General features: G+C 47.8%; 2 protein-coding genes and 2 long non-coding RNA genes across 6 annotated transcripts; 2 read left to right on the top strand and 2 right to left on the bottom strand.

Moving 5' to 3' along the window:
• The first annotated feature begins 71,956 nt into the window (after positions 1-71,956).
• LOC140420852 (uncharacterized) lies at positions 71,957-91,091 on the top strand. The gene is made up of 4 exons (XR_011946616.1): positions 71,957-72,302; positions 79,169-79,265; positions 87,571-87,675; positions 90,159-91,091. It is a non-coding gene; the product is annotated as an uncharacterized lncRNA (long non-coding RNA).
• Positions 91,092-112,174: 21,083 nt separating this feature from the next.
• Positions 112,175-117,274, bottom strand: LOC140420850 (uncharacterized). 3 transcript variants are annotated; one of them, XM_072504938.1, is made up of 3 exons: positions 117,178-117,250; positions 115,290-115,386; positions 112,175-114,377 (listed from the first exon to the last, which is right to left on the bottom strand). In XM_072504938.1, exon 3 carries the CDS (start codon positions 114,282-114,284, stop codon positions 113,163-113,165), a length of 1,122 nt encoding a protein of 373 aa, XP_072361039.1. In that variant the 5' UTR covers positions 114,285-114,377; positions 115,290-115,386; positions 117,178-117,250; the 3' UTR covers positions 112,175-113,162. The 3 variants fall into 3 exon arrangements, with proteins under 3 accessions (XP_072361039.1, XP_072361040.1, XP_072361037.1); XM_072504939.1 differs by lacking the exon at positions 115,290-115,386 and having other exon boundaries at positions 117,220-117,274; XM_072504936.1 differs by lacking the exon at positions 115,290-115,386 and having other exon boundaries at positions 117,178-117,272.
• Positions 117,275-140,718: 23,444 nt separating this feature from the next.
• LOC140420854 (uncharacterized) lies at positions 140,719-192,605 on the bottom strand. Its single transcript, XR_011946619.1, has 3 exons — positions 192,562-192,605; positions 172,797-173,161; positions 140,719-142,487 (listed from the first exon to the last, which is right to left on the bottom strand). It is a non-coding gene; the product is annotated as an uncharacterized lncRNA (long non-coding RNA).
• A 233-nt stretch (positions 192,606-192,838) lies between these two features.
• LOC140420851 (uncharacterized) lies at positions 192,839-284,831 on the top strand. Its single transcript, XM_072504940.1, has 3 exons — positions 192,839-193,003; positions 199,599-200,557; positions 283,461-284,831. Exons 2-3 carry the CDS (start codon positions 199,674-199,676, stop codon positions 284,713-284,715), a joined length of 2,139 nt encoding a protein of 712 aa, XP_072361041.1. The 5' UTR covers positions 192,839-193,003; positions 199,599-199,673; the 3' UTR covers positions 284,716-284,831.
• The last annotated feature ends 3,527 nt before the right edge of the window (positions 284,832-288,358 follow it).

Below are 288,358 nucleotides of genomic sequence, written 5' to 3'. Positions count from 1 at the left end.
AAATACTAATCAAGGAGGGGAGGTGGAGGAGATGGGGCGTTGGCCATTGGGGGCGGGGCCAAGGGAGAAGTGCGGGCTTGGTTCCCGCGCTATGATAATCATGGCGGGAATAGAGAAGCAGGAAGGAGGGGGCGTCGCACGGTGCAAGCCGAGGTCACGGGGGGAAGCCGAGGTCGGCCAGAGTTTGCTGACTTCTGGGAGCAACATGGGGGGAGTAAGTACGCTAGCGGGGGATCTAGCGGGGGGGGGGGGGGGGGGTGGGGGGGGGGGGGAATTACTGGGTTGCTGCTGCTGGGGAGAGGGGGGAGCTGGTATGGGAGGGGATGGGCGGGGGGGCACCGCCTGGGGGAGATACAGCTGCGTGGGAACCGGGTGAGGAGCTGGAAAAAGGGGATGGCTAATCGACAAGGGGGGGGGGGGTAGGAAGCCCCCCAACCCGGCTGATCACGTGGAACGTGAGAGGGCTGAACGGGCCGATAAAGAGGGCACGGGTACTCGCACACCTTAAGAAACTTAAGGCAGATGTGGTTATGTTACAGGAAACGCACCTGAAACTGATAGACCAGGTTAGGCTACGCAAAGGATGGGTGGGGCAGGTGTTCCATTCGGGGCTAGATGCGAAAAACAGGGGGGTGGCTATATTAGTGGGGAAGCGGGTAATGTTCGAGGCAAAGACTATAGTGGCGGATAACGGGGGCAGATACGTGATGGTGAGTGGCAAACTACAGGGGGAGACGGTGGTTTTGGTAAACGTATATGCCCCGAACTGGGATGATGCCAATTTTATGAGGCGGATGCGAGGACGCATTCCGGACCTAGAGATGGGAAAGCTGATAATGGGGGGAGATTTTAATACGGTGTTGGAACCAGGGCCGCATAGGTCGAAGTCCAGGACTGGAAGGAGGCCGGCAGCAGCCAAGGTACTTAAAGATTTTATGGAGCAGATGGGAGGTGTAGACCCATGGAGATTTAGCAGACCTAGGAGTAAGGAGTTCTCGTTTTTCTCCTATGTCCATAAAGTCTACTCGCAAATAGACTTTTTTGAGCTGGGAAGGGCGTTGATCCCGAAGGTGAGGGGAACGGAGTATACGGCTATAGCCATTTCGGATCACGCTCCACACTGGGTAGACTTGGAGATAGGGGAGGAAACAGGAGGGCGCCCACCCTGGAGAATGGACATGGGACTAATGGCAGATGAGGGTGTGTGTCTAAGGGTGAGGGGGTGCATTGAAAAGTACTTGGAACTCAATGATAATGGGGAGGTCCAGGTGGGAGTGGACTGGGAGGCGCTGAAGGCGGTGGTTAGAGGGGAGCTGATATCAATAAAGGCACATAAAGGGAAGCAGGAGAGTAAGGAACGGGAGCGGTTGCTGCAAGAACTTTTGAGGGTGGACAGACAATATGCGGAAGCACCGGAGGAGGGACTGTACAGGGAAAGGCAAAGGCTACATGTAGAATTTGACTTGCTGACTACGGGCACTGCAGAGGCACAATGGAGGAAGGCACAGGGTGTACAGTACGAATATGGGGAGAAGGCGAGCAGGTTGCTGGCACACCAACTGAGGAAAAGGGGAGCAGCGAGGGAAATAGGGGGAGTGAGGGATGAGGAAGGAGAGATGGAGCGGGGAGCGGAGAGAGTGAATGGAGTGTTCAAGACATTTTATAAAAAATTATATGAAGCTCAACCCCCGGATGGGAGGGAGAGAATGATGGGCTTCTTGGATCGGCTGGAATTTCCCAAGGTGGAAGAGCAGGAAAGGGTGGGACTGGGAGCACAGATCGAGGTAGAAGAAGTGGTGAAAGGAATTAGGAGCATGCAGGCGGGAAAGGCCCCGGGACCGGATGGATTCCCAGTCGAATTCTATAGAAAATGTGTGGACTTGCTCGCCCCGGTATTGACGAGGACCTTTAATGAGGCAAAGGAAAGGGGACAACTGCCCCCGACTATGTCTGAAGCAACGATATCGCTTCTCTTAAAGAAGGAAAAGGACCCGCTACAATGCAGGTCCTATAGACCTATTTCCCTCCTAAATGTAAATGCCAAGATCCTGGCCAAGGTAATGGCAATGAGAATAGAGGAATGTGTCCCGGGGGTGGTCCACGAGGACCAAACTGGGTTTGTGAAGGGGAGACAGTTGAACACGAATATACGGAGGCTGTTCGGGGTAATGATGATGGCCCCACCAGAGGGGGAAACGGAGATAGTAGCGGCGATGGATGCCGAGAAAGCATTTGATAGAGTGGAGTGGGATTATTTGTGGGAGGTGTTGAGGAGATTTGGTTTTGGAGAGGGGTATGTTAGATGGGTGCAGCTGTTGTATAGGGCCCCGATGGCGAGCGTGGTCACGAATGGACGGGGATCTGCATATTTTCGGCTCCATAGAGAGACAAGGCAGGGATGCCCTCTGTCCCCATTATTGTTTGCACTGGCGACTGAGCCCCTGGCGATAGCGTTGAGGGGTTCCAAGAAGTGGAGGGGAGTACTTAGAGGAGGAGAACACCGGGTATCTTTGTATGCGGACGATTTGCTACTATACGTGACAGACCCGGCGGAGGGGATGCCAGAAATAATGCGGATACTTGGGGAGTTTGGGGATTTTTCAGGGTATAAATTGAACATGGGGAAAAGTGAGTTGTTTGTGGTGCATCCAGGGGAGCAGAGTAGAGAAATAGAGGACCTACCGTTGAGGAAGGTAACAAGGGACTTTCGTTACCTGGGGATCCAGATAGCCAAGAATTGGGGCACATTGCATAGATTAAATTTAACGCGGTTGGTGGAACAAATGGAGGAGGATTTCAAGAGATGGGATATGGTATCCCTGTCACTGGCAGGGAGGGTACAGGCGGTTAAGATGGTGGTCCTCCCGAGATTCCTCTTTGTGTTTCAGTGCCTCCCGGTGGTGATCACGAAGGCTTTTTTTAAAAGGATTGAAAAGAGCATCATGGGTTTTGTGTGGGCCGGGAAGACCCCGAGAGTGAGGAAAGGATTCTTACAGCGTAGCAGGGATAGGGGGGGCTGGCATTACCGAGCCTAAGTGAGTATTATTGGGCCGCTAATATTTCAATGGTGAGTAAGTGGATGGGAGAGGAGGAGGGAGCGGCGTGGAAGAGATTAGAGAGGGCGTCCTGTAGGGGGACTAGCCTACAGGCTATGGTGACAGCCCCATTGCCGTTCTCACCGAGGAACTACACCACAAGCCCGGTGGTGGTGGCTACACTGAAGATTTGGGGACAGTGGAGACGGCATAGGGGAAAGACTGGAGCCTTGGGGGGGTCCCCGATAAGAAACAACCATAGGTTTGCCCCGGGGGGAATGGATGGGGGATATGGAATGTGGCAAAGAGCAGGAATAACGCAACTGAAAGATCTGTTTGTGGATGGGAAGTTCGCGGGTCTGGGAGCGCTGACCGAGAAATATGGGTTGCCCCAAGGGAATGCATTCAGGTATATGCAACTGAGGGCTTTTGCGAGGCAACAGGTGAGGGAATTCCCGCAGCTCCCGACACAAGAGGTGCAGGACAGAGTGATCTCAAAGACATGGGTGGGGGATGGTAAGGTGTCAGATATATATAGGGAAATGAGGGACGAAGGGGGGACTATGGTAGATGAACTAAAAGGGAAATGGGAAGAAGAGCTGGGGGAGGAGATCGAGGAGGGGCTGTGGGCAGATGCCCTAAGCAGGGTTAACTCGTCGTCCTCGTGTGCCAGGCTAAGCCTGATTCAGTTTAAGGTATTACACAGGGCGCATATGACTGGAGCACGGCTCAGTAAATTTTTGGGGGTGGAGGATAGGTGAGGGAGGTGCTCGAGAAGCCCAGCGAATCATACCCATATGTTTTGGTCATGCCCGGCACTACAGGGGTTTTGGATGGAGGTGACAAAGGTGCTTTCAAAAGTAGTGGGGGTCTGGGTCGAACCAAGCTGGGGGTTGGCTATATTTGGGGTTGCACAAGAGCCGGGAATGCAGGAGGCGAGAGAGGCCGATGTTTTGGCCTTTGCGTCCCTCGTAGCCTGGCGCAGGATATTGTTAATGTGGAAAGAAGCCAAGCCCCCGGGGGTGGAGACCTGGATAAATGACATGGCAGGGTTTATAAAGCTAGAGCGGATTAAGTTCGTTCTAAGGGGGTCGGCTCAAGGGTTCACCAGGCGGTGGCAACCGTTCGTCGAATACCTCGCAGAAAGATAGATGGAATGGAAAAAAGAAGGCAGCAGCAGCAGCCCAGGATCGGGGGGGGGGGGGGGGGGGGGAGGAGGAGGAGGAACCAGAAGGACTCTCAGGGTTGTAAATATATACTGTATAATATGTATAGGTCGTTGCGACAGATAATTATATATTGGACTGTTAAATTATATTTTTGGAGAGTGTTACTTGTGATAAGGCAGTTGCCATTTAGGGTTAGTTTTCATTTTTGTTATTTATTATTTATTCATTTTTTGTTTATAAAATAGGTCATTGTTATTTGTGTTGTTATAATATTGTGTAAAGGATGCACAATGTACTGTGTTGGTTGACCAAAAATGTTCAATAAAATATTTATTAAAAAAAAAGAAAAATACTAATCAGGAGATATCTCATTCAAACTGAATAAAAGCAATTTACTCCATACACGAAGCTCTGTTTCATAATCTGACGAGTGGTGTATATCATGCCGCGACATGAAAGACACACTAACCAAAGCTCAGATCTAACAAACAGGCCATTTTTCCGAAAGGATAACTGCCAAAAGTTTGTACAAAAGTAACATACTTGCCTGAAGGGACTAGTCAATGGAAGGATGCAACTGTTATTAGTAGAGCAGGGAAGGCCACTGGAAAGTATAAACATTGGTTGAATGTACAGCATTCAGGGGAGGGTGTCAACACAGTGGATTGGGAAGGACCTGCATTGCGCAGGTCAAAGAGACAGCCTGAGTGAGTGAGACACAGGCAGAGTGAGAATTTGAAACTTGGTAATTTGGTGCAGTGAGGTAATTCGGTGCAGAGTGGGAAAAGGTGCTTTTCCCCTACTGTTTTGTTCTCTCTCTTTCGTCTGGCCTGTAATTTTTAATCAGCAGGGGGGGGGAGAACCTGAGAACATCTGAGACCCTCAGAAGGTAAGTAAGTGATTTTTACTCATTTTTACTTTTATTACCTCTTCAAATTGTGTGTGTGTGTGTGTGTGTGTGTGAGGGGGGGGGGGGGGGGGGAGAAACTGAAGTGACATCACAGAAAAGCTGTGACCTGAGTGGCTGGTTGGGAATCTACACTAAATTAAAAAAATTAAGCATTGATAACTAATTAAACAGAATTACTGAATTATAATTTAGAGGGGTATCTAAGCCAGAGATCGGAGAGTACTATATTTAGCTTTCAAATTTATAGTAGAAATCTAGTGCTAGGAAACAGATAGTTAACAGTAACTTTTTATCAAAAATTTTAACTTTTAACTTTAATTTACTAATTAATTGACGCAATATCAGTTAGAGGGGTGCAGTGCTCAGACTGTGAGATGTGGCAGGTCCGGGAGGCCTCCAACGTCCCGGATGGCTTCATCTGCAGAAAGTGCACCCAACTGGAGCTCCTCACAGACCGCATGGTTCGGTTGGAGCAGCAATTGGATGCACTTAGGAGCATGCAGGTGGCGGAAAGCGTCATAGATCGCAGTTATATAAATGTGGTCACACCCAAGGTGCAGGCAGAGAAATGGGTGACCATCAGAAAGGGCAGGCAATCAGTGCAGGAATCCCCTGTGGTTGTCCTCCTCTCGAACAGGTATACCCCTTTGGATACTGTCGGGGGGAATAGCCTATCAGGGGAAAACTGCAGCAGCCAGAGCAGTGGCACCACGGCTGGCTCTGATGTTCAGAAGGGAGGGTCAAAGCGCAGAAGAGCAATAGTAATAGGGGACTCTATAGTCAGGGGCACAGATAGGCGCTTCTGTGGACGTGAAAGAGACTCCAGGATGGTATGTTGCCTCCCTGCTGCCAGGGTCCAGGATGTCTCCGAACGGGTAGAGGGCATCCTGAAGGGGGAGAGCAAACAGGCAGAGGTCATTGTACATGTTGGTACAAACGACATAGGCAGGAAGGGGCATGAGGTCCTGCAGCAGGAGTTCAAGGAGCTAGGCAGAAAGTTAAAAGACAGGACCTCTAGGGTTGTAATCTCGGGATGACTCCCTGTGCCACGTGCCACTGAGGCTAGAAATAGGAAGATAGAGCAGCTAAACACGTGGCTAAACAGCTAGTGTCGGAGGGAGGGTTTCCATTATCTGGACCACTGTGAGCTCTTCCGGGGCAGGTGTGACCTAAATAAGAAGGACGGGTTGCATCTAAACTGGAGAGGCATAAATATCCTGGCTGCGAGGTTTGCTAGTGTCACACGGGAGGGTTTAAACTAGTATGGGAGGGGGGTGGGCATGGGAGCAATAGGTCAGAAGGTGAGAGCATTGAGGGAGAACTAGGGAATAGGGACAGTGTGGCTCTGAGGCAGAGCAGACAGGGAGAAGTTGCTGAACACAGCGGGTCTGGTGGCCTGAAGTGCATATGTTTTAATGCAAGAAGTATTACGGGTAAGGCAGATGAACTTAGAGCTTGGATTAGTACTTGGAACTATGATGTTGTTGCCATTACAGAGACCTGGTTGAGGGAAGGGCAGGATTGGCAGCTAAACGTTCCAGGATTTAGATGTTTCAGGCGGGATAGAGCGGGTTGTAAAAGGGGAGTTGCGCTACTGGTTAGGGAGTACAGCTGTACTATGGGAGGACACCTCAGAGGGCAGTGAGACTATATGGGTAGAGATCAGTAATAAGAAGGGTGCAGTCACAATGTTGGGGGTCTACTACAGGCCTCCCAACAGCCAGCGGGAGATGGAGGAGCAGATACGTAGACAGATTTTGGAAAAGAGTAAAAACAACAGGGTTGTGGTGATGGGAGACTTCAACTTCCCCAATATTGACTGGGACTCACTTAGTGCCAGGGGCTTAGACGGGGCAGAGTTTGTAAGGAGCATCCAGGATGGCTTCTTAAAACAGTATGTAGACAGTCTAACGAGGGAAGCGGTGGTACTGGACCTGGTATTGGGGAATGAGCCCGGCCAGGTGGTAGAAGTTTCAGTAGGGGAGCATTTTGGGAACAGTGACCACAATTCAGTAAGTTTTAAAGTGCTGGTGGAGAAGGATAAGAGTGGTCCTAGGGTGAATGTGCTAAATTGGGGGAAGGCTAATTACAACAATATTAGGCGGGAACTGAAGAACCTAGATTGGGGGAGGATGTTTGAGGGCAAATCAACATCTGACATGTGGGAGGCTTTCATGTGTCAGTTGAAAGGAATTCAGGACCGGCATGTTCCTGTGAGGAAGAAGGATAAATACGCCAATTTTCAGGAACCTTGGATAACGATATTGTAGGCCTCGTCAAAAAGAAAAATGAGGCATTTGTCAGGGCTAAAAGGCTGGGAACAGACGAAGCCTGTGTGGAATATAAGGAAAGTAGGAAGGAACTTAAGTAAGGAGTCAGGAGGGCTAAAAGGGGTCACGAAAAGTCATTGGCAAATGGGGTTAAGGAAAATCCCAAGGCTTTTTACACGTACATAAAAAGCAAGAGGGTAGCCAGGGAAAGGGTTGGCCCACTGAACGATAGGCAAGGGAATCTATGTGTGGAGCCAGAGGAAATGGGCGAGGTACTAAATGAATACTTTGCATCAGTATTCACTAAAGAGAAGGAATTGGTAGATGTTGAGTCTGGAGAAGGGTGTGTAGATAGCCTGGGTCACATTGAGATCCAAAAAGACGAGGTGTTGGGCGTCTTAAAAAATATTAAGGTAGATAAATCCCCAGGGCCTGATGGGATCTACCCCAGAATACTGAAAGAGGCTGGAGAGGAAATTGCTGAGGCCTTGACAGAAATCTTTGGATCCTCACTGTCTTCAGGTGATGTCCCGGAGGACTGGAGAATAGCCAATGTTGTTTCTCTGTTTAAGAAGGGTAGCAAGGATAATCTAGGGAACTACATGCCGGTGAGCCTTACTTCAGTGGTAGGGAAATTACTGGAGAGAATTCTTCGAGACAGGATCTACTCCCATTTGGAAGCAAATGGACGTATTAGTGAGAGGCAGCATGGTTTTGTGAAGGGGAGGTTGTGTCTCACTAACTTGATAAGAGTTTTTCGAGGAGGTCACAAAGATGATTGATGCAGGTAGGGCAGTGGATGTTGTCAATATGGACTTCAGTAAGGCCTTTGACAAGGTCCTTCATGGTAGACTAGTACAAAAGGTGAAGTCACATGGGATCAGGGGTGGGCTGGCAAGGTGGATACAGAACTGGCTAGGTCATAGAAGGAAGAGAGTAGCAATGGAAGGATGCTTTTCTAATTGGAGGGCTGTGACCAGTGGTGTTCCGCAGGGATCAGTGCTGGGACCTTTGCTGTTTGTAGTATATATAAATGATTTGGGGGAAAACGTAACTGGTCTCATAGTAAGTTTGCAGACGACACAAAGGTTAGTGGAATTACGGATAGCGATGAGGACTGTCAGACGATACAGCAGGATTTAGATTGTTTGGAGACTTGGGCGGAGAGATGGCAGATGGAGTTTAATCCGGACAAATGTGAGGTAATGCATTTTGGAAGGTCAAAAGCAGGTAGGGAATATACAGTGAATGGTAGACCCCTCAAGAGTATTGAAAGTCAGAGAGATCTAGGTGTACAGGTCCACAGGTCACTGAAAGGGGCAACACAGGTGGAGAAGGTAGTCAAGAAGGCATATGGCATGCTTGCCTTCATTGGCCGGGGCACTGAGTATAAGAATTGGCAAGTCATGTTGCAGCTGTATAGAACCTTAGTTAGCCACACTTGGATTATAGTATTCAATTCTGGTCGCCACACTACCAGAAGGATGTGGAGGCTTTAGAGAGGGTGCAGAAGAGATTTACCAGAATGTTGCCTGGTCTGGAGGGCATTAGCTATGAGGAGCGGTTGAATAAACTCGGATTGTTCTCACTGGAACGACGGAGGTTGAGGGGCGACCTGATAGAGGTCTACAAAATTATGAGGGGCATAGACAGAGTGGATAATAGAGGCTTTTCCCCAGGGTAGAGGGGTTAATTACTAGGGGGCATAGGTTTAAGGTGAGAGGGACAAGGTTTAGAGTAGATGTACGAGGGAAGTCTTTTTACACAGAGGGTAGTGGGTGCCTGGAACTCGCTACCGGAGTAGGTGGTGGAAGCAGGGACGATAGTGACATTTAAGGGGCATCTTGACAAATACATGAATAGGATGGGAATAGAGGGATACAGACCCAGGAAGTGTAGAAGATTGTAGTTTAGTCGGGCAGCATGGTCGGCACGGGCTTGGAGAGCCTGTTGAAGGGCCTGTTCCTGTGCTGTACATTTCTTTGTTCTTTGTTTGTATGACGTTCAAAAATGGAGGGCACAGAAACACAGTGCCAGTTCAGATAGGACATCGGATAGTGAACAGGTTCGCAGGAGAAGGTCGAGAACTATTGAAAGGACACCCCACAGCAGAAGGGAAAGATCTAGCAGTACAGAATGAGATACCAGGCGGGATAGGGGACGTAGTTTATCAAGGTCTCGGAATACGGGGAAGACTATAAATACTACTAGGAGTAGAAGCCCACATGCACGTGAGATTTTGGCTTCCAATAAATTAGATGAAAAAGTTAGAAAAGATGCCAAACAGCAAGAACTGCATAGTTGGAGTGAATTTGGGGTATACACAGAAGTACCGGATAGGGGACAAAGAGCTCTATCCCACAGATGGATTTGCACGGAAAAGGTTCTTCTGGATGGAACTTATCAGGCAAAGGCCAGGCTTGTGGCAAGGGGATTTGAAGAAAACTTAGAAGATCAGGATTTAAGGGTAGATTCACCTATGGCAGGAAAGGTTATGTTAAAGATCTTCTTGGCTCTATTAGCCACAAAGGCATGGGAATGCAAATCTAAAGATATAAAAGCTGCCTTTTTGCAGGGGCATCAACTCGAGAGAGACATTTTTCACCGTCCTCCTAAAGAAGCAGCTAACACAGAAGGGGTACTCTGGAAGTTGAACAAATGTGTATATCGATTAAATGATGCGTCTAGAGTCTGGTATTTTTCGGTGAGGTCAGTTTTGTTAAAGTTAGGCTGTTGCCAGTTGAAAGCAGATCCGGCAATGTTTTACTGGCACTATAAAGGAAATCTTCCTGGCATCTTTATGATGCATGTCGGTGATTTTTTGTGGGGTGGGACTTGTGATTTTGAAGCTATTGAAATCTCTGGTTTGAGGAAAAAATTCAGGGTTGGAAGTCAGGCATCCGGTGCATTTAAATATATTGGACTGGAAATCAGACAGACTAAGTTAGGGGCAACATTACATCAGCAATCTTATTTGGAGAGCATCAGCCCTATAGCAATTAGTCGTGGTCGGGTTTCACAAAGAGACGCAGTGGTTTCAAGGATGGGAAAAGAGCAACTGCGAAGTTTAATTGGGCAAATGAATTGGTTAGGTCGATAGACTAGACCGGATGTTAGTTTTGATGTTTTAGAGTTGAGTACAAAAATGAATGATCCCAAAGTGGAAGTCATAATAAGAACAAATAAAACATTGGTCAAACTAAAATGCAGGAGTGTGTTTTGACGTTCCTGGTTCTAGGTGACCTTAGGCAAATGAAACTCATAGTTTATAGTGATGTGTCCTACGCAAATTTATGTGATGGGGTTTCAAGCGCAGGAGGTTTTATAATTTTCCTTTTGGGGAACAATGGTAAATGTTGCCCTCTTGTGTGGGAAACAAAGAAAATAAGGAGAGTGGTCAAAAGCACTTTGGCTGCTGAGACGTTAAGCCTTGTAGAGGCGGTGGATATGACCTTTTATATATCTCAATTATTGACAGAAATTTTGGGATTAGGGGATTTGGGTAACATACCCATTGAGTGCCAATAAGTCTCTGTGGGAAAATGTGCACTCTACAAAAAGTGTCAATGAGAAAAGCGTAAGGATAGACATCGCATCTTTGAAGCAGATGTTGGACAGAGGGGAGATAGCAAAAATTAAATGGGTCGACAGTAGTTATCAATTGTCCGACTGTTTTACGAAAAGAGGGGCTAGTTCACAGAAACTTTTGGACATTGTTAATGAAGGGCGCCTGTTTCTGTGACTTTGTTTTTTTTCCTTCCAAAACTAAAAAAAAAATAGAAGAAGGGAAATTGCGTGTTTTTCAGTTTCTTGTAATTTTATTTTCACCAAATTATTTTTTTTTCTCCAAGGAAGGGGAGACTGTTAAGGAAAGGGTTAATAGACATTCCAATTAAATGTCTCAATTATGTTAAGTATCCAATAATTGACACTGATATGTAAAGAAGGTTCAGGAGGCCTTTAGGCATGTGATGCGATGATAGAATTTTTATACAGAGTTGTGTTAAAGGAAAATAAAGGTGTTTGTGAGGAGTAGAACTTCTGACTCTTTATACAACAGCAGCTAAACGGTTAACAAACAGCACCTTCCTAATCCTAGCCACCACACCCCCCCCCCCCCCCCCCCCACATAAATGAGGTAATCATCTTTTCAACCTCCTTGAAAAATCCCTTTGGCAGAAAGATCGCAGCACTGAAAAATAAACGAAAATCGCGGCAACACGTTCATTTTATTTGCCTCTACCCGACCTGCCAGCGACAGAGGGAGACCATCCCACCTTGCCAGATCTGCTTTCACCCTCCCCACCAAACTAGTAATGTTGTACCAAGTGTCTTGATCTCTTGGTTCGTCAGGTTACTCAATGTCGGGAGATATTTGTCGGATAAAGACATTATCATAGAATCCCTGCAGCACAAAAGGAGGCCATTCGGCCATCGAGTCTGCACCCCCCTTCGAAAGAACACACAACCTAGGCCCAATCCCCAAACCTATTTTAGGACCCAACCCCAAGCGGCAATTTAGCTTGGCCAATCCACCCAAACTGCACATTTCTGGACTGTGGGAGGAAACCAGAGTGCCCGGAGGAAACCCAGTCAGACATGGGGAGAATGTGCAAACTCCACAGTCACCCGTGGTCGGAATCAAACACAGGCCCCTGGCACTGTGGGCAGCAGTTCTAACCATTGTGATGAATGAATAAATATAGCAGCCCTTTCCATGCCTGTGAACCTGTTGGAGGGTCGCTGTCATCACCCTCTGATTATCACGGCCGCACCCTAGCACCTGCAACAGCTCGGGGTAAACCTGGTCCAGAGGCTCAACATCTGACTGGACCTGGCTAGGTCCTGGGATCTAGCAGTCCACCGACTGCTGTCTTGCCTGGGCATTCCTGCCACCACCTGATCAGCCACTGTGTAGTGCTCACCAGAATATACTCCAGAAGCCTGTCCATTACCTTTGCCCACAGAGGTGTGCGTCTCAGCGCTGGTGGAGGGTGGGGATGATAGGTGTGACGTATCGATGGTGGCATTCTTGGAGATCTCCTCTGAAGTGTTCTCATGGGAGGTAGCAGGGGAGGGGGGCACCCAGAATACGCCGGCACCGTCGGCTGAGGATCCTGCGGGAGAAAGGACATGTGGTCATAGATTATCGTAGAATTTACATAGCAGGAGGCCATTCAGCCCATCGAGTCTGCACCGGCTCTTGGAAAGAGCACCCTACCCAAGGTCAACACCGCCACCCTATCCCCATAACCCAGTAACCCCACCCAACACTAAGGGCAATTTTGGACACTAAGGACAATTTATCATGGCCAATCCACCTAACCCGCACAACTTTGGACTGTGGGAGGAAACCGGAGCACCCGGAGGAAACCCACGCACACACGGGGAGGATGTGCAGACTCCGCACAGACAGTGACCCAAGCCAGAATCGAACCTGGGACCCTGGAGCTGTGAAGCAATTGTGCTATCCACAAGGCTACCATGCTGCCCTCAATGGGAGGGATGGGTCAGTCTGTGATACATTAACAACTCCAGTGTGACAGTTCATCTGGGTAGGGGCCGGTGGACCCTCATTGGTGACAAATTTGTCCTCGGCCACCCCACGACCTCCAAGTACAAAGAACAAAGAAATGTACAGCACAGGAACAGGCCCTTCGGCACTCCAAGCACGTGCCGACCATGCTGCCCGACTAAACTACAATCTTCTACACTTCCTGGGTCCGTATCCCTCTATTCCCATCCTATTCATGTATTTGTCAAGATGCCCCCTAAATGTCACTATTGTCCCTGCTTCCACCACATATAAGGCAGCTTTTATATCTTTAGATTTGCATTCCCATGCCTTTGTGGCTAATAGAGCCAAGAAGATCTTTAACATAACCTTTCCTGCCATAGGTGAATCTACCCTTAAATCCTGATCTTCTAAGTTTTCTTCAAATCCCCTTGCCACAAGCCTGGCCTTTGCCTGATAAGTTCCATCCAGAAGAACCTTTTCCGTGCAAATCCATCTGTGGGATAGAGCTCTTTGTCCCCTATCCGGTACTTCTGTGTATACCCCAAATTCACTCCAACTATGCAGTTCTTGCTGTTTGGCATCTTTTCTAACTTTTTCATCTAATTTATTGGAAGCCAAAATCTCACGTGCATGTGGGCTTCTACTCCTAGTAGTATTTATAGTCTTCCCCGTGTTCCGAGACCTTGATAAACTACGTCCCCTATCCCGCCTGGTATCTCATTCTGTACTGCTAGATCTTTCCCTTCTGCTGTGGGGTGTCCTTTCAATAGTTCTCGACCTTCTCCTGCGAACCTGTTCACTATCCGATGTCCTATCTGAACTGGCACTGTGTTTCTGTGCCCTCCATTTTTGAACGTCATACAAACAAAGAACAAAGAAATGTACAGCACAGGAACAGGCCCTTCAACAGGCTCTCCAAGCCCGTGCCGACCATGCTGCCCGACTAAACTACAATCTTCTACACTTCCTGGGTCTGTATCCCTCTATTCCCATCCTATTCATGTATTTGTCAAGATGCCCCTTAAATGTCACTATCGTCCCTGCTTCCACCACCTACTCCGGTAGCGAGTTCCAGGCACCCACTACCCTCTGTGTAAAAAGACTTCCCTCGTACATCTACTCTAAACCTTGTCCCTCTCACCTTACACCTATGCCCCCTAGTAATTGACCCCTCTACCCTGGGGAAAAGCCTCTGACTATCCACTCTGTCTATGCCCCTCATAATTTTGTAGACCTCTATCAGGTCGCCCCTCAACCTCCTTCGTTCCAGTGAGAACAAACCGAGTTTATTCAACCGCTCCTCATAGCTAATGCCCTCCAGACCAGGCAACATTCTGGTAAATCTCTTCTGCACCCTCTCTAAAGCCTCCACATCCTTCTGGCAGTGTGGCGACCAGAATTGAACACTATACTCCAAGTGTGGCCTAACTAAGATTCTATACAGCTGCAACATGACTTGCCAATTCTTATACTCAAAGCCCCGGCCAATGAAGGCAAGCATGCCGTATGCCTTCTTGACTACCTTCTCCACCTGTGTTGCCCCTTTCAATGACCTGTGGACCTGTACTCCTAGATCTCTTTGACTTTCAATACTCTTGAGGGTTCTACCATTCACTGTATATTCCCTACCTGCATTAGACCTTCCAAAATGCATTACCTCACATTTGTCCGGATTAAACTCGATCTGCCATCTCTCCGCCCAAGTCTCCAAACAATCTAAATCCTGCTGTAGGGGGTGAGGACTCTGATATCCGGCACCACGCCGCCCGTCTAGGCCCTCTCCCGTCTGTTGTGGGCCAACATCCTCTGTGGGGACAGAGAGGGGGCAGCGTTAGCTGCACACGTTGTTCATCGTGGGTGGGAGGGGGTTGCAATCCAGGGTGGGTGGCAAGGATTGGGCTGGCCATATGGAGGGGGTTTATGGACAAAGGTTGTATGGAGGGGAAATGGGGAGCATGGAGTGAATGGAGGTATGGGGGTGTAGGGGGCAGGCGGCGTAGGTGGCACTGCTGGTCATGGGTGGGCTGGGCGAAGGCGGTGCCAGGCGCATCCTCATGGGGAAGTGACTTGCAAAAGAAGGAAATGTGAAAAAACTTTTTCACACAAGAGAACATAGAACGATACAGCGCAGTACAGGCCCTTCGGCCCACGATGTTGCACCAAAACAAAAGCCATCTAACCTACACTATGCCATTATCATCCATATGCTTATTCAATAAACTTTTAAATGCCCTCAATGTTGGCGAGTTCACTACTGTTGAAGGTAGGGCATTCCACGGCCTCACCACTCTTTGCGTAAAGAACCTACCTCTGACCTCTGTCCTATATCTATTACCCCTCAGTTTAAAGCTATGTCCCCTCGTGCTAGCCATTTCCATCCGCGGGAGAAGGCTCTCACTGTCCACCCTATCTAACCCCCTGATCATTTTGTATGCCTCTATGAAGTCTCCTCTTAACCTTCTTCTCTCTAACGAAAACAACCTCAAGTCCATCAGCCTTTCCTCATAAGATTTTCCCTCCTTACCCGGCAACATCCTGGTAAATCTCCTCTGCACCCGCTCCAAAGCTTCCACGTCCTTCCTATAATGCGGTGACCAGAACTGTACGCAATACTCCAAATGCGGCCGTACCAGAGTTTTGTACAGCTGCAACATGACCTCATGACTCCGGAACTCAATCCCTCTACCAATAAAGGCCAACACTCCATAGGCCTTCTTCACAACCCTATCAACCTGGGTGGCAACTTTCAGGGATCTATGTACATGGACACCTAGATCCCTCTGCTCATCCACACTTCCAAGAACTTTACCATGAGCCAAATATTCCGCATTCCTGTTATTCCTTCCAAAGTGAATCACCTCACACTTCTCTACATTAAACTCCATTTGCCACCTCTCAGCCCAGCTCTGCAGCTTATCTATGTCCCTCTGTAACTTGCTACATCCTTCCGCACTGTCGACAACACCACCGACTTTAGTGTCGTCTGCAAATTTACTCACCCACCCTTCTGCGCCCTCCTCTAGGTCATTGATAAAAATGACAAACAGCAATAGCCCCAGAACAGATCCTTGTGGTACGCCACTTGTAACTGAACTCCATTCTGAACATTTCCCATCAACCACCACCCTCTGTCTTCTTTCAGCTAGCCAATTTCTGATCCATATCTCTAAATCACCCTCAATCCCCAGCCTCCGTATTTTCTGCAATAGCCTACCGTGGGGAACCTTATCAAACGCTTTACTGAAATCCATATACACCACATCAACTGCTCTACCCTCGTCTACCTGTTCAGTCACCTTCTCAAAGAACTCGATAAGGTTTGTGAGGCATGACCTACCCTTCACAAAGCCATGCTCACTATCCCTGATCATATTATTCCTATCTAGATGATTATAAATCTTGTCTCTTATAATCCCCTCCAAGACTTCACCCACAACAGACGTGAGGCTCACCGGTCTATAGTTGCCGGGGTTGTCTCTACTCCCCTTCTTGAACAAAGGGACCTCATTTGCTATCCTCCAGTCCTCTGGCACTATTCCTGTAGCCAATGATGACATAAAAATCAAAGCCAAAGGCCCAGCAATCTCTTCCCTGGCTTCCCAGAGAATCCTAGGATAAATCCCATCAGGCCCCAGGGGCTTATCTATTTTCAGCTTGTCCAGAATTGCCAACACCTCTTCCCTACGTGCCTCAATGCCATCTATTCTAATCGCCTGGGTCTCACCATTCTCCTCCACAATATTATCTTTTTCCTGAGTGAATACTGACGAAAAATATTCATTTAGCATCTCGCCTCTCTCTTCAGACTCCACACACAACTTCCCATCCCTGTCCTTGACTGGCCCTACTCTTACCCTAGTCATTCTTTTATTCCTGACATACCTATAGAAAGCTTTTGGGTTTTCCTTGATCCCACCTGCCAAATACTTCTCATGTCCCCTCCTTGCTTGTCTTAGCTCTCTCTTTAGATCCTACCTCGCTACCTTGTAACTATCAATCGCCCCAACTGAGACTTCACACCTCATCTTCACATAGGCCTCCTTCTTCCTCTTAACAAGAGATTCCACTTATTTGGTAAACCACGGTTCCCTCGCTCGACGCCTTCCACCCTGCCTGACCGGTACGTACTTATCAAGAGCACGCAGTAGCTGTTCCTTGAACAAGCTCCACTTATCCAGTGTGCCCAACACTTGCAGCCTACTTCTCCAACCTATCCCCCCCCCCCCCAAGTCATGTCTAATGGCATCATAATTGCCCTTCCCCCAGCTATAACTCTTGCCCTGCGGTGTATACTTATCCCTTTCCATCACTAACGTAAACATCACCAAATTGTGATCACTGTCCCCAAAGTGCTCTCCTACCTCCAAATCTAACACCTGGCCTGGTTCATTACCCAAAACCAAATCCAAAGTGGCCTCGCCTCTTGTTGGCCTGTCAACATATTGTGTCAGGAAGCCCTCCTGCACACATTGTACAAAAAACGACCCATCTAATGTACTCGAACTATATCTTTTCCAGTCAATATTTGGAAAGTTAAAGTCTCCCATAATAACTACCCTGTTACTTTCGCTCTTATCCAGAATCATCTTCGCCATCCTTTCCTCTACATCCCTAGAACTATTTGGAGGCCTATAGAAAACTCCCAACAGGGTGACCTCTCCTTTCCTGTTTCTAACCTCAGCCCATACCACCTCGGAAGAAGAGTCCCCATCTAGCATCCTCTCCGCCACCGTAATACTGTTCTTGACTAGCAGCGCCACACCTCCCCCTCTTTTGCCTCCTTCTCTGAGCTTACTAAAACACCTAAACCCTGGAACCTGCAACATCCATTCCTGTCCCTGCTCTATCCATGTCTCCGAAATGGCCACAACATCGAAGTCCCAGGTACCAACCCATGCTGCCAGTTCCCCTACCTTATTTCGTATACTCCTGGCATTGAAGTAGACACACTTCAAACCACCTACCTGAACACTGGCCCCCTCCTGCGACGTCAAATCTGTGCTCCTGACCTCTATACGCTCAATCTCTCGTACCCTAAAACTACAATCCAGGTTCCCATGCCCCTGCTGCATTAGTTTAAACCCCCCCAAAGAGCACTAACAAATCTCCGCCCCAGGATATTTGTGCCCCTCAGGTTCAGATGTAGACCATCCTGTCTGTAGAGGTCCCACCTTCCCCAGAAAGAGCCCCAATTATCCAGAAATCTGAATCCCTCCCGCCTGCACCATCCCTGTAGCCACGTGTTTAATTGCTCTCTCTCCCTATTCCTCATCTCATTATCACGTGGCACAGGCAACAACGCAGAGATAACAACTCTGTTTGTTCTCGTTCTGAGCTTCCATCCTAGCTCCCTGAAAGCCTGCCTGACATCCTTGTCCCCTTTCCTACCTATGTCGTTAGTGCCAATGTGGACCACGACTTGGGGCTGCTCCCCCTCCCCCTTAAAGACCCGGAAAACACGATCCGAGACATCACATACCCTTGCACCTGGGAGGCAACATACCAAACGTGAGTCTCTCACGCTCCCACAAAATCTCCTATCTGTGCCCCTGACTATCGAGTCCCCAATTACTAATGCTCTGCTGCTCTCCCCCCTTCCCTTCTGAGCAACAGGGACAGAGTCCGTGCCAGAGGCCCGTACCCCATGGCTTACCCCTGGTAAGTCCCCCCCCCCCACAAGTATCCAAAGCGGTATACTTGTTACTCAGGGGAACGACCGCAGGGGATCCCTGCACTGACTGCTTCTTACCAGTCCCTCTTATAGTTACCCATCTATCTAGAATCTTTGGTGTAACTAATTCCCTGAAGCTGCTATCTATGACCCCCTCTGCCTCCCGAATGATCCGAAGTTCATCCAACTCCAGCTCTAGTTCCCTAACTCGGTCTTGGAGGAGCTGGAGATGGCTGCACTTCCTGCAGGTAAAATCAGCAGGCACACTAACGGCATCCCTCACCTCAAACATCCTGCAGGAGGAACATTGCACTCCCTTCCCTGCCATCCCTCTAACTTCCAACCAAGATCTGGTTAATAAATAAATTTTAAAAAAAAGAAATATACACATATAATATGGCACTTACCTCACACCAATGGGTTTTATTATTAGGTTAGAGGAGGAGGGCGGGTGGGAGACACTACACGTGTAGTGTCTCGGGTTTCCTCTCCACCAGAATTTATTGGTGGGGGGGGCCTTCCCAGAAGTCTGCGGGTCGAACTTCCGGTTCCCGCCTTAAAACATAAAACCGAAAAGAACAGAAATGGGACCAGGTAAGTGTTTTAAACTCAAATACTCACCTCCCAGAAGGCCCCTGCACGCCGCTCCCGCCAAAATTCTAAGTGCTGCTCCTGCAAGGTAAGTGATTTTAAACTCAAATACTCACCACAATGAGTGGTTCGGGTCTGGAATTCACGGCCTGGAAGTGTGCTGGAGGCAGCTTAGAATCATAGAATCTCCACAGTGCAGAAGGAGGCCATTCAGCACATTGGGTCTGCAACAGCCCTTGCTCCAATAGAGCATTCCTACCTATGCCCAATCCGCCACTCCTGACCCCATAACCCCACCTAAACTTTTTGGGGCAATTTAGCATGACCAATTCACCTAACCTGCACATCTTTGGACTGTGGGTGGCAACTGGAGCAGCTGCAGGAAACTCACGCAGTCACGAGGAGGAAGTGCAAACTCCACACAGCCAGGCACCCGAGGCCGGAATTGAACCTGGGCCCCTAGCGCTGTGAGGCAGCAGTGCTAACCACTGTGCCACCGTTAAAGCCACGCAAGACATATTGGGCCAAATGATCTCCTGCGCTTTAACAATTCTGTGATTCACATAAACAGCCGAGAGATGCTGGTCAGATAATCTGTAAGGTTGGTGTTGGTTTAAAGATAAATATTGGCCAAAACACCAAATAGTTTTGTGGGAACTCTTCCATCCACCTGTGATGATAGATAGTGTCTTGGTTTGACATCTTTGGCAAGATTCTCCCGACCACCAGCCACATTTCTCTGAGGCGCGCCGTTCGCCGGCGGCGGGATTCTATCCTCCCAGTGCTTATCAATGGGATTTCCCATTGAAACCACCCCATGCCGCCAGCAAACCTGTTGGCAAGGGTGCACCGCCAGCGGGAAAAGTGGGTCCCGACGACCGGAGAAATCCGGCCCTTATCGGACCCGTTGGTCGAAAGGGTTCACCTCCTTCACGCGAACTCGCAGTACGCTTACGTGGAGTACCCCGACGGCCGACAGGACACGGTCTCTCTGCGAGATCTGGCGCCCGCCGGCAACACACACACACCCCCGACACCAATCACCCCTTTCTGCCACCGCCGCACCCCGCGACCGCCCCCTTCCCAGGAGGATCAGTCCTCCTCCCAGGCCCGACCAGGAATGAAGCCCAAGCTGAAACCGTAAGGCTCCCGGAGAAGACAACACCGGAACAAGCACCACCGCCACCACCGGGGCCGAGGCGATCGACACGGACGACCAGACCGCCCGACCGACTCGTGGCGTCGATCTAACAGTACAATGTGGACTTTTAACGAGAACATTTTGTCTTTTCCTGACGATTACTGTAAATAATTTGAAACAAAAAAAAAAACCTTGTACATACTGTTATAACATGTGAAAGTTTTTCCTCCCAGGACCAGCCTTGTAAACCCTTACCACCATGCGAAGCATCACCCCGCCGGGTTCATTTTTAACAAGGGGTGAATGTGGTAGTATGCATTAGGGGTCATGTGGGACTGTGAAGCCATGATGTCATTGGCTGACAGATCCCGGGTCCTGGTTGGACGTTGACCTCTAGCTCCGCCCTGAAGGCGGAGTATAAGTACCGGAGTCCACCCCCGCAGGCAGTCTACTACTGAACTGCGGGGGAAACAGTCACGCTTAATAAAGCCTCAACGACTTCATTCTATTCGTCTCACCGAGTCTTTGTGCGCTACAAGCAGTAAGAAGTCTTACAACACCAGGTTCAAGTCCAACAGGTTTGCTCCTTCCTCAGGTGAATGAAGAGGTGGGTTCCAGAAACATATATATAGGCAAAGTCAAAGATGCAATACGATACTTTGAATGTGAGTCTTTGCAGGTAATTAAGTCTTTATAAGTCCAGACGGAGCAACTGGAGAGAGGGATAATCAAAGGTTAAAGAGGTGTGAATTGTCTCAAGCCAGGACAGTTGGTAGGATTTTGCAAGCCCAGGCCAGATGGTGGGAGGTGAATGTAACGGGACATGAATCCAAGGTCCCGGTTGAGGCTGTACTCATGTGTGCGGAACTTGGCTATCAGTTGCTGGAGCTAAAATTTAAAAAAATCTAGTAAACAAATCTTTAAAGTCAGACTGTTGCTGTTCCTCTGCTCAACTTCTATCTCAAACACAGTGGAGACTGGGAAAGATACATAAACTTTTAAGATTTTTAATACAAGGGAGGGCTATGTGCAAGCTAAGTAAAACACCCTTTTTGGATGTTTCCAGTTCTGAGGCATGGTCAATGATAACATAAAGGCATGGAAGGAACAATTTTGTCAGGTTTTTCTATTGGGTGGCAATTATTCTCTGTGGGATACATTGAAGATACCATTATAGTATTCAAATGACAAGTGCAACCCACTTGTATAGTTTCTCCTTGAACATCTTCTTTTACTTTCCTTGTATTCAGATTTGGGACTCAATTTAATATAAATTATGAAATCCAGTTTGTACATATACATTAAAAAAATCATGAGTACATAATCACAAGATAGGAATCTCATTAAGTGGCTCCAGTGATATTGTAAACTGCAAGAATTAAACCAAGTTTTTTAACTGAACCCGGAGATGTAGTTTCTGTTTAGAAATAACTTGTATGGAAATGTTTTGTTTTACATATGTATACTCAAGAGTTTACGGGTAGCCCGTTATTCTGATAGTCACAACCATTCATGCATAATTATTCCACAGTGAACATTAACATTTATGACATAACTTGGAAGTTTGCCCTATGATAATAAACATTTTACCAGAAATGTCAGTATCTGCGTGTTAAAGACAATTCACCAGGATAAATATAAATCACCTGACATATTAATTACTCATGTGTCACAGAACAGTTTATTTGGTCAACTAGGTTAATCGTCCCGCGTGGCCACTTGAGAAGATTGTTTTTGTTTATTGATAGACCTTGCTGTCTCCATACACCAACCTTCACATTTTGCAACCACGCCAATATTCATGGCTTGGGCATCTTGAATCAATATTGATTCAGTATGAAACCAATTTTGCAGAATTATTCACATCTCCAAATAGACAGCACAGATGCATGAAGAAAAGACAGGGTAAGTAAAAGATATTCATTTTTTTAAAGAAACAAATTGCGGCAAACTAATGCAGAACAGATGAGAGAAATGAATGGAACATAATAACATCAGAATTAGGAGAAGGAGTAAGCCTCTTGAGCTGCTTCACCATTCAATGAGATCTCAGTTACGTCTTCCCTACACTATCGCCATATCCCTTGGTTTCTTCGTATCCAAATTACTATCAACCTCTGTCCTGAATATGTTCAAGGACTAAGCATGTAGAGCTCTCTGGGGGAGCAAACTTCAAAGGTCACAACTCACAATTGAAGAAATTTCTCATCTCATCCTCCATGACAAATTCCTTACTCTGAAATTATGATCCCAAATTCTAGCTTCCCCAGCCAGAGAAACAGCCTCTCAGCATTTAAAAAAAATTCATTTATGGGATGGGGTGTCACTGGTTCAGCCAGCAAAATTGCCCATAACTAGTTACCCTTCAGAAGGTGGTGGTGAGCTACCTTCTTGAACTGCGGCAGTCCCTGAGGCATTGGTACACCCATAGTGCAGTTAAGGAGGGAGTTCCAGTGTTTTTACCCAGCGACAGTGAAGGAACAGCGATATATTTCCAAGTCGGGTGGTGAGTGACTTGGAGGTGAACCTCCAGGTGGTGGGTTCCCTGGTATCTGCTGCTTTTGTCCTTCTAGATGGTAGTGGTCATGGGTTTGAAAGGTGCTGCCGAAGAAACCTTGGCGAGTTCCTGCAGTGTATCTTGTAGATGATACACACTGCTGCCACTGTTCATCGGTGGTGGAGGGATTGCACGTTTGTGGAAGGGGGAGCATTCAAGCCGGCTGCATTGTCCTAGATGGTGTTGAGCTTCTTGAGTGTTGTTGGAGCTACACTCATCCAGGCAAGTGGAGAATATTCTATTACACTCCTGACTTGCATCTTGTAGATGGTGGACAGTCTTTGGGAGGTCAGGAGGTGAGTTAGTCGTTGTAAGATTCCTAACCTTTGATCAGCTCTGGTAGCCACAGTGTTAATATGGCTAGTCATGTTCAGTTTTGGATCAGTGGTAACCCCCAGGATCTTGATGTGGGGGATCCAGCGATGGTAATGCCATTGAACATCAAGGGGCGATGGTTAGATCCTCTCTTGGCGGAGATGGTCATTGCCTGGTACTTGTGAGGCGCAAATGTAATTTGCCATTTGGCAACCCAAGCCTGGATGTTGTCCAGGACTTGCTGCATTTGGACATGGACTGCTTCATTATCTGAGGAGTCATGAATGGAGCAGAACATTATGCAGTCATCTGTGCAGTCATCTGTGAACATCCTCACTTGGATTGGATTGGATTTGTTTATTGCCTCATGTACCGAGGTACAGTGAAAAGTATTTTTCTGCGAGCAGCTCAACAGATCATTAAGTACATGAAAAGAAAAGAAAATACATGATAGGGCAACACAAGGTACACAATGTAACTACATATCTACTGGTTGAAGCTTACAGGGTTGTAGTGTCAATCAGGCAGTCCACAAGAGGGTCAAAGAACAAAGAAACACCACAGGAACAGGTCTTTCAGCTCTCCAAGCCTACGCCGACCATGCTGCCCGTCTAAACTAAAATCTTCTGCACTTCCAGGGTCTGTATCCCTCTATTCCCATCCTTTTCATGTTTTTGTCAAGATGCCCCTTAAACGTCACTATCGTCCCTGCTTCCACCACCTCCTCCGGAAGCTAGTTCTGGCACTCACTACCCTCTGTGTAAAAAACCTGCCTCGTACATCTCTTCTATACCTTGCCCCTCGCACCTTAAACCTATGCCCCCTAGTAATTGACCCCTCTACCCTGGGAAAAAGCCTCTGACTATCCACTCTGTCTATGCCGCTCACAATTTTGTAGACCTCTATCAGGTCACCCATCAACCTCCGTCGTTCCAGTGAGAACAAATCGAGTTTATTTAACCTCTCCTCATAGCAAATGCCCTCCATACCAGGCAACATCCTGGTAAATCTCTTCTGCACCCTCTCTAAAGCCTCCACATCCTTCTGATAGTGTGGCGACCAGAATTGAACACTATACTCCACGTGTGGCCTAACCAAGGTTCTATACAGCTGCAACATGACTTGCCAATTCTTATACTCAATGCCCCGGCCAATGAAGGCAAGCATGCCATATGCCTTCTTGACTACCTTATCCACCTGTATTGTCACTTTCAGGTCATTTAGGAGTCTGATAACAGTGGGGAAGAAGCTGTTTTTGAGTTTGTTCGTGCGTGTTCTCAAACTTTTGTATCTCCTGCCCGATGGAAGAAGTTGGAAGAGTGAGTAAGCTGGGTGGGAAGGGTCTTTGATTATGCAGCCCGCTTTCCCCAGGCAGCAGGTGTAGATGGAGTCGATGGATGGGAGGCACGTTCGTGTGATTGACTGACCCTCTGAAGTTGCTTGCGGTCTTGGGCCGAGCAGTTGCCGTACCAGGCTGTGATGCAGCCAGATAGGATGCTTTCTATGGTGCATCTGTAAAAGTTGGTAAGAGTTAATGTGGACATGCCAAATTTCCTTAGTTTCCTGAGGAAGTATAGGCGCTGTTGTGCATTCTTGGTGGTAGCGTCGACGTGGGTAGACCAGTACATATTTTTAGTGGTGTGTAGCCCCAGGCATTTGAAGCTGCTAACCATCTCCACCTTGGCCCCGTTGATACTGACAGGGGTGTGTCCAGTACTTTGCTTCTTGAAGTCAATGACCAGCTCTTTAGTTTTGCTGGCATTTAGGATAGATTGTTGTCGCTGCACCACTCCACTAGGTTCTCAATCTCCCTCCTGTATTCTGACTTGTCGTTATTCGAGGTCCGGCCCACTATGGTCGTTACGTCAGCAAACCTGTAGATGGAGTTGGAGCCAAATTTTGCCATGCAGTCGTGTGTGTACAGGGAATATAGTAGAGGGCTAAGTATGCAGCCTTGCAGGGCCCCAGTATTGAGGATTATTGTGGAGGAGGTGTTGTTTATTCTTACTGATTGTAGTCTGTGGGTCAGAAAGTCTTGGATCCAGTTCCAGAGTGAGGAGCCAAGTCCTAGGTTTTGGAGCTTTGATATGAGCTTGGCTGGGATTATTGTGTTAAAGGTGGAGCTGTAGTCAATAAATAGGAGTCTGATGTAGGAGTCCTTGTTGTCGAGATGTTCTAGGGATGAGTGTAAGGGCAGGTCTGCTGTGAACCGGTTGCGGCGGTATGCGAATTGCAGTGGATCAAGGCGTTCTGGGAGTATGGAGTTGATGCGCTTCATGATCAACCTCTCGAAGCATTTCATTACGACTGAAATCAGGGCCACCGGACGGTAGTCATTGAGGCACGTTGTCTGGTTCTTCTTTGGCACCGGTATGATGGTGGTCTTCTTGTAGCAGGCGGGGACCTCGGAGCGGAGTAGGGACAGGTTAAAGATGTCCGTAAACACATCTGTCAGCTGGTCCATGCAGGCTCTGATCCATGGATCCCATCCGGACCCGTCGCCTTCCGAGAGTTCACTTTCTGGAAGGCCGATCTGACTTCGGAAGCTGTGATGGTGGGTATGGGTGTGTTGTGGGCTGCTGGGGCACTCGACAATGGATTGATGATTTCCTGCTCGAGCCGAGCATAGAATGCATTGAGTTTGTCGGGGAGGGGTCCATCACAATTCACAACTCTTTAACCTGGGGTTACCCCATCTCTGGATCTGTAAAGATTTAATCACCTGCTAATGCTCGTATTCCAAGCATTGTCTGGCATCTGAACCTCGTGGTGGTATCATAAAGATACCTGGCGACTCGAGAGCAAAGGTAATAAAACAGAGCAATTAAACCAAGGAGAAAGTTAGCAACACTAGCCCCTCTTTTCGTAAAACAGTCGGACAATTGATAGCTACTGTCGACCCATTTAATTTTTGATATCTCCCCTCTGTCCAACATCTAGAACATAGAACATAGAACAATACAGCGCAGTACAGGCCCTTCGGCCCACGATGTTGCACCGAAACAAAAGCCATCTAACCTACACTATGCCATTATCATCCATATGTTTATCCAATAAACTTTTAAATGCCCTCAATGTTGGCGAGTTCACTACTGTAGCAGGTAGGGCATTCCACGGCCTCATTACTCTTTGCGTAAAGAACCTACCTCTGACCTCTGTCCTATATCTATTACCCCTCAGTTTAAAGTTATGTCCCCTCGTGCCAGCCATATCCATCCGCGGGAGAAGGCTCTCACTGTCCACCCTATCCAACCCCCTGATCATTTTGTATGCCTCTATTAAGTCTCCTCTTAACCTTCTTCTCTCCAACGAAAACAACCTCAAGTCCATCAGTCTTTCCTCATAAGATTTTCCCTCCATACCAGGCAACATCCTGGTAAATCTCCTCTGCACCCGCTCCAAAGCCTCCACGTCCTTCCGAAAATGCGGTGACCAGAACTGTACGCAATACTCCAAATGCGGCCGTACCAGAGTTCTGTACAGCTGCAACATGACCTCCCGACTCCGGAACTCAATCCCTCTACCAATAAAGGCCAACACTCCATAGGCCTTCTTCACAACCCTATCAACCTGGGTGGCAACTTTCAGGGATCTATGTACATGGACACCTAGATCCCTCTGCTCATCCACACTTTCAAGAACTTTACCATTAGCCAAATATTCCGCATTCCTGTTATTCCTTCCAAAGTGAATCACCTCATACTTCTCTACATTAAACTCCATTTGCCACCTCTCAGCCCAGCTCTGCAGCTTATCTATATCCCTCTGTAACCTGCTACATCCTTCCACACTATCGACAACACCACCGACTTTAGTATCGTCTGCAAATTTACTCACCCACCCTTCTGCGCCTTCCTCTAGGTCATTGATAAAAATCACAAACAGCAACGGCCCCAGAACAGATCCTTGTGGTACTCCACTTGTGACTGTACTCCATTCTGAACATATCCCATCAACCACCACCCTCTGTCTTCTTTCAGCTAGCCAATTTCTGATCCACATCTCTAAATCACCCTCAATCCCCAGCCTCCGTATTTTTTGCAATAGCCTACCGTGGGGAACCTTATCAAATGCTTTGCTGAAATCCATATACACCACATCAACTGCTCTACCCTCGTCTACCTGTTCAGTCACCTTCTCAAAGAACTCAATAAGGTTTGTGAGGCATGACCTACCCTTCACAAAGCCATGCTGACTATCCCTGATCATATTATTCCTATCTAGATGATTATAAATCTTGTCTCTTATAATCCCCTCCAAGACTTTACCCACTACAGACGTGAGGCTCACCGGTCTATATTTGCCGGGGTTGTCTCTGCTCCCCTTTTTGAACAAAGGGACCACATTTGCTGTCCTCCAGTCCTCTGGCACTATTCCTGTAGCCAATGATGACATAAAAATCAAAGCCAAAGGTCCAGCAATCTCTTCCCTGGCCTCCCAGAGAATCCTAGGATAAATCCCATCAGGTCCCGGGGACTTATCTATTTTCAGCCTGTCCAGAATTGCCAACACCTCTTCCCTGCGTACCTCAATGCCATCTATTCTATTAGCCTTGGGCTCAGCATTCTCCTCCACAACATTATCTTTTTCCTGAGTGAATACTGACAAAAAATATTCATTTAGTATCTCGCCTATCTCTTCAGACTCCACACACAATTTCCCATCCCTGTCCTTGACTGGTCCTACTCTTTCCCTAGTCATTCGCTTATTCCTGACATACCTATAGAAAGCTTTTGGGTTTACCTTGATCCTTCCTGCCAAATACTTCTCATGCCCCCTCCTTGCTCGTCTTAGCTCTCTCTTTAGATCCTTCCTCGCTACCTTGTAACTATCCATCGCCCCAACCGAAACTTCACACTTCATCTTCACATAGGCCTCCTTCTTCCTCTTAACAAGAGATTCCACTTCCTTGGTAAACCACGGTTCCCTCGCTCGACGCCTTCCTCCCTGTCTGACCGGTACATACTTATCAAGAACACGCAGTAGCTGATCCTTGAACAAGCCCCACTTATCCAGTGTGCCCAACACTTGCAGCCTACTTCTCCACCTTATCCCCCCCAAGTCACGTCTAATGGCATCATAATTGCCCTTCCCCCAGCTATAACTCTTGCCCTGCGGTGTATACTTATCCCTTTCCATCATTAACGTAAACGTCACCGAATTGTGGTCACTGTCCCCAAAGTGCTCTCCTACCTCCAAATCCAACACCTGGCCTGGTTCATTACCCAAAACCAAATCCAACGTGGCCTCGCCTCTTGTTGGCCTGTCAACATATTGTTTCAGGAAACCCTCCTGCACACACTGTACAAAAAACGACTCATCTATTGTACTCGAACTATATCTTTTCCAGTCAATATTTGGAAAGTTAAAGTCTCCCATAATAACTACCCTGTTACTTTCACTCATATCCAGAATCATCTTCGCCATCCTTTCCTCTACATCCCTAGAACTATTAGGAGGCCTATAAAAAACTCCCAACAGGGTGACCTCTCCTTTCCTGTTTCTAACTTCAGCCCATACTACCTCGGAAGAAGAGTCCCCATCTAGCATCCTCTCCGCCACCATAATACTGCTCTTGACTAGCAGCGCCACACCTCCCCCTCTTTTGCCTCCTTCTCTGAGCTTACTAAAACACCTAAACCCCGGAACCTGCAACATCCATTCCTGTCCCTGCTCTATCCATGTCTCCGAAATGGCCACAACATCGAAGTCCCAGGTACCAACCCATGCTGCCAGTTCCCCTACCTTGTTTCGTATACTCCTGGCATTGAAGTAGACACACTTCAAACCACCTACCTGAACACTGGCCCCCTCCTGCGACGTCAAATCTGTGCTCCTGACCTCTATACTCTCATTCTCCCTTACCCTAAAACTACAATCCAGGTTCCCATGCCCCTGCTGCATTAGTTTAAACCCCCCCAAAGAGCACTAACAAATCTCCCCCCCAGGATATTTGTGCCCCTCAGGTTCAGATGTAGACCATCCTGTCTGTAGAGGTCCCACCTTCCCCAGAAAGAGCCCCAGTTATCCAAAAATCTGAATCCCTCCCGCCTGCACCATCCCTGTAGCCACGTGTTTAAATGCTCTCTCTCCCTATTCCTCATCTCACTATCACGTGGCACGGGCAACAACCCAGAGATAACAACTCTGTTTGTTCTAGTTCTGAGCTTCCATCCTAGCTCCCTGAAAGCCTGCCTGACATCCTTGTCCCCTTTCCTACCTATGTTGTTAGTGCCAATGTGGACCACGACTTGGGGCTGCTCCCCCTCCCCCCTAAGGACCCGGAAAACACGATCTGAGACATCACGTACCCTTGCACCTGGGAGGCAACATACCAAACGTGAGTCTCTCACGCTCCCACAAAATCTCCTATCTGTGCCCCTGACTATAGAGTCCCCAATTACTAATGCTCTGCTCCTCTCCCCCCTTCCCTTCTGAGCAACAGGGACAGACTCCGTGCCAGAGGCCCGTACCCCATGGCTTCCCCTGGTAAGTCCCCCCCCCCCCCACAAGTATCCAAAGCGGTATACTTGTTTCTCAGGGGAACGACCGCAGGGGATCCCTGCACTGACTGCTTTTTCCCAGTCCCTCTTACAGTTACCCACCTATCTCCAATCTTTGGTGTAACTAATTCCCTGAAGCTGCTATCTATGACCCCTTCTGCCTCCCGAATGATCCGAAGTTCTTCCAACTCCAGCTCCAGTTCCCTAACTCGGTCTTGGAGGAGCTGGAGATGGCAGCACTTCCTGCAGGTAAAATCAGCAGGGACACTAACTGCATCCCTCACCTCAAACATCTGCTTCAAATCTGCGATGTTTATCCATGACCTTTTCTCATTGATACTTTTTGTAGAGTGCACATTTTCCCACAGGGATTTATTGTCAATGTGACACTCAATGGGTATGTTACCAAAATCCCCAAATCCCAAAATTTCTGTCAATATCTGAGATATATAAAATGCCATATCTACTGCCTTGACAAGGCTTAATGTCTCAACAGCCAAAGTGCTTTTGCCACTCCCCTTATTTTCTTTGTTTCCCACACATGAGGGCAACATTTACCATTGTTCCCCAGAAGGAAAATTATAAAACCTCCTGCGCTTGAAACCCCATCACATAAATTTGCATAGGACGCATCACTATAAACGATGAGTTTCATTTGCCTAAGGTCACCTAAAACCTGGAACCTCAAAACACACTCCTGCATTTTTAGTTTGACCAACGTTTTATTTGCTCTTATTATGTCTTCCACTTTGGGATCATTCATTTTTGTACTCAACTCTAAGACATCAAAACTGACAACCGGTCTAGTCTGTTTCCCTACCCAATTCAGTTGCCGAATTAAACTTCACAGTTGCTCTTTTCCATCTTTGAAATCACTGCGCCTCTTTGTGAAACCCAACTATGACTCATGGCTATTGGGCTGATAAATAAGATTGCTGACGTAAAGTTGCCCCTAACTTAGTCTGTCCGATTTCCAGTCCAATATATTTAAATGCATCGGAAGACTGACTTCCAACCCTGAATTCTTTACTCAAATCAGAGATTACAATAGCTTCAAAATCACTAGTCCCACCTGTAGAAGCCAGGTATTTCGAATACAACTAGTATAGGTAAAAGATAGCTGTTTAAGCATAAATATTGAGCCCCAGTTTTAAATACCCATTTATACAGCATAATTCACTTTTACTGAGGTCCGTTGTTCTGGCAAATGCATATTTTCAGAGTCAGTGTGACATTAAAACAGAACAGTTGCAAGATAATTTGACACTGCTTGTGCTAATTGTCAAGAACAGGGACTGAATACCATAGCAACATGAAGTCACCATTGTTCAGAATGCAGATAACAGCTAGGTCAGAAAAGCTAATGTTGCACATTGAAGATGGACGGCTTGCCATCAAATCAAATGTGTTTGAGTCTAACCCAAACCAATTAGGATTATATTGGGGTGTGATTAGATGACTTAAGACAGATATGAAAGTGTATAACTGAAAAGATTCCGCCCGCCATTTTAGGGTGTTGTCTTTGGTGTGTTGTCTTTTGTGTTGTCTGTCCTTAATTTCTGTCTTTGATTCTAGTCTCCATTTTAGAGATGTCTTTTGGGGGTTCTGTCAGTCTGTGTCAGTGATGTAATGCACTTTTGACTTTGAGTTTGAATTTAGCTGAAGATTAGCTCTCTCTCTTCATGTTTCATTGCCAGACTTTGACCTTTTAAAAGTTACTTTCGAGCTGTCTGCCTAAGCAAAGAAAGATAATGCCTGTAATTCTCTGAAAGCTTCGAATTGTCTACGAATTGCCTTTTAAATGACTTCCAAATTGTAATCAAGCGACTACAAATAAAACAATTATTTTTGGCACCTGAGAAGTTTTAACTGAAATTTCTGCTGAGTTCCAGTATTCGCATAGTGCTACTGATAACCGAATAGCAGAAATTATATAAATTCCTTCAACTTTACGCAATCGAATAATACAAGGAATCGAACAACTTGGCATAGTCCAGAAATATTACAAATCTTACAACTTGTCGTATTGCGCCAGGACTTTGATTCATCAACTAAGCTTCCCCCAAACTTGGCATAGTTCGGCAAGTTAAGATCCCATCAATTAAAGATTCTTACACCACCCCACAAAAAATCATCGACATGCATCATAAAGATGCCAGAAAGATTTCCTTTATAGTGCCAGTAAAACATTGCCGGATCTGCTTTCAACTGGCAACAGCCTAACTTTAACAAAACTGACCTTACCGAAAAATACCAGACTCTAGACGCATCATTTAATCCATATACACATTTGTTCAACTTCCAGAGTACCCCTTCTGTGTTAGCTGCCTCTTTAGGAGGACGGAGAAAAATGTCTCTCTGAAGCTGATGCCCCTGCAAAAAGGCAGCTTTTATATCTATAGATTTGCATTCCCATGCCTTTGTGGCTAATAGAGCCAAGAAGATCTTTAAAATAACCTTTCCTGCCGTTGGTGAATCTACCCTTAAATCCTGATCTTCTAAATTTTCTTCAAATCCCCTTGCCACAAGCCTGGCCTTTGCCTGATATGTTCCATCCGGAAGAACCTTTTCTGTGTAAATCCATCTGTGGGAGAGAGCTCTTTGTCCCCAATCCGGTACTTCCGTGTATACCCCAAATTCATTCCAACTATGCAGTTCTTGCTGTTCGGCATCTTTTCTAACTTTTTCATCTAATTTATTGGAAGCCACCAAAATCTCACGTTCATGTGGGCTTCTACTCCTAGTAGCATTTATAGTCTTACCCATGTTCCGAGACCTTGATAAACTACATCCCCTATCCCGCCTGCTATCTCGTTCTGTACTGCTAGATCTTTCCCTTCTGCTGTGGGATGTCCTTTCAATAGTTCTCGATCTTTTCCTGCGAACCTGTTCACTATCTGATGTACTATCTGAACTGGCACTGCGTTTCTGTGCCCTCCATTTTTGAACGTCATGTTCCCAATCCATTGTCTTGACTCCCTCCCCTGAATGCTGCACATTCAACCAATGTTTATACTTTCCAGTGGCCTTCCCTGCTCTACTAATAACAGTTGCATCCTTCCATTGACTAGACCCTTCAGGCAAGTATGTTACCTTTGTACCAACTTTTGGCAGTTGTCCTTTCGGAAAAATGGCCTGTTCTAATTAATCAGAAGATTGTGTTCCTCTACAGAAACGCTGTCTATATCAGTTAACTGGTCCTCATAGTTCTGTAACATGTGCGTACCAGATGACCCTGGTTCCTCGTCATGTCTGTCTGCTCTGTCTAAATTTGAAATTAGTAATCTGTACCCATTATCCTTGATGAATGTACCCTATGTGGAAGCATTGGAAAGGGTGCAGAGGAGATTTACCAGAATGTTGCCTGGTATGGAGGGAAGATCTTATGAGGAAAGGCTGCGGGACTTGAGGCTGTTTTCGTTAGAGAGGTTAAGAGGTGACTTAATTGAGGCATACCAGATGATCAGAGGATTGGATAGGGTGGACAGTGAGAGCCTTTTTCCTTGGATGGTGATGTCTAGCACGAGGGGACATAGCTTTAAATTGAGGGGAGATAGATATCAGACGTCAGAGGTAGGTTCTTTACTCAGAGAGTAGTAAGGGTGTGGAATGCCCTGCCTGCAACAGTAGTGGACTCGCCAACACTAAGGGTGTTCAAATGGTCATTGGATAAACATATGGACGATAAGGGAATAGTGTAAATGGGCTTTAGAGTGGTTTCACAGGTCGGCGCAACATCGAGGGCTGAAGGGCCTGTACTGCACTGTAATGTTCTATGTTCTAACAGTTTGATTGCCATGTTGAGTACAAAACAACATTTCCAAATAATTGTTTTGCTATCTATGCCTATGATCTTCCCTGGGCCTTTCCATTCATTAAAATTGTCTTTCTTATAATATACTATGTCTCCTTGCTGAAAAACGGTATTTGATGGCCGTACATTATGCCTTAAAGATCTGCGAATTCTTTCAGAGACTTCTGCTTCCAAAAAAGCTTTTATACTGCTATGCAATGCATTTAAATGCTCAGCAAAGGCAGAGCTAATTGTAGTCCCTTCCCAAGCTGGAGGCTGGTCATCCAAAATGGACGGAATTTTAGGATTTCTACCAAACGCTAATTGATTGGGACTACAGCCCCCAACCAGCTGCAGTGAATTCTTTGCATGTACCGCCCATGCTAAAGCTGAATTTAAGTTGCAGTTTGGTCTATCTGCCAAAATTTCCCGAAGGATGTCATCTATTACAGCATGGTTTCTTTCACACACACCATTACTAAATGGGCTTTCCGCAGCCAAATTCATAACTGGGATATTTACATTTTCACACATATCCCTAACCTCATCGTGAACAAATTCTCCACCATTGTCCGTAAGGAATTTTGGCGGTGGGCCCATTCCTGGCCCTATCCATTTTTCCATGATTTGATCCAGAATTACTCTCTTTTCTTTACTTCATGCAATAATTGAGTGACTAAATCTGGTTGCTAAATCTACAAAATGCAAAATAAATATATTGTTAGTTTTATCCCAGATCTTAAGGTCTATGGCCACAATGTCGTTAAAATGCCTGGCCAAAGGTATGGTTACTATCGGGCTTGATGGTATCCTTCTGTACTTCCACGCGATCACTAACCTGTTCTATCAGCTTAGTATCATCTTCATCCCATAACCCAGCTTCCTTTAATAATTTTTTCAGCCTCCGAGGAGACTGATGCGCAAATTGCCGATGCAGTTTTAACACAAGCTTTTTATCAGCTAAAAACTCATTTCCAACTGCCATTAACACATCCTTAACAACTGAACCTGAAATATTATTTGTCAGGAATGGAATACACAGTGTCCCGACTGTGTAAATTGTAAGTCCACCGTCTTTCCAAAAATTGTTGCTTTATCCTGTTCCATATCCAGTTTCATGTGTGCTTTCTTCATCGACGGTCTGCTCAGAAGCAAAGGTATCTCACTTGTTTCTTTGTTCTTTGATACAGCATCCGTGCTAATGAAATGATTCACTCTGGCAATATTGCAAGGGATCACCACTCTTTTCAGTGACTTCAGAGTATTATCGTCCCCAAACCTGAATCTTGAGGAACTTTCAAATTCCTTAACCTTGTTACGATTTTCAGAATTCAAAGAGTCCAGAAAATATATATATATTTTTTAAAAATATTTTTATTAGGGTATTTGCAATTTTTATAATAATAACAATAACAGCGACATAAAGAACAAACAACAAAGAAACGTACAGCACAGGAACAGGCCCCTCAGCCCTCCAAGCCTGTGTCGACTATGCTGCCTGTCTAAACTAAAATCTTCTACACTTCCGGGGTCCGTATCCCTCTATTCCCATCCTATTCATCTATTTGTCAAGATGCCCCTTAAACGTCACTATCGTCCCTGCTTCCACCACCTCCTCCACCACTATCGTCCCTGCTTCCACCACCATAAACATGGTACAATAAACATTTCCACCCCATCACAATCTTCCAACACCCCAGCCATAGAATAACAGTCTGCCTCCCCCTTTGCCATTCTGTTTCTGCTGACATTTTAATTTTTCCCGAGAAAGTCGACAAACGGCTGCCATCTCCGGGTGAACCCTAACATTGACCCTCTGAAGGCAAACTTTATTTTCTCGAGACTGAGAAACCCAGGTCTCTGCACTCGGGGGCTTTGACACATTAATAAAATCCGTCTCCGGGCTACCAGGGAGGCAACGGCCTAAACGTCGGCATCTTTCGGCCCCCTGGAGTCCCGGCTCTTCCGACACTCCAAAGATTGCCACCTCTGGACTTGGCACCACCCGTGTTTTGAGTACCGTGGACATCACCCTAGCGAAACCCTGCCAAAACCCTCTAAGCTTCAGGCATGCCCAAAACATGTGGACATGATCTGCTGGGCTTCCTGTGCACCTAGCTCACCTGTCCTCTACCCCAAAAAACTTGCTCATCCGGGCCACCGTCATGTGTGCCCAGTGGACTACCTTGAACTGTATCAGGCTAAACCTGGCGCATGATGAGGATGTATTAACCCTGCTTAGGGCATCCACCCACAGATCCGTCTCTATCTCTCCCCCTAGCTCATCTTCCCACTTGCCATTGAGCTCCACCAGCCGGCGAGAACAGGAGAGGTGCCGTTCTCAGTGCTCCCAAACTTGTGTCTTTACATGAAGCCGCCTCCATTCGCTCCCACACCGACTCCCACCCCCCCCCCATCCCCCCACTTCCTAATCATGGCTATATTAGCCACCCAGTAGTAATTACAAAAGTTCGGCAGCGCCAACCCACCCTCCCCCCGACTGCGCTCCAGCAACACTTTCTTCACTCGCCGGGTTTTACCCACCCATACAAAGCCCAAAATAACCTTATTTAGCCGTTTCAAAAAGGCCCTCGGGATGAAGATGGGGAGGCACTGAAAGACAAACAGAAATCTGGGGAGAACCGTCATTTTCACGGTCTTTACCCTCCCCGTCAGTGATAGCGGGAGCATGTCCCATCTTGTAAATCCTCTTTCATTTGTTTTACGAGCCGGGATAGGTTTAACTTGTGCAGTGCCTCCCGTTCCCGAGCCACCTGATTTCCCAGATAGCGAAACTCCTTCCTACCATTCTAAACGGCAGCTCTCACAGTCTCTTCTCCTGCCCTCTCATCTGGATCACGAGCATCTCGCTTTTCCCCATGTTCAATTTATACCCCGGAAAATTACCAAATTCCCCAATGATCCGCATAACTTCCCCCATCCCCTCCGACGGGTTTGAAGTATACATGAGCAGGCCACCTGAGTAAAGCGAGACATGGTGCTCCAACTACCCCCCCCCTCTCCCCCCCCCTGCCCGAACCAGCCCTTTCCAGTTCCGAGAGGCTCTTACGCCATGGCCAGTGGCTATATGGCCAGAGCAAACAGTAGTGGGGAGAGGGGACACTCTTGTCTCATCCTTCGGTGTAGTTTAAAATACCTCAACCTCAACCGGTTCGTATGCACACTAGCTACTGGTGCCTGATAGAGCAACCGCACCCAGTCAATGAAGTCCTCAGCAAACCCAAACCTTTCCAGCACCTCCCACGGGTAATCCCACTCCACCCGATCAAAAGCCTTCTCCGCATCCATCGCAACCACCACTTCCATCTCCTCTCCTTCTGAGGGCATCACAATAATATTTAAAAGCCTTTGAACATTGGCCGTGAGTTGCCTGCCTTTTACAAATCCCATCTGGGACACAATCTTCTATCCTCGTGGCCAGTATCTTAGCCAGTGGTTTGGTGTCCACATTCAGTCGAGAAATTGGCCTGTATGACCCGCATTGCTCCGGATCCTTCTCCTGTTTCAGGATCAATGAAATCGAGGCCTGCGACATTGTTGGGGGAGGACACCCTTCTCTCTTGCTTCATTAAATGTCATCACCACAGTGGGCTCAATATCTCCGAAAATTTCTTATAGAATTCCAGCGGGTAGCCGTCCGGCCCCGGGGGTGCATGCCCTCCAGCCTCTCCATTATTTCCTCAATTTCAATTGGGGCTCCCAGCCCTCCCACCAGATCCTCTTCCACCCTCGGGAACCTCAACTGACCCAAAAACTGCCTCATCCCCTCCACCCCAGCCGGGCATTCCGACTCATATAATTTGCTGTAAAAGACCTTAAACACCTCATTCACCCCCACTGGGTCCAGCACCATGATCCCACCTCTACTCTTTGCTCTCCCTATCTCCCTGGTCGCTTCCCTTTTTTTGAGCTGGTGCGCTAACATCCTGCTTGCCTTTTCCCCATACTCATAGATCGCCCATGTTGCCTTCCTCAGCAATTCCACCGCCTTCCCTGTAGTCAACAACCCAAGCTCCACCTGCAACCTCCACCGCTCAAAGAACAAAGAACAAAGAAATGTACAGCACAGGAACAGGCCCTTCGGCCCTCCAAGCCCGTGCCGACCATACTGCCCGACTAAACTACAATCTTCTACACTTCCTGGGTCCGTATCCCTCTATTCCCATCCTATTCATATATTTGTCAAGATGCCCCTTAAATGTCCCTATCGTCCCTGCTTCCACTACCTCCTCCGGTAGCGAGTTCCAGGCACCCACTACCCTCTGCGTAAAAAACTTGCCTCGTACATCTACTCTAAACCTTGCCCCTCTCACCTTAAACCTATGCCCCCTAGTAATTGACCCCTCTACCCTGGGGAAAAGCCTCTGACTATCCACTCTGTCTATGCCCCTCATAATTTTGTATACCTCTATCAGGTCGCCCCTCAACCTCCTTCGTTCCAGTGAGAACAAACCGAGTTTATTCAATCGCTCCTCATAGCTTATGCCCTCCATACCAGGCAACATTCTGGTAAATCTCTTCTGCACCCTCTCTAAAGCCTCCACATCCTTCTGGTAGTGTGGCGACCAGAATTGAACACTATACTCCAAGTGTGGCCTAACTAAGGTTCTATACAGCTGCAACATGACTTGCCAATTCTTATACTCAATGCCCCGGCCAATGAAGGCAAGCATGCCGTATGCCTTCTTGACTACCTTCTCCACCTGTGTTGCCCCTTTCAATGACCTGTGGACCTGTACTCCTAGATCTCTTTGACTTTCAATACTCTTGAGGGTTCTACCATTCACTGTATATTCCCTACCTGCATTAGCCCTTCCAAAATGCATTACCTCACATTTGTCCGGATTAAACTCCATCTGCCATCTCTCCGCCCAAGTCTCCAGACAATCTAAATCCTGCTGTATCCTCAGACAGTCCTCATCGCTATCCGCAATTCCACCAACCTTTGTGTCGTCTGCAAACTTACTAATCAGACCAGTTACATTTTCCTCCAAATCATTTATATATACTACAAACAGCAAAGGTCCCAACACTGATCCCTGTGGAACACCACTGGTCACAGCCCTCCAATTAGAAAAGCATCCCTCCATTGCTACCCTCTGCCTTCTATGGCCTAGCCAGTTCTGTATCCACCTTGCCAGTTCACCCCTGATCCCGTGTGACTTCACCTTTTGTACTAGTCTACCATGAGGGACCTTGTCAAAGGCCTTACTGAAATCCATATAGACAACATCTACTGCCCTACCTGCATCAATCATCTTAGTGACCTCCTCGAAAAACTCTATCAAGTTAGTGAGACACGACCTCCCCTTCACAAAACCGTGCTGCCTCTCACTAATACGTCCATTTGCTTCCAAATGGGAGTAGATCCTGTCTCGAAGAATTCTCTCCAGTAATTTCCCGACCACTGAAGTAAGGCTCACCGGCCTGTAGTTCCCGGGATTATCCTTGCTACCCTTCTTAAACAGAGGAACAACATTGCCATTGCCGGGACATCCCCTGAAGACAGCGAGGATCCAAAGATTTCTGTCAAGGCCTCAGCAATTTCCTCTCCAGCCTCCTTCAGTATTCTGGGGTAGATCCCATCAGGCCCTGGGGACTTATCTACCTTAATATTTTTTAAGACACCCAACACCTCGTCTTTTTGGATCACAATGTGACCCAGGCTATCTACCCTCTGCCTTCTCCAGACTCAACATCTACCAATTCCTTCTCTTTGGTGAATACTGATGCAAAGTATTCATTTAGTACCTCGCCCATTTCCTCTGGCTCCGCACATAGATTCCCTTGCCTATCCTTCAGTGGGCCAACCCTTTCCCTGGCTACCCTCTTGCTTTTTATGTACGTGTAAAAAGCCTTGGGATTTTCCTTAACCCTATTTGCCAATGACTTTTCGTGACCCCTTCTAGCCCTCCTGACTCCTTGCTTAAGTTCCTTCCTACTTTCCTTATATGCCACACAGGCTTCGTCTGTTCCCAGCCTTTTAACCCTGACAAATGCCTCCTTTTTCTTTTTGACGAGGCCTACAATATCACTCGTCATCCAAGGTTCCCGAAAATTGCCGTATTTATCTTTCTTCCTCACAGGAACATGCCTGTCCTGTATTCCTTTCAACTGACACTTGAAAGCCTCCCACATGTCAGATGTTGATTTGCCCTCAAACATCCGCCCCCAATCTATGTTCTTCAGTTCCCGCCTAATATTGTTATAATTAGCCTTCCCCCAATTTAGCACATTCATCCTCGGACCACTCTTATCCTTGTCCACCAGTACTTTAAAACTTACTGAATTGTGGTCACTGTTACCGAAATGCTCCCCTACTGAAACATCTACCACCTGGCCGGGCTCATTCCCCAATACCAGGTCCAGTACCGCCCCTTCCCTAGTTGGACTGTTTACATATTGTTTTAAGAAGCCCTCCTGGATGCTCCTTACAAACTCCGCCCCGTCTAAGCCCCTGGCACTAAGTGAGTCCCAGTCAATATTGGGGAAGTTGAAGTCTCCCATCACCACAACCCTGTTGTTTTTACTCTTTTCCAAAATCTGTCTACCTATCTGCTCCTCTATCTCCCGCTGGCTGTTGGGAGGCCTGTAGTATACCCCCAACATTGTGACTGCACCCTTCTTATTCCTGATCTCTACCCATATAGCCTCACTGCCCTCTGAGGTGTCCTCTCGCAGTATAGCTGTGATATTCTCCCGAACAAGTAGCGCAACTCCGCCTCCCCTTTTACATCCCCCTCTATCCCGCCTGAAACATCTAAATCCTGGAACGTTTAGCTGCCAATCCTGCCCTTCCCTCAACCAGGTCTCTGTAATGGCAACAACATCATAGTTCCAAGTAGTAATCCAAGCTCTAAGTTCATCTGCCTTACCCGTAATGCTCCTTGCATTAAAACATATGCACTTCAGGCCACCAGACCCGCTGTGTTCAGCAACTTCTCCCAGTCTGCTCTGCCTCAGAGCCACACTGTCCCTATTCCCTAGTTCTCCCTCAATGCTCTCACCTTCTGACCTATTGCTCCCGTGCCCACCCCCCTGCCATACTAGTTTAAACCCTCCAGTGTGACACTAGCAAACCTCGCGGCCAGGATATTTATGCCTCTCCGGTTTAGATGCAACCCGTCCATCTTATACAGGTCACACCTGCCCCGGAAGAGCTCCCAGTGGTCCAGATAACGGAAACCCTCCCTCCTACACCAGCTGTTTAGCCACGTGTTCGTCTGCTCTATCTTCCTATTTCTAGCCTCACTGGCACGTGGCACAGGGAGTAATCCCGAGATTACAACCCTCGAGGTCCTGTCTTTTAACTTTCTGCCTAGCTCCCTGAACTCCTGCTGCAGGACCTCATGCCCCTTCCTGCCTATGTCGTTAGTACCAATATGTACAACGACCTCTGCCTGTTTGCCCTCGCCCTTCAGGATTCCCTCTACCCGTTCAGAGACATCCTGGACCCTGGCACCAGGGAGGCAACATACCATCCTGGAGTCTCTTTCACGTCCACAGAAGCGCCTATCTGTGCCCCTGACTATAGAGTCCCCTATTACTATTACTCTTCTGCGCTTTGACCCTCCCTTCTGAACATCAGAGCCAGTCGTGGTGCCACTGCTCTGGCTGCTGCTGTTTTCCCCTGATAGGCTATCCCCCCCGACAGTATCCAAAGGGGTATATCTGTTCGAGAGGGGGACAACCACAGGGGATTCCTGCGCTGACTGCCTGCCCTTTCTGGTGGTCACCCATTTCTCTGCCTGCACCTTGGGTGTGACCACATTTATATAACTGCGATCTATGACGCTTTCCGCCACCTGCATGCTCCTAAGTGCATCCAATTGCTGCTCCAACCGAACCATGCGGTCTGTGAGGAGCTGCAGTTGGGTGCACTTTCTGCAGATGAAGCCATCCGGGACGCTGGAAGCCTCCCGGACCTGCCACATCTCACAGTCAGAGCACAGCACCCCTCTAACTGACATTGCGTCAATTAATTAAAATTAAAATTTGTCTCTTTTTTTAAAAAAATACTTTTTTTTAAATTGCAAAGTTACTGTCAACTATCTGTTTCCTAGCACTAGATTTCTAATAGAAATGCGATAGCTAACTATAATACTCTCCGATCTCTGGCTTAGATATCCTCTAAATTATAATTAAGTTATTCTGTTTAATTAGTTCCCAAATACTCAATTTTTTTTTTTTAATTTAGGTTAGAATCCCAACCAGCCACTCAGGTCACAGCTTTTCTGTGATGTCACTTCAGTTTCCCCCCGACACTTGAAGTGATGTCACTTCAGTAACCCCGCGTCCGGGGCTTCCGAGTATCTCCTGTCCACCTGGACTATCTCCTCAACTAACCTATCCCTCTCAGCCGGTTCCGCCTTTTCTCAGTGGGCCCGTATCAAGATTAATTCCTCTCTGACCACTGGCTTCAAAGCTTCCCAGACCGTTTGCTGCAGAGACCTCCCCCGTATCATTTGTTTCCGGGTAGTTCTGGATGGACTTCTTAACCCGCCCACAGATCGCTTCGTCTGCTAGCAACCCCACATCCAAGCTCCACAGCGGGCGTTGTCCTGTCTCCAAGCTAACCCGGTAGATCCACCCAATATGGGGCATGGTCTGACACTGCGATTGCAGAGTACTCCATATCCACCATCCCCGGTATTAGAGCCCTGCCCAGAACAAAAAAGTCGCTCTGAGAGTCGACCTTGTGGACATGTGAGAAAAAAAAAACTCCTTCGCTCTTGGCCGTGCCAACCTTCATGGGTCTACTCCCCCCCCCCCCATCCGTTCCATAAACCCCTTCAATTCCTTTGCCACACCCTCCCTGTCCTGGATTTTGACCGGTCCAATTCCAGATCAATGACTGTGTTAAAATCTCCCCCATGATCAAGTTATGTGACTCTAAGTCTGGGATCTTACCGAACACCCGTCTCATAAATTCCACATCATCCCAATTCGGAGCATATACATTCACAAGCACCACCTGCACCCCCTCCAGCTTCCCACTCACCATCATGTACATGTCCGCTCGTGTCTGACACGATTCTCCCTGCCTCGAATGCCACCCATTTATTAATCAAAATTGCTACCCCCTGGTCTTTGAGTCCAGCCCTGAGTGGAATACTTGGCCAACCCACCCCTTTCTCAATCTAGTCTGGTCTGTAACCTTTAGTTGTGTCTCTTGTAACATTGCCACGTCCCCTTCAGCCCCCTCAAATGCACGAACACGTGACCCTTCTTGAGCGGCCCGTTTAGCCCTCTAACGTTCCATGTAATCAGACTGGGTGGGGGACTCTCACCCCCCCCCCACCCCCCCCGGCCGACTAGACATTACCCTCTTTAGGCCAGCCTCCAGCCCGCGTCCCCGGCTTCCTCGAGCACCCCCCCCCGGGCATCCTTCGTCCCCATTTGCCCCCAAGTAACAGTTCCTCCCCCTCCCTCCCCCCCCGGTAACAGCATCAGAAACCCAACCTCTCATATCAAGCTCAAGCTTATCACCTGCTCGCCCCCCACTGTGCTTTCATGAGTCAGCTGACCTAGCTAACTTGATAGCTCCCACCCATTGCACCAAATAGACTGTCTCCCCATTGTTCTCACACCTCTCCATCCACCTTGAACATACATATTCAAAGCATCACATTCCCCACTAAACAAACAGCAGGAAAAACAGTGGAAAAACCACGGGAAAAACAGCCACAGAACCCACCCCCCTCCCCTCCACCCAGCTCCCAGTAAGACAAAGTTAACTTAAGTCATCGAAACAGCCCCATATTGCACATAACACTACTTATTCAAACCAGCACAAACGTGATTGTCAACAAATCGCCATTGCAGTACTCTCCCCAAGGACTCAGTGTCTTTAGTTCACATCTAGTCTTTAGTCGTTTTTCCCTGATGAAAGTCAATGCATCGTCCAGTGTTTCAAAATAAAATTCCCGGTCCTCATATGTGACCCACAGACACGCTGGGTACAACATCCCGAACTTCACCCCCTTCTGAAAGAGGGCCGATGTTGCCCAATTAAACCCGGTTCGCCTCTTGGCCAAATCCGCGCCCAGATCTTGATAAATGCGCAGCTCACAATTCTCCCACCTGCTGCTCCGTTCTTTCTTGGTCCACCACAGAACGGTTTCTGTGTCCAGGAACCGATGCATACATACCACCATCGCCCTCGGCGGCTCGGTCGCTCGGGGCTTCTTCGCAAGGGCTCCATGCGCTCTATCCACTTCCAGGGGCCGAGGGAATGCCTCAGCCCCCATCAACGTTTCCAGCATGTTTGTCAAATAGGCCCTCGCATCCGATCCCTCACTGCCCTCAGGGAGGCCGCGATTTTCAGGTTCTGCCACCTGGATCTGTTCTCCATGTCCTCCAGCTTCTCCTGCATTCTTTTCTGGCGGTCATTCATCATCTCCACCTTGGTCTCCAGCACGGTTAGGTATTCCTCATGCTCGGACACCTTTTTCTCCACCTCCTGGATCGCACGTCCGTGGATTTCTTGATTCTGTACAACCTGATCAATCGAAGCCTTGATCAGGTCCACCATATCCATCTTAAGCTTGGCGTAGCAATCTTCGAAAAACTTCACCAGCTGCTCCGTCGACCACTGTGCAGTCTCCCCGCGGCCCTGCTTCTCCGCCATGCTTTCCTGCGTTGCCATCTCTGATCTTTCTTGTTGAACTTTGTCTTCTTGCACGGCCACTTCTGGTCCAATTCTCCATACACTGGAGGAGGGTTTCTCCTCACCGTCTCACTCTCCACTGATTCATCCAATAAAATCCAGACAAAAATGGGAGAAATAAGGTCCAAAAGTCCTTCACAGGCAGGAGCTATCAAATGTGCGACCGACTCCTCAATGGCCGCCACCGGAAGTCCCAGATTAAATTTATAATTGAAAAAAAAATGTTGAGTACCCAATTCATTTTTTTCCAATTAAGGGGCAATTTAGCGTGGCCAATCCACCTAGCCTGCCCATTTTTGGGTTGTGGGGCGAAATCCACGCAAACACGGGGAGAATGTGCAAAGTCCACACAGACAGTGACCCAGAGCCGGGATCGAACCTGGGACCTCGGCGCTGTGAGGCTGCAGGGCTAACCCACTGCGCCGCCATGCTGCCCCCAGACTACATCTTAACCAGTCAATTCCACACACAGTAGATGTGCAGCCACTGTCCAATACAGCACAATTGAAGGATTCTGCAACCAACACCCTCATTACCGGAGTAAAACTGCTTGTTAATCGGACAACGTCTTCTTTCTGGTCACTATCTTTTTCCTCTTCTGATTCTTCCGTGTCATATGGTGCTTCAAACACTCTATTATAAAGTGTTGGACAGTTAAAAGCATAATGCTATTGAGAGTCATACCGAAAACATCGATTTATCATACCCTGGGCATTTCTGGGGTTCATCTTCCTATTTCCATTCTCCATGTCCCTCCTCCTATTATAGGTTCTAAATGGGTTTCTGTCCTCATAATGTCCAGGTCCCAATCTCCTTCCATACTACTCCAACCTGTTCGTAGCCGTACGATTTCGCCATCCTGCCAGTGGTGTATCTTCCATAGTCTGTTTTATTGCTGACTATTTGGGTCATCAGAATCAAATGTTTCCCCAGGAACTTTTTTAAGGCCTCTGTTATCTGATCGAATAAGGTATTCTTATCCGCAAACTTAACTCCTGTCAAAACCAGGAGCCTATCTATGTTGCTTATTCTAGCACAGTCCAGTAATTTAAATGCCAACACAGATTGTGGAAATTCCAGGCTGTGTTTCTGCAGCCTTTTATATAGTCTGCTAAATTCCATTATATAGTCCTCAATGGAGACATCCTCTGTTTTCCGGAATCTCTCAAAATTTGACCAGGCTTCATACGCACTTAACAAGTCAGCACGGTAGCACGGTGGTTAGCACAATTGCTTCACAGCTCCAGGGTCCCAGGTTCGATTCCGGCTTGGGCCACTGTCTGTGCGGAGTCTGTACGTTCTCCCAGTGTGTGCGTGGGTTTCCTCCAGGTGCTCCGGTTTCCTCCCACAGTCCAAAGATGTGCAGGTTAGGTGGATTGGCCAAGCTAAATTGCCCTTAGTGTCCAAAATTGCCCTTAGTGTTGGGTGGGGTTACTGGGTTATGGGGATAGGGTGGAGGTGTGGGCTTGATGGGTGCTCTTTCAAAGAGCCGGTGCAGCCTCGATGGGCCGAATGGCCTCCTTCTGCACTGTAAATTCTATGAAATTCTATTAGTCATCCTTCTGCTAAATCTTATCCAAATAACTTAATAGAGTCTCCAGACCTTCTTCTGAGTCTAACTCTTCCAATTCCAGCTAGGAAAACACTTTGCTTTGGATTTTACTCTCATAAGGTAGAGAAAGAGCCAATGTCATACCTTATTTCCTCTTTTGCCTTAGTCCACATAACAACCACACCTCCATTGGTTGTACGATCCCCTTTCAGAAAATAAGGGGGGGTAGTCATATCCGGCCAGCTTTATCCTAGGTTCAGCCATTAGATATACTTTTTTTTCCTCACTCACTCCTTGGTTGGGTCTGGAAAAGTTGTATCTATCAACCCTTCACATCTGCACAGCAACCGTCCTCTGCTACTGTTAGCCGTTTAGCTGCTGTTGTATAAAGAATCAAAAGTACTGCTCCTTCTCAGAAACACCTTTATTTTCCTCCAACACAACTCTGTACAAAAATTCTATCATCACATCACATGCCCCAAAGGCCACCTGAAGCTTCTTTGCATATCAGTGTCAATAACTGGATACTTAACCTAAATGAGACATTTAATTGGAACAACAAGGACTCCCAAGTCCCTTTGTGCTTCTGATTGCTGAAGCATTTCTCCATTTAGAAAATAGTCTGCCTAAATTCCTCCTTCCAAATTAATTAACCTCACACTTTTCCACATTGTATTCCACCTGCCACTTCTTTGCCCACTCTCCTAGCCTGTCCATGTCCTTCTGGAATCCCCTTCCTTCCTCAATACTACCTGTCCCTCTCCAGATCTTTGTATCATCTGCAAACTTAGCAGCAGTGCCTACAGAACCTTCTTCCAAATCATTAATATATATTGTGAAAAGTTGTGGCCCCAGCACAGACCCCTGAAGCACTAGTCACCGGCTGCCATCCTGAAAAAGACCCCTTTTTCCCCACTGTCTGCCTTCTGCCAGCCAGCCAATCCTCTATCCATGCCAGGATCTTACCCTTAACACCATGGGCTTTTAACTTATTTAACAGTCTCCTATGCGGCACCTTGTTAAAGGTTTTCTGGAAAGCTAAATAAATCACATCCACTGGTTTTCCTTTGTCTAACTTCTTTGTTCCCTCCTCAAAGAACTCTAACAGATTTGTCAGACACATCTTCCCTTTGACCAACCGTGCTGACTCCTATTTTACCATGCACTTCCAAGTACTTTGCGATCTCATCTTTAATAACAGACTCTAAAATCTTACCAATGACGGAAGTCAGGCTAACCGGCCTATAATTTCCTGTCTTCTGCCTCCCTCCCTTCTTAAACAGGAGTGTTACAATTGCCATCTTCTAGTCCTCTGGGACCTTTCCTGCCTCCGGTGGTTCCTGAAAGATCATCACTAATGCCTCCACAATTTCCTCAGCTATCTCTTTTAGGACCCTGAGGTGTAGTCCATCCGGTCCAGGTGACTTATCCACCTTCAGACCTTTCAGTTTCCCCAGAACCTTCTCCTTAGTAATGGTCACTGCACTCACCTCTGCCTCCTATTTCTCCTGGAGCTCTGGCATCCCACTGGTGTCTTCCACCGTGAAGACTGATGCAAAGTAACTATTCAGTTCCTCTGCCATTTCTTTGTTTCCTATTACTTCTCCAGCCACATTTTCCAGTGGTCCAATGTCTATTTTTGTCTCTCTCTTACCTTTTATATATTGAAAAAATCTCTTCCTATCTTCCTTTATATTACTAGCTAGCTTGCACTCATACTTCACCTTCTCCCCCCTTATTGCTTCTTTAGTTGTCCTCTGCTCGATTTTAAAGGCTTCCCAATCCTCTGGTTTCCCACTAACGCTCGCCACTTTGTATGCTTTTTCTTTAGCCTTTGTGCTGTCCTTGACATCCCTCGTCAGCCACGGTTGCCTTGTCCTCCCCTTAGCATATTTCCTCTTCCTTGGGATGAATTTCTGTTGTGCCTCCCTAATAACCCCCAAAAACTCCTGCCATTGCTGTTCCACTGTCTTCCTTGCGAGGCTCCCCTTCCAACCAACTCTGGCCAGCTCCACTCTCATGTCTTTGTAGTTACCCTTTGCAATGACTTAGGACAGGCCTTTGAGATTGGCCAATATGAATTCCCTGATTAGTGGCCCAATCAGGGAACCCCTTTCTCTGTACATAACAGGGAGTGTCAGATCCTCTGCACTCCCGGTGTAGACAGCAGACTGAATGGTCATGGTTGTTCAGCTGTTGGGTTTGTAAATAAAAGGAATTCTGGTGACGGGACTTCTGCCTCCGTGGACTTATTACAGTGGCGACGAGGAAAACGGAAAGACCCGAAGAAACCTGCTCATCAACAGCTGCTGCATATTGAGGGTAAGCCACTGACAGGCAAAATGCGTTTATTGGAAAGTTGGACTTTTTTGACGCTGCAGTGGAAGACTGGGCCCAATATGTAGAGCGGATGAAGTACTTCTTTCGAGCAAACGATATAATTCCGGATGAAAGGGCAGCACGGGTGGCGGTGGGTTAGCCCTGTTGCTTCACGGCGCAGAGGTCCCAGGTTCGATCCCGGCTCTCGGTCACTGTCCGTGTGGAGTTTGCACATTCCCCCCGTGCTATAGTATAGGTTAGATGGCTTTTGTTTCGGTGCCACATCGTGGGCCGAAGGGCCTGTACTACGCTGTATCGTTCTATGTTCTATGTTTCCATGGGTTTCACCCCCACAACCCAGAAAGAAGTGTAGATAGGTGGATTGGCCATGCTAAATTGCCCCTTAATTGGAAAAAAATGAATTGGGTACTCTAAATTTAAAAAAAATAATAATTCCGTATGAAAAGCAACGGGTCATTCTGCTGACTGCGTGTGGGCCAGCAGCCTTTGCCATTATGCTCAGTCTCACTTTTCCAGACGCACCGGCCACGAAAACTTTCCAGGAATTGGCGGACTTAGTAAAAGAGTACTATGACCCTCAGCCACCTCTGATCTTGCAAAGGTACCGGTTTTACTCAGCATTCCAAGATACTGGGGAGTCAGTTACAAACTTTTTAACAAGATTAAGGCGATCAACAGAGGCTTGCGAATTTGGCCTGATGCTAAATGAGATGTTCCGAGACTGTTTGGTATGTGGAATAAATAATTTAGCAATCCAGAAACGTCTGTTAGCAGAGGCCAAGCTGGATTGCAAACAAGCATTGCTTTGTCCTTAGAAAAAGCGGCAAGCAGAGCGCATGAGTTACAGTGTACTCTGATGGAGGTAGACGCCCATACCAGTGAAACCGAGTTAAGGGACTACCGTTGTGGGATAGGCAACTGCTTAGCCACCCTCAGGAACAACTCGAATACTAAGTTAACCTGGCCCACTCGCAGAAGCCCTCCCAAGCGAGGGAAATTGGGTCAAGACAGACAGCAGACTCTGCAGCCTTTCGCCCGGCAAAATATTGTAGTTGTTGCCAGAGATCGGAGCCAGAAAGGAGAAATAATAGCCCAAAACCAGCATGTTGGAGAAGGTCATGTAGGCCGGGGTACAGGAGAATGCATACCTAAGAAGCCCCACCTAACTCCGATGAGCAACATCTAAATTGTGTAATGATGGTGAAATCAAAACCCATTAAATTATCCATAAGGTTGAATGGACGTCCCACACTGATGGAAGTCGACACTGGAGCAGCCGTATCAGTGATAGGGGAAACAGTATTCAATAAAATTCAAACTGGACTCCAACCCTTATCCCTACCAGGACCTCAGCAAAACTGAGGACATACACAGGAAAACCACAACGCATGTAACTGTGGCTTATGGAGACCAACTGGTTAAGCTGCCTTTAATGGTAGTGAAAGGTGTGAGTCCAAGCTTATTGGGACGAAACTAGCTAAACGAGATCCAGCTGGATTGGGTAAATATTTTCCAGCTGGAAAATGGTCGCCTGAGCGAACTCCTGTGCAAATACCCAGATGTTTTCCGAGAAGGGCTCGGAACAATAAAGGGAGCAAAGGCGACATTACATGTAGATCCAGAGGAAGTCCCAAAATTCTGTAAGGCCCAACCACTACCCTTTGCATTAAGGCACAAATAAAACCATTAGAGCATGAGGAAATAGTAAAACCGGTCCAGTTTGCCGAATGGGCAGCACCCGTGGTGCCTATCCTTCCAAGCCGGACGGCTTGGTCTGCCTTTGTGGAGATTTCAAACAAACGATTAATCGCTACTCACAGCTGGACAAATACCCAATTCCCCAGATAAAGGATTTGTATGCAAAGCTGGCTGGAGGACTCCTATTCTCAAAGCTGGATATAAGCCACGCGTATCTACAGCTGAAGCTGGATGAAGAGTCCCAAAAATTCTCAACGATAAACACCCTGAAGGGCCTTTTTCAGTGTACAAGATTACCCTTCGGGGTATCGTCAGCTTGTGCGATATTTCAGAGGACAATGGAGAATATATTGCAAGGGCTACCACAAGTCACCATTTACCTGGACGACGTCCTTATTACAGGAAATACAAAGGCAGAACACCTGCAAAACCTGGAGGAAATCCTTAGGAGGTTTTCAGCAGCAGGCGGGCGCCTAACGAGGGAGAAATGTGTTTTCCTAGCACCTCAAGTAACTTATCTGGGACACAAGGTTCATAAATCAGGGCTACACTCGTTGGAGGATCGGGTGAGGGCGATTGAAGATGCCCAAGCCCCCACCACAATCCAGGCGTTAAGGTTTTTTTTAAGGACTGGTGACATATTATGGAAAGTTCATACAGAACCGAGCTTCCATCTTGGATCCCCTACACCAATTACTAAAAGAGGGACAAGCCTGGGAGTGGTCCGCCCAAAAAGACCTTGGTCCGCCCTCAAGAAGATAAAAGAAAAGTTTCCCTCAGAGAACGTCTTGGCACACTACAACCCCAGGAAAGAGTTAGTGCTCACTTGCGACATGTCTCCATATGGCGTTGGTGCAGTTTTGGCACATAGAGGGCAAAACGTACAGCGTTTATATATAGCATTTGCTTCCAGGACACTGGCAGCAGCAGAACGAAAGTACGCCCAAATTGAAAAGGAAGGACTGGCTGTGATCTTCGGGGTGAAGAAATGTCACCAGTACGGAAATTCACTATAATTACAGACCACAAGCCATTGCTGGGTTTGTTGAAAGAAGACAAAGGAATACCACCAATAGCTTCGGCCCGGTTCCAACGCTGGGCCCTACTACTGGAGGCGTACCAGTATCAACTGGAGCATTGGCCAGGAACCCGGATGGCAAACGTGACAAATATAAATTTCTTTACCCGTCAGTCCGGCCTCAATAAAAGTTGAGATGGATTTGCAGGTATAGCATTAGTTATTTTATTTTTACTTGCAAGTCTGATTCGTTTCTCACAGACACAGGACACAGAACCAGTCTCCTATACCCCTGGAAAATGAATGAAGAAGGAGACAAAGGGATTTCTGCAAATACATTCAAATGGCATCAAGTTTCACATACACGTTTCCCATAGGTCATCCTATACCCCTCCTGACCTGGCCATACATCCTGATTGGCTCACTTCTCATCCCTTCCTCTGGCCTCCTATTACCCAGCATCCTTTTCTCCTCCTTAGCTGGACACCCCTCCCCCTTGCTTTGCCATGCGTTCTGAAATCCTTTGTCTGTGAACTAACAGAATCAGACCGGCCTATATTTACATTACAATAACTAATATCTCTAAAGTAACTATTTTATATCACATTCGTCATTCCCTCCTTTTATCATTTCATGATAACAAAACTATTCAATCCATAGCTACGGTCCCTCATCTAAAAAGATTTGCCGCTGCATTTCCAATTCCTGTAGTAGCCCCCTTCATCCGCTGCACTCTCGTGGATCCTAACAGCCAAGATTCTTGGGGCATCTATCTGTTCCAGTGCACCCCGCATTCTACCCATCACGCATTTAAGGATGGCTGGGCCCACAAAGATGCAGCCAATAGCCACTGCTAAATACATGGCCATATTTATCAACCAGTCCTTCCAACCTCCAAATCCCCAGTTACCCCAAGAGCCAGGATCCTGCATTCCATCCAGGTGATCCCGTATGCGATCCATAAATTTAGTGATGTTAGCAGTTAAGTCTTGAACTCCCATGATACACTTGCCCTGTACTATGGCGCATACCCCACCCTCACGGACCAGAAGATAGTCAAGAGCATACCGGTTCTGCATTGCAAACAACCGCAGCTACAAGACGCTCAGAATTCCCCACCCGGCTGAGTGGCCCCGGTTGGGTGCGAGAACCTGGGGTTGTTTCCAGTTCTCGCAGAATTCAGCTGAGACTGCCCGGCGTGCTGATTATGCAGGGCAGGGGACTGTGGTAGGGACTAGAGTCCCAATAGCAATTTGGCGGGGAAATGGGGGTGACAAAACATTGGTCGCTGTGCCATTAAATAAAAAGTAGTATCCTTGCTCCGTGTACAGGCTAGCATCACAATCAGTATATCGGTTGCGTAGGGATCCCCCAGTAGCCCAGTTTACCCATTCGGGCCGCCTAGCAATGCGGAAAGTCCTAGTCCCAACAGTGATATGAGAGACATTCGCCCAGCCACAAAGGAGCTGGAGGCCGGCGTTCAATGGAACGCAGGTGGTGTTGTAACAAACGCATTGGCCAGACGCCTGGGTGATGGACCTCCTGTCCATACAGGTGGGGAACAGACATGTTATATTCGTTTCCACCTCTACCAGCAAACAGCCGTACCCTTCACTGCTGAAACAATTCTCATATGACCGGGAATCCCTATTGGGAGTGAAGTGGCTAGGTATGTACGCCCTCCACCGTTGCAGCCTATCATACTGTGAGTGGGAATTATCCAGAGGAAGGGGAAGGCAAATAGCCGGTGGTGCTGAACCCGGATCGTAAGGAAGAGTGACTTGCTCGGGCGGTGGCTCGGAATGCTGACAATGAACCACCGTTTGGGGAGTGCCCCAAAGCGGTGAAACAGAAAATAACCTAGACACCGCTGCAGGGTTCGGGTAGCAGACAACCCGTCCCTGGCCATACAAGCGGTGGTAAATCTGGTAGAAGACATTCATACTACCCGCGTTTCCTCAGTTTGGCCTCTAAATGAATTAAGTGTATCTCCTGATAACCTACGTTCTAGCTGTACTCCCCTTCTCACACGCTCCGTCCTCTCTCTAGTCCCCCTCTCTCTCCCACAACCTCTTCCTACTCTCTCCTGACGGTCTGATTTTACCTTTATCGCACCAATCTTAACACATCCAAAATCAAATTTACATGTACTCCAAAAACAAGGCAATGTCCATGTAATGTTCCCTTCCCATCGCCGGGACCGGTGCAATTGCTTCATGATTCCTGCATTGTCCGTTAACCTGATGACCTTCCATGGGTCGATATCATGTCCTCGTATATGGGGGCATTGAAGAACATCACCTCTGCATAAACGAAATGTCCTTGTAGTTTGGTTGGGGTTACAAATGTAGATAATATGTCACTTTTCCATGTCCGTCCCCAATGTCACTCCAAGCGAGGTGAGGCCGTGGTCACACAGGCGGTGCGTAGCCACCCCATCATGCTCCACACCTGTAAAATAGCACTGGGGAAGGGAGGCAGGTTAATCTGTCCAAGAAAATGAGGCCCGTTATCAGAATTCAACTGAGCTGGTATACTGTACCGGGGAATGATTTCCCGCATCAGAACTTTAACCACAGTAGCAGCTTTATTATCGATAGTCGGATACACCTCGGCCCATCTACTGAACACATCCACAATAACCAAAACATATCTATAATATTGACAACATTGACACCTTTCCAGCTCAATGTAATCCACCTGGAGCGTCTCAAAGGGACCACTGGGCAACGGGGTTTGCCTCATACCACAAGGGATACCTTTGCCGGTGTTATATTGCTGACAAATCAAACACCGAGTACTGATACTCTGAGCCAACCCCTGCATTTTAGGGTGTCACCAAGTGTCCAGCAACAAATCACTAGTCCCCCGAGCCCCACAATGAGTTGCAAAGTGTACACATTCAGTGACCCATAAAGCCAGTACATCAGACATACAAGTCTGATGTGCTGGTGTGGTCCATAAAGAGGAAACAGAATCATATGTACAACCTAACCGTTTCCACATTTGTTTATCACACTCAGGAGCGTCCTCCTGTAACCTTATGACGTCTTGGATGGTTGGCATTGGCTTGTCAGAGGCAGACCTATTTATTGCAGAACGTTTAGTCTGACCTAACATTTTAGGCACCATCACTTGCTGAATTTGTCTGGCTGTCCGCGCTGCACAATCTGCTTGTTCATTACCAACGTCAACTGGGGTCTTACCGTTTGTGTGGGCAGCGCATTTAATGACGGAAATCTGCGCGGGCATAAGGAGGGCCTGCAGTAGGTCATTAACTAAACCCCGGTGGGATATTTCCGTGCCGGCCGAGGTAAGGAATCCCCTATTCTTCCAGAGCTGTGGGTTGGCTGAAGTCGAGTGTTAATCGTGACAGGGACCTCAAAATATTTTATGGAAGTGCCGTCTGGCGTGACTTGAAGTGCGTAATCTGTTGGATCTGAATGATCCACTGCCGTCCTTACCATAGGCCCCAGATCCTTGGCATGGTACTGGTCGTGGACGTGACGAGTAATATGAGGGCTTACCGAAGCTGACTGTAGCCATAAATGTGGTGGCATTGTAACAAAATCGGCCATACCTTCTTTTCCCGTGACTATGGCTGTAACCTTGACTGGCCATTCGATCCCAATTAACAGCCGGTATTTGTCCTCCAACACCCTGTTTTGTCCGGTTCTGTCATAGGCCAGGGTAACGTGATGCAGTGAATGTTCAATGTCTAACGTCCACCACTGGGGGGTGATAGAAATATAGCACTGTTGTCTCATCCTCCATGATTGAACCGTTACCCCTTCGTCTCCGCACTCTAGCTGTAGCTGGAAGATACACAGTAAATCTCGGGCCAACAAGTTACAGTCCAATCCAGTAGTCACTACAAACTGATGATCTTATTCTCGTAAGTGACTGTCACAGGTTCAGAAATAGGATACTCACACACCTGTCCTTGGAACCCCGACAAATGCTGCGTGTGGTCAGATAGTGGCAGTCGAAGTTCTGATTGCACTGAAGACATGGCTCCTCCAGTGTCGATTACAAATGGGCAGTGTTGATCTATCTGCAGAGAAATAATAGGTTCCCTGTCCGATTGGAGAGTCCTTATGACTAAATTAGCTAGTGAATCTTGTGTTGTGAAAGGGTTTGCCTGGGAGAAGTCAGTGTATCTCGTCTGTCCTCCCCTTGGTGGGTACCCCCTCCTTTGGGTCGGATAGTCTCCTTCTGCTGCCTGTCTTTTACAGGGGCATTCCTGTTGCCAGTGATCTGCACGGCCGCAATTAAAACATGCATTGTTCCCTCTATATCTGCCCCGTCCTCTTCTCCCAGTAGACCAATGGCCGCGGTGGTAAAGCTGTTGGTACATACGGTGGGCCATAAAGAGGAGCTGAGGGTCCATTTGGGTGGGTTTGATATCCTCCCCCTCGCTGATCCACCCACTCAAAGTCACAATATTGGGGTTCCAGTGGTACGCCACTGTATCTGCCGCTGGTTGGGGTCTCAGATCATCCTTTTTCATTACATACTCAGTCTTAATCTTTGTAACTGAGCCTCCTTCCTGGCCTACACCCTCCTTCCAATAAAATCTGACTGCCCTGGCCATTCGGGAAGGGTCGTTCTCTGTCCAATCATGTTATTACATTTCACGGCAGTAGCCACGGAAGGTGGTAGGCAACGCATTAACATAGCACAATATTGAGGGGAATTCTGACCATTTTGATGTGGCAAGTCGCCTGACTGCCCACGGTAGATTTCATTAAAACGTTCCAGAAATTCATCTGGCTCTTCAATCTTTTTAGGTTTGAGGTCTAAGATAGCAGAAATATATATGGGCTTTTGAAATGTGTTTTTCAACGCATTCAGGATTTGTGTCCCTCTATCATAGTTCAACGCATGGGGTTGCTGAAGTGCAGCGTGGCTAGCATAATTCAAGTGATTAAGATGATTGCGGTACTCTGCTGGGGTTACAACCTGCTGGACTAGGGCCCAGAGGTCCCTAGAATCAGCATGATAAATTGAGATGGTAGTTCTCAGGTGATCCACGAAAGCAGCAGGAGATTTTCTTCTGTCTGGGATTGTAGCCATAATAGCCACCATCTCACTGGGTCTCCATGGGAAATAAACGTCTATCGTGGGCTGGGCAGCCGCCGTCACAGTGTCAGGGTTTGGTATTTTCCTAATCGGCAACTGTCTCAGAGACTCACCAGGGGGCACTCTAGCTATTTCCTCTGGCTCTTCCAAGACTTCGACGTCCCTCCCTGTCACTAGAGGGAGCTCCTTCTCCTCAGAACCATCCCTTTCCTCTCCCTTTGTTCTCGGAGTTTTCTGTTCCCCCTTATCGGTCTGAAGGGATTTAGGTGGTATGCTTGATTGTTTCTGGATAGGATCAGGCCTTTCTCTCGCTGTCCGAGATCGGGTCCTTGAGCTAATTGGGCTTCTCTCTGAAACAGTGAAGATGGTACCGAAGGGGCTGGAGGGGCTGGCACGATTTGAATCTGGGGAGCAGTGACTGGATATAAATTATGATACTCTGGTGGTTCTGGAATTAGTGCAGACAATGCTACAGGTGCAGTCGGAATCCTAGCAGACCTGGTCAAATTGTCCAATTCGTCATCTTCTGCTCTGTCAATGCAAGGCCAGCCATTGAACTACGTAGTCCATTGGTTTTTTTTTTCCTCTTCACTGATTGGAATCCCCATTTTAAGGGCATTTTGTTGCCAACTTAATAACATGATCTTATCCCTCTCATGTTGACAATATTGTCTCCATAATCTAATTAACTCTTTAGCTTTCATACTTTGGCTCTTTCTTTTTTATTATTATTATATATATATATATATTTTTGCCTATTTATAACCAATGGCAATTTTTGCTCCTTGGCAAATTATTGAAAAGGTTCTAACAGTGTTCTTTTAAAACTTAAAATGTTTGAAAATTCAAATTGAATTACTGCAACCTGAAAGCTTAGCTCTGATCTCAACTAAGAACTAAATTTACAATTTGCTTAACACAAACTTGTATAACCTTTACAACTTAATTAATTCTTTACCTTAACAATTTTTCTTTTAACAAGTTTTTCTTACATTCACAAAAATGTTGGCTGCTATCAATGAGGGAGCAGTTAGCTGTGCTGATGTATCCCGGAGCAAAGTCAACTGTCATTTCCAGATTTACACTTTTTAAAATGGTGACAGTGAGTTTCTTTAAGTTTCTATTAATTCACAAATAAAATGAGATAAACATTATTTCAAGTAAGTAAAACTTAAGATTCTGGCAATTTCAATCAATTGCTTTCGAAAATAATAACTTTTATCAAAGAGGTGGAGAAACCCACTGGTTTCCTTTAATTAATTCAAAACATAACTTTGCTGGAGTTCACTGACTCGAAGGAAAGGTATCCAATTACGCCACAAGCTGCCTGTTAACTCAAGCTGCTGTTAACCCTTTGAGAGACTTCTGCTTTAACTAACATGCAGCATCCAGTTTGTTTTAAAATTTATCGTTTCTCGCCACTTCAGTCCAAGGATACAATTTTAGCTTAATCAACTGTAGTTTTAAAAACACTCGTGGAACTGAACCATCTTTCCGATGTCCCATCAGTTCATCAAAAACACTCGTAGAACTGAACCATCTTCCGATGTTCCATCAGTTCATCAACAACACTCGTACAACTGAACCACCTTCCGATGTCCCATCAGTTCATCAACAACACTCGTGCAACTAAACCATCTTCCCGATGTCCCATCAGTTCCACAATTAACCCAAAACTGAACTATCAATTATGATATCCCATCAGTTTAATTTGCTAATCCCCAGACTGACCTTTGATTTCGTCGAGATGATCTTTCCGTACCAACCGCGAGTGACCAGACCAATCAGGCCATAAGAAGAGGGGGAAAATCAATGCGCAGTCATTTTCCAGAAATACATTGTGGGCCCCTTTTTCCACTCCTTTTGTCCATAGAATAGAATCAGTCTAATTCTGAGTTCGCAGCTGGCCAATGACCATCTTGAGAAATCCCGGGTTTCCGGCACCAAATGACAAATATAAATTTCTTTACCCGTCAGTCTGGCCTCAAGAAAGGTCGAGATGGATTTGCAGGTATCGCATTAGTTATTTTATTTTGACTTGCAAGTCTGATTCGTTTCTCACAGACACAGGACACAGAACCAGTCTCCTATACCCCTGGAAAACGAATGAAGAAGGAGACAAAGGGATTTCTGCAAATACATTCAAATGGCATCAAGTTTCACATACACGATTCCCATAGGTCATCCTATACCCCTCCTGACCTGGCCATACATCCTGATTGGCTCACTTCTCATCCCTTCCTCTGGCCTCCTATTACCCAGCATCCTTTTCTCCTCCTTAGCTGGACACCCCTCCCCCTTGCTTTGCCATGCGTTCTGAAATCCTTTGTCTGTGAACTAACAGAATCAGACCGGCCTATATTTACATTACAATAACTAATATCTCTAAAGTAACTATTTTATATCACATTCGTCAAACGTTGATGCACTAAGCAGGCTGCCATTACCGGATGCCCCGCCATTAGTATCCAAAATAGAGGAAATGGTAATGACGTTACATTTCCTGGACACCCTTCCAGTGGCCGCACAAAACATTTGTTTATGGATCCAAGGGACCCGGTTTTGTCAAAAATAAAATACATGGTGCTAGCGGGGGAGATGGAAAGACCGTTCCAGGCGGAATTCCACCCTTACTGGAGCAGAAGAGAGCAGATCACCATGGAATACGGGATCCTGCTATGGGGGGCTCGAGTAATAGTTCCAAGTCAAGGCCGTCGAGCCATACTGGCTGAACTACATCGTGGGCACCATGGAGTCTCAAAAATGAAGATACTAGGGCTTTTCTCATTGGAGCGAAGGAGGATGAGAGGTGACTTAATTGAGATGTATAAGATGATGAGAGGGATAGATAGAGTGGACGTTCAGCAACTTTTTCCTCGGGTGGATGTAGCTGTTACAAGGGGGCATAACTATAAGGTTCATGGTGAAAGATATAGGAGGGATGTCAGAGGTAGGTTCTTTACTCGGAGAGTGGTTGGGGCGTGGAATGCACTCCCAGCTATGGTTGTGAAGTCAGACACTTTAGGAACTTTCAAGGGGTTATTGGATAGGCATATGGAGTGCACTAGAATGATTGTGGAGTAGGTTGATTTGATCTTAGTTTCAGACTAGTTCGGCACATCGTGGCCCGAAGGGCTTGTAATGTGCTGTACAATTCTATGTTCTATGCTGGCCAGAAGCTATGTCTGGTGGCCGGGCCTGGACACAGACATAGCGGCAATGGTAGGTCGGTGCCAAGAACATAGAACATAGAACAATACAGCGCAGTACAGGCCCTTCGGCCCACGATGTTGCACCGAAACAAAAGCCATCTAACCTACACTATGCCATTATCATCCATATGTTTATCCAATAAACTTTTAAATGCCCTCAATGTTGGCGAGTTCACTACTGTAGCAGGTAGGGCATTCCACGGCCTCACTACTCTTTGCGTAAAGAACCTACCTCTGACCTCTGCCCTATATCTATTACCCCCTCAGTTTAAAGCTATGTCCCCTCGTGCCAGCCATTTCCATCCGCGGGAGAAGGCTCTCACTGTCCACCCTATCCAACCCACTGATCATTTTGTATGCCTCTATTAAGTCTCCTCTTAACCTTCTTGTCTCCAACGAAAACAACCTCAAGTCCATCAGCCTTTCCTCATAAGATTTTCCCTCCATACCAGGCAACATCCTGGTAAATCTCCTCTGCACCCGCTCCAAAGCCTCCACGTCCTTCCTATAATGCGGTGACCAGAACTGTACGCAATACTCCAATTGCGGCCGTACCAGAGTTCTGTACAGCTGCAACATGACCTCCTGACTCCGGAACTCAATCCCTCTACCAATAAAGGCCAACACTCCAAGAATGCCAACAAGGGCAGAAGGTGCCACCGGCAGCCCCGCTGCACCCATGGGAATGGCCAGATAGACCATGGTCGCGGCTTCCTGTCGATCTTGCAGGCCCGTTTATGGGTTCAATGTTTTTTATAATTGTAGACGCCCATTCTAAATGGCTGGGCGTTTACAAACTGAACTCTGCAAATTCAACAACTACATTGAAAAACGCTGCATCTCATTCGCAACTCATGGTATCCGGGAGGTGTTAGTTTCGGATAATGGATCGGTTTTCACCAGCCAGGACTTCACAAAATTTATGAAGTCGAATGGCCTTCGGCACATAAGGACATCACCATAGCACCCGGCATCGAATGGTTTGGCGGAGAGAGCCGTTCAGACCTTAAAAGTCGGGTTGAAGAAACAGTCAGCAGCATCAAAGAAGAAAGAAAAGCACAGGAACAGGCCCTTCAGCCCTCCAAGCCTGCGCCGACCATGATGCCTGTCTAAACTAAAATCTTCTACGCTTCCAGGGTCTGTATCCCTCTATTCCCATCCTATTCCTGTATTTGTCAAGATGCCCCTTAAACATTACTATCGTCCCTGCTTCCACCACCTCTTCCAGGCACCCACAATTGGACACCAAACTGTCGCGTTGGCTATTTAACTACAGAACAACCCCCCCACTCCACAACAGGAATAGCACCGGCGGGGCTACTCATGGGCAGAAGAATCCGAACCCGGTTGAGTCGACTATTCCCGAATTTAGGTGGCAAAATAGAGCAACACCAAGAGGCTCAAAGCAGGGGCCACGACAACACTCGCCGAGAAAGGCAGTTCAACACGGGTGAAAATGTCTGGGTTAAAAATGATGCGAGTGGCCCCACATGGGTAGCAGGAACAGTCAAGGCCAGGACAGGACCTGTGTCGTCAGAGATACGTGTGGGAAAACATGTAATAAAGAAACACCTGGACCAGGTGCGGGCCTCAGATTTGTTTCCTCCTCCGGAGCTGACTCAGACCAGCATACCAAGGACCGTGGAGAGTCATCCCCGACAATCTTTTCACGCCCCTCCAACACCACTGGTGAGGACATCGGACTCGGATATGGACACCGTGGATGATGCCGCAGCTGTACCCCTGCCGCCGGAGGAAAGGGGCGAACCACCCCTCAGGCGCTCACATCGGAAAAGACGGGCGCCTAGCCGCTACGTCGGAGGCCAAAGTGGAGGCACCGAACCCGGCGCAAAAACGAAGTAGGAGACCCGTGAGTCACGAGGACCATGGGGGGGGGGGGGAATATAATGCTTAGGCCAGGCCTTTGAGATTGGTCAATTAGAATACGAGTTCCCTGATTAGTGGCCCAATCAGGGAACCCCTTTCTCTGTATCTAACAGGGAGTGTCAGATCCTCTGCAATCTCGGTATAGACAGCAGACTGAATGGTCATGGGTGTTCAGCTGTTGGGTTTGTAAATAAAAGGATTTCTGGTGACACGGGACTTCTACCTCCGTGGACTTAGAACATAGAACATAGAAAATACAGCACAGAACAGGCCCTTCGGCCCATGATGTTGTGCCGAACCTTTGTCCTAGATTAAATCATAGATTATCATAGAATTTATAGTGCAGAAGGAGGCCATTCAGCCCATCGAGTCTGCACCGGCTCTTGGAAAGAGCACCCTCCCCAAGGTCAACACCTCCACCCTATCCCCATAACCCAGTAACCCCACCCAACACTAAGGACAATTTTGGACACGAAGGGCAATTTATCATGGCCAATCCACCTAACCTGCACATCTTTGGACTGTGGGAGGAAACCGGAGCACCTGGAGGAAACCCACGCACACACTAAGAGGATGTGCAGACTCCGCACAGACAGTGACCCAAGCCGGAATCGAACCCGGGACCCTGGAGCTGTGAAGCAATTGTACTATCCACAATGCTACCGTGCTGCCCTTAAGAACAAATTAATCTACACTATAGCATTCTACCGTAATCCATGTACCTATCCAATAGCTGCTTGAAGGTCCCTAATGTTCCCGACTCAACTACTTCCACAGGCAGTGCATTCCATGCCCCCACTACTCTCTGGGTAAAGAACCTATCTACTACCATTCACCTTAAATTTATGTCCCCTTGTAATGGTTTGTTCCACCCGGGGAAAAAGTCTCTGACTGTCTACTCTGTCTATTCCCCTGATCATATTATAAACCTCTATCAAGTCGCCACTCATCCTTCTCCGTTCTAATGAGAAAAGGCCTAGCACCCTCAACCTTTCCTCGTAAGACCTACTCTCCATTCCAGGCAACATCCTGGTAAATCTCCTTTGCACCTTTTCCAAAGCTTCCACATCCTTCCTAAAATAAGGCGACCAGAACTCCAAATGTGGCCTTACCAAAGTTTTGTCCAGCTGCATCATCACCTCTCGGCTCTTAAATTCAATCCCTCTGTTAATGAATGCTAGCACACCATAGGCCTTCTTCACAGCTCTATCCACTTGAGTGGCAACTTTCAAAGATGTATGAACATAGACCCCAAGATCTCTCTGCTCCTCCACATTGCCAAGAACTCTACCGTTAACCCTGTATTCCGCATTCATATTTGTCCTTCCAAAATGGACAACGTCACACTTTTTAAGGGTTAAACTCCATCTGCCACTTCTCAGCCCAGCTCTGCATCCTATCTATATCTCTTTGCAGCCGACAACAGCCCTCCTCACTATCCACAACTCCACCAATTTTCGTATCGTCTGCAAATTTACTGACCCACCCTTCAACTCCCTCATCAATGTCATTAATGAAAATCACAAACAGCAGAGGACCCAGAACTGATCCCTGCGGTACGCCACTGGTAACTGGGATCCAGGCTGAATATCTGCCATCCACCACCACTCTCTGACTTCTATTGGTTAGCCAGTTCGTTATCCAACTGGCCAAATTTCCCACTACCTCATGCCTCCTTACTTTCTACATAAGCCTACCATGGGGAACCTTATCAAATGCCTTACTAAAATCCATGTACACTACATCCACTGCTTTACCTTCATCCACATGCTTGGTCACCTCCTCAAAGAATTCAATAAGACTTGTAAGGCAAGACCTACCCCTCACAAATCCGTGCTGACTATCCCTAATCAAGCTGTGTCTTTCCAGATGCTCAGAAATCCTATCCTTCAGCACCCTTTCCATGGCTTTGCCTACCACCGAAGTAAGACTAACTGGCCTGTGATTCCCAGGGTTACCCCTAGTCCCTTTTTTGAACAGGGGCACGACATTCACCACTCTCCAATCCCCTGGTACCACCCCTGTTGACAATGAGGACAAAAAAATCATTGCCAACGGCTCTGCAATTTCATCTCTTGCTTCCCATAGAATCCTTGGATATATCCCGTCAGGCATGGGGGACTTGTCTATCCTCAGGTTTTTCAAAATGCCCAACACATCTTCCTTCCTAACAAGTATTTCCTCGAACTTACCAGTCTGTTTTGCACTGTCCTCTCCAACAATATGGCCCCTCTCATTTGTAAATACAGAAGAAAAGTACTCGTTCAAGACCTCTCCTATCTCTTCAGACTCAATACACAATCTCCCGCTACTGTCCTTGATCGGACCTACCCTCGCTCTCGTCATTCTCATATTTCTCTCATATGGGGCAGCACGGTAGCATTGTGGATAGCACAATTGCTTCACAGCTCCAGGGTCCCAGGTTCAATTCCGGCTTGGGTCACTGTCTGTGCGGAGTCTGCACATCCTCCCAGTGTGTGCGTGGGTTTCCTCCGGGTGCTCCGGTTTCGTCCCACAGTCCAAAGATGTGCAGGTTAGGTGGATTGGCTATGATAAATTGCCCTTAGTGTATAAAATTGCCCTTAGTGTTGGGTGGGGTTACTGGGTTATGGGGATAGGGTGGAGGTGTTAACCTTGGGTAGGATGCTCTTTCCAAGAGCCGGTGCCGACTCGATGGGCCGAATGGCCTCCTTCTGCACTGTAAATTCTATGATCTATGATAATGTGGAAAAGGCCTTGGGGGTTTTCCTTGATCCTACCCGCCAAAGATTGTTCATGCCCTCTCTTAGCTCTCCTAATCCCTTTCTTCAGTTCCCTCCTGGCTATCTTATATCCCGCCAGCGCCCTGTCTGAGCCTTGTTTCCTCAGCCTTACAAAAGTCTCCTTTTTCCTCTTAACAAGACATTCAACCTCTCTTGTCAACCATGGTTCCCTCACTCGACCATCTCTTCCCTGCCTGACAGGGACATACATATCAAGGACACGTAGTACCTGTTCCTTGAACAAGTTCCACATTTCACTTGTGTCCTTCCCTGACAGCCTATGTTCCCAACCTATGCACTTCAATTCTTGTCTGACAACATCGTATTTACCCTTCCCCCAATTGTAAGCCTTGCCCTGTTGCACGCACCTATCCCTCTCCATTACTAAAGTGAAAGTCACAGAATTGTGGTCACTATCTCCAAACTGCTCCCCCACTAACAAATCTATCACTTGCTCTGGTTCATTACCAAGTACCAAATCCAATATGGCCTCCCCTCTGGTCGGGCAATCTACATACTATGTTAGAAAAGCTTCCTGGACACATTGCACAAACAGCACACCATCCAAACTATTTGATCTTATAGGAAGGACGTGGAGGCTTTGGAGCGGCTGCAGAGGAGATTTACCAGGATGTTGCCTGGTATGGAGGGAAAATCTTATGAGGAAAGGCTGATGGACTTGAGGTTGTTTTCGTTGGAGAGAAGAAGGTTAAGAGGAGACTTAATAGAGGCATACAAAATGATCAGGGGGTTGGATAGGGTGGACAGTGAGAGCCTTCTCCCGCGGATGGATATGGCTGGCACGAGGGGACATAACTTTAAACTGAGGGGTAATAGATATAGGACAGAGGTCAGAGGTAGGTTCTTTACGCAAAGAGTAGTGAGGCCGTGGAATGCCCTACCTGCTACAGTAGTGAACTCGCCAACATTGAGGGCATTTAAAAGTTTATTGGATAAACATATGGATGATAATGGCATAGTGTAGGTTAGATGGCTTTTGTTTTGGTGCAACATCGTGGGCCGAAGGGCCTGTACTGCGCTGTATTGTTCTATGTTCTATAAAGAGTTTCCACTCAATATTTGGGAAGTTGAAGTCACCCATGACTACTACCCTGTGACTTCTGCACCTTTCCAAAATCCGTTTCCCAATCTGTTCCTCCACATCTCTGCTGCTATTGGGAGGCCTATAGAAAACTCCTAGCAAGGTGACTGCTCCTTTCCTATTTCTGACTTCAATCCATACTACCTCAGTAGGCAGATATTCCTCGAACTACCTTTCTGCAGCTGTTATACTATCTCTAATTAACAATGCCACCCCTCCACCTCTTTTACCACCCTCCCATATCTTATTGAAAATCTATAACCAGGGACCTCCAACAATCATTTCTGCCCCTCTTTTATCCAAGTTTCCGTGATGGCCACCACATCGCAGTCCCAAGTACCGCACCATGCCTTAAGTTCACCCACCTTATTCCTGATGCTTCTTGCTTTGAAGTAGACACACTTCAACCCACCTCCGTGCCTGCAAGTACTCTCCTTTGTCAGTGTTCCCTTCCCCACTGCTTCACTACATGCTTTGTCATCCTGATTATCGGCTACCTTAGTTGCTGTACTACAAATCTGGTTCCCATTCCCCTGCCACATTAATTTAAACCCTCCCGAAGAGTACTAGAAAACCACCTTCCCAGGATATTGGTGCCCCTCTGGTTCAGATGCAACCCATCCTGCTTGTGCAGGTCCCACCTTCCCGAGAATGCGCTCCAATTATCCAAATACCTGAAGCCCTCCCTCCTACACCATTCCTGCAGCCACGCGTTCAACTGCACTCTCTCCCTATTCCTAGCCTCGCTATCACGTGGCACTGGCAACAAACCAGAGATGACAACTCTGTCTGTCCTGGCTTTTAACTTCCAGCCTAACTCCCTGAACTAGTTTATTACCTCCACACCCCTTTTTCCTACCTACGTCGTTGGTATCAATGTGCACCACGACATCTGGCTGCTCCCCCTCCCCCTTAAGGATCCTGAAGACACGATCCGAGACATCCCTGGCCCTGGCACCCGGGAGGCAACATACCTTCCATGGGTCTCGCACGTGACCACAGAATCTCCTATCTATTCCCCTAACCATTGAATCTCCTACTACTATTGCTTTTCTATTCTCCCCCGTTCCCTTCTGAGCCCCAGAGCCAGACTCAGTGCCAGAGACCTGGCCGCTAGGGCCTTCCCCCGGAAGGTCAACCCTCCCAACAGCATCCAAAACGGTATACTTGTTTTGAAGGGGAATGGCCAGGAGGGATCCCTGCACTGTCTGCCTGTTTGTTTTCTTTCCCCTGACTGTAACCCAGCTACTCTTGTCCTGTACCTCCCTGTAACTCTTCTCTATCACCACCTCTGCCTCCCGGATGATCCGAAGTTCATCCAGCTCCAGCACACAGTCTTTGAGGAGCTGGAGTTGGATGCACTTCCCGCAGGTATAGTCAGCGGGGACACCGGTGGTATCCCTCACCGCCCACATCTTACAGGAGGAGCATGCAACTGGCCTAGCCTCCATCCACTCTTACCTTACAGAATATAGCTGCTCTGTGGACCAACTGGACCTCCGCCCTCCGACTCTGCTCCCAGTCACAGCTGCACTCTCTGTAAACTCCTGGCTCCCTTCTCGCTCTTTGCGGAAATGTAGGAAACAAAATGAAAGGAGCACCTTACTCCCTCCTCACCCAACTCCCTCAGTCACCAAACTCTCACTATAGCACTCAAATGCACCAAATTCAGCACTCAGTGCAAACAAAACTTATTACACCCTTATTTAATTGTAATAATGTACAGCTGATTGCAGCTTCTTCCTCCAAACTGCAGGGTAAATTCTATCATATTGTGGTCACTGTACCCTCAGGGTTCCTTCACCTTAAGTTCCTTAATCAAGTCTGCCTCATTACACATCACTAAATCCAGAACTGCCTGTTCCCCAGTAGGCTCTGTCACAAGCTGCTGCAAAAAAAACATCTCTTAGACATTCCACTAATTTGATTTCTTGGATCCACTACCAACCTGATTTTCCCAGTCCACCTGCATATTTATTTTCTGCCCCACAACCTGACTACCGCGAGGGGCCCTGTACATAACTCCCATCAGGGTCTTTTTAGCTTTGCGATTCCTCAACTCTACCCACAGAGATTCTATGCCTTCCGATTCTATATCGCTCCTTGCTATCGATTTAACTCCATTCCTTACTAACAATGCAACCCCCACCCCTTTGCCCATCTGCCTGTCCTTTCGATAGGACATATATCCTTGTATATTTAGATCCCAGCCCTGATTCCCTTGCAGCCACATCTCTGTGATGCCCACAACATCGTACCGGCCAATTTCAATGTGTGCAACAAGCTCATTTACCTTGTTCCGTATACTGCATGCATTTAGGTACAACACCTCAATCCTGCATTGGCCACCTCCCTTTTCACACTTTCCTCAGTCACTGTACCCTGTACTGTGACCCTTTTTGATTTTTGACTATGGCTTCTCTGCCTTACTTTCCTCCTTACTGCTTTTTGTTTCTGGCCCCGTTTTACTTCCCTCCGACTTCCTGCATCGGTTCCCATCCCCCTGCCACATTAGTTTAAACCCTCCCCAACAGCACTAGCAAACAACCCCTCCTAGGACCATGTTTGAACCAAGGCTGTAATGAGGTCAGGAGCTGAGTGACCCTGGTGGAACCCAAACTGAGCATTCGTGAGCAGGTTATCGCTGAGTAAGTGCCGCTTGATAGCACTGTTGATGACTCCTTCTTCACTTTGATTGGCTGGGTTAGATTTGTCCTGTTTCTTGTGTTGTATGTTGTCACCATAGTGCCAGATGACCGTGAGGGGAAGCTGACTGGTGATGATTTTATCTGAGGATTATCACACCTCAGGTGAGGGGTGAGGTTGTGAAGGCAGGCCCTCATGAAGAATCTCAGCCAGAACGGGAATTGAACCCGCACTGCTGGCTTGCTCTGCTGTATAGCCAAGTGAGCTGAACCAGCCAGTGTTGTAGCTGTACTGAAACAGCTTGGCTCGGGGTGTGGCAAATTCTGGAGCACAAGTCTTAAGTACTATTGCTGGGATATTGTCAGGGCCCTTAGCCTTTGTAGAGGTGTCAACCTGGTGAAGCTACAACACAGGACTATTTGTGTGTTAAACAGCATAAACAGCAAGTAATACACAAACCGAAGCGATTCCACAATTAACATATCAGGTCTAAGCTCTGTAGTCATAGAATAGAACCATAGAAGTTTACAGCATGGAAACAGGCCCTTCGGCCCAACCAGTCCATGCCACCCAGTTTTTACCATTAAGCTAGTCCCAGTTGCCCGCACTTGGCCCATAACCCTCTATACCCATCTTACCCATGTAACTATCTAAATGCTTTTTAAAAGACACAATTGTACCCGCCTCTACTACTACCTCTGGCAGCACATTCCAGACACTCACTACCCTCTGAGTGAAGAAATTGCCCCTCTGGGCCCTTCTGAATCTCTCCCCTCTCACCTTAAACCTATGCCCTCCAGTTTTATACTCCCCTACCTTTGGGAAAAGATGTTGACTATCTACCTTATCTATGCCCCTCATTATTTTATAGACCTCTATAAGATCACCCCTAAGCCTCCTATGCTCCAGGGAAAAAAGTCCCAGTCTATCCAGCCTCTCCTTATAACTCGAACCATCAAGTCCCGGTAACATCCTAGTAAATCTTTTCTGCACTCTTTCTAGTTTAATAATATCCTTTCTATAATAGGGTGACCAGAACTGCACACAGTATTCCAAGTGTGGCCGTACCAATGTCTTGTACAACTTCAATAAGACGTCCCAACTCCTGTATTCAATGTTCTGACCAATGAAACCAAGCATGCCAAATGCCTTCTTCACCACCCTGTCCACCTGCGACTCCACCTTCAAGGAGCTATGAACCTGTACTCCTAGATCTCTTTGTTCTATAACTCTCCCCAGCGCCATACCATTAACTGAGTAGGTCCTGGCCTGATTCGATCTGCCAAAATGCATCACCTCACATTTATCTAAATTAAACTCCATCTGCCATTCGTCGGCCCACTGGCCTAATTGATCAAGATCCCGTTGCAATCCTAGATAACCTTCTTCACTATCCACTGTGCCACCAATCTTGGTGTCATCTGCAAACTTACTAACCATGCCTCCTAAATTCTCATCCAACTCATTAATATAAATCACAAATAACAGTGGACCCAGCAACGATCCCCGAGGCACACCACTGGTCACAGGCCTCCAGTTTGAAAAACAACCCTCTACAACCACCCTCTGTCTTCTGTCGTCCAGCCAATTTTGAATCCAATTGACAACCTCACCCTGGATCCCGTGAGCTTTAACCTTCTGCAACAACCTACCATGCGGTACCTTGTCAAAGGCTTTGCTAAAGTCTATGTAGACAACGTCTACTGCACTGCCCTCATCTACCTTCTTGGTCACCCCCTCAAAAAAACTCAATCAAATTTGTGAGACATGATTTTCCACGCACAAAGCTATGCTGACTGCCCCGAATCAGTCCTTGCCTCTCTAAATGCTTGTCCTACCACATCCAGCCGTGAATGGTGGTGCACAATTAAACAGCTCACTGGAAGAGGAGGCTCCACAAATATCCCCATCCTCAATGATGGAGGAGCCCAGCACATCTGTGCAAAAGACCTGGAGGAGGCATTCGCGATAATCTTCAGCCAGAAGTGCCGAGTGGATGATCTATCTCGGTCTCCTCTGGAGATCGCCAGCATCACAGATGTTAGTCTTCAGCCAATACAATTCACTCCATGTGATATCAAGAAGTGGCTGAAGGTACTGTATACTGTAAAGGCTATGGCTGAAAATATCCCGGCAATAATACTGAAGACTTGTGCTCCAGAACTTGCCGCATCCCTAACCAAGCTGTTCCAGTACAGCTACAACACTGGCATCTATCCGGCAATGTGGAAAATTGGTGTGTCCTGTAAACAGTGCAGAATCAACCCAGCCAATTACTACCCTATCAGTATACTCTCCATCATCGGCAAAGTGATGGAAGTGCTATCATAGAACATAGAACAGTACAGGCTCTTCAGCCCACGATGTTGTGCTGACCATTTATCCTAATCGAAGATCAATCTAACCTACACCCCTTCACTTTACTGCTGTCCATGTGCCTGTCTAAGAATCGCTTAAATGTCCCTATTGACTCTGACTCCACCACCTCAAGCAGCACTTACTCAGCAATAACCTGCTCATGACGGTAAGTTTGGGTTCTGCCAGTATCAGCCAGCTCCTGACCTTATTACAGCCTTGGTTCAAACATGGACAAAAGAACTGATTGCCAGAGGTGAGGTGAGAGTGACTGCCCTTGACATCAAGGCAGCATTTGACCAAGTATCGCATCAAGGAGCCCGAGCTAAACTGGAGTCACTGGGAATCAGGGGGAAAAGTCTCCACTGGTTGGAGTCATGCCTGGCAAAAAGGAAGATGATTCTGGTGATTGGAGGTCAATCATCTCAGCTCCAGAACATCACTGCAGGGGTTCCTCGGGGTAGCGTCCTGGGCCCAATCATCTTCAGCTGCTTCATCAATGACCTCCCTTCCATCATAAGGCCAGAAGTAGGGATATTTGTGGATGACAGCACCATTCGCAACCCCTCATATAATGAAGCAGTGCATGTCCAAATGCAGCAAGACCTGGACAATATCAAGGCTTGGGTTGACAAGGAGCAAGTTACATTTGTGCCACACAAGTACCAGGCAAAGACCATCTCCTACAAGAGAGGATCTAAGCACCGCCCCTTTACATTCAATGGCATTACCATTGCTGAATCCTCCACAATCAACATCCTGGGGATTACCATTGATCAGAAACGGAACTGGACTGGCATATTAACACTGCGGCTACCAGGGCAGGTCAAAGGCTAGGAATCCTACAGCGAGTAACTCACTTCCTGGCCCCCAAAAGCCTGAGATGTCCACCATCTCAAGGCACAAGTCAGGAGTGTAATGGAATACTCACCACTTGAGGGGTGAGTGCAGCTCCAACAACACAAGAAGCAAGACCATTCAGACAGTGGCAGTCGTGTGTACCATCTACAAGATGAACTACTGTAACTCGACAAGGTTCCTCAGACATCACCTTCCAAACCCACAACATCTAGAAGGACAAGAGCAGCAGATTCCTATGCACACCACCAGCTTGAAGTTCCCCTCCAAGTCCTTATCATCCTGACTTGGAAACATAATGCCATTCCTTCACTGTCGCTGGGGCAACATCCTGGAACTCCCTCCCTAACAGCACAGTGTACCTACACCTCAAGGACTGCAGCGGTTCAAAAAGGCAACTCGCCACCACCTTCTGAAGGGCAACTATCAATGGGCAACAAATGCTGGCCTAAGCAGTGACGCCCACATCATGTAAGTAAATAATTTATAAAAGTCTGTGAATTTGTGTAGATTGAGAACCAAATTCTGTACTGATTCATTGCTGAAAAGTCATAGAATTTAAATAAAAACGAGCTCCGTCTCTCACCGTAGACCCTACCATTAGAATTTCAGAATGTTTGTTTTTGTTTCACATTTACAGAATCCACTTTTCTCTTTTCTTTGGATTACAATGTAGAACTCATTACCAGAAGGATTGAGATCCAAGTCTAATCTGGACAGTCCGGGGTAAAAATCCCACTGCGAGATCATTCACCAGCTGAATTTGGAAATGGCTCGATCGTCTGCTTGGTTGACACAGCAGCAACCACGTCTGATGGGAAAAAGTCAGATACTTCATGTGTGCGAAGGGATTTACTCAAATTGATCACCTGCTAACAATCCAGTTTCAAATGATCAAACGATTTAATCCACAATAGGCAGTTTCTTACTAACAAGACGGGATTTAAATCTTTAATTTATTTACCTGAGACTCCAGGGAACTCACATCTAACTACAGGGGCTTTTTCTGCTCTCAATTATACCCAGAACAGACACGTGCATTTTTCGTAGCATTTGAATTAATCTTTCTCCATCTTTTCTAAAAGGCTGCCATCATCCTCGAATTGTAAAAGATAATTTTATCTGCACCAGTGTCGGTTTCCAATGGCGGAGCTCGAACCCAACAGAGGGAGCGCACAGAATGGACGTTACCCAAACGGCAAGTGGTCTCTGCACATGTGCACTTCAGCCTGTGTGATTGGAGCTTGCGCCTTGCTGTCTTTCCTGAGCATGCGCAATGCAGATCTGTGACAAGGCCGCTGAGTGTGGGTGAGAAAATGGCGGCGGTAGCAGAATAACTAAGTTAATTAAAGCCTGAGGAATGGAGCCAGCGGAGTGGGCGAGGAGGCTCTCTATAAACACTCGGTGCAGGCCGTAGGCCCTGAATCAGAAAGAACCCGAATAGACCGGCAATGGCTGGATCGCTCCCTCTGCCCGGCCCGGGGAGCTGCTGTGCAGCAAGGCGCATGCGCGGACACCCTGTTGCAGACTGATACTGATGGATTTTGGAAACTGCTCTTGCAGGGCATTAGAAGAGCAGGATTTACACACAGAAAACTCAAACCAAGAGAAATTAACGATAATTAAGGTCATTACATTAACGATCTGGAAGAAGCAACTGGGCACTGTTACTGAGTTTGCAGATGATACAAAGAAATGCAGAGGGGCAGGTAGTTTTAAGCAGAAGAGCTGCAGAAGGACCTGGTCAGGCTAGGGGAGTGGGAAAAGAAGTGGCAGATGGAAATACAATGTGGAAAAGTGAGGTTATGCACTTTGGTCGGAAGAATGGAGGCACAGGCTATTTTCTAAATGGGGAAAGGCTTAGGAAACCAGATGCACAAAGGGACTTCGGAGTCCTAATTCATGACTCTGGTAAACGTGCAGGTTCAGTCAGCAGTTAGGAAGGCAAATGCAATGTTAGCATTCATCTTGAGTGAGCAGGGATGTACTTTTGAGGCTCTATAAGGCTCTGGTCAAAACCCATTTGGAGTGTTGTGAGCAGTTTTGGGCCCCATATCTAAGGAACGATGTGCTGAAAGAATCCAGAGGAGGTTCACAAGAATGAAGAGCTTGTCATATGAGGAGCGGTTGAAGACTCTGGGCCTGTATTTGTTGGAGTTTTGCAGGATGAGAGGGGATTTTATTGAAACTTACAGGATACTGAGGCCTAGATAGAGTGGACATGGAGAGGATGTTTCCACTGGGAGGAAAACCCAGAACCCGAGGGCATAGCCTCAGACTGAAGGGACAGTCCTTTAAAACTGAGATGAGGGGGAATTTCTTCAGCTAGAGGGTGGTGAATCTGTCGAACTCCCTAGGTTGCTGGGAGGTAAGTCAACCTTTAAAAGCACTTGTCTTTGCAGGGACAGGCCAGTCGATTTCGGCGGCGTGAGAACAGCTGGTGAGTGGTGAGTCAGTTTCAGCGGGAGCATTGCGGAAGGAGGTTGCTGGGAGGTAAGTCAACCTTTAAAAGCACTTGTCTTTGCAGGGGCAGGCCAGTCGATTTCGGCGGCGTGAGAACAGCTGGTGAGTGGTGAGTCAGTTTCAGCGGGAGCATTGCGGAAGGAGGTTGCTGGGAGGTAAGTCAACCTTTAAAAGCACTTGTCTTTGCAGGGGCAGGCCAGTCGATTTCGGCGGCGTGAGAACAGCTGGTGAGTGGTGAGTCAGTTTCAGCGGGAGCATTGCGGAAGGAGGTTGCTGGGAGGTAAGTCAACCTTTAAAAGCACTTGTCTTTGCAGGGGCAGGCCAGTCGATTTCGGCGGCGTGAGAACAGCTGGTGAGTGGTGAGTCAGTTTCAGCGGGAGCATTGCGGAAGGAGGTTGCTGGGAGGTAAGTTAACCTTTAAAAGCACTTGTCTTTGCAGGGGCAGGCCAGTCGATTTCGGCGGCGTGAGAACAGCTGGTGAGTGGTGAGTCAGTTTCAGCGGGAGCATTGCGGAAGGAGGTTGCTGGGAGGTAAGTCAACCTTTAAAAGCACTTGTCTTGCAGGGGCAGGCCAGTCGATTTCGGCGGCGTGAGAACAGCTGGTGAGTGGTGAGTCAGTTTCAGCGGGAGCATTGCGGAAGAAGGTTGCTGGGAGGTAAGTCAACCTTTAAAAGCACTTGTCTTTGCAGGGGCAGGCCAGTCGATTTCGGCGGCGTGAGAACAGCTGGTGAGTGGTGAGTCAGTTTCAGCGGGAGCATTGCGGAAGGAGGTTGCTGGGAGGTAAGTCAACCTTTAAAAGCACTTGTCTTTGCAGGGGCAGGCCAGTCGATTTCGGCGGCGTGAGAACAGCTGGTGAGTGGTGAGTCAGTTTCAGCGGGAGCATTGCGGAAGGAGGTTGCTGGGAGGTAAGTCAACCTTTAAAAGCACTTGTCTTTGCAGGGGCAGGCCAGTCGATTTCGGCGGCGTGAGAACAGCTGGTGAGTGGTGAGTCAGTTTCAGCGGGAGCATTGCGGAAGAAGGTTGCTGGGAGGTAAGTCAACCTTTAAAAGCACTTGTCTTTGCAGGGGCAGGCCAGTCGATTTCGGCGGCGTGAGAACAGCTGGTGAGTGGTGAGTCAGTTTCAGCGGGAGCATTGCGGAAGGAGGTTGCTGGGAGGTAAGTCAACCTTTAAAAACACTTGTCTTTGCAGGGGCAGGCCAGTCGATTTCGGCGGCGTGAGAACAGCTGGTGAGTGGTGAGTCAGTTTCAGCGGGAGCATTGCGGAAGGAGGTTGCTGGGAGGTAAGTCAACCTTTAAAAGCACTTGTCTTTGCAGGGGCAGGCCAGTCGATTTCGGCGGCGTGAGAACAGCTGGTGAGTGGTGAGTCAGTTTCAGCGGGAGCATTGCGGAAGGAGCTTGCTGGGAGGTAAGTCAACCTTTAAAAGCACTTGTCTTTGCAGGGGCAGGCCAGTCGATTTCGGCGGCGTGAGAACAGCTGGTGAGTGGTGAGTCAGTTTCAGCGGGAGCATTGCGGAAGGAGGTTGCTGGGAGGTAAGTCAACCTTTAAAAGCACTTGTCTTTGCAGGGGCAGGCCAGTCGATTTCGGCGGCGGGAGAACAGCTGGCTGGTTAGTCAATTTCAGCAGGAGCTGAGAATTTTTCTTTTTTTTTTATTTTAAATTAGTTTTATAGGCGGGAACAGGAAGTCGACCCGCGGACGTCTGGGAAGACCCTCCCCAATAAATTCTGGTGGAGAGGAAACCCGAGACACTACACGTGTAGTGTCTCCCACCCGCCCTCCTCCTCTAACCTAATAATAAAACCCATTGGTCTGAGGTAAGTACCATATTTTATTATATTATTATTATTTTTTAGCCAGATCTTGGTAGAAAGTTAGAGGAATGGCAGGGAAGGGAGTGCAATGTTCCTCCTGCAGGATGTTTGAGGTGAGGGATGCAGTTAGTGTCCCTGCTGATTTTACCTGCAGGAAGTGCTGCCATCTCCAGCTCCTCCAAGACCGAGTTAGGGAACTGGAGCTGGAGTTGGAAGAACTTCGGATCATTCGGGAGGCAGAAGGGGTCATAGATAGCAGCTTCAGGGAATTAGTTACACCAAAGATTGGAGATAAGTGGGTAACTGTAAGAGGGACTGGGAAAAAACAGTCAGTGCAGGGATCCCCTGCGGTCGTACCCCTGAGAAACAAGTATACCGCTTTGGATACTTGTGGGGGGGACGACTTACCAGGGGTAAGCCATGGGGTACGGGCCTCTGGCACGGAGTCTGTCCCTGTTGCTCAGAAGGGAAGGGGGGAGAGGTGCAGAGCATTAGTAATTGGGGACTCGATAGTCAGGGGCACAGATAGGAGATTTTGTGGGAGCGTGAGAGACTCACGTTTGGTATGTTGCCTCCCAGGTGCAAGGGTACGTGATGTCTCGGATCGTGTTTTCCGGGTCCTTAGGGGGAGGGGGAGCAGCCCCAAGTCGTGGTCCACATTGGCACCAACGACATAGGTAGGAAAGGGGACAAGGATGTCAGGCAGGCTTTCAGGGAGCTAGGATGGAAGCTCAGAACTAGAACAAACAGAGTTGTTATCTCTGGGTTGTTGCCCGTGCCACGTGATAGTGAGATGAGGAATAAGGAGAGAGAGCATTTAAACACGTGGCTACAGGGATGGTGCAGGCGGGAGGGATTCAGATTTTTGGATAACTGGGGCTCTTTCTGGGGAAGGTGGGACCTCTACAGACAGGATGGTCTACATCTGAACCTGAGGGGCACAAATATCCTGGGGGGGAGATTTGTTAGTGCTCTTTGGGGGGGTTTAAACTAATGCAGCAGGGGCATGGGAACCTGGATTGTAGTTTTAGGGTAAGGGAGAATGAGAGTATAGAGGTCAGGAGCACAGATTTGACGTCGCAGGAGGGGGCCAGTGTTCAGGTAGGTGGTTTGAAGTGTGTCTACTTCAATGCCAGGAGTATACGAAACAAGGTAGGGGAACTGGCAGCGTGGGTTGGTACCTGGGACTTCGATGTTGTGGCCATTTCGGAGACATGGATAGAGCAGGGACAGGAATGGATGTTGCAGGTTCCGGGGTTTAGGTGTTTTAGTAAGCTCAGAGAAGGAGGCAAAAGAGGGGGAGGTGTGGCGCTGCTAGTCAAGAGCAGTATTACGGTGGCGGAGAGGATGCTAGATGGGGACTCTTCTGCCGAGGTAGTATGGGCTGAAGTTAGAAACAGGAAAGGAGAGGTCACCCTGTTGGGAGTTTTTTATAGGCCTCCTAATAGTTCTAGGGATGTAGAGGAAAGGATGGCGAAGATGATTCTGGATATGAGCGAAAGTAACAGGGTAGTTATTATGGGAGATTTTAACTTTCCAAATGTTGACTGGAAAAGATATAGTTCGAGTACAATAGATGGGTCGTTTTTTGTACAGTGTGTGCAGGAGGGTTTCCTGAAACAATATGTTGACAGGCCAACAAGAGGCGAGGCCATGTTGGATTTGGTTTTGGGTAATGAACCAGGCCAGGTGTTGGATTTGGAGGTAGGAGAGCACTTTGGGGACAGTGACCACAATTCGGTGACGTTTACGTTAATGATGGAAAGGGATAAGTATACACCGCAGGGCAAGAGTTATAGCTGGGGGAAGGGCAATTATGATGCCATTAGACGTGACTTGGGGGGGGATAAGGTGGAGAAGTAGGCTGCAAGTGTTGGGCACATTGGATAAGTGGGGCTTGTTCAAGGATCAGCTACTGCGTGTTCTTGATAAGTATGTACCGGTCAGACAGGGAGGAAGGCGTCGAGCGAGGGAACCGTGGTTTACCAAGGAAGTGAAATCTCTTGTTAAGAGGAAGAAGGAGGCCTATGTGAAGATGAAGTGTGAAGTTTCGGTTGGGGCGATGGATAGTTACAAGGTAGCGAGGAAGGATCTAAAGAGAGAGCTAAGACGAGCAAGGAGGGGACATGAGAAGTATTTGGCAGGAAGGATCAAGGATAACCCAAAAGCTTTCTATAGGTATGTCAGGAATAAGCGAATGACTAGGGAAAGAGTAGGACCAGTCAAGGACAGGGATGGGAAATTGTGTGTGGAGTCTGAAGAGATAGGCGAGATACTAAATGAATATTTTTCGTCAGTATTCACTCAGGAAAAAGATAATGTTGTGGAGGAGAATGCTGAGCCCCAGGCTAATAGAATAGATGGCATTGAGGTACGTAGGGAAGAGGTGTTGGCAATTCTGGACAGGCTGAAAATAGATAAGTCCCCGGGACCTGATGGGATTTATCCTAGGATTCTATGGGAGGCCAGGGAAGAGATTGCTGGACCTTTGGCTTTGATTTTTATGTCATCATTGGCTACAGGAATAGTGCCAGAGGACTGGAGGACAGCAAATGTGGTCCCTTTGTTCAAAAAGGGGAGCAGAGACAACCCCGGCAACTATAGGCCGGTGAGCCTCACGTCTGTAGTGGGTAAAGCCTTGGAGGGGATTATAAGAGACAAGATTTATAATCATCTAGATAGGAATAATATGATCAGGGATAGTCAGCATGCTTTGTGAAGGGTAGGTCATGCCTCACAAACCTTATTGAGTTCTTTGAGAAGGTGACTGAACAGGTAGACGAGGGTAGAGCAGTTGATGTGGTGTATATGGATTTCAGCAAAGCGTTTGATAAGGTTCCCCACGGTAGGCTGTTGCAAAAAATACGGAGGCTGGGGATTGAGGGTGATTTAGAGATGTGGATCAGAAATTGGCTAGCTGAAAGAAGACAGAGGGTGGTGGTTGATGGGAAATGTTCAGAATGGAGTACAGTCACAAGTGGAGTACCACAAGGATCTGTTCTGGGGCCGTCGCTGTTTGTCATTTTTATCAATGACCTAGAGGAAGGCGCAGAAGGGTGGGTGAGTAAATTTGCAGACGATACTAAAGTCGGTGGTGTTGTCGATAGTGTGGAAGGATGTAGCAGATTACAGAGGGATATAGATAAGCTGCAGAGCTGGGCCGAGAGGTGGCAAATGGAGTTTAATGTAGAGAAGTGTGAGGTGATTCACTTTGGAAGGAATAACAGGAATGCGGAATATTTGGCTAATGGTAAAGTTCTTGAAAGTGTGGATGAGCAGAGGGATCTAGGTGTCCATGTACATAGATCCCTGAAAGTTGCCACCCAGGTTGATAGGGTTGTGAAGAAGGCCGATGGAGTGTTGGCCTTTATTGGTAGAGGGATTGAGTTCCGGAGTCGGGAGGTCATGTTGCAGCTGTACAGAACTCTGGTACGGCCGCATTTGGAGTATTGCGTACAGTTCTGGTCACCGCATTATAGGAAGGACGTGGAGGCTTTGGAGCGGGTGCAGAGGAGATTTACCAGGATGTTGCCTGGTATGGAGGGAAAATCTTATGAGGAAAGGCTGATGGACTTGAGGTTGTTTTCGTTGGAGAGAAGAAGGTTAAGAGGAGACTTAATAGAGGCATACAAAATGATCAGGGGGTTGGATAGGGTGGACAGTGAGAGCCTTCTCCCGCGGATGGATATGGCTGGCACGAGGGGACATAACTTTAAACTGAGGGGTAATAGATATAGGACAGAGGTCAGAGGTAGGTTCTTTACGCAAAGAGTAGGAGGCCGTGGAATGCCCTACCTGCTACAGTGGTGAACTCGCCAACATTGAGGGCATTTAAAAGTTTATTGGATAAACATATGGATGATAATGGCATAGTGTAGGTTGGATGGCTTTTGTTTCGGTGCAACATCGTGGGCCGAAGGGCCTGTACTGCGCTGTATTGTTCTATGTTCTATGTTCTATGTTCTAACTCTTTGCTGCAGAAGTCTGGAGGTCAAATCACAATGCCTTGAAGACAAGAGTTCTTGATTAATAAGGGGATCAGAGGTTTGGGGGAGAAGGCAGGAGAATGGGGATGAGAAACGTATCAGCCATGTTTGAATGGCGGAGCAGACTCAATGGGCCGAATGGCCTAATTCTGCTGGTCTTATGGTCTTAAATGTCTCTCTTAATTTCTATTCTTGGACTGGCTGTGATGATTGTTTTTGTAATCTTTTAAACAGGATACTAAATAGGAGGGATTTGCAGACTGAAAACTCAAAGCAAATATCACGTGAAATTCTGACTGAGTCACTTGGCTCAACTGGATATTGTTTGAATGCAAGTATTGAGTTCCAGGTCACTCCGTATCCCTCACTGTGTAGAATTTCCTCCTCCGATCTAATTCTGTCTGTGATCACTTTATGGAAACAGCCTTTCCTTATCTACCTTATCTGAACCTATCGAAACTTGTTTATTTCTATCAAATCTCCCCTTAATCGCTTTTTTCCAGGGAGAACCACCCCAGCTTCTCCAACCAATCTTGCAACTAAAATTCCTCATCCCTTGAACCGTTCTGTTAAATCCTCTGCACCCTCTCAAGGCCCCTCCCATCCTCTATAACATGTGGCAATCACTGGTTTGCACATTGAGTGTGCGTGTCATCACACAACGGCAATTGCTAAGATGACATCAACCCTGCTCCCAGCAATTTCCTATCCTGGGATATATTTCTTGGCCTCCAGTGCTTTTGATACCTTTAGGCACCGGCAGACTATTTGAACATTGAAAAGAAGAAAATAATAATAATCGCTTATTGTCACAAGTAGGCTGCAATGAAGTTGCTATGAAAAGCCGCTAGTCCTCACATTACGGCGCCTGTTCGGGGCGGTGCGGGAATTGAACCTGCGCTGCTGGTCTTGTTCTGCATTACAAGCCAGCTGCCTTAGCCCACTGTGCTAAACCAGCCCCCTATGAAATTGTTTCATAGATGTATATTTTTGATCATTCATCTACCATTTAGAAATCTGAGTCCTAGGGTGAATGTGCTAAATTGGGGAAGGCTAATTAGAACATAGAACAGTACAGCACAGAACAGACCCTTCGGCCCTCGATGTTGTGCCCAGCATTGTCCGAAACCAAGATCAAGCTATCCCTCGCCCTGTCATTCTGGGGTGCTCCATGTGCCTATCCAATAACCTAATGTTAGTTCCTAATGTGTCCAACTCCACTATCACAGCAGGCAGTCCATTCCACACCCTAACCACTCTCCGAGTAAAGAAGCTACCTCGGACATCCCTCCAATATCTCCCACCCATAACCTTATAGTTATGCCCCTTTGTAACAGCTACATCCACCCAAGGAAATAGTCTCTGAACGTCCACTTTATCTATCCCCCTCATCATCTTATAAACCTCTATTAAGTCGCCTCTCATTCTCCTCCACTCCAAAGAGAAAAGCCCTAGCTCCCTCAACCTTTCCTCAAAAGACCGATCCTGCAAACCAGAAAGCATCCTGGTAAATCTCCTTTCCAATGCTTCCACATCCTTCCTATAGTGAGGTGACCAGAACTGCACACAATACTCCAAATGTGGTCTCACCAGGGTCATGTACAGTTGCAGCATAACCCCGCGGCTCTGAAACTCAAGCCCCCTGTTAATAAATGCTAACACACTATAGGCCTTCTTCACGGCTCTATCCACTTGAGTGGCAACCTTCAGAGATCTGTGGACATGAACCCCAAGATCTCTCTGTTCCTCCACATTCCTCAGAACCCTGCCGTTGACCCTGTTATCCGCATTCAAATTTTTCCTACCAAAATGAATCACTTCGCACTTATCAGGGTTAAACTACATCTGCCATTTTTCAGCCCAGCTCTGCATCCAATCAATGTCTCTTTGCAGCCTACAACAGCCCTCCATCTCATCCACTACTCCACCAATCTTGGTGTCATCAGCAAATTTACTGACCCACCCTTCAGCCCCCTCCTCCAAGTCATTGATAAAAATCACAAATAGCAGAGGACCCAGCACTGATCCTAGTGGTACACCGCTGGTAACTGGTCTCCAGTCTGAAAATTTTCCATCCACCACCATGTCTTCTATGTGATAGCCAGTTACTTATCCAATTGGCCAAATTTCCCTCTATCCCACACCTCCTTACTTTAGAACATAGAACATAGAACAATACAGCGCAGTACAGGCCCTTCGGCCCACGATGTTGCACCGAAACAAAAGCCTACACTATGCCATTATCATCCATATGTTTATCCAATAAACTTTTAAATGCCCTCAATGTTGGCGAGTTCACTACTGTAGCAGGTAGGGGATTCCACGGCCTCACTACTCTTTGCGTAAAGAACCTACCTCTGACCTCTGTCCTATATCTATTACCCCTCAGTTTAAAGCTATGTCCCCTCGTGCCAGCCATTTCCATCCGCGGGAGAAGGCTCTCACTGTCCACCCTATCCAACCCCCTGATCATTTTGTATGCCTCTATTAAGTCTCCTCTTAACCTTCTTCTCTCCAACGAAAACAACCTCAAGTCCATCAGCCTTTCCTCATAAAATTTTCCCTCCATACCAGGCAACATCCTGGTAAATCTCCTCTGCACCCGCTCCAAAGCCTCCACGTCCTTCCTATAATGCGGTGACCAGAACTGTACGCAATACTCCAAATGCGGCCGTACCAGTGTTCTGTACAGCTGCAACATGACCTCCTGACTCCGGAACTCAATCCCTCTACCAATAAAGGCCAACACTCCATAGGCCTTCTTCACAACCCTATCAACCTGGGTGGCAACTTTCAGGGATCTATGTACATGGACACCTAGATCCCTCTGCTCATCCACACTTTCAAGAACTTTACCATTAGCCAAATATTCCGCATTCCTGTTATTCCTTCCAAAGTGAATCACCTCACACTTCTCTACATTAAACTCCATTTGCCACCTCTCAGCCCAGCTCTGCAGCTTATCTATATCCCTCTGTAACCTGCTACATCCTTCCACACTATCGACAACACCACCGACTTTAGTATCGTCTGCAAATTTACTCACCCATCCTTCTGCGCCTTCCTCTAGGTCATTGATAAAAATGACAAACAGCAACGGCCCCAGAACAGATCCTTGTGGTACTCCACTTGTGACTGAACTCCATTCTGAACATTTCCCATCAACCACCACCCTCTTGTCTTCTTTCAGCTAGCCAATTTCTGATCCACATCTCTAAATCACCCTCAATCCCCAGCCTCCGTATTTTCTGGAATAGCCTACCGTGGGGAACCTTATCAAACACTTTGCTGAAATCCATATACACCACATCAACTGCTCTACCCTCGTCTACCTATTCAGTCACCTTCTCAAAGAACTCGATAAGGTTTGTGAGGCATGACCTACCCTTCACAAAGCCATGCTGACTATCCCTGATCATATTATTCCTATCTAGATGATTATAAATCTTGTCTCTTATAATCCCCTCCAAGACTTTACCCACTACAGACGTGAGGTTCACCGGTCTATAGTTGCCGGGGTTGTCTCTGCTCCCCTTTTTGAACAAAGGGACCACATTTGCTATCCTCCAGTCCTCTGGCACTATTCCTGTAGCCAATGATGACATAAAAATCAAAGCCAAATGTGCAGCAACCTCTTCCCTAGCCTCCCAGAGAATCCTAGGATAAATCCCATCAGGTCCCGGGGACTTATCTATTTTCAGCCTGTCCAGAATTGCCAACACCTCTTCCCTATGTACCTCAATGCCATCTATTCTATTAGCCTGGGGCTCAGCATTCTCCTCCACAACATTATCTTTTTCCTGAGTGAATACTGACGAAAAATATTCATTTAGTATCTCGCCTATCTCTTCAGACTCCACACACATCTTCCCATCCCTGTCCTTGACTGGTCCTACTCTTTCCCTAGTCATTCGCTTATTCCTGACATACCTATAGAAAGCTTTTGGGTTTTCCTTGATCCTTCCTGCCAAATACTTCTCATGTCCCCTCCTTACTCGTCTTAGCTCTCTCTTTAGATCCTTCCTCGCTACCTTGTAACTATCCATCGCCCCAACTGAAACTTCACACCTCATCTTCACATAGGCCTCCTTCTTCCTCTTAACAAGAGATTCCACTTCTTTGGTAAACCACGGTTCCCTCGCTCGGCGCCTTCCTCCCTGCCTGACCGGTACATACTTATCAAGAACACACAGTAGCTGATTCTTGAACAAGCTCCACTTATCCAGTGTGCCCAACACTTGCAGCCTACTTCTCCGCCTTATCCCCCCCAAGTCACGTCTAATGGCATCATAATTGCCCTTCCCCCAGCTATAACTCTTGCCCTGCGGTGTATACTTATCCCTTTCCATCATTAACGTAAACGTCACCGAATTGTGGTCACTGTCCCCAAAGTGCTCTCCTACCTCCAAATCCAACACCTGGCCTGGTTCATTACCCAAAACCAAATCCAACGTGGCCTCGCCTCTTGTTGGCCTGTCAACAAACTGTGTCAGGAAACCCTCCTGCACACACATTACAAAAAACGACCCATCTAATGTACTCGAACTTTCTGCATGAGCCGACCATGGGGAACCTTATCAAACGCCTTACTAAAATCCATGTATACGACATCAACTGCACTATCTTCATCTGCACACTTAGTTACCTCCTCAAAGAATTCAATCAAATTTATGAGGCAAGACTTACCCTTGACGAATCCGTGTTGAGTATCCCGGATTAAGCTGCATTTTTCCAAATGGTCATAAATCCTATCCTTCAGGACCTTTTCCATTAACTTACCGACCACCGAATTAAGACTAACCGGCCTATAATTACCAGGGTCATTCCTATTCCCTTGAACAGAGGAACAACATTCGCCACTCCAGTCCTCTGGCACTATCCCCGTGGACAGTGAGGTCCCAAAGATCAAAGCCAAAGGCTCTGCAATCTCATCCCTTGCCTCCCAAAGAATCCTTGGATATATCCCATCTGGCCCAAGGGACTTGTCGACCTTAATGTTTTTCAAAATTGCTAATACATCCTTCCTCAGAACATCTACCTCCTCCAGCCTACCCGCCTGTATCACACTCATCCTCAAAAACATGGCCCCTCTCCTTGGTGAACACCGAAGCAAAGTATTCATTCAACGCCTCCTATTTCTTCTGACTCCATGCGCAAGTTCCCACTACTGTCCTTGACCGGCCCGAACCTCACCCTGGTCATTCTTTTATTTCTCACATAAGAGTAAAAAGCCTTGGGGTTTGCCTTGATCCGACCCGCCAAGGTCTTCTCATGCTCTCCTAAACCCTTTTTTTTAGCTCATTCCTTGCTACCTTGTAAGCCTCAAGCGACCCAACTGAACCTTGTTTTCTCATCCTTACACACTCTTCCTTTTTCCTCTTGACAAGACATTCAACCTCTTGTGAACCATGGTTCCCTCACACGGCCATTTCCTCCCTGCCTGACAGGGACATACCTATCAAGGACATGCAGTATTTGTCCCTTGAACAAGCTCCACTTTTCATTTGTGCCTTTCCCTGACAGTTTCTGTTCCCATCTTATGCTCCCTCATTATAACCATATTAGGCAGGAGCTGAAGAACCTAGATTGGGGGTGGATATTTGAGGGTAAATCAACATCTGACATGTGGAAGGCTTTCAAATGTCAGTTGAAAGGAATTCAGGACCGGCATGTTCCTGTGAGGAAGAAGGATAAATATGGCAAATTTCGGGCACCTTGGATAACAAGAGATATTGCTACATGGCCCCTCTCCTTGGTGAACACCGAAGAAAAGTATTCATTCAACGCCTCCTATTTCTTCTGACTCCATGCACAAGGGGCTGGTTTAGCGCACTGGGCTAAATCGCTGGCTTTTAAAGCAGGCCAGTAGCACGGTTCAATTCCCGCACCAGCCTCCCCGAACAGGCGCCGGAATGTGGCGACTAGGGGCTTTTCACAGTAACTTCATTGAAGCCTACTTGTGACAATAAGCGATTTTCATTTTTCATTTCATATTGTAGACATCGTCAAAAAGAAAAAGGAGGCATTTGTCAGGGCTAGAAGGCTGGGAACAGGCGAAGCCTGTGTGGAACACAAGGAAAGTAGGAAGGAACTTAAGCAAGAAATCAGGAGGGCTAAAGGGGTCACGAAAAGTCATTGGCAAATAGGGTTAAGGAAAATCCCAAGGTTTTTTACAGGTACATAAAAAGCAAGAGTGTAGCCAGGGAAAGGTTTGGCCCACTGAAGGACAGGGGAGGGAATCTATGTGTGGAGCCAGAGGAAATGGGTGAGGTACTAAATGAATACTTTGCATCAGTATTCACCAAGGAGAAGGAATTCGTGGATGTTGAGTCTGGAGAAGGGTGTGGATAGCCTGGGTCACATTGAGATCCAAAAAGACGAGGCGTTGGGCGTCTTGAAAAATATTAAGGTAGATAAGTCCCCAGGGCCTGATGGGATCGACCCCAGAATACTGAAGGAGGCAAGAGAGGAAATTGATGAGGCCTTGACAGAAATCTTTGGATCCTCACTGTCTTTAAGTGATGTCCCGGAGGACTGGAGAGTAGCCAATACTGTTCCTTTGTTTAAGAAGGGTAGCAAGGATAATCCAGGGAACTACAGGCCGGTGAGCCTTACTTCAGTGGTAGGGAAATTACTGGAGAGAAATCTTCGAGACAGGATCTACTCCCATTTGGAAGCAAGTGGACGTATTAGCGAGAGGCAGCACGGTTTTGTGAAGGGGAGGTCGTGTCTCACTCACTTGCTAAGAGTTTTTCGAGGAGGTCACAAAGATGATTGATGCAGGTAGGGCAGTGGATGTTGTCTCTCTGGACTTCAGTAAGGCCTTTGACAAGGTCCCTCATGGCAGACTGGTACAAAAGGTGAATTCACACGGGATCAGAGGTGAGCTGGCAAGATGGATACAGAACTGGCTAGGTCATGGAAGGCAGAGAGTAGCAATGGAAGGGTGGTTTTCTGATTGGAGGGCTGTGACTAGTGGTGTTCCGCAGGGTTCAGCGCTGGGATCTTTGCTGTTTGTAGTATGTATAAATGATTTGGAGGAAAAAGTAACTGGTCTGATTAGTAAGTTTGCGGACGACGCAAAGGTTGATGGAATTGCGGATAGCGATGAGGACTGTCAGAGGATACAACAGGATTTAAATCGTTTGGAGACTTGGGCGGAGAGATGGCACATGTAGTTTTATCCGGACAAATGTGAGGTAATGTCTTTTGGAAGGACTAATACTGTTAGGGTAGGGAATATACTGTTAGGGAATGGTAGAACCCTCAAGCATATTGACAGTCAGAGAGATCAAGGTGTACAGGTCACTGAGTGAGGAAACACAGGGGGAGAAGGTAGTCAAGAAGGCATATGGCATGCTTGCCTTCATTTGCCGGGGCATTGAGTATAAAAATTGGCAAGTCATGTTGCAACTGTATAAAACCTTAGTTTTTTTTTCATTTTAATAAATTTGGAGTACCCAATTCATTTTTCCGAATTAAGGGGCAATTTAGTGTGGTCAATCCACCTCACCTGCACATCTTTGGGTTGTGGGGGTGAAGCACACGCAGACACGGGGAGAATGTGCAAACTCCACATGGTCACTGACCCAGAGCCGGGATCGAACCTGGGACCTTGGCGCCGTGAGGCAACAGGCCTCACCCACTGCGCCACCGTGCTGCCCTGTATAAACCTTAGTTAGGCCACACTTGGAGTATAGTATTCAATTCTGGTCACCACATTACCAGAAGGATGTGAAGTCTTTAGAGAGGATGTAGAAGAGATTTTCCAGGATGTTGCCTGGTACGGAGGGCATTAGCTATGAGGAGAGGTTGAATAAACTTGGTTTGTTCTCACTTAAACAAAGGAGGTTGAGGGGGCGACCTGATGGAGGTCTACAAAATTATGAGGGGCATAGACAGAATGGATAGAAACTTTTTCCCAGGATAGAGGGGTCAATTACTAGGGGGCATAGGTTTAAGGTGCGAGTGGCAAGGTTTAGAGGAGATGTACGAGGCAATTTTTTTACACAGAGGGTAGTGGGTGCCTGGAACTCGCTGCTGGAGGAGGTGGTGGAAGCAGGGACGATCGTGACGTTTAAGGGGCATCTTGACAAATACATGAATAGGATGGGAATTGAGAGATACGGACCCTGGAAGTGTAGAAGATTTTAGTTTAGACGGGCAGCATGGTCGGCGCAGGCTTGGAGGGTCGAAGGGCCTGTTCCTGTGCTGTACTGTTCTATGTTCTTTGTTCTTTATTGTAGTTCTTTGCTCTGTTTTCTGTGAGCGTTTCCAAGACACTGGATTGGGGACTCATTTACTTTGGATGTGAATCCATGTCCATTCATTGCTCTGATTCACCTCTGCCATCCCTGATCACCTCTCTTATACTCCACCTCGCCAATAATGGGTTTCTTTTAGCTTTCTGTCATGCTTTCCTGTCACTTCTGTCTGATGAGGTTTCTACCGCTGGCCAACCCCTGACCATCTGCAGCTGGCCTGTCAGCTTTATCTTCCCACTGGATCTTTCACAGTCGGGAATTGTTTTTCTTCTGCTTCTGCGCTCTTATTTGGCATCAAGTTCTGCATCATTGTTATTCCCTGTAATTCATTTTGAATAATGTGAAATCTTGACTGTATTTCTCTTTCCACAGTTACAAAGATATATTTTCAATCCCCAGATCGGAGAAGGTGATGTTTGACACTGAACTTGAACCGCTGCAATCCGTGTGGTGAAGGTGGTCCTACAGTGCTGTTAGGTAAGGAGTTACAGGTAATTCACCCAGCAATGATGAAGGAGGGGTGATATAGCCCAAATCAAAAGTAACAATTTGTATTTATATATCACCTTTTGTGTAATAGTACATTCCAAATAATTTCACAGGAATGTTATAAAGCAACATTTGACATTGAACCACATGAAAATATATCAGGGCAGATGAACAAATGTTTAAAAGGTGGTTTTGTAGGACAACACGGCGTTGCAGTGGTTAGCACTGCTGCCTCATGATGCCGAGGTCCCAGGTTCGATCCCGGCTCTGGGTCACTGTCTGTGTTTGCACATTCTCCCCGTGTTTGCGTGGGTTTCGCCCCCACAGCCCAAAGATGTGCAGGATAGGTGGATTGGCCATTCTAAAATGCCCCTTAATTGTAAAAAATGAATTGGGTACTCTAAATTTATTTTTTTTAAAGTGGTTTTGAGGAGTTTTTTTAAAAGGAGGAAAGTGAGGTGGAGAGGTTTCAGGAGAAATTTCAGAGCTTGGAATCTTGGAAACTGACAAAATGATAACCAATGGTGGAGTGATTAAAATATGAAATGCTAATGAGGCCGGAATTATAGGAGCACAGATATCTTTAATAATAGTAATAATCTTTATTGTCACAAGTAGGCTTACATTAACACTGCAATGAAGTTACTGTGAAAATCCCCTAGAAGCCACACTCCGGCACCTGTTCGGGTACACTGAGGGGGAATTCAGAATGTCCAAATTACCTAACAGCACATCTTTATAGACTTGTGGCAGGAAACCGGAGCACTTGGAGGAAACCCACGCAGAGACAGGGAGAACGTGCAGACTCTGCACAGACAGTGACCCAAGCCAGGAATCGAACCTGGGACCCTGTGCTTTTGAGCAACAGTGCTAACCACTGTGCTACCGTGCCGCCCTAATAGATTTAGAGTACCCGATTATTATTTTCCAATTAACGGGCAATTTAACATGGCTAATCCACCTAACGTTCACATCTTTGAGTTGTGGGGTTGAAACCCACGCAGACACGAGGAGAATGTGCAAACTCCAAACGGACATTGACCCGGGGCTGGCATCGAACCCGGGTCCTCAGTGCTAACCACTGCTCCACCGTGCTGCTCCGAGGGTTATGAGGCTGAATGAGATTACAGAGATAGGGAAGGGAGAGAGCATGGAGGGATTTGAAAACATTGATGACACGTTGAAACTTTTATTTTATTTTATTACTTTATCAAAGTTACAAAGCCAGAGCTCAGAGTGTGGACAGGGACAAACCCCTAATCCAGCTCCTTGCCTGCTCCAAAAACCAATTCAAATTGAATCCAATTCATGGTCCCCACAAGAGAGACATACCAGATCCAGGCATTACACCTGACCTCACGCTCATCTTAGCCAAAAGGCCGAGAAGCGATACTAATTGAAACTTCTGTTGCATCTTAACTCCGAGCCTTTGTAGGTCAGTGAGCACAAGGGTGATGGGTGATCGAGACTTGATGTGAGTAAATACACGGGCAGGAGAGTTTTTGATGACCTCAAGATTACAGAGAGGTTGAATATGGGAGGGTGTCCGGGAATGCGTTTAGAGGTCAAGGAATGGATGTGGCTTTCAGCAGCAGAAGAGCTGAAACTGGGTTGGAGTCAGGTCATGTTACCGAGGTGGAGCTAGACAGTTTTGGAGATGATACGGAAATATGGTTGGACGCTGACCTTAGGGTGAAAAATTTCACCATGGTAATGAATGGTCTGGTTCAGTCTCAGAAAGCTGTTAGGGAGAGGGATGGAGTCGGTGGCTGGCAGTGGAGTTTGTAGTGGGGACTGAAGACAATGACTTCAGTCTTCCTAATACTTAAATGGAGGACGTTTCAGTTCATCCAGTCCTGAATGTCAGACATGTCAGAACGGTGTGAGACTTGGAGGGGAACTTGGTGCTATGCTGGCCCTTCTGGGTCATCGAGGTTAGTGGTTCAGGAGATTCTGCCCAAGTCCTGGTTTAGTTTTGGGTCGATTAAATCAGTCTCCTTCCCCCTGCTCACCCACTTCCCCCTCTGTCTCTACCACTCCTCTCTGACTTTTGTTCTCGAAACAAGCGGGTTGTGGATGCGCCATCATTGAATATATTTCAGGCTGAGATGGAGAGATTTCTGATCTCTCGGAGTTAAGGAAATGGGGAACTCAGGAAAGTGGAGTTGAAGCCCAAGATCAGCCACAATTGCGTTGAATGACAGAGCAGACTCTCCATTTGGTCTTATGTCATCAGTTCTGATTTCGAGGCAAAAGTCTTGTACAGGTCCAGATTGGGAGGCAGGTTCCGTTCTCTGAAGGATATTAGTGAACCAGTTGGGTTTTTATGAAGATCCAGCAGATTTCATGGTCACTTTTTCCTAGTGCCGACCCTACAAATTACCAGATTCATTCAGCTCAATTTTACAACCTGCCTTTGTGTTTTTGTGGGTTCTCTTTCACTCCCTTTTTTCTGTTTTCAATGAATTCAGGGCAGTAGAAGGAGAGGATTTGCAATCCGGTAACTGAATCCAAACATCACATCAGGATTTGTTAAGAGTTCCTCAATTTATGAGGATCAGAGGACCATCAGCCTTCAAAAATGGACAGAAAAAGTCCTGATAACATCGGGGTGAGACAGTGGAAATGTGGGGACTGCGGAAAGGGATTCAATTACCCATCAGTACTGGAAACCCATCGTCGCAGTCACACTCGGGAGAGGCCATTCACTTGCTCCATATGTGGGAAGGGATTCACACGATCATCCAACCTGCTGAGACACCAAGATGTTCACACTGACGAGAGACCTTTTAAATGTCACAACTGTTGGAAGTGCTTTAAAAGTTCTGAGGAACTGATGCACCATCAACGTGTTCACACTGACGAGAGACCGTTCAGGTGCTCTCACTGTGGGACCGGGTTCAGGTGGTCTTCGCAACTCACTGCACACCAGGAAATTCACACTGGGGAGAGACCGTTCACCTGCTCCCAGTGTGGGAAGGGATTCACTCAGTCATCCAACCTGCTGAAACACCAGCAGGTTCACACTGATGAGAGACCATTTAAATGTCCAGACTGTGGGAAGTGCTATAAAAGTTCTGGGAATTTGATGACCCATCAACGTGTTCACACCGATGAGAGACCATTCAGATGCTGTCACTGCGGGACTGGGTTCAAGACATCATCTCAACTGACTGTACACCAGCGAAGTCACACGGGGGAGAGGCCGTTCAACTGCTCGGAATGTGGGAAAGGATTCACACAGTCAGCCCACCTGCTGAAACATCAGCGAATTCATGAGTAACAACAGGGATTGGATTTTACTTTTTTTTCCCGAAATATTTTTATTCCAGTTTTTACAGTGTATCAGTATCAGCTCAAGTGTATCTGGTATTTACAAATAAAGTTGTTTGTTATTACAAGGATTTTTACAAGTTGGTAGCTTAGTTTCCCTCTTAGTGTTGCATTCTGCCTGGGCGTCACATACTGTGTTCCGCTTCTTTCTGTTGGGGTTTTTTAGTTTTTATTGTATGGGGTGGGGGGGCTGCGTGGCCCCTCCACCCCTCCCCTTTTCCCCATGCTTCGTTCTGTGATTCTCTTGGGTTCCCTTCTCTTTCCCACAACCCCTTCCCCTTGTGTGTGTCTTCCCTTGTCTTCCTCCCACCCCCCCTATCCCCTCACTTCCTAGTCGCTATTGGCCTCGAACAGGTCTTGGAACAGGCTGATGAATGGCCCCCATGCATAGTGGAAGCCCTCGGATGGTGTGTTTGATCTTCTCCAGGTGGAGAAATTCCGACAGGTCTGTCAGCCAGTCTGCAGCTGTGGGTGGCGCTGCTGATAGCCAGCCGAGCAGGATTCTCTGGCGTGTGTTTAAGGAAGCGAAAGCTTGGGTGTCAGCCCTCTTCCCTATATGTAGTTCTGGCTGGTCCGATATCCCAAAGATTACCACTCTCTGGCACGGCTCCACCCTCACCCCCACAACCTTGGACATAGTCCGGGAAGAACATACTCATTCCGGATCTGGTTTGGTGAGCTCTGTGCAACACTGAATTGCATGAGGCTGAGCCTTGTCCAGGAGGAGGTGGAGTTGTCTCTGCTCAGTGCTTTGCTCCAGAGTCCCCACCCCACTTCTGTTCTCAATTTGTCCTCCCATTTTCATCTGGCTTCGTTCAGTGGTAGTTTGCCTGTCCAGCAACCGTCCGTACATGTTCACAACAGTTTCCCCCCCTCCTTATGTCATATCTCTCTCGGGGCCCTAGGATATCTTGCCGTCTCCCTGCGGAGAAAGTTTGGACATGCCTGAGTTCCTGCCCTGTCGGCAAGTCCAAGTCCTCCGTCAGCTCGCCCAAAGTTGCGAGTCTGTCCCCTATGTAAAAGTCCCTGACCGCTAGTGTACCCCATCCAATCTCCATTTTTTAAAGGTGGCATCCAGCATTGCTGATGGGAATTTGTGGTTGCTGCAGATGGGAGCCATGGAGGACATGTGGTTAAACCAAAATGCTGCCTCATTTGAATCCATGTTTTCAGTGTGGCTACCATCACTGGGCAGGATGTGTACTTTCGTGGGGGTGGGCTGGGAACGTTGCTGTGGCGAGGGCTCGGAGGATTGTTCCGTTGCAGGAGGACTCCTCCAGTCTTACCCATTCTGTGTTTGGTTCTTGTATCCATCCCCTCACCCTCTCGGCTGCAGCTGCCCAATGATAGTACTGTAGATTCGGCAGGGCCAGATTGTCGATGTTTTTCCTCCTTTGCAGTGTCAACTTCGCGATCCTTGGGTTCGTACCCCCACACAAATGCCATGATCATTTTGTCTATTTGTGGAAAAAGGCCTTGGGGATGAAAATCGGTATGGATATAAACCTCGTCAGCATCTTCATTTTGATCGTCTGCACTCTCCCCGCCAGGGAAAGCGGGAGTGCATTCCATCTCTTTAGGTCCTTTTTAACTTCCTCCGCCAGACTGGTCAGATTCCACTTGTGAAACTGTGTCCAGTCATGGGCTACCTGGATCCCCAGGTAGCGGAATTTGTTTTGGGCTAGTTTGGTAGTTCCTCCACCTCTGTCCCTCCCCTGTTCGGGTTCACCAGGAATACCTCGCTCTTGCCCAGGTCGGGTTTTTAACCCTAGAAGGCTCCGAACTCTTCCAGAAGTTGCATGATTGATTTCAGGCCTTCCTGTGGGTCTAAGACGAGGATCAGGTCATCCGCATAGAGCGACACTCTGCTCTCTGTCCCCTCTTTGGATGCCCTTCCAGCTTTTGGTGTCTCGCAGGGCGATTGCCAGGAGTTCAATTGCCAGGGCGGCAGGAGTGGGCATCCCTGCCTTGCGCTTCTGTGTAGCTGGAAATACTCAAGAGCTGGTGGTTCCGGTCCGAACGCTCGCTTTGGGGGCGTTGTACAGGAGTTTCAAACCCCAAAGTGAACTCTGTCCCCAGCCCAAATCACTCCCAAAACCTCCAGGATACATTTCCACTCGACTCTGTTGAAGGCCCTTTCTGCGTCCAGGGAGACGATGACCTCTGGTGTTATCTCCCCGGATGGGGTCATTATTAATTCAGCAGCCACCTGATGTTCGCAGTTAGCTGCCTACCTTTGACAAAGCCCGCCTGCTCCTGTGCGACCTTCTCCAGTCTCTTGCCAGGACTTTCACTGTCACAGTGGGTCTGTATGAACAATATTCCATCGGGTCCTTGTCTTTTTTGGGTATCAGTGATGTTGTAGCCTGTGTTAGCGTAGGAGGCAGGGTGGCCTTGCTACTGAGTCTGCGAACATGCCGCATAGGCGTGGGGCCAGGTCTGGTGCAAATTTTTTACAGATGTCTACCAGGGTACCTTTCGGGTCCCGGCGTCTTTCCTGCCTGCATGGAGCTGATACTCTCCATGATCTCCCAGCCCAATTGGTGCTTCCAGCTCTCCCCGTCTATCATTCCCACAACTTGCATGTCCAGTCCATCGAGCAACCATTTCATCGCTGTGTCCCTGTCGGGGGATTAGGAGCTGTACAGCCCTCAGTAGAAGGTCTTGAACGCTCGACTGTCCTCTTTTTGCTCGGTTACCAGTCTGCCTCTGCTATTCTCCACCTGAACTATCTCTCTCGTGGCTGCCTGCTTTCTCAGCCGGTGAGCCAGTAGGTGGCCAGCCTTTTCCCCATGTTCGTATAAGGTCCCCTTTGTCTGGCAGAGTTAGAGCACTGCTTTCCCAGTGGATAGCAAGTTGAAGTCCATTTGTAGCTTTTTCCTCTCCGCCAGACGCTCCACGGTCGGGTCCTCGGAGTACTTTCTGTCAGCCTCCAGAATGGAGTTGATCAGTTGCCTGGCCTCCCTCTCTTCCCTATCGCTAATCTACGTGCCTTGTAGGCTATAATCTCTCACCTAATCACCGCCTTAAGTGCCAGAACGTAGAAACTTCTCCATTTTGGTTATTTGTAACGTTCTCGCCTATGGCTTGTGATGTTTTTGCCAGAAGACCTTATCGGCCAATAGGCCTGTTTCCAACCTCCATGTAGGGCGTTGGGCATGGCCCGTCTCCAGCCTCACATCCACATAATGTGGAGTGTGGTTGGAGATAACTATTCCACCCTTACTATTGCTGGAAGCACCGCTTTCCCGACTGCAAAGAAGTACGCTTTGTGGACCAACGAAAAGAACGAGAATTCCTTCTCACCGGTGTGTAGGAATGGCCACCACCCCCACCTGCTCCATGGATGTTTCCAGCTCCCTAGCCATGCCTGTTCTTTTCCCCGACTTGGGGTTCGATCGGTCAGTCACAATTGAAGCCGTCACCCCACCCCCCCCATGATCAGTTGGTGCATGTCAATGTCAGGGATCTCCGCCATGGTCCTTTTTATGAAATCTGTGTCATCCCAATTGGGCGCGTACACATTTACCGGGATACCGCTGACCATGACGTACCGTCCCCCTTGGTCCGTAGCCGTCCTTGTCGCAGTGAATCTCATCCTCTTGCTCATCAATATGGCTAGTCCCCGTCCCGTAATATGAATGGTACGTCTGTCCCACCCAGCCCTTTCTTACCCGGCCTTCTTCCTCACGTGTGTCTCCTGCAGGAAGACTATGCCAGCTTTCAGACTTGTTCAGCGGGAAAAGACGCTGGATTTTTTTCATTGAGCCAATAAGTCCCCTGACATTCCAGGTGATAATCCTGGTGGGGGGTTTCTGTACCCCTACTCCTGCGGGATCAACCATACTTAACTGGTGGACTCGCCCCTGCACTCTGCGGTTAAGGGGCCGTCCAAAATGGCCCGGTCACCGTTCTCACCATGAGGCCGGGCCTCTGCATTGTCCAGGGGACCCCAATATGGCCGCCAACTGTGTGTACGTCACGTGGGTGTGCCCCTGCAGTCCAGGGTTTCCCATTGTTGAGGGACCCTCCACGGGGGTGCACTCATAGATCTTCCTCTGGGACTCAGAATATGAGCAAGGGATGCTTGCATCTTGTTTGCTCAACCTGTTCCTCACTCGCTGAAGTCCATACGAAAACCAACTCATTTTTCCTGTTCTGTTCCTTTTGTGCTCTTCCCCGCCCCCTCCCCCTATGCTTCCCCCACACATCCAGACATTCCCTCCCTGTCGGTAGGTGGGCCCTGGCCCCCCCTTTCAGTCTTCCCGTGCTAGATGTCCCCGCTAGTGTGGTGGCTCCCCTCCTTGGGCTGGTCTAACCTCTTCCTTATGCCCACTGACTGCCCGTTTTCCCTGTCTAAAAAAACAAATGACCCCACAGGATAAACTGTCTGAAGTTACCTCTTGTCCAAGCTCTGAACCCACATCTTTCTCTAATTTCTCCGATTTATCCTCATGTCCTCTCAGTACTCATCTTGTCCATGTGGTCCACATTCTGCTCCTTGACCCTATAGCCACAGAACTGCTGTTCATCCAATTTCCCCACGTTAGCTGATATTAATTGTTCCCCATCTGCTTGCACTGTACTTCATCACCCATCCATAAAACAAATGATCCCATCATCTTTACAAACTACGATTCAACCTCCAATCTCCCTTTCCTTTCCAAAGTCCCGGTATTTTTTAAAATTTGTTCATGGGATGTGGGTATCAAGGGCTGTGCCAGCATTTTTGCCCACCCCTAATTGTCCTTGAGTGGCAGTTCAGAATCAACCACATTGCTGTGGGTCTGGGGTCATCTATAAGCCAGACCAGGTAAGGATGGCAGATTTCCTTCCCGGAAGGACATTAGTGAACCAGATGGGTTCTTACAACAATCGACAATGGTTTTGTGGTCATCATTAAACTTTTAATTCCAGATTTTTATTGAATTCAAATTTCACCATCTGCAGTGCGGGATTTGAACCTGGGACCCCAGCGCAGCACTCTGGGTCATTAGTCCAGTGACAATACCACTACACCACCACATGTGTCCCCCAAGGGTCTAACGCTATATACCCTACCGCTGGCAGACATGCAGCCACAAGTGATGAAAGCAACATCAGTATGACACTGAAGGGAGACATTTGGACTGGGCGGATTCGTTATGATAAACCTCCTCGATCACCCTCTGGGACTCAGAATATGAGCTTATTGTGCTAAGATCCGTCGAGCTGGGATCCCTTCAAATAACGAACTGGGACCAGGTCACTCATTTGTCCCCAAGTGGGACCCTATTGTATGTTGCGGTCTGGGCTTTATGTTTGTAGTAAACTTAAGTAAACCTTTTTTGGGTCTCCTGGATCATTATGAGAATGTGGGACTGATTACCAAAAGGATTCGAGATCCAAGTCTGAGCTGAAAAGACCTGGGTAAAATCTCATTGTCAAAAGCTCATTCACCAGCTGAATTTGGAAATGGATTAACTCGATCATCTGCTTGCTTAACACAGCAGCAGTCACATTTGATGGGAAAATGTCAGATACTCCATGTGTGCGAAGGGATTTCCTCAAGTTGTCACCCATTAACAATCCAACTTTAAATGATCAAAGGATTTAATCAACAATAGGCACTTTCTTACTGACAAGACAGAGTCTTGGAAGATTTAAATCTTCCATGTGTGTGTCATGTGAGAGTACCTTTAAGAAATGGGTGTTTATAAATGGGTATGTGACTTCCAGTTGCGGCTATGCTGAGCTACGTCACACGTTCGGCAGCTCCTGCCAGAAACGGACTTTTGGGCTCGTTTTAGGGGCCCCAGCGGAATTTGTTCGACGGTTCCCAGTGTGGGAAGGTGACAGGACGTTTTCCCCAGCACTGTATTCATTGGACCAGGAGTGGAGCGGTGAAGAAAGTGATTTTGGTGCAGCGAAACGTGCGAGGGAGAAAAACCATGATGGATGAAGACCAGGCAGCGTGGGCGCAGTGGTCGCAAGAGCAGCAGGGGTTTCTCAAGCGCTGCTTCACGGAATTGAAAGCAGAGAGCTGCTGGAGCGATGAAGGCTTCGATCGACAAGCTGGTCGAGACCCACAAGGCCCAAGGGGCGGCGATCCGGGAGGTGCGGCAGAAGGCCCCGGAGAATGAGGACGAGATATTGGGCCTGGCGGTGTAGGTAGAGACGCACGAGGCGCTGCAAAAGAAATGGCAGAAGTGCGAGGACATGGAGAATCGGTCGAGGAGGAAGAACCTGCGGATTCTGGGTCTCCCGGAGGGAGTGGAAGGGTCGGATGCTGGAGCATACGTGATCAAGATGCTGAACACGTTGATGGGCGCGGGTGCATTCCCGAGATCCCTGGAGCTGGATGGGGCTCCCCCGAGTCCTGGCGAGGAGGCCCAAGTCTAACGAGCCGCCGCTAGCTGTATTGGTGCGGTTCCACCGCTTGGTGGGCAGGGAGTGAGTCCTAAAATGGGCAAAAAATGAGCAGAGCAGCAGGTGGGAGAATGCAGAGGTCCATATATACCAGGACAGGAGCGCGGAGGTGGCCAAGAAGAGGGCCGGGTACAATCGGGTTAAGGCGGTTCTGTATTGGAAGGGGGTGAAATTTGGGATGCTGCAGCTGGCGCGTCTGTGGGTCACGTTTAAGGACCGGCAGCATTACTTTCAGATGCCGGGGGAGGCGTGGACCTTTATCCAGGCCGAAAAGTTGGACGCAGACTGAGGGTCGGTTGTGAGGGGATGTCGCGGGGGGGTTACTGTGGTTACTGTGCTTTGGGGGATGTTCTGTTCTGTACTGTTTCCTTGAGTGCTGGGTGGGGTGAAATGGTTCGAAGTGGGGGTTTTGTGAGAGTGTGGGCGTCGGTGGTTGGAAAGACGGGCCCCCGTTGGGGGGGGAGGGGAGATGGGATTAGGCCGGAAAAGGGAGCTACGCCAGAGAGGGCGGGGTCGGTTTGATGGAAAGCGTGGGCTTTTTCCCGCGCTAGGGAAGGAAGGGGGTGGGGTGGGGGGGAAGGGCGGTGTTGGAATGGAGCACCCGCTGATGGACAGGAGGGGGGGAGACTACCACACTGGGGGGTCATAGAACATAGAACATAGAACAATACAGCGCAGTACAGGCCCTTCGGCCCACGATGTTGCACCGAAACAAAAGCCATCCAACCTACACTATGCCATTATCATCCATATGTTTATCCAATAAACTTTTAAATGCCCTCAATGTTGGCAGTTCACTACTGTAGCAGGTAGGGCATTCCACGGCCTCACTACTCTTTGCGTAAAGAACCTACCTCTGACCTCTGTCCTATATCTATTACCCCTCAGTTTAAAGTTATGTCCCCTCGTGCCAGCCATATCCATCCGCGGGAGAAGGCTCTCACTGTCCACCCTATCCAACCCCCTGATCATTTTGTATGCCTCTATTAAGTCTCCTCTTAACCTTCTTCTCTCCAACGAAAACAACCTCAAGTCCATCAGCCTTTCCTCATAAGATTTTCCCTCCATACCAGGCAACATCCTGGTAAATCTCCTCTGCACGTCGATGGAGTGACGGGAGTGGCCGGGGTCAGCAGGAGTCAGCTGACTTATGGGAGTACATAGAACATAGAATTTACAGTGCAGAAGGAGGCCATTCGGCCCATCGAGTCCGCACCAGCTCTTGGAAAGAGCACCCTACCCAAGGTCAACACCGCCACCCTATCCCCATAACCCAGTAACCCCACCCACCACTAAGGGCAATTTTGGACACTAAGGGCAATTTATCATGGCCAATCCACCTAACCTGCACATCTTTGGACTGTGGGAGGAAACTGGAGCACCCGGAGGAAACCCACGCACACACGGGGAGGATGTGCAGACTCCGCACAGACAGTGACCCAAGCCAGAATCGAACCTGGGACCCTGGCACTGTGAAGCAATTGTGCTATCCACAAGGCTACCGTGCTGCGGGAGTACTATGGGGGAAGCAACGCAGCTCGGGGTGAACCTAGCTGGGGGGAGGGGGTAACTGGGTTGTTGCTGCATTGGCCAAAGGGGAGCTGGAGCTCGGAGAGTCGGGGCGGGGGTCTGCCGCTGGGGGGAATGGAGAGTGCGGGAGGCGCGGGCACGTGGTTGGCCTAGAAAAGGGGATGGCTAATCGGCGGGGGAGGGGGGGGGGGAGAAGCCCCCTGATCCGGCTGATAACTTGGAATGTGAGAGGCCAGAACGGGCCGGTCAAGAGGGTCCGTGTGTTCGCGCACCTGAAGGGACGGAAGGCAGATGTGGTTATGCTCCAGGAGACGCATTTGAGGGTGGCAGATCAGGTTAGGCTGAGAAAGGGGTGGGTAGGGCAGGCTTTCCACTCGGGGTTGGACGCAAAGAATCGAGGTGTGGCGATTTTGGTGGGGAAGCATAGGACATAGAACGATACAGCGCAGTACAGGCCCTTCGGCCCACGATGTTGCACCGAAACAAAAGCCATCTAACATACACTATGCCATTATCACCCATATGTTTATCCAATAAATTTTTAAATGCCCTCAACGTTGCCGAGTTCACTACTGTAGCAGGTAGGGCATTCCACGGCCTCACTACTCTTTGCGTAAAGAACCTACCTCTGACCTCTGTCCTATATCTATTACCCCTCAGTTTAAAGCTATGTCCCCTCGTGCCAGCCATTTCCATCCGCGGGAGAAGGCTCTCACTGTCCACCCTATCCAACCCCCTGATCATTTTGTATGCCTCTATTAAGTCTCCTCTTAACCTTCTTCTCTCCAACGAAAACAACCTCAAGTCCATCAGCCTTTCCTCATAAGATTTTCCCTCCATACCAGGCAACATCCTGGTAAATCTCCTCTGCACCCGCTCCAAAGTCCTTCCTATAATGCGGTGACCAGAACTGTACGCAATACTCCAAATGCGGCCGTACCAGAGTTCTGTACAGCTGCAACATGACCTCCTGACTCCGGAACTCAATCCCTCTACCAATAAAGGCCAACACTCCATAGGCCTTCTTCACAACCCTATCAACCTGGGTGGCAACTTTCAGGGATCTATGTACATGGACACCTAGATCCCTCTGCTCATCCACACTTCCAAGAACTTTACCATTAGCCAAATATTCCGCATTCCTGTTATTCCTTCCAAAGTGAATCACCTCACACTTCTCTACATTAAACTCCATTTGCCACCTCTCAGCCCAGCTCTGCAGCTTATCTATATCCCTCTGTAACCTGCTACATCCTTCCACACTATCGACAACACCACCGACTTTAGTATCGTCTGCAAATTTACTCACCCACCCTTCTGCGCCTTCCTCTAGGTCATTGATAAAAATGACAAACAGCAACGTCCCCAGAACAGATCCTTGTGGTACTCCACTTTTAACTGAACTCCATTCTGAACATTTCCCATCAACCACCACCCTCTGTCTTCTTTCAGCTAGCCAATTTCTGATCCACATCTCTAAATCACCCTCAATCCCCAGCCTCCGTATTTTCTGCAATAGCCTACCGTGGGGAACCTTATCAAACGCTTTGCTGAAATCCATATACACCACATCAACTGCTCTACCCTCGTGTACCAGTTCAGTCATCTTCTCAAAGAACTCGATAAGGTTTGTGAGGCATGACCTACCCTTCACAAAGCCATGTTGACTATCCCTGATCATATTATTCCTATCTAGATGATTATAAATCTTGTCTCTTATAATCCCCTCCAAGACTTTACCCACTACAGACGTGAGGCTCACCGGTCTTTCGTTGCCAGGGTTGTCTCTGCTCCCCTTTTTGAACAAAGGGACCACATTTCCTCCAGTCCTCTGGCACTATTCCTGTAGCCAATGATGACATAAAAATCAAAGCCAAAGGTCCAGCAATCTCTTCCCTGGCCTCCCAGAGAATCCTAGGATAAATCCCATCAGGACCCGGGGACTTATCTATTTTCAGCCTGTCCAGAATTGCCAACACCTCTTCCCTATGTACCTCAATGCCATCTATTCTATTAGCCTGGGTCTCAGCATTCTCCTCCACAACATTATCTTTTTCCTGAGTGAATACTGACGAAAAATATTCATTTAGTATCTCGCCTATCTCTTCAGACTCCACACACAACTTCCCATCCCTGTCCTTGACTGGTCCTACTCTTTCCCTAGTCATTTGCTTATTCCTGACATACCTATAGAAAGCTTTTGGGTTTTCCTTGATCCTACCTGCCAAATACCTCTCATGTCCCCTCCTTGCTCGTCTTAGTTCTCTCTTTAGATCCTTCCTCGCTACCTTGTAACTATCCATCGCCCCAACTGAAACTTCACACCTCATCTTCACATAGGCCTCCTTCTTCCTCTTAACAAGAGATTCCACTTCTTTGGTAAACCACGGTTCCCTCGCTCGACGCCTTCCTCCTTGCCTGACCGGTACATACTTATCAAGAACACGCAGTAGCTGATCCTTGAACAAGCTCCACTTATCCAGTGTGCCCAACACTTGCAGCCGACTTCTCCACCTTATCCCCCCCCAGTCACGTCTAATGGCATCATAATTGCCCTTCCCCCAGCTATAACTCTTGCCCTGCGGTGTATACTTATCCCTTTCCATCATTAACGTAAACGTCACCGAATTGTGGTCACTGTCCCCAAAGTGCTCTCCTACCTCCAAATCCAACACCTGGCCTGGTTCATTACCCAAAACCAAATCCAACGTGGCCTCGCCTCTTGTTGGCCTGTCAACATATTGTGTCAGGAAACCCTCCTGCACACACTGTACAAAAAACGACCCATCTAATGTACTCAAACTATATCTTTTCCAGTCAATATTTGGAAAGTTAAATTCTCCCATAATAACTACCCTGTTACTTTCGCTCTTATCCAGGATCATCCTCACCATCCTTTCCGCTACATCCCTAGAACTATTTGGAGGCCTATAGAAGACTCCCAACAGTGTGACCTCTCCTTTCATGTTTCTAACCTCAGCCCATACTACCTCGGAAGAAGAGTCCCCATCTAGCATCCTCTCCGCCACCGTAATACTGCTCTTGACTAGCAGCGCCACACCTCCCCCTCTTTTGCCTCCTTCTCTGAGCTTACTAAAACACCTAAACCCCGGAACCTGCAACATCCATTCCTGTCCCTGCTCTATCCATGTCTCCGAAATGGCCACAACATCGAAGCAGGTGTCGTTTGAGGTGCTGAACATCGTGGCAGACCATGGAGGTAGGTATGTGATGGTGAGTGGTAAGCTGCAGGGGGTGCAGGTGGTATTAGTGAATGTATATGTCCCGAATTGGGATGATGCCGGATTTATGCGGCGCGTGTTGGGCCGGATTCCGGACCTGGAGGCAGGGAGCTTGATAATGGGGGGGGGACTTCAACACGTCCCAACATTGGACCGCTCCAGGTCCAGGACTGGTGAGAGCCGGCGCGGCCAAGGTGCTGAGGGGGTTTATGGACCAGATGGGAGGAGTGGACCCATGGAGGTTTGTCAGGCCGAGGCCCAGGGAATTTTCTTTTTTTTCCCCACGTCCATAAAGCCTACTCCCGGATAGACTTCTTCATTATGAGCAGGGCACTAATCCCGAGGGTGGAGGACACAGAGTATTCGGCCTTGGCCATCTCAGACCATGCCCCGCATTGGGTGGAGCTGGAGCTAGGGGAGGAGAGGGACCAGCGCCTGCTGTGGCGCCTGGATGTGGGCTTGCTGGCGGATGAGGAGGTGAGCGGGCGGATCCGGGGGTGCATTGAGAGCTATCTAGAGGCTAACGATAATGGGGAGGTGCAGGTGGGGGTGGTCTGGGAGGCGCTGAAGGTGGTGATTAGGGGAGAGCTAATCTTCCACAAGGGCCCACAAGGAGGAAGGAGAGGAGAGAGAGGGAGAGATTGGTGGGGGAGATTTTAAAGATGGATAGGAGGTATGCAGAGGTCCCCGAGGAGGGACTACTCAAGGAGCGACGAAGCCTCCAGGCTGAGTTCGACCTGTTGACCACCAAGAAGGCAGAGGTGCAGTGGAGGAAAGCGCAAGGGGCGGTGTATGAGTACGGGGAGAAGGCTAGCCGGATGTTGGCACACCAGCTTCGGAAGCAGGAGGCAGCGAGGGAGATGGGGGAGTTAGGGATAAAGGGGGAACACGGTGCGGAGTGCGGTGGGAATAAATGGGTTATTTAGAGACTTCTATGAGTGGCTGTATAGGTCTGAGCCCCCGACGGAGGAGGGGGGGATGCGTCGATTTTTGGATTGGCTGAGGTTCCCGACGGTGGAGGAGGAGCAGGTGGCTGGGCTTGGGGAACCGGTAGGGCTGGAGGAGCTGACTCAGGGGCTGGGGAGTATGTAGGCGGGGAAGGCACCGGGGCCAGATGGGTTCCCGGTGGGATTTTCCCGGAAGTAAAAGTCTGAGAACGCTGGGCCCTCTACTAGTGAGGACTTTCAATGAGGCGAGGGAGGGGGGGGCCTACCCCCGACGATGTCCAGGGCGCTGATCTCGCTGATCTTGAAGCGGGACAAGGACCCATTACAGTGTGGGTCGTATAGGCCAATCTCGCTCCTCAACGTGGACGCGAAGCTGTTAGCGAAGTTGTTGGCTACCAGAATTGAGGACTGTGTCCCGGGAGTGATTCACGAGGACCAGACGGGTTTTGTGAAGGGAAGACAGCTGAATACCAATGTACGGAGGCTCCTTAACGTAATCATGATGCCTGCAGTGGAGGGGGAAGCGGAGATAGTGGCGGCGATGGACGCGGAGAAGGCCTTTGTTAGGGTGGAGTGGGGGTACCTTTGGGAAGGTTTGAGTTCGGGGAGGTGTTCATTAGTTGGGTTAGGCTACTTTACGAAGCCCCGGTGGTGAGTGTGGCAATGAATCGGAGGAGGTCGGAATACTTTTGGCTGTACCGGGGGACGAGGCAGGGGTGCCCCCTATTTGCATTGGCAATTGAGCCTTTGGCTATGGCTTTAAGGGAGTCCAGGAACTGTAGGGGGCTGGTCCGGGGGGCTGGGGGGGAGGAACACCGGGTATTGTTGTATGCCGATGACCTGTTACTGTGTGTGGCGGACCCAGCGGGGGGAATGCCAGAGGTAATGCGGATCCTCAGGGAGTTTGGGGACTTTTCCGGGTATAAGCTCAACGTGGGGGAGAGTGAGCTCTTCGTGGTACACCCAGGGGACCAGGGAAGGGGGATAGACGAGCTTCCATTGAAGAGGGCGGAAAGGAGTTTTCGGTACCTGGGGATTCAGGTGGCGAGGAGCTGGGGGGCCCTACCCAAGCTCAACATGACGCGACTGGTGGAGCAGATGGAGGAGGAGTTTAAAAGGTGGGATATGTTGCCACTGTCGTTGGCAGGTAGGGTGCAGTCGGTGAAAATGACGGTGTTCCCAAGGTTCCTTTTTGTATTCCAGTGCCTCCCCATCCTGATCCCTCAGGCCTTTTTTAAACGGGTCAGACGGAGCATCATGGGATTCATGTAGGCGAAAAAGACCCCGACGGTGAGAAGGGTGTTTCTGGAACGGAGTAGGGAGAGAGGAGGGTTAGCGTTGCCTAATCTGTGTTGGTTCTACTGGGCTGTAAATGTGGCGATGATACGCAAGTGGGTAGTGGAGGGGGAGGGAGTGGCGTGGAAGAGGCTGGAGATGGCGTCCTGTGTGGGCACGCGTCTGAGCGCTGGTGACAGCACCGCTGCCGCTCCCGCCGTCAAGGTACACCACGAATCTGGTGGTGGCGGCAACTTTGAAAATTTGGGAGTAGTAGAGACGCCACAGGGGTGAGGTAGAGGCTTTGGTCTGGTCCCCGACCCGAGAGAACCATCGGTTTGTCCCAGGGAGCATGGATGGAGGGTTCCTGAGCTGGCACAGGAATTAGAAGGATGGGGACCTGTTTATAGATGGGACGTTTGCGAGCCTTGGGGCGCTGGAGGAAAAATTTGGGCTTCACCCCGGAAATGCCTTCAGGTACATGCAGATAAGAGTATTTGTAAGACGGCAGATGAGGGAGTTCCTCCTGCTTCCAGCACGTAGTATCCAGGATAGGGTGCTCTCGGGGGGGGGGGTGGAGAGGGCAAGGTCCCGGCGATCTACCAGGAGATGCAGGGGGGAGGAGGGGGGGTCTACTTTGTGTTTACTACTGTGTTTATTAGATGTAGTTGTAAGATGTTTATTTATGTGTTCTTTGTTTTTCTTTTTTCTGTAAGGGGAGGAGTTTTGTTGAAAATATGTATACATTTGAATAAAAATATATTTTTTAAATAAATAAAATAAATGGGTATGTATATAAATATCTGTAGTGAGAGTACCTTGAAGAAAAGGTTGTTTATTACTGCAGTGATGTCAGAGAGTGAGTGGAGCTGGGCTGTCTGCCAGCTTTTTACTTTCGTTTTCGGCTGTTTGCTGCAGGGTGTGTTTTAGTTTCGTTTTCAGAGCTGGATAGCCGCAGTCAAAGCCAGAAGGGGTATTAGTCTCTCTCTCTGTAATCTAAAGACTGTAAATCGATCCTGGTGATTTAAAACTAATAACTGCTCTCAGTAGTGACTTTAACCTGTTGTGCTTCTGTTGAAAGGTTTTGTTTTAAGTCTTATGGATGTTAAAAGGAAAGTAAGAATTACTTAGTGTTGTATTCTTTGGGGGTTGTATTTGAATTAATGGTTGCTAAGATGTTCACTGTAATGTTTTAAAAAGGTTAACTTGAATTCATAGAATAAACATTGTTTTGCTTTAAAAAATACTTTTCCATTTCTGCTGTACCACACCTGTAGAGAGGGCCGTGTGCTCCCCATACCACAATCTATTAAAAGTTGTGGGTCAGGTGAACTCCATGATACACTTTGCGGTTGTCTAAACCCTGGCCATAACAAGTGGAAAGAAAAAATAACTTCTTCACCTGACATCGAACAATAAGGGCTTTTTCTGCTCTTAATTACAACCGGAGAGAACAGTAGTAACGACCTGGGCACTTGTTGTAACAATTGAATTAATCATTTTCTGTATTTTCTCACAGGGTTCAACCATTATCGGATTATAAAAAATATTTTTTCCACATCAAATCGGGTTCCAATGGTGGAGTTCCAACCCAGCATTCATAGCGGGCCAAATGTGTCCTATCCAAACAGCAAGTGGTCCTTGCACATGCTCATTACGGAGTGCCAATTCGGGGGAACCACAGATTTGAGCCAGGGAAGTGGGATCGAAATTTTCGGAAATGGGAGGAGAAGGGGATTAAGACACTAAAAGATTTGTTTCTTAGGGGTCGGTTTGCAGGATTGAAGGAGTTGGAAGCGAAGTATGGGAAGCGAAGCAGGGGGAAATGCTTAGATACATGCAGGTTCGATATTTTGCCAGAAAGGAGATAGAGCTTCCCGGTGGAACCGGCCTCCACATTGCTGGAGGAGGTGCTGACGACAGGGGGACTGGAGAAGGGGATAGTGTCGGGGGTTTACGGAGCGATTTTGGAAGAGAAGGCACCACTGGAAGGGATCAAAGCAAAGTGGGAGGAAGAGTTGGGAGAGGATATGGAGGAGTGGTTCTGGTGTGAGGTGCTCCGGAGAGTGAATGCCTCCACCTCGTGCGTGAGGTTGGGGCTGATACAGCTGAAGGTGGTATACAGAGCACACCTGACGAGGGCGAGGATAAGCCAATTCTTTGATGAGTGTGAACGTTGCGGGGGGGGCGCCGCTAATCACGTTATATGTTTTGGTCCTGTCCAAAGCTAGAGGATTACTGGGAGGAGGTTTTTAGGGTAAGTTCTAAAGTGGTGCATGTGAAACTGGACACGGGAGGCCATATTCGGGGTGTCGGACCAGCCGGGGTTGGAACCTGGGGCGGAGGCAGAAGTTGTAGCCTTCGCCTCGTTGATCGCCCGAAGGCGGATCCTGATAGGTTGGAGAGCACCCTCTCCAACCTGTGCCCTGGCGTGGCGGGGGTACCTGTTGGAATTCTTGACTCTTGAGAAGGTTAAGTTTGAACTGAGGGGATGGATGGAGGGGTTCTACAATTCATGGGCATTATTCATTATGCACTTTCAAGAACTGAATAACATTGAACATTAGTTGGGGCGTGTGGGTGGGAGGGTTGGGGGGAGCGGGGCTGTGTGTGTTAATGGCGACGATGGGTGATCCCCAATTCCTTTTTGTCATTTGTTTACGTGAACATGCGGGCTAATGTTTGGAGTTTGGTGGGAGGAATGGATTGTTCTTATTGATATGGGGATTGACATATTTGTTACTGATTATTGTTTATTGCTGGTGGGTGTAAATTTGGGACAAAATGTGAAAAAGGAGAATATAAATATTTGAAAAAAATTACCCACATATTTATGGATCTGGTGTCATATGTCATCCAGATCAGATAAGTCCGGCAATTTCCCTCTGTAAAGGACATCAGTGAACTAGATTGGGTTTTCCAAAACAAAAATCCACAATAGTTTCATAGTCATTATTGCAATATCGATTCCAAAGTTTTATTTGATCCGATTCGCAATTGAATCACATTCACACGTACATTAAAGTTCTGATGGATCAAGTGACTGTCTGGTTTTGACCTGATACTTATTTCGATTTCTCCACCTTTTAATCCTGATCTCCTGATATCATGCAAGAGAAAGTCATCTTTGACAGTCCAAAAAAAGAAATTGAGAAGGAAAAAACATTGCTCTTGGTTTGAGTTTCCGGTGTGTAAATCTCGCCTTCTAAGTCCCTGTAACAGGAGTTTCCTAGCACTGCTGCCTCACAGCGCTGAGGACCAGGGTTCGACCGGACACTGGCCATGTGGAGTTTGCACATTCTCCCTGTGTCTTCGTGGGTCTCACCCCCCAAACCCACCTTTGTGCAGGGTAGGTGGATTGGCCACGCTAAATTGACTCTTAATTGGAAAAATGATTTAAAAAGGAAAAGGAAGGGCAGCACGGTGACACAGTGGGTTAGCACTGCGGCCTCATGGCGCCGAGGTCCCAGGTTCGATCCCGGCTCTGAGTCACTGCCTGTGTGGCGTTTGCACATTCTCTCCGTGTTTGCGTGGGTTTCACACCCCACAACCCAAAAAGATGTGCAAGCTAGGATTGGCCACGCTAAATTGCCCCTTAATTGGAAAAAACGAATTTACTCTAAATTTAAAATAAAGTAAAAGGAGATTTCAAAACCCAGCATAGAAATTTACAACATTTTCTCCCCCTGCTGCTGGGAACAGGACGATCGCGCAAGTGCCCTGCTGCAACTTGCCCCCTATAAACATAGCTGCCGTTAACCGGAATTTGGCACCGCACTGCGCATGTGCAGGCACACCATTCTCAGGTGTGAGGATAAAGCATGTTCTGGCGGGCATGCAGGCAGATCACGCTGCCATTGAAAGAAATTGAAATTAAAATGAAAACCAGACAAGCATTCCTACATTTCAGATATCCGTTCATTTTCAAGCACTCGCCAAATTTCCAGTCATAAATGGAATAACAAGTTTAATTACATACTTGGTTTCTGGGCATCTGTTCTCGTTACACCAGTCACTCAGGATATCTGTTTCTGCGTGTGTTCCTCTGTGTGAGTGGATTGGGTGTGCAGTTCACCTCACCGAGGTGATCACATCTTTGACCATTCAAACATTTTTTCAAGTTAGCCCATAAAGCCAGAAAGTTATACACCAGTTACGTTGGCACGAGTGTAGTGCACAGTTTAAATAGAGGGGTTAGGGCATTCCGGTCTCAACATCGAATTCAACAACTTCAGATGATTATCTCTACCCCACTTCAACACATTTGTTTTCATCCCATTTCATTTTAACTGTCTTTTACCATTTCTTTCTTTCTTGTCTTTCTTAATGTATATATATAGTGTATATATTTCTTAATATATATTAAACGCACCCCCCCATATTATCCACCTTTCCTTACCCTTTCTCCTCTTTGCTAACCCCTTCCCCTACCGCACATCTACAGTTCACCCTCTTATGTTAGTTTCTCTGCTGTTTGGCCTTTCACGTCTTTTGTGCTCTCTGGAGACTGCCATTAGCAGCCTTGGTTTCTGTGGCCATTAGCACCCCGTTTCCCTGGGTTTCTGTGGCTATGACTCATCTTTCATTCTCACTCCACAGTATAAATATTTCCCACTTTCTCTGTCTGTTAGCTTTGACAGTCATCGGACTCGAAACGTTAGCTCTTTTCTCTCCCTAGCCTGGGCTCCCCCCCTCGCGTCTGACTGTTCCTACCACAGTGACCCCAGGAATCTGATGGGACCATATGATGCATCGACCAGCTCATGTGCAGGGAACACCCAGGTGGATGCTGGAAAGTGCTACCATGGGCAGGAGTCAGACATTGTGATACAATGTGTAGCACCAGAGCGCACCGCAGAGACGGTTGTCATCACCCTCCATCCCATGGTCCAGACCCGGAGTTACTGCCAACCCACGTCCTGCACCCAGTAGTGTGGCAGGATGTATCACGGAGGAGATTGCAGGCGGGGGATAGCCAGGTGGGGAGGGTGTGCGTGAGGATGACATGTGGTGTCCGTGCCCCTGGCCAGTTCCCCCTAGTCCAAGCATTGTCAAACTCGGGGCCGCGGGTGGGTCGCGGGCGGGTGTCGGGAGGGTCGTGGAGCCGTCCGTCGCAGCGCTCCCAATCGCACAAATCTGTGCGCAACAGCCGGCTGTTAATAACGCCGGCTGCAAGCGGTCTTCAAAATGGCCGCGAACATGTAAAAAAAAATGCGGCCCCACTGCGCATCCGTGCCAGATTATCGGCACACATGCGCAAAACTATGCGCACGCGCGCCGATGATCGGGCACGCATGTGCAGTGCGGCCGCTTTTTTAAAAAACAGTTGGAGCTTTTTGTTTTACAAGTTCGGGGGGGGGGGTTTATTCTATTTATTCATTTATTTTATTTTTATTTTATTCATTTATTTTATTCATTTTCTTTTTTGCAAGTTTGGGGGGGTTTAATTTGATAAAGTTTTACAGGAAAAAAATGCATAACTTTGGACAGATGTTCCGACACCGGAAGGCTTCACCTTCACCCAACAGGTTCCATTGGAGGTGCGTGTACGAGGCCAAAGAGACCCAAAACCATTTCCTCCATTTTTGTCAGGAGCAAATAAGGTAAGAGAAAATGGTTGGTCGCGCAGTCAGCCGGCGTAGTCCACGGAGATCGGCTGGCGTGGGTCGCGAAGGTCAGCCGGGTTGGGTCCTGAAGGTTGGCCAATTGGCAAAAATGGGTCCCCGGAAAAAACGTTTGAAAAACACTGCCCTAGTCGGTGAACCTGGAGGCGATCAGAGCATCCTGTGCACCTTAGCCCTGGAGCACACGTCGTACAGCCTTCCATGCACACCTGGGCCCCATATCATGCCTTCCTTCACCCTCCCCCACATCCTCTTCATCTTACGAGGTCTGGCCTTCATCCTCCTTCTCCAGCTCGTCGCTGCTCTGGTGCGCGATTTTGTGGAGGACGCAGCAGGCCTCCAGAATGCGCGCGACCCCTTCAGCATCATATCAGAGGGCACCTCTAGAGCGGTCCAAGCACATGAACTGCATCTTCAAGAAGCACTGCTCAATCACATCCCTGGTCGCTGCATGGGCGTCATTGTAGCGGGTGTCGCCGTCAGTCTGTGGCCTCCGGATAAGCGTGATCAGCCTCGATCGCAGTGGATAACCTGTCACTCAGGAGCCAACCCCAGCCGGGGTTGGGGTGTCATGGAATTATCGAGCATGCCAGGATGAAGGCATCTTGCACACTGCCCAGGTATCGGATGCTGATATGAATGATGCGCATCTGATGGTCACATATCAAGTGCATGGTCATCGAGTGGAAACCCTTTCGGTTTGTGTAGAGTGGCCTGTCATTTGCAGGTTCTTGTCGGGGGACATGCATCCTGTTGATCACCCCCTGGACCCGGGACATCCTGTCATTGGTGGCAAACCCCACTGAACAAAGAACAAAGAAAAGTACAGCACAGGAACAGGCCCTTCGGCCCTCCAAGCCCGTGCCGACACCATGCTGCCCGACTAAACTACAATCTTCTACACTTCCTGGGTCCGTATCCCTCTATTCCCATCCTATTTGTCAAGATGCCCCTTAAATGTCACTATCATCCCTGCTTCCACCACCTCCTCCGGCAGCGAGTTCCAGGCACCCACTACCCTGTGTAAAAAACTTGCCTCGTACATCTACTCTAAACCTATGCCCCATAGTAATTGACCCCTCTACCCTGGGGAAAAGCCTCTGACTATCCACTCTGTCTATGCCCCTCATAATTTTGTAGACCTCTATCAGGTCGCCTCTCAACCTCCGTCATTCCAGTGAGAACAAATCGAGTTTATTTAACCGCTTCTCATAGCTAATGCCCTCCATACCAGGCAACATCTTGGTAAATCTCTTTTGCACCCTCTCTAAAGCCTCCACATCCTTCTGGTAGTGTGGCGACCAGAATTGAACACTATACTCCAAGTGTGCCCGGGCATCCTGCTGGGCTAGGTCCACATTGAAATGGATGTATTGTGCTGACTGGGCATACAGGGCCTCTGTGATGGCATGGATGCACCTGTGCACTGAGCTTTGTGAAATTCCAGACAGGTCCCCACTCAGCGCCTGGAAGGGGCCCGTGGGGGTGAGACCCACGCAGACATGGGGAGAATGTGCAAACTCCACAGACAGTGACACAGGGCCGGGATCGAACCCGGGCCCTCAGTGCCGTAGCCAGCATTGCTAACCACTGGATGACTCAAATTACTCTTTTAAGTCATCCATGCTGTAGCATTAGCTCCCTTCTCTCTCCACAGATGTCGTCAGACCTGCTGAGATTGTCCAATTTTTTCTGTTTCTGTCCTGTTGGTTGGAGGAACAGCCACTCCTGTTCGTCCTCCAGTCCCGCCCCTTCTTCCTATTGGTCTGAAGCTGCTGTCAATCAGCCGGACATTGTGACAGGTTCAAAGGGTGAGAGCTGCCATAGACTCAACCTGACCTGCTGATTATTGGCAGCATTTTCTGTTTGGGAATTAGAACTAGAGATGGATGGTCAGTTTCCCTCTGTCCGGAGTGGGGAGATTCACATTATTTCCCTCGTGCACTGTTTATTACCTTTATATGAAAAAGACCCTGTTTCAATCCCACCTGTTAACTTTGTGTTTCAAATTTAACCAAACTGGAAAAAGTTAGAGATTTAGTAAGATAGGATGATATCAGGTAACATTTAAAACAGAAAAATATGAGATGATGCATTTAATCAGTTAATAAAGTTAAAATATATTCTAAATGGTGATGGTCTATAAGTTGCAAAGGAAAAGAAGCAGAAAGAAGATTCTAGCTAATATTTTATCTTATTAATCAGCAGGTTCAAGACTCCAGTATCAGCAACTTTAAAACTTTATGAAATATCAGCTGATCAGGGAGGATGGTTGCCGGGCACTGCAATAATGTCATACGGCAGCGTCATTTGGTCCAGCTGGTCCTCTCCTTGTCCCTTTAAAACTGGTTCATCCTGTCTCCAAACACAACCCACCCTGTTCACAATGAAAATCCCTGGGTGGAGAACTGGGACATCTTGTATCAAATACATCACACCCTGTTCACACGTAGTGTCCTAGTTTATGGGAGCTGACAATACATCCCAAGAGTAGGGTGAGAAGAGGCAGGTTGCAAATGGGGCAGTGATTGTCATGAACTTTGGAATTAAAATTGTTTTTGAGGAGGGTCAGGTTTGGAGGAGTGAGGTACAGTCCCTGAAGATTGAGAACTGTATCAGTGGACATGGAGAGTTTGTGTGGTCAGCAGTTTAGTGGGAACACAGTCAATGGAACAGGAGGTAGGTCTCATGGACAAGATGAACTGAGAGGGCAGGAGGAGATGGGAGAGAAACTGGATAAAGATGTGTGTTCAGGGCTCAGACCAGGGGAAACTTTACACAGTTTGTCCAGGTGGGCTGATGGAGGAGTGGAAACAGCAGAGGCAGCTGATCAGATCGTCTCAAACTTAGTGACTAAGAAGCTCCATGAGCTCCTCACACTTGAAGTCAGGATGGTGAAGACAATGGAGAGGGAGAGCCATTCAAAAGGAACTAACTTGTGTTTGAGACATTCAAAAGATTTAATGGTGTGCTTAACACAAACTTGATTTATTTGATCTTTATCCAGAATATTAAACCTGTAGCTGGGCTGAAGTTTATTACCATCAGCAGAAACAGACTACAAAGAACATGGTTCAGTCCTGGATGTGATTAACAGCAAAATCCAATCACTGGAGTTACTTGTGAACTCGCTGGTGTCTCAGCAGGTTGGATGAGGTATTGAATCTCTTCCCACACTTGGTGCAAGTGAATGGTCTCTCCCCACTGTGAACACGCTGGTGTACAGTGAGATTAAAGGATTGCTTGAACCCAGTGCCACAGTGAGAGCACCTGAACTTTTTCTCATCAGTGTGAACACGTTGATGGGTCCTTAGCTCCCCAGAACTTTTAAAGCACTTCCCACAATCTGGGCAGTGAAATGGTCGTTCCCCAGTATGAATTTGTTGGTGTGTCAGCAGATTGGATGACTTAGTGAAACTGTTCCCACACACAGAGCAGATGAATGGCCTCTCCCCAGTGTGAATTTGCTGATGTGCAGTGAGATTAAATGATTGTTTGAACTCTGCTCCACAGCGAGAGCACCTGAATGGTCTCTCGTCAGTGTGAACACGTTGATGGCGCCTCAGTTCTTGGGAACTTTTGAAGCACTTCCCGCAGTCTGGACATTTAAAAAGTCTCTCATCTGTGTGAATTTGCTGGTGTGTCAGTAGAGTGGATGACCGAGTGAATCCCTTCCCGCACTGAGCGCACCTGAACGGCCTCTCATCACTGTGAACTCGCTGGTGCCTCAGCAGATGACATGATTGAGTGAACCCCTTCCCACATTGTGAGCAGTTGAACAGTCTTTCCCCAGTGTGTAATCGCTGGTGTATAGTGAGTTCAGATGATCTTCTGAATCCAATCCCACAGTCAGGGCAATCGAACGGCCTCTCCCCAGTGTGAACACGTTGATGGGTCATCAGCTCCCCGGAACTTTTAAAGCACTTCCCACAGTCTGGACATTTATAAGGTCTCTCATCAGTGTGAACCCGCTGGTGTGTCAGCAGTTGGGATGAATGAATAAATCCCTTCCCACACAATGAGCAGATGAATGGTTTCTCCCCAGTGTGACTGTGTTTGTGAGCTTCCAACTCGCTTTGATAATGGAATCCATTCTCACAGTCCCCACATCTCCACGGCTTCTTCCCAGTGTGACTGCGCTTGTGTCTTGACAGCCCAGTTGATTGATTGAAGCCTTGTCCACACACAGAACACGTGTACGGTTTCTCTTCAATGTGAACGATGCTTTTTTCTTCCATGTTCAAAATCCAATGATATTCAGGTTATGACTCTGTCAGATCCTGATGGTTTGACTTCAGTTTCCCAACTGCAAATCCACCCCTACTGATACTCTGTGAAATTGATTTAAAACAGAAAAAAGTGAGAGAAAACAAAAAGGCAGGTTGTGAAATTGAGCTGAATTAATCTGGTCATTTGTGGGGCCAAAGTGCCCATGAAAGCCACTGGATTGTTGTAAAAGCCCAACTGGTTCACTAATATCTTTCAGGGGAGGGTATGAAGAAACGTAGGCAAATAATGTGGAATTAATGCAGGAATATCAGATGAAAAGTAACGCTGAGTAAACATTCAGTAAAACATTTTAAAAGAGGCAAAACTAGCTTGCAGAAGCTGTGAGGTTAACTCCCTTCACGACCAAGATGGATTTACTGTGAAGAAATACATTCACCTAAGCTATCGTTCTTGCTATGACATGAGCATGCACGCTACAATACTAACTGTGATAGGTAATACTGGAAAAAGATAAATAAAATACCCTGCCCCAGGTTTTATCATCTTACTGGACACAATAGTGTAACTGAGCAACATTGACAACAAGACTGTTATGGAAAGCCCAGTTTTCTGGAATAAACTCAAAATAACATTTCCTAGAAACTGACCAGGCACCCTTTTTATTCCAGGTGGTCCTTTCACCAAATATTGGATACTGATTCGGGTAGCCTATTATTGATCAAATAAGCACACTTCACACTACCATTAACTATACAACCCCAGGCAGCACGGTGGCACAGTGGTTAGCACTGCAGTCTCACAGTGCAAGGTTTGATCCCGGCTCTGGGTCACTGTCCATGTGGAGTTTGCACAGTCTCCACATGTTTGTGTGGGTTTCGCCCCCACAACACATAGATGGGCAGGATTCAATAGGTGGATTCAATACGTTAATTTGCCCTTAATTGGGAAAAATGAATTGGGCACACTAAAATTATTTTAAAGAACTATACAACCCCAAAATTCATTATCATTACCTGAACCCAATCTCCAATGTTTCGTCTTATCTGGGGGATCCATTTGATTCTCGTAGATGGACCTCAGGGCTTTTCTGAACTGAGTGAATCTCACATACTTGGAGATCAAGGAAATATTACTTTACTATTTGATGGATATGCTGACTTACTCTTAGAATTCTTATGTCTGTAGCAAGTTTAAATTTTGGATTCTGTTTTAGAAATTAGAACTCGGTTATCTTTTATTTCCTGGATTAATTTATATTGCAAATTATACTCTTTGTATAACCACCAGATCACAAGCTTTCATATTATGAGAATTTTTAAAAATATATTCTTTAAACTTAAATTTTCACATCTAGTCTTCAGCATCAAACATTCAAATTATTCCAAAACCTCTTCCTCTGATGATGGGGGAATAATTACTGAGGACTTTAACCCAGACATTTATAATATTCAGGAAAACTACAATCAAACTAACATATTATTAAAATTCATCAGAAGTAGTGTAAAGCTCTTGGCTGGTTTTCTTCCTTTGGCTGGTGGGATTCACTGGACCCAATTATGTGTTGAGTCTAGTTCCCTCTGGCAAAATGTCACAAGACAACCTCTCACCCAAACTGGGTCTACCCAAGACTCTTGGCTTCATGGGATCAGTGAGAGCGAAAGACAAAGAGAGATCTGGGGCAGCACGGTAGCACAAGTGATTAGCACTGTGGCTTCACAGCACCAGGGTCTCAGGTTCGATTCCTTGCTGGGTCACTGTCTGTGCGGAGTCTGCACGTTCTCCCCATATCTGCGTTGGTTTCCTCCGGGTGCTCCGGTTTCCTCCCACAGTGCAGGTTAGGTGGATTGGCCATGATAAAATTGCCCTTAGTGACCAAAAAAGGTTAGGAGGGGTTATTGGGTTATGAGGGATAGGGTGGAAGTGTGGGCTTAAGTGGGTCGGTGCAGACTCGATGGGCCAAATAGCCTCCTTCTGCACTGTATGTTCTATGATTTAGGAGGGACATTCGGGGGTGGAGGATGGAGAAGTATTTCATATTTCTAAAATGCAACCTGAACTGTGATCAAATCTCCAAAATTCTCAACCACCTAGAAGGACCAGGGTAAGAGGAGCACATGAAAAACATCATCTCCAAGTCAGATTTGGAGAGGAACTAACATCCAGAAGTGGGTGAGCAGAGATCGACTGCATTTAAATTTTGGGAAAATCCAAGCCATGTTTTTCGGTCTGAACCATAGACTGAGGATTCATTTCGAACAGAGATAAGGAGACATTTCTTCAAAGAGTGGTGAGCCTGTAGAATTCATTGCCACAGGAAGTAGTTGTTGCTAAAACTTTTGATATATATCTAAGAGGCGGCTGCATATAGCACTTGAGGAGAATGGGATCAAAGGCTATGGGGAGAAAGCAGGATTAGGCTATTGAGTTGGATGATCAGTCATGATCGTGATGAATGGCGGAGCAGGCTCGAAGGGCCAAAAGGCCTCCTCCTGCTCCTATCTGCTATGTATCTATGTAACCATAAATTCCACTGACTCCATCTCACTTCCTGACAACTGTCCGAAGCTGAAACAGACGATTCATTTTCTTTAGTGTCATATTTGACTCCGAAATGAAGCAGTTTGATGGACAAGTTGTTATCATTCTGTCAATGAAGATTGAATATCGCCCCTCACAAATATGGCAACCATGCATGCGCCCGAATGCATGTTGCCCCTCACAAACATGGCGACGCCGCACGAACCCAGCCACACATTGTTGGCTGGAAACATGGCGGCCGTTATCTCGGGCCAGCAAACGAGGGGAAAAACCTCAGTTCTGTTCCGTGCATACGGGGACCGGATAATTGATTTTCAGCTTTTGCGTCTCACACATGTTGACGAAACATCTCCACCCACCCACCAAATTCATCACTCCCTCCGTCCCGCTTTTTATCTCCCTCACCACGCGTATCCACAAGAGAGGTATCTCGCGATCGCCGTAATTCACACTGCGCTTGTTCCACTTCCGACCGCGCCCCTTGCTCATTGGGATTGGCTGGAGGATCAGCTACACCCGTGCGGTCCTCCAATCCTTCCCCTCCTCTCTTCCTATTGGTCCGGAACTGCCGTCAATCAAACCGCATTGTAAGGCATCAGTGTGAACGCTCAGTGTGGGCGAGAGACTGCAGACAGAGTCAGATGGACAATTAGGGAGTTTACATTTGATATATTTGTGACTTTGAGAACCGCTGGTTCAATACTGTGACAGGGAGAGAAATCTTATTGGAGGATTCAAACATGGGAGTTCCAGGAAAATGGACATGGATTCAAATAAAGTTACTGTTGGAAGTTGACCAGGACTTTGGAGAAGAAAGGGAGGGTGCAGATTGAGTGGGGGGTTTACAATGACAAGAATCCCTACTGTGCCATTTGGAGCATCTAGTCTGCACTGACCCTCTGAAAGAGCACCCGACCAAGGCCCAATCACCTGCACTAACCCCGTAACTGCACCTAACCTGCATATCTTTGGACAACGAGGAGCAGTTTTACCATGGCCAATCCACCTAACCGGCACAGATTTGGACTGTGGGAGGAATCAGAGCACCCGGAGGACTTAGGTAGACACAGGGAGAACGCGTAAACTCCACACAGTCACCCAAGGCCCGGAATTGAATTTGGGCACTGTTCAGGCAGTTTGGAAAAGCATCGTGATCACACACATATAAAGGATGGAAATGTATTAAGACCTTCTCCATTACCCTGTCCATTTCTCAGCAAAGGAAAGCTTTGTACCCTTACGTCCCCATCTCAATGTCATCTTTCATTCTCTCACTCCACAGTATAAATATTTCCCATTTTTTTCTGTCTTTTAGCTTTGACAAAGGGTCATCTGGACTCAAAACGTTATCTCTTTTCTCTCCCTACAGATGCTGCCAGACCTGCTGAGATTTTACAGCACGGTAGCACAAGTGGATAGCACTGTGGCTTCTGTTGCCAATCGGCACCGGAGTAATGTTGCCAATTAATAATGATGCTCTTTAGAGTCGCCAGGTATCAAATGATACCATCACAAGGCTTTACACGATATCGATCAAAGGACCACACAACCAGTTAGTCAGTTCAAGTTCAAAGATAGTTTATTTACACACAAGGATTACTTCGACATGCAACATAAAACACTATAAGTTAAACTACACCTAACAACTACAATAACCTATACTTAACGTCAGGGCAGCTGGCTCTTTGCAGATGAACAAGGCCTTTGTTCGGATCTTGCGTGGCTGGGTGGAATAAGTGGCTTCGTTTCTGCTGGGCTCATCTGCCTGGTAGCGATCGTTGGTCTTGAACTTGTCTTCTGGTCGTAATGCTACACTTGGTTTTAGGCATAGGCCGGAGCCAAGAAAGACCGAATACATGGCTGTGTCTCTTTTTATCCCTCTGGGATTTTGCGCTCTTTGGGGCGGTCCTTAGCTTTGGACCCAACAATTCGATCACTGCCTTCGATTTTGGCCAATAAAGGGGTGGGTGCCTTGATGGTTGGGCATGTCCTGAGCGATCATTGACCTTGGCTGTTTGGGCTTTCTTAGCAAAGGGAGTGGCGCCGGTTAGTCTACATCTGTAACGGTTACCTGAGTACAGTACTTTCATTCTGGGGAAATGGGCCATTAGAATGCAAACGAGCAGGGGTTTTGATCATGTCTAGCTATCTGGGTTGCAAATACACACACAAGCTCTGAGTGTGTCTGAGTCCTGGGTTGGCCATAATTCCCAAGGTCCTTTGCAGGTGGCCATCTGAGATGGCTACACTTCATGGCGCTGATGCACGATCAATTGCACAAAGACTAAAGTTGGGTACAACTGTGGCTTTATTACAGTCAGATGTGTGGCCTCGTGCTGCAGCTGGCGAAATGGCAGGGCACTGGAGGTCATGCATATTTATACAGTACTCGTGGGCGGAGTCAGCCGGCAGGAGCTACCGGCGAACCTGTAGTGCAGGTCCTACGTTACATCTCCTATGACAGTGGTTCACCACATTCACCCCCTGATAAAAATGAGTCCGGCAGGGGTGACGTGAAACTATGTACAATTAGTGCAATTATGTACAGTGGCAGAGAAAGAAAAGTCTATGTTGACGGTCCGGTGTCCGTCAAAGGTTCAGCCGGTCCGGTGCTTTGGTGCTTCATTGGGAGCGGTGTAACAGTGGCGACGAAGTTGGTGCTGGCGGTGGTGGAGGTGGCACCGATGGCGATGCTGATGCTGGCCAGTCATCGGGGAACTGCGGGAGCATGCAGAAGTCCTCTTCGTCCTGTTGTGCGGAAAAGGGGAGGGGGGGTGGTCTGGTGGGGTCAATATTGGCAGTGCGGTGGGAGGTGGGGGGGGGGCGCATTGGTGGGGGGGGGGGGGGATGTTGGGGTAGAACATGACGGTGCCAGGTCCCTGAGTGAGACAGTATCTTGGAGACCGTTGGGGAACTCAACGAGGCACATTGAGGGTTGGCGTGGAGCAGGTGAACCCTGTCCACCAAGGGTCCGCCTTGTGGAGTCGGACGTGCATACGGAGAAGGACCGGTCCTGGAGCAGCGAGCCAAGTTGGGAGCGACACCCCGGATGTGGACTTCCTGGGGAAGGTAAAAACACGTTTGTGGGGTGTGTTATTTGTGGCGGTGCACAATAGTGACTGGATGGAGTGCAGAGCATCAGGGAGGACCTCCTGCCAGCGAGAGGCTGGGAGGTTCCTGGACCATAGGGCCAGCTGGACGGCCCTCCAAACCATCCCATTCTCCCGTTCTACTTGCCCGTTTCCCTGGGGGTTGTAGCTGGTCGTCCTGCTGGAGGCTATACCCCTGTTGAGCAGGAACTGACGCAGCTCATCGCTCATGATTGAGGATCCCCTGTCACTGTGGATATAGGCGGGGAAACCGAACAGAGCGAAGATGGTGCTGAGGGCTTTGATGACTGTGGCAGACGTCATATCGGGACATGGGATGGCGAAGGGGAATCTGGAGCACTCATCGACCACACTGAGAATGTATGTATTACAGTCGGTGGAGGGGAGGGGCCCTTTGAAACCTACGCTGAGGAGTTCAAAGGGGCGGGAGGCCTTCACCAGGCGCGCACGGTCCGGCCGGTAGAAGTGCGGCTTGCACTCCGCACAGACCTGGCATTCCCTGGTGACTGTCCTTACTTCCTCGACGGAGTAGGGCAGATTGCGAGCTTTGACCAGATGATACACTCGAGTGACCCCTGGGTGACAAAGGCTGTCGTGTAGGGCCCGGAGTTAGTCCACTTGTGCGCTGGCACATGTACCTCGGGAGAGGGCGTCTGGGGGCTCGTTGAGTTTACCGGGGCGATACAAGATCTCATAATTATAGGTGGAGAGCTCGATTCTCCACCGCAAAATTGTATCATTTTTGATCTTGACACGCTGTGTGTTATTGAACATGAAGGCTACCGACCATTGGTCCGTAAGGAGAGTGAATCTCTTACCGGCCAGGTAATGCCGCCAATGCCGCACAGCTACAACGATAGCTTGGGCCTCCTTCTCGACGGATGAGTGTCAAATTTCAGAGGCATGAAGGGTGCGGGAAAGAATGCCACGGGTCTGCCTGCCTGGTTTAGAGTGGCGGCAAGGGTGACGTCTGAAGCATCGCTTTCTACTTGGAAAGGTAGTGACTCGTCCACTGTGTGCATCCCGGCCTTGGCGATGTCTGCTCTGGTGCGGGCGAAAGCCTCGGCCGCAAGGGGGAATTGGGTGGACTGAATGAGTGGGCGGGCCTTGTCCGCATAGTTTGGGACCCACTGAGCGTAGTAGGAAAAGAACCCCAGGCAGCGTTTGAGGGCCTTGGGGCAGTGGGGGATGGGAAGTTCCATGAGGGGGCGCATGCACTCGGGGTCGGGCCAGAGAAGTCTGTTTTGGACTACATAGCCGAGAATGGCTAACCGGGTCGTGTTGAACGCACAGTTCTCTTTGTTGGAGGTCAGGTTGAGAAGAGTGGCAGTGCAGAGGAATTTATCGAGGTTGGCATCGTTGTCCTGTGGTCATGGCCGCAGATGGTGACATTATCTAAGTACGGAAAGGTAGCCCGCAAACCGTACTGGTCAACCATTCGGTCCATCTCTCTTTGGAAGACCGAGACCCCATTTGTGACACCGAAAGGACCCTAAGGAAGTGGTAGAGGCGACCGGCTGCCTCGAAGGCAGTGTATGGCCGGTCTGACTTCCAGATGGGGAGCTGGTGGTAGGCGGATTTCAGGTCAATTGTTGAGAAGACCCGGTACGGCGCAACCTGATTGACCATATCAGATATGCGTGGGAGGAGGTACGCGTCGAGCTGTGTGTACGGATTGATGGTCTGGATGTAGTCCTCGACCATTCAGTGTTTGGTAGCATTGTGGATAGCACAATTGCTTCACAGCTCCAGGGTCCCAGGTTCGATTCCGGCTTGGGTCACTGTCTGTGCGGAGTCTGCACATCCTCCCCGTGTGTGCGTGGGTTTCCTCCGGGTGCTCCGGTTTCCTCCCACAGTCCAAAGATGTGCAGGTTAGGTGGATTGGCCATGATAAATTGCCCTTAGTGTCCAAAATTGCCCTTAGTGTTGGGTGAGGTTACTGGGTTATGGGGATAGGGTGGAAGAGTAGACCTTGGGTAGGGTGCTCTTTCCAAGAGCTGGTGCAGACTCGATGGGCCGAATGGCCTCCTTCTGCACTGTAAATTCTGTTTCTCCCCAGTTTTAACCACTACCACTTGGGCTCCCCAGGGGCTGTTGCTGGCCTCGATAATACCCTCCTTAAGCAGCTGCTGGACTTCAGACCTGATGAAGGGTCTTGTCCTGGGTGCTGTACCGTCTGCGCCTAGTGGCAACGGGCTTGCAATCCACAGTTAGGTTGGCAAAAAGGGAGGGGGGATCGACCTTGAGGGTCGCGAGGCCGCCAACGGTAAGGGGGGGTAAGGGCCCGCCGAATTTGAGGGTGAGGCTCTGGAGGTTGCACTGGAAGTCCAGGCCCAACATGAGTGCAGCGCAGAGATTAGGAAGGACATAGAGGCGGAGGTTACTAAATTCTACGCCCTGAACCGTGAGGGTGACTGAACAAAAGCCTCATTTCGGGACAGAGTGGGATCCGGAGGCTAGGGAGATCCTTTGATTGGCAGGGTGGACCACGAGGGAGCAGCGCCTTACCGTATCTGGGTGAACGAAGCTTTCGGTGCTCCCGGAGTCCAGCAGGCATGAGGTCACGTGGCCCTTCATTTTAACCGTCGTCGACGCGGTGGCCAGGTTGTGCGGGCGAGATTGGTCCAGCGTCATCGAAGCGAGCTGCGGGTAGCTATCGGGTGCTTCGGGTGGCGAGCGTGTGCGGTTCCGATGTCGGGATGTCCGGAGACCCTGTGGGGGACAAGATGGCGGCGCTCATGGTTCACACATTGCGGGGTCGGGACAAGATGGCGGCGCCCATGGTGCGCACATTGCGGGGTCGGGACAAGATGGCGGCGCCTATGGTGCGCACATTGCGGGGTCGGGACAAGATGGCGGCGCCCATGGTGCGCACATTGCGGGGTCGGGACAAGATGGCGGCGCCCATTGGTCGCACATAGAACATTACAGCACAGTACAGGCCCTTCAGCCCTCGATGTTGCGCCGACCTGTGAAACCACTCTAAAGCCCATCTACACTATTCCCTCATCGTCCATATGTCTATCCAATGACCATTTGAATGCCTTTAGTGTTGGCGAGTCCACTACTGTTGCAGGCAGGGCATTCCACGCCCTTACTACTCTCCGAGTAAAGAACCTACCTCTGACATCTGTCTTTTATCTATCTCCCCTCAATTTAAAGCTATTTCCCCTCGTGCTAGACATCACCATCCGAGGAAAAAGGCTCTCACTGTCCACCTATCCAATCCTCTGATCATCTAGTATGCCTCAATTAAGTCACCTCTTAACCTTCTTCTCTCTAATGAAAACAGCCTCAAGTCCCTCAGCCTTTCCTCATACGATCTTCCCTCCATACCAGGCAACATTCTGGTAAATTTCCTCTGCACCCTTTCCAATGCTTCCACATCCTTCCTATAATGCGGCGACCAGAATTGCCGCAATACTCCAAATGCAGCCGCACCATAGTTTTGTACAGCTGCAACATGACCTCATGGCTCCGAAACTCAATCCCTCTACCAGTAAAAGCTAACACACCATACGCCTTCTTAACAACCCCCTCAACCTGGGTGGCATCTTTCAGGGATCTATGTACATGGACACCAAGATCTCTCTGCTCATCCACACTGCCAAGAATCTTACCATTAGCCCAGTACTACCGTGGGGAACCTTATCAAACGCTTTACTGAAATCCATATACACCACATCAACTGCTTTACCCTCATCCACCTGTTTGGTCACCTTCTCAAAAAACTCAATCAGGTTTGTGAGGCACGACCTACCCTTCACAAAACCGTGTTGACTATCTCCAATCAAATTATTCCTTTCCAGATGATTATACACCCTATCTCTGATAAACCTTTCCAAGATTTTGCCCTCAACAGAAGTAAGGCTCACTGGTCTATAGGTACCGGGGTTGTCTCTACTCCCCTTCTTGAACAAGGGGACAACATTTGCTCTCCTCCAGTCTTCTGGCACTATTCCTGTAGACAAAGATGACTTAAAGATCAAAGCCAAAGGCTCAGCAATCTCCTCCCTAGCTTCCCAGAGAATCCGAGGTAAATCCCATCCGGCCCAGGGGACTTATCTATTTTCACACATTTCCAGAATTGCTAACACCTCCTCCTTATGAACCCCAAACCCTTCTAGTCTAGTAGCCTGAATCTCAGTATTCTCCGCGACAACATTGTCTTTTTCCTGTGTGAATACTGATGAAAAATATTCATTTAGCACCTCTCCTATCTCCACATGGACCCGGGAGGAGAAGATGGCAGCTCCCATTGTGCGTGTGGCGTGGGGGAGGGCGCGATAGCGGGCGTGACCGAAGTGGCTGCGCGGGCCTGGCACACAGCCGCGAAGTGGCCCTTTTTACTGCAGGCTTTACAAACGTTGGTGCGGGCCGGGTAGTGTTGGCGCAGGTGCTTCTGCTGACCACAGAAGTAGCAGCGGGGACCCCCGGGGTGCGCGGATCGGCGTGCGGCGCAGGCGTATTTCGAAGGCAGGGCCTCGTCTGAGGAGGTCGTCGGCGGGGTCCAGGAAGGGTAGGAAGGAGTAGAAGGGTGGGCAGCGTGGCGGGAGAGGTACGATTTTGATTAATGACCAAAAAGGTTTGGAAGGGTTATTGGGTTACGGGGGTAGGGTAGAAGTGAGGGCTTAAGTGGGTCGGTGCAGACTCGATGGGCCGAATGGCCTCCTTCAGCACTGTATGTCCGATGTATGTTCTTTTTGGTTTCAGATTCCAGCATCCGCAGTAATTTGCTTTTACCATGTCCATTTTCTCTCTCTTCTGCCATGAAGACGCAGAGACCTGGTGAGTTTCCCCTCCTGTACACTTGGTTACTGTATTTTGTTTTCTATTCGTTCATGGGATGTGGGCATCACTGGCTGGGCAATCATTTTTTGCTCACCTTTCAGTGGAATTCAGAGGACTTTTTAGAAAACAATCTACCACATTGCTTTGGATCTGGAGTCACATGTACGCCAGACATAGAACATTACAGCGCAGTACAGGCCCTTCGGCCCTCGATGTTGCGCCGACCTGTGAAACCACTCTAAAGCCCATCTACACTATTCCCTTATCGTCCATGTGTCTATCCAATGACCATTTGAATGCCCTGAGTGTTGGCGAGTCCATACTGTTGCAGGCAGGGCATTCCACACCCTTACTACTCTCCAAGTAAAGAACCAACCTCTTACATCTGTCCTATATCTATCTCCCCTCAATTTAAAGCTATATCCCCTCTTGCTAGACATCACCAGCCGAGGAAAAAGGCTCTCACTGTCCACCCTATCCAATCCTCTGATCATCTTGTATGCCTCAATTAAGTCACCTCTTAACCTTCTTTTCTCTAACGAAAACAGCCTCAAGTCCCTCAGCCTTTCCTCATACGATCTTCCCTCCATACCAGGCAACATTCTGGTAAATCTCCTCTTCACCCTTTCCAATGCTTCCACATCCTTCCTATAATGCGGCGACCAGAATTGCACGTAGTACTCCAAATGCGGCCTCACCAGAGTTTTGTACAGCTGCAACATGACCTCATGGCTCCTAAACTCAATCCCTCCAGCAATAAAAGCTAACACACCGTACGCCTTCTTAACAACCCTCTCAACCTGGGTGGCAGCTTTCAGGGATCTCTGTACATGGACACCGAGATCTCTCTGCTCATCCACACTGCCAAGAATCTTACAATTAGCCCAGTACTCTGTCTTCCTGTTATTCCTTCCAAAATGAACCACCTCACACTTTACTGCATTAAACTCCATTTGCCACCTCTCAGCCCAGCGCTGCAGCTTATCTATGTCCCTCTGTAACCTGTAACATCCTTCCGCACTGTCCACAACTCCACCAACTTTAGTGTCATCTGCAAATTTACTCACCCATCATTCTACGCCCTCTTCCAGGTCATTTATAAAAATGACAAACAACAGTGGCCCCAAAACAGATCCTTGTGGGTACACCACTAGTAACTGGACTCCACTCTGAACATTTCCCATCAACCACCACCCTTTGTCTTCTTCCAGCTAGCCAATTTCTGATCCAAACTGCTAAATCACCCTGAATGCCATGCCTCAGTATTTTCTGCAGAAGCCTACCGTGGGGAACCTTATCAAACGCTTTACTGAAATCCATATACACCATATCAACTGCTTTACCCTCATCCACCGGTTTGGTCACCTTCTCAAAGTACTCAATAAGGTCTGTGAGGCACGACCTACCCTTCACAAAACCGTGTTGACTATCTCTAATCAAATTATTCTTTTCCAGATGATTATACATCCTGGGCGAGATTCTCCACTCCCGCGCCGGTTGGGAGAATCGCCGGGGCCGCCAGAATTTCACGGGACGCCAGTCCGACGCCCTCCCGCGATTCTCCCAAACGGCGGGAACGGCCCAGTTGAGTTCCGCGGGCCGCAGGCCGGAGAATCGCCGGAGACACCCAAAATGGCGATTCTCCGGCACCCCCGCTATTCTCAGGCCCGGATGGTCCGAGCGGCCAGGCCAAAACGGCGGGTTCCCCCCGGCGCCGTCCACACCTGGTCGCTGCCGTCGTGAACGTGGGTGAATGCCGGGGGGGTGGCCTGCGGGGGGGGGGGGGGGGGGGGGGGGGGAGCGAGGGGGGATCCTGCACCGGGGGGTACCTCAAATGTGGGGTGGCCCGCGATCGGTGCCCACCGATCGTCGGGCCGTCCTCTCTGAAGGAGGACCGCCTTCCTTCCGCGGCCCCGCAAGGTCCGTCCGCAATCTTCTTGCAGGGCGGACTTAGAGAGGACGGCAACCACGCATGCGCGGGTTGGCGCCAGTTATGTGGGGCCGGCCGCGTCATCTATGCGGCGCCGCCTTTATGCGGGCGACAAGGCCTGGCACGTGTAGATGACGCGGCCCCGATCCTAGCCCATTGTCAGGGCCTAAATCGGTCGGGAGCGCGGCCGTTTCGCGCCGTCATGAACGTCGACGGCGTTCACGACTTCACGCCCACTTTGGCGCGGAAGTGCAGAATCTTGCCCCCGATCTCTTACAACATTTCCAAGATTTTGCCCACAACAGAAGTAAGGCTCACTGGTCTATAGTTACCGGGGTTGTCTCTACTCCCCTTCTTGAAAAAGGGGACAACATTTGCTATCCTCCAGTCTTCTGGCACTATTCCTGTAGACAAAGATGACTCAAAGATCAAAGCCAAAGGCTCAGCAATCTCCTCCCTAGCTTCCCAGAGAATCCTAGGATAAATCCCATCCGGCCCAGGGACTTATCTATTTTCACACTTTCCAGAATTGCTAACACCTCCTCCTTATAAACCTCAAGCCATTCTAGTCTAGTAGCCTGAATCTCAGTATTCTCCTCAACAACATTGTCTTTTTCCTGTGTGAATACTGACGAGAAATATTCACTTCGCACCTCTCCAATCTCCTCGGACTCCAAGCACAACTTTCCACTACTGTCCTTGACTGGCCCTACACTTACCCTAGTCATTCGTTTATTCCTGACATATCTATAGAAAGCTTTAGCGTTATCCTTGATCCTACCTGCCAAAGACTTCTCATGTCCCCTCCTGGCTCTTCTTAGCTCTCTCTTTAGGTCCTTCCAAGCTACCTTGTAACTCTCGAGCACCCTAACTGAACCTTCATGTCTCATCTTTACATAAGCCTCCTTCTTCCACTTGATAAGTGTTTTGACTGCTTTAGTAAACCACGGTTCCCTTGCTCGACCACTTCCTCCCTGCCTGACAGGTACATACTTATCAAGGACACGCAGTAGCTGTTCCTTGAACAAGCTCCACATTTCCATTGTGCCCATCCCCTGCAGTTTTCCTCTCCATCCGATGCATCCTAAGTCTTGCCTCATCGCATCATAATTGCCTTTCCCCCAGGTATAGCTCTTGTCCTGCGGTATATACCTATCACTTTCCATCACTAAAGTAAACTTAATCGAATTGTGGTCACTATCACCAAAGTGCTCACCTACCTCCAAATCTAACACCTGTCCTGGTTCATTGCCCAGTACCAAATCCAATATGGCCTCGCCTCTCTTTGGCCTATCTACATACTGTGTCAGGAAACCCTCCTGCACACATTAGACAAAAACAGACCCATCTAAAGTACTCGAATTATAGAGTTTCCAGTCAATATTTGGAAAGTTAAAGTCCCCCATAACAACTACCCTGTTGCTTTCGCTCCTATCCAGAATCATCTTTGCAATCCTTTCCTCTACATCTCTGGAACTTTTCGGAGGCCTAAAGAAAACCCCTAACAGGGTAACCTCTCCTTTCTTGCTTCTAACCTCAGCCCATACTACCTCAGTGGACGAGTCCTCATCAAACGTCCTTTCTGCCACCGTAATACTGTCCTTGACTAACAATGCCACCCCTCCCCCTCTTTTACCACCTTCACTGAGCTTACTGAAATATCTAAATCTCGGCACCTGCAACAACCATTCCTGTCCCTGCTCTATCCAGGTCTCCGAAATGGCCACAACATCGAAGGCCGCAAGTTCACCCACCTTATTCCGGATGCTCCTGGCATTGAAGAAGACACACTTTAAACCACCTTCCTGCCTGCCGGTATACTCCTGCAACTTTGAAACCTTACTCATGACCTCACTACTCTCAACCTCCTGTATACTGGAGCTACAATTCAGGTTCCCAAGCCCCTGTTGAACTAGTTGAAACCCTCCCGAAGAGCATTAGCAAATTTCCCCCCCAGGATATTGGTACCCCTCTGGTCCAGGTGTAGACCATCCCGTTTGTAGAGGTCCCACTGACCCCAGAATGAGCCCCAATTATCCAGAAATCTGAAACCCTCCCTCCTGCACCATCCCTGTGGCCACGTGTTCAACTCCTCTCTCTCCCTATTCCTCGTCTCGCTATCACGTGGCATGGGTAACAACCGAGATAATAACTCTGTTTGTCCTAGATCTAAGTTTCCACCCTAGCTCCCTGAATTCCTGCCTTACATCCCTATCCCTTTTCCTACCTATGTCGTTGGTACCTACGTGGACCACGACTTGGGCTGCTCCCCCTCCCCCTTAAGGATCCCGAAAACACGATCCGAGACATCACGCACCCTGGCACCTGGGAGGCAACACACCAACCACGAGTCTCTCTCGTTCCCAGAATCTCCTATCTATCCGCCTAACTATGGAGTCTCCAATGACTAATGCTCTACTCCTCTCCCCCCTTCCCTTCTGAGCAACAGGGACGGACTCTGTGCCAGAGACCTATACCCCATGGCTTACCCCTGGTAAGTCAACACCCCCAACAGCATCCAAAACGGTATACTTGTTACTAAGGGTAACGACCACAGGGGATCCCTGTACCGACTGCTTCCTCCCAGCCCCTCTTACCGTTACCCGGGGTAAGTTTTGTGAGGGCCACGAAGAATCCAGCACGAGTTTTAAGGATACAAAGTAATAACATTTATTTACAATAACATATATATATATATATATATAACAGCAGCAGCAACTTCCCTTGCTGCACACTCCTTCCTGCTGGTTCCAAACTGGCCGGAGTTTACTAATAGTTTCTCCGCCCCCCTCATTGGGGAAGCTCATACTCCCACAGGATTGTGGGATAGTCATTAGTCCCCAGCCAATGGTAAGCAGGCAGGTTATAACATCCCTCCCCCTCAAAGTCCAAGGAATGCACCGAAGACCCTGGCGAAGGAGGGCGTCGGACTCGTTTTGCCGCAGGCTGGACACCATTTGCACGCGGCGCTGGATCAGGCGGCATGTAACGAGATGGAGACCGGCGCTTCCGTGATGAACGGCGTAACGGTTGTACATCCACGGCCCGTGGACCCGAGGATTCCCCCTCTGATGCGTCCTGTGTCTCCATCTTGGAGTCAGAGACTGCTGCCTCCGTCATGTCAGCATCTCTATCTCCATTCGGTTCTGTAATGATCTGCACAGGCTTTGAGTGAGGCACCAGTGGAAGATTGTGAGGACTACCTTCCCTTGTCTCTGGTCTCTGCGGTGTAGAAATGAGCTCCGGGGGTGGGGAATCTTTGGAGGGGATAGTCTTCTGGACCGGACGTGGTCTACATGTTTGCGCTGGAGACGACCCTGGGCTTGCACCTGGTAAGATATAGGGCCCGTTTGGCAAAAGATTACGCCAGGAACCCACTGGGCACCACCAGCAAAATTCCGAACGAACACGCAAACTGCCGAATCGGCCGATGCCAAGAAAATCCCTGTCCCTGCCGTTCTTGTGTGCGGCGTACTTTTGTGCCAATATCTGGGAAAACCATACTAAGGCGGGTGCAAAGTCTCCGGGCCATTAGGAGTTCTGCGGGAGCTACCCCAGTCACCGCATGGGGGGGTGGTCCTATCCATAAACAAAAAGGTGAGCCAGTCTCGTGTCCATTGATCTGGAAGACTGCTTCTTTAGGCCTCTTTTGAATGTCTGCACTGCGCGCTCCGCCAACCCATTTGAAGCCGGGTGGTAAGGGGCAGTGCGGATCTGGCGTATGCCGTTCATCTTCATGAACCTCGCAAACTCCTCACTCGTGAATGGAGTGCCGTTATCCGTGACCAGCACCTCGGGGAGGCCATGCGTACTAAACGATAAACGCATCATTTCAATTGTTGCGCAGCACGTTGTCCCCTGCATCTTATGCACCTCTAGCCATTTAGACTGGGCGTCAATTAATAGAAGGAACATGGATCGTTGAAAAGGGCCTGCGAAATCTGCATGCAAGCGTGCCCAAGGCCGCCCTGGCCATTCCCAGTGATGTAGGGGCGCGGCCGGTGGAAGCTCCTGATGCTCCTGGCAAATGGAGCAGTTTTGGGCCACCTTCTCAATGTCGGTGTCGAGGCCTGGCCACCAGACATAACTCCGGGCCAACATTTTCATTTTGGTCACACCTGGATGCCCATTGTGCAAGTCTCTTAGTATCAGCTCCTGGCCTTTTTCCGGGACAATCACACGCGTCCCCCACAAGAGGATGCCGTCTTCCACGCTGAATTCTGACAGCTTGGAGGAAAATGCCCGCAACTCGCCTCGGAGCTGTCTACACTGCCCACCATACAGGACTATGTGCCGAACCTTTGACAGGACTGGCTCCGTCTGGGTCCACTCATGGATCTGTGATGCCGTGACAGGCAAGGTGTCCATAAAATTTAGGGTTGCAACCACTTCACCGGTTGTGGGGGTCGACATGGGGCTGGTCGATAAAGGCAATCGGCTCAGTGCGTCGGCATTTGCTATCTGCGTTCCTGGTTTGTGCTCCAGAGAATACTTGTATGCAGCAAGCAACAAAGCCCAGCGCTGGATCCGTGCGGAAGCAATGGGCTTATTCTCTCTGAAAAGTCCCAGCAGAGGCTTATGATCAGTCACGATAGTGAAATGGCGGCCATACACATACTGGTGGAAACGTTTCACCACAAAAACCACTGCCAGGCCCTCCTTCTCGACCTGCGCGTACTTTTTCTCCGCTGCAGTCAATGTGCGAGAGGCGAAAGCTATCGGTCGCTTGGCCCCGTTCTCCATCTTGTGGGACAGGACAGCCCCAATACCATACGGGGATGCATCACATGTGACGAGCAAAGGCTTTCCAGGATCGTAGTGGGTTAGTAACCCAGATGACAACAATTGTTGCTTTACCCGCCGGAAAGCGGTTTCTTGCGGCTGACCCCAAACCCAGGTGTGATTTTTCTTTAGCAGAAGGTGCAACGGGGCCAGCGTAGTTGCCAGATTGGGGAGGAACTTCCCGTAATAGTTTACGAGACCGAGAAAAGAACAAAGATGCGAAGTGTCAGTCGGGGCGGGGGCCTGTTGAATCGCACGCACCTTCTCTGCGACGGGGTGCAAACCTTCACGGTCCACCCGATAACCTAGGTAGACTACTTCCTTTGCCTCAAATACGCACTTTGTGCGACGTAAACGGACTCCAGCCTCCGAAAAGCGTTGAAGGACAGCCTCCAGATTTTCCAAATGTTCCTGCTCCGACATCCCTGTAATCAAAACGTCATCTAAGTAGACAGCCACACGTGGTAAACCTCTCAAAATGCCCTCCATAACACGTTGAAAAATAGCGCAGGCAGAGGATACTCCAAAGGGCAACCGTGTATATTTATATAGGCCCCGGTGTGCATTAATCGTTACATCTGGTCGGGAGGCAAGGTCCAGCTCCAACTGTAGGTAGGCGTGACTCATATCTAATTTTGTGAAGGAGAGTCCGCCTGCAAGCTTCGCGTAGAGATCCTCTATACGAGGCATTGGATATCAGTCGAGTCGGGAAGCCGCATTCACTGTAAGTTTATAGTCGCCACACAAGCGAACTGTGGCATCTGGCTTCATTACAGGTACAATTGATGCTGCCCAGTCAAGAAAACGGACGGGCCTGATAATACCCAAACTCTCCAAACGAGTGAGCTCCCCTTCTACCTTCTCGAGCAAGGCGTAAGGCACCGGGCGCGCCCGGAAATAGCGCGGCGTGGCTCCTGGTTCGACTTGGATACGGGCTACGGCCCCTTTTATTTTCCCCAAACCAGGCTGGAATACATCTGGGTATCGTCCTCGCACCTCAGTCAACCCTTCAGAAACTGTTTGGAGGATGTGCTGCCATTGCAACCGCAAATGGCGCAACCAGTTCCGACCCAACAGGCTGGGCCCATGGCTGCGCACCACGATAAGTGGGAAACGCTCCTCCTGGCACCCATAAACAACAGGGGTCATTGTAGTTGCTGCAATGTCCAGTAGTTCCCCCGTGTAGGTGGCCAACCTGGCCTGTGAGTCGGTTAATGTAAGGATCTGTGTACCCTGCTTGATGCGGTCGAATGTCCTCTGGGCGATCACGGAGACCGCTGCGCCAGTGTCCAACTCCATCTCAAGCGGGTGACCATTGACCCGTACTGTCACCTTAATGGGGGCCACACGGGGAGCTGCCACACAATGCAGCTGCAGGCAGTCGTCCTCCGTCTCCACGTCCTCAGGAGTAGTCGCCGCAGGTTCATCCACATGGAAGGTACGGCCCCTGGGCTGGTCCCAGTTTCGGTCGGAACGACGGCGCCTCTGCGCCCCCAGGACCGGCGTCCGCGACGGGATCGGCGCCTACAAGTCTGACACGGACATGGCTCCTCATCCATTGGTTCTGGAGAAGGCTCCCTTCGGGGAGGAATGTCCAACGGCCACTGGCGTCGGTCCGGACGTCGCCTGGCCCAAGGTACCGCAGGAGTGCGGGGGGACGTTTTTGGGCGGAAGGGGTTGTGCCACAAGGCATGCACTTCCATTCCCTGTAGCTCCTACACTCCTCGTTCTGCGCTCTCTCGGGACAATACTATTTGAATGGCCTGTTGAAAAGTCAATGTTGGCTGAGCTAACAACTTTCTCTGGGTGGCCGCATTGTTAATACCGCAAACCAAACGGTTTCGTAACATTTCTGACAAGGTCTCACCATAGTCACAGTACTCCGCAATCCTGCGTAGCCTGGATAGAAAATCGGCAAGGGATTCTCCAGGGGTCCTCTCAGCGGTATTAAACCGGTAAAGCTGGACTATCGTGGACGGGGTTGGGTTAAAATGTTGCCCCACTATATTCACAAGTTCATCAAACGTTTTGATGTCCGGCGCAGCAGGGTACGTAAGGCTCCTAATCACCCCAAACGTATGCGGGCCACAGGCGGTGAGCAATATGACCACCTGGCGCTCGTTTTCGGTGATACTGTTTGCCCAGAAATAGTAACGCATCCGTTGTGCGTACTGGTTTCAGCTTTCCAGCACAGCATCAAAAACATCCAAACGTCCGTACAGAGGCATGGTATAATAAAAAACAACTTACAACCTGTATCCAACAAAAATCCAGGGAGGTGGCTTCAGCAGTGTATACAGCTATTCACTTTAACCTTCGTCGCCAGTTTTGTGAGGGCCACGAAGAATCCAGCACGAGTTTTAAGGATACAAAGTAATAACATTTATTTACAATAACATATATATATATATATATATAACAGCAGCAGCAACTTCCCTTGCTGCACACCCCTTCCTGCTGGTTCCAAACTGGCCAGCTTTATTTATACTTGGAGTTTACTAATGGTTTCTCCGCCCCCCTCATTGGGGAAGCTCATACTCCCACAGGATTGTGGGATTGTCATTCGTCCCCAGCCAATGGTAAGCAGGCAGTATATAACAGTAAGCATAGCATGTTTCCTTCCCTAAAGGACATTGGTGAACCTAATGGTCTTTCGGACAATCAACAGTGGTTTCATGGCCAACATTAGCTTGTTTATTCCAAATTTTTCTTGAATTTAAATGGCACCATTTGCCATGGTGGGATTCAAACCCGAGTTCACAGCACATTATCCTGGGTGTCTGGGTTGTGCCTCCCCAAAGTAGAACTCTCTATCGTTGCCTCCAATCCTAATTCGATCACAAATATGACTTTGATTCAGAATATATCACTGAAATGGAAGCTCAGTTACCCAGTATTCATCAATGGGCAGAAAATGGTCTATTCTCATTGCGGGAAATCCTCATGCAGCTGCAGTGCCAACCAGTAACTGGAATCTGTGCACTACAGGCTCACACTGAAGCATGTGCAGTTCCTGTGCTGCGAAGATGGTCGCGGTTGTGTCATATACGGGAGAAAGGTGAAGAAGAATAGTCAGTGGGTTGGTAAGGGCGAATAGAGCCGCAGAGTTAGCAGATGGTTTCATAAATATCCGCTGTAGCCCAAGGTGTGAATAAGAACTTTTGCACCTATTTGTCGGTTGCGGCCTGGACAATCGGAGCAGGTCTGATAGCTCATCTGTGGAGAGAGAAGGGAGCTAACGTTTTGACTGTCAAAGCTGGAGAGAACTGGAAATATGCTCAGATGTATACTGTTGTGGGGGGGGGGGGGGGGGGTGCAGTGGTGGGGCTGGATAGGGGTCCAGCGACAGGCGGAGATTGACAAAGATGCCATGGACAGAAAGACAAAGGGATTGTAAATGAGGATGGGGGGTAATTAGAATCACAGAATTTATAGTGTGGAAGGAGGCCATTTGGCCCATTGAGACTGCATTGGCTCCTGGAAAGAGCACCCTACTTAAGCCAACACCTCCACCCAATCCCCGTAACCCCGCCTCACCTTTTGGACACAAAGGGACAATTTAGCATAGCTAATCCACGTAACCTGCACATCTTCGGATTGTAGGAGGAAACCAGTGCACCTGGAGGAAACCCACAAAGACACAGGGAGACAGTGCAAACTCCACACAGACAGTCACCCAAGGCTGGAATTGAACCCGGGACCCTGGAGCTGTGAGGTAGCAGTGCTAACCACTGTGCCACCGTGCTGCCCCGAAGAGGGTTACTTATAGTGGCACATAAATAGATTAGCATATGTTAGTGGCAGAACAGTGTACCAAAGAGCAACTGGGAACAGGGAACAGAACGCCCAAGTGGGGTGGGGGGAGGGGAACAATGGTGGGGGAAAAACAGATTAATGGAAGAAATGAAAATAAATTGATAGAAATAAAAATGGGGTGAAGGTGGAGGAGAGAGTTCAGTCTGAAGTTGTTGAACTCAATGTTAAATCCGGAAGGCTGTAACGTGCCTAATCGGAAGATGAATTGCTGTTCCTCCAGTTTGCACGAGGTTTCACTGGAACATTGCAGCAGGCCAAGAGCAGGATGATGAGTTGAAACGGCAAGCGACAGGAAGGCTGGGTCCTGCTTGCAGACAGACCAAAGGTGTTCTGCAAAGCGGTCACCCAGTATGCATTTGTGGGATTGTCATTCGTCCCCAGCCAATGGTAAGCAGGCAGTATATAACAGTAAGCATAGCATGTTTCCTTCCCTAAAGGACATTGGTGAACCTAATGGTCTTTCGGACAATCAACAGTGGTTTCATGGCCAACATTAGCTTGTTTATTCCAAATTTTTCTTGAATTTACTCTCTCCAATATAGAGTAGACCGCATTGGGAGCAGCAAATTCAATAGACCAATAGAGGTGTACGGGAAGCACTGCCTCACTTGAAAAGAGTGTTTGGGCCCTGGGATGATGAGCAGGGATGTTTCTATCAATTTATTTCATTTATTCCATTGATCTGTTTTTCCCTCACCATTGTCCCCCCACGCCACATGGACCAACGTTCCCTGTTCCTAGTTGCCCTTTGACACGACACACTGCTCACCTTTGTTTTGCCATTGACACATTCTAATCTGTTTATGTACCACTAGACTACCATTTACATTCTTTTTGCCTTCGTGTCCATGACATCTTTGTCAATCTCCACCTATTGCTGGCCCTCTATCCAACTCCACCGAGGGATGTGCCTAGGGAGCAGAGTTTGCCACGGGGACTGAAGACAATGGCTTCAATGTACCCAATATTTAAATGGAGGAAGTTTCTGTTCAGTCAGTACTGGATGTCAGACAAGTAAGGGCAGTGTGAGACTTTGGAGGGAAACATGGAGGTTTTCACTTACACCTGCTACCCTGATAGAGTATGAGTATTTGGTACGTTCTGACAAACTTCCGGTAGCGTTGTAATTCTGAAAATTAATCCATCACCTTTGCTCCCAGCCACCCCCATATTTTGTCTTTCTGTCCCTTTCTGTGATTCTGTCTCTCTCCCTTTATTTTTGCTCTTGTAGAGGCCACAGACCCGTGTAAGCCCAGATCAGCTGCCAGGTTCTCTTCCCTGAAAGACACAAGTGAACCAGTTGGGTTTTACAACAATTCAGCAGCTTTCATAGAACAAAGAACAAAGAACAAAGAAAATTACAGCACAGGAACAGGCCCTTCGACCCTCCCAGCCTTGTAGCCACATGGGTTGGCCAACTCCCGATGTAAAATTAAGAACAGCAAAGGCTGCAGGGAAATTCAGCCAACACAGGCAGAAACCAGCAGGTGAAAGTTACTGTGTATTAAACTCTGCAAAAGCCCAGACAGCATCAATACAAGCAGCCATCTGCATAATTATGTAGCAGCCATCTACATACTAATAAGCGATCCCCGGGAACAATCGCAACATTTGGGACAAACAAAGCTAAGCCAGACTCCCCGGCGCCAGCAGGAGCCAACACAAAAGAGGTTAACGGACACCTCAAGACAGCCCATCGATCAGGGAACCGCTCCAGTATTGGAGAAATCGAACCAAGCGATTGAAACGAAGTCCAATCACTTTGAACCAGGTACAGGGACCGCCCCGAAAGGTGGGAAGCCCCTGGGGGCTATAAAGTTAAGCCCCCAAGTTCAAATCGTTCTTCTTGACTGGGTCACCCAGCAACGCGAACCAACCTTGACCGTGACCGGTTCAACGGCCGCCGACATCCAGTAAGTCTTAAGTCAACGCTCGCTACGAGATAAGCGCTCCTAGCTACCAATCAATACCAACTTCGAATCCCGCAGACTCAGGACCCGAACGAAAGGCCATTTGTTCCCCTGACCTGGTGGGCCAGTCCAAAGCTAAGTATAGGCCTGTTAGTTGTAGATGTAGCTTAGAAGTAGAATTTGTGCATGAGTAGCGATTACTGTGTATAATAAATGTGCTTTGATTTGAATCTTACTAATCAGTGCATTGAGTTATTGATCATTACTTGGACCTCGTGGCGGTATCATAAAGATACCTGGCGACTTGAGAGCAAAGGTTATAAAACAGAGCCAATTGAACCAACCAAAAGTTAGCAACATATTACTGGCGACATCCTGACGGGACCCGAACTAGAAGTGGCTTAACCACTCCGAGAGAACCCAAAAATTTGAATTAGACATCCAATTGGGAACAGAAAACCACAAGTGTTCAAGCAGTTCGGATCAATCCTCATAATTCGGAAGTGTGTGTATGCATGCGTAACTAACAGGGCTATAAGGTAAACTGATAGATTTTTTGTTGCGACAAAACTGTCGGGAGTTTGTATTTTGGAAATTAGCGAAAGCCGTACCCGTATTTACAGCACCACCTTAGCTCCCCTGTTCCAAATTTAAAAGTAGCATTCGGATAAGAAAGATGGCAATGCAGGCAATGCAGCGCCTCATGAACCCAGAAGAATTTGCGGTTGCAGCGACCAGCAGCAGTAGAGTAGGACAGTGTCCCGTATGGGAGGAAGAAATCAGGAAGTACCTCAAAGGGAAAGGATGGCCCCTTTGGAGCGAATTCTGTAGCGATGAGGAAACATGTCCCGGGAGTATAGGACATACTTGGTGGGAGAATCTGAGCGAGATTCACAAGAAGAGCTTAGGGAAAGCTCGCAAGCCGATGGCAATCGTGTCCTGCTTGGCACAGTTGCGAGGCACAGAGGAGGTCGATAGGATGCTCCGGAAAGAGTTAGAAGGCATACATCGAATGAGCAAGGTTGATGTAAGTGAGGTAGAAAGAGAGAACTTAGAGTTAAGGAGGAAGTTGGCAGCAAAAGACGGAGAGGTGGATGATGCCAAGCGGGTACACCAGTCTTGTCTGGCGCACTTAAGCAGCTTCCAGTCCCAGTATGAAAAGGCCTATCAGGACACGCAACGTGCAGTCCTGGTACGTGAAGAAACCGAGAAGCAGGTAGAAGCATTGCAGAGGCAGTGCAGTGACCTGAAGGCAGCGTTAAGCGCACTCCATGCTGCCACTACGGTGCAAAGACAAAGCTCGTTAGACCATGCAAAGTGCCGGAAGCAGATTGCAGAGCTGCAATCTCTGCTTTCAGTCCAAAAAGGATTCCAGGAAACCTTTGGAGCAAAATTAGATGAGGAAGACGGCCCTGATTGGGAAGAGTTAAATGAGACAGCGCAGAGATATGTTCAGGGAACATGTGCGCAGGGAAAGCCCCAAAAGAGAAAAGCACCCCAACCCCCCACAGAGCAGATAGTTCAGGCTCCAATGAACCCAGTCACCACCCAACGCACAGCCACATTGGACGATACGGAATTTCTGTACACCACCCCCTTAACAGTGACCCAATTACGGGACGCGTGCGATAAAATCAAACCGTTCCTCCCACCTCAGACCCCCACCATTTCTTTGCCAGAGTAAAGCAGCAGGCGACCATGTACGGCCTGGATGAGCGAGAGCATGTAAAGCTCACAGTTTTGAGTTTAGACCCTTCGGTCGTAGCAGCCCTTCCCGACCCACAGAATGTAGGAGGAGGCACCCTTGCAGAAATGCATACCGCGGTCCTAGACGCGATCGGGTATAACCGGGGTGACCCCGTAGATGGCCTCAATAAGTGCAGGCAAAAGAAAACCGAGCACCCCACAGCGTTTGCTGGACGCCTGGGGATCCACTTTGCAGCAGTTTTCGGAGACTTAGATTGCGCCCATTTGTCCCCAGACAACATGGCCAAATGGACCCGCACCCTTATCTCCCATGCCACAGAAACAGAACAGAAAGGGTGCGCGAATTATGATCCCTCAGAGGAGGCTCATAACGAGAAATGGGTCATAAAAAGATTGTCCTGCTGGGAACAGTCTGTACAAAGCAAACCCGCAGTTAAAAATCCCGAAGAAAAGCAGGCAGAAGCAGACATACAAGCCGTTAAAACACACCAGAACCCCGCATGGGTAAATGAAGGAAAGAACAGCCCCCCACAAAAGTCACAGGAGTGTTACAACTGTGGCTATTTAGGACACTTTGCAAGGGAATGCAATGCCCCAGGAAAGCCACAGAGAGCCCAGCAGTCGGGCACTCTAAGTAAGAATAAGACAGAGCCCATACATAGTGTGAGCACCCGTTCAGATCAGACGGACCTGAACGGAACGGACTGACGGTGTTCGGGCTCCCCCAGTTGGGTCTGCGACACCCTTTGGGATAGGTCCGGACGACCGGTAGTTGCAGCGAAAATACGGGGACAGCCCATCGAGTTTCTCTGGGACACAGGAGGGTCCCGCACCACAATAAATTCCTCCACCATGTTCCAAAAAGACACGTGGCCCACTACAGCCACTATCACCCTCAGCGGCTTTACAGGCCACTCACAGCAGGGACACATCACAGCCCCTGTACCCATTCAAATCGGCAACATCACAACCAAGCACCCCATAGTTTTAGTTGACATGCCCCACAGAGCAGAACACATTCTGGGAATAGATTTCATGAACTCCCACCACCTTTCATTTGATCCAGTCAACCAGTGTGTCTGGAAAATGGCAAAATCTGCAAGAGCCCCCGCAATGCTCACAATAGGAGAATACGCCAACAAAATTAGCGCAGTAGGTGAATTTTGGTTCAACCCGACGACACTTAGCACGGACAAGCAGGTTAGGGCAGTTTTACAAAGGAACAGGACAGCATTCGCGACCCACGAACACGACTGTGGCCGGATGACTGGTTCAGTACAAATCACAGGACCTGACCCTAGACCCCAAAATCAGTATGGATTTCCCCAAGAGGCAGAGGGAGAAATAGCAAAAGTAATCGACAGCTTATTAGAGCAGGGCGTACTTAGATCAGTAGCCTCCACTAATAATGCCCCGATTTGGCCAGTGAGAAAGCCCGATGGATAATGGCGACTGACCATCGATTACCGGGAACTCAACAAAATCACCCCCGCAGCAGCCCCCACAGTAGCAACAAGTCCCGAGACCATGCTCAAGCCAGGGACTCAATTCCCGATTCTTTACGGTTTTGGATGTCAGTAATGGATTCTGGTCCATTCCATTGGCAAAAGAGTGCCAGTACAAATTTGCCTTCACCTTTAAAAACCAACAGTACACGTGGACATGCCTTCCACAAGGATTCCACAACTCCCCCTCCATATTCCACCGACAGCTGGCAAATGGTCTAGCCAAATGTTCTGGCCCCGAATGTCTGGTCCTGTACGTAGACGACCTACTACTGCAGACAGACACCAAGGAAGAGCACATCTGAGGATTATTTTGCAGCCAGTCCGGATGAAATGATCAGTCGAACACTTCGTTACTTTAACATGTTTATTTCTCGGCCGGGGCTAAAACCACTGTATCTCTTGAGAGTTACACCAGCAAGCCAAAGTCAAAGGGGCAGCACGGTAGCACAAGTGGCTAGCACTGTGGCTTCACAGCGCCAGGGTCCCAGGTTCGATTCCCGGCTTGGGTCCTGTCTGTGCGGAGTCTGCACGTTCTCCCCGTGTCTGCGTGGGTTTCCTCCGGGTGCCCTGGTTTCCTCCCACAGTCCAAAGACGTGCAGGTTAGGTGGATTGGCCATGATAAATTGCCCTTAGTGACCAAAAAGGTTAGGAGGGGTTATTGGATTATGGGGATAGGGTGGAAATGAGGGCTTAAGTGGGTCAGTGCAGACTCGATGGGCTGAATGGCCTCCTTCTGCTCTGTATGTTCTATGTTCTATGTTCAATACATCTAACAGCAGTTCTAATACAGTTTCTGGCTCATTTCTGAGGGCAGCTCCCACGCATTCCTATCTGTGCCTTTTAGCTAATTTATGATTATTTTCAAGCATAGCGCAACCCTTCCCAAGGCCGTCTGCAATTTGTCTGGTACTAAAACAACCTTGTTATCAGAAGCCTTTGAAAGCCTGTCTTGACATTTCACAGCTTGCTATCAGAAGCCTGTGACAGCCTGTCTTGACATTTCTTCACACAAAGCTTTACCTAACATTTTGTTTTTCCCATAAAGTTCCAATCCCATCTTGAGCCAAACTCTCAAAAACTCTCATTTCCCCCTTTTATCATTTCATGATAACTTCTAATCCATAGTCAACCGTCTCAGTCTTTCCTATTCTATTTGCATTTCGATCATTTCCTCATATTCCTCTGCACTTTCTTTCACATCCATTAACTCTTCAAGGCATACTTCATGTTGCTGCATTAACTGTTGAGAAATTACTGCTGCACTGACACTTTTACACAAGCATTTCATTAGGAAGCGAAGCATAATTATTTCCCATTGTACGGGGTCATGGTTTTGATACTAGGTGAATGCCTGACTCGCCATGGTCGGTTACATTGGCTGTTGCCTACAAAGGTCCCCGCTTTCAAGTTTCTGTATATGCAAAAAGTTCCCTCGGGCCTACCTGTCGAGGAATTAGTGAGGGTCAGAAATGGGGGTGAATGGGATCGGTCATAACTTGGTTGATACCAACCCACAAAGGATCTCAAGTGGGCAGCATTTATTAAGTTAGGGGTGTTACGAGAAAGGTTTTGATAGATCCACCACTACATTGTTTCGTTCAGATTAAAAGGGATTGGTCGGAGGGGATTCCCTCTTTTGCATGTGTCGGAATATGGGTACAAACCCAGCAGCCAGAAACATTCATATCCTTTGCGTACACATATGACATATACAAATAAGTGTTCACATGCAGTTCCCGTTTAGCCCGGGATAGTTGCTTCTGCAAGTCACATTGTAGCGGCATTGTTCTGTTTTTGTGCCTGCATCCATAATCCCATTTGCAGGCATGTTGGTCGCAGGATAGGCGATGCCGGTGTGTCGTATCCAAGGGCCGGTTTTGACCCTTCCGCAGGAACTGAGCTGCACATCGGTCAACGGGCATCATGGTCCATAATCTCCTTTGCGGGCTTCGGTTAGCGCAATGCAGGGGTCCCCTTGGCAAAGATGGTGAGGGCTCCTTCGCTGGGGCTGACAGACCTTTCGTATAGTTTCTCCTTCCAGGATTATGAGACCGACCAAGGTCAGAGCGACAAGAACGATATTCATGACTACAATTCAACTTTATCGTCCCCCCTAGAACTTAAGAAAAAGAGTTAGTTTCTATTGCATTGCTACACTCTTACAATGGTGAATGTGAATCCAAGCATTTCGGCCTTCCACTTTCACGGCTGTGGGGGTAGTTAGGAGAACCTGAAACGGTCCTTCCCATCGTGGCTCCAGCCCTTTCCGAACCCAGTTCCGGATCATAACTGCAGACGATACGAAGATTGGTGGAGTTGTGGATAGTAAGGAGGGCTGTTGTCGGCTGCAAAGAGACATAGATAGGATGCAGAGCTGGGCTGAGAAGTGGCAGATGGAGTTAACCCTGAAAAGTGTGAGGTTGTCCATTTTGGAAGGACAAATATGAATGCGGAATACAGGGTTAACGGTAGAGTTCTTGGCAATGTGGAGGAGCAGAGAGATCTTGGGGTCTATGTTCATACATCTTTGAAAGTTGCCACTCAAGTGGATAGAGCTGTGAAGAAGGCCTATGGTGTGCTCGCGTTCATTAACAGAGGGATTGAATTTAAGAGCCGTGAGGTGATGATGCAGCTGTACAAAACTTTGGTAAGGCCACATTTGGAGTACTGTGTACAGTTCTGGTCGCCTCATTTTAGGAAGGATGTGGAAGCTTTGGAAAAGATGCAAAGAAGATTTACCAGGATGTTGCCTGGAATGGAGAGTAGGTCTTACGAGGAAAGGTTGAGGGTGCTAGGCCTTTTCTCATTAGATCGGAGAAGGATGAGGGGCGACTTGATAGAGGTTTATAAGATGATCAGGGGAATAGATAGAGTAGACAGTCAGAGACTTTTTCCCCGGGTGGAACAAACCATTACAAGGGGACATAAATTTAAGGTGAAAGGTGGAAGATATAGGAGGGATATCAGAGGTAGGTTCTTTACCCAGAGAGTAGTGGGGGCGTGGAATGCACTGCCTGTGGAAGTAGTTGAGTCGGAAACATTAGGGACCTTCAAGCAGCTATTGGATAGGTACATGGATTACAGTAAAATGATATAGTGTAGATTTATTTGTTCTCAAGGGCAGCACGGTAGCATTGTGGATAGCACAATTGCTTCACAGCTCCAGGGTCCCAGGTTCGATTCCGGCTTGGGTCACTGACTGTGCGGAGTCTGCACGTCCTCCCCGTGTCTGCGTGGGTTTCCTCCGGGTGCTCCGGTTTCCTCCCACAATCCAAAGATGTGCGGGTTAGGTGAATTGGCCAATGATAAATTGCCCTTAATGTCCAAATTGCCCTTGGTGTTGGGTGAAGGTGTTGAGTTTGGGTAGGGTGCTCTTTCCAAGAGCCGGTGCAGACTCAAAGGGCCGAATGGCCTCCTTCTGCACTGTAAATTCAATGATAATCTATGATTAATCTAGGACAAAGGTTTGGCACAACATCGTGGGCCGAAGGGCCTGTTCTGTGCTGTATTTTCTATGTTCTATGTTCTATGTTCTATAACGTACTCGCCTGGGTTAATGGTGACAGAACTGGATAAGGGGGGTACTTTCCCATGGGCTGCTTGGACCCGCGAGTGGAGGCCTTTTAAAACCTTTGTTAGAGCTATAACGTAATTGGCCATTTCCGTGGTCATGTGGTGAAACTGTACTTCCTTATGTTTCCCTTGATCCCAAGGAGTACGCAAGGGTCTTCCGTATAAAATTTCGGCGGGACTCAGTCGTGTCTTTCCAGCTGGGGTTGCACGTATTTGGAAGAGGGCAATAGGCAATAATTTGAGCTAAGTGGCTCCAGTCTCTGCCTGTAGTTTTGCCAGTTTTGTTTTTAATGTCTGATTAGCCCTTTCTACCATTCCCGCTGCTTGGGGTCGGTATGCGCAATGTAATTGTTGTTTTATTCCCAGCTGAGTACAAAATTCCTCATTGATCTGTCCCACAAAATGAGGTCCATTATCAGAGCTTAATCGATATGGAATCCCAAATCTAAGAACAATTTCTCGCATCAAAACTTTTACTACCGTGGAAGCTTTGTTATCTACAGTGGGGTAAGCTTCTATCCATTTGCTAAATACATCAACAATAACTAATACATGTTTATAACATTGGCATCTTTCCAACTCAATGTAATCCATCTGGAGTGTCTCAAAGGGACCTTCCGGTAGCGGGGTTTTACCCATTTCACAGCGTATTGCTTTACCAGGATTATACTGCTGACATACTAGGCAACGGCTGCTAATATTTTGCGCTATATCTTGCAGTCTTGGATGCCACCATGTTTTGAGCAATACATCACCTGTAGCTCGCGCACCACAATGAGTTGCAAAGTGAACACATTCGGTAACCCAGGCTGCCAATGCATCGGGCATACAAGTTTGCCCTGCCGGGGTGACCCACAATTTGTTTACAGGATCATAACAAGATCCCAATTCTTCCCATAGTCTTTTTACACAGCCAGGAGCGTCCTCCTGTAATTGAATGACGTCAGTGATGGTCGGCATTGGCTTTTCAGAGGGAGACTGACTCTTAGAGCGTTTAGTCTGGCTCATCATTTTTGGTACCACCATGTCTTTTAAGCGAGAAGCCTCTTTGGCTAGGTGGTCCGCCTGACGATTACCCGCGTCCACCAGGGTTTTGCCTGTTGTATGGGCAGCGCACTTTATTACGGCTATTTGTTTAGGGAACATTAAAGCCTGTAGTAATTGTGTAACTAACTGTTTGTGGGATATCTGAGTGCCTGCAGATGTAAGAAATCGCCTGTTCTTCCATAATTGGCCAAAATCGTGTGTGACCCCAAAGGCATATCGGGAATCAGTGTTGATATTTACAATTTTATCTTTCCCCAATACACAGGCTCGAATAAGTGCAAAAAGTTCAGCCTGTTGGGCGGAAAAGGGAGTTTTGAATGCTGCTGCTTCAAGCGTTTCTCCTTGTTGGTTAACAATTGCATACCCTGATAATCTATCCCCCCTTTCACCGATGGATGAACTACCATCGGTGAATAGGTTCAGAGCAGCATTTGGTATTGGAGAATCAGTGAGATCATCGCGTAATGACGCATCGTCTTGGAAGAGAGAAAGACAGTCATGAGTCGGGGACTCAGTGGCGTTAGGCGGGTCGGAAAGGAAACTAGCGGGGTTAATAGTAGTGCAGTGCCGGAACTGAAGTTTCGGGTTATTGAGGAGATAAATCTCATATTTATTTTGACGCGCCATAGTTAGGTGCTGAGTCTGAACTTGACCGAGCTGGGCCATGACTGAATGTGAACTATAAATAACAATATCCTGCTGAAGAGTGAGATTAGCCGCTGACTGGAGACTGTTGTAAATAGAGGCTAAAATCTGAGTACATCCAGGATAGCCGGGTGCAACTGGATCAAGTTTAGACGAGTAATAAGATATAGGACGGTGGCGATCCCCGTGTTTCTGGGTAAGTTTCCGGCTAAAACAGTACAATAAAGTTGGAAAGGTCGATCATAAAGGGGGCGTCCTAGTGCTGGCGCCCTCATTAAGGTGTCTTTTAGCCGATGGAAGGCCTCTTGGGCTTCCGTACTTAACTGGAACTCTCCAGCGTTATTGGTGTATGGGGTCAATAGCCGGGTATCTAGGGCGATATTCGGAATCCATTGCCGACAATAATTAACCATTCCGAGCCATTTACGGACATCCTTAGCCGTTGTGGGTTCAGGGTACTGACAAATGGGCTGAACTCGACTTGATGATAGCGCCCGTGCATCGGCGGATAAAAGGATACCCAGAAACTGGACTGTTGGCTGGGCTACTACTACTTTGGCGGTTGACACAACGTATCCTAAAATTGAAAGGTAATTTAATAATTGAGCCGTATCTTCTTTACAACTTTGTTCTGACGGGCTTGCGATCAGTAAATCGTCAACATACTGTACGAAGGTGGATCCCCCTTTTAATTCCAGGGGCTGTAATTGTTGTTGGAGACAGCGGGAGAAAAGTGTAGGCGAATGTATAAATCCTTGAGGCAACCTAGTCCATGTGTATTGTTGATTTTGATATGTAAAGGCAAAGAGATACTGTGGATCCGGGTGCAAGGGGAGGGTGAAAAAGGCATGCTGGAGATCCACCAGGGAAAATGTTGTAGCGTCCGCTGGGACTTGGGCTAAAATGTGGGCTGGATTTGGGACCAATGCGTGAAGGGGTTGCACAATGGCATTAATTGAGCGCAGATCTTGGATGAGGCGATTTTGATCTGGCTTGCTGGGCTTCGGGACTGCTAGTATTGGAGTATTACAAGGAGAGTGACACGGAACCAAAACTTGTTGCCGAATAAGATTCTGTATAAGTGCCTCTCGTGAATTCTACAGGGATAGTCAAGAGCTGTCAACTGAAGAGAACTGTCATTATTCTGAATATTGCTTTATTAATTTTAAGAAACCAACATATCTTGCTAGTAGTGCCTTCTTTAATAGAATCGACAAATTCATCTACAGAAAACCTATATGTTTAATAAGTTATTGTGTTTGAGATTTTAAAATAAATGTTTAGAATTAGCCTGGAAATTAAAACTTCAAACAATGGAAGCTGGTATTACAAAAACCAAAACAGCTCTGATTAAAAAAAACAGATCGTTCAAGGACATTTGATAACGGGAATTTGGCAGCAATCCAACTTTTACTCTCAGTCCATTTGAGTGACAAATATATATTTTTTTTAAATTTGGAGATGCGAATGGCATCATTCCACGCTATACGCCTCTTTTTGTCTCTGCAAGAAAATTAACCCTTTCAACAAGCTTTTGTGTATAATCCAGAAGATGTCAAAGTGCAGAATGTTGTACTTTCATTCCCAATAACTCTAAAGAAGTTAAAGATTTGGCATTACATATCCAAAAAGAAATCAAAAAACTTGATCCACCCCAATTTATCTTCCAACTGTACCCCCAATCGATGAATTTGAGCTGAAATACTATTATTGAAATGTTACTGGTCAATCAACTGTTTGACTGTATTATATTGTATAATTTATTAATACATTATAAATGTACTTTGATAGAGGTTAAAATTAATCAGTAGTATCAAATTTGATTAATTTATTAATTATAATAATTATTTTGAAATGCCTGGTTGTTGGGCCCCTGTGGTTGGCAGGGTTGTATGCTATATTGGGAACTTGCTGGACGGGAAACTGACACTGCGGCTGATAATCGTCTGGGTAATCAGGGAAAACCACCTCTGGTGCCCCCTCTTTTCCCAGGACTAACTCATGATTCATCTGTGGGAATTGATTAGCAAGGGTTTTAGAACGAGTGCGAGTCGCCGGACCTCCTTGCGACGGTGGAGGTGGTGATAGTGGCGGGGGGAGCGGTGGATAAAGGGCTTGAAAGTACACATCGTTAATGTAATTTCTAACATGGTCGCACCAGAGGAGTAAAGAGTTTTTTGTCTGAAACATCATTTGTTTTAGAACATAGAAAAAATAGAACATAGAAAAATACAGCACAGAACAGGCCCTTTGGCCCACAATGTTGTGCTGAACCTTTGTCCTAGATTAATCATAGATTATCATTGAATTTACAGTGCAGAAGGAGGTCATTCGGCCCATTGAGTCTGCACCAGCTCTTGGAAAGAGCACCCTACCCAAAGTCAACACCTCCACCCAACACTAAGGGCAATTTTGGACACTAAGTGCAATTTATCATGGCCAATCCACCTAACCTGCACATCTTTGGACTGTGGGAAGAAACCGGAGCACCCGGAGGAAACCCACGCAGACACGGGAGGATGTGCAGACTCCGCACAGACAGTGACCCAAGCCGGAATCGAACCTGGGACCCTGGAGCTATGAAGCAATTGTGCTATCCACAATGCTACCGTGCTGCCCTTAAAAATAAATAAATCCACACTATATCATTTTACCGTAATCCATGTACCTATCCAATAGCTGCTTGAAGGTCCCTAATGTTTCCGACTCAACTACTTCCACGGCAGTGCATTCCATGCCCCCACTACTCTCTGGGTAAAGAACCTACCTCTGACATCCCCCCTATATCTTCCACCATTCACCTTAAATTTATGTCCCCTTGTAATGGTTTGTTCCACCCGGGGAAAAAGTCTCTGACTGTCTACTCTATCTATTCACCTGATCATCTTATAAACCTCTATCAAGTCGCCCCTCATCCTTCTCCGTTCTAATGAGAAAAGGCCTAGCACCCTCAACCTTTCCTCGTAAGACCGACTCTCCATTCCAGGCAACATTCTGGTAAATCTCCTTTGCACCTTTTCCAAAGCTTCCACATCCTTCCTAAAATGAGGAGACCAGAACTGCACACAGTACTCCAAATGTGGCCTTACCAAAGTTTTGTACAGCTGCATCATCACCTCACGGCTCTTAAATTCAATCCCTCTGTTAATGAACGCTAGCACACCATAGGCCTTCTTCACAGCTCTATCCACTTGAGTGGCAACTTTCAAAGATGTATGAACATAGACCCCAAGATCTCTCTGCTCCTCCACATTGCCAAGAACGCTACCGTTAACCCTGTATTCCGCATTCATATTTGTCCTTCCAAAATGGACAACCTCACACTTTTCAGGGTTAAACTCCATCTGCCACTTCTCAGCCCAGCTCTGCATCCTATCTATGTCTCTTTGCAGCCGACAACAGCCCTCCTCACTATCCACAACTCCACCAATCTTCGTATCGTCTGCAAATTTACTGACCCACCCTTCAACTCCCTCATCCAAGTCATTAATGAAAATCACAAACAGCAGAGGACCCAGGACTGATCCCTGCGGTACGCCACTGGTAACTGGGATCCAGGCTGAATATTTGCCATCCACCACCACTCTCTGACTTCTATCGGTTAGCCAGTTCGTTATCCAACTGGCCAAATTTCCCACTATCCCATGACTCCTTACTTTCTGCAGAAACCTACCATGGGGAACCTTATCAAATGCCTTACTAAAATCCATGTACGCTACATCCACTGCTTTACCTTCATTCACATGCTTGGTCACCTCCTCAAAGAATTCAATAAGACTTGTAAGGCAAGACCTACCGCTCACAAATCCGTGCTGACTATCCCTAATCAAGCAGTGTCTTTCCAGATGCTCAGAAATCCTATCCTTCAGTACCCTTTCCATTACTTTGCCTACCACCGAAGTAAGACTAACTGGCCTGTAATTCCCAAGGTTATCCCTAGTCCCTTTATTGAACAGGGGCATGACATTCGCCACTCTCCAATCCCCTGGCACCACCCCTGTTGACAGTGAGGATGAAAAGATCATTGCCAACGGCTCTGCAATTTCATCTCTTGCTTCCCATAGAATCCTTGGATATATCCCGTCAGACCCGGGGGAATTGTCTATCCTCAACAGTTTAAACTACAATCAGAACCCTGGGAATGTAAGGTGGTGGCGGTCGTAGTGGCGGTGTAAAGGTCGGTCGTCCCCTATATAGCCAATTTTCAGGGTCACCCTCATCGTCTCCCTCGGTCAAGGCAAGGCCGGCCATTTGACCGTACGGTCCTGATTTAGAAATGGGGGGTTTTTACAGACTTGGGTCTTTTTCTATGGTGGGCACATTCCTTTTTCAAAACCCCCGCAGTCTTAACAATTCCCCCTTCTGTTAATTCAATATCCAATTTTAAAGCGTTAGCCTGCCAACTAGCCAATAAAGATGCATCTTTTAATTTTTTTTTTCAGTACTCCCGCCATAACACAATCAATTTCTTAGCCGTGGAGCTACGGTTATGTTGCCAAATAATCTGCTGTGCCTCTATAACCGTAGGCAAATCTTTTGATCCTCCCAGGGGCCATTTCCCCTTTCCCAATTTCTTATGCAATTCTCCCGATAACTGCCGCAGCTGCTGAGAATGTTCCGGATACTGTTCACAAAGAGTTTGAAGCGCGCTTCCACTATCAGAGGTGCTATCTAAAGTACTACCCATTGTCTCCTATCCTTGGATGATCCTTGTGGTTTCCTATTTAATTTTGGTACCGATCCTAAATCGCCTATTCAATCAAGAATTTAAACGGGGTTGTCCTGCCCCATTGCCCAATCAAAAGGCTAAATCAAATTGTTCGAAAGTGACATTTAGAAGGTCAAAGTCTGGAAATGAAACATGAAAAGAGAGAGAGAGAGAGAGAGGACTGATTTAAACAGACTGACAGACTCAGGGAATCAAAGACAGAACTAACAGACAGACAGACTCAGAGAATTAAAGACAGAACAAGCAGATAGACAGACTCAGAGAATTAAAGACAGAACTAACAGATTTAAGAAATTGTTCGAGTGTTCCGACAGGGCACGCAACGGTCAAGCCCTGTTTATTATGTTTCCTTTAGGTGTTATCCGCACCACCATTTAAATTTTATAATATATAATTTGGACAGAGTTACCCGTTCTCTGTAATATTCAATCTGATCAACCCGAAGTGTCCAACAAGTCTAGACACCGGTTGATATACTTATTTATCGAAAATCACCTTTTATCGCGAAGGTATTAGGCAACCCTAAGGATCATCATCACTCATTTACCCAGAGATTTAAGGAGGACTCTAATCTCCCAAGGTTTCCAACCCGGGACTTGAGGAAGGTCCAACCTTCCTGGGACTCCAACCCTTTCAACCCTTCTTCGTAACGGGTTCGCCGGACTGCTTTGATTTCGTCAGAGTCTCCAACGAAACCGAACAGCAGGGCGTGGCCACACTCGGGACAGCAGAGGGGTAACAAGGGTACTCATGTGTGGTGGCCAATTCCCTCCTCAGCGTCCGAATGCGATCAATCTGTTACGCCGTCAGGTTCCAGGGAGTCTCCTTGAATGCCCGCATTCTCCACCAAATGAGGATTCTTTTGCAGCCGGTCCGGATGAAATGATCAGTCGAACACCTCGTTACTTTAACATGTTTATTTCTCGGCCGGGGCTAAAACCACTGTATCTCTTGAGAGTTACACCAACAAGCCAAAGTCAATACATCTAACAGAAGTTCTTATACAGTTTTTGGCTCATTTCTGAGGGCAGCTCCCTCGCATTCCTATCTGTGCCTTTTAGCTAATTTATGATTGTTTTCAAGCATAGCGCAACCCTTCCCAAGGCCGTCTGCAATTTGTCTGGTACTAAAACAACCTTGTTATCAGAAGCCTTTGAAAGCCTGTCTTGACATTTCACAGCTTGCTATCAGAAGCCTGTGACAGCCTGTCTTGACATTTCTTCACACAAAGCTTTACCTAACATTTTGTTTTTCCCATAAAGGTCTAATCCCATCTTGAGCCAAACTCTCAAAAACTCTCACATCGAGCTTCTGTCCGAACTCCTGGAACTCCTACAAGCAATTGGATGTAAAGTTAACCCCAAAAAGGCCGTGATTCTGGAAAATAAGATGATATATTTGGGTACAATTATCACACATGGTAAACGCGAGATCGAGCACAAAAGGATTGACTCAATTGCCCCTTCCCCAGAACGTTTCAGCCCTCTGGTCGTTTTTAGGACTGGTTGGCTATTGCCGAAACCACATTGACGGTTTCGCCAGCAAGGCAGCACCCCTCTCAGACCTCCTAAAGAATGGAGCCCCCTGGGAATGGCTTTCGCAGCATACGGATGCTGTGGATGCGTTGAAAAGAGCACTCATAGCAGCCCCCGCACTACAGGTTCCAGACCCGCTTTCTCCCTATGCGATAGAGGTAGTAAGCACAGACCGCACCCTTTCGGCCGTGTCCTTCAGGGATGACACGAACAGTTAAGGCCCGTGGCTTACGCCTCCAGAATTTTAGATGTTGTGGAGCAGGGATTTTCAGCCTGTGAAAGGCACCTGCTCGCAGTATTCTGGGCAGTACATTAGTATTCTGGGCAGTATTTTTCGTACATTACCGGACTGAACCCCATCACAATCGTCACAGAACACACCTCCACCCAACTTTTACTGGACGGACGACTCAAGGACGGTACAGTTAGTCAGATTAGAGCAGCTAGATGGACCTTTCTTTTGCAGGGACGGGACATCACTGTTAAAAGGACAAAGACCCACACTTTTTTAGCCGACAACCTACAGTACCCCAGAACCCCCCCTGAATGTGAAATTATATCTCCACACCACAACACAACACCCTTTATTGCTAAAACACCCCCCAGAAAGATAGGTATTTCACCCCAGAGCCCCAAGCACATAGACATGTGAGAACCCATAAAGATATATGTGGATGGATCTTCGACAATATTAGAAGGGAAGCACATAACAGGATGCAGTATTTACGTTGAGGACGAGCAGGGACGCGCCCTAGAAGAAATAGCAATAAAACTTCCAGGACGCTTAGGCGTGCAGGCAGCAGAACATGCGGCCATCGCATACATAGTGGACCACCCAGATTCCTTCCCCAGCCCAGCAGACATATATTCGGACAGCCTCTATGTCTGCAACAGCCTTACGGAATTCCTACCCCTGTGGAAAGCAAGAGGATTTGTTTCAGCAGACGGAAAACCCCTCCCTTCAGCCCCATTGCTCCGTCACATTTTAGAGCGAGCACAGAACAGGACTTTTGGGATCGTCAAAGTTCGTAGTCACCATCGTTCCTCCCCCCCTGGAAATGTAAAAGCCGACGCACTGGCTAGAGCAGGTTCCAGGCATGGATATTTTTGGACGCCCCCCGAAAGCGTACCAGTGAATGCAGTTCAGGTCTCGCAGGCTAATATCGAGGATTTAGTGCAGGCCCAGAAGCAGGACAGCAATCTCAGGGAGATTTTGAAAGGAAACTATCCAGCCCCCTATGAGAGGTTTAAAAATGCTCTGACCACACATGATGGTGTGGTGTTTAAAGACACCCTTTATGTGGTTCCTGAAAAGGACAGGAATCAACTGATTTGTTTATTCCATGACGGTCATGGACATCAGGAAATCGATCCCACTACAGCCCACCTCAGGCAGCTCTGCTGGTGGCTGTGTTTAAAGGATGATGTAAATCACTACATCGAGAATTGTCTCATCTGTGCCCAGAACAACCCGGACAGACACGCCAAAAAGGCTCAGCTCAGTCACACCCGACCCGTTAATGGCCCCTGGACTAACCTCCAGATTGATTATATAGGACCATTGCCCCCTTGCAGGAATGGTTATAAATATGCACTCGTGGTGATAGACACGTTTACAAAATGGGTGGAAGCATTCCCATCCAGAACAAACACGGCAAAGACCACAGCCAAGATCCTCACCCACCACATCTTTACGAGATGGGGCCTCCCCCGCAGCGTTGAATCCGACCAAGGTTCCCATTTTACGAGACGTGTCATGAAGAACGTCCTCACGATATTTGGCATTACCCAAAAATTCCACATTGCATACCACCCCCAGTTGAGTGGTATCGTGGAGCGCATGAATAGGACCCTAAAATCCACCCTCAGATAAATGGTCCAGCAAAACAAAACAAATTGGGACTCAGTCCTCCCTTTTGCGCTGATGTTTTTGCGAAACACGGTTTCCACATCCACAGGTTACACCCCACACACCCTCATGACCGGACGGCCCATGAAAGACACAGAATTTTTATTGGGATTAGACTTGACCAGCCCCGAAGTGACGGCCCTCACACACGAGAACGCGGTCAAACAATTAGTGGAGAATGTTAAAACGGCTCAGCTAGCAGCCGCAGTGAAATTGGGCACACGAAAGAAACAGAGCAAGGCCTGTTTCGATAAGACAGTGCATGCGACTGAGTTCAGTGTAGGACAGCAAGTCATGCTCTCCGTATACAACCCCAGCACATTCATGTCACCAAAGTACTCGGGTCCGTACTCCATTGCAAAGTAAGCCCTTCCGTCTACAAAATAAAGTACCCCAATGGAAAGACTGCGCGGTTCCATATCAACCAGCTGAAGGCATATGGAACACAGTCTAACCATGCACACCACGGCATGCTCGACGCAGACCACGCCCCGCCCACAGCCAACGTAACCCTACCCTCTCCCAACACGTCCAGCCCAGCCACGGACTCAACCTCGACTCCACCCCCGAAACATACACTCCGCCCCGGAACGCCCACAGACAGCAGCAGCAGCGACAGCGACGTGACTCAGACAATAGCCACAGCACGCCACCCTACTATCCCCATGCAACAGGACCCACACCCAGCGAATCTGACCAGGATTCGAGTGATCCCTTCCTGATCACTTTCCCAAACAAACCCCACCACCGTCCACCGACCTACAATGACGACCCCGACTCCGTCCCCAGAACTAGACACCACCTATTGGCACAGAAATAATTCGTACAGACTCGTCTGGAATGACGAGAGTGATCCAAAATCACACCATGCAGCCCTATCAGCCCTGATACACTCGAGAGTTTGGCACCCGGGAGACGATGACGACTTTGAGTCTGACTCCCAAAACGAGAACCCCTTCGCGACCGTGTTCGCAACCGATAACTGAGGTGTCCAGATGATGTTTTAAAAGGAACCGCTTGGGAGAAAACGGTGTCCTTTCTAATGGAACCTGCAGCATGTTTTATGTTGTTTGTAGTGTTTTTGTTAAATGTTGTAAGTCAGATTTTCGGCCAAAACCTCTGAGAATTTGTCCACAAAGACTTCTTAAGGTCCCAGATGCCAGTTCAGAGGAACTCGTCTGTCGACGGAAACACAGACCCCCGTTCGTAACTGCTCTTCTGGTTCGAGGAAGGAACCAATACGGCAGACCCCACGATGACTACATTTCTTACCCGTTCTTGTCAGTTGCTCAGGCAGTGGAGAAACGGCACTGGGACCCGCCCTGCCTGGGAACCCCCGTCTGGTCAGCAACGCTCGGGTATGGCACACACGGCATTGATCGCCATCCTACCCGGGGACTCCATCCAAATCGTACCCGTCGCGGCCCATACGCACCTCATTTCGGCAAAATTTTGTTCAAAAAGTTTTCTTTTGTTTTCAGGTGACCCTTAGGTTGCCAACCTTATGCTATGTACATCCTCAAACATTTGGATGGTAAATCGCAGTCTGCGAGACGGCTCGCACTGGCTCATTATTTGTAAGTGTGTCTTGTCCTGAAATTCGGTTTTTGAAAAACAAAATGAGGGCGTCACACATAAAGGGAGTAATTGGCACTAAAGGACAGACAGGCTATCGTACGAGATATTAAACCAAGATAGTAATAGACACTATGCTTGATCACACAGAACTCCAGAAGCTCCAGGAGAAGAAAAGAGAAGAGAAGAAAAGAAAGAGAGAAGAAGAACCATGAGGACATCCGCCGCATTGCTCATAACCCTAATGGACATTTGGTTGTGCGCGAACGCGAACCACCTGAACTCAACTCCCCCAGCCGTTAATTACTCACTTCCCCACAGTACCCAGAGCCCAGTCACAAGCGACACCACACCATCTTGGTGTGACAGGTTTATAACCTGGTACTCCCTGTCCTACGTGATAGAATCCCTATTGGTATTGGCGATACTCTGCTGCATCGTGCAGACTATTCGTCTGAGTAAATGGAGAAGGAGAGCCTACCGCGCTCGCACCCTGGTATATAGAATAAGATCCCCTATTTTCAGATACGACCAGACCCCCGACCCCCGCGATCTATAATAAAGAGCATTCGTCTGCGATTTGTTGCAAATAAAGAAATGTTTATGAGCAATTGTACAATCCTGAGCTTGACTGCCAAGCCAGAAAATATGTATAAAACTGCTATGATTTTGTTTGTATGGATTAGGAAGTTAGTGTGATGAAATGTTTGAGCGAGTGTAGTTTATTAAGTATAGTTACAGGTTCCCATTTGACGTAGCGCCCCAGAATTGTCAGTTAAAATTTTTTTGCATAATTATGGTCAGTGTAGAGGTCATAGAAGAGTGCTCGCCGGGTCAGGGAATAAAAACCAACACAGTTATGTGATCCTTCCCGCTTCGCGTTAGGATCACAAGGAGGGTGTGTAGCCACCTGGGTTGGCCAACTCCCGATGTAAAATGGAGAACAGCAAAGGCTGCAGGGAAATTCAGCTAACACAGGCAGAAACCAGCAGGTGAAAGTTACTGTGTATTAAACTCTGAAAAAGCCCAGACAGCATCGATACAAGCAGCCATCTGCATAGTAATGTAGCAGCCATCTACATACTAATAAGCGATCCCCGGGAACAATCGCAACATTTGGGACAAACAAAGCTAAGCCAGACTCCTCGGCGCCAGCAGGAGCCAACACAAAAGAGGTTAACGGACACCTCAAGACAGCCCATCGATCAGGGAACCGCTACAGTATTGGAGAAATCGAACCAAGCGATTGGAACAAAGTCCAATCACTTGGAACCAGGTACAGGGTCCGCCCCGAAAGGCGGGAAGCCCCTGGGGACTATAAAGTTAAGCACCCAAGTTCAAATCGTTCTTCTTGACCGGGTCACCCAGCAACGCGAACCAACCTTGACTGTGACCGGTTCAACGGCCGCCGACATCCAGTAAGTCTTACGTCAACGCTCGCTACGAGATAGGCGCTCCTAACTACCAATCCGTACCAACTTCGAATCCCGCAGACTCAGAACCCGAATGAAAAGCCATTTGTTCCCCTGACCTGGTGGGCCAGTCCAAAGCTAAGTATAGGCCTGTTAGTTGTAGAAGTAGCTTAGAAGTAGAATTTGTGCATGAGTAGCGATTACTGTGTATAATAAATGTGCTTTGAATTGAATCTTACTAATCGGTGCATTGAGTTATTGATCATTACTTGGACTTGAACCTCGTGGCGGTATCATAAAGATACCTGGCGACTCAAGAGCAAAGGTTATAAAACAGAGCCAATTGAACCAACCAAAAGTTAGCAACAGCCTGCTCCGATCCAGATCCTTTATCTAAACCTTTCGCCTATTTTCCAAGGATCTACTTCCCTCTGTTCCCCGCCCGTTCATATATCTGTCTAGATGCATCTTCAATGATGCTATCGTGCCCGCAAAGTGTTCCAGGCACCCACCACCCTCTGCGTAAAAAACTTTCCACCCACATCTCCCTTAAACTTTCCCCCTCTCACCTTGAAATCGTGACACCTTGTAATTGACACCCCCACTCTTGGAAAAAGCTTGTTGCTATCCACCTTGTCCATACCTCCCCTAATTTTGTAGACCTCAATCAGGTCCCCCCTCAACCTCCGTCTTTCCAACGAAAACAATCCTAACCTACTCAACCTTTCTTCATAGTTAGCACCCTCCATACCAGGCAACATCCTGATGAACCTCCTCTGCACCCTCTCTAAAGCATCCACATCCTTCTGGTAATGTGGCGACCAGAACTGCACGCAATATTCCAAATGTGGCCTAACCAAAGTCCTATACAACTGTAACATGACCTGCCGACTCTTGTACTCAATACCCCGTCCGATGAAGGCAAGCATGCTGCATGCCTTCTTGACCACTCTATCGACCTGCGTTGCCACCTTCAGGGTACAATCGACCTGAACTCCCAGATCTCTCTGTACATCAATTTTCCCCAAGACTCTTCCATTGACCGTATAGTCCGCTCTTGAATTAGATCTTCCAAAACGTATCACCTCGCATTTGCCTGGATTGAACTCCATCTGCCATTTCTATCCCCAACACTCCAATCTATCTATATTTTGCTGTATTCTCTGACAGTCCTCCTCGCTATCTGCAACTCCACCAATCTTAGTATATCTGCAAACTTGCTAATCAGACCACCTATACGTTCGTCCAGATCATTTAGATCATGTATATCACAAACAACAGTGGTCCGAGCATGGATCCCTGTGGAACACCACTAGTCACCTTTCTCCATTTTGAGACACTCCCTTCCACCACTACTCTCTGCCTCCTGTTGCCCAGCCAGTTCTTTATCCATCTAGCTAGTACACCCTGAACCCCATATGACTTCACTTTTTCCATCAACCTGCCATGGAAAACTTTATCAAATGCCTTACTGAAGTCCATGTATATGACATCTACAGTCCTTCCCTCATCAATTAACTCTGTCACTTCCTCAAAGAATTCTATTAGGTTTGTAAGACATGACCTTCCCTGCACAAAACCATGCTGCCTATCACTGATAAGTCTATTTTCTTCCAAATGTGAATAGATCCTATCCCTCAGTATCTTCTCCAACAGTTTGCCTACCACTGACATCAAGCTCACAGGTCTATAATGTCCTGGATTATCCCTGCTACCCTTCTTAAACAAAGGGACAACATTAGCAATTCTCCAGTCCTCCGGGACCTCACCCGTGCTCAAGGATGCTGCAAAGGTTTCTGTTAAGGCCCCAGCCATTTCGTCCCTCGCTTCCCTCAGTAACCTGGGATAGATCCCATCCGGACCTGGGGACTTGTCCACCTTAATGCCTTTTAGAATACCCAAAACTTCCCCCTTCCTTATGCCGACTTGACCTAGAGTATTTAAACATCCATCCCTAGCCTCAACATCCGTCCATGTCCCTCTCCTGGGTGAATACCGATGGAAAGTACACATTACGAATCTCACCCATTTCCTCTGACTCCACGCATAAATTCCCTTTTTTGTCTTTGAGTGGGCCAATCCTTTCTCCAGTTACCCTCTTGCTCCTTATATATGAATAAAAGGCTTTGGGATTTTCCTTAACCCTGTTAGCCAAAAATATTTCATGACCCCTTTTAGCCCTCTTTATTGCGCGTTTGAGATTTGTCCTACTTTCCCGATATTCCTCCAAAGCATCATCAGTGTTAAGTCGCCTAGATCTTATGTATGCTTCCTTTTTCATCGTAGCTAGTCTCACAATTCCACCCACCATCCATGGTTCCCTCATCTTGCCATTTCTATCCCTCATTTTCACAGGGACATGTCTATCCTGCACTCTAATCAACCTTTCCTTAAAAGACTCCCACATTTCAAATGTGGATTTACCCTTAAAGAGCTGCTCCCAATCCACATTCCCTAGCTCCTGCCGAATTTTGTTATACTTGGCCTTTCCCCAATTTAGCACTCTTCCTTTAGGACCACTCTCATCTTTGTCCATGAGTATTCTAAAACTTACAGAATTGTGATCGTTATTCCCAAAGTAATCACCGACTGAAACTTCAACCACCTGGCCGGGATCATTTCCCAACACCAGGTCCAGTATGGCCCCTTCCCGAGTTGGACTATTTACATACTGCTCTAAAAAACTTTCCTGGATGCTCCTTACAAATTCTGCTCCATCTACACCTCCAACACTACATGAGTCCCATTCAATGTTGTGGAAGTTAAAATCACCCATCACGACCACCCTATTGCTCCTACATTTTTCTATAATCTCTGTACATATTTGTACCTCTACTTCACGCTCGCTTTTGGGAGGCCTGTCGTAAAGTCCCAACAATGTTACTGCACCCTTCCTATTTCTTAGCTCTACCCATATTGCCTCAGTGCTCGAATCCTCCATCGTGCCCTCCTTAATCACAGCTGTGATATAATCTCTGACCAGTAATGCAACTCCTCCACCCCTTTTGCCTCCCTCTCTATCCCTCCTGAAGCATCTATACCCTGGGATATTTAGTCTTGCCATTCCCTCAACCAAGTCTAAGAAAATACCAATAACATCATATTCCCAGGTACTAATCCAAGCCCTAAGTTCATCTGCCTTACCTGCTACACTTCTCGCATTAAAACAAATGCACCTCAGGCCACCTGAACCTTTGCGTTCATCATCTCTTCCCTGTCTACTCTTCCCCTATGTCACATTGAGTTTATTATCTAGTACCTTACTGGCTTTAGTTGCTGCCTCTTTACTGACCTCTAACTTCCTAATCTGGTTCCCATCCCCCTACCACATTAGTTTAAAACCTCCCCAACAGTGTTAGCAAAAGCACCCCCTAGGATATTGGTTCCAATCCTGCCCAGATGTAGACCATCCGATTTGTAATGGTCCCACCGCCCCCAGAACCGATTCCAATGTCCCCAAAATCTGAACCCCTCCCTCCTGCACTATCTCTCAAGCTACGTATTCATTCTGACTATTCTTGAATTTCTACTCTGTCTCATGGCACTGGTAGCAATCCTGAGATTACTACCTTTGTGGTCCTACTTTTTAACTTATCTCCTCACTCCCTAAATTCTGATTGTAGGACCTCATCCCGTTTTATACCTATATTGTTGGTGCCAATATGCACCACGACAACTGACTGTTCACCCTCCCCCTTCAGTATGTCCTGCAGCCGATCTGAGACACCCCTGACCCGTGCACCCGGGAGGCAACATGCCATTCGGGGGTCTCGTTTTCAACCACAGAAATGCCTGTCTACTCCCCTTACGATTGAATCCCCTATGACTATAGCCCTGACAGTCTTTTTCCCGCCCTTCTGGGCAGCAGAGCCAGCCACGGTGCCATGAATCTGGCTACTACTGCCTTCCCTGGTGAATCATTTCCCCCAACAGTATCCAAAACGGTATACCTGTTTTGGAGGGAGATGACCGCAGGGGACACCTGCACTGCCTTCCTGCTCTTTCTCTGCCTTTTGGTCACCCATTCCCTGTCTCCCTCACCAATCCTAATCTGCGGTGTGACCAACTCACTGAACGTGCTATCCACGACCTCCTCAGCATCGCGGATGCTCCAAAGTGAGTCCATCCGCAGCTCCAGAGCCATCATGCCATCTAACAGGAGCTGCTGCTGGACACACTTCCTGCACATGAAGGAGTCAGGGGCATCGGCCGCGTCCCTGAACTCCCACATTGAGCGCGAGGAGCATAACATGGGTCTGGGATCGCCTGCCATTTTTACACTTTACCTTAACTGATTACAAATATATCAAATTTAATTCATGGGCAATTGTTCCTCGTGCCGGTCCCACAAATTACCAGATTCTTCAGCTCAATTTCACAGCCTATTTTTGTGTTTCTCTCTGTCCCTTTTTTCTGTCTTTTCTCATGGTATTAGAAGAGGAAGATTTGCCGTTGGGAATCTGAAATCAAACATCAGTCAGGATTCATTTACCCAATTCATCTTGATCTGAATATCATTGGATTTTGAAAATGAAGGAAAAAACACCGTTCACAGTGGGGAGAAACCGTTCACGTGTTCTGTGTGTGGACGAGGATTCAGCCGATCACTTCACCTGTCAGAACATAAATGCAGTCACACTGAGGAGAAACCATGGAGATGTGAGGATTGTGGGAAAGGATTCACATGTCTGCCTGAGCTGAAAATTCATTGAAACAATCACACCAGGGAGAGACCGTTCACCTGTTCCATGTGCAGGAAGGAATTCATTTGGTCATCCCACGTGGTGACAGACCCAGTGAGGTCACACTGGGGAGAGACCTTTCACCTGCTCAGATTGTGGGAAGAGATTCATTAATTGATCTGCCCTGATGAGGCACCAAATTGTTCACACTGGAGACTTTCAGGTGCTCACACTGTGGCACTGGATTCAAATGTTCATCTGACCTCACAATACACCAGCGTGTTCAGACTGGAGAGAGACCGTTCACTTGCCCCATGTGTGGGAAGGGATTCAATCGATCATCCACCCACCTGAAACACCAGCAAGTTCACACTGATGAGAGACTTTTTCAATGCCCTGAATGTTGGAAGCGCTTTAAGAGTTCTTTGGACCTGATGTCCCATCAATGTGTTCGCACTGATAACAGACCATTCAGGTGCTCTCACTGTGGCAGTGGGTTCACACATTCATTTCACCTTATTGTATACCAGCAAGTTCAGAGTGGGGAAGAAACCCTTCACCTGTTCGGTGTGTGGGAAGGGATTCACTCGCTCATTCAACTTGGAGACACACCAAAGCGTTCACGCTGTTGAGAAACCTTTTAAATGCCTCGATTGTGGAAAGTGCTATAAGTCCCAGGACCTAATGTCCCATCAACATGTTTACACTGACGAGTGGTCGTTCAGGCGCTCTCACTATGGGACTGGGTTCAGCTGATCATCTCTGCTCATTGCAACTAGCGACTACACGCTGGGGGGATATCATTTACCTGCTCTGAGTGTGGGTCAAGATTCACTCTCCCACCTGCTGACAGAGCAGTGAGTTCACAAGTATCCACACTGATTGCATTTTGTGTTAATCACATCCAGGACCAAACTATTTTCATTGGGGTATATTTTTGCTGATGTTAATGACAGTTATAGTGGGTCATATTGTGAATAATATCATATTGGTGGGTGGGAACCAGAATGTGAGCTTAGAAGGTGTAATAACTGAAGGGGGAAATAGAGAACCAAGATAAGAGAACAACATCACCCTCAGGCAGAGCACAAAATGTGACAAGCGAGAGCAGCACGGTGGCGCCGAGGTCCCAGGTTCGATCCCGTCTCTGGGTCACTGTCCGTGTGGAGTTTGCACATTCTCCCTGTGTCTTGCGTGGGTTTCACCCCCACAACCCAAAGGTGTGGAAGGTAGATTGATTGGCCACGCTAAATTGCCCCTTAACTGGAAAAAATGAATTTGGCACTATAAATTTATTTTGAAAAAAAAACAACAAAAAAAAAAAGGTGACAAGTGTGAGAAGGGAGGTGGTCAATGTAGGATTGAGGGTATTGTACCTAAATGCGCACTGTATATGGAACAAGGCAAATGAGCTTGTTGCGCACGCTGAAATTGGCCAGTACGATGTGGGCATCACAGAGACGGGGCTGAAAGGGGATCAGGGCCAGGATCTAAATATCCAAGGATATATGTCCTATCGAAAGGACAGGCAGATGGGCAAGGGGGGCGGGATTGTAATGTTAGTAAGGAATGAAGTTAAATCGATAGCAAGGAGCGATATAGGATCAGAAGGCATAGAATCTCTGTGGGTAGAGTTGAGGAATCGCAAAGGTAAAAAGACCCTGATGGGACTTATGTACAGGCCCCATACCAGTACAAACAAAGAACAAAGAAATGTACAGCACAGGAACAGGCCCTTCGGCCCTCCAAGCCCGCGCCGACCATACTGCCCGACTAAACTACAATCTTCTACACTTCCTGGGTCCGTATCCGTATGTCGAAGTGCTTGGTCAGGAGGTGGGGCAGAAAATAAATCAGGAGATAGAAAAGGCATGTAAAAAAGGCAATATTACAATAATCATGGGGGACTTCAATATGCAGGTTGGTAGTGGGTCCCAAGAGAAAGGAATTTGTGGAATGTCTGAGAGATGATTTTTTGAAGCATCTCGGGAACAGGCAATTCTGGATTTAGTGATGTGTAATGAGGCAGATTTGATTAGGGAACTTCTGGTGAAGGAACCTTGAGGGAGCAGTGACCACAATATGATAGAATTTACCCTGCAGTTTGAGAGGGAGAAGCTGCAATCAGAAGTAACAATATTACAATTAAATAAGGGTAACTACAAAGACATGAGGGAGGAGCTGGCCAGAGTTGATTGGAGAAGGAGCCTAGCAGGGAAGACAGTGGAACAGCAATGGCAGGAGTTTTGGGGGGGTTATTCGGGAGGCACAACAGAAATTCATCCCAAGGAGGAGGAAACATGCTAAGGGAAGGACAAGGCATCCATGGCTAACGAGGGAAGTCAAGAACAGCATAAAAGCAAAAGAAAAAGCATACAAAGTGGCGAGGAATAGAGGGAAGCCAGAGGATTGGGAAGCCTTTAAAAATGAGCAGAGGACAACTAAAAAAGCAATAAGGGGGAAGAAGATGAAATATGAGTGCAAGCTAGCTAGTAATATAAAGGAAGATAGGACAAGTTTTTTTCAATATATAAAAGGTAAGAGATAGGCAAAAATAGACATTGGACCACTGGAAAATGTGGCTGGAGAAGTAATAATAGGAAACAAAGAAATGGCAGGAGGAAATGAATAGTTACTTTGCATCAGTCTTCACGGTGGAAGACACCAGTGGGATGCCAGAGCTCCAGGAGAATTGGAGGGCAGAGGTGAGTGCAGTGGCCATCACTAAGGAGAAGGTTCTGGGGAAACTGAAAGATCTGAAGGTGGGTAAATCACCTGGACCGGATGGACTATACCCCAAGGCTCTAAAAGAGATAGCTGAACAGATTGTGGAGGCATTGGTGCTGATCTTTCAGGAATCACTGGAGGCAGGAAGGGTCCCAGAGGACTGAAAAGTGGCTAATGTAACACCACTGTTTAAGGGAGGGAGGCAGAAGACGGGACATTATAGGCCGATTAGCCTGACTTCAGTCATTAGTAAGATTTTAGTCTGTTATTAAAGATTACATCACGGAGTGTATCTCCATTCGCCTCCGGCCCTCCATCCCCTCAGGCAGTCGCACGATCCTCAGATTCTGCCTCCGTGACCCGGTCTCCAGGTCCTCCACTTCGGATCTCCGCCCTTTGTTACTTAGCCCCTTGTTCCGCAGCTCCTCACCCATTGAGGTGAACTGGTCGCTGTGCTGTGACAATACCTCCTCCACCCTGTTCAACACCTCTCCTTGTTTCTGCACCGCTGTTGCGGCTTTGCCAAAGTCTCCTTTACCAGGGAATCCATTCAGTCCTTCAGCGAGGCCATCATCTCCTTTCGATGCCTGTCGAAGTGCTTGGAAAACAGCAAACTCCCCCACCATCTCTTCGTCCAACTTATCCATCGTCATGGGTGACCCCACCCGGTGAGCATGCTCTCGCCATCTTTCCTCCTACTGAACTTTCCACCCATTTCGCCAGCTGACTATCACTTTCTCATCCTTTCTTCCTGAATTCTTTTTCTCGTATTTCGACATCCTTTGGTTACAAAGAACAAAGAAAAGTACAGCACAGGAACAGGCCCTTCGGCCCTCCAAGCCTGCGCCGACCATGGTGCCCGTCTAAACTAAAATCTTCTACACTTCTGGGTTCCGTATCCCTCTATTCCCATCCTATTCATGTATTTGTCAAGATGCCCCTTAAATGTCACTATCGTACCTGCTTCCACCATTTCCTCCGGCACAGAGTTCCAGGCATCCACTACCCTCTGTGTAAACAACTTACCTCGTACATCTCCTCTAAACCTTGCCCCTCACGCCTTAAACCTATGCCCCCTAGTAATTGACCCCTCTACCCTGGGAAAAAGTCTCTGACTATCCACTCTGTCTATGCACCTCATAATCTTGTAGACCTCTATCAGGTTGCCTCTCACCTCCTTCTGCCAAAACGTTCCCAATCACTCAGATAAAATTCTCCCCAAAGTCTGGGCGCCAAAGGCCAAAAACAAAAGCTCCAGCAGAATCATAGAATCTACAGTGCAAAAGAAGGCCACTCGGCCCATTGAGTCTGCACCGGCTCCTGGAAAGAGCACCCCACCCAAGCTGACACCTTATCCCTGTAACCCAGTAACCCCACCTAACCTTTTTCGACACTCAGGGTAAATTTAGCATGGCCAATCCACCGAACCTGCACACCTTTGGACTAGGGGAGGAAACCGGAGCACACGGAGGAAACCCACGCACTCACGGGGAGAAAGTGCAGACTTCGCACAGACCCAGCAGGGAATGGAACCTGGGACCCTGGAGCTGAGAAGCAACTTTGCTAACCACTGTGCTACCGTGCCGCCCCTCGGCCTACACATCTCCACCCAAAGTCCATCTTGACTTTTTAATCTTATGACATTAATCACTTCAGATTTATTTCTTAAATTTTACCAGCTTTCTTTTTTTTAATAAACATTTTATTGAGGTATTTTTTGGTATTATAACAACACCAATGTACATGAAACTATAAACATAGTGCAAAAGCCTTCCTTACCAGTCCCACCTTTATTAACCCCCTACTCTAAGCTAAACCAACCCCTTCTGCTGACGATTAATTTTCCGCAAAGAAGTTGACGAAAGGTTGCCACCTCCAAGCGAACCCCAACAGTGACCCTTCAAGGCGAACTTTATTTTCCCCAAACAGAGAAAGCTAGCCATGTCAGAAAGCCAGGTCTGACTTCGGGGGATTTGAGTCCCTCCAAGCTAATAGTATCCGTCTCCGGGCTACCAGGGAAGCAAAGGCTGGAACGTCTGCTTCCTTCTCCTCCTGGATTCCCGGGTCTTCCGACACCCTGAAAATCTCCACCTCTGGACTCAGCGCCACCCTCGTTTTTAACACCGTGGACATGACATCTGCAAACCCCTGCCGAAATCCCCTAAGCTTCGGACATGCCCAGAACATGTGGACATGGTTCGCTGGTCCTCCCGCACTTTTTGCACACCTGTCTTCCACCCCAAAGAATCTGCTCATCCAGACCACAGTGAGAGCCCGGTGAACCCGGTGAGGCTGAGCCTGGCACATGTTGGGGACGCGTTGACTCTACTCAACGCGTCTGCCCATAGACCATCCCCTATCTCTCCTCCCAGCTCCTCCTCCCACTTGCGCTCCTCGGTCTGAGTCTCCTCTTGACGAATGTGATATAAAATAGTTACTTTAGAGATATTAGTTACTGTAATGTAGAGATAGGCCAGTCTCATCCTGGTGAGTTCACAGACAAAGGATTTCAGACCGCATGGCAAAGCAAGGAGGAGGTGTGTCCACCAAAGGAGGAGAAAAGGATGCTGGGTAATAAGGGGGCCAGAGGAAGGGATGAGAAGTGAGCCAATCAGAATGTATGACCAGGTCAGGAGGGGTATAGGATGACCTATGGGAATCGTGTATGTGAAACTTGATACCATTTGAATGTATTTGCAGAAATCCCTTTGTCTCCTTGTTCATTCGCTTTCCGGGGTGTAGGAGACTGGATGTGTCCTATGCCTCTGTGAAATGAATCAGGCTTGCAAGCCAAATAAAATAACTAATGCTGTACCTGAAATCCATCTCGACTTTTATTGAGGCCAGACTGACGGGTAAAGAAATTTGTATTTTGTCATTTGGTGCCGGAAACCCGGGATTTCTCAAGACGGTTCTGACCAACCGCGAAATCAGAATTGGACTGATTATGAACAGGGAGAGTGGGAAGAAGCGGCCCACAATGTATAGCTGGAAAATGACCGCGCATTGCTTTTTCCCATCTTCTTATCGTCTGATTAGTCTGGTTACTTGCGGTTGGTACGGAAAGATCGTCTCGACAAAATCAAAGGTCAGTCTGGGGATTAGAAAATTAAACTGATGGGATATCATAATTGATAGTTCAGTTTTGGGTTAATTGTGTTGTTGATGAACTGATGTGACTTCAGCAGATGAAGGTTCAGTTAAATAAGTGTTTTTAAATCTGAAGATGGTTCAACTCCATGTGTGAGTTCTGATTCGGCTTGGGTTAGGTTATGGGTTGATGCGACATCTAAAACAGATGATTCAATTCCACGTGTGAGTGTTTTAAATCTATAGTTGATGAAGCTAAAATTGTACCCTTGGACTGTGGTGGCGAAGGGCGCAGTTCTGAGGACTAGTTGAGATTGTGGGGAATTGCTTGGATAAATTTCAAGACAAAGAACATCCATAGAGCTGGATGCTGCATGTTGGTTGAAGCAGAAGTCTCTCAAAGGGTTAACAGCAGCAGCCAAAGTTAAAGACGACAGACAGTGCTTCTCACTCAGGCCTTGAGATAACAGTAGCAGCCTGTAGTGCAATCGGATACCTTTCCTTTGAGTCAGTGAACTCCAGCAAAGTTACGTTTTGAATTAATTAAAGGAAACCAGTGGGTTTCTCCACCTCTTTGATAAAAGTTATTATTTTCGAAAGCAATTGATTGAAATTGCCAGAATCTTAAGTTTTACTTACTTGAAATAATGTTTATCTCATTTTATTTGTGAATTAATAGAAACTTAAAGAAGATCACGGACACCATTTTAAAAAGTGTAAATCTGGAGATGACAGTTGACTTTGCTCCGGTATACATCACCGCAGCTAACTGCTCCCTCATTGATAGCAGCCAACATTTTTGAGAATGTAAGAAAAACTTGTTAAAATAAAAATTGTTAAGATAAAGAATTAATTAAGTTGTAAATGTTATACAAGTTGGTGTTAAGCAAATCGTAAATTTAGTTCTGAGTTGAGATCAGAGCTAAGCTTGCAAGTTGCAGTAATTCAATTTGAATTTTCAAACTTTTTAAGTTTTTAAAGAACACTGTTAGAACCTTTTCAATCATTTTGCCAAGGAGCAAAAACTGCCATTGGTTTTAAATAAGCAAATAAAAAAAATATATAGAATTTTAAAAAAAGAAAGAGCCAAAGTATGAAAGCTAAAGAGTTAATTAGATTATGGAGACAATATTGTCAAGAGGAAAGAGATAGAATCATGTTCTCAAGTTGGCAGGACAATGCCCTTAAAATGGGAATTCCAATTAGTGAACAGGGTAACAAAAAAAAAATTACAGGTCTTGAAAAAGGAATGTGCATTCAAAAAAAAAAACGCGCAAGTAAAGACAGGAAAGGCTCGGGTCAAACAAAAGATGGGCTACGTAGTTCAATGGCTGGCCTTGAATTGACAGAAAATGACCAATTCGATAATTTGAAAATGTCAGCAAAGGATTTCGACTGCACCTGTAGCATTGTCTGCACTAATTCCAGAACCACCAGAGTATAATAATTTATATCCAGTCACTGCTCCCCAGATCCCAATCATGCCAGTCACTCCAGCCCTTTTGGTTGATAGCGTGGGTCCCGATTTGCCATCTTCACGATCAGTGGGAGAGGAGGAGCTCTGTTCCACAAGCCCAGTTAGCTCTAGGACCCGATCTCAGACAGCGAGAGAAGGGCTTGATCCTAACCAGAAACAATTAAGCATACCACCTAAATCCCTTCAGACCAAGGGGAAACCGCAAATTTCGAGAACAAAGGGAGATGCCAGGATTGAAAGAGAAAGAACTCCCTCTAGTGACAGGGAGGGACGTCGAAGTCTTGGAAGAACCAGAGGAAATAGCTAGAGTGCCCCCTGGTGAGACTCGGAGCCAGTTGCCGATTAGGAAGATACCAAACCCTGACGCGGTGACTGCCGGGGCCCAGCCCACGATAGACGTTTATTTCCCATGGACACCCAGTGAGATGATGGCTATTATGGCTATAATCCCAGATAGAAAAGAATCTCCTGCTGCTTTCGTGGATTCCTTGAGAACTACCATCTCAATTTATCAACCTGATTCTAGGGACCTCTGGGCCCTAGTCCAGCAGGTTTTAACCCCAGCAGAGTACCGCAATCATCTTAATCACTTGAATTATGCTAGCCACGCCGCACTTCAGCAAGCCTATGCGTTAGACTACGATAGAGGGACACAAATCCTGAATGCGTTGAATAGCACATTTCAAAAGCCCATAAATATTTCTGCTATCTTAGACCTAAAACCTAAGAATATTGAAGAGCCAGAGGAATTTCTGGAACGTTTTAATGAAATCTACCGTGGGCAGTTAGGCGACTTGCCATATCAAAATGGTCAGAATTCCCCTCAATATTGTGCGATGTTAATGCATTGCCTACCACCTTCCGTGGCTACTGCTGTGAAATGTAACAACATGAATTGGACAGAGAACGACCCTTCCCAGATGGCAAGGGCAGTCAGATTTTATTGGAAGGAGGGTGTAGGCCAGGAAGGAGGCTCAGTTACAAAGATTAAGACTGAGTATGTAATGAAAAAGGATGATCTGTGACCCCAACAAGCGGCAGAAATGGTAGCTTACCAGCTGGAGCCCCAATATTGTGACTTTGGGTGGGTGGATCAGCGAGGGGGAGGATATAAAACCCACCCAAAGGGACCCTCAGCTCCTTTTTATGGCCCACCGTATGCACCAACAGCTTTACAACCGCCGCCCCCTCTGAGGGGCCATTGGTCTACTGGGAGAAGAGGACGGGGCAGATATAGAGGGAGCAATGCATGTTTTAATTGCGGCCGTGCAGATCACTGGCAACAGGAATGCCCCTTTAAAAGACAGGCAGCAGAAGGAGGGGGTACCCACCAAGGGGAGGACAGGCGAGATACACTGACTTCTCCCAGGCAAACCCTTTCCCAACACAGGATTGACTAGCTAATTTAGTCATAAGGACTCTCCAATCGGACAGGGAACCTATTATCTCTCTGCAGATAGGAGATGAACATCACCCATTTGTAATCGACAGTGGAGCAGCCATGTCTTCGGTATAATCAGAACTTCGACTACCACTATCCGACCACACCCAGCATTTGTCGGGGTTCTAAGGACAGGTGTGTGAGTATCCTATTTCTGAACCTGTGACAATCACTTACGAGAATAAGTCTGCAGATCATCAGTTTGTAGTGACTACTGGATTGGACTGTAACTTGTTGGCCCGAGATTTACTGTGTATCTTCCAGCTACAGCTAGAGTGCGGAGACGAAGGGGTAACGGTCCAATCATGGAGGATGAGACAACAGTGCTATATTTCTATCACCCCCCAGTGGTGGACGTTAGACATTGAACATTCACTGCATCACGTTACCCCGGCCTATGACAGAACTGGACAAAACAGGGAGTTGGAGGACAAATACCGGCCATTAATTGGGACCGAATGGCCAGTCAAAGTTACAGCCACAGTCACGGGAAAAGAAGGTACAGCCGATTTTGTTACAATGCCACCACATTTATGGCCACAGTCAGCTTCGGTAAGCCCTCATATTACACGTCAGGTCCATGACCAGTACCATGCCAGGGATTTGGGGGCTATGGTAAGGAGGGCAGTGGATCATTCAGATCCAACAGAGTACGCACTTCAAGTCACGCCAGACGGCACTGCCATAAAATATTTTGAGGTCCCTGAAACGATTAACACTCGACTGCAGCCCCGTCTATGGACAAATTAATCCGAGAGCTGTTGCAACAGGATATTTTGGTCCCTTGCCAATCAGAATGTAACACCCTCATACTTGCTGTGCCTAAACCAGCCAAGCCAGACCAGTACTGATTAGTACAGGATTACGTTCAATCAATGCCATCGCACAGCCGTTACATGCTCTCACTCTCCAACAGGATATTACGGTGTATAGCTCCCACTCGGTCATCGCACTACTGAGGCAACTGCAGACTCAGCATCTTACCGCAGCTCGTCAGAATAAGTATGAGATATGCCTTTTGAACAATCCACATTTGACATTTAAACACTGTACCACTATCAATCCAGCCTGTTTTCTTAGTGGTCCCCCTGTCCATGAAGACGCACCTGGCCACGACTGTTTAGCCTTGATTCAGGAAACTACCACAATAAGGGACGATTTGAGTGATATTTCGTCAGAACAACCTGACATGATTATGTGTGGTCAAATATCCCACCGGGGTTTAGTTAATGACTTACTGCAGGCCCTCCTTATGCCCGCGCAGATTTCCATCATTAAATGCGCGGCCCACACAAATGGTAAGACCCCAGTTGACGTTGGTAATGAACAAGCAGATTGTGCAGCGCGGACAGCCGCGCAAATTCAGCAAGTGATGGTGCCGAAAATGTTAAGTCAGACTAAACGTTCTGCAATAAATAGGTTTGCCTCTGACAAGCCAATGCCAACCATCCAAGACGTCATAAGGTTACAGGAGGACGCTCCTGAGAATGATAAACAAATGTGGAAACGGTTAGGTTGTACATATGATTCTGTTTCCTCTTTATGGACCACGCCAGCACATCAGACTTGTGTGTCTGATGTACTGGCTTTATGGGTCACTGAATGTGTACACTTTGCAACTCATTGTGGGGCTCGGGGGACTAGTGATTTGTTGCTGGACACTTGGTGGCACCCTAAAATGCAGGGGTTGGCCCAGAGTATCAGTAATCGGTGTTTAATTTGTCAGCAATATAACACCGGCAAAGGTATCCCTTGTGGGATGGGGCAAACCCCGTTGCCCAGTGGTCCCTTTGAGACTCTCCAAATGGATTACATCGAGTTGGAAAGGTGTCAATGTTGTCAATATTATAAATATGTTTTGGTTATTGGGGATGTGTTCAGTAGATGTGTCGAGGTGTACCGACTATCGATAATAAAGCTGCTACTGTGGTTAAGGTTCTGAGGCGGGAAATCATTCCCCAGTACGGCATACCAGCTCAGTTGAGTTCAGATAACGGGCCTCATTTTCTTGGACAGATTAACCTGCCTCCCATCCCCAGTGCTATTTTATAGGTGTGGAGCATGATGGGGTGGCTACGCACCATCTGTGTGATCTACGGCCTCATCACGCTTGGAGTGTTATTGGCGACAGACATGGAAAAGGGAAATATTATCTACATTTGTAACCCCAACCAAGCTACAAGCACATTTCATTTATGCAAAGGTGATGTTCTTCGCTGCCCCCATATACGAGGACAGAGTATCGACTCATGGAAGGTCACCAAATTCAAGGAAAATGCAGGACTCATGAAGCAATTGCACCGGTCCCGGCGATGGGAAGGAAACATTATATGGACATTGCCTTGTTTTTGGAGTACATGTAAATTTGATTTTGGATGTGTTAAGATTGGTGCGATAAAGGTAACATCAGACCGTCAGGAGAAGGTAGGAAGAGGTTGTGAGAGAGAGAGGGGAACTAGAGAGAGGGCGGAGCGTGTGAGAAGGGAAGTACAGCTAGAACGTAGGTTATCAGGAGATACACTTAATTTAGTTAAAGGCCACACTGAGGAAAACCCGGGTAGTATGAATCTCTTCTACCAGACTTACCACCGCTTGTATGGCCAGGGACGGGTTGTCTGCTACCCGAACCCCGCAGCGGTGTCTAGGTTATTTTCTGTTTCACCGCTTTGGGGCACTCCCCAAACGGTGGTTCATTGTCAGCATTCCGAGCCACCGCCCGAGCAAGTCACTCCTCCTTACGATCCGGGTTCAGCACCACCGGCTATTTGCCTTCCCCTTCCTCTGGATAATTCCCACTCACAGTATGATAGGCTGCAACGGTGGAGGGCGTATATACCTAGCCACTTCACTCTCAATAGGGATTCCCGGTCGTACGAGAATTGTTTAAGCAGTGAAGGATACGGCTGTTTGCTGGTAGAGGTGGAAACGAATATAACATGTCTGTTCCCCACCTGTAAGGACAAGAACAAAGAACAAAGAAATGTACAGCACAGGAACAGGCCATTCGGCCCTCCAAGCCGGTGCCGACCATGCTGCCCGACTAAACTACAATCTTCTACACTTCCTGGGTCCGTATCCCTCTATTCCCATCCTATTCATGTATTTGTCAAGATGCCCCTTAAATGTCACCATCGTCCCTGCTTCCACCACCTCCTCCGGTAGCGAGTTCCAGGCACCCACTACCCTCTGCGTAAGAAACTTGCCTCGTACATCTACTCTAAACCTTGCCCCTCTCACCTTAAACCTATGCCCCCTAGTAATTGACCCCTCTACACTGGGGAAAAGCCTCTGACTATCCACTCTGTCTATGCCCCTCATAAGTTTGTAGACCTCTATCAGGTCTCCCCTCAACCTCATTCGTTCCAGTGAGAACAAACCGAGTTTATTCAACCGCTCCTCATAGCTAATGCCCTCCATACCAGGCAACATTCTGGTAAATCTCTTCTGCACCCTCTCTAAAGCCTCCACATCCTTCTGGTAGTGTGGCGACCAGAATTGAACACTATACTCCAAGTGTGGCCTAACTAAGGTTCTATACAGCTGCAACATGACTTGCCAATTCCTATACTAATGCCCCGGCCAATGAAGGCAAGCATGCCGTATGCCTTCTTGACTACCTTCTCCACCTGTGTTGCCCCTTTCAATGACCTGTGGACCTGTACTCCTAGATCTCTTTGACTTTCAATACTCTTGAGGGTTCTACCATTCACTGTATATTCCCTACCTGCATTAGACCTTCCAAAATGCATTACCTCACATTTGTCCGGATTAAACTCCATCTGCCATCTCTCCGCCCAAGTCTCCAAACAATCTAAATCCTGCTGTATCCTCTGACAGTCCTCATCGCTATCCGCAATTCCACCAACCTTTGTGTCGTCTGCAAACTTACGAATCAGACCAGTTACATTTTCCTCCAAATCATTTATATATACTACAAACAGCAAAGGTCCCAGCACTGATCCCTGTGGAACACCACTGGTCACAGCCCTCCAATTAGAAAAGCATCCTACCATTGCTACTCTCTGCCTTCTATGACCTAGCCAGTTCTGTATCCACCTTGCCAGCTCACCCCTGATCCCGTGTGACTTCACCTTTTGTACTAGTCTACCACGAGGGACCTTGTCAAAGGCCTTACTGAAGTCCATATAGACAACATCCACTGCCCTACCTGCATCAATCATCTTAGTGACCTCCTCGAAAAACTCTATCAAGTTAGTGAGACACGACCTCCCCTTCACAAAACCATGCTGCCTCTCATTAATATGTTCATTTGCTTCCAAATGGGAGTAGATCCTGTCTCGAAGAATTCTCTCCAGTAATTTCCCGACCACTGCAGTAAGGCTCACCGGCCTGTAGTACCCTGGATTATGCTTGCTACCCTTCTTAAACAGAGGAACAACATTGGCTATTCTCCAGTCCTCCGGGACATCCCCTGAAGACAGTGAGGATCCAAAGATTTCTGTCAAGGCCTCAGCAATTTCCTCTCCAGCCTCCTTCAGTATTCTGGGGTAGATCCCATCAGGCCCTGGGGACTTATCTACCTTAATATTTTTTAAGACACCCAACACCTCATCTTTTTGGATCTCAATGTGACCCAGGCTATCTACACACCCTTCTCCAGACTCAACATCTACCAATTTGATCTCTTTGGTGAATACTGATGCAAAGTATTCATTTAGTACCTCGCCCATTTCCTCTGGCTCCACACATAGATTCCCTTGCCTATCCTTCAGTGGGCCAACCCTTTCCCTGGCTACCCTCTTGCTTTTTATGTACGTGTAAAAAGCCTTGGGATTTAACCCTATTTGCCAATGACTTTTCGGGACCCCTTCTAGCCCTCCTGACTCCTTGCATAAGTTCCTTCCTACTTTCCTTATATTCCACGCAGGCTTCGTCTGTTCCCAGCCTTTTAGCCCTGACAAATGCCTCCTTTATCTTTTTGACGAGGCCTACAACATCTCTCGTTATCCAAGGTTCCCGAACATTGCCGTATTTATCCTTCTTCCTGACAGGAACATGCCGGTCCTGAATTCCTTTCAACTGGCACTTGAAAGCCTCCCACATGTCAGATGTTTATTTGCCCTCAAACATCCGCCCCCAATCTATGTTCTTCAGTTCCCGCCTAATATTGTTATAATTAGCCTTCCCCCAATTTAGCACATTCATCCTAGGACCACGCTTATCCTTGTCCACCAGTACTTTAAAACTTACTGAATTGTGGTCACTGTTACCAAAATGATCCCCTACTGAAACATCTACCACCTGGCCGGGCTCATTCCCCAATACCAGGTCCAGTACCGCCCCTTCCCTAGTTGGACTGTCTACATATTGTTTTAAGAAGCCCTTCTTTGAGAAGGTGACTGAACAGGTAGACGAGGGTAGAGCAGTTGATGTGGTGTATATGGATTTCAGCAAAGCGTTTGATAAGGTTCCCCACGGTAGGCTATTGCAAAAAATACGGAGGCTGGGGATTGAGGGTGATTTAGAGATGTGGATCAGAAATTGGCTAGCTGAAAGAAGACAGAGGGTGGTGGTTGATGGGAAATGTTCAGAATGGAGTACAGTCACAAGTGGAGTACCACAAGGATCTGTTCTGGGGCCGTTGCTGTTTGTCATTTTTATCAATGACCTAGAGGAAGGCGCAGAAGGGTGGGTGAGTAAATTTGCAGACGATACTAAAGTCGCTGGTGTTGTCGATAGTGTGGAAGGATGTAGCAGGTTACAGAGGGATATAGATAAGCTGCAGAGCTGGGCTGAGAGGTGGCAAATGGAGTTTAATGTAGAGAAGTGTGAGGTGATTCACTTTGGAAGGAATAACAGGAATGCGGAATATTTGGCTAATGGTAAAGTTCTTGAAAGTGTGGATGAGCAGAGGGATCTAGGTGTCCATGTACATAGATCCCTGAAAGTTGCCACCCAGGTTGATAGGGTTGTGAAGAAGGCCTATGGAGTGTTGGCCTTTATTGGTAGAGGGATTGAGTTCCGGAGTCGGGAGGTCATGTTGCAGCTGTACAGAACTCTGGTACGGCCGCATTTGGAGTATTGCGTACAGTTCTGGTCACCGCATTATAGGAAGGACGTGGAGGCTTTGGAGCGGGTGCAGAGGAGATTTACCAGGATGTTGCCTGGTATGGAGGGAAAATCTTATGAGGAAAGGCTGACGGACTTGAGGTTGTTTTCGTTGGAGAGAAGAAGGTTAAGAGGAGACTTAATAGAGGCATACAAAATGATCAGGGGGTTGGATAGGGTGGACAGTGAGAGCCTTCTCCCGCGGATGGATATGGCTGGCACGAGGGGACATAACTTTAAACTGAGGGGTAATAGATATAGGACAGAGGTCAGAGGTAGGTTCTTTACGCAAAGAGTAGTGAGGCCGTGGAATGCCCTACCTGCTACAGTAGTGAACTCGCCAACATTGAGGGCATTTAAAAGTTTATTGGATAAACATATGGATGATAATGGCATAGTGTAGGTTAGATGGCTTTTGTTTCGGTGCAACATCGTGGGCCGAAGGGCCTGTACTGCGCTGTATTGTTCTATGTTCTATGTTCTATGTTCCTGGATGCTCCTTACAAACTCCGCCCCGTCTAAGCCCCTGGCACTAAGTGAGTCCCAGTCAATATTGGGGAAGTTGAAGTCTCCCATCACCACAACCCTGTTGTTTTTACTCTTTTCCAAAATCTGTCTACCTCTCTGCTCCTCTATCTCCCCCTGGCTGTTGGGAGGCCTGTAGTAAACCCCCAACATTGTGACTGCACCCTTCTTATTCCTGATCTCTACCCATATAGCCTCACTGCCCTCTGAAGTGTCCTCCCGCAGTCCAGCTGTGATATTCTCCTGAACCAGTAGCGCAACTCCGCCTCCCCTTTTACATCCCCCTCTATCCTGCCTGAAACATCTAAATCCTGGAACGTTTAGCTGCCAAACCTGCCCTTCCCTCAACCAGGTCTCTGTAATGGCAACAACATCATAGTTCCAAGTACTAATCCAAGCTCTAAGTTAATCTGCCTTACCCGTAATACTTCTTGCCTTAAAACATATGCACTTCAGGTCACCAGACCCGCTGTGTTCAGCATCTTCTCCCTGTCTGCTCTGCCTCAGAGCCCCACTGTCCCTATTCCCTACTTCTCCCTCACCTTCTGACCTATTGCTCCCGTGCCCACCCCCCTGCCATACTAGTTTAAACCCTCCCGTGTGACACTAGCAAACCTCGATGCCAGGATATTTATGACTCTCCGGTTTAGATGCAACCCGTCCTTCTTATATAGGTCACACCTGCCCCAGAAGAGCTCCCAGTGGTCCAGATAACGGAAACCCTCCCTTCTACACCAGCTGTTTAGCCACGTGTTTAGCTGCTCTATCTTCCTATTTCTAGCCTCACTGGCACGTGGCACAGGGAGTAATCCCGAGATTACAACCCTAGAGGTCATGTGTTTTAACTTTCTGCCTAGCTCCCTGAACTCCTGCTGCAGGACCTCATGCCCCTTCCTGCCTATGTCGTTAGTACCAATATGTACAACGACCTCTGCCTGTTTGCCCTCCCCCTTCAGGATGCCCTCTACCCGCTCGGAGACATCCTGGACCCTGGCAGCAGGGAGGCAACATACCATCCTGGAGTCTCTTTCACGTCCACAGAAGCGCCTATCTGTGCCCCTGACTATAGAGTCCCCTATTACTATTGCTTTTCTGCGCTTTGACCCTCCCTTCTGAACATCAGAGCCAGCCGTGGTGCCACTGCTCTGGCTGCTGCTATTTTCCCCTGATAGGCTATCCCCCCGACAGTATCCAAAGGGGTATACCTGTTCGAGAGGGGGACAACCACAGGGGATTCCTGCACTGACTGCCTGCCCTTTCTGGTGGTCACCCATTTCTCTGCCTGCACCTTGGGTGTGAACACATTTACATAACTGCGATCTATGACGCTTTCCGCCACCTTCATGTTCCTAAGTGCATCCAATTGCTGCTCCAACCGAACCATGCGGTCTGTGAGGAGCTCCAGTTGGGTGCACTTTCTGCAGATGAAGCCATCCGGGATGCTGGAAGCCTCCCGGACCTGCCACATCTCACAGTCAGAGCACTGCACCCCTCTAACTGACATTGCGTCAATTAATTAAAATTAAAATTAAATTAAAATTTTTTAAAAAAAATATATATATTTTTTTAAATTTCAAAGTTACTGTTAACTATCTGTTTCCTAGCACTAGATTTCTAATAGAAATGCGAAAGCTAAATATAGTACTCTCCGATCTCTGGCTTAGATACCCCTCTAAATTATAATTAAGTAATTATGTTTAATCAGTTACCAATGCTTAATTTTTTAAATTTAGTGTAGATTCCCAACCAGCCACTCAGGTCACAGTTTTTCTGTGATGTCACTTCAGTTTCCCCCGACACACACAATTTGAAAAAGGTATAAAAGTAAAAATGAGTAAAAATCACTTACTTACCTTCTTACCTTCTGAGTGTCTTAGATGTTCTCAGGTTCTCTCCCTGACAGAGACTGCTCCTCCACCTCCGAACCTTGACCTGCACAATGCTAATATAATATAATGAAAATATAATATGGCACTTTCCTCACACCAATGGGTCTTATTATTAGGTTAGAGGAGGAGGGCGGGTGGGAGACACTACACGTGTAGTATCTCGGGTTTCCTCTCCACCAGAATTTATTGGTTGGGGGGGGTCTTCCCAGAAGTCCGCAGGTCGAAAAGAAAACAGAAAAGAAGTGTTTTTTAAAAAGGATAAACTTACCTCCCAGAAATCACTTGCGCACCGCTCCCGCTGAAATCGACTGGCCTGCTCCTGTGAAGGCAAGTGTTTTTAAAGGATACACTTACCTCCCTGAAATCACTTGCGCACCGCTCCCGCTGAAATCGACTGGCCTGCTCCTGTGAAGGCAAGTGTTTTTAAAGGATACACTTACCTCCCAGAAATCACTTGCGCACCGCTCCCGCTGAAATCAACTGTCCTGCTCCTGTGAAGGTAAGTGATTTTAAAGGATACACTTACCTCCCAGAAATCACTTGCGCACCGCTCCCGCTGAAATCGACTGGCCTGTTCCTGTGAAGGTAAGTGTTTTTTAAGGATAAACTTACCTCCCAGAAATCCCTTGCGCACCGCTCCCGCTGAAATCGACTGGCCTGCTCCTGTGAAAGCAAGTGTTTTTAAAGGATACACTTACCTCCCAGAAATCACTTGCGCACCGCTCCCGCTGAAATCGACTGGCCTGCTCCTGTGAAGGTAAGTGTTTTTTTAAAATATATTTTATTCAAGATTTTTTGGCCAAACATAACAGTACGTAGTGTTTCTTTTAAACAACAATAAAGCAATATAAATAACAGTGGCCAGTTTTAAACAAATAAATAAATAATATATGAACAGAAACAAAAACCAAACTAAATGGCAACTGCCTTGTCAAAAATAAATACTCTCCAAAGATACAATCCAACAGTCCAATATACATTACCTAAAACAAGTGCCTATACATATACAATAACATCCCTGAGAGTCCGTCCGATTCCTCCCCCCCCCCCCCCCCCCCCCTGGGTTGCTGCTATTGTCTTCTTCTTTTCCATTCCCTCTATCTTTCTGTGAGGTAGTCGACGAACGGTTGCCACCGCCTGGTGAACCCTTGAGCCGAACCCCTTAGTACGAACTTAATCCGTTCTAACTTTATAAACCCTGCCATGTCGTTTATCCAGGTCTCCACACCCGGGGGTTTGGCATCCTTCCACATTAACAATATCCTGCGCCGGGCTACTAGGGACGCAAAGGCCAAAACATCAGCCTCTCTCGCCTCCTGCACTCCCGGCTCTTCTGCAACCCCAAATATAGCCAACCCCCCAGCTTGGTTCGACCTGGACCCCCACCACCTTCGAAAGCACCTTTGCCACCCCCACCCAAAACCCCTGTAGTGCCGGGCATGACCAGAACATGTGGGTGTGATTCGCTGGGCTTCTCGAGCATCTCGCACACCTATCCTCTACCCCCAAAAATTTACTGAGCCGTGCTCCAGTCATATGCGCCCTGTGTAACACCTTAAATTGTATCAGGCGTAGCCTGGCACACGAGGACGATGAGTTTACCCTACGTAGGGCATCAGCCCACAGCCCCTCCTCAATCTCCTCCCCCAGCTCTTCTTCCCATTTCCCTTTCTGCTCATCTACCATGATCTCCCCCTCGTCCCTCATTTCCCTATATATGTCCGACAACTTACCATCCCCCACACACATCTCTGAGATCACTCTATCCTGCACCTCCTGCGTTGGGAGCTGCAGGAATTCCCTCACCTGTTGCCTCGCAAAAGCCCTCAGTTGCATATACCGAAATGCATTCCCTTGGGGCAACCCATATTTTTCTGTCAGCGCTCCCAGACTCGCAAACATCCCATCTACAAACAGATCTTTCAATTGTGCTACCCCTGCTCTTTGCCATAATCCCCCATCCATTCTCCCCGGAACAAACCTATGGTTATTTCTTATCGGGGACCGCACCGAGGCTCCCGTCTTTCCCCTATGCCGTCTCCACTGCCCTCAAATTTTCAATGTAGCCACCACCACCGGGCTTGTGGTGTATTTCTTCGGTGAGAACGGCAACGGTGCCGTCACCATAGCTTGTAGGCTAGTCCCCCTGCAGGACGCCCTCTCCAATCTCTTCCACGCCGCTCCCTCCTCTTCTCCCATCCACTTACACACCATTGAAATATTGGCGGCCCAGTAGTACTCACTTAGGCTCAGTAGTGCCAGCCCCCCCCTGTCCCTACTACGCTGCAAAAATCCCCTCCTCACTCTCGGGGTCTTCCCGGCCCACACAAAACTCATAATACTCTTCTCGATTCTTTTGAAAAAAGCCTTCGTGACCACCACCGGGAGGCACTGAAACACAAAAAGGAATCTCGGGAGGACCACCATTTTAACCGCCTGCATCCTACCTGCCAGTGGCAGGGACATCATGTCCCATCTCTTAAAGTCCTCCTCCATCTGTTCCACCAACCGCGTTAAATTAAGCCGATGTAATGTACCCCAATTCTTGGCTATCTGGATCCCCAAGTACCGAAAGTCCCTTGTTACCTTCCTCAACGGTAAATCCTCTATTTCTCTGCTCTGCTCCCCTGGATGCACCACAAACAACTCACTTTTCCCCATGTTCAATTTATACCCTGAAAAATCCCCAAACTCCCCAAGTATCCACATTATCTCTGGCATCCCCTCCGCCGGGTTCGCCACATATAGCAACAAATCATCCGCATTAAGAGATACCCGGTGTTCTTCTCCTCCCCTGAGTACTCCCCTCCACTTCCTGGAACCCCTCAATGCTATGGCCAGGGGCTCAATCGCCAGTGCAAACAATAACGGGGACAGAGGACATCCCTGCCTCGACCCTCTATGGAGCCGAAAATAATCAGACACCCGTCCATTCGTGACCACGTTCGCCATCGGGGCCCTATACAGCAACTGTACCCATCTGATATACCCATCTCCAAAGCCAAATCTCCTCAGCACCTCCCACAAATAATCCCACTCCACTCTATCAAATGCTTTCTCGGCATCCATCGCCACCACTATCTCCGCTTCCCCCTCTGGTGGGGGCATCATCATTACCCCTAGCAGCCTCCGTATATTCGTATTCAGCTGTCTCCCCTTCACAAACCCAGTTTGGTCCTCATGAACCACCTCATCCTCAATCCTCTATCCTTGTTGCCATTACCTTGGCCAGAATCTTAGCGTCCACATTCAGGAGGGAAATAGGCCTATAGGACCCGCATTGCAGCGGGTCTTTTTCCTTCTTTAGGAGGAGCGATATCGTTGCCTCTGACATAGTCGGGGGCAGCTGCCCCCTTTCCCTCATTAAAGGTTCTCATCAGTAGCGGGGCCAGCAAGTCCATATATTTCCTATAGAATTCAACTGGAAATCCGTCTGGTCCCCGGGCCTTCCCCGCCTGCATGCTCCTAATCCCTTTCACTACTTCCTCCGTCTCAATCTGTGCTCCCAGTCCCGCCCTCTCCTGCTCCTCCACCTTAGGAAATTCCAGCTGATCCAGAAAGCACATCATTCTCTCCTTCCCATCCGGGGGCTGAGCTTCATATAATCTTTCATAAAATGCCTTGAACACTCCATTCACTCTCTCCGCTCCCCGCTCCATCTCTCCCTCCTCATCTCTCACCCCCCCCATCTCCCTCGCTGCTCCCCTTTTCCTCAGTTGGTGGGCCAGCAACCTGCTCGCCTTCTCCCCATATTCGTACTGTACACCCTGTGCCTTCCTCCATTGTGCCTCTGCATTACCCGTAGTCAACAAGTCAAATTCTACATGTAGCCTTTGCCTTTCCCTGTGCAGTCCCTCCTCCGGTGCCTCCGCATATTGTCTGTCCACCCTCAGAAGTTCTTTCAACAACCGCTCCCTTTCCCTACCCTCCTGCTTTCCTTTATGTGCCCTAATAGATATCAGCTCCCCTCTAACCACTGCCTTCAGCGCCTCCCAGACCACTCCCACCTGAACCTCCCCATTATCATTGAGTTCCAAGTACCTTTCAATACACCCCCTCACCCTTAAACACACCCCCTCATCTGCCAATAATCCCATGTCCATTCTCCAAGGTGGACGCTGTTCTTTTTCCTCCAGGTCCACCCAATGTGGAGCGTGATCCGAAATAGCTATAGCCGTGTACTCCGTCCCCGTCACCTTCGGGATCAGTGCCCTTCCCAAAACAAAAAAGTCTATCCGTGAATAAACTTTGTGGACATAGGAGAAAAACAAAAACTCCTTACTCCTAGGTCGACTAAATCTCCAGGGGTCTACTCCTCCCATCTGCTCCATAAAATCCTTAAGCACCCTCGCTGCAGCTGGCCTCCTTCCGGTCCTGGACCTCGATCTGTCCAGCCCTGGGTCCAGCACCGTATTAAAGTCTCCACCCATTACCAACTTCCCCACCTCTAGGTCCGGGATACGTCCTAACATGCGCCTCATAAAGTTGGCATCATCCCAGTTCGGGGCATATACGTTCACTAAGACCACCGCCTCCCCTTGCAATTTGCCACTCACCATCACGTATCTGCCCCCTCTATCCGCCACTATGGTCTTTGCCTCAAACATTACCCGCTTCCCCACTAGTATAGCCACCCCACTGTTTTTTGCGTCTAGCCCCGAATGAAACACCTGCCCCAACCATCCTTTGCGTAGTCTGAACTGGTCTATCAGTTTCAGATGCGTCTCCTGCAGCATAACCTAAGTTTCTTTAGGTGTGCGAGTACCCGTGCCCTCTTTATCGGCCCGTTCAGCCCTCTCACATTCCACGTGATCAGCCGGGTTGGGGGGCTCTTTACCCCCCCCCCCCTTGTCGACTAGCCATCTCCTTTTTCAATCCAGCTCCTCACCCGGTTCCCACGTAGCCGTATCTCCCCCCAACGGCGCCCTCCCGCCCCGACCACCCCACCCCATACCAGCTCCCCCTTCTCCCCAGCAGCAGCAACCCAGTTAACCCCCTCCCCCCCCCCCCGCTAGATCTCTCACTAGCGTGATTGCACCCCCCATGTTGCTCCCAGAAGTCAGCAAACTCTGGCCGACCTCGGCTTCCCCCCGTGACCTCGGCTCCCACTGTGCGAGGCCCCCTCCTTCCTGCTTCCCTGTTCCCGCCATGATTACCATAGCGCGAGAACTTCCCATTTGGCCCCGCCCCCAATGGCCGGCGCCCCCAGCTCCTCATCCTCCCCCCCCCCCACGACATGGGGAAGAGAGAAAAGTTACAGGGTCGCAGGATTAACAACTTGGGAAATCATCTCTTCCCCCTTTTCCCCCTCTTCACCCCACATATTCGCCCCACCACTTTGTCCCAAACGTTCTTTTTCTAGCCCGCTTATTCCAGTTTCTCCTCGACAATAAATGTCCACGCCTCTTCTGCCGTTTCGAAGTAGTGGTGTTTCCCTTGGTGTGTGACCCACAATCTTGCCGGCTGCAGCATTCCAAATTTAACCTTCCTTTTGTGCAGCACCGCCTTGGCCCGATTAAAGCTTGCTCTCCTTCTCGCCACCTCCACACTCCAATCTTGATATACGCGGATCACCGCGTTCTCCCACCTACTGCTCCGAGTTTTCTTTGCCCATCAAAGGACCACCTCTCTGTCCTTATATCGGAGAAATCTCACCACTATGGCTCGAGGAATTTCTCCAGCCCTCGGTCTTCGCGCCATAACTCGATAGGCTCCCTCCACCTCCAACGGGCCCGTCGGGGCCTCCGATCCCATTAACGAGTGCAGCATCGTGCTCACATATGCCCCGACGTCCGCCCCTTCTGCACCTTTGGGAAGACCAAGAATCCTTAAATTCTTCCTCCTCGCATTATTCTCCAGCACCTCCAGCCTCTCCACACACCTTTTGTGTTGTGCCTCGTGCATCTCTGTCTTCACCACCACGCCCTGTATGTCGTCCTCATTCTCAGCAGCCTTTGCCTTCACGACCCGAAGCTCCTGCTCCTGGGTCTTTTGCTCCTCCTTTAGCCCTTCAATCGCCTGTAATATCGGGGCCAACAGCTCCTTCTTCATCTCCTTTTTAAGTTCTTCCACGCAACGCCGCAGGAACTCTTGTTGGTCAGGGCCCCATATTAAACTGCCTCCTTCTGACGCCATCTTGCTTTGTGCCTGCCTTCCTGGCCGCTGCTCTAGAGGATCCACCGCAATCCGGGCACTTTCCTCTCCTTTTTCCATCCGTGTCCAGGGGGGATTCCCTTCTGGTTTACCGCACAGTGTTTTTAGCCGTTAAAATTGCCGTTGGGGCTCCTATTAAGAGCCCAAAAGTCCTTTCCACCGGGAGCTGCCAAAACGTGCGACTTAGCTGGTCATCGCCGCACCCGGAAGTCAGGTAAGTGTTTTTAAAGGATACACTTATCTCCCAGAAATCACTTGCGCACCGCTCTCGCTGAAATCGACTGGCCTGCTCCTGTGAAGGCAAGTGTTTTTAAAGGATACACTTACCTCCCTGAAATCACTTGCGCACCGCTCCCACTGAAATCGACTGGCCTGCTCCTGTGAAGGTAAGTGTTTTTAAAGGATGCACTTACCTCCCAGAAATCACTTGCGCACCGCTCCCGCTGAAATCGACTGGCCTGTTCCTGTGAAGGTAAGTGTTTTTAAAGGATAAACTTACCTCCCAGAAATCACTTGCGCACCGCTCCCGCTGAAATCGACTGGCCTGCTCCTGTGAAGGTAAGTGTTTTTAAAGGATACACTTACCTCCCTGAAATCACTTGTGTACTGCTCCCGCTGAAATCGACAGGAGGTGTCATATCACCCAGGCGTCTGGCCAATGCGTTTGTTACAACACCACTGGCGTTCTATTATTTATTTTTTTTAAATCTGTTTTATTGAAATTTTTTTCCCAAACAACTATTTTTCCCCTCTTACAAAGCAAACGCAACAATAATACAGAAATTTTTAACAATACACAAGTAACAAAACCCCTTTATCTTTGACCTAAACTAAACTAAACACCACCCCCCCCTTCCCCCTGGGTTGCTGCTGCTGGTCATCTGTCTTCCCTCTAACGTTCCCCTAGGTAGTCGAGAAATGGCTGCCACCGCCTGGTGAACCCTTGAACCGATCCTCTCAGGGCAAACTTTATCTGCTCCAGTTTAATGAACCCCGCCATATCATTTACCCAGGCCTCCAGTCCAGGGGGTTTTGCCTCCTTCCACATGAGTAGGATCCTGCGCCGGGCTATTAGGGACGCAAAGGCCACAACGTCGGCCTCTTTCGCCTCCTGCACTCCCGGCTCTTCCGCAACTCCAAATAGAGCTAACCACCAGCCTGGTTTGACCCGGGCCTTCACCACCCGCGAAATCACTCCCGTCACTCCCTTCCAGTGCCGGGCACGCCCAAAACATATGTGCGTGGTTTGCCGGGCTCCCGCCACACCTCCCACATTTGTCCTCCACTCCAAAGAACCTGCTCAATCTTGCTCCCGTTATGTGTGCTCTATGTAGCACCTTAAATTGAATCAGGCTAAGCCTGGCGCGTGAGGAAGAGGAATTTACCCTGCTTAGGGCATCAGCCCACATACCCTCCTCTATCTCCTCCCCTAGTTCTTCTTCCCACTTTCCTTTTAGTTCGCCCACCGACTCCTCCTCCTCTTCCCTCATCTCTCGGTAAATCTCTGACACCTTGCCCTCTCCGACCCACACCCCTGAAAGCACCCTGTCCTGTATCCCCTGTGTCGGGAGCAACGGAAATTCCCTCACCTGTTGTCTAGTAAACGCCCTCACCTGCATATATCTCAAGAAATTTCCCCGGGGCAACTTATACTTTTCCTCCAATGCTCCCAAGCTCGCAAAAGTCCCATCTATAAATAAATCTCCCACTCTCCTAATTCCCAACTGGTACCAGCTCTGAAATCCTCCATCCATTCTTCCTGGGACGAACCTATGGTTGTTCCTGATTGGGGACCCCACCACTCTCTGTCGCCTCCACTGTCCCCAGATATTCAATGTTGCTGCCACCACCGGGTTTGTGGTAAACTTTTTAGGTGAGATCGGTAGCGGCGCCGTCACCAGCGCCTCTAAACTCGTCCCTTTACAGGACTTTCTCTCCAGTCTTTTCCACGCCGCTCCCTCACCCTCCATCATCCATTTACGTATCATTGCCACATTGGCGGCCCAATAGTAATCGCCCAAGTTCGGTAGTGCCAATCCTCCTCTGTCCCTACTACGCTGAAGGAACCCCCTCCTTACTCTCGGAACTTTCCCTGCCCACACGAAGCTCGTGATGCTCCTGTCTATTTTATTAAAAAAGGTCTTAGTGATTAGTATAGGGAGACATTGAAATACAAATAAGAACCTCGGGAGGACCATCATCTTAATTGCTTGCACCCTGCCCGCCAGCGATAGAGGCTGCATGTCCCACCTCTTGAAGTCCTCCTCCATTTGTTCTACCAACCGTGTCAGATTAAGTCTGTGCAAGGTTCCCCAGCTCCTAGCGATCTGAATCCCCAGGTATCGGAAGTTTCTTTCCACTTTCCTTAGAGGCAAGCCTTCTATCTCTCTACTCTGGTCCCCTGGATGTATCACAAATAATTCACTCTTCCCCATGTTTAGCCTATACCCCGAGAAATCCCCGAACCCCCTCAAAATTCGCATAACCTCTATCATTCCCCCCGCTGGGTCCGACACGTATAACAATAGGTCATCCGCATATAACGAGACTCGGTGTTCTTCTCCCCCTCTAATCACTCCTCTCCATTTCCTGGAGTCTCTCAACGCCATGGCCAGAGGTTCAATTGCCAACGCGAACAACAATGGAGACAGCGGGCATCCCTGTCTTGTTCCCCTATATAGTCGGAAATACTCCGATCTATGTCGACCTGTAACTACGCTTGCCGTTGGAGCCCCATAAAGAAGTCTAACCCAGCTAATAAACCCGTTCCCAAACCCAAACCTCCTTAACACTTCCCATAAATACTCCCACTCCACCCTATCAAATGCCTTCTCTGCGTCCATTGCCGCCACTATCTCTGCCTCCCCCTCCACTGGGGGCATCATTATCACCCCTAATAGTCGTCGCACGTTAACATTCAGTTGTCTCCCTTTTACGAACCCTGTCTGGTCTTCGTGCACCACCCCCGGGACACAGTCCTCTATCCTCGATGCCAGTACCTTTGCCAACAATTTGGCGTCCACGTTCAACAATGAAATGGGTCTATAGGACCCGCACTGCAACGGATCTTTATCCCTCTTCAAAATTAACGATATCGTCGCCTCCGACATCGTCGGGGGTAGAGTCCCCCCTTTCCTGGCCTCATTGAACGTCCTCACCATCAACGGGGCCAACAAGTCCACATATTTTCTGTAATACTCCACCGGGAACCCGTCTGGTCCTGGGGCCTTCCCTGCTTGCATGCTTCCCAGTCCCTTAATAACCTCGTCCACCCCAATCGGTGCCCCCAGGCCTACCACCCCCCGCTCCTCCACTTTCGGGAACCTCAATTGGTCCAGGAACTGCCGCATCCCCTCCTCTCCCTCTGGGGGTTGAGACCTATACAGTTCCTCATAGAAGGTCTTGAACACCTCATTTATCTTTCCTGCCCTTCGCACCGTGTCTCCCCTTTCGTCTCTAATTCCTCCTATCTCCCTCGCTGCTGCCCTCTTTCGCAATTGATGAGCCAACAGGCGACTCGCCTTTTCCCCATATTCATACCTCCTCCCCTGTGCCTTCCTCCACAGTACCTCCGCCTTTCTGGTGGTCAGAAGGTCAAATTCCGTCTGCAGTCGTCTCCTCTCCCTGTACAATTCCTCCTCCGGGGTCTCTGCAAATTCCCTATCCACCCTTAAAATCTCACCCAGTAATCTTTCCCTTTCCTTGGCCTCTGTTTTCCTTTTGTGGGCCCCAATGGAGATCAGCTCTCCTCTGACCACCGCTTTTAGTGCTTCCCATACCACTCCCACAGGGACCTCGCCGTCGTCATTGACCTCCAGGTATCTCTCAATACACCCCCGCACTCTTGCACACACTCCCTCATCCCCCATCAGTCCCACATCTAATCGCCAGAGTGTTCTCTGCTCCCTTTCCTCTCCTAATTCCAGGTCCACCCAATGCGGGGCATGATCCGAAACCGCTATGGCTGAGTACTCAGCTTCCTCCACCCTAGAGATCAACGACCTTCCCAAAACAAAAAAATCTATCCGGGAGTACACTTTATGGACATGGGAGAAGAAGGAAAACTCCCTAGCCCTGGGTCTAAGAAATCGCCATGGATCCACTCCCCCCATTTGGTCCATAAACCCCTTAAGTACTTTGGCCGCTGCCGGCCTTCTTCCGGTCCTTGAGCTGGATCTATCTAGCCCCGGGTCCAGCACCGTATTAAAGTCCCCTCCTAAAATCAAGTTTCCTACCTCCAGGTCCGGTATACGCCCCAGCATCCGTCTCATAAATCCCGCATCGTCCCGGTTTGGGGCATACACATTAACCAACACGACCTCCATTCCCTCCAGCCTGCCACTCATCATTACATATCTACCTCCGCTATCTGCTACGATGTTCTTTGCTTCAAATGCTACGCGTTTCCCCACCAAAATGGCCACCCCTCTATTCTTTGCGTCCAGTCCTGAGTGGAACGCCTGTCCCACCCATCCTTTCCTTAGCCTAACTTGGTCCGCCACCTTTCGGTGCGTCTCTTGGAGCATAACCACGTCTACCCTTAGTCCTTTCAAATGCGCGAGCACTCGGGCCCTTTTTAATCGGTCCGTTCAGGCCTCTCACGTTCCACGTGATCAGTCTCACTAGGGGGCTACCTGCCCCCCTCCTGTGTCGACTAGCCATTACCTTCTCTAGGCCAGTCCCATATCCCGCCTCCGCGCTCCCGCTCGCTCCCCCAGCGTCGCACACCATCCCCGCTCACCCACTCTTTAGCCATTTCCTTTTGGATTTCCGCAGCAGCAACCCAGTTGTCCCCCCCTCCCCCCCTCCCCGCTAGATCTCTTTCTAGCATTATTGCTCCCCCCATATTACTTCCGTAAGTCAGCTGACTTCAACTGACCCCGGCTACTCCTGCTCACTCCTCGACCCCCCCGTGTGGGGAACTCCCATCTGCCTTGCGCCTGCACTGGCGTTCTATTGAACGCCGGCCTCCAGCTCCTTTGTGGCTGGGTGAATGTCTCTCATATCACTATTGGGACTAGGGCTTTCCGCATTGCTAGGTGGCCCAAATGGGCGTTCCAAAGCTGGATAAACTGGGCTCCTGGGGGATCCCTACGCAACCGATATACTAATTGTGATGCTTGCCTGTACATGGAGCAAGGATACTACTTTTTATTTAATGGCACAGCGACCAATGTTTTGTCACCCCCATTTCCTCGCCAAATTGCTATTGGGACTCTAGCCCCTACCACAGTCCCCTGCCCCTCGGCGTGGGTGCTGCATACTCAGTTAACCCGCTGGGCAGTCTCAGCTGAATTCTGCGAGAACTGGAAAAAACCTCAGGTTCTCGCACCCAACCGGGGCCCCTCAGCCCGGTGGGGAATTCGGAGCGTCTTGACACTGGGAGGTGTGGGGGGTTCCTTGGCTGTCAGCGATAGGAATTATTTTATTTGTGGCCTTACCATCTTGGGAAATGAAACCTTGGGTGCCCTCGGGGCAATAACCAAGGAATTGTCTCAGCTGCGGTTGTTTGCAATGCAGAACCGGTATGCTCTTGACTATCTTCTGGCCCGTGAGGGAGGGGTATGCGCCATAGTACAGGGCAAGTGTGTCATGGGAGTTCAAGACTTAACTGCTAACATCACTAAATTTATGGATCGCATATGGGATCACCTGGACGGAATGCAGGATCTTGGCTCTTGGGGTAACGGGGGATTTGGAGGTTGGAAGGACTGGTTGATAAATATGGCCATGTATTTAGCAGTGGCTATTGGCTGCATCTTTGTGGGCCCAGCCATCCTTAAATGTGCGATGGGTAGAATGCGCGGTGCACTGGAACAGATCAACGCCCCTAAAATCTTGGCTGTCAAAATCCATGAGGGCGCAGCAGATGAAGGAATTGGAAATGCAGCGACGGATCTTTTTAGATGAGGGACCGTAGCTATGGATTGGATAGTTCGGTTATCATGGAATGATAAAAGGAAGGAATGACGAATGTGATATAAAATAGTTATTTTAGAGATATTAGTTACTGTAATGTAGAGGTAGGCCAGTCTCATCCTGGTGAGTTCACAAAGGATTTCAGACCGCATGGCAAAGCAAGGAGGAGGTGTGTCCACCAAAGGAGGAGAAAAGGATGCTGGGTAATAAGGGGGCCAGAGGAAGGGATGAGAAGTGAGCCAATCAGAATGTATGACCAGGTCAGGAGGGGTATAGGATGACCTATGGGAATCGTGTATGTGAAACTTGATACCATTTGAATGTATTTGCAGAAATCCCTTTGTCTCCTTGTTCATTCGCTTTCCGGGGTGTAGGAGACTGGATGTGTCCTATGCCTCTGTGAAATGAATCAGGCTCGCAAGCCAAATAAAATAACTAATGCTGTACCTGCAAATCCATCTCGACTTTTATTGAGGCCAGACTGACGGGTAAAGAAATTTGTATTTTGTCACTCTGACCCCATAAGTTCTTTGTAAATGTCCAAGACGCTCCCTTCTCCTACCCACCCTCTGGAAACTACCCTGTCCTGAATCCCCCTTAGCGATAGGAGTGGGAAAGTTGACACCTGTTTACGTAGGAAGTCCTGCACCTGCAGATACCTGAATTTGTTTCCCCTCGCCAACCCAAACCTCTCCTCCAGCGCCCTCATACTCGGAAATCTCCCCTCTATAAACATATCCCCCATCCTCTCAACCTCCATACGCTCCCAAGCCGACCCCTCCCCCACCACCCACTTCCTGATCATGGCTATAGTTACTAAAATTTGGCAGCGCCAGCCAGCCCTCTCCCCGAATCCGCCCAAGCATTACCTTCTTTACCCGCGGGGTCTTGCCCGCCCAAACAAAGCCAGAGGTCACTTTGTTGACCCGTTTAAAAAAGGACCGCAAAATAAAGATGGGGAGACATTGAAACACGAACAGGAATCTCGGGAGGACCGTCATCTTTACCGTCTGCACCCTCCCAGCGAATGACAACATCAGCGCGACCCATCTCTGAAAATCATCCTTCATTTGGTCTACTGGCTGGGCCAGATTTAATTTATGCAGCCGGTCCCATTTGAATGCCTGGATACCTAAAGCTTCCCCCTACTTATCTAAACAGCAGCTCCCCCAATCGCCTGTCCTGTCCCCTCTCCTGGATCGCAAACATCTCACTTTTCCCCATATTTAGCTTATACCCCGAAAACTGGCCAAATTCGCCTAGAATCCTCATGATTTCTTACATCCCCTCTAATGGGTACGATGCATACAGAAGCAGGTCGTCAGCATAGAGCGAGTCTCTTGTGCTCCACCCCCCTCCCCGGACCAGCCCCTTGAGGCTCTCAGAGCAATTGCCAGCGGCTCTATAGCTAGCGCGAACAACAGTGGGTAGAGGGGGCATCCCTGTCTCGTCCCCCGGTGCAGTCTAAAATAGTCTGATATTGTCCTATTTGTCCGTACACTTGCCACAGGAGCCTGATACAGTAACCTGACCCAGTCAATAAAACCCCGCCCAAATCCAAACCATCCGAGTGCCTCCCACAGATAATCCCATTCTACCCGATCAAAAGCCTTTTCTGCATCCATTGCAATCACTACCGCCACCTCCCTACCTTGATCACATTTAACAGCCTTCTTATATTGGCCACCAACTGCCCATCCTTAACAAACCCCGGTCTGGTCCTCCCCAGTAACGTCCGGAACACAATTCTCAATCCTGAAAGGCAAAATTTTTGCCAGCAGTTTGGCGGATTTTACCTGCTTTCTGCCAGTCCTATTATCACTCACTCCTGATCCAGTGCTCAAACTGCGCATGGTTCACTCCCAGCACGATCCCCCCCCCCCATCCCATGTCATTCTGCTTGGAGGACCAGCCATTCCCGCTCGGGCCTCCAGCTCCGCCCCTCCTCTTGGTCCCTGGTTGCCGTCAATCATTGCGAGGTGGAGCATTGTCAGTCACCGGAAAGGTAAGGGAGCTCGCGCGAGTCGATTGAAAATGCGGCTTTTGCAAAGAACGAGTCTGGATCAAGAACCGAAAATAAACCCATGAACAGAGATAGGGTGGGGGTGGGGTGAATTGGCAGGCTTCGAAAATTTACGGTATCGGCATCAAATCCTCAATCTGTAACTCGGACAAAGCGGGACGACGGCTGACGGCTTATCGCCCGGAAACAGGCCCAAGCTCACGTCAGCCATCATTGTAAGGGCCAATGAGGAAAAGAGCGCAAATGCGGCCGCCATCTTAATGGGGCAATGAGTTCTCGGGAGCATGCGTGGGCGCCATCTTTGCAGAGGCTGCAAACCCGGTTAATAACACAAAAGGGGAATGACACATTTGAAAGGGAACAGCAACATACAGTATGAGAAAAGGCAGTCAGCTCTCATTAGTCATCGCCATGGAGAATACAGCAGGGTGCGATTGCCCCTCCCATAATTTTGTTTTAATTCATCAAAAGTCCCCATGACTAGATATGTTCCTCTGCCTGCAGAGGACAGCTCCCTGTGTGCAAATATATGGAGCTTCAAGCAAGTGTAAATGTAAATTAGACATATTATAATCTTTAAAAGTTGGTATTCTCTGTCCTGATGATGATGAGAAAAACTTTTGGCAGAAATTTCTTTTTTTTAATCAATACTCTTGTGTCTTAAAGAAGGAATGTATGATTTTTGTTTTGTTTTATTATTGTCCCATGTATTAGTGTACAGTGAAAAGTATTGTTTCTTATATGAACAAAGAAATGTACAGCACAGGAACAGGCCCTTCGGCCCTCCAAGCCCGTGCCGACCATGCTGCCCGACTAAACTACAATCTTCTACACTTCCTGGGTCCGTATCCCTCTATTCCCATCCTATTCATGTATTTGTCAAGATGCCCCTTAAATGTCACTATCGTCCCTGCTTCCACCACCTCCTCCGGTAGGGAGTTCCAGGCACCCACTACCCTCTGCGTAAAAAACTTGCCTCGTACATCTACTCTAAACCTTGCCCCTCTCACCTTAAACCTATGCCCCCTAGTAATTGACCCCTCTACCCTGGGGAAAAGCCTCTGACTATCCACTCTGTCTATGCCCCTCATAATTTTGTAGACCTCTATCAGGTCGCCCCTCAACCTCCTTCGTTCCAGTGAGAACAAACCGAGTTTATTCAACCGCTCCTCATAGCTAATGCCCTCCATACCAGGCAACATTCTGGTAAATTCTCTTCTGCACCCTCTCTAAAGCCTCCACATCCTTCTGGTAGTGTGGCGACCAGAATTGAACACTATACTCTACAAGTGTGGCCTAACTAAGGTTCTATACAGCTGCAACATGACTTGCCAATTCTTATACTCAATGCCCCGGCCAATGAAGGCAAGCATGCCGTATGCCTTCTTGACTACCTTCTCCACCTGTGTTGCCCCTTTCAATGACCTGTGGACCTGTATTCCTAGATCTCTTTGACTTTCAATACTCTTGAGGGTTCTACCATTCACTGTATATTCCCTACCTGCATTAGACCTTCCAAAATGCATTACCTCACATTTGTCCGGATTAAACTCCATCTGCCATCTCTCCGCCCAAGTCTCCAAACAATCTAAATCCTGCTGTATCCTCTGACAGTCCTCATCGATATCCGCAATTCCACCAACGTTTGTGTTGTCTGCAAACTTACTAATCAGACCAGTTACATTTTCCTCCAAATCATTTATATATACTACAAACAGCAAAGGTCCCAGCACTGATCCCTGTGGAACACCACTGGTCACAGCCCTCCAATTAGAAAAGCATCCTTCTATTGCTACTCTCTGCCTTCTATGACCTAGCCAGTTCTGTATCCACCTTGCCAGCTCACCCCTGATCCCGTGTGACTTCACCTTTTGTACTAGTCTACCATGAGGGACCTTGTCAAAGGCCTTACTGAAGTCCATATAGACAACATCCGCTGCCCTACCTGCATCAACCATCTTAGTGACCTCTTCGAAAAACTCTATCAAGTCAGTGAGACACGACCTCCCCTTCACAAAACCATGCTGCCTCTCACTAATACGTCCATTTGCTTCCAAATGGGAGTAGATCCTGTCTCGAAGAATTCTCTCCAGTAATTTCCCTACCACTGAAGTAAGGCTCACCGGCCTGTAGTTCCCCGGATTATCCTTGCTACCCTTCTTAAACAGAGGAACAACATTGGCTATTCTCCAGTCCTCCGGGACATCCCCTGAAGACAGCGAGGATCCAAAGATTTCTGTCAAGGCCTCAGCAATTTCCTCTCCAGCCTCCTTCAGTATTCTGGGGTAGATCCCATCAGGCCCTGGGGACTTATCTACCTTAATATTTTTTAAGACACCCAACACCTCGTCTTTTTGGATCTCAATGTGACCCAGGCTCACACCCTTCTCCAGACTCAACATCTACCAATTTCTTCTCTTTGGTGAATACTGATGCAAAGTATTCATTTAGTACCTCGCCCATTTCCTCTGGCTCCACACATTGATTCCCTTGCCTATCCTTCAGTGGGCCAACCCTTTCCCTGGCTACCCTCTTGCTTTTTATGTACGTGTAAAAAGCCTTGGGATTTTCCTTAACCCTATTTGCCAATGACTTTTCGTGACCCCTTCTAGCCCTCCTGACTCCTTGCTTAAGTTCCTTCCTACTTTCCTTATATTCCACACAGGCTTCGTCTGTTCCCAGCCTTTTAGCCCTGACAAATGCCTCCTTTTTCTTTTTGACAGGGCCTACAATATCTCTCGTTATCCAAGGTTCCCGAAAATTGCCGTATTATCCTTCTTCCTCACAGGAACATGCCGGTCCTGAATTCCTTTCAACTGACACTTGAAAGCCTCCCACATGTCAGATGTTGATTTGCCCTCAAACATCCGCCCCCAATCTATGTTCTTCAGTTCCCGCCTAATATTGTTATAATTAGCCTTCCCCCAATTTAGCACATTCATCCTAGGACCACTCTTATCCTTGTCCACCAGTACTTTAAAACTTACTGAATTGTGGTCACTGTTACCAAAATGCTCCCCTACTGAAACATCTACCACCTGGCCGGGCTCATTCCCCAATACCAGGTCCAGTACCGCCCCTTCCCTAGTTGGACTGTCTACATATTGTTTTAAGATGCTATACAGACAATGCATACCGTACATATGGAAGGAAGGCGAGACTGCAGAATGTAATGTTACAGTTCATAGCTGAGAATAGATCAATTTAATGAATGGTAAGTCCATTCAAAAGTCTGATGGCAGCCGGGAAGAAGCTGTTCTTGAGTCGGTTGGTACGTGACCTCAAACTTTTGAATCCTTTTCCTGACGGAAGAAGGTGGAAGAGAGTATGTCTGGGGTGCGTGGGTTCCAGTGGATGGGAGGATGGTTAGCCAGAGGGAAAGGTGTTGGGAGAGAGTTTCAGAACTTGGGGTGAGGGCACAGTCACTGAAGGTGGAGTGATTAAAACTGGGAATGTACAAGAGGCCAGAATTAGAGCACTCTCAAATGCGGTTAGAAGGGATTACAGAGATAGGGAGAGATGAGACGATGGAGAGATTTGAAATTAAGCACGAGAATAAAATCAAATTGCTGCTTGATTGGGCTCAAATATCCGCATCAAACATCAGTCGTGATGTGGGAACAGGCTGTGAATAAAGACAGAGAGAGCAGACTCTGGGATGGTGTCAAGATTCCAGAAGGTAGAATGTGGGAGCCCAGCCAGGAGTGCTTTGAAATAGTCATGTCATAAGGGAACAATGGAGGAATGAGGGTTTCAGTAGCAAATGCACTGCAACAGGGCGAGGTTGGGTGATATTGCAGAGCTGGAAACAGTAGATCTTAGTGATGGTACAGAACTGATGTTCAAAACTCATCCCAAGATTAATGTGACACTGGGCGGCACGGTCACACAGTGGTTAGGACTGCTGCTTCAAAATGACAAAGGTGAAGTTAGGGCCGGTCAAGGACAGTAGTGGGAACGTGTGCATGGAGTCTGAAGATATAGAAGAGGCCCTAAATGAATACTTTTCTTCAGTGTTCACAAAGGAGAGGGGCCATGTTGTTGAGGAGGATAGTGCGATACAGGCTGGTAGGCTGGAGGAGGTAAATATTCGGAAGGAAGATGTGTTAGAAATTTTGAGAAGCCTGAGGATAGATAAATCCCCTGGGCCTGATGGGATATATCCTAGGATTCTTTGGGAGGCGAGGGATGAGATTGCAGAGCCTTTGGCTTTGATCTTTATGTCCTCACTGTCTACAGGTATAGTGCCAGAAGACTGGAGAGAGGCAAATGTTGTCCCTTGTTCAAGAAAGGGACTAGGTATAACCCTGGGAATTATAGCTTAATCCAGGATAGTCAGCACAGATTTGTGAGGGGCAAGCCTTGCCTCACAAGTTTGATTGTATTCTAGGAGAAGGTAACTAAGTGCACAGATGAAGGTAGAGCAGTTGATGTCGTTCGTATACATGGATTTTAGCAAGGCGTTTGATAAGGTGCCCCATGGTCGGCTCATGCAGAAAGTAAGGAGGCATGGCATGGAGGGAAATTCGGCCGATTGGATCAGTAACTGGTTATCACATAGAAGACAAAGGGTGGTGGTAGATGGTAAATTTTCACCCTGGAGCCCAGTCACCAGCGGTTTACCACAGGGATCAGTGCTCGGAGCTCTGCTATTTGTGATTTCTATCAATGACTTGGATGATGGAGTTGAAGGTTGGGTTAGTAAATTTGCTGATGACACCGTGATTGGTGGAGTAGTGGATAATGTGGAGGGCTGTTGTAGGCTGCAAAGAGACATTGATAGGATGCAGAGCTGGGCTGAAAAGTGGCAGATGGAGTTTAACCCTGATAAGCGCGAGGTGATTCATTTTGGGAGGACAAATTTGAATGCGGATTACAGGGTTAACGGCAGGGTTCTGAAGAATGTAGTGGAGCAGAGAGATCTTGGATTTCATGTCCATAGATCTTTGAAAGTTGCCACCCAAGTGGATAGAGCCGTGAAGAAAGCCGATAGTGTATTCGCATTTATTAACAGGAGGATTGAGTATAAGAGCCGTGAGGTTATGCTGCAACTGTACAAGACCTTGGTTAGACCACATTTGGAGTCTTGTGTGCAGTTCTGGTCACCTCATTATAGGAAGGATGGGGAAGCAAAGGATTGGAAAGGGTGCAAAGGAGATTTACCAAGATGCTGCCTGGATTGGAGGGTAGGTCTTATGAGGAAAGATTGAGGGAGCTAGGGCTTTTCTCATTGGAGTGAAGGAGGATGAGAGTTGACTTAATTGAGGTGTATAAGTTGATGAGAGGGATCGATTGAGTGGACATTCAGCGACGTTTTCCTCGGGTGGATGCAGCTGTTACAAGGGGGCATAACTATAAGGTTCATGGTGGAAGATATAGGAGGGATGTCAGGTAGGTTCTTTACTCAGAGAGTGGTTGGGGCATGGAACGCACTCCCAGCTATGGTAGTGGAGTCGGACACGTTAGGAACTTTCAAGCGGTTATTGATAGGCATATGGAGTGCACTAGAATGATTGGGAGTAGGTTGATTTGATCTTAGTTTCAGACTAGTTCGGCAAAATATCGTGGGCCGAAGGGCCTGTCCTGTGCAGTACAGTTCTAAGTTCTATGTAAAACCCCAGGGACCCGGTTCAATTCTGGCCTGGGTGACTGTGGAGTTTGCACTTTCTCCCCGTGTCTGCATGGGCTTCCACCGAGTGCTCCAGTTTCTTCCCACAGTCCAAAGATGTGCAGGTTAGGTGGATTGGCCATGCTAAATTGCCCCTTGGTGCCCAAAAGTTGAGGTGGGGTTGCTGGGTTATGGGGATAGGGTGGAGGCGTGTGTTGAAGTAGAGTGCTCTTTCCAAGGGTCGATGCAGACTCGATGGGCCGAATGGCCTCCTTCTGCACTGTAGATTCTATGAGATTGTGATCAGACTGACTTACAGAATCACAGAATGTACAGTGCAGAAGGAGGCCATTCAGCCCATCGAGTCTGTACCAGCCCTTGGAAAGAGTACCCTCCCCAAGCCTACGCCTCCACCATAACCCAGTAACATCACCTAACCTTTTTGGACACTAAGGGCAATTTACCATGGCCAATCCACCTAACCTGCACATCTTTGGACTGTGGGAGGAAACCGGAGCACCCAGCAGAAACTCATGCAGACACGGAGAGAATGTGCAGATTCCACACAGACAGTGACACAAGCCGCAAATCGAACCTGCGACCCTGGAGCTGAGAAGCAGCCGTGCTAACCACTGTGCTACCGTGCCGCCCTTAATCTCAGAGTATTCTCAGGGGATGGGATGGAGCTGGTACCTAGTGATTGGAGAAGGGACTGAAACTGTGTCTTCAGTCTTCTCAATATTTAATTTGAGTTATTTAATCAGAGAACCGGAAAACAGACTGGGTCATGAGGTTGATCTCAGTTTGGTTTAGAGAGGAGTGAATGAAGGAAGGAAACCCTGGGAGGTTTCCACCTTCACCATCGCTCATTGAATCTCCACACAGTACGTTTTGGTTAACGTCTGCTGTTCTATGTGGTCGGTCAAGGGGTTTCAGATTAATGTTTTGTCATGAGTAATGCCTGTAGTGAATGATCAAACATATTATCTCAAGTTGTACAAAATTGTTTCAAAAGATACAGAAGAATTGTTCAAAACATTGAGTTGGATTTCAGCACAGGGAGGAGGGAAGAGTGTGTGGAACAGAGATTGGCAGCTTTGAGGGAACAAGGGAGGAAAAAATATTCCGTAGAAACTACAGTGGTGTGTTCTGAATTTCTATCCTGTATTGACAGTGATGGCTTTTGTAAACTCTGTTTATAGGAAGTTTGAAGGGGCAGATTTACAGACGGCTTCAACTGGTCATTCAACCTGGCGAGACACGAGGACTCCTAAGCCATGGAGAAACCGTGGAAATGTGAGGACTGTGGTAAAGCATTCAGTTACCCATCCCTGCTGGATAACCATCGACGCAGTCACACTGGGGAAAGGCCATTTACCTGCTCCGCATGTGGAAAGGGATTTGCACTGTTAACCCACCTGCTGACACATCAGCGGGTTCACACTGGGGAAAGACCATTCACCTGCACCCAGTGTGGGAAGGGATTCACTCAGTTATCCCATCTGCTGACACACCAGCGAGTTCACACTGGGGAGAAGCCATTCAGTTGCTCAGAATGTGGGAAAGGATTCACGGAGTCATCCAGCCTGTTGAGACACCAGCGGGTTCACACTGGGGAGAGGCCGTTCGCCTGCTCTGAGTGTGGGAAAGGATTCACTGAGTCATCCAACCTACTAAGACACCAGTGGGTTCACAGTGGGGACAGACCGTTCACCTGCTCCCAATGTGGAAAAGGATTCACTCAATCATCAAACCTGCTGATCCACCAGCGAGTTCACACTGGAGAGAAACCATTCATCTGTCCTGTATGTGGGAAAGCATTCCCTGCATCCTCTGATGTGCAAAGTCACCAGCGAATTCACAGTGAGGATTGGCCGTTCAGCTGTACTTCCTGCGGAAAGAGATTCAGGTCTTCATCCAGCCTCAGTATACACCAGCGAGTTCACACTGGAGAAAGACCGTTCAGCTGCACTTCCTGTGGAAAGAGATTCAGGTCTTCACACAACCTCAGTGTACACCAGCGAGTTCACACTGAGGAGAGGCCATTCAGCTGTACTTCCTGTGGAAAGAGATTCAGGTCTTCACACAACCTTGGTGTACACCAGCGAGTTCACACTGGAGAGAGACCGTTCACCTGCACCAACTGTGGGAAGGGATTCACGCAGTTATTCAACCTGCGGAGACACCAGCGAATTCACAATTGACTGCAGGATCCTGCAGTTATTGCTGCTGTTAATCACATCCAGGACTGAACCATGTTCATTCTGACAGTTGGGGTTTGTTCCTACTGATGTTAATGATCCCAGTAACTGGGATGGAGTTTCATATTCTGGGTCTATAGCTGATTATGTTCTTGGAGCTGCAGTGTCCCTTTAAGAACCGCTGATTTTGATCGTCCCCCATAATTCAGCAACTCTCATCAGAAATTAGCCGACATGATTCTGAAGTTTTAGTTCAATGAAAATTGATCTTTGGTACAAACTCTACAATTCAGTGTCTGAGAGGTTCTGATGAACATTTTCAACCAGAAACTGCTGATTTATCCTTGCTGACATTTCTTACTGACTTGAACATTACACACAGTGACTCCTCCGCTACTCAGCAGAAAGAAGGGCAATGAGAATTGGTGGAGAATCAAGAGTTCCCAAATGCTACCCCTCCTGCCTAGTACAGAAATCCACTCGGCACGGCAATGGAGACAAGGTCAACCCAAATAACGGACTGTCAGAAATCATTGTCTAATAACCTTATAAAATCTTCAGAAATTGATGAAATATTAGAGAAATAGCTAATTCTCTCTCTCTGCCAAGGTCAGGGACGACACGGTGGCACCGTGGTTAGCACTGCTGCCTCGCGGTGCCAAGGACCCGTGTTGGATCCCGGCCTCGGGTCACTGTCTGTGTGGAATTTGCACATTCTCCCCGTGTCTGCGTATGTCTCGCCCCCAGAACCTAAACAGATATGCTGGACTGATCATGCTAAATTGCCCCTTAATTGGGAAAAAAAATAATTGGGTACTCTAAATTTATTTATTTTTAATTTTAAATCTCTGCCAAGGACATGTCACGAGCACTGGTCCGGAATCAAGACATTTCTAACCCTGTTAGAATTGGATCTCATGACCGATACACAAACCAATACTGGTTTCAGTCCAGCACCCACACTCTGGCTCACACCATCTAACCGTTCAGAGGAGACTGCCGCCACCAGCTACGGAGACCAGCTCTCACTCGGCGTCATCAGTCCATTTGTCCTCCGGGACCGGTAAACCATTCTCATCTGTCACGGGCCGTGTCTTTTTTTGTCTATTTGGCTTGCACATCATATTCTTTTTTTTATCTATTTGGCTTGCACATCATGGGCGAAATTCTCCCTCAACGGCGCGATATCCGCCGACTGGCGCCAAAAACGGCGCCAATCAGACGGGCATCGCGCCGGCCCAAAGGTGCGGAATGCTCCGCATCTTTGGGGGCCGAGCCCCAACATTGAGGGGCTAGGCCGGCGCCGGAGGGATTTCCGCCCTGCCAGCTGGCGGAAATGGCGTTTGTTGCCCCGCCAGCTGGCGGAAATGGCGTTTGGTGCCCCGCCAGCTGGCGCGGAAATGCGGCGCATGCGCGGGAGCGTCAGCGGCCGCCGACAGTTTCCCGCGCATGCGCAGTGGGGAGAGTCTCTTCCGCCTCCGCCATGGTGGAGGCCGTGGCGGAGGCGGAAGGGAAAGAGTGCCCCCACGGCACAGGCCCGCCCGCGGATCGGTGGGCCCCGATCACGGGCCAGGCCACCGTGGGGGCACCCCCCGGGGTCAGATCGCCCCCCCCAGGACCCCTGAGCCCGCCCACACCGCCTGGTCCCGCCGGTAAATACCAGCTTTGATTTACGCCGGCGGGACAGGCAATTTCTGGGCGGGACTTCGGCCCATCCGGGCCGGAGAATTGAGCGGGGGGTCCCGCCAACCGGCGCGACCCGATTCCCGCCCCCGCCCAATCTCCGGTACCGGAGACTTCGGCGGGGGCAGGATTCACGGCGGCCAACGGCCATTCTCCGACCCGGCGGGGGGTCGGAGAATGATGCCCCATATTCTTTTTTAAAAATATATATTTTATTAAAGTTTTCAAACAGAATTTTTCCACTTTACAAATCAACATAAAAAGAACACAATAGCTGATGAGTAACATTATTTAAAATAAAATAGTGAGCTAACAAAGTGACAACAACATTTTTTTTATAGAGCTCCACCCCCCCCCCCCCCCCACACTCCTCTGGGCTGCTGCTGCTGCTGATCTATTCTCCCTTAACGTTCCGCGAGATAGTCAAGGAACGGTTGCCACCGCCTGGAGAACCCCTGAGCCGATCCTCTCAGCGCAAATTTCATTCGTTCCAGTTTTATGAATCCTGCCATATCGTTTATCCAGGCCTCCACGCCGGGAGGTTTTGCTTCCTTCCACATAAGTAGGATCCTTCGCCGGGCTACCAGGGACGCAAAGGCCAGAATATCGGCCTCTTTCGCCTCCTGCCCTCCCGGCTCTTCCGCTACCCCAAATATAGCTAACCCCCAGCCAGGCTTGACCCGGACCTTCACCACCTTTGAAATCACCTTTGCCACTCCCCTCCAGTACTCATCCAGTGCCGGACACGACCAGAACATATGTGTGTGGTTCGCCGGGCTTCCCAAGCACCTCCCGCACCTGTCCTCCACTCCGAAGAACCTACTCAGTCTTGCTCCCGTCATAAGTGCTCTGTGTAGAACCTTGAATTGTATCAGGCTAAGCCTGGCACACGAGGAAGAGGAATTTACCCTACTTAGGGCATCAGCCCACAGCCCCTCCTCAATCTCCTCCCCCAGCTCTTCCCATTTTCCCTTCAGCACCTCTACCAGCGCCTCCCCCTCGTCTCTCATCTGATATATTTCGGACACTTTGCCCTCCCCGACCCATACCCCGGAAATCACTCTATCCTGGATCCCCTGTGTCGGGAGCAGCGGAAATTCCCTCACCTGTTGCCTCGTAAACGCCCTCAGTTGCATGTATCTAAAGATATTCCCCGGGGGCAACTCATACTTTTCCTCCAGCGCTCCCAGGCTCGCAAACTCCCCGTCAATAAACAGGTCTCTCAGTCTCCTAATTCCTGCCCGATGCCAGCTCTGGAACCCTCCATCCATCCTTCCTGGGACAAACCTATGGTTATTCCTGATCGGGGACCACGCCGAGGCACCCGTCACCCCCCTGTGTCGCCTCCATTGCCCCCAGATCCTTAAGGTTGCCACCACCACTGGGTTTGTGGTATACCTTTTCGGGGAGAGCAGCAGCGGCGCCGTCACCAGCGCCTTTAGGCTCGTTCCCTTACAGGACACCATCTCCAGCCTCTTCCACGCCACCCCCTCTCCCTCCCTCATCCACTTACAAACCATCGCCACATTGGCGGCCCAGTAGTAGTCGTCCAGATTCGGCAACGCCAATCCCCCTCTGTTCCTGCTGCGCTGCAGGAACCCCCTCTTTACGCTCGGGGTCTTCCCTGCCCACACAAAACTCATAACGCTCCTGTCTATTTTCTTGAAAAAGGCCTTAGTGATCAGAATGGGGAGACATTGAAATACAAAAAGAAACCTTGGGAGGACCATCATTTTTACCGCCTGCACTCTCCCCGCCAGTGAGAGCGGCAGCATATCCCACCTCTTGAAATCCTCCTCCATCTGCTCCACCAGCCGCGTCAGATTGAGTTTGTGTAGAGTTCCCCAGCTCCTGGCTACCTGAATCCCCAAATATCGGAAGCTCCTTTCCACTCTCCTTAACGGCAGGTCGTCTATTCCTCTTCCCTGATCCCCAGGGTGTACTACGAAAAGCTCACTCTTCCCCACATTTAGCCTATATCCCGAAAAATCTCCAAACTCCCTCAATATCTGCATAACCTTTGTCATCCCCTCTACAGGATCCGCCACATATAGCAGTAGGTCATCTGCGTAGAGTGACACTCGATGTTCCTCTCCCCCTCTAACCACCCCCCTCCATTTCTTAGAATCTCTCAACGCTATGGCCAGTGGTTCAATTGCCAAAGTGAACAGTAATGGGGACAGGGGGCACCTCTGCCTTGTTCCCCTATGTAACCGAAAATACTCCTATCTTTGCCGATTTGTGACTACACTTGCCACTGGGGCCCCGTATAGGAGTCTGACACAACTGACAAACCCCTCCCCGAACCCAAACCTCCTCAACACCTCCCATAGATACTCCCACTCTACCCTATCGAATGCCCTCTCTGCATCCATCGCCACCACTATCTCTGCCTCCCCCTCCGCTGGGGGCATCATTATCACCCCCAACAGCCGTTGCACGTTGACATTCAGTTGTCTCCCCTTTACAAACCCTGTCTGGTCTTCATGAACCACCCCCGGGACACAATCCTCGATCCTCGTCGCCAGCACTTTTGCCAGCAGCTTGGCGTCTACATTCCGGAGTGAGATAGGCCTATATGACCCGCATTGCAGCGGATCTTTATCCTGCTTCAGGATTAGTGATATCGTCGCCTCCGACATTGTCTCTGGCCTCGTTAAAGGTTCTCACCAGCAGCCGGTCCAACAAGTCCACATATTTCCTGTAAAATTCCACCGGGAACCCGTCTGGTCCTGGGGCCTTCCCTGCTTGCATGTTCCCCAGCCCTTTAGTCACCTCATCCACCTCAATTGGCGCCCCCAGACCTGCCACCTCCTGCTCCTCCACCCTCAGGAACCTTAGTTGGTCCAGAAACTGTTGCATTCCCTCTTTTCCCTCCGGGGGTTGGAACCTATATAGCCTCTCATAAAAGGTCTTAAACACCTCATTTACCTTCCCTGCTCTCCGCTCTGTAGTTCCCGTTTCATCCCTGACTCCCCCAATTTCCCTCGCCGCTATCCTCTTGCGAAGTTGGTGGGCCAGCAGCCGGCTCGCCTTTTCCCCATATTCGTATCTCATCCCCTGTGCCTTCCTCCACTGTGCCTCTGCCTTCCCTGTGGTCAGCAGTTCAAACTCCGTCTGAAGTCTTCGCCTCTCTCTATATAGTCCTTCGTCCGGGGCCTCCGCATATCTTTTATCCACCCTCAAAATCTCCCCCACTAATCTCTCCCTTTCTTTGCCCTCTTTTTTCTCCTTGTAAGCCCTAATGGCGGTCAACTCTCCCCTAACCACCGCCTTCAGCGCTTCCCATACTACCCCCACCTGGATCTCACCATCATCATTGGCCTCCAGGTACCTCTCGATACATCCCCGCACCCTTCCACAGACCCTCTCATCTGCCAATAATCCCACATCCAGTCGCCAGAGTGGGCGCTGCTTTCCACATCATATTCAATAAACGACTTTAAAATCACTTCTGTGCTCAATCCCTTTTTGAGTAATCTGTGAATCCTAACTCTTACAAGTGGTGTTAGGAGTGGGATCACCGTGGGCGGGATCACCGCGGTGCTTGAGAAGCATCAGTCTTAGGAATTTCTACATTTGCGTTTAACTAAGTGAAGCCAAGAGGATACAATGGCATTGACATATTACAGGAAACGATTAATAGATCGTCTGACAGAGAAAACAGACAGACCGGGGGTGACATACATCCTGGGGATCGAAGAAGAGGGTGACGGGAATTATGAATCTATCCTCAATAGGATTTCTAAAGATGTTCAGAAAGGACAAATCAGTTTGAAAATATCCACAAGGTGGATGCAGGTGATCAGAGAGCTGGAGAATAGAGGATAGGGACTGAATACAATTAACATAAGTTCAGCATTAGTAATTCGGAATTTAATGAAACTAAAGAGTGACAAAAAGCCAGGACCTGATGGTTTCCATCGAGGGTGTTAAAGGAAGTATGGGAGCACATTGTAGATGCCCTAACTTTAAGCTTTTCAGAGTTCCCTAGATTCAGGAGTCGTCCCTCTGGATTGGAAGATTGTGAGGATTCTTTGCAGCCAGTCCGGATGAAATGATCAGTCGAACACCTCGTTACTTTAACATGTTTATTTCTCGGCCGGGGCTAAAACCACTGTATCTCTGAGAGTTACAACAGTAAGCCAAAATCGACACATCTAACAGCAGTTCTTATACATTTTTGGTTCATTGCTGAGGGCAGCCCCCTCGCATTTCTATCTGTGCTTTCAGCTCAATTATAATTCAGCCCCCTCAATTATAATTATCTTTAAGGCTAGCGCAACCATTCCCAAGGCCGTTACTGCAATTTGTCTGGTTCAAAAACAAGTGATTACAGCTTGCTACCAAAAACCTGTATTGACATTTCTTCACACAAAGCTTTATCTAACATTTTGTTTTCCCATAAAGTTCCAATCCATCTTGAGCCAAACTCTCATTTATCCATCATCAGCCAAACTCTCATTCCCCCCTTTTATCATTTCATGATAACTTCTAACCCATAGCCAATCGTCTCAGTCTCTCCCATTCTATCTGTACTTCTATCATTTTCTTACGTTCCTCTGCACTTTCTTTCACATCCATTAACTTCAAGGCGCACTTCATGTTGCTGCATTAACTGTTGAGAAATTACTGCTGCACTGACACTTTTACACAAGCATTTCATTAGGAAGCTAAGCATAATTATTACAAGCATTACAACTACCAGGATTATCAATCCATGCACTAGGTAAGACCCCCATGATCCGGCAAACAACCAATCTAACCACCCATCCCTTGATGTTTCATGCAGTTTCTTAACCTCTTTGCGGATATGATCCACGAGGTGGGTGATTTCTCTGAACTATCGGGGATGTAGGTGCAACATTCCGAACCGATCCCGGCACAAGTCCCACCTTTGCAAGGAGGTAATCGAGGGCCATTCGGTTTTGTAGGGCTACGGTTCTTATTGCCACCATTTCATTATTTATCTCAGTCAATGCTTCAGTGGTGTCGTTTGCTACCTCCTCCAGGATTTTTGCTATCTTCCTTATTTCCTTCATTGCAAGAGCTACCCCGATAGGGGGAAGCAGGATCCCAAAGTATCGTTGCGTTTCGGTTATTGCTCTCTCTTGTCACTTCATCATTTGGTAATGGTCGCCTAAATTGGCGAGGTGGTGTATAAAGGGGACTACATACCCCAGATAACAGGATCCCATCCAATTCTCTGGCAGCCAGGGATATGCCTTGTGGCCACAAAAAAAGTACGTCCCATTGTATGAAGTGAGTTTGTCCACATCAAACCCTTGGTCCATCAGGGAGTACTTGAAGGTGCCTGTCCCGTTAGCGTATGGGACGTCCAGTGTACACCCATAAAACTGAGGATACGTATATACGGGATAGACCTCGGATATGTTGGCCACCACAAATCTGTGCTCGCATTGACTAGCACCTACAAATATCCCTTTAACCACATTCCTTACTAAACATATTATTCCCAGTGGTCTTCCCATGTTGGTGGTATTAGTGAGGGTAAGAAACGGAGGCTGGTGGGATTTGTTATAACTTGGTTGGTACCACATCTCAAAGGTGTTCATTGGATAGCCCCCCTCTTTCCAAGGTCTTGGGGATATGGGGAGAAACGATAAACTAGAAGCTGCCCCTTCGTCTGGGTGTCTTACCATAGATGCAATTCTTATAGTCCTGGGGGATTGACGAGTACCATCCTGGTAAATATACCATTCTACTGTTTCCGACAGGTTAAGGGGAACAGGTCTGAGGGGGATCCCTCCCTTAGCATGGGTCGGGATATGTGTACATACCCAGCAACCAGAAACATTCATATCATTTGCGTACACATATGACATATACAGATACGTGTTTATATGTAATTCCCTTTTTTCCCGCAGCTTGGTCAACGCATCCCAAGAGTATTTTTTGTTTCTGCAGCTATAGTCCCATTTACAGTTGACCTGATGACAGGGTAGGTTGCCCTTCGTCACTCCACTGATGAGTATGGTCCGATTGCATCGTTTGTTTTTTTTTCAATAAAGTTTATTAAAGGTTTTCATAAAATATCAATAACAAAATGAGAAAGAAAAAAGAACCCAACAGGGTTAAGTACAAAACACAATCTAAAAAACCCAAACCCCCCCCCCCGTGCCTAAATAATAAATTAACATTAACACCCCGACTTAAGACAACAGGTGTATACACCCCCTCAGACCCTTCCAGTGTAAATAACCTAAACAAAAATAAAGTAAACCCCCTCCCACCCCCCGAGCTGCTGCTGCCATTGACCAATGTATCGTTCTGCCAGGAAGCCTAAGAACGGTTGCCACCGCCTAAAGAACCCTTGTACCGACCCTCTCAAGGCAAATTTCACCCTCCAATTTAATGAACCCTGCCATATCGCTGATCCAGGATTCCACGCTTGGGGGCCTTGTATCTTTCCACTGAAGGAGAATCCTTCGCCGGGCTACCAGGGACGCTAAGGCCAGAATTCCAGCCTCTTTCGCCTCCTGCACTCCCGGCTCCTCTGCCACCCCAAATATTGCGAGCCCCCAGCCCGGTTTGACCCTGGATCCTACCACCCTCGACACCGTCCTCGCTATGCCCTTCCAAAATTCCTCCAGCGCTGGGCATGCCCAGAACATATGGGTGTGATTTGCTGGGCTCCCTGAGCACCTAACACACCTGTCCTCACCCCCAAAGAACCTGCTCATCCTTGTCCCGGTCATGTGTGCCCTGTGCAGCACCTTAAACTGTATGAGGCTGAGCCTCGCGCACGAAGAGGAAGAGTTCACCCTCCCTAGGGCATCTGCCCACGTCCCCACTTCGATCTCCTCTCCCAACTCCTCCTCCCACTTACCTTTCAACTCCACCACCGAGGCCTCCTCCTCCTCCTGCATCACCTGGTAAGTTTCCGAGATCTTCCCCACTCCCACACACACCCCCGAGAGCACCCTGTCCTGTACTGTGTGTGGCAGTAGCCGTGGGAATTCCACCACCTGCCGTCTGGCAAATGCCCTTGCCTGTAAGTACCTGAAGGTGTTCCCCGGGGGGAGCCCGTACTTCTCCTCCAGCTCACCCAAGCTCGCGAACTTCCCGTCCACAAACAGGTCCCCCAACTTTCGTATCCCTGCCCTGTGCCACCCCGAAAACCCTCCACCTGTTCTTCCTGGGGCGAACCGGTGGTTCCCCCGTAATGGGGTCCACGCCGAGGCCCTAACTTCCCCCCTATGCTGCCTCCACTGCCACCAAATTTTGAGGGCCGCCACCACCACCGGGCTCGTGGTATACCTCCTTGGAGGGAGCGACAGCGGCACCGTTGCCAGCGCCCCCAGACTCGTACCCACACAGGACGCCGTCTCCAGCCTCTTCCATGCAGCCCTCTCCCCCTCCATTACCCACTTGCGCACCATTGTCGCATTGGCGGCCCAGTAGTACCCACAGAGGTTGGGCAGCGCCAGCCCCCCCCTATCTCTACTCCACTCCAGGAACACCATTCTCACCCTCGGAGTCCCTCGCGCCCACACAAACCCCATTATACTCCTGTTAACCCGCCTGAAAAAAGCCTTCGGGATAAACACGGGGAGGCACTGGAACAGGAACAAAAACCTTGGGAGCACCGTCATTCTGATTGACTGCACCCTACCCGCCAGGGACAGCGGCAACTCGTCCCACCTCTTGAACTCCTCCTCCATTTGCTCCACCTGCCTTGTAAAGTTCTGCCTATGCAGGGCCCCCCAGCTCCTGGCCACCTGGACCCCCAAATACCTGAAGCTGCTCTCCGCCCTTTTTAGTGGGAGCTCGCCAATTCCCCTCTCCTGGTCCCCTAGCTGAACTACGAACAGCTCGCACTTCCCCATATTGAGCTTGTACCCCGAAAAGTCCCCGAATTCCCTAAGGATCCTCATTACCTCTGGCATTCCTCCCACTGGGTCCGCCATACAGCAGCAGGTCGTCCGCATAAAGCGACACCCTATGCTCCTCCCCACCCCGCACCAACCCCTCCAGTTCCTCGACTCTCTCAGTGCCATAGCCAGGGGTTCAATCGCCAGTGTGAAGAGCAGGGGGGACAGGGGACACCCCTGTTTCGTCCCTCGGTGCAACTGAAAGTACTCGGACCTCCTATTTGTGGCCACACTCGCCATCGGGACCTCATACAACAGCCTAACCCACCTGACAAACCCCTCCCCAAACCCGAACCTCTTCAGCACCTCCCACAGGTACCCCCACTCTACCCTATCGAAGGCTTTCTCGGCGTCCATCGCCACCACTATCTCCGCCTCCCCCTCCCTCGCCGGCATCATGATAACGTTCAAAAGCCTCCGCACATTCGCGTTCAACTGTCTCCCCTTCACAAACCCCGTCTGGTCTTCATGGATGATCTGTGGCACACAATCCTCAATCCTCGTGGCTAAGACCTTCGCCAGCACCTTGGCATTTACATTAAGCACGAAAATCGGTCTGTAAGACCCACATTGCAGGGGATCCTTGTCCCGCTTCAGGATCAAGGAGATCAGTGCCCGGGACATCGTCGGGGGTAAAGCCCCCTCCTCCCTTGCCTCATTGAAGGTCCTAACTAACAGCGGGCCCAACAGGTCCATATATTTTTTATAGAACTCGACCGGGAAACCGTCTGGCCCCGGTGCCTTCCCCGCCTGCATGCTTCCTATCCCTTTGATCAGCTCCTCCAGCCCAATCGGGGCCCCCAGTCCCTCTTACACCTTTGGAAACCTCAATTGGTCCAGGAAACGGCCCATCCCTCCCTCCTCCCGTGGGGGCTCGGATCGGTACAATTCCTCGTAGAAGTCCCTGAAGACCCCATTGATGCCAACCCCACTCCGCACCACGCTCCCTCCCCTGTCCTTAACTCCCCCGATCTCCCTAGCTGCGTCCCGCTTCCGAAGCTGATGCGCCAGCATCCGGCTTGCCTTTTCCCCATACTCGTAGACCGCCCCCTGGGCCTTCCTCCACTGCACCTCCTCAGTTTTGCACTGAGTGCTGAATTTGGTGCATTTGAGTGCGATAGTGAGAGTTTGGTGACCGAGGGAGTATAAGGCTTCATTTTTATCTAAAGTTTCGTCTTTCGTTTGTTTAGTTAATTAACTTAAAAGTTGCTGTTTGGTTTAGAAGAAGGTGAATTTTCAATAAGCTTTAAACAGGCTTCTACTTGTGGGCACTTGCAGCTGGAGCTTGTTAATTAGTTAATTGGATTAGGCCAGTTTTCAGAGGCTAGATTCACAGTATAAAAGTGATCCCCTACAGTGCAGACTTTGTTTGCACTGAGTGCTGAATTTGGTGCATTTGAGTGCGATAGTGAGAGTTTGGTGACCGAGGGAGTGCTGAATTTGGTGCATTTGAGTGCGATAGTGAGAGTTTGGTGACCGAGGGAGTGCTGAATTTGGTGCATTTGAGTGTGATAGTGAGAGTTTGGTGACCGAGGGAGTTAGGTGAGGAGGGAGTAAGGTGCTCCTTTCATTTTGTTTCCGACATTTCCGCAAAGAGTGTGAAGAGAGCCAGGAGTTTACAGAAAGTGTAGCTGACTGGGAGCAGGGTCGGAGGGCGGAGATCTAGTTAGTCCACAGGGCAGCTATATTCTGTCAGGTAAGAGGGGATGGAGGCTAGGCCAGTTACATGCTCCTCCTGTAGGATGTGGGTGGTGAGGGATACCACCGGTGTCCCCACTGACTATACCTGCGGGAAGTGCACCCAACTTCAGCTCCTCAAAGACCGTGTTAGGGAACTGGAGCTGAAGCTGGATGAACTTCGGATCATCCGGGAGGCAGAGGGGGTGATTGAGAAGAGTTACAAGGAGGTAACCACACCCAAGGTACAGGACAAGAATAGCTGGGTTACAGTCAGGGGGAAAAAACCAAACAGACAGAAAGTGCAGGGATCCCTCGTGGCCGTTCCCCTTCAAAACAAGTATACCGTTTTGGATGCTGTTGGGGGGGGATGACCTACCGGGGGAAGGCCCTAGCGGCCAGGTCTCTGGCACTGAGTCTGGCTCTGGGGCTCAGAAGGGAAGGGGGGAGAATAGAAAAGCAATAGTTGTAGGAGATTCAATGGTTAGGGGAATAGATAGGAGATTCTGTGGTCGCGAGCGAGACTCCCGGAAGGTATGTTGCCTCCCGGGTGCCAGGGCCAGGGATGTCTCGGATCGTGTCTTCAGGATCCTTAAGGGGGAGGGGGAGCAGCCAGAAGTCGTGGTGCACATTGGTACCAACGACATAGGTAGGAAAAGGGGTGTGGAGGTAATAAACAAGTTTAGGGAGTTAGGCTGGAAGTTAAAAGCCAGGACAGACAGAGTTGTCATCTCTGGTTTGTTGCCGGTGCCACGTGATAGCGAGGCTAGGAATAGGGAGAGAGTGCAGTTGAACACGTGGCTGCAGGAATGGTGGAGGAGGGAGGGCTTCAGGTTTTTGGATAATTGGAGCGTATTCTGGGGAAGGTGGGACCTGTACAAGCAGGACGGGTTGCATCTGAACCAGAGGGGCACCAATATCCTGGGAGGGAGGTTTTCTAGTACTCTTCGGGAGGGTTTAAACTAATTTGGCAGGGGAATGGGAACCGGATTTGTAGTCCAGCAACTAAGGTAGCCGATATTCAGGACGCCAAAGCGTGTAATGAGGCAGTGGGGAAGGGAACACTGACAAAGGAGAGTACTTGCAGGCATGGAGATGGGTTGAAGTGTGTATACTTCAACGCAAGAAGCATCAGGAATAAGGTGGGTGAACTTAAGGCATGGATCGGTACTTGGGACTACGATGTGGTGGCCATCACGGAAACTTGGATAGAAGAGGGGCAGAAATGGTTGTTGGAGGTCCCTGGTTATAGATGTTTCAATAAGATTAGAGAGGGTCGTAAAAGAGGTGGGGGGGGGGTGGCATTATTAATTAGAGATAGTATAACAGCTGCAGAAAGGCAGTTCGAGGAGTATCACCCTATTGAGGTAGTATGGGTTGAAGTCAGAAATAGGAAAGGAGCAGTCACCTTGTTAGGAGTATTCTATAGGCCCCGCAATAGTAGCAGAGATGTGGAGGAACAGATTGGGAAACAGATTTTGGAAAGGTGCAGAAGTCATAGGGTAGTAGTCATGGGCGACTTTAACTTCCCAAATATTGAGTGGAAACTCTTTAGATCAAATAGTTTGGATGGGGTGGTGTTTGTGCAGTGTGTCCAGGAAGCTTTTCTAACACAGTATGTAGATTGTCCGACCAGAGGAGGGGCAATATTGGATTTAGTACTGGGTAATGAGCCAGGGCAAGTGATAGATTTGTTAGTGGGGGAGCATTTTGGAGATAGTGACCACAATTCTGTGACTTTCACTTTAGTAATGGAGAGGGATAGGTACGTGCAACAGGGCAAGGTTTACAATTGGGGGAAGGGTAAATACGATGTTGTCAGACAAGAATTGAAGTGCATAAGTTGGGAACATAGGCTGGCAGGGAAGGACACAAGTGAAATGTGGAACTTGTTGAAGGAACAGGTGCTACGTGTCCTTGATATGTATGTCCCTGTCAGGCAGGGAAGAGATGGCCGAGTGAGGGAACCATGGTTGACAAGAGAGGTTGAATGTCTTGTTAAGAGGAAAAAGGTGACTTATGTAAGGCTGAGGAAACAAGGTTCAGACAGGGCATTGGAGGGATACAAGATAGCCAGGAGGGAACTGAAGAACGGGATTAGGAGAGCTAAGAGAGGGCATGAACAATCTTTGGCGGGTAGGATCAAGGAAAACCCCAAGGCCTTTTACACATATGTGAGAAATATGAGAATGACTAGAGCGAGGGTAGGTCCGATCAAGGACAGTAGCGGGAGATTGTGTATTGAGTCTGAAGAGATAGGAGAGGTCTTGAACGAGTACTTTTCTTCTGTATTTACAAATGAGAGGGGCGATGTTGTTGGAGAGGACAGTGTGAAACAGATTGGTAAGCTCGAGGAAATACTTGTTAGGAAGGAAGATGTGTTGGGCATTTTGAAAAACTTGAGGATAGACAAGTCCCCCGGGCCTGACGGGATATATCCAAGGATTCTATGGGAAGCAAGAGATGAAATTGCAGAGCCGTTGGCAATGATCTTTTCGTCCTCACTGTCAACAGGGGTGGTACCAGGGGATTGGAGAGTGGTGAATGTCGTGCCCCTGTTCAAAAAAGGGACTAGGGATAACCCTGGGAATTACAGGCCAGTTAGTCTCACTTCGATGGTAGGCAAAGTAATGGAAAGGGTACTGAAGGATAGGATTTCTGAGCATCTGGAAAGACACTGCTTGATTAGGGATAGTCAGCACAGATTTGTGAGGGGTAGGTCTTGCCTTACAAATCTTATTGAATTCTTTGAGGAGGTGACCAAGCATGTGGATGAAGGTAAAGCAGTGGATGTAGTGTACATGGATTTTAGTAAGGCATTTGATAAAGTTCCCCATGGTAGGCTTATGCAGAAAGCAAGGAGGCATGGGGTAGTGGGAAATTTGGCCAGTTGGATAACGAACTGGCTAACCGATAGAAGTCAGAGAGTGGTGGTGGATGGCAAATATTCAGCCTGGAGCCCAGTTACCAGTGGCGTACCGCAGGGATCAGTTCTGGGTCCTCTGCTGTTTGTGATTTTCATTAATGACTTGGATGAGGGAGTTGAAGGGTGGGTCAGTAAATTTGCAGACGATACGAAGATTGGTGTTGTGGATAGTACGGAGGGCTGTTGTCGGCTGCAAAGAGACATAGATAGGATGCAGAGCTGGGCTGAGAAGTGGCAGATGGAGTTTAACCCTGAAAAGTGTGAGATTGTCCATTTTGGAAGGACAAATATGAATGCGGAATACAGGGTTAACGGTAGAGTTCTTGGCAATGTGGAGGAGCAGAGAGATCTTGGGGTCTATGTTCATACATCTTTGAAAGTTGCCACTCAAGTGGATAGAGCTGTGAAGAAGGCCTATGGTGTGCTAGCGTTCATTAACAGAGGGATTGAATTTAAGAGCCGTGAGGTGATGATGCAGCTGTACAAAACTTTGGTAAGGCCACATTTGGAGTATTGTGTACAGTTTTGGTCGCCTCATTTTAGGACGGATGTGGAAGCTTTGGAAAAGGTGCAAAGAAGATTTACCAGGATGTTGCCTGGAATGGAGAGTAGGTCTTACGAGGAAAGGTTGAGGGTGCTAGGCCTTTTCTCATTAGAACGGAGAAGGATGAGGGGCGACTTGATAGAGGTTTATAAGATGATCAGGGGAATAGATAGAGTAGACAGTCAGAGACTTTTTCCCCGGGTGGAACAAACCATTACAAGGGGACATAAATTTAAGGTGAAAGGTGGAAGATATAGGAGGGATATCAGAGGTAGGTTCTTTACCCAGAGAGTAGTGGGGGCATGGAATGCACTGCCTGTGGAAGTAGTTGAGTCGGGAACATTCGGGACCTTCAAGCAGCTATTGGATAGGTACATGGATTACGGTAAAATGATATAGTGTAGATTTATTTCTTCTCAAGGGCAGCACGGTAGCATTGTGGATAGCACAATTGCTTCACAGCTCCAGGGTCCCAGGTTCGATTCCGGCTTGGGTCACTGTCTGTGCGGAGTCTGCACGTCCTCCCCGCGTCTGCGTGGGTTTCCTCCGGGTGCTCCGGTTTCCTCCCACAGTCCAAAGATGTGCGGGTTAGGTGAATTGGCCAATGATAAATTGCCCTTAATGTCCAAATTGCCCTTGGTGTTGGGTGGAGGTGTTGAGTTTGAGTAGGGTGCTCTTTCCAAGAGCCGGTGAAGACTCAAAGGGTCGAGTGGCCTCCTTCTGCACTGTAAATTCAATGATAATCTATGATTAATCTAGGACAAAGGTTCGGCACAACATCGTGGGCCGAAGGGCCTGTTCTGTGCTGTATTTTCTGTGTTCTATGTTCCTGGTGGTCACCAGGTCGAATTCGACCTGGAGGCTGCGCCTCTTCCTCAACAATCCTTCCTCAGGTTCTTCCGCATACCTCCTGTCTACCCTTACCATCTCCCCCACCAGCCTCTCCCTCTCCCTCCGCTCCTTGTGGGCCCTGATGGAGATCAGCTCTCCCCTCATCACCGCCTTCAGTGCCTCCCATACCATCCCCACTCGGACCTCCCCGTTGTCGTTGGTCTCCAAGTACCTCTCTGTACTTCCTCGGACCCGCTCGCTGACCTCCTTGTCCGCCAACAGACACACCTCCAAGCGCCACAGCGGGTGCTGGTCCCTCTCCTCTCCCATCTCCAAGTCCACCCAATGCGGGGCGTAGTCCGAAATGGCTATTGCCGAATACTCGGTATCCTCTACTCGCTATCAGCGCCCTACTCAAAATGAAAAAGTCGATTCGAGAATAAGCCTTATGGACATGTGAGAAGAATGAAAATTCCCTAGCCCCCGGCCTTGCAAATCTCCAAGGGTCCACCCCTCCCATTTGGTCCATAAATCCCCTCAACACTCTAGGCGCCGCCAGCTTCCTACCCGTCCTAGACCTGGAGCGATCCAGTGCAGGATCCAACACCGTGTTAAAGTCTCCCCCCATTATCAGGCCCCCCACTTCCAAGTCTGGGATCCGACCCAACATACGCCGCATAAAACCCGCATCGTCCCAGTTCGGAGCATACACATTGACCAGTACCACCCTCTCTCCCTGCAACTTACCACTTACCATTATGTACCTACCGCCATTATCTGCCACAATGCTCGACGCCTCGAATAACACCTTTCCCACCAAGATCGCCACCCCTCGATTTTTGGCATCTAGCCCTGAGTGAAACACCTGACCTACCCACCCTTTCCTCAGTCTTACCTGGTCTGCCACCTTCAGGTGTGTCTCCTGGAGCATAACCACATCCTCCTTGAGCCCCTTCAGGTGCGCGAACACGCGGGCCGGCTTAACCGGCCCATTCAGTCCCCTTACATTCCAGGTTATCAGCCGGAACAGGGGGCTACCCGCCCCCCTCCCCCGCCGACTAGCCATGACCCCTCCTCAGCCAGCCACGCGCCCGCACCCCACACCCGGCCCGTTCCCCACAGCGGCATACCCCCGTCTCGACCCACCCCACTCGCTCCAGCTCCTCCTTGATCTTAGCAGCAGCAACTCGATTCCCCCCCCCCCGGCTAGGACCCATCCTAGCTGGTTTACTCCCCCCATTGCACTTCCGCAAGTCAGCTGACTCCTGCTGACCCCGGCCACTCCCGCCTCCCCTTCGACTCCTCCCGTTGTGTGGCACACCCTCCTCTCCCGCTCCCCATTCACAGGCTCTCCACCTCCGTTCTAAGCGCGGGAAACAATCCTCGCTCCCCCGCCCCGGTCCCACCCCCCCCCCAGTCTTCGGCGTGGGAAAAAAATCCCGCGCTCTCCACCTACCAGGCCCCGCCACCAACGAAAACAGTGCCCAACCCGCCCCAGCCACCCTCCCCAACCCGAAAGAGAAAAACACAGAGAAAAAGAAACCCAAAACAATGCAGAGCCCCCCCTCCCCCCCCCCCCCCCCGAACCAAAAATAGGCATAACATATCTACCACAGTCCCCAATCGCCCATCCCGACCCTCAGTCTGTGTCCAGCTTCTCGGCCTGAACAAAGGCCCACGCCTCCTCCGGAGACTCAAAATAATGGTGCCGGTCCTTGTAGGTAACCCACAGTCGCGCCGGCTGCAACATGCCAAACTTCACCCCCTTCCTGTGCAGCACCGCCTTCGCTCGATTGTACCCGGCCCTCCTCTTCGCCACCTCCGCACTCCAGTCCTGATATATCCAAACCTCCGCATTCTCCCACCTGCTGCTCCTCTCCTTCTTGGCCCACCTGAGCACACACTCCCGATCGACGAACCGATGGAACCGCACCAGCACCGTCCGCGGAGGCTCGTTAGCCTTGGGCCTCCTCGCCAACACTGTGCCCCTTCCAGCTCCAGGGGCCCCTGGAAGGACCCCGCTCCCATCAGCGAGTTTAACATGGTGACCACATAGGCCCCCACGTCCGGCCCCTCCGGGAGGCCCAGAATCCGCAGATTCTTCCGCCTCGACCGATTCTCCATCTCCTCGAACCCTTCCTGCCATTTCTTGTGGAGCGCCTCGTGCGCCTCCACCTTTACCGCCAGGACTAAGATCTCGTCCTCATTGTCAGAGATCTTTTGTTGTGCCTCTCGGATCGCCACCCTCTGGGCCGTCTGTATCTCCAGCAGCTTATCAATAGAAGCCTTCATCGGCTCTAGCAGGTCCGTTTTAATCTCTCTGAGGCAGCGCTGGATACCCTCCTGTTGCTCCTCCGCCCACTGCCTCCACGCTGCCTGGTCTCCGCCCGCCGCCATTTTGTCCTTCCCTCCCTTCTTCTGGTCCACCACCACCTTTTTTGTCACCCCGCTCCTAGTTAAAGCCATATACTGACGGGGAGCTATTATTAACTCCTTCCCACACCGGGAAACGTCGAAAAAGTGCCCTTGGGGGCCAGAAAAGAGCCCAAAAGTCCGTTTTTGCGGGAGCCGCCGAATGTGCGACTTAGCTCCGCATAGCCGCAACCGGAAGTCTCGAGAGGGAATCCTTTTGGCAGTATTCGCTTCACCAATCTACCCCAAAATGTCTATGGAAACTCCTGAAAAAGGTCTAAGTGTCCATTCCAGACGGGAGCTGCCGAATGCGCGACCTACTCCTCCATGTCCGCCACCGGAAGCCTCGTCCCCGCTTCTTCAGTGGCCTTGGTGAGATCTTTTCACAGTTGTTCCCTCTGCTGTTAGAATTCAACTTTGATAAAGGCCCTTAGGTCAGTTTGCAGCTTTAAGCTTGCCCTTCCCCCGCCTGCATGCTGGAAGAGGCTCTGTTAATCCTGCAGTTACAGCCAAATCTTTTACTGTTTCTGCTGGGTTTGGTAGCCAAAAGACATAAAATTCCTGGGCGACACTGTCAGGGGAATGTTGCAGTCTTCCTGCCACACCGGGAAATGTCAAACAAATGCCGTGGGGGCCCTGTAAAAGAGCCCAAAAGTCCGTTCCAAGCGGGAGCTACCGAATATGGGACCTAGCTCTGCATAGCCGCACCCGGAAGTCCCGTCCAATTGCATCGTTGTACGTAGGCCGAACATCCGTCCGCAGGGGTCGCGTTCCAAGGTCCTTCTCCTGGGCCTTGACTGGTGCATTGTAAGGTGTCTCCTCGACAGAGGTGATGAGTCCGTCTTCCCTGGGGGCCACAGGTTCTTCGCTTGGCCTCTCCTCCCGTATCCAAAAGTCCCAGCAGAGTTACGATAATAAGGCTGTCCTTCATCCCGTGAATGATGCTGAAGTTATTACCTAGGGCTCGAAACAGAGGGTTATTCTCTATTGCATTTTCACAACCTTACAATGGTGGATGTGGATCCAGGCATTTCTGCCTTTTACTTTTACAGCAGTGGGAGTAGTGAGTAGGACCTGGTGTGGTCCTTCCCATCGGGGTTCTAATCCTTTCCTAACCCAATTACGAATCAGAACATACTCCCCCGGACAGATCTGGACAAGGGAGGTACTTCCCCACGGGCCGCTCGGACCCGCGAGTGGAGACCTTTTAAAACCTTTGTCAGAGCTATAACGTAATTGGCCATTTCCGTGGTCATGTGGTGAAAGTTGACATCTTTTGGTTTGTCTTGATCCCAGGGAATGTGAAAAGGCCTTCCGTACACTATCTCAGCAGGGCTTAATTGAGTTTTTCCTGATGGTGTAGCGCAAATTTGAAAAAGGCCAATGGGTAATAGTTTGAGCCAGATAGCGCCTGTCTCAGCCTGTAATTTGGCTAGTTTGGTTTTCAATGTCTGGTTGGCGCGCTCCACCATTCCTGCTGCTTGTGGCCTATATGCACAGTGCAACTGTTGTTTTATGCCCAGCTGAGCACAAAATTCTTTGTTAATCTGTCCCACAAAATGAGGTCCATAATCAGAGCTTAATCGATATGGAATCCCAAATCTAGGAACAATTTCTCGCATCAAAACTTTTACTACCATGGAAGCTTTGTTATCTACAGTGGGGTAAGCTTCTATCCATTTGCTAAATACATCAACAATAACCAATACATGTTTATAACATTGGCATCTTTCCAACTCAATGTAATCCATCTGGAGTGTCTCAAAGGGACCATCCGGTAGCGGGGTTTTACCCATTTCACAGCGTATTGCTTTACCAGGATTATACTGCTGACATACTAGGCCACGACTGCTAATGTTTTGCGCTATGTCCTGCAGTCTTGGATGCCACCATGTTTTGAGCAGCACGTCACCTGTTGCTCGCGCACCACAATGAGTTGCAAAGTGAACACATTCGGTGACCCAGGCTGCCAATGCATCGGGCATACAAGATTGCCCTGCCGGGGTGACCCACAATTTGTTTACAGGATCATAACAACATCCCAATTCTTCCCATAGTCTTTTTACACAGCCAGGAGCGCCCTCCTGTAATTGAATGACGTCAGTGATGGTCGGCATTGGCTTTTCAGAGGGAGACTGACCCTTAGAGCTTTTAGTCTGGCTCATCATTTTTGGTACCACCGTGTCTTTTAAGCGAGAAGCCTCTTTGGCCTGGTGGTCCGCCTGCCGATTACCCGCGTCAACCAGGGTTTTGCCTGTCGTATGGGCAGCGCACTTTATTATGGCTATTTGTTTAGGGAACATTAAAGCCTGTAGTAATTGTGTAACTAACTGTTTGTGGGATATCTGAGTGCCTGCAGATGTAAGAAATCCCCTGTTCTTCCATAATTGACTGAAGCCGTGTGTGACTCCAAATGCGTATCTAGAGTCTGTGTAAATGTTTATTTTCTTATTCTCTCCTAACACGCATGCTCGGATAAGTGCAAATAGCTCGGCTTGTTGGGCGGAGAACGGCGTTTCAAATGCTGCTGCTTCCAGGGTTTCTTCCTGCTGATTAACTATAGCGTACCCTGATAATCTATCCCCCCTTTCGCCGACGGAAGCACTGCCGTCGGTGAAAACAGTTAAGTCTACATCAGGCAGGGGAGTGTCAGAGGCTTCCTCTCTGAGGAGCGTCAGGCAATCGTGGCCTGGCTGTGAGCATTCCGAGGGTGGTTCGGAGAGAAAACTTGCTGGATTGATAGTGGTGCAGTGGCGAAATTGGAGTTTAGGATTATTCAGGAGATAAATCTCGTATTTGTTCTGCCGAGCCATGGTTAAATGTTGGGTTTGGAGCTGTCCGAGCAGTGCCGTGACAGAGTGGGAGCTGTAAACCACAATGTCCTGCTGGAGGGTAAGGTTAGCCGCCGTCTGGAGGCTGTTGTAAATAGAAGCAAAGATCTGAGTGCAGGTTGGAGAGTCAAGAACTGTCAATTTAAGAGAACTGTCATTATTCTGAATATTGCTTTATTAATTTTAAGAAATTAACATATCTTGTTAGCAGTGCTTTATTTAATAGAATCGACGAATTCATCTACAGAAAATCAAGAGACAGCATAAGATTGGTTCAGTTATATATGTTTAATAAGTTATTGTGTTTGATATTTTAAAATAAATGTTTAGAATTAGCCTGGAAATTAAAACTTCAAACAATGTGGAAGCTGGTTTTAAAAAACCCAAACAACTCTGATTAAAAAGAACAGATCGTTCAAGGACATTTGATAACGGGAATTTGGCAGCAATCCAACTTTTACTCCCAGTCCATTTGGGTGACAATTATTTTTTTAAAAGTTTGGAGATGCGAATGGCATCATTCCAAGCTATACGCCTCTTTTTGTCTCTGCAAGAAAATTAACCCTTTCAACAAGCTTTTGTGTATAATCCAGAAGATGTCAAAGTGCAGAATGTTGCACTTTCATTCCAAATAACTCTAAATAAGTTAAAGATTTGGCATTACATATCCAAAAAGAAATCCAAAACTTGATCCACCCCAATTTATCTTCCAACTGTACCCCCAATCAATGAATTTGAGCTGAAATACTATTATTGAAATGTTACTGATCAATCAACTGTTTGACTGTATTATATTGTGTAATTTATTAATACTGAATCAGTAGTATCAAATTTGATTAATTTATTAATTATAATAATTATTTTGAAATGCCTGGTTGTTGGGCCCCTGTGGTTGGCAGGGTTGTATGCTATATTGGGAACTTGCTGGACGGGAAACTGACACTGCGGTTGATAATCGTCTGGGTAATCAGGGAAATCCACCTCTGGTGCCCCCTCTTTTCCCAGGACTAACTCATGATTCATCTGTGGGAATTGATTAGCATGGGTTTTAGAACGAGTGCGAGTCGCCGGACCTCCTTGCGACGGTGGAGGTGGTGATAGTGGCGGGGGGAGCGGTGGATAAAGGGCTCGAATGTAAGGTGGAGGCGGTCGTAGTGGCGGTGTAACGGTCGGTCGTCCCCTATATTGCCAATTTTCAGGGTCATCCTCATCGTCTCCCTCGGTCAAGGCAAGGCCGGCCATTTGACCGTACGGTCCTGATTTAGAAATGGGGGGTTTTTACAGACTTGGGTCTTTTTCTATGGTGGTCACATTCCTTTTTCAAAACCTCCGCAGTCTTAACAATTCCCCCTTCTGTTAATTCAATACCCAATTTTAAAGCGTTAGCCTGCCAATTAGCCAATAAAGATGTATCTTTTAATTTTTGGCAGTACTCCCGCCATAACTCAATCAATTTCTTAGCCGTGGAGCTACGGTTATGTTGCCAAATAATCTGCTGTGCCTCGATAATCGTAGGCAATCTTTTGATCCTCCTAGGGGCCATTTCCCCTTTCCCAATTTCTTATGCAATTCTCCCGATAACTGCCGCAGCTGCTGAGAATGTTCCGGATACTGTTCACAAAGAGTTTGAAGCGCGCTTCCACTATCAGAGGTGCTATCTAAAGTCTTACCCATTGTCTCCTATCCTCAGATGATCCTTGTTATTTTTGATAGCGATCCTAAATCGCTTATTCAATCAAGAATTTAAACGGGTTTATCCTGCCCCGTTACCCAATTAGGAGGCTTAGGCAATTGTTCGAAAGTGACTTTTAGAAGGTCAAAGTCTGGAAATGAAACATGAAAAGAGAGAGAGAGAGGACTGATTTAAACAGTCTCAGGGAATCAAAGACAGAACAACAGACAGACAGACTCAGAGAATGAAAGACAGAACTAACAGATTTAAGAAATTGTTCGAGTGTTCCGACAGGGTACGCAACGGTGCAACCCTATTTATTATGTTTCCTTTAGGTGTTATCCGCACCACCATTTAAATTTTATAATATATAATTTGGACAGAGTAATCCGTTCTCCGCAATATTCAATCTGATCAACCCGAAGTGTCGAACAAGTCTAGACACCGGTTGATATACTTATTTATCGAAAATCACCTTTTATCGCGAAGGTATTAGGCAACCCTAAGGATCATCGTCATTCAATCATCTTACTAATTTGGAGAGGATTCTAACCTCTCACGGGCTATTTACCCAGAGATTTAAGGAGGACTCTAACCTCCCAAGGTTTCCAACCCGGGACTTTAGGAAGGACTCTAACCTCCCAGGGACTCCAACCCTGGACCTTTTAGGGAGGACTCTAACCTCCCAGGGTTTCAAACCCGGGACTTTAGGAAGGATTTTAACCTCCCAGGGACTCCAACCCTGGACCTTTTAGGGAGGACTCTAACCTCCCAGGGTTTCCAACCTTTTCAACACTTCTTCGTAACGGGTTTGCCGGACTGCTTTGATTTCGTCAGAGTCTCCTCCGAAACCGAACAGCAGGGCGTGGCCACACTCGGGACAGCAGAGGGGGAAACCAAAATGGTAACAAGGGTACTCACGTTTGGTGGCCAATTCCCTCCTCAGCGTCCGAATGCGATCAGTCTGTTACGCCGTCAGGTTCCAGGGAGGCTCCTTGAAATCCCACTTCTGACACCAAATGAGGATTCTTTGCCAGTCCGGATGAAATGATCAGTCGAACACCTCGTTACTTTAACATATGTTTATTTCTCGGCAGGTGCTAAAACCACTGTATCTCTGAGAGTTACAACAGTAAGCCAAAATCGATACATCTAACAGCAGTTCTTATACATTTTTGGTTCATTGCTGGGTGCAGCCCCCTCGCATTTCTATCTGTGCTTTCAGCTCAATTATAATTCAGCCCCCTCAATTATAATTATCTTTAAGCCTAGTGCACCCATTCCCAAGGCCGTTACTGCAATTTGTCTGGTTCAAAAACAGGTGATACATTTTGCTACCAAAAACCTGTCTTGACATTCCTGCACACAAAGCTTTATCTAACATTTTGTTTTCCCATAAAGTTCCAATCCATCTTGAGCCAAACTCTCATTTATCCATCATCAGCCAAACTCTCAATTGCACATGTCATTTCACACTTTAAGCAGGGAGAAATCAGGGAATTACAGACCGGTTATCCTAACATCTGTGATGTGGAAATTACTGGAGTCTCTAATCCGGGATGGAGTAACTGAACACCTTGAAAGATTTTGGTTGATCAGGGAGAGCCAGCATGGATTCGTGAACAGAATGTCATGCCTGACTAATCTTATTTAATTTTTTGAAGAGGTGACTAGCACAGTGGATGGGGAATGTCGATGGATGTTGTTTATATGGACTTCCAGAATGCATTTGATGTTGGTGCTTCTGCTGGCCTCAACTGACGAATGCATTCAGAATTGAATATTCATGCCAGTTGAATTAATACAAGTTTATTAAAGCTATGTGTTCATTAAAAGAGTTAAATAAGTTTCAAGACTCACGACTTGAGTCGGAAATATACTGCCCGATTAGAGAAAACATGGCCACATTCGCTCTGAAGGGTGCATGCTGGTGAGCCTTTAAACTCCGATCTGATCGGACGACGGTTGATCCCCGGGGTTATCGATGTTGAAATCTCTGTGGCACTGTATTTTATAAGGTTTCAGTTAAAGAAAACGTTCAGCTTCTAGATGTCATTCAAACCTGTTCTTCATGTTCCAAAAAAACAAGGGTGTTATCAGTGAAGTTATTGTTCTCTGATTCCCATGCAAGGTATCCTGCAAAGAGCTGCATTTTTCTCTGTTTGATGCCTGTTAGTCATTCTCCTCTTTTCCCATCATGCATAACAGCACAATGTTAGCAATTGTTCCACTCAGCACTGTTAACAAAGGTGGAACCACAGAGTTGAGGGCAAAATTATTGACATGGTTAGGAAATTGGTTGAGTGGCGGGCAACAGCTAATGGGTATGTGCTCTAATTGGCAGGATGTGATTAGTGGTGTACCACAGTCATCTGTGTCGGGGCCTCCGCTATTTACATTATTCATTATTGACTTGGATAATGGCATAGAAAGTTATATATCCAAAGTTATAATAATAATCTTTATTATTGTCACAAGTAGGCTTACATTAACACCGCAACAAAGTTATTGTGAAAATCCTCGAGTCGCCACATTCCGGCGCCTGTTCGGGTACACAAAGGGAGAATTCAGAATGTCCAATTCACCTAACAAGCAGTCTTTTGGGACTTGTGGGAGGAAACCGGAGCACCCGGAGGAAACCCACGCAAACACAGGGAGAACGTGCAGACTCTACACAGACAGTGATCCAAGCGGGAATCGAACCTGGGACCCTGTGCTGTGAAGCAACAGTGTGAACCACTGCTACCATGCCGCCCTGATGATGCAAAGTTAGGTGCATTGTAGACAGCCTCAATGATGGCATAAAATTGCAAAGAGATGTTGTCACACTAGGTAAATCGTCAGAATTGTGGCAGATGGAATTCAATGTAGGCAAGTGGGAGGTTACCCACTTTGGACCAAAAAGGGTAGAATAGAGTACTTTCTAAATGGAAAGAGGTTATGTACAGTGGATGTCCAAAGAGACTTGGGGTTCAGGTGCATAGATCCTTAAAATTCCATGAACAAGTGCAGAGAATTATCAAAGTCTAATGGAATGCTAGCCTTTATATCTAGAAGACTGGAGTAAAAAGACTCAAGTTATGCTGCAGCTATATAAAACCCTGGTTCGACACCACTTGGAGTACTGTGAGCAGTTCTGTGCACCACACCTTAGGAAGGATATTTTGGTCTTGGAAGGAGTGCAATGTAGGTTTACAAAAATGATGTCTGGACTACAGGGGTTAAGTTACAAGGAGAGGTTACACATATTAGGTCTGTTTTCATTGGGTTTAGAAGGTTAAGGGGTGATCTGATCCAAGTATTTAAGATATTAACTTGGAAAGACGGTAAAGATAAACTACTTCCACTGGTTGGAGATTCTAAAACTAAAGGCATAGTCTAAAAATTGGGGCTAGACCGTCAGGAGAGATGCCAGGAAGCACTCCTTCAGGCAAAGGGTGGTAGAGGTTTGGAAGTCTCTCCCACAAACAGTAGTTGAAGCTAGAATAGTTGCTCATTTTAAATCGGAGATAGATTTTTGTTAAGCAAATATATTAAGGGATATGAGCTAACGGCAGGTATATGGAGTTAGGCCACAGATCAGCCATGATCTTATTAAATTGCGGGACAGGCTTGAGGGGCCAAATGGCCTACTCCTGTTCCTATGAGTATCTTCCATAGAACATAGAAAAATTCAGCACAGAACAGGCCCTTCGGCCCACGATGTTGTGTCGAACGTTTGCCCTAGATTAAGAACAAATCAATCTACACCCCAGCATTCTACCATAATCCATGCACCTATCCCATTCCATGCCCCCACTACTCGCTGGGTAAAGAACCTACTTCTGACATCCCCCCCTATATCTTCCACCATTCACCTTAAATTTATGTCCCCTTGTAATGGTTTGTTCCACCTGGGGAAAAAGTTTCTGACCGTCTACTCTATTTAAGAATTAAAAGTGCACATTAGAACTATTTCACACAAAGGGCATGAGGGGTCGATTAAAGGAAATAGCATGAAGTGGACTCGAATTATAACTTGACCTGTTTCAGAACAATGCATAAACCTTTGCTAGAACTAGATCATTTACGGCAGCCAATAATTTAGAATTATTTGAGATAATCTTCTGGTGGGAGAATGAATCTAAGTCATTGATGAGCACATTTTACTGTAAAGGTTTTGACATTTATTCTGGATGCCAGTTAAAGGGTTTGTGTTGCTGATTCTGATCATTCCAGTAGCATGGAAAACAATAGGAAAACAAGCTTAGAAATAGCAGGGTTGGTCAGAAATGAGTTGTGAGAAGTCAATAAGGATATTCCCTTTTCAAGGTGGGGAGATTTGTAAGAAATTACTGTCAAATAACTTGCGTGGGGAGGGGTGGAATCTCATGTTCCAATTGTGAGTATAGGTTAAACAGGGTGTCCCAGCAAGTGATGAGCCACAAAATGACCTGGACTAATGATAGCAATGTTGGTGCAAGGCTAAATGTGAATGTAGGTGGCAACAGAACTCATTTTACTGTCTGTTTTTTAAAGTGGCAAAAATAATACGCCTGGTAACCAATCACAACTGTTCATTGAAAGCGGCACCCTGGACTGAATATCCTCTTCCTGTGCTGTAAGTTTCCATAATTTCCTGTTTCCAAACACATGGAGGCTCCTTCACAGTCATTCTGACATTTCCTATCTCATTTCAGTGAAATGGGGGTTTATTGCTTGATACAGAATCTGAGGATTGCTGAAAAAAGACACATTTTGTTTTGTACTCATCAAGGCAATTCACAAGCATACTAAATGTAAAAGGAACAATGATTTGTGCTCCCTGAGAAAATAGTACTGATTGATTGGCAAACAGAATCTGATTGGTAGAAGCGCTGCCATGGAGATTGCACCAGTTAACTGATGATAATAATAATCTTTATTGTCACAAGTAGGCTTACATTAACACTGCAATGAAGTTACTGTGAAAAGCCCCTAGTCGCCACATTCTGGCACCTGTTCGGGTACACAGAGGGAGAATTCAGAATGTCCAGTTCACCAAACAGCACGTCTTTCGGGACTTGTGGGAGGAAACCCATGCAGACATGGGGATTATGTGCAGACTCCACACAGACAGTGACCCAAGCCAGGAATCGAACCTGGATCTTGGCTCTGTGAAGCAACAGTGCTAACCACTGTGCTACCGTGCTGACTGACAGTAAAGTGCCAAATATTGTTTGAATTCAAACCTAGCATCTTGATTGGACAGGGCACGGCCCTTGTGAATGACCCAGGAAATGGCTTTGAGTTTTTCGAGGGGCCTTAAGGGCAATTATTGCTCCTTTACATATGTTCTATTTCTGTGTTAATAGTCAAGACAATATATGTTTCAGGTGGCAATGTGGCAACATGGTTGAGTGGTCTAAGGATTCCGGTTCCAGTGTGTACCAATGGGTGGGTTCAAATGCTGCCAATGTGGCTTTTCTTTTGGTCACTTTTAGAACTTCCTTTGGTCGAGCAAGTGTGAGCTGAAAATCCCTGCAAGTGTGGAATTTCATTTAAACAGGAAGGGTGAGAGACAATACAAATAGAAATTGATGGGATAAGATGTGGATGTGAAATTAGTTGAATTGCTCTTCAAGTGAGATGACACAGACACGATGGGCAGAATGTCCTTCTCTTCTGTACCATCTCTGATATTACACCAACCCTGTGCAGAAAGATTGACTCGTTTCAGGAGTGATAATATAAGAAATCGGGCTTGATTATTTTATAAACAAACTTTATTAAAATGAAAGAAAACAATATTTAAACTTTTACTTCAGCTCTATTCTGTCAGTTTCTTGACATTAATACACGCTCACATTAAACAACACTACATGGACAAACAAAGGCAATTCTTGCATTTACAAAGCAATTTTTCTTCTGTTAGGGACATTTGTTCAGAATCTTTTATTTTCCAAGTCTACCTCGGTGGCAATTTTCATTACTTCCCTGTTTGGTTTCCAGTCTTCTCTTTAACTGTTCAAAACAGCATTTTTTTCTCTCTCTCTCTAAGCTCTGCCCATCCCCTCAAACAAAGGTTCTCCCCTGAGGTGGCCAGATTTGAATCTATTCTCGTTATCTTGGCTGGGCTGATTGCCCACTCCCATTTATACAAAAGAACAAAGCTATGCAATTTATATGCAACTAACCTTCCATTCACGGACAAATAGGTCATCGAACGACGTGATGGGATGATCAAAAACTGTAGTTCTGAATGGCAATGGATCTTGAGTGGATCATCCTGGCTGAACCAGGTCATCCTGTGTATTCCCGCTAATGAGGCTAAGTCTGAATGTGACAAGGTAACTCAGGCTATGGGTGTATCCCTCTGACTCTGCTGGTCACAGTCTTTTCCTTCAGTCTGTTTAACCCCTAAATTGCCTGCTACATCTTGGATGCCATTTTTGGACCCAAGTTCCTAATATCTCCCTATCTTGCCATCTCCCTTCCTAGAAAAAAATTAAACATCAATATGCACAGATGGCTTTATTTTCTGAACCCTTTTCAATTTTAAACATTTCTTAAGATTACATACAATTTACATTCTATATGGAATTTATCTTTTTTTTAAAAACAAGGAAACATCACATGAATATTGTCCGTTGTAGTCTTTTCTCATATCACAGTCGTAATAGGGCATCAGCAATCACATTTTCTTTTGGACACTTTTGGATCAGTTCCGTCCAAATAGAGTTGGTATTCTCTGACCTAAAATCGGGCCTGTTGACAGTCTCCATAATTTTACGCAAACAAATGTTATCAATAATTCAGTTACATGTAGTTGTCTGCCACACAGCTCCAGGGACCCGGGTCCAATTCCGGTCTCGGATGACAGTATGGAGTTTCCACGTTCTCCCCTTGTCTGAGTGGGTTTCCTCCGGGTGCTCTGGTTTCGTCCCACATTCCAAAGATGTGCACATGAGGTGGATTGGCCATGCTAAATTGTCCCTTCCGTGTTCAACCAGTCAGGTAGGGGTTATGGGGATAGGTTGAGGTGTGGGCTTTGGTAGGGAGCTCTTTCCAAGGACCGGTGTAGACTCGATGGACCAAATGACCTCTTTCTGCACTGTACGATTTCTATGATTGACCAGCAGAGTTTTTCCACTTGATCGTACAAGATGGTTGTTGCCACATTCATCATTGGTTTGTCGCATTCATCAATGATTTTGAATCCTGCTTCTTTTGCTGACTGTTGAGAATAGCCAATTAATTGGTGACATCTGGTGCATTTGGCGGTGTTAAAAACCAGTCATTGCATGTTGAAGTTTGCTGGCTATTTTGGCTACATTCCCATGTTCCCATGCCAGCTACGTCTTAGCCTTCCTCTCTCCATTCACTCTGTCAAAGAGTTTTATTTTTCGTTTACATCTCCGTTGTACCCGTGCTGTTAGCAGATTGAGTTTGCAGGCGTGTTGTTTAATGGGAACATATTTTCCGATAGCAACATCTTGCTCAATTACTTTTGTGCGTCCCAAGATATCCCCCCACTCAGCTCTATGTGACTATGACTTTTTCAGGTCATTCTAATTTTCCTCTGGAAAGTAACTCAATAATTTATCCCGATTTTTGAATGTTTCCTCATTGTCCAATTTAATTTGAGGAATGGCAAATTCAGAATTGTCTGGATTTATCTTCTCTCCCTGAGTTACAACGACTAATACTTACTCCTTTCCTTCTGTCAAAGTAACTTTTTAGCATATTAACCTGACCCACCTGTGAGTCCTCCTTTTGTCTGGCGCCTTATCAAATAATTCACCTCACTCAGTTTCCTTTTGATGCCCAGTAAATTGTGCTTTTAATGGTTCCTCAAATGCAGGAATGGGTATTATAGGTGCAGTTTTGATTACCGCCTGCCCTTTGTCTTAACTAACTATGATCAAATATGGTTTCTGGCAATTCAATCTCATCCTCCCTACCAGCATTCCTCACGTTCTCTTCTTCCTGTCTCAGCCTGACACTTTGTGATTGGGTTACCACACAATCAGGAAACACTCCGATATATTTCTTGCAACATCTCTATTGTTTGATTTTCCACTAGCTTTACAACTGCAGCAGGCTACAACTGCAACTGCATCTGTGATCCATCTATATCATTCCGCAGGATAGGTTATATCTTGGCAATGGTATTTCTTCTATTATTCCTACTACTACTTCATCACTTTTCCTTTTTTTCTTATTAATCAATTTACCTTGGCCAATCCACCTACCCGGCATATCTTTGGGTTGTGGGGTGAAACCCACGCAACACAAGGAGAATGTGCAAACTCCACACGGACAGTGACCCAGAGCTGGGATTGAACCTAGGATCTCGGCGTCTTGAGGCAGCAGTGCTAACCACTGCACCGCCGTGCTGCCATACTTCATCACTTTTCAATGGATTCTCTAACCGCACCTGACATGGTGGCACACTACTACTCTCACCACCAACCATATATATTACCAGCTTTTCCGACAATGTGCCTTCGAAATCACATACCCTTCTCTCTCACCATTAAAGATTGACTTGGTCTTGTATCCTGTAAAATCTTAATCTCTTTACCTACACCGCCTTGTACGCGAGTAAACTTCATCGTCACAAATAAAATCTGTAAAATGTTCTGACATCTGCTAATCCACCAGCTTCTATACAGTTTGTACATTCTGTATCATCTACATGTAGGGAAATAAATCCCTGAACAGGTGCCGGAATGTAGCGACTAGGGGATTTTCACAGTAACTTCATTTGAAGCCCACTTGTGACAATAAGCGATTTTCATTTCAATTAAAATCCAAATTTTAAAAATATTGTAACTGCAGTTGAAATACAAGCTTGCATTGTTCAGTCAAGGTCAGCTTGGTGGTGAAACCTTACACCAGCCTCTCAGCTAGACTGCAGAGGGGAGTACAGCCAGTAAATCAGATGTCAATGTGAGTGATGGTAAAGACCACCATTTAGAAGTCACAATTCAAAACTTGTAAGCCAATAGGGGGCAAAGAGGGGTTGGTATCAAAAGCAGATATAAGGTTACTAGCACAAGTGTGTGTTGCCTGTGTGTCTCTCCTCTCTTTGTCTTCCTTATGCCCTGCTGGGCTTTTGCTTTTATTTTGTATTTTTGAAGTGTACTAACTTGATTTTTGCAATAAAACTCAATCTCGCACTACCACCGGACCCTCATCTCTTGTTTGAAAAATAAGAGATCCTGCATACATAAAGAGATATTAGGTCAGATGACCTAAAGCTTTGTCAAATGGGTAGGTTTTAAGGAGAGTCTTCAATGAAGAGAGTGCGGTAGAGGGGAGGGGGGGGGGGGGGGGAGGGGGGGGGGTTTAAAGAGGCTTCGGGAGGGAATTCCAGAGCTTGGGGCCTCGGCAGCTGAAACCACGGTCACCAGTGGTAGAGAAATTGTGATTGGGAATGTACAAGAGGCAGGAATTAGGAGCACGGATATCTCAGGCTTGTGGCGTTTGAGGAATTACAGAGAGCGAGGGACGAAGATATGGACAAATTTGAACACAAAAGATGTAAATCTTAAACTGAAGACAGTATGTGACTGGAAGCCAAGATAGGTCAGTGAGCAGAGTGGTGATAGGGGCATGGGACTTGCTGTGAGTTAAGACCTGGCCAGTAGAGTTTTGGATGAGGATAGAATGTCCACTTATATTCCAGAACTGACATTCTGCTGGATCTGCACTGCCCTGTTTCCAAGACCAATATTGATCCTTTATAAGGTGCTGTTCCCAGAACTATACACAGTCCTCCAGATGTAATCTAACCAGGGATTTGTATAGCTGCAGCAAACCTTTCCATGTTTTCTATAACAGCCTCTCTAACAGGCTGTCCAACAAGGGGAATCAGATTGTATATATCGACTGAGAAAAATTATGAGATCTTGGTCAGAATAAGCACGTTTCAAAAATTCAGTCTTGAATGCTATGAACAGCAAAATCCCGTCATTTCAGTTATTTGTGAACTCGCTGGTGTGTCTGCAGGTTGGATAACTGATTGAATCCCTTGCCACACTCAGAACAGGTGAATGGTCTCTCGCCAGTGTGAATTCGCTGGTGCATCAGCAAGTGGGATGATTGAATGAATCCCTTCCCACATTTGGAGCAGATGAACGGTCTCGCCCCGGTGTGAATTAGCTGGTGTCTCGTGAGATTAGATGAGTGCCTGAACTCTGTCCCACAGTGAGAGCACCGGAATGGTCTCTCATCAGTGTGAACTCGCTGATGTACTGTGAGCTCAGATGATGTCTTAAACCAAGATCCGCAGTGATAGCAGCTGAACGGTTTCTCGTCAGTGTGAACTCGCTGGTGTCTCATCAGCATGGATGACTGAGTGAATCCCTTTCCACACTGGGAACAGGTGAATGGTCTCTCCACTGCGTGAATTCGCTGGTGTACTGTACACGCTTATAATGTCTTGAACCCAGACCTGCAGTGACAGCAACTAAATGGCTTTGTGTCATTATGAACTCGCTGGTGTCTCAGCATGGCACATGAATGAGTGAATCCCTTCCCACACTGGTCTCTCCACAGCATGAACTCGCTGGTGGACATTGAGTTCAGATGATGTCTTGAACCCAGACCTGCAGTGAGAGCACCTGAATGGTCTCTCGTCAGTGTGAACACGTTGATGACGTATCACTTCCCTGGAACTTTTAAAGCACTTCCTACAATTTGGGCATTTAAAAGGTCTCTCACTAGTGTGAATCCGTTGGCGTCTCAGTAGGTAGGATGAATCAGCACATCCTTTCCCACACTCCGAACAGATAAACAGTTTCTCCCCTATGTGACTGCGTCAATGAATTTCTAGCTCACTTGGGTAACGGAATCCCTTCCCACAATCTCCACATTTCCACGTTTTCTCCCCAGTATGACCGCGCTTGTGCTTTGACAGGTCAGTTGGTCGGATGAAGCCTTGCCCACACACACAACATGTGTATGGTTTCTCCCTACTGTAAACAGTGCTTTTTTCTTCCATGTTTAAAATCTGATTATGTTTAGATCGTGATAATCTGGGCGACTCTGTCAGATCCTGATGTGAGGTTTGGTTTTAATTTCCCGACGGCAAATCCACCTGTTCTAATATCCTGAGAAATTGATTTAAAACAGAAAAAAAGGGAGTGATAGATAACCCACAAAAACACAAAGGCAGCTTGTGAAATTGAGCTGAATGAACCTGGTAATTTGTGAGGTCAGCACTCAAAAAAAGTGGCCTTGAAAGCTGCAGGATTGTTGTAAAAATCCAACTGGTTCACTCATGTCCTTCAGCGCACAAAACCTGTGAACCGATCTGAGCCTACACAACACTGGAAGAGAGTGTCAGGGAGATAGATAAAGTTTGTGTGTGAGACAGATAAAAATACCTTTGACAGAATCTCCCATACCTTCAACCTCCACAGCCTTGAAGAATCAGGGAAGCAAGTGCATGTGAACACCACCACCTCCAAAGTCCCCTCCAAGTCACACACAGTCTGATATCCAGTACTGGATGAACAGGAATTTCCTCCAAACAAACTGCCCTCACTCGCCACCAACTCAATTCCTCTCCCTGATAACTGTCTGAGCGTGAACTAGACTGTTCACAACCATGATGAACTATTTTACTATCAGCAATTCTGACCACATATCTGTGCCAGCTCCAAGAACAAGTTTCCATCTCAGTCACATCGATCAACTTGGTCTTTCTTGACTCATGTTTCTAAAACTCTCATCCATTCCTTATTTTTCTGGACTTTGACAATTCAAACACACTCCTGACTGCCCCGCCCCCCGCATTCAAGCAAACTTGAGTTTATCTAAATCCTTGTCTTCTACACTAAATCCCACCCACTCACTCATCATCCTGCTCTCACTGACTGACACACTGACACAGCTCCAGTTATTTAGCAACTCCATTTAAAATTCTCACCTTCTTTTCAAATCACTCCATGGCATTCCTTTCCCCTATTTCAAGTCACACAGACGTTTGATTTTTTTTTTTTAACCAGACACTTCTATTCAGGTTCTGAGGAATCGAGTGACTTGTCAGGTTTTAATCTGATGTTTGGCTTGAGTTTCCTGCCTTCAAATACTACTCTTCTAATATCCTGTAAAAAGATCATCGCTGCCAGTCCAGAATAGAAATTAAGAGACAAACACTCCCCGGGGTTTGTGTTTTCTGTGTGTCATCACCTGTAAAAGGAGTTTCTAAAATCCATCAGTCATTCAGAATAGAAATTGAAGATTGTCAACCCGCATGCGCCCTCCTTCCCATTGCCCCCTAGAAAGATGGCGGCCGGTTCCTGGGGTCTGGCGGTGGACGGGCAGCCCCCGCAACTACTGCCCGTTTGATGCAATCCCAGCACCTGTATACCCTTATTCTGGGTTTAACATCTCCACTGAGTGCGTATGAAACTTCCCCACCCACTCGGCTGCCATCATTATCCTCCTAAAATCCTGAATTTCTCTTCGATTCTGGAGCCTTGATAATCCCTTTTCTGTTCAAGCAGCACCCACAATGCGCATGCGTCGGTAAGATGGTGCTCGACGCGCTCCGATGAGAGACCGTAATGCGCATGTTCAGATCGGAATTGGCCACTGCGCCTGTGCAAACAGCTTCTCTGCTGAGGATGGAGCGCATTCTTTTTTTTTAAATAAATTTAGAGTACCCAGTTATTTTTCCCAATTAAGGGGCAATTTCGCATGTCCAGTCCACCTACCTTGCACATCTTTGGGTTGTGGGGTGAAACCCACGCAGACACGGAGAATGCGCAAACTAAAGTCCACACGGGCTGGGATTTGAACCCGGGTCCTCAGTGCTGTAGGCAGCAATGCTAGCCACTGTGCCACTGTGCTGCCCTGATGGAGTGCATTCTGCACTGAGAAGAATGCTGGGCTGCTTTCTGATGTAATTGTGATTGAAAGATGAAAAAACAAGATATAAAATTATTAAATTAATTGATATTGCAACTAAAGAGCATGGGGCCCTCTGCCAATATCTCTATCCTGGGTGTAATTAACAACAGAGACATCCAAAAAGTTAGATATGAACTCACTGGACTCTCAGCAGGTACAGCGAACAAGTGAGTTCTTGCCAGACACATTTAAACCGCGTCTTGTCAGTACGAGTGCACAGATTGTGGCTGAAATCCTTGGAATCTTCGTAGCTGTAGTTTTCATAAGTGGGAAAACTGAGAAAATCCTGGGTCCTGGGTCATACCAGCCAGGGTGGAAATCGTTTCACAACCATGATGTATCTGAAGCGGTGTACCACAGGGATCAGTGCTGGGTCCTCTGCTATTTGTGATTTTTATCAATGACTTGGATGATGGAGTTGAAGGTTTAGTAGTAAGTTTGCTGATGACACCAAGATTGGTGGAGTAGTGGATAATGTGGAGGGCTGTTGTAGGCTGCAAAGAGACATTGATAGGATGCAGAGCTGGGCTGAAAAGTGGCAGATGGAGTTTAACTCTGATAAGTGTGAGGTGATTCATTTTGGTCGGACAAATTTGAATGCAGATTACAGGGTTAACGGCAGGGTTCTGAAGAATGTGGAGGAGCAGAGAGATCTCGGAGTTCATGTCCATAGATCTCTGAAAGTTGCCATCCAAGTGGATAGAGCCGTGAAGAAAGACTGTAGTGTGTTAACATTTATTCACAGGGGGTTTGAGTTTAAGAGCCGTGAGGTTATGCTGCAACTGTACAAGACCTTGATTAGACCACATTTGGAGTATTGTGTGCAGTTCTGGTCACCTCATTATAGGAAGGATGTGGAAGCAATGGAAAGGGAGCAAAGGAGATTTACCAGGATGCTGCTTGGATTGGAGGGTAGGTCTTTTGAGGAAAGGTTGAGGGAGCTAGGGCTTTTCTCATTGGAGTGAAGGAGGATGAGAGGTGACTTTATTGAGGTGTATAAGATGACGAGAGGGATAGATAGAGTGGACGTTCAGCGACTTTTTCCTCGGGTGGATGTAGCTATGACAAGGGGGCATAACTATAAGGTTCATGGTGGAAGATATAGGAGGGATGTCAGAGGTAGGTTCTTTACTCAGAGTGTTTGGGGCGTGGAATGCACTCCCAGCTGTGGTAGTGGAGTCGGACACTTTAGGGACCTTCAAGCGGTTATTGATAGGCATATTGAGTGCACTAGAATGATTGGGAGTAGGTTGATTTGATCTTAGTTTCAGACTAGTCCGGCACAACATCGTGGGCCGAAGGGCCTGTACTGTGCTGTACATTTCTATGTTCTATGAATGGTCTTTCTCTGGTGTGACTTGGCTATTGTATCAATAATTGGGATGACCGTGTGAATTTTTAAAAATTCATTAACTAGATGTGGGTGTCACTGGTTAGGGCAGAATTTATTACCTATTACCTAGTTGCCCTTCAGAAGTTGAATTGCCTTCTTGAACCTCTGCAGTCCTTGAGGTGTAGGTACACCCACATGCTGTTAGGGAGGGAGTTCTAGAATGTTGCCCCGGAAACAGTGAAGGAACGGCAATATATTTCCATGATGTGGAGATGCTGGTGTTGAACAGGCGTGGGCACAGTAAGAAGTCTTACAACACCAGGTTAAAGTCCAACAGGTTTGTTTTGTGCTCCTTCATCAGGTGAGTGAAGACATATATTTCCAAGTCAAAGGTGGTGAGTGCCTTGGAGGGGAACCTCCAGGTGGCGGGGTTCCCAGGTATCTGCTGCTCTTGTCCTTCTGGATGGTACTTGTCGTGGGTTTGGAAAGTGTTGTCAAAGGAACCTTGGTGAGTTCCTCAGTGCATCTTGTAGATAGTAAACACGGCCTTTCCATTTCAGCTGGTGATTATCGTATTCATGCTGCGATTTTACCTATCAGTTTTTAGCTCAAAGGGGGAATTAAAATACTTTATGCAAAGGGTTCCACATTCTCAGAACTCACCATTAAACAAAAACAACATGCTGCAGATGCTTGATATCTGTAATAAAAACAGAATGTTCTAGAATTTTCTGGCAACCTAATGGTGTCTGTGAAGAGTGAAAAGTTGCTTACATTTTCTATCTGTAGCCATCCATTAAAACTGCACCATTTCTGTTCACAACTCGATTTACTGTGGTTTTCAATGTTAATTGAGGGATAAATATTGAACAGAACATGGCACCCTGTTCTCAGTTAAAATAGTGACATGGGAACCTGTATGTCCACTTGACAGGATAGCGGGGATAGCCACCGCCATCGAAGCCTGCATCCTCCATGAAAACGGGACCAATCGGTACTCCCAATTCCAGGTGGCCGAATTGGCACTGCAGGGGTCCTACGAGGCCGAGCGGGTCCAGTCGATCGAGTTGCTCCCGGCCCGCAGCCCGGATGAGGGCAGCCATTTTGCGCGCTTTCCGCGGCCTCCCGCACTTGTACGCGCCAAAAGAGACGGCGACGCAGAGGGACGTGACGCGCAGGCGCGCTCTACGCAGGACCGAACTGTGCATGCGCGGTGGCGCAAAGAACGCCATGACGTGCAGCAACTGTGGATCCGCACATTTAAGCGGCAATGTCCAGCAAAGAATCGACAATGCCTCCGCTGTGGCAAGATGGGCCACTACGCTGCCTGCTGTCGAGCAGCTCAACCTGCCAACGCTCCCCAATTCCGCCAGCCTCGCAGGGACGTGCGGGCCATTCAGCCTCCACACACCGAGTCATACCCTGACGGCGTACAGACTGGTGATACCGACGACCGGGAAGCCTTCCGCGTTGTGGCCATTGACAGTAATCGGATGTCCCCAAGTAGGACCCACCAGCCGATGCCAGTGAACAGCGTTAATCCGGGTAATGAATGGTGTGCCACCCTAATGGTCAACCGATCACCAATCACATTCCGTTTAGACACTGGTGCCTCCGCCAACCTTATTGCATGGTCAGCCTTCTACGCCTTGAAGGTCAAACCATCGATTCGGCCATCCCGCTATCAGATGGTCGATTACAACGGAAATGTTATCCCGGCCATGGGATCCTGCCAGCTTGAGGTTACACACAATGCATACACAGCCACACTGTCTTTTGAGATAGTTGGATCATCGAAGGACTCCCTGCTAGGCGCACGGTTCTCCACCTCGTTCAGCGGATACACACTCTGTCTCCAGAAGGCACGTCCGACTTCCCGGATGCAGACTTTAGGGCACAGCTCCACTCGCTCCTCACCCACAACCAGGAGGCTTTCGAGGGCATGGGCACACTGCCCTACACTTACAGAATACGGCTCAAACCGGACGCCACCCCGGTCATTCACGCACCTCGTAGAGACCCAGCACCACTCAAATACCGTCTCAAGCAGCAGCTGCAGGATCTCCAGGACCAAGGAGTGCTTCCCCGGGTCACGGAGCCCACGCCATGGGTCAGCTCAATGGTGTGCGTAAAAAAGCCCTCTGGCGAACTCCGGATCTGCATCGACCCGAAAGACCTGAACAACAACATCATGAGGGAACACTACCCCATACCCAAACGGGAAGAGATCACGAGCGAAATGGCCCGGGCTAAAATTTTTACAAAGCTTGATGCCTCAAAGGGTTTTTGGCAGATTCAACTAGATCAGTCCAGCAAGAAGCTGTGCATCTTCAACATTCCCTTTGGCAGGTACTGCTACAATAGAATGCCGTTTGGCATCATCTCGGCGAGGTGTTTCATAGAATCATGGAACAGATGATGGAGGGCATCGAAGGGGTGCGCGTCTATGTTGACGATGTCATCATCTGGTCCACCACACCACAGGAGCACATCAGTCGTCTCCTCGGATACGAGAACACGGCCTGCGCCTCAACCGAGCCAAGTGTTCTTTTGGCCAAACTGAGCTAAAGTTTCTGGGGGACCACATATCCCGGTCAGGAGTGCGTCCGGATGCAAACAAAGTGACAGCTATTACAGCCATGCCGCAGCCAGCAGACAAGAAGGCAGTGCTATGCTTTCTCGGGATGGTCAACTTCCTGGGGAAGTTCATTCCCAACCTTGCCTCCCACACAACGGCTCTTCGCCACCTTGTGAAGGAGACTACGGAGTTCCAGTGGCTGCCCGCACACCAGAAGGAATGGGAGGAGCTCAAGACTAAGAAGGATAAATACGGCAATTTTCGGGAACCTTGGATAACGAGAGATATTGTAGGCCTCGTCAAAAAGAAAAAGGAAGCATTTGTCAGGGCTAAAAGGCTGGGAACAGACGAAGCCTGCGTGGAATATAAGGAAAGTAGGAAGGAACTTAAGCAAGGAGTCAGGAGGGCTAGAAGGGGTCACGAAAAGTCATTGGCAAATAGGGTTAAGGAAAATCCCAAGGCTTTTTACACATACATAAAAAGCAAGAGGGTAGCCAGGGAAAGGGTTGGCCCACTGAAGGATAGGCAAGGGAATCTATGTGTGGAGCCAGAGGAAATGGGCGAGGTACTAAATGAATACTTTGCATCAGTATTCACCAAAGAGAAGAAATTGGTAGATGTTGAGTCTGGAGAAGGGTGTGTAGATAGCCTGGGTCACATTGAGATCCAAAAAGACGAGGTGTTGGGTGTCTTAAAAAATATTAAGGTAGATAAGTCCCCAGGGCCTGATGGGATCTACCCCAGAATACTGAAGGAGGCTGGAGAGGAAATTGCTGAGGCCTTGACAGAAATCTTTGGATCCTCACTGTCTTCAGGGGATGTCCCGGAGGACTGGAGAATAGCCAATGTTGTTCCTCTGTTTAAGAAGGGTAGCGAGGATAATCCAGGGAACTACAGGCCGGTGAGCCTTACTTCAGTGGTAGGGAAATTACTGGAGAGAATTCTTCGAGACAGGATCTACTCCCATTTGGAAGCAAATGGACGTATTAGTGAGAGGCAGCATGGTTTTGTGAAGGGGAGGTCGTGTCTCACTAACTTGATAGAGTTTTTCGAGGAGGTCACTAAGATGATTGATGCAGGTAGGGCAGTGGATGTTGTCTATATGGACTTCAGTAAGGCCTTTGACAAGGTCCCTCATGGTAGACTAGTACAAAAGGTGAAGTCACATAGGATCAGGGGTGAGCTGGCAAGGTGGATACAGAACTGGCTAGGTCATAGAAGGCAGAGAGTAGCAATGGAAGGATGCTTTTCTAATTGGAGGGCTGTGACTAGTGGTGTTCCACAGGGATCAGTGCTGGGACCTTTGCTGTTTGTAGTATATATAAATGATTTGGAGGAAAATGTAACTGGTCTGATTAGTAAGTTTGCAGACGACACAAAGGTTGGTGGAATTGCGGATAGCGATGAGGACTGTCCGAGGATACAGCAGGATTTAGATTGTTTGGAGACTTGGGCGGAGAGATGGCAGATGGAATTTAATCCGGACAAATGTGAGGTAATGCATTTTGGAAGGTCTAATGCAGGTAGGGAATATACAGTGAATGGTAGAACCCTCAAGAGTATTGAAAGTCAAAGAGATCTAGGAGTACAGGTCCACAGGTCATTGAAAGGGGCAACACAGGTGGAGAAGGTAGTCAAGAAGGCATACGGCATGCTTGCCTTCATTGGCCGGGGCATTGAGTATAAGAATTGGCAAGTCATGTTGCAGCTGTATAGAATCTTAGTTAGGCCACACTTGGAGTATAGTGTTCAATTCTGGTCGCCACACTACCAGAAGGATGTGGAGGCTTTAGAGAGGGTGCAGAAGAGATTCACCAGAATGTTGCCTGGTATGGAGGGCATTAGCTATGAGGAGCGGTTGAATAAACTCGGTTTGTTCTCACTGGAACGAAGGAGGTTGAGGGGCGACCTGATAGAGGTCTACAAAATTATGAGGGGCATAGACAGAGTGGATAGTCAGAGGCTTTTCCCCAGGGTAGAGGGGTCAATTACTAGGGGGCATAAGTTTAAGGTGAGAGGGGCAAGGTTTAGAGTAGATGTACGAGGCAAGTTTTTTACGCCGAGGGTAGTGGGTGCCTGGAACTCGCTACCGGAGGAGGTGGTGGAAGCAGGGACGATAGTGACATTTAAGGGGCATCTTGACAAATACATGAATAGGATGGGAATAGAGGGATACGGACCCAGGAAGTGTAGAAGATTGTAGTTTAGTCGGGCAGCATGGTCGGCACGGGCTTGGAGGGCCGAAGGGCCTGTTCCTCTGCTGTACATTTCTTTGTTCTTTGTTCTTGTTCTCACCACAGCCCCGGTCTTGGCGTTCTTCAACACTTCTCGAGATACGAAGATCTTGACTGATGCCAGCCAGTCCGGCATTGGGGCGGTACTCCTGCAACGGGACGACACAGCATCATGGGCCCCGGTCGCCTATGCCTCACGGGCCATGACCCCCACAGAACAGCGCTATGCGCAGATTGAGAAGGAGTGCCTGGGTTTGTTAACCGGCATAGGTAAGTTCCACAACTACATGTATGGTCTCCCTCAGTTCACCGTGGAAACCGACCATCGCCCCCTGGTCGGAATCATACAAAAGGACCTGAATGAGATGACCCCTCGCCTCCAGCGTATTCTGCTCAAGCTCCGGAGGTACGACTTCCAACTGGTCTACACCCCGGGAAAGGACCTCATCATCGCGGATGCCCTGTCCGGAGCAGTGAGCACACCGCCCGAATCGGGGGGGTTCGTATGTCAGGTCGAAGCGCATGTGGCCTTAACATCGGCCAATCTGCCAGCTAATGATGCAAGTCTGGCCCGTATTCGCCGGGAGACTGCGGCTGACCCCCTTCTACAATGTGTGATGCGCCACATGACGGAAGGGTGGCTCAAAGGACAGTGCCCACAATTCTACAATGTCCAGGACGACTTGGCCGTCATTGACGGTGTCCTCCTAAAGTTGGACCGGTTTGTGATTCCACACAGCATACACAGGCTGGTCCTCGAACAATTACACGAAGGCCATCTCTGGGTTGAGAAGTGCAGGCGGAGGGCCCGAGAAGCTGCATACTGGCCGGGAATCAGCGACAACATCGCCAACATGGTGCTCAACTGACCCACCTGCCAAAGATTTCAGCCGGTGCAACCCCCTGAGACGCTTCAGCCCCATGTGTTGGTAATGTCCCCCTGGGCGAAGGTGGGTGTGGACCTTTTTCATGCACTCGGCAGGGACTATGTCATCATAATTGATTATTTTTCAAATTATCCAGAGGTCATACGCCTGCATGATTTGACATCGTCAGCTGTCATCAGGGCATGCAAGGAAACCTTCACTCGCCACGGCATTCCGCTTACCGTCATGTCGGACAATGGGCCCTGTTTTGCGAGCCAAGAATGGTCTTCTTTTGCCGCTTCGTATGGCTTCACACACGTGACGTCCAGCCCTCTGCATCCCCAGTCAAATGGCAAGGCGGAAAAGGGCGTCCATATTGTCAAGCGGCTCCTCTACAAGGCTGCTGATGCCGGATCGGATTTATGTTTAGCCCTGCTGGCCTATCGCTCGGCCCTACTGTCTACTGGCCTCTCACCTGCCCAGCTGTTGATGGATCGCGCCCTCAGGACCACTGTACCGTCCATTCATGTTCCTAAACCCGGCCATGCTCCAGTACTGCAAAGGATGCGACAGCAGCGTGCTCAGCAGACGGTGGCACATGACACTCGGGCAACTGATCTTCCTGCCTTGACACCTGGAGACAACGTCCGCATCCACCTACCAGAGGGCGGCTGGTCGGCAACTGCTGAAGTCCTCCGCCGCGTGGCTCCCCACTCGTTCCTGGTTCGCATGCCTGATGCTCCATTCGCCGGCGTAATCGCCGGGCTCTTCGGCTGCTTCCGCGCTCGCTACATGATCATGCACCGGTGCCACGCCCTCCTGTTGTCCCTGATGTCGACTTGGTGGAGCTTCATGCCACTATGCCTATTCCTCTATCGCCTGTGGCCAGGCCCATTCCTCAGCCGGTGGATCCTGACCCACCCTTGAGGCGGTCAACCCGAATTCGTCGGCCACCTACTAGGCTGGACTTATGAGCCTGTTTGCACATTGGACTCACTAAAGTATATTGCCACAATGTTAATGTGTTTCTCTTTTTGTCGTTACAGGAGTTCGCTTTCGATGTTTGATGATTGCACTTGTTTTGTTTATAGTACAACCTCGTTGCTATGTTGCATCTGACACCTTCCCATGTATATAGTTTAGCCTCATGTACATGTTGTAGATATTGCACACACATATTCAGCTGCATTCAGTACACACCAATATTTATTACCACATAGGCACATATTCTTGTAAAAAGGGGGGATGTCATGATCTTCAGACAAACATATCATGGTGCAAACACACAAACACACTGATGGACAGATCAACGGACCAATCAACACACACGCAACATCACAGCCAATCACCAGTGAGAGCACACACACTATAAAACGGGGAACACCACAGTTCCCGCTCATTCCAGCAAGAGACAGCTCAGGGCACAGAGTTCACAGCAAGCCACTCAGACATACACCATGTGCTGAGTGCCTCTCTAAGATAGTGTTAGGGCTGGGTCCACAGGTTAACGGGTAAAGTACGAACCACAGTCATAAGTTTACAGATGTTGTTATCAAGAGTAATAAAACAGAGTTGTACCATCTACAACCGTGTTGGTTCGTTTGTATAGCGGAACACCCAACATGACAAATATAAAATAAAGAGTATAATATTTAAAGGGGTGCCTGTCCAGAGGAACCTGTATGCAGATCATTGAAGGAGGCAGGAAAGGTGGAGAGCGCAGTATGTAAAATCTAGAATCCTGTGCTTTATTAAGAGTGATGTAAGAGCACAAGAGCAATGAGATTATGCTGAACTCGTACAAGTCATATTCAACATCAACTGGGGTGTTGTGTACAGTTCTGGGTGTGAGACTATGAGAAGGACGTGAATGCATTGCAGTCTACTATGTACGTACTGTGTACGTTCCTCAGCCGCAGAAAAATACTTTTCACTGTACTTCGGTACATGTGACAATAAATCATATCAAAACCAAAATCAAAAGAGGTTTCCAAGAATGGTTCCGTGAATTAACTCAAAACACATTTATTTGATTTAGGTCCAGAACAAATAACTGAGCTGGATTTAAAAATATATATCAGCATAAGCAGACGCCAGTGAACACCATTTCGACAACAATATTATTCGCAACAAAATCTAGCCACTGCAGTTACTTGTGAACTCGCTGATGTTTCAGCAGATGTGATGACTGAGTGAAACCCTTTCTTTTTTAAAATATAAATTTAGAGTACCCAATTATTTTTTCCAATTAAGGGGCAAATTAGCGTAGCCAATCCACCTACCCTGCACATCTTTGGGTTGTGGGGGCGAAACCCACACAAACACGGGGAGAATGTGCAAACTCCACACAGACAGTGACCCAGAGCCGGGATCGAACCTGGGACCCCGGTGCCGCGAGGCAGCAGTGCTAACCACTGCACCGAGTGCCGCGATCGAACCTGGGACCCCGGTGCCACGAGGCAGCAGAGCTAACCACTGCCCCAGTGCCGCGCGGCAGCAGTGCTAACCACTGCCCCGAGTGAAACTCTTCCTGCATACGGAGCAGGTGAATAACCTCTCACAGTGTGAATTTGTTGGTGTTTCCGCAGATTGCCTCACTGAGTGACTCTCTTTCTATACTCTGAGCAGCTGAAGGGGTGTGCACTCACTGGTCTGACAGCAGGTTCAATGACTGAATAAATCCCTTCCCACACAGAGCAGGTAAATAGCCTCACCCCAGTGTGAATGTCTCAGCAAATGGGATGACGAGTAAATCCTGGTTGACACTGGGAGCAGGTAAACAGCCTACCTCCAGTGTGAACTCACTGGTGTCTAAGCAGATTGAAAAACTGAGGAAATCGTTTCCCACATTCTGAACAGGCGAGTGGCCTCTTCCCGTTTGAATTCGCAGGTGTAGCAGCAGGTTGGATAGCTGAGTGAATCTCTTCCCACACATATAAACAGGTGCCGCAGTATGGCGACTAGGAGCTTTTCACCGTTAGCTCATTGCAGTGTTAATGTAAGCCTACTTGTGACACTAATAAAGATTATTATTAGAACATGGGAATGGTCTTTTCCTGGTGTGAGTGCGCTGCTGAATTTCCATCAGGGAGAGGTAAATGAATCCATTCCCATATTCCCTCCATTTCCATGGTTTCTTCCCATTATGATTGCACTTGTGTTCTGACAGGTCAGATGATTGGCTGAAGCCTCGTCCACACACGGAACAAGTGTCCCCACTGTGAAAGGTGCTTTTTCCTTCCATGTTCAAAATCCGATGATATTCAGATTAAGTTAAATTGAGGGACTCTGTCAGATCCTAATGTGATGTTTGCTTTGAGTTTCCTGACTGCAAGTCCTGTGAACATGATTTCAAACAGGGGGAAAAAAACATGAGGGACCTCCCTTGACAGTCTCACATTTGAAATTGTTGGGCCCGACTGGGTTCCCAAGTCCTTGGGGCGAAACCCGACAGTTTCTCCTCCAGCTCAAACTGAAACAACAGTAAACACCCAAAAATGAGGCCAGGTACCGGCTTCCGCATCCAACCCCCACCCTGATTCAAACCACTTCAGAATTTGTCTGTCCCTGTTTCTAAGCTGGTTTAGCACACTGGGCTAAATTGCTGGCTTTTAAAGCAGACCAAGGCAGGCCAGCAGCACGGTTCAATTCCCGTACCAGCCTCCCTGAACAGGCGCTGGAATGTGGTGACTAGGGGCTTTTCACAGTAACTTCATTGAAGCCTACTTGTGGCAATAAGCGATTTTCATTTTTCATTTCAAGCTCAGTTAAAACAATGACACTAAAGCAAAATTCTGCAGAGGCTGGAATCAAAATAGAAATGTAAAACACCGGAAATATTCAGCAGGTCAGGTTGCATTAGTGGAGTGCAAAAGGAAGTTAAGGTTAAGGCCTGAGGTTGTCGACCTGAATCGGAAAAGGGATTTTAAATAGTGCAAGGAGGGGTCTCTGCTGATGGAGATGGACTGTTTGGTACTACACGAAGCATTTCGGATAGCATCACTCGCTATTATTGTCGATATTCGCCCTGATTCTGCACCCAGGCCAGGCCTGAGATGAACAAACATCCCACACCCAGAGTCACCGGAATCTGCAGCCTGGAGTTGGGAGAAGCAGCAAGAACGAAGAGATACAATATAATCCAACATTCACCGCATCTCCAACCCACCTCTATTCCCAGGATAGTGAGACAGAATTTAGAATCACTAACCAACACGACTCCAGTGAAACATCCAGGAGGAAAAGGGGGAAAGCAATGATTGTGTCTGTGCTGATATAGGCTCAGAGCCGTCACAAAGAACCCCCTCCAACCCCACCCAGTTCACCGCTCAACCTACCAGTTTGCACCTTACCATGATCCTGCCTTGCCCAGATGTGGGACAATCCAAAGTGAGTGGTTTGTGTAAATGATGAATGGGACAGGAGTGATCTCCTGCCCTGTGCTGTTCCCCAAATTGTTCCTTCCTCGCCTCCCCCAAGGCCCTCTCTGCATGCAGACGGCTGATGGACATTGGAGAGCCTCGCTGACCTGTACAGGTGCATTATCCTGTACCCGACACTCGATTCACTGTGTGAACAAGTTGATTTTAATCTTTTTAAAAATCTTTTATTATTGTCACAAGTAGGCTTACATGAACAATGAAGTTACTGTGAAAATCCACCAGTCGTCACACTACAGTGCCTGGTCGGTACACGAAGGGAGAATACAGAATGCCCAATTCACCTAACAAGCACATCTTTTGCGACAAACAACAAAGAACAAAGAAATGTACAGCACAGGAACAGGCCCTTCAGCCCTCCAAGCCGGTGCCGACCATGCTGCCCGACTAAACTACAATCTTCTACACTTCCTGGGTCCGTATCCCTCTATTCCCATCCTATTCATGTATTTGTCAAGGTGCCCCTTAAATGTCACTATCGTCCCTGCTTCCACCACCACCTCCGGTAGCGAGTTCCAGGCACCCACTACCCTCTGCGTAAAAAACTTGCCTCGTACATCTACTCTAAACCTTGCCCCTCTCACCTTAAACCTATGCCCCCTAGTAATTGACCCCTCTACCCCGGGGAAAAGCCTCTGACTATCCACTCTGCCTATGTCCCTCCTAATTTTGTAGACCTCTATCAGGTCGCCCCTCAACCTCCTTCGTTCCAGTGAGAACAAACCGAGTTTATTCAACCGCTCCTCATAGCTAATGCCCTCCATACCAGGCAACATTCTGGTGAATCTCTTCTGCACCCTCTCTAAAGCCTCCACATCCTTCTGGTAGTGTGGCGACCAGAATTGAACACTATACTCCAAGTGTGGCCTAACTAAGATTCTATACAGCTGCAACATGACTTGCCAATTCTTATACTCAATGCCCCGGCCAATGAAGGCAAGCATGCCGTATGCCTTCTTGACTACCTTCTCCACCTGTGTTGCCCCTTTCAATGACCTGTGGACCTGTACAAAGAACAAAGAAATGTACAGCACAGGAACAGGCCCTTCGGCCCTCCAAGCCCGTGCCGACCATACTGCCCGACTAAACTACAATCTTCTACACTTCCTGAAAGACTCCTAGATCTCTTTGACTTTCAATACTCTTGAGGGTTCTACCATTCACTGTATATTCCCTACCTGCATTAGACCTTCCAAAATGCATTACCTCACATTTGTCCGGATTAAACTCCATCTGCCATCTCTCCGCCCAAGTCTCCAAACAATCTAAATCCTGCTGTATCCTCTGACAGTCCTCATCGCTCTCCGCAATTCCACCAACCTTTGTGTCGTCTGCAAACTTACTAATCAGACCAGTTACATTTTACTCCAAATCATTTATATATACTACAAAGAGCAAAGGTCCCAGCACTGATCCCTGTGGAACACCACTGGTCACAGCCCTCCAATTAGAAAAGCATCCTTCCATTGCTACTCTCTGCCTTCTATGACCTAGCCAGTTCTGTATCCACCTTGCCAGCTCACCCCTGATCCCGTGTGACTTCACCTTTTGTACTAGTCTACCATGAGGGACCTTGTCAAAGGCCTTACTGAAGTCCATATAGACAACATCCACTGCCCTACCTGCATCAATCATCTTAGTGACCTCCTCGAAAAACTCTATCAAGTTAGTGAGAGACGACCTTCCCTTCACAAAACCGTGCGGCCTCTCACTAATACGTCCATTTGCTTCCAAATGGGAGTAGATCCTGTCTCGAAGAATTCTCTCCAGTAATTTCCCTACCACTGAAGTAAGGCTCACCGGCCTGTAGTTCCCGGGATTATCCTTGCTACCCTTCTTAAACAGAGGAACAACATTGGCTATTCTCCAGTCCTCCGGGACATCACCTGAAGACAGTGAGGATCCAAAGATTTCTGTCAAGGCCTCAGCAATTTCCTCTCCAGCCTCCTTTAGTATTCTGGGGTAGATCCCATCAGGCCCTGGGGACTTATCTACCTTAATATTTTTTAAGACACCCAACACCTCGTCTTTTTGGATATCAATGTGACCCAGGCTATCTACACACCCTTCTCCAGACTCAACATCTACCAATTTCTTCTCTTTGGTGAATACTGATGCAAAGTATTAATTTAGTACCTCGCCCATTTCCTCTGGCTCCACACATAGATTCCCTTGCCTATCCTTCAGTGGGCCAACCCTTTCCCTGGCTACCCTCTTGCTTTTTATGTATGTGTAAAAAGCCTTGGGATTTTCCTTAACCCTATTTGCCAATGACTTTCCGTGACCCCTTCTAGCCCTCCTGACTCCTTGCTTAAGTTCCTTCCTACTTTCCTTATATTCCACGCAGGCTTCGTCTGTTCCCAGCCTTTTAGCCCTGACAAATGCCTCCTTTTTCTTTTTGACGAGGCCTACAATATTGTTTGTTCTTTGGAAGGTGGCATGGTAGCACAGGAGTTAGCACAGTAGTAGCACTTTTGCTTCACAGCGCCTGGGTCCCGGATTCGATTCCCGCTTGGGTTCCCGAAAATTGCCGTATTTAAACATGTGGGAGGAAACCGGAGCACCCGGAGGAAACCCACGCAGACACAGGGAGAACATGCAGACTCCGCACAGACAGTGACCCAAGCGGGAATCGAATCCGGGACCCAGGCGCTGTGAAGCAAAAGTGCTACTACTGTGCTAACTCCTGTGCTACCATGCCACCTTCCAAAGAACAAAGAAAAGTACAGCATAGGAACAGGCCCTTCGGCGCTCCAAGCCTGTGCCGACCATGCTGCCCGTCTAAACTAAAATTTTCTACGCTTCCTGTGGTGATCTCTGTCGGTGCATGCACACAAGGTGTTAATGGGTAGATAGCAGCACCACATGATGACCAGAGGGCAGGACCAACAGGGGTATAAAGGGCAGCCACACGGGGTCTCTCTCTCTCTCGTGTGCTGTGAACAGGGAAACATCAGAATCACATAGATAATTAGTGGAGTTACATTTAGTTACAATTGTTAAATCTTGTTATCCAATTCCTAGTTCCCATGTTAAGGTAAAGAACTCACGCATTAATAGTTATAGTTACTCAATAAATCTTTGTTGTTACTGGACGAGTTCGAGTCCATAAGACCATAAGACATAGGAGCGGAAGTAAGGCCATTCGGCCCATCGAGTCCACTCCACCATTCAATCATGGCTGATTTCAACTCCATTTACCCGCTCTCTCTCCATAGCCCTTAATTCCTCGAGAAATCAAGAATTTATCAACTTCTGTCTTAAAGACACTCAACGTCCCGGCCTCCACCGCCCTCTGTGGCAATGAATTCCACAGACCCACCACTCTCTGGCTGAAGAAATTTCTCCTCATCTCTGTTCTAAAGTGACTCCCTTTTATTCTAAGGCTGTGCCCCCGGGTCCTAGTCTCCCCTGCTAATGGAAACAACTTCCCTACATCCACCCTATCTAAGCCATTCATTATCTTGTAAGTTTCTATTAGATCTCCCCTCAACCTCTTAAACTCCAATGAATATAATCCCAGGATCCTCAGACGTTCATCGTATGTTAGGCCTACCATTCCTGGTATCATCCGTGTGAATCTCCGCTGGACCCGCTCCAGTGCCAGTATGTCCTTCCTGAGGTGTGGGGCCCAAAATTGCTCACAGTATTCTAAATGGGGCCTAACTAATGCTTTATAAAGCTTCAGAAGTACATCCCTGCTTTTATATTCCAAGCCTCTTGAGATAAATGACAACATTGCATTTGCTTTCTTAATTACGGACTCAACCTGCAAGTTTACCTTTCGAGAATCCTGGACTAGGACTCCCAAGTCCCTTTGCACTTCAGCATTATGAATTTTGTCACCGTTTAGAAAATAGTCCATGCCTCTATTCTTTTTTCCAATGTGCAAGACCTCGCACTTGCCCACGTTGAATTTCATCAGTCATTTCTTGGACCACTCTCCTAAACTGTCTAAATCTTTCTGCAGCCTCCCCACCTCCTCCATACTACCTGCCCCTCCACCTATCTTTGTATCATCGGCAAACTTAGCCAGAATGCCCCCAGTCCCGTCATCTAGATCGCTAATATATAAGGAGAACAGCTGTGGCCCCAACACTGAACCCTGCGGGACACCACTCGTCACCGGTTGCCATTCCGAAAAAGAACCTTTTATCCCAACTCTCTGCCTTCTGCCTGACAGCCAATCGTCCATCCATGTTAGTACCTTGCCTCGAATACCATGGGCCCTTATTTTACTCAGCAGTCTCCCGTGAGGCACCTTATCAAAGGCCTTTTGGAAGTCAAGATAGATAACATCCATTGGCTCTCCTTGGTCTAACCTATTTGTTATCTCTTCAAAGAACTCTAACAGGTTTGTCAGGCACGACCTCCCCTTACTAAATCCATGCTGACTTGTCCTAATCCGACCCTGCACTTCCAAGAATTTAGAAATCTCATCCTTAACAATGGATTCTAGAATCTTGCCAACAACCGAGGTTCGGCTAATTGGCCTATAATTTTCCATCTTTTTCCTTGTTCCCTTCTTGAACAGGGGGGTTACAACAGCGATTTTCCAATCCTCTGGGACTTTCCCTGACTCCAGTGACTTTTGAAAGATCATAACTAATGCCTCCACTATTTCTTCAGCTATCTCCTTTAGAACTCTAGGATGTAGCCCATCAAGAGTGGTGAGGCCGTGGAATGCCCTACCGGCAACAGTAGTGAACTCGCCAACATTGAGGGCATTTAAAAGTTTATTGGATAAGCATACGGATGATAATGGCATAGTGTAGGTTAGATGGCTTTTGTTTCGGTGCAACATCGTGGGCCGAAGGGCCTGTACTGCGCTGTATCGTTCTATGTTCTATGGGCCCGGAGATTTATCAATTTTTAGACCATTTAGTTTCTCTAGCACTTTCTCCTTTGTGATGGCTACCATATTCAACTCTGCCCCCTGACTCTCCGGAATTGTTGGGATATTACTCATATCTTCTACTGTGAAGACTGACGCAAAGTACTTATTTAGTTCCTCAGCTATTTCCTTGTCTCCCATCACAATATTACCAGCGTCATTTTGGAGCGGCCCAATGTCAACTTTTGCCTCCCGTTTTGTTTTTAATGTATTTAAAGAAACTTTTACTATCATTCCTAATGTTACTGGCTAGCCTACCTTCATATTTGATCCTCTCTTTCCTTATTTCTCTCTTTGTTATCCTGTTTGTTTTTGTAGCCTTCCCAATCTTCTGACTTCCCACTACTCTTTGCCACATTATAGGCTTTCTCTTTTGCTTTGATGCATTCCCTAACTTCCTTTGTCAGCCATGGCTGCCTAATCCCCCCTCTGATAACCTTTCTTTTCTTTGGGATGAACCTCTGTACTGTGTCCTCAATTACTCCCAGAAACTCCTGCCATTGCTGTTCTACTGTCTTTCCCACTAGGCTCTGCTCCCAGTCGATTTTCGTCAGTTCCTCCCTCATGCCCCTGTAGTTACCTTTATTTAACTGTAACACCTTTACATCTGATTCTACCTTCTTTCTTTCAAATTGGAGATTGAATTCTACCATATTATGATCACTGCCTCCTAAGTGCTCCCTTACTTTAAGATCTTTAATCAAGTCTGGCTCATTACATAACACTAAGTCCAGAATGGCCTGTTCTCTCGTGGGCTCCATCACAAGCTGTTCCAAAAAGCCCTCCTGTAAACATTCAATGAATTCCCTTTCCTTGGGTCCACTGGCAGCATTATTTACCCAGTCCACCTGCATATTGAAGTCCCCCATGATCACTGTGACCTTGCCTTTCTGACATGCACTTTCTATTTTGTGGTGCATTTTGTGCCCCCGGTCCTGACCACTGTTAGGAGGCCTGTACATAACTCCCATTATGGTTTTTTTGCCTTTGTGGTTCCTCAACTCTACCCACACAGACTCCACATCATCTGACCCTATGTCGTTTAGTGCTATTGATTTAATTTCATTCCTAATTAACAAGGCAACCCCGCCCTCTCTGCCCACCTCTCTGTCTTTTCGATAGGTTGTGAATCCCTGGATGTTTAAATGCCAGTCCTGAACCCCCTGCAACCATGTCTCTGTGATGCCTACCACATCATACCTGCCAGTCACAATCTGGGCCACAAGCTCATCTACCTTATTCCGTACACTGCGCGCATTTAAATATAGCACCTTTAATTCTCTATTGACCGTCCCTTTTTGTTTTCTTAGTGTGGTGGACCTTGGTTTACTGAGCCTTTCCATACACTGTATCATATTTTGTGGGATGGGGACAATCGTAACCACTCTTGAGTTTTGTCTGTTCGTGTTTTTTTGTATTCCTAAGCAGCTACGCTCCCCACTGATTACTTCACCTCTTGGTTCCCTGACTTTCCCTCCCCCCCCCCAATCTTTAGTTTAAAGTCCTATTGACCACCCTATTTACTCTTTTTGCCAGAACACTGGTCCCAGCTCGGTTCAGGTGGAGACCATCCCAACGGTATAGGTCCCCCTGTCCCAAAACGATGCCAGTGTCCCATGAAAAGGAACCCCTCATTCCCACACCACTCTTTCAGCCACATGTTAACTTCCCTTATTCTTGCCTCCTTATGCCAATTTGCACGTGGCTCGGGCAGTAATCCGGAGATTGTGAAGAGTCTTCTTCAACAAGATTCAGAGGACCTCACCATTAGCCAAGGATTGAGTAACACATGTTATCGACCATGCAGGTAACACTACATGGTACCATGGAGTGTGTTGGCCTTAACAATGAAAACAGAAACTGGCTAGCTTAGGTTCGACAGACAAAACAAAAAATAGAAAAAATGCTCGGATAAGATATTCGGCCAAGGAATGCATCGCTACACTCGGATATCTTGGGCACAAATCTGGAATCACTTCCAGAACACCTCAGAACTTCTGGTAATCTCCAGTATAGTTGCAAGATTTTCCTGCAACAATTTAAATTAAGGACATGACCGCTACGCCAGATGAAAACAAAATTGTATACCTCTTAGCTGCGGCAGAGAAACCGGCCATGGAGATATATAACTCATTTACCTATGCCGAAGGGGAGGACAAGAATAAGTGGGTCACAATTATAAAAAAATTCGATACCCACTGCAAATCGGAGGTGAATGAAACATTTGAACGCTTCAAGTTCACCAGGCGTATACAAAGACCAGGAGAATCATTCAGTAGTTTTCTCACAGACTTAAAGCTGCTGGCCCAATCCTGTAATTATGAGACCCTCCGTGACTCCCTCATTAGAGACCAGATTGTCAGTGGCATTTCTGATGAGGGACTCAGAAAATCTCTCCTTAAGCACAAAAATCTTGATCTTGAAATGGCTACACAACTATGTTCTGCTCATGAAATCACTGAAGCACAATATCAACAGTTTACTTACCGGGACCAAGCCCTCCACCACGAGGTTGGAGCAGTCAAAATGGTGGCCCAGGCTTCTCGAAGGCGCTCCTCCACCAGCAATCCCGCGCACGCAAATCTGCAAGTGGCCCACACACACATGCGCAGTTCGCACGGAGACTGGAACCGGCTGAGAACGCTACTGCGCATGCGCGAACATGGCAGGACGGCATCATGACATGTCATAACTGCGGACACGCCCACTTAAAAGGGCCATGTCCAGCTTATGGCAAACAGTGCCTGAGGTGTGGAAAGTACAACCACTATGCCTTCAAATGTTGAGCTGTGCCTCAGATGACTTCCACGGGACAACAACTAAGAGCCTGCGACGTTCGGAACGTGGCATCTATGGACCGCCAACCAATATTCAGTGATTACCTGTCCGGAAACGATGGCCTTGCCTATGATGACTCCTATCGTGTGGCCACGGTCACAGTCGCGGAGGAACCTTACATCACCACACCTCGTCCAAAATGCCCGAAAGTGAACAAAAAGGGGTTTAAAGTCTTAAAACAAAAAATTATTTTCCCAGGCGACAGAATGAAGCTCAAGCCTCCACTTACAGTTAAAGATCACTGCCGCAGCACCCTTATACATACCGTTTGCAACATCCAAAGAGAAGAGCACAATGACAAATCCATTGCAAAAGATTTGTTCATTGATGATGATTACTCAGGGGATGACTTCCTCTTTGGACAAATAGAGCACCATGACACGTCCTTGACAAGAAGCGATGATTTGCTCGCTGACGAATGCCACTCAGCCATGGATCAGTTCTCCAGATCTGATGGTCATTGCAGCAGCATCATGGGTGCCAAGTCCCATACGAGTCTCATGGTGGGAAAATCCAGTACCATGACGACATGGCAGCTCGCCGACAAAATGGATGACAACCACATGTCATATATCCTAGCAGAAGGCGACACCATGCAGAGAGCACAGATTGACTCCACTGAGGGAGTGATACCGGCCTCTATAGCGAGCTCGTTGACAGGCTTCAGAATGGCCACAAGCGACGACTCCGGAGCGACAGTCGTGAACGAGGAAGACTATGACGGTCTATCTGCCTTGTATGAGCAGCCAGCAGCAGACATTAAAAGTCTACCTACTGTTGATCAAAGCAGTGAACAAAATCACAACAAGAACAACAACAGATCTCGTAATTTTTTGTCTGCGCCGCAGCAATCACCCAACCCAGCTTGCAAAAAAGATAACATACGGGGTCAACACTGCAAGCAGAAAAGAAAGTCCGCTACTAACGTCAACTTACTTTGACCATTCCAATGTCTCATGATGTCCTCACGGACACGCATAAACACTGACGGTAACAACGACATGGCGACATCAACACTGCCACCTCAACGACAGGCGAAAGGATCAACCCACCTGATCAAACGCACACAGTCTGGACTCGCAAAGTTTTTCGTTAGAAATGGACTTTTTAAACATTGATTGATTTTGTACAGTCATCAATACTATCCCGTTCTGGACACAGCGTTACTTGTTTTAGCTGTTCCCAGTTGACTTAATTCATTATGTTTGTTTAGTTTTCGTTACACCATACAGAAAACCTGTAGCACATTAAAAAGGGGGAGATGTGGTGATCTCTGTAGGTGCATGCACACAAGGGGTTAATGGGTAGATAGCAGCACCACATGATCACCAGAGGGCTGGACCACGGGGTCTCTGTCTCTCTCTCTTGTGTGCTGTGAACAGGGAAACATCAGAATCACATAGATAGTTAGTGGTGTTACATTTAGTTACAATTGTTAAATCTTGTTATCCAATTCCTAGTTCCCATGTTCAGGCAAAGAACTCACGCATTAATAGTTATAGTTACTCAATGAACCTTTGTTGTGACTGGACGAGTTCGAGTCTTCTTCAACAAGATTCAGAGGACCTCACCATCAGCCTAGGATTGAGTAACACGTGTTATCGACCACGCAGGTAATGCTACACTTCCAGGGTCCGTATCCCTCTATTCCCATCTTATTCATGTATTTGTCAAGATGGCCCTTAAATGTCACTATCGTGCTTCCACCATGTCCTCGTGCATCTCCTCTAAACCTTGCCCCTTGCACCTTAAACCTATGCCCCTTAGTAATTGACCCCTCTACCCTTGGAAAAAGCCTCTGACTATCCACTCTGTCTATGCCCCTCATAATTTTGTAGACCTCTATCAGGTCGCCCCTCAACGTCCGTCGGTCCAGTGAGAACAAACCGAGTTTATTCAACCACTGCTCATAGCTATTGCCCTCCATACCAGACAAGATCCTGGTAAATCTCTTCTGCACCCTCTCTAAAGCCCCCACATCTTTCTGGCAGTGTGGCGACCAGAATTGAACACTATATCCCAAGTGTGGTCTAATTAAGGTTCTATACAGCTGCAACATGACTTGCCAATTCTTATACTCAATGCCCCGGCCAATGAAGGCAAGCATGCCGTATGCCTTCTTGACTACCTTCTCCACACGTGTTGCTCCTTTCAGTGACCTGTGGACCTGTACACCTAGATCTCTCTGACTGTCAATACTCTTGAGGGTTCTACCATTCACTGTATATTCCCTACCTGCATTAGACCTTCCAAAATGCATTATCTCACATTTGTCCGGATTAAACTCCATCCGCCATCTCTCCGCCCAAGTCTCCAAACGATCTAAATCCTGCTTTATCCTCTGACAGCCTTCATTGCAATCCACAATTCCACCAACCTTTGTGTCGCCTGCAGATTTTACCTGCTACCCTTCACCTTACCTAGTTTTATGAATACCAGCAATGAATTGCAGAGCTACAGGGAAAAGACATTTGCGTGGCACCAGGTAAATTGTACCCACGAGGGGCCAGCACATTCATGGCTGACCTAACAACCTTTATTTAGGGGCAGCACGGTAGCCTTGTGGATAGCACAATTGCTTCACAGCTCCAGGGTCCCAGGTTCGATTCCAGCTTGGGTCACTGTCTGTGCGGAGTCTGCACATCCTCCCCGTGTGTGCGTGGGTTTCCTCCGGGTGCTCCGGTTTCCTCCCACAGTCCAAAGATGTGCGGGTTAGGTGGATTGGCCACGATAAATTGCCCTTAGTGTCCAAAATTGCTCTTAGCGTTGGGTGGGGTTACTGGGTTATGAGGATAGGGTGGCGGTGTTGACCTTGGGTAGGGTGCTCTTTCCAAGAGCCGGTGCAGACCCGATGGGCCGAATGGCCTCCTTCTGCACTGTAAATTCTATGATAATCTATGATTTGTGTTGTGTTGCCTTACACGTCTTATTGAATTCTTTGAGGAGGTGACCAAGCATGTGGATGAAGGTAAAGCAGTGGATGTAGTGTACATGGATTTTAGTAAGGCATTTGATAAGGTTCCCCATGGTCGGCTTATGCAGAAAGTAAGGAGACATTTTAAAAAAAACTTTTAATTTTAATTAATTGACGCAATGTCAGTTAGAGGGGTGCAGTGCTCTGACTGTGAGATGTGGCAGGTCCGGGAGTCTTCCAGCGTCCCGGATGGCTTCATCTGCAGAAAGTGCACCCAACTGGAGCTCCTCACAGACCGCATGGTTCGGTTGGAGCAGCAATTGGATGCACAGAGGAGCATGCAGGTGGCAGAAAGCGTCATAGATAGCAGTTATATAAATGTGGTCACACCCAAGGTGCAGGCAGAGAAATGGGTGACCACCAGAAAGGGCAGGCAGTCAGTGCAGGAATCCCCTGTGGTTGTCCCCCTCTCGAACAGGTATACCCCTTTGGATACTGTCGGGGGGGATAGCCTATCAGGGGAAAACAGCAGCAGCCAGAGCAGTGGCACCACGGCTGGCTCTGATGTTCAGAAGGGAGGGTCAAAGCGCAGAAGAGCAATAGTAATAGGGGACTCTATAGTCAGGGGCACAGATAGGCGCTTCTGAAAGAGACTCCAGGATGGTATGTTGCCTCCCTGGTGCCAGGGTCCAGGATGTCTCCGAACGGGTAGAGGGCATCCTGAAGGGGGAGGGCAAACAGGCATGGGTCGTTGTACATATTGGTACTAACGACATAGGCAGGAAGGGGCATGAGGTCCTGCAGCAGGAGTTCAGGGAGCGAGGCAGAAAGTTAAAAGATAGGACCTCTAGGGTTGTAATCTCGGGATTACTCCCTGTGCCACGTGCCAATGAGGCTAGAAATAGGAAGATAGAGCAGCTAAACACGTGGCTAAACAGCTGGTGTAGGAGGGAGGGTTTCCGTTATCTGGACCACTGGATCCGGGGCAGCTGTGACCAAGATAAGAAGGACGGGTTGCATCTAAACTGGAGAGGCATAAATATCCTGGCCACAAGGTTTGCTAGTGTCACACGGGAGGGTTTAAACTAGTATGGCAGGGGGGTGGGCACGGGAGCAATAGGTCAGAAGGTGAGAGCATTGAGGGAGAACTAGGGAATAGGGACAGTGGGGCTCTGAGGCAGAGCAGACAGGGAGAAGTTGCTGAACACAGCGGGTCTGGTGGCCTGAAGTGCATATGTTTTAATGCAAGAAGTATTACGGGTAAGGCAGATGAACTTAGAGCTTGGATTAGTACTTGGAACTGTGATGTTGTTGCCATTACAGAGACCTGGTTGAGGGAAGGGCAGGATTGCAGCTAAACGTTCCAGGATTTAGATGTTTCAGGCGGGATAGAGGGGGATGTAAAAGGGGTGGCGGAGTTGCGCTACTGGTTAGGGAGAATATCACAGCTGTACTGCGGGAGGACACCTTAGAGGGCAGTGAGGCTATATGGCTAGAGATCAGGAATAAGAAGGGTGCAGTCACAATGTTGGGGGTTTACATAGAACATAGAACAATACAGCGCAGTACAGGCCCTTCGGCCCACGATGTTGCACCGAAACAAAAGCCATCTAACCTACACTATGCCATTATCATCCATATGTTTATCCAATAAACTTTTAAATGCCCTCAATGTTGGCGAGTTCACTACTGTAGCAGGTAGGGCATTCCACGGCCTCACTACTCTTTGCGTAAAGAACCTACCTCTGACCTCTGTCCTATATCTATTACCCCTCAGTTTAAAGTTATGTCCCCTCGTGCCAGCCATATCCATCCGGGGGAGAAGGCTCTCACTGTCCACCCTATCCAACCCCCTGATCATTTTGTATGCCTCTATTAAGTCTCCTCTTAACCTTCTTCTCGCCAACGAAAACAACCTCAAGTCCATCAGCCTGTCCTCATAAGATTTTCCCTCCATACCAGGCAACATCCTGGTAAATCTCCTCTGCACCCGCTCCAAAGCCTCCACATCCTTCCTATAATGCGGTGACCAGAACTGTACGCAATACTCCACATGCGGCCGTACCAGAGTTCTGCACAGCTGCAACATGACCTCCCGACTCCGGAACTCAATCCCTCTACCAATAAAGGCCAACACTCCATAGGCCTTCTTCACAACCCTATCAAACTGGTTGGCAACTTTCAGGGATCTATGTACATGGACACCTAGATCCCTCTGCTCATCCACACTTTCAAGAACTTTACCATTAGCCAAATATTCCGCATTCCTGTTATTCCTTCCAAAGTGAATCACCTCACACTTCTCTACATTAAACTCCATTTGCCACCTCACAGCCCAGCTCTGCAGCTTATCTATATCCCTCTGTAACCTGCTACATCCTTCCACACTGTCGACAACACCACCGACTTTAGTATCGTCTGCAAATTTACTCACCCACCCTTCTGCGCCTTCCTCTAGGTCATTGATAAAAATGACAAACAGCAACGGCCCCAGAACAGATCCTTGTGGTACTCCACTTGTGACTGTACTCCATTCTGAACATTTCCCATCAACCACCACCCTCTGTCTTCTTTCAGCTAGCCAATTTCTGATCCACATCTCTAAATCACCCTCAATCCCCAGCCTCCGTATTTTTTGCAATAGCCTACCATGGGGAACCTTATCAAACGCTTTGCTGAAATCCATATACACCACATCAACTGCTCTACCCTCGTCTACCTGTTCAGTCACCTTCTCAAAGAACTCAATAAGGTTTGTGAGGCATGACCTACCCTTCACAAAGCCATGCTGACTATCCCTGATCATATTATTCCTATCTAGATGATTATAAATCTTGTCTCTTATAATCCCCTCCAAGACTTTACCCACTACAGACGTGAGGCTCACCGGTCTATAGTTGCTGGGGTTGTCTCTGCTCCCCTTTTTGAACAAAGGGACCACATTTGCTGTCCTCCAGTCCTCTGGCACTATTCCTGTAGCCAATGATGACATAAAAATCAAAGCCAAAGGTCCAGTAATCTCTTCCCTGGCCTCCCAGAGAATCCTAGGATAAATCCCATCAGGTCACGGGGACTTATCTATTTTCAGCCTGTCCAGAATTGCCAACACCTCTTCCCTACGTACCTCAATGCCATCTATTCTATTAGCCTGGGGCTCAGCATTCTCCTCCACAACATTATCTTTTTCCTGAGTGAATACTGACGAAAAATATTCATTTAGTATCTCGCCTATCTCTTCAGACTCCACACACAATTTCCCATCCCTGTCCTTGACTGGTCCTACTCTTTCCCTAGTCATTCGCTTATTCCTGACATACCTATAGAAAGCTTTTGGGTTTTCCTTGATCCTTCCTGCCAAATACTTCTCATGTCCCCTCCTTGCTCGTCTTAGCTCTCTCTTTAGATCCTTCCTCGCTACCTTGTAACTATCCATCGCCCCAACCGAAACTTCACACTTCATCTTCACATAGGCCTCCTTCTTCCTCTTAACAAGAGATTCCACTTCCTTGGTAAACCACGGTTCCCTCGCTCGACGCCTTCCTCCCTGTCTGACCGGTACATACTTATCAAGAACACGCAGTAGCTGATCCTTGAACAAGCCCCACTTATCCAGTGTGCCCAACACTTGCAGCCTACTTCTCCACCTTATCCCCCCCAAGTAATGGCATCATAATTGCCCTTCCCCCAGCTATAACTCTTGCCCTGCGGTGTATACTTATCCCTTTCCATCATTAACGTAAACGTCACCGAATTGTGGTCACTGTCCCCAAAGTGCTCTCCTACCTCCAAATCCAACACCTGGCCTGGTTCATTACCCAAAACCAAATCCAACGTGGCCTCGCCTCTTCTTGGCCTGTCAACATATTGTTTCAGGAAACCCTCCTGCACACACTGTACAAAAAACGACCCATCTATTGTACTCGAACTATATCTTTTCCAGTCAATATTTGGAAAGTTAAAGTCTCCCATAATAACTACCCTGTTACTTTCGCTCATATCCAGAATCATCTTCGCCATCCTTTCCTCTACATCCCTAGAACTATTAGGAGGCCTATAAAAAACTCCCAACAGGGTGACCTCTCCTTTCCTGTTTCTAACTTAAGCCCATACTACCTCGGAAGAAGAGTCCCCATCTAGCATCCTCTCCGCCACCGTAATACTGCTCTTGACTAGCAGCGCCACACCTCCCCCTCTTTTGCCTCCTTCTCTGAGCTTACTAAAACACCTAAACCCCGGAACCTGCAACATCCATTCCTGTCCCTGCTCTATCCATGTCTCCGAAATGGCCACAACATCGAAGTCCCAGGTACCAACCCATGCTGCCAGTTCCCCTACCTTGTTTCGTATACTCCTGGCATTGAAGTAGACACACTTCAAACCACCTACCTGAACACTGGCCCCCTCCTGCGACGTCAAATCTGTGCTCCTGACCTCTATACTCTCATTCTCCCTTACCCTAAAACTACAATCCAGGTTCCCATGCCCCTGCTGCATTAGTTTAAACCCCCCCAAAGAGCACTAACAAATCTCCCCCCCCCCAGGATATTTGTGCCCCTCAGGTTCAGATGTAGACCATCCTGTCTGTAGAGGTCCCACCTTCCCCAGAAAGAGCCCCAGTTATCCAGAAATCTGAATCCCTCCCGCCTGCACCATCCCTGTAGCCACGTGTTTAAATGCTCTCTCTCCCTATTCCTCATCTCACTATCACGTGGCACGGGCAACAACCCAGAGATAACAACTCTGTTTGTTCTAGTTCTGAGCTTCCATCCTAGCTCCCTGAAAGCCTGCCTGACATCCTTGTCCCCTTTCCTACCTATGTCGTTAGTGCCAATGTGGACCACGACTTGGGGCTGCTCCCCCTCCCCCCTAAGGACCCGGAAAACACGATCCGAGACATCACGTACCCTTGCACCTGGGAGGCAACATACCAAACGTGAGTCTCTCACGCTCCCACAAAATCTCCTATCTGTGCCCCTGACTATAGAGTCCCCAATTACTAATGCTCTGCTCCTCTCCCCCCTTCCCTTCTGAGCAACAGGGACAGACTCCGTGCCAGAGGCCCGTACCCCATGGCTTACCCCTGGTAAGTCGTCCCCTCCACAAGTATCCAAAGCGGTATACTTGTTTCTCAGGGGAACGACCGCAGGGCATCCCTGCACTGACTGCTTTTTCCCAGTCCCTCTTACAGTTACCCACCTATCTCCAATCTTTGGTGTAACTAATTCCCTGAAGCTGCTATCTATGACCCCTTCTGCCTCCCGAATGATCCGAAGTTCTTCCAACTCCAGCTCCCTAACTCGGTCTTGGAGGAGCTGGAGATGGCAGCACTTCCTGCAGGTAAAATCAGCAGGGACACTAACTGCATCCCTCACCTCAAACATCCTGCAGGAGGAACATTGCACTCCCTTCACTGCCATTCCTCTTACTTTCTACCAAGATCTGGCTAACAACTAAATTAAATTTTTATAAAAAATAATAATAATATAATAAAATATGGTACTTACCTCAGACCAATGGGTTTTATTATTAGGTTAGAGGAGGAGGGCGGGTGGGAGACACTACACGTGTAGTGTCTCGGGTTTTATTATTAGGTTAGAGGAGGAGGGCGGGTGGGAGACACTGTAGTGTCTCGGGTTTCCTCTCCACCAGAATTTATTGGTGAGGGTCTTCCCAGACGTCCGCGGGTCGACTTCCTGTTCCCACCTAAAAAACTAATTTAAAAAAAAAAGAAAAATTCTCAGCTCCTGCTGAAATTGACGAACCAGCCAGCTCCACTCCCGCCGAAATCGACTGGCCTGCCCCTGCAAAGACAAGTGCTTTTAAAGGTTGACTTACCTCCCAGCAGCCACTTTCGCAATGCTCCCGCTGAAACTGACTCACCAGCTGATTCTCCTGCCGAAATCGACTGGCCTGCCCCTGCAAAGACAAGTGCTTTTAAAGGTTGACTTACCTCCCAGCAGCCACTTCCGCAATGCTCCCGCTGAAACTGACTCACCAGCTGTTCTCACGCTGAAATCGACTGGCCTGCCCCTGCAAAGACAAGTGCTTTTAAAGGTTGACTTATCCCCCCAGCAGCCACTTCCGCAATACTCCCGCTGAAACTGACTCACCAGCTGTTCTCACGCCGAAATCGACTGGCCTGCCCCTGCAAAGACAAGTGCTTTTAAAGGTTGACTTACCTCCCAGCAGCCACTTCCGCAATGCTCCCGCTGAAACTGACTCACCAGCTGATTCTCCCGCCGAAATCGACTGGCCTGCCCCTGCAAAGACAAGTGCTTTTAAAGGTTGGCTTACCTCCCAGCAGCCACTTCCGCAATGCTCCCGCTGAAACTGACTCACCAGCTGTTCTCACGCCGAAATCGACTGGCCTGCCCCTGCAAAGACAAGTGCTTTTAAAGGTTGACTTACCTCCCAGCAGCCACTTCCGCAATGCTCCCGCTGAAACTGACTCACCAGCTGATTCTCCCGCCGAAATCGACTGGCCTGCCCCTGCAAAGACAAGTGCTTTTAAAGGTTGACTTACCTCCCAGCAGCCACTTCCGCAATGCTCCCGCTGAAACTGACTCACCAGCTGTTCTCACGCCGAAATCGACTGGCCTGCCCCTGCAAAGACAAGTGCTTTTAAAGGTTGACTTACCTCCCAGCAGCCACTTCCGCAATGCTCCCGCTGAAACTGACTCACCAGCTGATTCTCCCGCCGAAATCGACTGGCCTGCCCCTGCAAAGACAAGTGCTTTTAAAGGTTGACTTACCTCCCAGCAGCCACTTCCGCAATGCTCCCGCTGAAACTGACTCACCAGCTGTTCTCACGCCGAAATCGACTACAGGCCTCCCAACAGCCAGCGGGAGATAGAGGAGCAGATAGGTAGACAGATTTTGGAAAAGAGTAAAAACAACAGGGTTGTGGTGATGGGAGACTTCAACTTCCCCAATTTTGACTGGGACTCACTTAGTGTCAGGGGCTGAGACGGGGTGGAGTTTGTAAGGAGCATCCAGGAGGGCTTCTTAAAACAATATGTGGACAGTCCAACTAGGGAAGGGGCGGTACTGGACCTGGTATTGGGGAATGAGCCCGGCCAGGTGGTAGATGTTTCAGTAGGGGAGCATTTCGGGAACAGTGATCACAATTCAGTAAGTTTTAAAATGCTGGTGGACAAGGATAAGAGTGGTCCTAGGATGAATGTGCTAAATTGGGGGAAGGCTAATTACAACAATATTAGGCGGGAACTGAAGAACATAGATTGGGGATGGATGTTTGAGGGCAAATCAACATCTGACATGTGGGAGGCTTTCAAGTATCAGTTGAAAGGAATTCAGGACCGGCATGTTCCTGTGAGGAAGAAATATAAATACGGCAATTTTCGGGAACCTTGGATAACGAGAGACATTGCAGTCCTCGTCAAAAAGAAAAAGGACGCATTTGTCAGGGCTAAAAGGCTGGGAACAGACGAAGCCTGTGTGGAATATAAGGAAAGTAGGAAGGAACTTAAGCAAGAAGTCAGGAGGGCTAGAAGGGGGTCACGAAAAGTCATTGGCAAATAGGGTTAAGGAAAATCCCAAGGCTTTTTACACGTACATAAAAAGCAAGAGGGTAGCCAGGAAAAGGGTTGGCCCACTGAAGGATAGGCAAGGGAATATATGTGTGGAGCCAGAGGAAATGAGCGAGGTACTAAATGAATACATTGCATCAGTATTCACCAAAGAGAAGTAATCGGTAGATGTTGAGTCTGGAGAAGGGTGTGTAGATAGCCTGGGTCACATTGAGATCCAAAAAGACGAGGTGTTGGGTGTCTTAAAAAATATTAAGGTAGATAAGTCCCCAGGGCCTGATGGGATCTACCCCAGAGTACTGAAGGAGGCTGGAGAGGAAATTGCTGAGGCCTTGACAGAAATCTTTGGATCCTCACTGACTTCAGGTGATGTCCCGGAGGACTGGAGAATAGCCAATGTTGTTCCTCTGTTTAAGAAGGGTAGCAAGGATAATCCAGGGAACTATAGGCCAGTGAGCCTTACTTCAGTGGTAGGGAAATTACTGGAGAGAATTCTTCGAGACAGGATCTACTCCCATTTGGAAGCAAATGGACGTATTAGTGAGATGCAGCATGGTTTTGTGAAGGGGAGGTTGTGTCTCACTGACTTGATAGAGTTTTTCGAGGAGGTCACTAAGATGATTGATGCAGGTAGGGCAGTGGATGTTGTCTATATGGACTTCAGTAAGGCCTTTGACAAGGTCCCTCATGGTAGACTAGTACAAAAGGTGAAGTCACACGGGATCAGGGGTGAGCTGGCACGGTGGATACAGAACTGGCTAGGTCAGAGAAGGCAGAGAGTAGCAATGGAAGGATGCTTTTCTAATTGGAGGGCTGTGACCAGTGGTGTTCCACAGGGATCAGTGCTGGGACCTTTGCTCTTTGTAGTATATATAAATGATTTGGAGGAAAATGTAACTGGTCTGATTAGTAAGTTTGCAGACGACACAAATGTTGGTGGAATTGCGGATAGCGATGAGGACTGTCAGAGGACACAGCAGGATTTAGATTGTTTGGAGACTTGGGCGGAGAGATGGCAGATGGAGTTTAATCCGGACAAATGTGAGGTAATGCATTTTGGAAGGTCTAATGCAGGTAGGGAATATACAGTGAATGGTAAAACCCTCAAGAGTATTGAAAGTCAAAGAGATCTAGGAGTACAGATCCACAGGTCACTGAAAGGGGCAACACAGGTGGAGAAGGTAGACAAGAAGGCATACGGCAAGCTTGCCTTCATTGGCCGGGGCATTGAGTATAAGAATTGGCAAGTCATGTTGCAGCTGTATAGAACCTTAGTTAGGCCACACTTGGAGTATAGTGTTCAATTCTGGTCGCCACACTACCAGAGGGATGTGGAGGCTTTAGAGAGGGTGCAGAAGAGATTTACCAGAATGTTGCCTGGTATGGAGGGCATTAGCTATGAGGAGCGGTTGAATAAACTCGGTTTGGTCTCACTGGAATGAAGGAGGTTGAGGACCTGATAGAGGTCTACAAAATTATGAGGGGCATAGACATAGTGGATAGTCAGAGGCTTTCCCCCGGGGTAGAGGGGTCAATTACTTGGGGGCATAGGTTTAAGGTGAGAGGGGCAAGGTTTAGAGTAGATGTACGAGGCAAGTTTTTTACGCAGAGGGTAGTGGGTGCCTGGAACTCGCTACCGGAGGAGGTGGTGGAAGCAGGGACGATAGTAACATTTAAGGGGCATCTTGACAAATACATGAATAGGATGGGAATAGAGGGATACGGACCCAGGAAGTGTAGAAGATTGTAGTTTAGTCAGGCAGCATGGTTGGCACGGGCTTGGAGGGCCAAAGGGCCTGTTCCTGTGCTGTACATTTCTTTGTTCTTTTTCATGGGATAGTGGGAAATTTGGCCAGTTGGATAACGAAGTGGCAAACCAATAGAAGTCAGAGAGTGGTGGTGGATGGCAAATATTCAGCCTGGATCCCAGTTACCAGTGGCGTACTGCAGGGATCAGTTCTGGGTCCTCTGCTGTTTGTGATTTTCATTAATGACTTGGATGAGGGAGTTGAAGGGGGGGTCAGTAAATTTGCAGACGATACGAAGATTGGTGGAGTTGTGGATAGTGAGGAGGGCTGTTGTCGGCTGCAAAGAGACATAGATAGGATGCAGAGCTGGGCTGAGAAGTGGCAGATGGAGTTTATCCCTGAAAAGTGTGAGGTTGCCCATTTTGGAAGGACAAATATGAATGCGGAATACAGGGTTAACGGTTGAGTTCTTGGCAATGTGGAGGAGCAGAGAGATCTTGGGGTCTATGTTCATACATCTTTGAAAGTTGCCACTCAAGTGGATAGAGCTGTGAAAAGGCCTATGGTGTGCTAGCGTTCATTAACAGAGGGATTGAATTTAAGAGCCTAGAGGTGATGATGCAGCTGTACAAAACTTTGGTAAGGCCACATTTGGAGTACTGTGTACAGTTCTGGTCGCCTCATTTTAGGAAGGATGTGGACGCTTTGGAAAAGGTGCAAAGGAGATTTACCAGGATGTTGCCTGGAATGGAGAGTAGGTCTTACGAGGAAAGGTTGAGGGTGCTAGGCCTTTTCTCATTAGAACGGAGAAGGATGAGGGGCGACTTGATAGAGGTTTATAAGATGATCAGGGGAATAGATAGAGTAGACAGTCAGAGACTTTTTCCCCGGGTGGAACAAACCACTACAAGGGGACATAAATTGAAGGTGAATGGTGGAATATATAGGGGGGATGTCAGAGGTAGGTTCTTTACCCAGAGAGTAGTGGGGGCATGGAATGCACTGCCTGTGGAAGTAGTTGAGTCGGAAACATTAGGGACCTTCAAGCAGCTATTGGATAGGTACATGGATTACGGTAGAATCCTAAAGTGTAGATTAATTTGTTCTTAAGGGCAGCACGGTAGCATTGTGGATAGCACAATTGCTTCACAGCTCCAGGGTCCCAGGTTCGATTCCGGCTTGGGTCACTGTCTGTGCGGAGTCTGCACATCCTCCCCGTGTGTGCGTGGGTTTCCTCCGGGTGTAGGTTAGGTGGATTGGCCATGGTAAATTGCCCTTAGTGTCCCAAATTGCCCTTTGTGTTGAGTGGGGTTGCTGGGTTATGGGGATAGGGCGGAGGTGTTGACCTTGGGTAGGGTGCTCTTTCCAAGAGCTGGTGCAGACTCGATGGTCCGAATGGCCTCCTTCTGCACTGTAAATTCTATGATAATCTAGGACAAAGGTTCGGCACAACATCGTGGGCTGAAGGGCTGTATTTTCTATGTTCTATGTAACGATTCTGTGATTCTCTGATGTTTCTTTATCCTGCTGCTCCCTTCCCAGTGGTTCCCAGCTTCTGCTATTGTCCCGGATCTCTGCTTAACCAAATAATTCCTTCCCTTTCCCCTGCTCACCCTGTGCAGTGTGAGTCAGACTTCCTCTGGACACCGCCCCCGCCACCCCCCCCCCCCCCCCCACCCCCACCCCACCCCACCCCCACCCCACCCCAGTCCGTTTAACCATCAGCAGCTTTCTGCTTGTCTCGGTTTAGTTCAGATTTACAAGATTGCGAAATTAAGCTCCAAACCCGGCTTAATTGATTGCAGACAATCTGAAAATGTGCGTCGTGCTCACCAGGAAAATTTATTTTGATTACTGTCTGAACCCAATTAAATAAGCTTCTCATTTTAATCCGCACTAAACTTGCAGAAAAACAGTGAATATAAAGCCCCACGCAGTCAGACTTACAGATGTTAAGGTGACCTTTCATCTGAAAGGGAATAAATAGAATTATAATAGTTTATGAAAAGGGAACACTTTACAGCCTCCAGTAATCAAAATTAAGTTCAACAATTTTATATCATAATCTTTGCCCTATATACGTTTGTGTTTCCTTATCTCTTTCTTTTCCTCTCTCTTATTTTCTGTTCTTTACATTCAGACGGTTTCTGTGGCATCATTCACTCCTCATCTAGACACATCCTTTGTATCTTTACTTGTCCCATTCCTTTGATCTTGCACCATGAGACATTTTGTCAGTGAATCCCTCCCTTTCACAGATATTTTCTTCGGTTCTTCTTCCCAACCCCTTTCAATTGCTCATTAACCGGAAACGTTAATTCTGTTTCTCGGGGCGTCGCGGAGGCACAGTGGTTAGCACTGCTGCCTCACAGTGCTGAGGATTCGTGTTCAATCCCGGCTCTGGGTCACGGTCCGTATGGAGTTTGCACATTCTCCCCGTGTTTGCGTGGGTTTCACCCCCACAACCCAAAGATGTGCTGGTTAGGTGGATTGGCCACGCTGAATTGCCCCTTTATTGGAAAAATGAATTGGGTATTCGAAAAAAAAAATTAAATTCTGTTGCTCTCTCCACAGATTCTTCCAGACCTGCTGAGTGTTTTCACCTTTTACTGTTTTATTTCAGTTTTGAATATTCCTGATATTTTTATTTTGTGCAATCCCGACACACTACCTGGTCTTTATTAACAACTTACTTCAGATATTCATTTGCTATCTGTAGTTTACGTTTTGAACAGTGATTACTTATCGAGTTAGTTATCACTTATGACTGTTTTAAAATCTAGTTACAATGTTATCACGTCCCTCGTTTTCCTCGCACTTCCTGGCACTGATATTAAATCCTTACTCACCTTAAATGTAAGGATCAGCCCAGCTCCGACAGACCAGTCAATTTAATCGGAGTGTGGGGAAGCATTTGTAAGCAGATTTCAGGTAAAAAGTAATGGGGTACATTGGCGAGATCGTGCAGACACTGAGACAACGGATGAACGGATATCATGCGACAATCGGCAGGGAGGAGTGTTCCCTTGCATTTGGGGAACACTTCAGCAGTCAAGGGCATTCAGCCTCTGATCTTCGGGTAAGCATTCTCCAAGGTCCTTCAGGACACATGACAATGCAGAATCGCAGAGCAGAAATGGATAGCCAAGTTCCGCACACATGAGTATGGCCTCAAGGGGGATCTTGGATTGATGTCTCACTACATTTAACTCCCCACCATCTGGCCCTTGCAAAATCCTACCAACTGTCCGGGCTTGAGTCAATTCATACCTCTTTAACCTGTGATTATCCCTTGACCTCATTAACACGCCCCTGTCTGCTTCACCCTATGCCAGTGTTTATGTAGTTACATTGTGTACCTCGTGTTGCCCTATTATATATTTTCTTTTCTTTTCTTTTCTTTTCATGTACTTAATGATCTGCTCGCAGAAAAATACTTTTCACTGTACCTCGGTACACGTGACAATAAACAAATCCAATCCAATCCAATCTAATAAGACATAGGAGCAGAATTAGGTCACTCGGCCCATCGAGTCTGCTCCACCATGGCTGATATTTTTCTCATCCCCATTCTCCTGCCTTCTCCCCATCATGGCTGATATTTTTCTCATCCCCATTCTCCTGCCTTCTCCCCATGACCCCTGATCCCCTTATTAATCAAGACCCTATCTATCTCTGTCTTAAAGACACTTAGTGATTTGGCCTCCACAGCCTTCTGCGGCAAAGAGTTACACAGATTCACCACCCTCTGGCTGAAGAAATTCCTCCTCATCCCTGTTTTAAAGGATTGTCCCTTTAGTCTGAGATGGTATTCTCTGCTTCTAGTTTTTTCGACAAGTGGAAACATCCTCTCCATGTCCACTCTATCCAGGCCTCACAGTATCCTGTAAGTTTCAATAAGATCCACCCTCATCCTTCTAAACTCCAACAAGTACTTACCCAGAGTTTCTCACACTATAAGCTCTTCATTCCAGGGATCATTCTTGTGAACCTCCTCTGGACTCTTTCCAACTTGCACATCCTTCCTTAGATACGGGTCCCAAAACTGCTCACAATACTCCAAATAGGGTCTGACCAGAGCCTTATACAGCCTCAGAAGTACATCCCTGGTCTTGTATTCTAGCCCTCTTGACTTTAATGCTAATATTGCATTTGCCTTCCTAACTGCCGACTGAACCTGCACGTTAACCTTAAGAGAATCGTGAACAAGGACTCCCAAGTACCTTTGTGCTTCTGATTTCCTAAGCATCTCCCCATTTAGAAAATAGTCTATGCCTCCAATTCTTCTTCCAAAGTGCATAACCTGACACTTTTCTACATTGTGTTCCATCTGCCACTTCTTTGCGCAGTCGCACTGTCAGGTCCTGTGAAGATTTAATTACCTGCAAAGACTTGCATTCAAGTATCATCTTGCATCATTGGCTTTGTCCAAATATGCTGTGTTTGTGTACCCATCTCTTCACTCACCTGATGAAGGAGCTATGCTCCGAAATCTCATGATTCCAAATAAACCTGTTGGACTTCAGCCTAGTGTTGTAAGACTTCTTACTGAATAAAATAAGGAAGATCAGCTCGGATTACTGAAGGGAAATTTGCTTTTAACAAACTTGCAGGAGTTTGTGATTCCAGGGATAGCGGGACTGTCATATGAGGCGAGATTGACTAGGTTAGGATTGTTGTTGCTGGAGTTCAGAAGAATGAGGGGGGATCTCATAGAGACTTATAAAATTCTAACAGGACTAGACAGGGTAGATGCAGGGAAGATGTTCCGATGAGGAGTGTATCCAGAATCAGGGGTCACAGTCTGAGGATTCAGGGTAAACCATTTTAGACATTGATAAGGAGACATTCCGGCCCGTACACCATATCCCCGAATCCCTTTATTCTTTAGAAAGGTATCTATCTTTTTCTTAAAAACGTTTAAAGAAGGAGCCTCAACTGCTTCACTGGGCAAGTAATTCCAGAGATTCACAACCCTTTGGGTGAGGAAGTTCCTCCTAAATTCGGTCTTAAATCTACATCCCCTTATTTTGAGCCTATGCCCCCTAGTTCTGCTTTCCCCGACCAGTGGAAACAACCTGCCCGCATCTTTGGCTTTGTGAAGGGTAGGTCATGCCTCACAAACCTTATTGAGTTCTTTGAGAAGGTGACTGAACAGGTAGATGAGGGTAGAGCAGTTGATGTGGTGTATATGGATTTCAGCAAAGCGTTTGATAAGGTTCCCCACGGTAGGCTATTGCAGAAAATACGGAGGCTGGGGATTGAGGGTGATTTAGAGATGTGGATCAGAAATTGGCTAGCTGAAAGAAGACAGAGGGTGGTGGTTGATGGGAAATGTTCAGAATGGAGTACAGTCACAAGTGGAGTACCACAAGGATCTGTTCTGGGGCCGTTGCTGTTTGTCATTTTTATCAATGACCTAGAGGAAGGCGCAGAAGGGTGGGTGAATAAATTTGCAGACGATACTAAAGTCGGTGGTGTTGTCGATAGTGTGGAAGGATGTAGCAGGTTACAGAGGGATATAGATAAGCTGCAGAGCTGGGCTGAGAGGTGGCAAATGGAGTTTAATGTAGAGAAGTGTGAGGTGATTCACTTTGGAAGGAATAACAGGAATGCGGAATATTTGGCTAATGGTAAAGTTCTTGAAAATGTGGATGAGCAGAGGGATCTAGGTGTCCATGTACATAGATCCCTGAAAGTTGCCACCCAGGTTGATAGGGTTGTGAAGAAGGCCTATGGAGTGTTGGCCTTTATTGGTAGAGGGATTGAGTTCCGGAGTCGGGAGGTCATGTTGCAGCTGTACAGAACTCTGGTACGGCCGCATTTGGAGTATTGCGTACAGTTCTGGTCACCGCATTATAGGAAGGACGTGGAGGCTTTGGAGCGGGTGCAGAGGAGATTTACCAGGATGTTGCCTGGTATGGAGGGAAAATCTTATGAGGAAAGGCTGATGGACTTGAGGTTGTTTTCGTTGGAGAGAAGAAGGTTAAGAGGAGACTTAATAGAGGCATACAAAATGATCAGGGGGTTGGATAGGGTGGACAGTGAGAGCCTTCTCCCGCGGATGGAAATGGCTGGCACGAGGGGACATAGCTTTAAACTGAGGGGTAATAGATATAGGACAGAGGTCAGAGGTAGGTTCTTTACGCAAAGAGTAGTGAGGCCGTGGAATGCCCTACCTGCTACAGTAGTGAACTCGCCAACATTGAGGGCATTTAAAAGTTTATTGGATAAACATATGGATGATAATGGCATAGTGTAGGTTAGATGGCTTTTGTTTCGGTGCAACATTGTGGGCCGAAGGGCCTGTACTGCGCTGTATTGTTCTATGTTCTATGTTCTTTCTATCCTATCTATTCCCTTCATAATTTTATATGTTTCTATAAGATCCCCCCGCGTCCTTCTAAACTCCAATGAGTACAGTCCCAGTCTACTCAACCTCTCGTCATAATCTAATCCCCTCAACTCTGGGATCAACCTAGTGAATCTCCTCTGCACTCCCTCCAGTGCCAATATGTCCTTTCTCAGGTAAGGAGACCAAAACTGAACATAATACTCCAGATGTAGCCTCACCAACACCCTATACAATTGCAGCATAACCTCCCTAGTCCTGAACTCCATCCCTCTAGCAATGAAAGACAAAACTCGATTAGCCTTCTTAATCACCTGTTGCACCTGCACACCAACTTTTTGCGACTCGTGCACCAGTACACCCAGGTCCCTCTGTACAGCAGCATGTTTTAACATCTTACCGTTTAAATAATAATCCATTCTGCTGTTATTCCTCCCAAAATGGATAGCCTCACACTTGGCAACATTGAATTCCACCTGCCAGACGCTAGGCCGTTCACCTAACCTATCCAAATCCTTCTGCAGACTTCCGGTATCCTCTGCACTTTTTGCTTTACCACTCATCTTAGTGTCGTCTGCAAACTTTGACACATTGCACTTGGTCCCCAACTCCAAATCATCTATGTAAATTGTGAACAACTGCGGGCCTAACACTGATCCATGAGGGACCCCACTAGTTACAGGTTGCCAATCAGAGAAACACCCATTGATCCCCACTCTCTGCTTTCTGTTAGTTAACCAATCCTCTACCCATGCTACCACTTTATCCTCAATGCCATGCATCTTTAGTTTATGCAGCAAGCTTTTGTGTGGCACCTTGTCAAAAGCTTTCTGGAAATCCAGATATACCACATCCATTGGCTCCCCGTTATCTACTGCACTGGTAACGTCCTCAAAAAATTCTATCAAATTAGTCAGACACGACCTACCCTTTGTGAACCCATGCTGCATCAGCCCAATGGGACAATTTCCCTCCAGGTGCCCCGCTATTTCCTCCTTAATGATAGATTCCAGCATTTTCCCTACAACCGAAGTTAAGCTTACCGGCCTATAATTACCCGCTTTCTGCCGACCTCCTTTTTTAAACAGTGGTGTCACGTTTGCTACTTTCCAATCCTCTGGGACCACCCCAGAATCTAGTGAATTTTGATAAATTATCACTAGTGTGTTTACAATTTCCCTAGCCATCTCTTTTAACACTCTGGGATGCATCCCATCAGGGCCAGGAGACTTGTCTACCTATAACCCCATTAGCTTGCCCAATACTGCCTCCTTAGTGATTGCAATCATTTCAAGGTCCTCACCTATCATATCTTTATTTCCATCAGTCACTGGCATGTTATTTGTGTCTTCCACTGTGAAGACTGACCCAAAATACCTGTTCAGCTCCTCAGCCATTTCCCCGTCTCCTATTATTAAATCTCCCTTCTCATCTTCCAAAGGACCTTAGCCACTCTTTTTTGTCTTATATATTTGTCGAAGCTTTTACTATCTGCTTTTATGTTCTGAGCCAGTTTACTTTCATAGTCTACTTTACTCTTCTTTATAGCTTTTTTAGTAGCTTTCTGTTGTCCCCTAAAGACTTCCCAGTCCTCTAGTCTCCCACTAATTTTTGCCACTTTGTATGTTTTTTCCTTCAATTTGATACTCTCCCTCACCTCCTTAGATATCCACGGTCGATTTTTCCCCTTTCTACCGTCTTTCTTTTTTGTCGGTATGAACCTTTTCTGAACACTGTGAAAGATCGCTCGGAAGGTTCTCCACTGTTCCTCAACTGCTTCACCATGAGGTCTTTGCTCCCGGTCTACCTTAGCTAGTTCTTCTCTCATCCCATTGTAGTCGCCTTTGTTTAAGCACAAAACACTAGTGTTTGATTTTACCTTGTCATCCTCCAACTGTATTTTAAATTCCACCATATTGTGGTCGCTCCTTCCAAGAGGATCCCAAACTATGAGATCATTAATCAATCCTGCCTCATTACACGGGACCAGATCTAGGACCGCTTGTTCCCTTGTAGGTTCCATTACATACTGTTCCAGGAAATTATCCCGGACACATTCTATAAACTCCTCCTCAAGGCTGCCTTTACCAACCTGGTTAAACCAATCGACATGTAGATTAAAATCCCCCATGATAACCGCTGTACCATTTCTACATGCATCCGTTATTTCTTTGCTTATTGCCTGCCCTACCATCCTGTTACTATTTGGTGGCCTATAGACTACTCCTATCAGTGACCTTTTCGCCTTACTATTCCTGATTTTCACCCAAATTGATTCAACCTTGTCCTCCATAGCACCAATATCATCCCTTACTATTGCCCGGATGCCATCCTTAAACAACAAAGCTACACCACCGCCCTTACCGTCCATTCTATCCTTTCGTATAGTTTGATACCCTTGGATATTTAACTCCCAGTCGTGACCATCCTTTAACCATGTTTCAGTAATGGCCACTAAATCATAGTCATTCACGATGATTTGCGCCATGAACTCATTCACCTTATTCCGTATACTACAAGCATTCAAGTAAAGTACACTTATGCTGTTTTTTATGTCTTTGTTATGAATCCTAACACCTTGATCAGTAACTTTTCGCAAATTATTTTTCCTCTTACCCTTTCTCCTAATTTTCCTTGTCTTTGAACCCATATCTCTACAGAATAACCTGTCACGTAACCTGCTGCCTTGCTCTCCATTAACCATTATACTGTCCATAGCTTTACCCTTCCCTTCCCCTCAACTTGCTAGTTTAAAGTCCTTGTGACCAACCTATTTATCCTATTCGCTAGAACACTGGTCCCAGAATGGTTCAGGTGAAGACCGTCCCAACGGTACAGGTCCCTCCTGCCCCAGTACTGATTCCAATGCCCCATGAAATGGAATCCCTCTTTCCCGCACCACTCCTTTAGCCATGTGCTAACAAGGAGATGGCTCCTCCACAGTCCTCGAGGGAAAAAGGATAACAGGCTGTGGCATTTATGTAGAAGACGCGCAAGGACGCGCTTTAGAAGAGATAGCTTTAAAGTTGCCTGAACACTTAGGTTCGCAGGCAGCCGAGTTAGCAGCCATTGCTTACATTGTCCAGCACCCTGATTCATTTCCGACCCCTGTAGACATATATTCGGACAGTTTGTACGTCTGCAACAGCCTAACAGAATTCCTACCACAGTGGGAATTGAGAGGATTTATTTCCGCCGACGGAAAACCTCTACCCTCAGCCCCACTGCTCAAACATATCCTTCAGACAGCGAAAGGCAGGAAATATGGCATTGTTAAAGTAAGCAGTCACCATTGTTCCTCCCCACCCGGTAACGTGAAAGCTGACACCCTAGCAAAGGCAGGCTCACGACATGGCCACTTTTGGCAACCCCCAGAGAGTGCCCCAGTACTCGCAGTTCAGGTCTCACAGACCAACATCCAAGACCTAGCCCAGGCACAAAAAGAAGACGAAGCATTAAAAGAGATTTTAAAAGGGAACTTCCCAGCTCCCTATGAAAAGCTTAGGAATTCTTTGACGGTCCATGAGGGAATCGTTTTAAAAGATGGAATTTATGTAGTCCCCACCCAGGACAGGAATGAGGTAATTTGTAAATTCCATGACGGACATGGACACCAAGGGATTGAATCCACCCTTGCCCACCTCAGACCCCTCTGCTGGTGGCCTGATTTGAAAACCGACGTGTTCCATTACGTCGAGAACTGTTTAGTTTGTGCTCAGAACAACCCCGATAGGTATGCGAAAAAAGCCCAGCTACGACAATGGCCCGTGGACAAACCTTCAATTGGATTATATTGGTCCCCTCCCGCCCAGCAGAAATGGATACATGTATGTGTTAGTAGTGATAGACACATTTACGAAATGGGTCGAGGCGTTCACCTCGAGAACAAACATAGCCAAGTCCATGGTGAAGATCTTAACAGAGCTAATTTTTACGAGATGGAGACTCCCCCGTAGTATTGAGTCGGACCAAGGTTCCCACTTTACGGGCAGGGTCATGAAAAATGTGATGACGATATTTGGGATTCAACAAAAGTTCCACATTGCCTATCACCCGCAGTCCAGCGGCATTGTAGAGAGCATGAATCGGACACTAAAGGCCACACTTAGAAAATGGTGCAGCAGCACAACACAACATGGGACACAGTACTCCCATTCGCACTGATGTTTATTAGGAACATAGTGTCGAGCTCAACAGGATATACCCCCCATACCCTCATGACCGGACGATCCATGAAAGGTACCGAATACTTATTTGGACTTGATTTGGCCAGCCCTGCAGTCGCCGCCCGGACCCATGAGAAAGCAGTCCAGCACACGGTAGAGAATATTAAAGCAGCACAGCTCGCTGCAGCTGTTTGACTAGGCGCTAAACGAAAGCAGAGTAAGGCCTGCTTTGATAAAACAGTACGCCCAACAAAGTATACAGTTGGACAGCAAGTAATGGTCACCTTATACAACCCTAGCTCATTCCTCTCCCCTAAATTTGCAGGATCCTATTCAATCTCGGACAAAGTAAGCCCCTCAGTTTATAAAATCACATATCCAAACGGAAAATCAGGATGGTTCCATGTAAATCAGCTTAAGGTTTATGGAACACAGTGCAGCCACTCACACCACCTCTCATTGGCGATGGCAGACAATGAGGACCTGCCCACTGACAACCCGAGTTCCCCCTCCCCCAGCAGCATCAGCACGTCCACAGACTTGACCTTGACCACGCCCCAGAATCAAATTTCACCCTGACGCTTGATTCAGCTGCTAGCGGCAGAGATAGCGACAGCGACAGCACTACTGAAGCCCCTGAGAGACACGAACAAAGATCCCACGAACCAGGCTCCAGTCATTACAGGCCCAGAGACCCCGACCACGATACGCTCAGCCTCTTTGAAACAATTTATTTGCCCACACCGGAACCTGACCCGCCACTTGGCGATAGCGACAGCCCCCTTGCAACCTTCCTACGGAATACGAAACACTGGCACCATGACAATTTCTGTCGCCTGATGAGGAATGACGAAATGGACCCCACATCGGCACACGCCACATTAGCACGCAAACTGCATGAGCGAGTTTGGCACCCGGAGATGGTGATGACTCCAAGTCTGACTTCCACCATGGTAACCCCTTTGAAAATCTTTTTGAAATGGAACCTTGAAGTGTCCAGATGATGAGAGTCCAGAACCAATCGAGATTTACGGTGTCCAGTACTCTGATGGAGCCTGCCCGCTTTTCTTTTTCTAATTTGTTATTTTTAAATGTTGAATGTTTGTTATTTTTGCGACTATGTGTGTCGATCTCACCAAAATTTTTGATACAGTCTCTTCTTTCGGTCTCACACCAAATTTCTTGATGCACTTATAATTACTCTTCTGACACCACATGGCAGTTAGTGAAACAAGTTTGTTTGGAGCCATATATTTACCAATTCTTACTGCTCTTGGAAGGTCATGCAGGCAGTGGAGTAATGGCACTTATCCCCGCCCTACCTGAGGACCCCCTATACATTTGGTTAGCCAAGCTCGGGTAGTGGAGCAACGGCACTGATCACCGCCCTACCCGGGGATCCCACCTATTCTGCCCTGCCGCGGATCATACGCACCACCCCAGTCAGATACTTGGTTTTGAAACTCATTTGCTGTTCTTTTCTAGTCCTGTGGTTTAAAGAATGCTTCTTGCCACAACTTTTGCCCTTTCTGGCAACCCTTCGGTTGCTATCACCCACATACTATTTACATGTCAGAAACACTTGGTTCGAAAAACAAGTTTGCAGAGGACGGAGAAATTGTCCACCTACTCAGCCAAACAACCACAGGCTGCGAGAGTGCTCGCACTGTGACAGAATTTTTTTTCGGATGTCTTGTCTCCGCAAATGGTTGTTTAAAAAAAAAATGAGGGATTCACATATGGTGACGATTCTAATGGAACATTGACATTAAGGAGAAACAGACAGACATACGAGATGTTAAACAACACAATTATAACAGAAACTATGCTTGTTCCCCTAGGAAGATACGAAGATACTCGACGGCGAAGGAAAGCCCGAATAAGATGAAGACGACCCTGATGATCGCCATCATGATCGTCGCTGGAACAGTCCAGTTGTGCACATTACCCACCTCTACCCCCCTCACCACACAGACCCCGAACACGACTACCCAACACAACACCCCCAGCCCGGACACTACACCACACATGCATCCAGCCACCAATACCCCCACATGGTGTGAGAATCTCGTTAAGTGGTATTCACTGTCCCGCACAGTGGAAGCCTTACTAGTGATAGCCATATTGTGCAGTGTTATCCAGACAATTAGATTGCGAAAATGGAGGAGGAGTGCCTCCCGCCCTTCAGTATACACATTTAGAGACCCTTTCCTCAGACTCCAACAAACCCCACACTCTGAACATTCCGCTTTAATAAAATCCGCAGTTGTTATTTTTGTTAATAAAGTAACTTCTCTGTATGTGAATGTTAGTGATAGGAAGTAATGTGATGCTGCTATCGGATTTTTGTATTGTAAGATAAGTTCTTTGATTGTTAAATAGTAGTCTTGTTAGAGACAGTTAGAGGTTCCCCTTTTACTGAATGTTAAATGGCCCCTCAGAAATTCTTAGATATGTGTTGTTTAGGGACAATTAGGTAAATGTTTTTTGACCCAGAGGACAGAGTAGACTAGAACCTGTCCTTGGTTAAGGGTACCTGGCATTTCAGAGAGCAAAGAAGACCCAGTATTGTGATCCTTCACGCTTCGCGTTGAGGATCAAGAGGACGGAGTGTAGCCATCTGGGATGGCCACTTCCAACTAGGTACAGAGAAATTTGCAAAGCTTGGCGGGTAAAATGGACAAGCCAAGACTCAGGTAGGCTTAGAGCCTGAAATGCATATTCAGAAGCAAGAAACCCAGACGGTATCGAAACTCCATCCAATTAGCATGTTAATGGGGCCGATTAGCATTTGATGGCCCATCTTCACCAAAACAAAGGACTGGTACTCAAGCAACCGGGACAGTCCCAGACATTTCGGCGCCACTCCCTGTTCAAGGGAAACGCAAACAATGGGGTCAGTGACCGCTTGGGACATGCCCAGCCATCCAGATCTCCGCCCACTTATTGATTAAGGAATCGAACAGAGTGATCAGGGATCACCCAATTAGTAAGGCCCAAACGGAAGGACCACCCAAAAGTCGCGAAAACCGCCTGAGTATAAGAAGAAGAGTTTGCCATATGTTCTCTGTGTGTTCCCAATTGGCACATCAAGCAGATGTTTGTGATTCTCTTTAATCCAGACATGGGTGCAAATTTCATGATTCGGAACATGGGGATGACCTTGGTGTACATTGAGCACCTAATCGCAAAGACCCAGTGAAGAGTCTGGAAAAAAATACTGAGATTGCCCACGTGAAAATGATATCAAGTGTAAAGGATGGAGGGAGGAGAGGGATAAGGTGCGTGTTCCCTTATTCATTTCCCTGCCTCATTTGTTTTCTCTCTTTCCTCACATAGGGACATAGATTAGATGAGAGATTCATCAGAGACCACAACTGAAGTACAGTCCTTATTTAACAGAAGATTCAAATGTTTTAGAAGCAGTTAAGAGAAGGTTTACGAGTGCAATACCAGGAATGGGTGGATTGTTTTATAAGAAATCTCTGGGCAGGTTGGGGTTGTATCCTCTGGAGCTCAGAAGAATAAGAGGTGCCTTGATTGAAACATTTGAGACCCTGAAGGGTCTTGACAGGTGGAAAGGTTGTTTCCTCTTTGGGAGAATCTAGAAATAGGATTAATTGTTTAAAAGTGAGGCGTCGCCTACTTAAGACAGAGATGAGGAGAACATGTTTTCTCTCAGAGTCAGGAGTCTTTGAAACTCCCTTCCTCAAAACACAGTGGAAACAGAATCTTTGAATATTTTAAAGGCAGAGCTGGATCGATTTTTGATAAGCAAGAACATAAAGGTTGACTGTGATAGGCAGGAATGTGAAGTCGAAGTTAGAATCAGATCAGCCATGATCTTATTGAATGACAAAACAGGATTGAGGGGACTCTGGCTCCTAATTGGTAACTTTGTATAGCTTCCCCTCTACATTATTTCTGCATAAATTGACAACATAATTTGATATATTTAGCTGTAATCGGAACCGAACGACAGAATATGATCTTTAATTCAACATTATTGTCTTCCAATGAGATCCAGAATATGCCCTATCCTCGCTGCAATAGGTAATAGGTATGCGCAGTGCCAGGCAGTGACTAGAGCATGCGCAGTCGGGGCTCTAATTAGAGCATGCGCAATTCGAATGCTGGAACGATAGACGCGGTCTGAGACGGTCGTGTTGGGTCAGCTAGGAGAGCAGAAGAGGAACTGAGGCAGAGGGAGAATAAAACCAGAAGGTGAACGCGAAGGTTTCATGATCATTTTCTGTCGGCAGGAAAATGCGAATATGAAGGTTCCGTGGCACATTTGCACCGATTTGGCGGCCACGGCCTTTTCCCCGATGACACACCAGGATTAACTGACGCCATCTTTATGTGAGGCAATGTGCAACAGTGCGCATGTGCAGCCGCCATCTTTATGGGGGCCACTGTGCAGCAATTTAAGCAAATGTGGAAAAAAAATAATTGGGAATTGTTCAGGAATCCGGAATTAGAGGAAGTGAAGATATCTCGGAGGACTGTGATGTTAAAGGAGGTTAAAGAGATAGGAGCAGGACCATGGAGGGATTTGAGAGCGAGAAATTTAAACATTTAGTATTTCTTAATCTGGGGCCACTGTAGGTCGGTGAACACGAGTGATGGGTGAACAAGACTTGGTGCGAGTTAACACATGGGCAGCAGAGTTTTGGATAACCCCAAGATTACAGGGAGGTTGAACGTGGCAGGCTGGTCAGGAGTCCGTTAAGGTAATTAAGTCCAGAGGTACCAAAAGAGAGTTTCAGCAGCAGATGAGCTGAGATTTCGGTGGAGTGGGGTGGAAATAGACGATATTGGTGATGATGTGGATATGCGGTTGGCAGACCATCTTGGGGTGAAGTATTTCCACATGATTGTGAACAGTCTGGTTCAAAATCAGGCAGCTGTCCGTCGAGGTATTGATTGGCGTCTAGGGAATGGAGTTTGCATCAGGGACTGAAGACAATGACTTGAATCTTCAAAATATTTAAAAGGAGGAAATTTCTGTCCATCCCGTCCTGGATACCAGACAAGTCAGGTCAGTGTGTGACTTGTGAGGGAACTTGGAGGTGACTATGTTCACATACACCTGCTACACTGGTCCTTGTAGTTGGTGAATTTTGAGATATTTAAAAAGTGGTCAAACTGAAGGGAGATAAAATCCCTCTAATTCTCCACCTCTCCCTGCTATTAGTGGGGACAGGGTCTTGTCTAGGCCCAGACTGGGTGGCAGGTTCCCTTCCCTGAAGGACATTATGTAAACCAGTTGAGTTTTTACAGCAATCCAGCACCTTTCATGGTCTCTTTTTATCGTAGTGGCTCCAGATATTTCGAGATTCATTCAACTCAATTTCCCAACCTGTTTTTGTGGGTTCTCTCTCACTTCCTTTTTTCTGTTTTAAATCAACTTCACAGGGTATTAGAAGGTAAAGATTTGCAGTCAGGAAACTGACACCAGTGATCACATCAAGATGACAGTCGGCGAATTTAATGGGAACTTGAAAATCATCGGATTTTGAACATGGAAGGAAAAAGCACCGTTCGCAGTGGGGAGAAACCATACACGTGTTCTTTGTGTGGACGAGGCTTCAGCCATTCATCTGGCCTGTCAAAACACAAGCGCAGCCACTCTGGGGAGAAACCGTGGGAATGTGGGGACTGTGGGAAGGGGTTCAGTTACCCGTCTGAACTGGAAACCCATCGACACCGTCACACTGGGGAATGGCCACTCACCTGCTCCACGTGTGGGAAAGGATTTACTGATTCCTCAAACCTTCTGAAACACCAACGAGTTCACACTGGGGAGCGACCATTCACCTGCTCTGCATGTACGAAAAGATTTACACAACTATCCCACCTATTGACTCACCAGCGAGTTCACACTGGGGAGAGGCCGTTCACCTGCTCCGAGTGTGGGAAGGGATTCACTGATTCATCCACACTGCTCAAACACCAGCGAATTCACAGCGGGGAGAGACCATTTAAATGCTCAGACTGTGCAAAGTGCTATAAAAGCTCTTGGGAACTGATGTCCCATCAACGTGTTCACACAGACGAGAAACCTTTCAGATGCTCTTTCTGTGAGACTGGGTTCAAACGATTGTCTCAACTCACTGAACACCAGAGAGTTCACACTGGGGAGAATCCATTCACCTGCTCCCATTGTGAGAAGGGATTCGCTCGGTCATCCCACCTGCTGAGACATCAGCAAATTCACACGGGGGAGAGGCCATTCATCTGCTCCGAGTGTAGGAAGGGGTTCACTGATTCCTCGAATCTCCTGAAACACCAGCGAGTTCACACTGGGGAGAGACCATTCACTTGCTCTGCATGTACAAAAAGATTTAAACAACTATCCCACCTATTGACGCACCAGCGAGTTCACACTGGGGAGAGGCCGTTCACCTGCTCCGAGTGTGGGTTGAGATTCGCTGATTCATCCACACTGTTCAAACACCAGCAAATTCACAGTGGGGCGAGACCTTTTAAATGCCCAGAATGTGGGAAGTGCCATAAAAGTACCAGGGAGCTGATGTCCCATCAACGTGTTCACACTGATGAGAGACCGTTCAGGTGCTTTCACTGTGGCACTGGGTTCAGGTGGTCATCTCAACTCACTGCACACCAGCGACTTCACACTGGGGAGAATCCTTTCACCTGCTCCGAATGTGGGAAGGGCTTCACTCAGTCATCTCACCTGCTGAGACACCAGCGAGTTCACACTGGGGAGAGGCCATTCACCTGCTCCGAGTGTGGGAAGAGTTTCACTACCTCCTCCAATCTGCGGACACACCAGCGAGTTGACAAGAAACTACAGTGTTCACCAGCGAGTTCACAAGAAACTTAATCATATCCAGGAATCAACCATGTCCATTTTATCTGCTTCTGTGATGTTAATAAACTCCAGCCCAAATAGGTTTTAATATTCTAGATAAAGTCAAATAAATCAGCTTTCTCTTAAAAGCAGTGTGTATTTTTAATATCTGTAACACAAGTTATCTCCTTTTGAAGGACTGTCCCCATCCCTTCCATCCTCACCTGCAATAAGTGTGAGGAGGTCATGGAGCTTCTTTGCTGCTCCCCTCTCTTCTATTAGCCGACCAGGATAAACTGTCTCCAAAGTTTCCTTTGTCTGAACCCTGAACCCACATCTTTCTCCAGTTTAACTCCAATCTCCCCATATGTTCTCTTTGTGCTTGTTGATTTAACTTTCCAAATATTGACTGGAAACACGATAGTTCGAGTACTTTAGATGGGTCCGTTTTTGTCCAATGTGTGCAGGAGGGTTTCCTGACACAGTATGTAGATAGGCCAACGAGAGGCGAGGCCACATTGGATTTGGTACTGGGTAATGAACCAGGACAGGTGTTAGATTTGGAGGTGATAGTGACCACAATTCGATTACGTTTACTTTAGTGATGGAAAGGGATAGGTATATACCGCAGGGCAAGAGTTATATCTGGGGGAAAGGCAATTATGATGCGATGATGCAAGACTTAGGATGCATCGGATGGAGAGGAAAACTGCAGGGGATGGGCACAATGGAAATGTGGAGCTTGTTCAAGGAACAGCTACTGCGTGTCCTTGATAAGTATGTACCTGTCAGGCAGGGAGGAAGTGGTCGAGCAAGGGAACCGTGGTTGACTAAAGCAGTCGAAACACTTGTCAAGAGGAAGAAGGAGGCTTATGTAGAGATGAGACATGAAGGTTCAGTTAGGGCGCTCGAGTTACAAGTTAGCTAGGAAGGACCTAAAGAGAGCGCTCAGAAGAGCCAGGAGGGGACATGACAAGTCTTTGGCAGGTAGGATCAAGGATAACCCTAAAGCTTTCTATAGATATGTCAGGAATAAACGAATGACGAGGGTAAGAGTAGTGCCAGTCAAGGACAGTAGCGGGAAGTTGTGCGTGGAGTCCGAGGAGATAGGAGATATTTTTTGTCAGTTCAACAGGAAAAAGACAACGTTGTCGAGGAGAATACTGAGATGCAGGCTACTAGACTAGAAGGGCTTGAGGTTCAAAAGAACTAGGAGCAGGAGTAGGCCATTTGTTGAGGGATTGAGTTCCGGAGTCAGGAGGTCATGTTGCAGCTGTACAGAACTCTGGTACGGACACATTTGGAGTATTGCGTACAGTTCTGGTCACCGCATTATAGGAAGGACGTGGAGGCTTTGGAGCGGGTGCAGAGGAGATTTACCAGGATGTTGCCTGGTATGGAGGGAAAATCTTATGAGGAAAGGCTGATGGACTTGAGGTTGTTTTCGTTGGCGAGAAGAATGTTAAGAGGAGCCTTAATAGAGGCATACAAAATGATCAGGGGGTTGGATAGGGTGGACAGTGAGAGCCTTCTCCCGCGGATGGAAATGGCTGGCGCGAGGGGACATCGCTTTAAACTGAGGGGTAATAGATATAGGACAGAGGTCAGAGGTAGGTTCTTTACGCAAAGAGTAGTGAGGCCGTGGAATGCCCTACCTGCTACAGTAGTGAACCCGCCAACATTGAGGGCATTTAAAAGTTTATTGGATAAACATATGGATGATAATGGCATAATGTAGGTTAGATGGCTTTTGTTTCGGTGCAACATCGTGGGCCGAAGGGCCTGTACTGCGCTGTATCGTTCTATGTTCTATCTGGCCCCTCGAGCCTGCTCCACCATTCAATGAGATCATGGCTGATCTTTTGTGGACTCAGCTCCACTTTCCGGCCCGAACACCATAACCCTTAATCCCTTTATTCTTCAAAAAACTATCTATCTTCATCTTAAAAACATTTAATGAAGGAGCCTCTACTGCTTCACTGGGCAAGGAATTCCATAGATTCACAACCCTTTGGGTGAAGAAGTTCCTCCTAAACTCAGTCCTAAATCTACTTCCCCTTATTTTGAGGCTATGCCCCCTAGTTCTGCTTTCACCCGCCAGTGGAAACAACCTGCCCGCATCTATCCTATCTATTCCCTTCATAATTTTATATGTTTCAATAAGAACCCCCCTCGTCCTTCTAAATTCCAACGAGTACAGTCCCAGTCTACTCAACCTCTCCTCGTAATCCAACTCCTTCAGCTCTGGGATTAACCTAGTGAATCTCCTCTGCACACCCTCCAGTGCCAGTACGTCCTTTCTCAAGTAAGGAGACCAAAACGGGACACAATACTCCAGGTGTGGCCTCACTAACACCTTATACAATTGCAGCATAACCTCCCTAGTCTTAAACCCCATCCCTCTAGCAATGAAGGACAAAATTCAATTTGCCTTCTTAATCACCTGTTGCATCTGTAAACCAACTTTTTGCGACTCATGCACTAGCACACCCAGGTCTCTGCACAGCAGCAAGTTTTAATATTTTATCATTTAAATAATAATCCCTTTTGCTGTTATTCCAACCAAAATGGATAATCTCACATTTGTCAACATTGTATTCCATCTGCCAGACCCTAGCCCATTCACTTAGCCTATCCAAATCCCTCTGCAGACTTCCGGTATCCTCTGCACTTTTTGCTTTACCACTTATCTTAGTGTCATCTGCAAACTTGGACACATTGCCCTTGGTCCCCAACTCCAAATCATCTATGTAAATTGTGAACAGTTGTGGGTCCAACACTGATCCCTGAGGGACACCACTACCTACTGATTGCCAACCAGAGAAACACCCATTAATCCCCACTCTTTGCTTTCTATTAATTAAACAATCCTCTATCCATGCTACTACTTTTCCCTTAATGCCATGCATCTTTATCTTATGCAGTAACCTTTTGTGTGGCACCTTGTCAAAGGCTTTCTGGAAATCCAGATATACCACATCCATTGGCTCCCTGTTATCTACAGCACTGTTAATGTCCTCAAAAAATTCCACTAAATTAGTTAGGCACGACCTGCCCTTTATGAACCCATGCTGCGTCTGCCCAATGGGACAATTTCATTCCAGATGCCTCGCTATTTCTTCCTTGATGATAAGATTCCAGCATCTTCCCTACTACCAAAGTTAAGCTCACTGGCCTATAATTACCCGCTTTCTGCCTACCTCCTTTTTTAAACAGTGGTGTCACGTTTGCTAATTTCCAATCCGCCGGGACCACCCCAGAGTCTAGTGAGTTTTGGTAAATTAGCACTAGTGCATTTGCAATTTCCCTAGCCATCTCTTTTAGCACTCTGGGATGCATTCCATCAGGTCCAGGAGACTTGTCTACCTTTAGCCCCATTAGCTTGCCCATCACTACCTCCTTGGTGATAACAATCCTCTCAAGGTCCTCACCTGTCATAGCCTCATTTCCATCAGTCACTGGCATGTTATTTGTGTCTTCCACTGTGAAGACCGACCCAAAAAACCTGTTCAGTTCCTCAGCCATTTCCTCATCTCCCATTATTAAATCTCCCTTCTCATCCTCTAAAGGACCAATATTTACCCTAGCCACACTTTTTTGATTTATATATTTGTAGAAACTTTTACTATCTGCTTTTATATTCTGAGCAAGTTTACTCTCATAATCTATCTTACTC

Source organism: Scyliorhinus torazame, chromosome 5, assembly GCF_047496885.1.
Source record: "Scyliorhinus torazame isolate Kashiwa2021f chromosome 5, sScyTor2.1, whole genome shotgun sequence".
Taxonomy (NCBI): Eukaryota; Metazoa; Chordata; class Chondrichthyes; order Carcharhiniformes; family Scyliorhinidae; genus Scyliorhinus; species Scyliorhinus torazame.
Note: the sequence above shows the minus strand (reverse complement) of the source record. Positions and strands in the feature narration are given on the sequence as shown.

Coding starts and splice junctions, on each gene's coding strand:
- LOC140420851 (XM_072504940.1), top strand. CDS start 199,674: ATGGAGAAACCGTGGAAATGTGAGGACTGTGGTAAAGCATTCAGTTAC. Junction 200,558..283,460: donor AACTGTGGGAAGGGATTCAC/GCAGTTATTCAA, acceptor ACGAGGCTTCAG/CCATTCATCTGGCCTGTCAA.
- LOC140420850 (XM_072504939.1), bottom strand. CDS start 114,284: ATGGAAGAAAAAAGCATCGTTCACATTGAAGAGAAACCGTACACGTGT.